The sequence below is a fragment of the Dama dama genome, chromosome 26 (genome assembly GCF_033118175.1).
Source record: "Dama dama isolate Ldn47 chromosome 26, ASM3311817v1, whole genome shotgun sequence".
NCBI classification, from domain to species: domain Eukaryota; kingdom Metazoa; phylum Chordata; class Mammalia; order Artiodactyla; family Cervidae; genus Dama; species Dama dama.
This window is the reverse complement of record NC_083706.1, coordinates 24,603,349-24,889,594: the sequence shown is the minus strand read 5'-3', so window position 1 is coordinate 24,889,594 and position 286,246 is coordinate 24,603,349. Positions and strand designations below refer to the sequence as shown.

At 40.0% G+C, this 286,246-nt stretch overlaps 1 protein-coding gene across 9 annotated transcripts; it reads right to left on the bottom strand.

Moving 5' to 3' along the window:
• Window positions 1-153,542: 153,542 nt before the first annotated feature.
• On the bottom strand, window positions 153,543-284,491 carry AKAP7 (A-kinase anchoring protein 7). 9 transcript variants are annotated; one of them, XM_061130609.1, is made up of 10 exons: window positions 284,361-284,491; window positions 278,858-278,986; window positions 271,928-272,067; window positions 264,105-264,241; window positions 258,321-258,481; window positions 242,191-242,303; window positions 217,522-217,669; window positions 182,789-182,843; window positions 172,931-173,050; window positions 155,446-155,570 (listed from the first exon to the last, which is right to left on the bottom strand). In XM_061130609.1, the coding sequence occupies exons 2-10, from the start codon at window positions 278,940-278,942 to the stop codon at window positions 155,567-155,569; spliced, it is 963 nt and encodes a 320-aa protein (XP_060986592.1). In that variant the 5' UTR covers window positions 278,943-278,986; window positions 284,361-284,491; the 3' UTR covers window positions 155,446-155,566. The 9 variants fall into 9 exon arrangements, with proteins under 9 accessions (XP_060986590.1, XP_060986588.1, XP_060986591.1 ...); XM_061130605.1 differs by lacking the exon at window positions 182,789-182,843 and having other exon boundaries at window positions 154,560-155,570; XM_061130611.1 differs by lacking the exon at window positions 172,931-173,050 and having other exon boundaries at window positions 155,461-155,570.
• Window positions 284,492-286,246: the final 1,755 nt, after the last annotated feature.

Genomic DNA, 286,246 nt, shown 5'->3' with positions numbered 1-286,246 from the left:
TTTCAGGATGGTGTTTGCAGGAAGTGATTTGAGGAATGAGGCACATCTCTCCAAGACTAAGAATACAGTCACTCTAAAAGTGGGAGATTCCCCAAGATCCGTGTTCTCCTGTAATGCAACTCAATGTGTCTACAGGCATCCATCAAGGGCTCTTTGCATAGCCCCCAGACTTGAAGGTTATGGGAAACTGATACAAATGAACCTGGACATCTATCTCCTGCTTTTGTTGTAATTTCTCTCACCCCAGAGTCTCATGTCTTCTGTCATCATCCATGATAACTTCTTAGCTTGTTATAAGGATTAAAGTCTCAGACCCTTCATGGTTCTTGTTATGAATCCTAAATATAAATTTAAAAAACAACAAAAACCTACTGTATAGCACAGGGAACTATACTCAATATCTTGTGATAATCTGCAACAGAAAATATCTGAAAAAATATATGTACATATGTGCGTGTATATATATATGTGTGACTGAATCACTTTGTTGTACACCAGAAACACTGTAAATTGACTATACTTCAATTTTTTTTTAAAAGAGCTAAGGTTTTTAAGAGACAATCAGTTCCACACTGGCTGAAGTAAGAAAGCAGAGAGGAGGCTTACCAAAGGGCTTTATGCCATATCAGGGTCATAATGGAGAGCTGTGGAGGTGGTATTTGGTGGAGCAGAAGGCTGCAGTGAAGATGGCCAAGGTGTCTACATCACACACCCTCTGCCTCCCATCCCTAAGCGCAGCTTCCCCAGGCAGTGGTTACAGGTCCTCGTCTCCAGCTTCTGCTCAGCCCCATTCACCCGTCCCCCTGCCTCACTTATACACTCTCCCTTGACCCACATCCTGGTCAGCTAACACCAGCTTCAGACCCTTTCCCTTGACATCTGCCAGCCACAATCTAGTCCTGACCAACAAGTGGAGGTGTGTAGAGTGGGTCATCTAGAAAAGTTTGCTAGCATAATAAAAAAAGCTCAGACTCATCTGACACAACCCATTTACCCCTTCCTGCAGTTTTCATGTCGATTTTGTGGAGCAGTTGGCAAACTTAGCATTCAGTTCAGTCGCTCAGCCGTGTCCGACTCTTTGCGACCCCATGAACTGCAGCACGCCAGGCCTCCCTGTCCATCAGCAACTCCTCACCCAAACACATGTCCATCGATTCAGTGATGCCATCCAACCATCTCATCCTCTGTCGTCCCCTTCTCCTCCTGCCCCCAATCCCTCCCACCATCAGGGTCTTTTCAAAGGAGTCAGCTCTTCGCATCAGATGGCCAAAGTACTGGAGTTTCAGCTTCAGCATCAGTCCTCCCGGTGAACATTCAGGACTGATCTCCTTTAGGATGGACTGGTTGGATCTCCTTGCAGTCCAAGGGACTCTCAAGAGTCTTCTCCAACACCACAGTTCAAAAGCATCAATTCTTCCACACTCAGCTTGCTTTATAGTCCAACTCTCACATCCACACATGACTACTGGAAAAACCATAGCCTTGACTAGACGGACATTTGTTGACAAAGTAATATCTCTGCTTTTTAATATGCTGTCTAGGTTGGTCATAACTTTCCTTCCAAACACTTAGTATAAAGAGTATCTATTCTTCAGATAGTACACTGTTAATCCTAGTACACTGTTGGTGAGAATGCAAATTGGTATGGTTACTATGGAAAACAGTGTGAAGTTTCCTTGGTAGGTTGGAGATAATGAACATAAAGTGCCTGCCGTAGTCCTTAGCACCGTAGTGTTTGCTGAGTAGATTAGTTACTGTAGGCATTATTTTTTTTCACCTTGCAAGTTGGTGATGGACAGGAAAGCCTGGCGTGCTGCAGTCCATGGGGTCGCAAAGAGTCGGATACAACTGAGTGAACTGAACTGACAGCATGTGGGATCTTAGTTCCCTGACTAGAGATCAAACCCATGCCCCTTGCAGTGGAAGCACAGAGCCTCAACCACTGGACCACCAAGGAAGGCCCTGTAGGCATATTTTAAAATCATTTATTGTTTCATTATATAAGTTGGATACTCCAGAAATTTTAAATCTATTGATCCTGAAGAACTGGCACAACACAGGGAAAAGACAATGTTTCTCTTTGTGTGTAACAAAATGTATCTATGTTTTGGATTTTTGGTATGTGCACACCTATGATTGGCACTGGAGATTTCTTACTTCTTCCCATGTTGTAATTATAAGTTGGGTGTTGCTGGGTTAAGAGGTCATGTAACAGTACAGTGTAGGAGCGTCTGTGCTGGCAGCTTCTCAAGACTTGAAGAGGAACTTCAGGAAAATTAATCAGTGTCAACCGCAGGGTGGAGAGGAGAAATAACAGTTCTCCAGGAAAGTAATATAAATGTCAGGCCAAACTATCCCACCTACATTAGTAAGGTAAGGCTGGTCATGTTCAGCCTGTAAACCCTATCTGATAAGAGTCTAAAAATCTTGGTGAAACTGTGCCTTTCTTTTACAGGTTTCTTGTGTGTTAATCTTTTTTTTTTTTTTTTTGTGCAAGGGAAGACAATATTGTATCCAGGAAAGCAGTGGCAGGAAAACATGTGGGACTGTGACACCTGGAAATAGCTGGAACCTTAGAAAAATGCTGCTCTTAATGGGCTGGTATGCTATTAAGGAAGGGAACTAGCATTTTTTATTTTAAAATGCAGTGTTTTTATTCTCATTTCAAGTGGACAGTTTAGAAAAATACTAAACTTAATGCTATTATTCACTATTTCATGAATTTTTCCAACTCATGAATATTTTGTATTCTTTTACATTAACTTTATTCTTTGGGAGGAAACAGATACATATTCATTGTGTGTAGTAAATTCAACCATAACAAAGTACAGATGTTACTCTCTGTCGTGTCCAACTCTTTGTGACCCCATGAACTGTAGCTCTTCAGCCTCCTCTTTCCATGAAATTCTCTGGGCAAGAATACTGGAGTGGGGTGCCATTTCCTTCTCCAGGAGAGTTTCCTGACCCAGCCTGAGCTGGCAGGCGGATTCCTTAACACGGAGCCACTGGAGCTTCCTTATTACATTTTAAAGTACACCCTAATTTGTTTAGCTTTCTGTACCTAATATATAGGTTGTTCCCAATTTTTTGCTATGGCAAACAAAACTGAAAGTAATCAGTTCGGTTCGGTTCAGTTGCTCAGTTGCGTCTGACTCTTTGAGGCCCTGTGGACTATATAGCACACCAGGCCTCCCTGTCCATCCCCAACTCCTAGAGCTTGCTCAAACTCATGTCCGTCAAGTCTGTGATGCTATCCAACCATCTCATCCTCTGTCATCCCCTTAATAAACTTGTGAAAATACACTTTCACATGTGCTGTGATTGTGCTTAGTCGCTAAGTTTTGTCCTACTCTTTTGTGACTCCATAGACTGTAGCCTGCCAGGCTCCTCTGTCCCTGGGATTTCCCACGCAAGAATATCAGAGTGGGTTGCCATGCCCTCCTCCAAGGGATCTTCCCAACCCAGGGCTCGAACCCAGGTCTCCAGCCTTGCAGGTGGATTCTTGATCATTGTATCCACCAAGGAAGCCCAAGAATACTGGAGTTGGTAGCCTGCTCCTTCTCTCAGGGGTCTTCCCTGACACAGGAATTGAACCAGCGTCTCCTGCATTGCAGGCAGATTCTTTACCAGCTGAGCTACCAGAGAGGTCCTAGAGAAGCCCTAATTTCACAAAAGTATAAATGTACTTCTAAGTTCAATTCCCATAAGTAAAATTGTTTGATCAAAAAAGATGCCAAATGATCTTTCATACAAGTTGTACCAATTAGATAACCATTAATAAGCATTGGAGAGGTAAACTATCTACTGCTATCATGTATTGGAATGATAACACCATTTCTCCACACTTGCCAGCATAGCGTGTTATCAAATATTTTTGTCTTTGCCATCTGATGGAAGAAAAATAGTATAAAATAGTATAATTTTCACTTTCATTTATCTTAATATGAGTGAAGCTAAGCCTCTTTTATATTTAAGATCTATTTTTATTTCCTTTTCTGTGAATTGTCTGTTTGTGGAATTTGTTTGTGGAGTTTCTACCTGCTTGCTATCTTCTTATCGATTTGAAGACCTTCTTACTTATGAGGAAAGTAGCCCTTTGTGATATGAATGATAAACAATTGTTTTTTAAACAATCAAAGAAAAATTATAAAAAATGTTCAATCAAATAAGGTATGCAAAGATCCATGTGGGTTTATCTTGTTGTGACTCAACAGTGCAGATGAAATATTTATTGGAATGTAAGGATTCAAGCTGACTGGGTGTGACTCTAGGCTTGCTCTACTCATATGCAAATTAGTTTAAGCAAAAAAAAGAAAATGCTATATTATTTAAGAAGAATCCCAGAGATGGGCAGTTTCAGAAGTAACTCATCCTCATCAGGACCCAGGTTCCTTCTGTCCGTCTAATATTCTTTTCCATACATCATAATAAAGCTGGTTCCTTTTGCAGTTGTGAGGTGGCCACCAGTAGTGACCATACCTATGTGCCTCCCAGTTCAAGCCCACTGGAAGAGTGAGACTGGCTTTTAAAACAATTAAGATCTTTCTCTAAAGATTCCATTAAGCATCTCCTCATTTCTCAATGGCCAGAACTGGGTCATTAACCCATTTTAAATCAAACACTGGTAAGAGGGATTGAATTGCCTTTGATTCAAATAGATTTACCACTTTGTCCAAAGCCAGTTCCCCAAGAATCATTACCCTACCCTTTGGGGAGATAAAGCAGATATTAGATAGATGTTCTTTGCATTGGTCAAGTCACATAACTTCTCTGTGCCTTGTTCTCCTCCTTTATTCAATGAGAATAGTAATAGAACTTAATTCAGAAAGATTTAGTGCAGTTCCTTGTACTCAATAAACACCCAAGTAAACACCCAATAAATGTTTGCCCTTTTCTCTCTGGCTTCCTCTCCTGCCTAGCATTACTATTGTTTTTGTCATTATTATGACTTACTGAATAGCTGTCGAAAGAGCACAGTTTTGGAGAAAAGTAGTTAGAAACTTCTTTTAGAAGATATATTCATATTATTGTTGTTACCAGAACATACTCATTCTGCTTCTGACTGACCAGTTCTGTCTGTACCGATTGTCTACCGTGTTAGTACCTGAATGGCATCAATAAAAAACCCTGTCATTCACATCAGTGCTTACAGATTTACTAGTGAACTTTTTTAATCCAAAACTTACCACAGGGAATATTCAACCTTGACAATTAAAAAGTATTTTTCCATCCCAATATCCTTGTCCTTAAGGTTAGATTTAGGTCATGCATTTTTGGGGAAATAAAAGATATTATGATCTTCCCAAAGTATCATAATAAAAGATAAATAAAAGATATTATTACAAGATAATAAGAGATATTATGATCTTCCCAAAGTATCATATCTAGAGGCATATGATGTTTATTTCCCCTTAGTGGTAATGTTGAGAACTTGGACAATGTGTTGCCTTTCGCTACTTCCAAAGTTACTATTTTTCCTTATATGGTTAATAAACAATTTCTGGTGAATTTTTTTAGATAATGTAAATATTTTTTTTCATCAAATTGTCTCTCTGCTATACTAAATACTACCATAGACAATTTGAATTACTTTTATTTATGTTTCTTACCTGAATCCAGTTTTAATATGATGTTCTAAAGGATTATATATATATATATATTTTTTTTTTTTTGGCTGCATCAGTTAGCTGCAGCACACAGCCTCTCTGGTTGAGGTGCGTGGGCTCAGTAGTTGCAGCACGTGGACTTATTTGCCCCATGGCATGTGGGATCTTAGTTCCCTGACCAAGGATTGAACCTGCGTCCCCTGCATTACAAGGCAGTTTCTTAACCGTGGGACCACCAGGGAAGTCCCTAAAGGATGATTTTTACTATTATTTACTCTTATTCTACTATAAGAGCCACCCCCCACACACACACCTTCCTTCTCTCCTTCCTGCTTTCCTTCCTTCCTTCTTAGAATCTTTGTACATGAAAACTTATTTTACTGATTTTTTAAAAAAAAATAATTTAGGCACACTAGATCAGCAATCCACATTTCTCAAACTTGGTTTTTCAGGGGGAAAAAACCCTTTTCCCCCGACAAAGATTATTAACTAAAATCTCAGATTCTAGGGATCAAATGGCCACACCTAGTTTGCCTTAATGTTGAAATGCTATTTATTCAATTTATGAATGAATTATCATTGTAGAGCTTCTGCTATTCTCTGCCCATTTTCATTTCTTGTTGTTGTTCATTTCTAGCCTCCTAAAATTAGTCAATAAATCAAAAATAGCTAGAAGCCTTCCTACCAGGAACCCTTTTTGTTTTTAAATGGTAGCAAAACACTGACACGGCAGTCACTTAGCTGCAACAGCATAAGGAGAAAACATATCCACTGGCCCATGTCACACTCCTCCTGAATGGTTCCCTACTGTGACACAGCTTGAGTTTAGGCCTATGAAACTCATTCCACATTTCCTTCCAATCCTCTCTGTTCAGCACTCCCTTCAGATTCTTGAAACCAAGAAGCCTGCCACAACTGATCCCATTCTAAGCACATTTTTTCCAAGCAAGTAGACTGTATGTAGAGGGCGTTTGAAAATTGAAATTAGCACCCTAAGTCACAGGGATCGCTTTTCCTCTTGGGCCCCCTTAACTGTGGTAGGTTATTTTCAAGAGCTGCACAAAGCACCTGAGACAAAGCGATGAGAACGCGGTATTTGGAGTGGAAAGAGGGGATTAACACGGAGGTCGTATGAACTGATAAAAGGGAGGGCCACCCTGCAACTACATCAGAGGCAGAGCAAGCAAATCTCTCTCCAGGCCCATATTATAAGGACACAACTAAATGAGATCAAAACCGGCTGAATGTAGGGGATGGCGACTTTGCAATATTAACACACATCAAACATTGTGCATTCTTCGGAGAATTTCACTGGAACCAAACAAGATTCTATTCCTGAGGGTATTTTACAGCGGCCACTGAAAAATGCTGGTGATAATTTGTATGTCAGTGAGATCGCTTTGAATTCTTAGAGTCCTAATTCTCTATTATCTTATTTACATAGAAAAACCAGTTGGAAAGCAATACAGTATATGCCTCTTTATCTGGAATCAAAATACCCAGAAAAGCAAATTGAGTTGAGTGGCAAAAACAAAGATAACTGATTACTTACAATGATGACCAAAGGCATTAGTGAGAATGTAAAATGCTTTCTGATCCTTGAAAAATTATGAGCAGTATAATTTTAGTGTGAAGAGCTAACTTCTTATAATTCAAATTCTTTGAAATTAGACATTCTTTTGTTCAGGCAACAAATATTTATTCAAAATCTACCAATTCTTGTTTCAACGAGGAGCAATGGACAGAATCACCCAAAAAGTAGGATCAAGATTAAGATCCCTGTAGGATAACCAGACAGAGGAGTGCTTCTGCTGCTGTTGTTTCAATCGTGTCTGACTCTGCGGGACCCTGTGGACCATAACCCACCAGGCTCCTCTGTCCGTGGGATTCTCCCGGCAAGCATACTGGAGTGGGTTGCCATGCCCTCCTCTAGGGGATCTTCCCCACCCAGGGATCGAACCTGCATCTCCCTCATTGCAGGTGAATTCTTCACAGCTGAGCCACTGGGGAAGCCTAACCAGACAGAGTAAGATAAGACAAGCAAAAAGAACTTGGTCCCCAAACCTGACTGAACAAAGAAGGTTGCAGACCTGCTTGCATTTTTTCTTAACAAACTACTCTAAAAAGTGTTTTCTCTCTATTGCTCATCTTGTCCCATTCATTTTGAATGACTTCCACACCATCTACACCAGATAAAATCCAAACCTTTGTTAAAATGCACTTCACTTAAAGAATGTACTCATTCTGTATTTGTTGAATTGAGTATAGAAGAACATAAAATATTCTTCATAGCACACTTATCTGTTAGAAAAATTCAAAAAAATCATTAATGTAAGACCAGAACATTTCACCTTTGAGTTCAAGAGATGGCATCTGTGGCTCACTAGCAAATAAAATACAGAAATATTCTTATGCATAATTTCATCAAGTAGAATAATCTTCCAAGGTCATTTTACCAAATAATATGATCTTTCAAAGTCATGAACAGATTGTGAGACAATGCCATGCAATATACCTAGAATTTAATCAGATGTTGTTTTAATACCACATGTTTATAGCATACAGGAAGTACTTGAAAATAAGGCACATCAAGTCAAAGACCTTTGGAGTTAAAAGGAAAAGAACTTTAATTATGCTAATAGCTTTGTGGCAGGTTTAACATGTGGTCACATATTTGCTGACATTTCTGCCATAGAAAGGGGGGGGGGTGTCTATGTGCTTTTTTCTTGAATGTGGATGGGGTTTGTGACTCTTCAACCAGTCAAGTCCAGTGACAAGTACAGCCCTTGGGACTTCTGAGGTTAATTCACAAAAGCTCATGCAGCTTCCACCTTGCTCACAGGAGCACCTGCTTTTAGTGCCCTTAGGGTCCATGTAAAAAGTCTGACTACCCTGAGGTCACATTGCTAGAGACCCCACATGGATACACTCCAACTGACAGACCCAGCTAAGTCCAGCCTTCTAGCCATTGTCCCAAAGTTTGAGACATGGGCAATGAAACCACTTTGGACTTTTCAGACCATTTTATTAGATTCAGTCTTGTGCATCAGGAATTCTGTAGGGTTCAGCTGGATAATCCTTCTCTTCCATGTGATGTTAATGGAGGTCACCTGATAGAAGAATGAACCAGTTGATTCCTGCCCAAACTTCTGACCCATAAAAATTGCAAGATATAATAAAATAGAGTTTTTCTTAGTGCCACTAAGTTTTGAAGTAGTTTATCATGTAGAAATAGGTAGCCGGAATAAGATTCCTTAGCCAGAATGCCTTGGAAGAAAAAAAAAGGATTTAAAAGAATAATTTATGTACTGCTGAATGGGAGATTCATACTACATGAATAGATAAAAGAATTGGGTAATATACAACCTGATCATAGGATTAGGGCCCACAAGTACCATCAGATCACCCTATTTAGAGGGTCTTGATAAAAAAAAATGTCCCATCAATGTCATCCACAACAATCCAATCAGTGTCACTGCCAAAATCTTCCATTCTTACAGAGTTTCAACAAGCAGAGAAGAGATCCTTCAAAGCTGCTTGCAAAGTCATAATTTTTTCATTGACAGTTAAGCATTCTTTCAATTCTGTAAAGATTTAGAATTAAATATAGACATGTACAAGTAAACAAAACCATAGTATTAATATTTGTGTTAATGAACCTGTGTATTTTTATTATTTTGTACTTGTTAGGCTTATAAGACTTTAGACAATTAAAGTAACAGATCAACCTTGCAATTTCAATTTAAAATGTAATTGGATAATTAATTCACACTTGTGATTTCAAGATGAAATCTTAATAAATTTACATACAGTTTGTGGACATTTAAGAAAATTCGAGTTTCTCTAATATTGTAGCTTTAATTTTTAAAATACTTTTAGAGTACTCAGGAAGGTTTCTTTTAGTTGTTACATAGTTTATGTAGCAAATGAACTTAAGCGAGCCCAAAATACTTGAAGACATTTCATTAAGTTTCCAAAATGGGACAAACACTATTTAACGGCAATGTATTTCCTAATTTAAACTCCTTTATAAAAGAATTTCCTCTTGTGGTGAATTTGCTGAGAGCTAGTCTTATCCTTTTCTCCTGGGAATTTCACTGAGCTGTCAAAGAAGTAGACTGGTCACTGCCAAGGACAAGAAAAAAAAGGTAGTTCTCCCCGAACAAGGGTGAAGAAGAGCCTGTTAATTACCAAGAACAGAGGCAAGCTCAGCAATTTCTGAACAAAGAAAGCTCTGCCTTGAGAACACCCACCCCCATGAGTGCTCTGAGCTCTAGGCTCAGGGTGCTTTCCCTGTCTCTCTGCTGCATCCAGATAAGGAGATGAGCACCTTTAAACGAGAAACACCACAAACAGCACTCTTGGAGACTACCTGAAGTGGGAAAGGGACCTGTTATCGGGTCTCTACCCTGTTAAGTGACAATAGCAATGTAAATCTTTGTTTCTAGAAGGCTTCTTTTCATTCCACCTCCAGAAACAAAGAACAAAAGAAGTGAAATATATATGAAAGATTTAGAGTAAAGAAACAAACGTATTCTTAAAATCAAGTCTCACTAGTAGACTTAGCCTAAAAGGAAACAGCAGCCCACTCCAGGATTCTTGCCTAGAGAATGTCATGGACAGAGGAGCCTGGTGGGCTACAGTCAATGGGATCGCAAGAGTCAGACATGCTTTAGCGACCAAACCACCACCACCCCCACCCTTCCTGTATGAGGGCTTCCCAGGTGGTTCAGTGGGTAAAGAATCCGCTTGCAGTTCAGGAGACTGGGGTTCGATCCTCAGGTCGGGAAGATCCCCTGGAGAAGGACATGGCAACCCACTCCAGTATTCTTGGCTGGGAAATCCCATGGACAGAGGGGCCGTGTGGGCTACAGTCCATGGGGTTACAAAGAGTCAGACATGGCTGAGCGGCCAAGCGCAGCACACTCTCATATGTTTCTAGAAACCTGAACGTATACTTCTGTGGGCCGCGGCCTGGTCTCTGGCGTGTGTCTAAGATGTGCGTCTCTCCTTGTATCTGTCCTAGGTTATTCAACACACTTTCCTCTGTGCTTCAGCTCTCAGAGTTTAGCTCAGGAAACATTGTTCTAATGACACATTTGGATCTGCTCTATTTTCTTTGGCATAGAAAACCAGAGATACCCACTCTCAGGTTTGCTGGCCATTGCTGCTTCCAGATGCAGAGATTCACGTTGCCTGGGCAACAGAGGTAAAAACATTTTCCTCACCCATCGCAGCAATAGATGACCCTTATCTTATCAGCCTACTCTCTCCGTGTGTATCTTAAATATTAATTTCCTTATAACTCTTTTGACTTTATAAAGACCACTCTCAGTGTGGTGGGTCCCCTTCCTGTTCCTGGGAAATCACCCAAATCCCACTGAGTACATAGGAGGATTAGCCTCTTCTTAACCCAGTCACCTTGGCCCTAACTGACTGGCTGAGGGAGAGTGACCAATGTCCAGCTGGGCCGTTAGAGTCATTTTCTAGTTTTCTAACTGCACTTGAGGAAAAGAAACCAATAATCCTTGTTACAGGTTGACTTATACTCTGAGTATATTCTTTAATTTCCTCAAATTTGTGAATTTTCATTTCCCTTCTTTTACTGACTTCTAGTTTTATTCCATTGTGATCAGAGAAGATACTTTGGATGATTTAAAACTTCAAAAATTCACTGAGACTTGTATTCTAACATATGGTCTATCCTGGAAACTGTTCCAAATGTACTTGAGAAAAACATGTATTCTGCTTTTGGGGGATGCTTTATAAATGTCTCTCAGGTCTAGTTTGTCTATGCTGTTGTTGTTGTTTAGTCCCCGAGTCACATTCAACTCCTTTGTGACCCCATGGACTGTAGCCCTCCAGGCTCCTCTGTCCCTGGGGTTTCCCAGACAAGAATATGGAAGTGGGTTGCCATTTCCTTCTGCAGGGGATCTTTCCAATGCAGGGATCAAACCCAGGTCTCCTGCTCTGGCAGGTGGATTCTTTACCACCGAGCTGCCAGGGAAGCCTCCTAGCTTATTTACAGTGCTGTCCAAATCCTCAATTTCTTTATTGTCTTCTGTTTAGTTGTTCAGTCCATTATAGAAAGCAGGGCATGGAAAACACTCAACTATTACTGTATAACTATTTCTCCCTTTAATTCTGTCAATTTTTGTTTCATACACTTTGGGTCTCTGTTGTCAGATGTGTATATGTTTATAATGGTTATGTCTTCTTCGTCATGAACACTATCGATACTCATTCAGAAACTTAAAGAAAAATGATAACTTTTTCTTCAAGATGCCCAGGAAATTTAATAATAGATTGGGTGGCTCTATTTTTGCAGTTTAACATTTAACATAATATTTGAGATACATATATATTAGTTGTCATAATTCAAGGTCTAGAAGCTTTTGTATAGATAATTAATTCACATAAAGGAGTTTTTTAAACAGTAAAAGAGGAAGATTAAGACAATGAAATGGATTTCTAATCAAATTTAAAATGGAAAGTAATTATAGAAATGCCTGCAGAATTTCTTCCTTTGTGAAAATGCTATCTTATGCAATTTATACATATGCAAAAGCTTTTAGATATATACAAAAGATTCTTTGTAAGGCACCACTCTCAATAGATGAAATTTACAACACCTGTCATGATGTTCTTAGTAATTTTGTAATCCAAAAAGTGAATCTTCTATAAAGTATTTTTAAATGCATCTTCTAGCTCTTCATCATGAAAAAGTAATTTGCTCTAGTTCTAGGCAATGAAAAAAGAAAGACTGTTCTGCTCTGTTCCTTTGCTGCTTTTTTATAGTGTCCTCCGGTGTAATTGATCCCAGAGCCTGGACATGAGGGCTGCTGTTTCTTCAAAACTTTAAAGAATTGGAAAATTAGTTCCCTATGCTTTTTATCCCTATCAAAAAATTTCAACAGATGAGTTAAGAAGCCTGAATGAATCAGAGAATTTTAAATAAGAAGACAACTAAAGTTAGAAAGTATAGTTTTTAAAAAAAAAAAAAAGGCAAAAATAAGTCCTGTTTGATGTTAACTTATGGACTGTATTCTGGTGCTCCAAATAGGTGGAATAATCCCGAATCACAAAGGTCGTTGATGATCCCTAAAGATATACTGGTATGAGCTACTTTTCCTTACAATCTGCTCAGTCCATAATTCTTCCATTTAGAAATGCACTGTCCTCTCCCTGGAACAAGGGGAAAAGAGAGTGCCAGACATAGTAGCCTAACTCTTACTTTGTCGGTCATCGCTTCTCTCAACACACACACACACACACACACACACACAATCATACACATCATTTTTAGTTAGCCCTTTTGGGAGACACAAATTGCTCCAGAAATGAGCTGAGGCAGGGCCAAGGCTTCCATCACCAGATCTGAGGCTGAGCAGGGACTAAGAGTGGGCTTCTCTGCAAAGGAGCAAATGAGTCGATCTGAAGAGGGGAGAGGTGGCCTGAATCTTCCAGGGCACTCCTGAGCTGCAGCTGACCCATGCTGCCAAAAAGTAGGTGGACAAAGAGATCAAGACCAGAGAGAGCACCGGCTGAGATGGTCTGATGGAGAAAAAAGAGGCAGGGACTAGCCAAGCCTATGTGGGCAACATGGACATTTACGTAACACTTTATGGTTGGTGAGTGTTTTTCATCTTCACTATGCCTTTTTTTTGAAGCCACTGAATTACATAAGAGGCAGATAATATTATTATTCCCAGATAGCAGAAGTATCCCCATTTACTTTCATGAATGCAGAAATTGAGGCTTGCCCAAGATCACAATTTTAATATGGGCAGATCTATAACTCAATCCTATATCAGTTCATGACTCTTAAACTTGTGTTGTCTGGACCTACCCCCAGGAGACCTGCTAGGTCAGCTGTGGATCAAACACAATGCAGTGATTCAAGTCTTCCAATATGGAAGTTTGCGATGGAGGTGGATGGTAAGTGGCCAGGTTGGGCTCATAGGCTGTTTTCAAGAACTTGTAATTTAGTCTAAAGGCAATGGGAAGAACATTTTAAGACATATGAAAAAGAACATATTAATTCAGGTGAGTCTGAGGATGTCTGAGACTCTAGCCTGATGGGGGAGACTCTAGGAGCATCTCCATATGAGAGTGATGGGAGCAGGATGGGAAATACATCTTAAGGGACAAGAGAATCACTGTATTGACATCTTCATTATTGATAAAGTTCATCAATTAGTATTTCACCAAACTCACTGTGAGGCAATGAATACAAGGTATCAGCATCTTTGGCACTAAGAGTTACCATCTTATTTAGACGCAAGCATTGTTCCATATCCTTGTCCTACATTTAATGCAGCAAACTTCAAAAGGCATTTGTTCCTGTTTCACAGTTGAAGAAACAGGCTTGAGAAACTGACTTTCCTAAGATCACACAGCACCAAGTTCCACATTGGTAAAGCCAAAACTAGCCTAGATAGCTCTCTAATGATAGAAGTATTACCAGTCTACAAATTCAGGTGTACAAGAAATTCTTGAAGATTTCTTTAACTCAGTTCAGTTTCTATTTTAAGCCTCATCTTGAAACCTCTACAACTATTAACCTGGGCCATTCAAGATTTCATTCCTCTCATTGTACCCTGAGTTAATGACAATGTTTAGGGGCTGATGTGGCATCAAAACATTGGGTGTGCCCTGAACCTTAGCAATCTGCCCACAGTAAATAATATCAATACAGTCATTATTCCATTCAATGTGGCCCCTGGACTGTGGGCCACAACTTGTCGAGTACAACAGATTGGGTTTTTTTGTGTGTGTGCTCATAGAGAAGGGGACAACAGAGGATGAGATGGTTGTATGGCATCCCCGACTCAGTGGACATGAGTTTGAGTAAGCTCTGGGAGTTGGTGATGGACAAGGAAGCCTGGCTTGCTGCAGTCCATGGGGTCACAAAGAGTCAGACAAGACAGAGCATTTGAACTGAGCTGAACTGAGAATTAGATTGCCTTTAAGCAGAGGCAATTCTAGAGTACAAGCCTCACTAGTCTCCCACTCAGCTTCCCAGGTGGAGCTGGTGGTAAAGAAACTACCTGCCAATGCAAGAGACGCAGGAGACACAGGTTCTATCCCTGGGTCAGTAAGATCCCCTGGAGGAGGGCACGGCAACCCACTCCAGTATTCTTCCCTGGAGAATCCCATGGACAGAGGAGCCTGGTGGGCTACAGACCACAGGTCACAAAGAGTTGGACACTCTGAAGTGACTTAGCATGCACACACAGTCTCCCACTCACATCACTTCCAATCCTCACATATATGTTACCCACAAGGAATCTGAACACATTGAGTTTATGAGCCTGGTTAGAGAACCCGCAACACCTTGGTCTCCATGGTCTTGCTTGCCTTAGTCCCTTCTGCTTGCGAGACCCAAGACCTTCTCTGCTAGTAAAACCAGGCAGTAGGACATGAACTCGCCCATCTCTTTCTTCACAGCCCTGGGCTCTGGGGGAATGCATCTCATCTGGTGGAACATTTACTCACCATGCTTATTAAGGTCACTTTCTCTGGGCCCACAAATCTTCTCCTCCCTCGAGGGCTTAGGATTTGGAAAATCAAAGCCAGGATTTCCAAGTCTATCCAGCCCCTTCCTCTCTGGAGGTGGCCGGGGCACTGGATTGGAGTGGGTGGGGTGGGTGGTGGGGTAGGCTGGTGTGGAGACTTGTAAGCTGTTTCAACAAAGAAAATACAGGGAAGGAAAAATACAATAATCCAGGGTAAAATAATACCAAAATAGTATGTTGCCACTTGGGCTTCTTTAGAAGAGAAATGCCACTTAACTGTAAGGAACAAAGTATAGAATAAAGGTCTTAGGATGATTTGGATGAGGGTTCCGTTAACTTTTCTTCTGGCACCAACCCAGTAACCACACAGAGGGCAAAATTTGCAAAATACAGCACAGTGCCTTTAGGATTCAAGGTTAGACGCTGAAGAAGCTGGGCTCTCACAGAAGAGCAGCTTTGCAAACCTCTTCCCGGCACCAACTCGGGAGCATTGTCGGAGCATGGCAAAGTGCTCTTGGACGGCGTGAGTTCACAGGGCACTGACACCATTTCATTCATTGTCCCATTTCTAATATGTGCTGCGTAAACACCATCAGGGCTCTGCTAAGTGGAGTCAGCTTCCTTTTAAATTACAGGTCAATTTTCTGCATCCTCTTTGCTTTTCTATTTCTCCCAAGGTGGCAGCTAGAAAAAAAGAATATTAAAAAAATGATGAAGGACCAAATACAGGAGTAATGTAGTCTGGCATTTGTAGGTTTTTGTCCACTTTTACCTAAGTATAGCTCTTCAAGGAGTCTCATGTGTCTATTATCAAGTCCCTTATATGAGATAATTTCTCCTAAAAAAACAAAAGAGTGATAATTTTTATTTCTTCTGCAATCTGGCACTCTAAAAGCCCAGATCAGCTTTCAGCTCAAGACATTGCTATCTGTACCAAGTCATGTATGAAAATATATCCCAGGCCTATAGCCTAGGTTCAGAAGTATGGAATGTGGAGATTTAAAAAAACTCTTTGAGTAGCTGATGTGGAGGTTGGGGCAGATAGGGGTACGGCAGGTAAGAGATGAGAGAGAGAGACAGTGAGGGCCTGGGTGGACATGTTGAGTTTAGCATCCTGGAAGTGCAGACTGAGGCACCCAAGAGGATATGGAAGCATTGAACGTTGAGAACTTCCTTAGGCAATAAATGGCAGTGATGCAGGAGGCAGAAACCACCCTGGCAGTGGAAAACCTAGACGTTAGTCATGGGGTTGAGTCTTCTGAGCGATGGAGAAAGAATAATGGGCAACCAGACCTCACAGTGTGGTTGATTTAACCTTGCACAACCATTCTGAGTAAGCATTTTCCCTGAGTGCTGAAATGAGGGAAGTAAATGTCAAAAGGGAGTTAAATGGATTGCCTGGTCATAGATTTAATGAGGTGATTCAGACTAGAGTGCACCCCAAGTCCTTTCAAATCCACTCAAAAGCCTGAACGTTTTTCAACTTTACCAAGACTGACAGGGTACAGACCTGAGGACCTCGCAAGCAGGATTTTGTCCTGGCGGTTCTGGAGCTTGTAGAATTTCACAAAACATGATCTGCGGACTCTGCCCCCAGTAAGAGTCCTGATTCAGTAAGAGTAAGACATTCTGATTCAGAAGGTCTGGAGTGAATTTCAAGAATTTTAACTTCCTTGGAGATCCAGATATAGGATATCCAATGCTCCACCATCCTGATCACTAAAACAAACTATGGTTTGGGCATAAGGCCTAAGCAGAGCCAACTGGTGTCTTCTCTTGGACTAGAGCCCATGGGCTTGCAAAGAGTCAGACATGACTGAGCACGCACGCACACACACACTAAGGTTTATATATATGATGTATATGTATATATACACACAATTTGAGAGTAATATTCTTTCCACTGACACTGCTAAGTTTGAGGTTGTAAGCTGGGTTGACTGGGGTTCCTCCTGTCTACCATGTAGAAGCAGAGTCTCTATAGATATTCACAAATCAGAAATAAGCTTTTGAGTCCCGTGGATGTCATGGTATCTAAAGTCTACCTTGGATCTCCTACTTTTTGAGCCCATGTTCCTTTTTTGTCCTCTTCTTAAACTAGTTTGAGTTGGGTCTCTGCCACTTATAACCAGGTGGCCTCGCTAGAGTGTGTGTGAAAGAGACCAAAAGATTTACATGAGCGCAGTATGAGTCAGCAGTGTAATGGGACTTCTAAATTCACCAAGGTTATCCTTGGGCTTAAAAGCAAATGGCCTAAGTCACATGTTTTTCTTGTACTTCTTGATCCTCACACTGTCCTTGACTGATACTGTCCACTTCAGTGCCTTCAATTATAATGATTTAGAAACCAGTATCTCCATCTACATCATTGATCTTTGGTTGTGATTCAAAGTCTGCTGAACACTTCCACTTGGGTGTCCCCAGACACCACAAATTCAACAGGTACAAACACGCATTAATGATATTTCCCCCCCTCAAGATATGATTCATCTCTAGCTCTTGGCTTTGTGAAAAGCACAATCATCCTCTCAGGTCGAAAGCCAGAAGCCTGGGCACTCTACTTACACCTCCCTTCTCATCACCATCCCGACACTTCTACTATTGTGTCCAGTTTGTTCCGCCATCTAAACTCTAAATACACATCTAAATACCCAAATACAGCTTACAAAGCTGTTCATAATTTGACTGTTGCTTACCTGGATTGTTCCATTTTTGTCTTCCTTTCCTTTTGAATTTTTTGTGCTAGCCATTTTAAACCTTGAAAGACCATCCCATACTCTTGTCTCTGGGTCTTCATATAAATTCACCAAGTTGCCTGCAAGTCTCTTCCCTCATCTTTCTGCCCAGTGAACTCCTATTCATTCTGTAAGGACCAACTGAGATGTCATGTTTGGAAAGACTTGCCTCTAGTCCTGAGTATGCCTTAAGTTCCACTATTGTAATTTCGCACAGTGCCCCAATAATTCCTCATTGCAGCAATACTCTGTATGTTTACCTCACTATTCAAATTTCTAAGAGATAGAAAATTTACATAAGTGGAGAGAAGCATATGTCAAGGATGGAAAACTAAATCATTTCTTCTCAAATTAATTTTTAAGCTTAACCCAATATGATCATCCACAGTTGGATTTCTTAATTGATAAAATTATCCTAAATTTCATCTAGTTGTGTAACTGGGCAAAAAGAGCTTAAAAATTTCAAAAAATAAAAAAAAGGAAAAATAAATAACAGAAGATAAGCCTTATCAGGTATCTGAAACTGTTAAAGACATAAATGTTAGAACACTGCTTAAATTTACTCAATGACTTTTTATTTCATTAATAAAACTCCTAGCAAGGGCCTGAGTTGCATTTATTTGGTGGGGCCTAATTTCTGTCCAAGCTCCTATCTACGAGACTGTCTGGGAAGTATAGTGTTAGCTTTCCAGGCTGTGCAGAAAAGGGAGACAAGCTAGAAGGAGGGGAGGATTGGAGGCTGAGTTCTAATCAGCTGTATCCACCCCAAGAATTCTGCTCCTGGTTCTGAGTTTGTTCCTGGTCCCAGTTTCAAGTCTATTGTTGTAAACTATCTTCTTGGGAGGGGGCTCTTCTCCATGTACTTCTTTCACTTCCAAGCATAAACTTTTAGGCCAAAAATTATGTCTATGTTGTTCATTATTATATCCAAAGTGATAATCAATAAATTTGATTTTGATTAAAATGTAAATAAAAGAGGCCTGATTGAACCTTGAACTGTTAGACCCACTGCTTCAGGTAGTGATCCTTTTTGAAGACATCTTAAGGGAAAGAAAAACAAGCTGGGCTGAATTACAAGAAGATGGCACGGATAATGAGAAGCTACCAGTACCTGGCCATATAAGGAATGGAGAAGGAAATATTTTACCTGGAGACAGACATGCAAGAAAAATGGGAGTCCTGACTTCAATAATTTGAAAGTCTGTTACATGCAATAAGAAATAGACAGGGTTTTGCTGTTTCAAACAGTAGGACTAGAACCAACGGATGGATGTTACAGGGAATCAGAATTCAACTCAGTATCAGAAAGAATTGCTGCCTATTATATTCACCCAGGAGATGGTGACTGTCTTCCCACAGGAAATGGCCCTATTCAGGGATGTGGTTGCTAAGGATGTGGGCTGAATGATTTCTGAGGCCTCTAGGATGTTTGAATAAACTAAAAGTGCACATGTGGGTGTGTGCATGCTAAAGCTCTTCAGTCGTATTGGACTCTTTGCGACCTTGTGGACTGTAGCCTTTCAAGCTACTCTGTCCATGGGATTCTCCAGGCATGAATACCGGAATCGGTTGCCATGCCCTCCTCCAGGGGATCTTCCCACATCTCTTATATCCCTTGCATTAGCAGGCGGGTTCTTTACCGCTAGCACCACCTGGGAAGCCCAAAATGAAAGTAGATACATCTTTTCCAAATTCTTATCGAAACACCTGATTATGCAAGTTGCTAATGTTCTGTTTCTTTGGGACTAAAACGAGTTCTTCATGCCCTTAGACCATGACAAAGCGTTCAAAGGATTCCAAGCTAAGCAGAGCTGAACTGTAGGTCTGGATATACACCAGGCGACTTGTCATCCCTCCACCATCTTACATCCAGTCGGTTTATCATTCCACACAGCTCTTCACACAGAATCAGCAAGGCCATATCAATTATACGCATTTGCTATTCACCCCCATACTCCTTTGGTGGGAGGCCGATATTATTCTCCTCACTTTAAAAGCTAGCAAAGGTACAGACATGCGGAGTAATTTTCACAAGGTCACTGAAAATTAGATGAAGGCCCCAGGAGCTGATCCTGGTGCTTAATTTCCCGAATCACTCAGCCCCCACTGCCCCTCTGCAGGAGGCCTGGGCTGAGAGCTCAGGAAAACATGGTAATGCATTTATTTATGCTTTTTCTCTCATGCTTTTTAATAGTAGTGCAATCATTGTGTTTTTCCAAAACAAATTCATTTTTTTCAGAAATAAAGAAACTCAGAACCAGGGGTAGAATTCTTTGACAGGATGCTTCTTTTGCAGTACAATGCCTGAATTCTGATTACTCTGTCCTTGTTTTAGAGGATTCCCTTGGCAAGCAGGTGTTTTAATAAATACCTCATACACATAGTATTTTAGTGGAGAAGTGATCTTATTCTTCCTCCCGAGAACCGCATTAAGTGTGATGGAGCTGGCTAGGGAGTGTTTAACAAAACGGTGCTTATGTGAAGGGACACTCAGTTTGTAGCTATATGTGTCCTTCCATCTGCCCATTCGTGAATTATTCAACCAACATGAAACAGCACTGTTTGGGGGTGGGTTTTTTTTTCCCCAAATGGTGGAATTTAAATAAGCTCTATTCCCCAAAATAACTTAAGAAAAAACCCTACATCAGCTCCTCCAACACTCCAACACAGGCAAAGCAGGCCAAGGGCTGTGTTTATCATCACCAGCTCTGCAGGGTTTTTAATTTTTTTCCAAGAAAATTGAAGGAAGTTGGTTTTTCAAAGGAAAAAGGACATTAAAAAAAATTCCCATTCAATTCTTAAGTGTAATATCCAACATTCAAATCTTGACTTCAAGGTCATTCTTCTTGGAGGAAGAGAAATGATAGATTTGTTCCCTGTAGATGCTTCCCTTAGAAAGTTCCCACTTTTTGACTAAGTTAATGACTCTAGAGAGAGTCCCACATGGAGAGAGGATCAAGGAAAGGAAAAGTTAGTACCAGACCTCACCCTGCCTGTAGGAGGCATGACCTGAGAGAACCAGCAACCGTGCCAGGACGCTTGCGTCTCATCTCAAAGGTGAAAGTAAAACTGTTAGTCACTCAGTGGTGTCCAACTCTTTACAAGTCCATGCACTATGGCCCACCAGTCTCCTCTGTCCATGGAATTCTCCAGGCAGGAATACTGGAGTGGGTAGCTGTTCGCTTCTCCAAAGAATCTTCCCGACCCAGGGATCAAACTGGGTCTCCTGTGTTGCAGGCTGATTCTTTACCATCTGAGTCACCAGGGAAGCCCCAAATACATTTAAATGTTTTAGGGTCAAGTGTGTGTGTTACATAAAGGTGAAAACCTTTCTGGAATAACCCCAATTTGAAAAATCAGTATAGTATGTATTTAGAGCCACTCAAAATGCAATCCAGTTTCTGCTACTACTTTTTTCCAAGACTCAATGACAAAATTTCGTCATGTGCAATATTTAATTGCTCAGAGTGTTGAAAACACTTTGTAAGATTAAGAATGTCAGAATTCAATCACAAGTACCCAGATGTTGAAGGGTAATTTAATAAGATATTGTGGCATTTTTTGTTTTCTTTGCTACTCTTGCTTGCTTTCTGTTTTACTTGTTTGCCTGTGGAAGAATGAGAAAGAGTAAGGAGTATTTGTCCTTCCCCCACAATCCTGACCTTGATGACGACCTATCCTTTACTCCTGGAATATATTTGCCTTTTGTAAGTAGTAGATGAGGAAGGGTGGGTGTTTATGGGTTGGGAATGGGGGTGCAGGGTACTGCCTAAACTGAAAGAGCTTGCTCTGACCAGGAAAGCAGATGGGGGCTTATGGAAGGGACAAGGATCCTCCACACGTAGGCAGGTGGCATTGGGCAATGGGAGGACAGAGAAAGAAGAGCTACAGGGGAGATGGCAGTTCCCCATGGGGTGGGAACGCCTGTCTGGGGCACCGAGACAGCCCCTCCCTGGGAAGGGAAACTCAGTACTTGGCAAAGATCTCTCTGCCCCTCCCCTCCGTGGATAAACCAGTGGAAGCAACTCTTCTCTGTGTGTTGCCATCACAGTCAGCAGTGACCATGCGGACCGAAGACCAAAGGGCCCTTCACCAAGACCTGGCCTGCATAAGACACTTTGGACCTTTCAATAACCCTGGTGAAACTGGGGCAGGAGAATCTGATATCGAATGAGATGGAATTTCCCATCATTACTGCAGGATGGAGGTTTGGAAATATTACATTTTATTTAAATGATGACAGAAAATTATATATTTTGCATCCTGAAATTAAGGTATTTGGTGGTGTGTGTGTGTTTATGTTTTTGTCTTCCAAATTATCAGGAAATTGCAAACCAAAAGTCAATTCTAGTAATATTTCAATAGTTTGGAACTATGAAGATAGTTATCCATGAAACTATGTTTATACATAGCAAATAGATCACCAGACAGCCTTCAAAGATTTCATTTCATTTGAAATTAAAATCATTTCATTTAAAATGCTATGTATCTAAACTGGGAAATATTATTCCAATATGGTAATTAAATAAAAGAAGGAAAAGTTAGGCAAATTTTTGATTCTTCTTTTGTGAATGTTGGCACTTGAGGAAAAGTAGATTGTCGGGAGTTAGGTTTTGTTCTGTCTAATTTGCTTAAGAAAGTAGGAGCAACTTTCAGCTCAGATGGTTAGAGCACTAGTCGCCAGAAGGTGACTTGACCCATCACTGTTTGGGGGCCACTTCAGGAAGGTCACGGGAACATCATCTGAGGGGACTAAGGAGAGCCCCGGTGTCAGGGGCAAGAGGCAGCCATCACCAGGTGTCCTGCAGAAGCCATCTGACGCACGCTCCTCTCAGGAACCTCGTTCGACCCTTTTTGCTCCTTGAGCTGGGAGGCCACTTGCTGTTGGACCATCACAGTCTGCACACAGTACTGCGCTTCCACGGTGCTGAGCTTTCTGGACAGCTTTATACAAAGACAGTGTGGGCAGCCATTCTGCTTGTGATTTGAGACACATTAGGCCAGAACGTTGCCAAAAAAATAATCCACCCCCTCCAACCCTACAGCGTATAAGGTAGAGGTATCAATGTCTCTGGATCAGGGTCCCTGATAAAATGCACATATCTTCTGGGAAGGTGATCCCTTTTCTAAGAATTTGTATCAGTATCTTACTTTCACATAGAATGGAAATAGGAAAACATGCATTTGTTAGATGCTTAAATATTAACAATGGATATTTTATAGGGAAATTTTTCTTCTCAGTTAAAAATAGAATAAAAGATTACTAATTACACTTCATGCAGACATCTTTTTCCATCTAAACAATATCAAAATGGTGAGGACAACTCATAATAGTACCAGTCACTGAGAAGGACCTTCCTCAGCTAACAATATGGGCAGCCTTTGAATGTTCCAGCACAGGGGCCAGCCTGTTGTAGCATCCTAGGAATACCAGTGGTTCCTTCTGCTCTCTGCATGCTATACCTGCAGAAGCAAAGATGGAGCCCTGTTGGGAGTTTGGGGGTGTGCCAATAGATAAGGTGAAAAGTCATATTTTCATAAATCAAAAATTTGTGAGATAATTACTCCAGACTTAGCCCACGGTTCAATTATTCTCACAACAGGATTCCTGTCTTCTTAACTTATCTTATATCTTAAACCGTTTTAAATAATTATGCAAGTTTTATATGAATTAACATTCACTGGCCAATTTGAGATTATATAAATAAGCCCTTATCTTGAACTATTATTACACATGCATTCACTTGCCTCAAATTTTGAAATAATTCTCCTAAAGCCTTCTTTGGAGCTTCAAACAAATGATTAGCTTTTTCATTGTATTATTTTAAGTCTCACCAAAGAACTGACCCAGATGGAAACCCAGGTAGCAGCTAGGAGGGCAGTAGCAGGAGGACAGGGAATTCTGTGTGTTTAAGGAAGGGGGATGGTCTAGGTCAGGGCTTATATTAATTTTCTAGGGCAGCCATAACAATGTACCGGAAACTAGGTGGCTGAAAGCAATAGATATTTATTGTCTCACAGTTCTGGAAGTCTGAAATCAAGTTTTGGCAGGGCCATGAAACTGATAGGGAAGGGTCCTTCCTTGCCACTTCCTAGCTCACAGAAGTTGCCAGCAATCCTTGGTATTCCTCGGCTTATCCATGGATCACTCCAGTCCTCCATCTTCATGTGTCTGTCTTTCCTCTGTACCTGTTTGTGTCTAAATTTCCCCTTTTGATACAGACACTAGACAGACTGAATGAGGGTTCATCCTGATAATCTCATTTTAACTTGATTACCTCTGCAAAGATTCTATTTCCAAATATGATGACAGTCTGATACTGTGGGTTAGGGCTTTGATGTATCTCACGCGCGGGGTGAAGGAGTATAGCCCTGCTGACATCTTGATTTTGCACTTGCCTCCAAAACTGTGAGGAAATACATTTCTGTTGTTTTAAGCCACCAGCACTGTGCTTATTCACTCAGTCGTGTCTGACTCTTTGTGACCCCACGGACTGCAGCCTGCCAGGCTCCTCTGCCCATGGGGACTCTCCAGGCAAGAAAACTGGAGTGGGTTGCCAGGCCCTCCTCCAGGGGATCTTCCCGACCCAGGGATTGAAGCCAGGTCTCCCGCATTGCAGGCGGATTCTCTACCATGTGAACCACCAGGGAATCCCTTACGCCACCTGCTTTGTGGTAATTTACCGTGGCAGCCACAGGACACTAATATACAGTCGTTTCCTTGTGCAGTTTTGGAGAAAGCCAGGCGCTCCATTTCTGTAGTGTCAGTTCTAATGGTCCAAGTTTGAGTTATAAGGCTTTCCCACAATTTAGCTTGTAAGTCACACTCAGACTTCTGGGCACATATGAGATACTTAATGAAAACAAGTAGGATAATACTTATTAATTCAAGAAATATTTATGGAACACTTACTAAGTGTTTGAGGTACTGGAAACAGCCACAGATAAAGCCTCTGCCCTCATGAAGCTTACTCTCAAGGGAAGGATCCAGAAAATATGCAAATAGATAAAAATGAATGCAAAGAGACACAGATGTAAAGAACAGTCTTTTGGACTCTGTGGGAGAAGGCGAGGGTGGGATGATTTGAGAGAATAGCAATGAAACATGTATATTATCATGTGTGAAACAGATCGCCAGTCCAGGTTCGATGCATAGACAGGGTGCTCAGGGCTGGTGCACTGGGATGACCCAGAGGGATGGGATGGGGAGGGAGTTGGAGGGGGGATCAGGATGAGGAACACATGTGCACCCATGGCGGATTCATGTCAATGTATGGCAAAACTACTACAATATTGTAAAGTAATTAGCCTCCAACTAAAATAAATAAATTAAAAAAAGAATGCATCAGACAGGGACTGGTGCATTGCAGTACAACAGGATGAGGGAATACAGTGACTTGATTAGGGGGCTGGGAGCTTTTTAAATTAAGATGGTTAACAAAGTCTCCTTTGAAGAAGAAATGGTGTTAGAGCAGAGATCTGGAAGAAGTAAGAGTGAGCCATGCACAGGTCTGTAGAAAGTCATTCCTAGATAGAGAGAAAAGCAATGCACGTTGGAGTACATGTATCTTTTTAAGTTATGGTTTTCTTAAGATACATGCGCAGAAGTCAGATTGCTAAGTCAAATGGTTATTTTTAGATATTTTAGCTTTTTAAGGAACCTCGCAACCTAAATGCCTATCAACAGAGGAATGGATAAAGAAGATTTGTGGTATACACACACACACACACACACACACACACACACGCATGCACTGGAATATTACTCAGCCATAAAAAGCAATGAAAATGTGCCATTTGCAGAGATATGAATGGACCTAGAGACTGTCATACAGACTGAGACAAGTCAGAAAGAGAAAAACTAACAACATATAGTGATGCACATACGTGGCATCTCGAAAAGCGATATAGATGGTTTTATCTACAAAGCAGAAAGAGAAACAAACATAAGGAGCAAACATGTGGATACCAAGGGGAAGGGGGGTGAACTGGGAGACTGGGTCTGACATGTACACTACGTGTGGAACAGGTGACTAACGAGGACCTACTGTTCGGCACAGATAACTCTGCCTGGGGCTCTGTGGGGCCCTAAATGGGAAGGAGCTACAGAAAAGAGGGGAGACACGTAAACACTCACTTCGCTGTGAAGCAGAAATGAACACAACATTGTAAAGCAACGGTGCTCACTAAAAATGCTAAAAAAAAAAAAAAAGAGAGATGAAGAAAAAGGAAAGCAGGTGATGAGGCTGAGCTGCTTTGTTTGAGTAATGCCGAGAAGGCCAGCGTGGCTGCAGTGGCCCCAGCCAGGGACGGGATGGAGGTGACGATGATATGAACCCTTAGACAAAGTAAGGACTTCGGCTCTGTCCCCGCGTGCTGGCTAAGGAGTCAGCTCTGCCCCTCCTGCAGGAGAGTCGTTTGTGGGTAACCACCACTCCTCGTTGCCCAGCAGTCCACCTCCTCCCTGCTGCGGAGCCAGCAGTTAGTCACCACGCCCCCCCAGACTGTGCGTCTCTGCTTCACCCAGCCCAGATGTGGTGTCCCCGGATCCCATGCCTTGGAATCCTTCCAAGGCCTGATTTCTTTACAGCAGGGGTCTGAAGCAGCCTGATTGTTAAGTGAAACTTCCCTTTTACCTAAATGATTGGAGGGTTATTTAGCAGCTGGGAGCCAGAACAAAAATGTTGAGTCAGGCTTTGAATCCATTTTCTCAGAACCTAAAATGCCCCCAAAAGAATGGATTATGGAATTCAGGAGAGAGTAAGAGATGAAGCAAGTTCCTTCTGGGACAAGAAACTATGATGTTGTTCACAAGTGTGGCACTGTTGAGTTTAGAAACAGGGGCATGGAAAAGGCTACCACGGGCCGCAGTGGTAGTCTTGACTACCAGTCTCAAGACAGTTGGTTCAAACCCCTTCTGACAGGACAGCTTAACCTGATCTGAAAGAGCTCAAAGGAAATAATTTTCCATCATAAGTAATTAATCAAGTTATGTCTACAAATAGAAAACTTGTATTAGTACATTTATCCAGCATTCAACAAATATTCAGTAAGCACTTATACACTCAGACACAAATCAATGAATTAGATAAGTGTTTGTGGCCATTCCAGTTGCAGAAAAAATTACTGGAGAGAATCTATTTGTCTCATTTAGGTTGAAGATCCAAGACAACAGATGCCAGAGTACAAAGTAAGGTCTGAAGCTACTGCACAAGATTTGAGGAAGGAAATTTCAAAGATAGTGTTTTGAACACAAATTGAGGTTGGAGGCTGGAGAAGCCAGGAAGGTGGAGAGAATGTCTGGGGGTCTGGTGGTTAATGGACTCGATAGCCTATCCCTGAATAGGATGCTTGGTTCTCCCCGCCTCAAGTCTCTGGAACCTGGGGAGTTTGATGAGTATCCCCTGAACACCCAAGGACTGGTGTCCAATCTGTATCAGAAGAGTTTAAAAGGCAGAGGTGGGCTGGCCAGATGCTCTGGTTTTGGATCCAAATTTTGGATTTTCTGTATCAATGCCTAATAATAATGGCTACCATCTAGTCTAAGTCACTCAGATATATCAACTAATTTGGTCCTCAGGACAACCTCATGAAGTGGTAATTAGGTTACTTTATTACACAAGTATAGGTATGTTCACATGGGTTCACTAGTTCTTCTCAGTGGGAAAGGTGGCAATGGTATGTTGCAATTGTGTATCACAAAAAGATTATTCCTCGATGATTTTCCTTGCAGTCTGTTTATTTTTCTTTCCTACTGACTCACCTCTACTGAGGAAGCATTCAAATGTTCATAGAAACAACTCTCTTTTATTGAGCTCAACTGTCATTAGTTTATATAATATTTAACTAAATCTTATATTATTAAAAGGACAAGTACAATAGGCTTAGTTTCAGGTTAGTAGTAAATACATCTGAATCATAATCACACGGCCGGACAAACGGAAGATGTGTGATTTTACCAGCTGAGTGTTTCAATTCTGTGGGCGTCCATCAGAAGGCTGAAGACAGGGCATGTTTCATAAAGAGGGTTGCAGTTCATCCAGCAAATCAGGTTAGACGAAGTCATTGCAGTCTTTTTTTTTTTTTTTTAATGTTATTGCCCTTTTACCTATTTTCTCTCCACGTTTGGCCTGCCTACAGGAGGTCAGCTTCCTGAAACACTCCATCCCTCCAAGGATTTCACAGTTTATGTACTTTAAGAATGTCTCATCAGTTAACACACATATGTAACAGAACACAAATCATGTATGTACAGCTTAATGGGTTATTATAAAATGAACAATTTGTGTAACCATATAAAAGGAAAAGAATATCACCAGACACCCTGTACCCCACATCACTACCCCACCCGCCCCCCATCAGGTGGGCATTATCCTTGTCAGATTGTCTACTATAATAGTGAATCTATATAATGATCTCTTAATTAGTGTTTTAAAATTTTCAATTTCACAATTTCCTTTTGATTTTTTAAAATATAGTCTTCTGGTCTTCTACTGAAATTCTCCATCATATCATGTAATTTCTTGAACTTATTAATCACAGCTATTTTTCATCTGTGTCTGCAGACTCCAAAATCCAGACCTTCTATGGGTCATTTCAGGTTTTCTGTTTTTCCTCTTGGCATTTAGTCATTTCATCATATTTCCAATATGCCTGATAACTTTTAAAATTTAATGTCAAAAAAAATTAAAAATAAAATTTAATGTCAGATATTGGGTATGGGGAAAACCTGAGTAAAATGTAAGTTTCTCCATGGTGCTTTTCTTTCTGGCAAACAATTAGGGTAAAGATGGATCACCTTAATCTAATGATAAATTGAGTCATTGTTGGGGCTTCTCCATCTCCAGTTTCTCCTGCTCCCAGTGCACAGCATTTCTGAAATCCCATCTGAAATCTAGTCCTCCTCAGTAGATTCAGAATCTATTTTTTTAAACTCCCATCTCTTAAGACTGGTAGAAGTTCCCAGTTTCACAGCTTCACACTGCTGCTCTTGAATTGGAAAATGCTGTAAGTGGTAGAGCTGGGTGAATGTTGGACTCAGATTATTGTTCTTTTCTTCTCTCTGAGATATTGGACCCCCTAAGCCAGGGCCACCTTGGTAGGTCTCTGACACTTTCAAGGAGGTATCTTGTGATATTTCATCCAGTGTTTCTAGTTGTTCTTAGGAAAAAACAGACAGAACAATAAAAATAAGCCTCAGTGATCTCCAAAAACTTTCTCAAAATCCAAGTTTTCTAGTGTTTAAAAGTTTTGTGTAGTAAGTTATACTTACATTGAACCCTGACTCATCACATCATGGTTCTGTCTGGATTTTTTTTTTTTTTTAAATCAGCAAATACTCTATTATTATTGATAGCAGAAATCTTTATTTGGGAATTATTTGTTTATTTCTCACAGTGGAATTCCTTTCTAAATAGCTTGTTTCAGTGTAATGGCTGCCAAATGGTTAGATTTAAGTGTTAAAGGAATAGCAGGCTTTAGGATCTCCTCGGTCTCCCAGTAAGCATGTGGCATCCGGTCATTCCTTGTGCTTCTGCTGTTTTCCATTAGAAGCTTTACTAATATCTCTCTTGTGTGGGCCTTCAAGCGCTTTACTAGCTATGCCAGAACTTTAAACCAGGCGTTAGGAATGGCCTTGGATTGATCAAGTTCAAAGCCAAAAAAATACTACCTCATTCATAACTAACAAAGTGTCAGGAAAGTGCCTCACTGACCATATTTTTCCTGTGCTCTGCTTTTTCCTTTTTTTGTGCTTCTTATCTCTGTCAGCCAACTTTCTTTTAATTATTTGTTCCCACCAAAGTGACAGAACTGGGTTATTCCAAATTCTATGCGGCCGATAAAAAAAAAAAAAAAACTCTTGTGCAAGCCTGAGAAGGAAAAACCTTTGGATCCCAGGTGCTTTCAAGAGAACACAATTAACATTCAGGACTGTGCTGGGCAAGACACTGTGCCTCTTTCAGTGAGCAGAAAAATGAGGGCGTTTATTTATAGCTCTTTGAAAAGAGCAGTGTCCATTTTTGACAAAAAAGTTTCTCTTTCCAACTTGACGTATTTTTCTTTTAGACCAGCACTCTTCCCTAAATCACTACTGACTGCCATTTAAGGCACACGTGTAAACTCAAATGTCAAATGATATGACAAAATTATTTCACGTAGCAATGAAGCAGAAGAATGATCTGTTTTATTTTACTCAGCATACTTTTACTGAGTCCCTGTAATACTCAAGTCACTTTTCAGAAGGGTCTGAAGGTTGCAAACACACATAAAACAGTTCTTCATCTCAAAGAGCTTACAGTACAATAACAAGAGATATAATTGAAACAGCATGTAGAAGCAAAGGATTACTGTACACAGTGGACATAGATATTTTTGTTTGGCAACAGAAATCAAGGATAGGAAATAGAATTTGAGCTGGATTTAAACAGTCAGTAGGATTTGACCAACTACATCTTCAGAGTCACTTTTCTTTTTAAAATTTCTTTTTCTATTCTTTTTTGAATTTTTTCCCCATTTGGGTTATTCCAGAATATTGAGCAGAGTTCTCTATATAACAGGTCCTTGTTGATTAATTATTCAGAGTCACTTTACCATGAAGCAGTCTCTAATGCATCCCTGAGGTACAATAATTGACCTGTCTTCACACACACACACACACACACACACACACACACTTCCTTTATCTTCCTTTATGTCCTACTCTTCACTGAATGTATTGTCTACTCGTAGGACCTATAGTTTATATCATCTAACTACACTATAAGCTTCTTAAGAGATCTCCAGAGCCTGAGAAGGACGAGGACTATTCCAGCCCAGAATAAATATTTATAAACATCTGCTTAATTAATTAATTACTTGATTAGTTGGTTATTAGAGAGATTAAAAAGAGAGGGAAATACAGATTCTAGTTTCATAGTTTTATTACAGGTTGGGATCCCCAGAAAGCAGATTGTGATTGTACATGGAATTCACCCAGGAAGTTTTTGTAAAAACAAAACAAAACAAAAACATTTTATTAAGAAAAATTTCAAACATTTACAAAGCAGACCAAATGGTAAAATGGATGTCCTTGTACTCATCACCCAGTTTCAACTGCTGCAAAAATACTGCAAAAGGGCATTCCTCAAATGTAGTTTTGCATTTTTACAGTTTTCTTTTTAAAATATGAGTCAATAAGTATTTATTGAGCACATATTATGTGGAAATTTTAATTAAGTTTTCTGCTTCTCAATTTTTGAAAATTATTAAAATTTTTTATGAGTTTTGCATGACTGCTTAAGTGTTTCAGCAATATTATGGCTTTGGCATCTTATCAGATTCAAGGATAAAAGAACTCAGTTTTCATTTTGTTATTTCATTCATGCTCTCAAGCAACAAGAAGATAAAAAACAGAGCCACATGATGAACAAAACAAAAAGATAGATGATTTACACTCTACAACTGTATCATAGACTAGCATAAAGCTTTGAATGTAAGGTTCTCAGACATTTAAAATATTCTTTAAAGTAGCATATTTTTTCAACCCAAACGTCATTGCATAATCCATGATCCAGGTGTTTTGAAACCTTTAGGTGAAAGTAGTTTGATGACAGATATTCCATTAGGGTGTGAAGCATTTTTTTGGTGCAAATGCTTCCATTTTGAAATGCTGCCAATAATACTATTATCTGCTTCACGTGAAGGTGGTTTTAGATCTAAGAAAACAATTAAGGTCGGGGAGGTGGAGGGTACAGAGAGGCAGATGTACTGCTTTTATCTCCCTTTTCAAAGCAGAAAGCAGATGAAAATATCAGTTTAAAGGTGACTTCTTTAGAATCTACAGTTAATTGGGGAAAATAATGGCTTAAAATAAGAACTGGTTATCCTCAAGACACCATCAACTGTAGAATAGACGATAAAGTAGCATAAAGACTAGAGTACAAAGTAAAAAAGAAAGGAATCTCTCTTGAACCACATCGTATAAGCTTAGTCAGTGAACTTCTTCAAATTAGAAGAAAAGAGATTACACAGGTGCAGGGGTGGCTTCACTGGGAGGCTAATGAAACTTAAACTACAGCATCCCTCACTTGGTGAGTTCTTTCCAGCATCCCGGGGAAAACCTTAGGAAAGTATTAATTAGTCATGTGCTTTGCAACATTAAGCTACTTTATTGTAGTTGCTTCAGATTAAATTCTCTCTTTCCATTCTGACATCCCCTTTGTTTTTAAATTCACCAATAGTACTTACTATTAAGATGTCATTTACAAGCTCAAGGATCAGAACTCGATATCTTTTGCTGGGCATTATTCAACCTACTAACATCATCCATGATGGTTTGATAATCAAGTGCTTTGATAATCAACATTCACTAGTTAAGATGTCAAAAAGGCTTGAAGTGGGAAATGAATGTAGGATATGTGAGGCATGGACATGTCATCGCTGTTGAGGGACCCTGTGTACCTGTGAGGTGGAGGTACATCCTGTGTGTACCAGCTGACTGACTCCTTCAGGGGCTTGGACTTGTCTCTGTCCTCTGTCCTTCATTTAGTGGCCCTAGAAATACTTTGCCGGAAATGAAGCTTCAAGGTCTTCCCAAGAAGTTGCTATCTCTAATTCCTACGACATACATTCTTATGTGTGCATGCTAGGTTGCTTCAGTCCTGTCCGACTCTTTGTGACCCCATGGACTGCAGCCCTTCAGACTCCTCTCCATGGGCTTCTCCAGGCAAGAATACTGGAGTGGGTTGCCATTTCCTTCTCCAAGGAACATTCTTATAACACCTGCTAAAAGAATAAGATCATGCACTGTTATTTTTAGTTATAATTGTAGGATTTCATTATCAGCATTTAATATGAAACAGTGTATATATATATGTTTTTTGTTTGTATGTTTGTGACAGAGTATTTGTTTCTTACATTCATGTTCAGTGTTCTTTGAATGAAGTTCACTTTACAAAACTTTTCAGCAGCCTAAAGGTATATTGTGTGTTTATAATTGGTTTAGAAATCATATTGACAGATGGCTAATATAATATTGCAGTTATGTTTGTCTAGCCTAGAAAAATATTAGGAATCATCTGTGTTTATACAAAGCTATTACAGTTTAAAGTCATATAAGCGCCTCACAAGTGCCCTGTAAGTGTCTGTGTACAGTCATTATTGATTATTTACTTTGTGTGGGTCATGGAGAAAATGTTAAAACTCAACCAATTTCCTTTGGCACAGGATTTTTATTAAATCACCCTCCATGAAAAGATAAGGATGCTAAGGACAATTTTGATATTAGCCTAAGAGAGCATAATTCAGATATAAATAGTTTAGATGCAAATAAAATATGAAACAGTCTTTCAGAGCTTTACAATTCAACATAACTTATTTGAAAGCAATAAATAATACTTTGAAACATTTCTTAAAGTGTTTCTTGAAAGAATAATTTTATGGTTGGTAGTAAGTAGAATGTGGAAACAGAGTTCTGTGACCAAGTACACTAAATTAGACAACCTTCTTGGTAAGGGTTTCATCTCAGACTTGAGTATAAAAATATACATTGTGAGTCTCCAAGAAGGTAATGGCAGAGCATTGAGTATTTCCCCCAAATTAAATAAAAGTGAACCCCTCAGTGAACTAGTGTGCCAGAGAATACACTGGGAAATGCTGGCATTTTTATCAGTCAGCTAATCAAGATTCCCCCATTGAAGCTGGAGATGGTTCATTTCCTGAACTTGCTGTCCTCCAGTGCTTTGCTAGGGAGGAGGCAGGGAGGAACAGCCTCTGAGAACATCCTCTAAGATGCAGCCTACAACTCCCATCTCACAGACGATGAACTGGGGCTTTTATCCAAGTGTGTTCAGCTCGTAAATGGAGGGTCCATTCCACCCACGTCAGTCTGCTTTGAAACTCTTAATTATCCTACCTTCTACTGCTTTTTGAAATGGTAAAAATAGTACCATTATTATTTACTGTCCTAAAAATTTTCTGGTAGGTTTCAGGGAGAGTTTAAAGTGAATTCTTCAAACTGGAGACTAAAGAATAGAGCTTTTGCCATTTTAATAGCATTGGATTGCTTTACAGAAAACAGTTTTTCCTCTGATATTTAAAGAAGCTTTTCTCCCTTTTATTAACAATTAGATATCGATTTTTTTAGATATAGATTTTTTAAATCGGTCTCATTTTCTTTCCTTTCCTTTCTCTAAGTTATGTTAGTGTTGGCCCTTAATCTCAATCACTCAAAGTGACCAAACCAAATGTTACTGACAAAATGTCAGAGGGTGGGGGAAAGAGGATATCTGAATGAAGAAAATCTGTTTATAGCAAGAACAGTAAGGAAAAATTAAGCTAGTGTTATACCCATAATCATAACTTTTAAGGAACTGAGAAGATCCAAATGTAATAATTAATATTAATAGTGTGGGTATCACTTTCATAGGCTATAAACTGAAGTGCTTAGGAAATGTAACTCTAATTCTTTGTGATTGAACATAACTCTCTTCTTGGCCTCCATCACTGCTGGATGGTGGAAGACTTAACCTGGCCATTTCTGCATCAGTCAGCTTCAGTAACTTCATAGCCCCATGGCAGTTTCCCATCCCTTCATTTACAATGAATGGACAGAACCTTGTCAAAATCAACTTTTAAAAACGCTCCATGCTGGCCAAAATCTGATACATCTCAGTTTGTGTTCAGCCTCCCAGGGAGCAGTTTGCCACCCTGGTCATCATTTTTGAGGGTTTGAAGCTGAGTCTCCCAGCTCCCCCCACCCCCAGTCACACACAGAGACACACAGAAACCACAAATCCAACAGAGAGTGTCTGACTTCAGATGACAAGCCCTTTTCTGCTACATTTTGCAGCTCTCATCAACTAGCTCTCTCCTATCTCTCCACCTCCCATTAAAATGAACCTGTCTATGTCTCTTTCTTTCCCTAGATTCCAGTGTGTTGCCATAGTCATAACTAATGGTGTTCTTTGTTTCAAATGAAATATTTCAGTCCACAGGAAACAAGCTTATTTTGAGCCCCTTCATGTACCGAGTTCTAATGTGATATGGTTCTTGACTTTAAATAAAACAGTACATGTAAAACAGTTTTGGCAAATTGTAAAGGAGCTAAAATTACTTGTCTTCACTGAGTCGTAGCCATATTTTTCAAGGAATAAATAGTCTATTACAGTATGTGTCAGGATTAAATTCTGTGCAGCAGTTTCTTCCAGCCCTGCCTCTCACTCCACAGTCAAGGAAAGACAATCTCACCCAGTATCACCACTCTAATCTTTACTCTCTGCTCACTACTCTTTGGGTTTCTTCCATTCCCTTGCACGAATCTTGCTAGAGTCTCTGATCTGATGAGCACCCTCTCATCCCTTTTTTGAAGTGGGGGTGGGGTGGAAAGAAAGGTAATATTTTCATTCAGACCACTTCCCTGCTGTAAGTGAACTCTCATCACTACCAACCATCAATATTTTTACTCATCCTTGGTCATTTATCTTGTCCATCTCCTCTAGAAACTTTTTAGAGCTTTGCCACTTTCTTTAAGTCCTTTGTTCAGGGCTCCCCCAACTTACTGTCAGGCTAAGTCACTTCAGTAATGTCCAACTCTTTGCGACTCTATGGACTGTAACCCACCAGGCTCCTCTGTCCGTGGGGTTCTCCAGGCAAGAGTACTGAAGTGGGTTGCCGTGCCCTTCTCCAGGCGATCTTCCCAAGCCAAGGAATGAACCCAAGTCTCTTAAGTCTCCTGCATTGGCAGGTGGGTTCTTTACCACTAGCTCCACCGCAGATGATAACTGAGGCCACTAGGCATGGTCTGTTTCAACATCCTGACCTTTTTACCTACAAGTGTGTCTACATCTTTAGTTCTTCCATCATCTTTACATCTACTCACTCCCAAATCCTGCCAATTTTACAAATCCCCCCTTCTCTTCCTCCCCACTGCTATCCCCTTAGTTCAGACTCTCATCACCTCTCCTAAATGACCATTCTGACTTCCCTGTTTTCTTTTTCAAGTACATCCTTGGTACAGCAGCCCAATTAATGCATCCAAAAGAGATATAACATCATCACTCTTAAAATAAAAGTTCCTTTCTCACCCACCTCTCCAGACACATTTTTCATTTTTACTTTGGAACATGGAAATGATCCTAGTTATACACCCTGAGGTACACAAGGCAAATCCTATGACTTTTTCATGTGGTTCCATCTCCTCAAGACATTGTCGCCTGACTTGTAACCTGATTAACGTTTAATCCTCCTCTACGTTTAAGCACAGAATCATTTCTGGGAAGAGTTTCTTGAATCTTCAAACTGTCTTGGGTACTCCCTGCTATTTCTACATTTCCCTATACAGACCCAGACCTCTATTACTGCTTCACAATGTTGTATTATAATCACCAGTTTGCCTACCTGATTCCCTCACTTAGACTGAGAGCTCCAAAGGATAGCAACTGCATCTGTTTTGTCTTTTCTATTACCTGGCACATTGCTGGAAGATAAATAGATAAGGAGCTGGAAGTTGGGAATCTCACATTCTATTGCAGGCTGATGAGGAAACTCTCCTGGGGGGTGCGGGGAGGTTTCTTAATCCTTCAAATAACACTACACAACCTAATTTTTGATCCTTCCTACTAAGAACAGATAGTGAACAATTCAATTATATTTTAAGTTATCTCAAAGGCGCAGTGTGGAAATGAACACACACTGATAAACTTCTATTTGGTGATGAACATCTTTTTCTTCAGTGAGCATCAAAAACAAAACACCTCTCCCCCTTCTGTATAGCAATATTCTGCTCCTTTTAGAAATGCCCTTCTCTTTTAGTAGGACAGCTTCATTACTAGAACCATCAGTTTCACAAGGTCATCCACAACCCAAGGACAGATTCAAAGCATAATTCACAGGAGGGCAGCACAATTCATGCCCATGGGTTGCAGGGAGATGAGATTATACAGAACCAGAGTTTGTTAAAATACTCACACACAGTTTTAATATTCAGAAGATGTAAAATACAATCAGGTAAAATATCCATGTATTGTGTATTCCGAATAAGCCTCCTGAAGTATTCTGTACTATATAAACATTCTTGAGGAAGAAAAATAGACCTATGAAGATGAATTGCCTTATCCTAGTACATACCTTATTTTTTATGATCATAGAAATGGATGTCAGTGGCCTGCACAAAATAGTCTGAAAGGGTGGTCCAGAACTGTTCTTTTGGCCAGTATGTTATACTCACGTAATTTTTAACAGTTGTGAAATATAACATAAGCATCGTAAAAATGCATAATACATGGAAACATAGTTCAATGAATAATCATAAACTATAGACCTCTGCAACCATCTCCCAGGTCAAGAAACAGAACATCAGCATCTCTGTGTCTATTACAAGAGGAATTATACCCTCCCCAAATTCTTATGTTGAAGCCCTAAGCCCTAGTACTTGATAATGTGAGTGTATTTGGAGATCGGGACTTTAAAGAGATAATTAGGGTTAAAGGAGGTTATTAGGGTGATGCCCTAACCCGGTATAACTGATGTCCTTATAAGAAGAGAGATTCTGTAGGAACAGAGAGAGCATACACGCGCAGGCAGAGAGGAAAGACCATGTGAGGACACGGGGGAAAGACAGCCATCTGCAGCCAAGCAGAGATGCCTCAGAAGAAATCAAACTTGCCAACAACCTCAATCTTGGACTTCCAGCCTCCAGAACTGTGTGAAAATTAATTTCTGCTTTTTAAGCCGCCCAATCTGTGGTATTTCTTTATGGCAGTCCAAGCAGGCTAACACAGCACCACCAGGAGGACCCTTGTGTCCCTTTCAAACAACAACAGCCTCCCTCTCCTGCTTCAGACGTGGTCACTGGTTTTTTAAGTTTTTTTTTTTTTTTAATATTGGGGTATTTGTATTGGAGTATATAGAATGAGCCATACATATACATGTGATACAGTCACTAATTTGATTTATCATCATTAGTAAACATGTCATCAATTTTTATTGCAGTTATGCTTGCATCCAAAAAATCACACCTGAGCTTGTATCCAAAAATTATATATATAGCTTGGCTTTGCTAGTATTTCCATATTTTTTATTCATTTGAATTTGAATGCCCTTAGGCAAAGCATCCACCCACTAACTCACAGTGTCCGGAACTTCCTCTTTATCTTCCCCTGAGTTGTTCTTGGGCATGTGTGTCTCCCACTCCTTGGCCTCATGCCCAGCCACCTGGAATGTACCTCTTTTAATAGCCAATTATCAACTCAAGAATGACAGAGCCAGTGATTCTAACAATCACACTCCTTCATTCCCACCTGTTACAAATGCTAAATGTCGAGTTTGGGGGTTTGCATTACAGTGGGAATCATTTTGAGAATTTCATGACATCTATTGAAATAAGCAGTGTCACATCCTGAGACAGAAAATCCCCAGTTTAGCCAGGGCGATCTTTACTTAAAGACACAGCAACACCCAAACCCTTTCTTTGCCCATAACACTCAAGGTTCCAAAGGGGAAAAGATGAACAGTCAAGTGAAACTACATCAGCAAGACTTTATTTACAAAGAAACTCATTACGAAAGTAGGAGATCCATGAGGAATAGTGCAGGAACCTAGCAACAGAGGGAGAGTGATGACGGAAGCCAAAAAGGGAGAGATTGTCGGGGAGAGAAGTCCTTGAGAGTGACCTTTTGTTAAGCGTCTCAGCCAGCCTGAGGCGCCTGCTCAGGAAGGGAGCCAGAGAAGTAACGACCTGTGGTCTTTTCTCCCTCTGACCACCTTCCTGGCTCCCACTGACTTCACCAACCCAGAAAAAGTGTCGGACACGACTGACCGACTAACACTTTCACTTTTTCTGGAAGTTCACAAAGCTGGGATGACCAGATAATAATAACCATGGGGGAGAAAAACAGATCTCTTCAGTATTTAGATACAGTGTACTTTTTAGATATCTAGCTACTGATTAGATTGTAGGACATTTGAGTTTACTAATTTTAACACTCCAGACACTCCACTGTCAAATGCCAAAAGTGATTGGGAGTAGGATAGACCACAACCATCTGGAAGGGCTTATATGCTTTTTAGGAAAGTGAGGGTGACGAGTACTCCCATTTGGAATCAAAATTAGCTAATCGTAAAGCATATGTCTCTTCTTAAAAAACATACACACACGTATCAAATGCCTTTCCTAAGAGAACGGCATAACAGTATTTCATTACATTTAATACAAAGGTCACCTTTATTTCTAGGTGATTTTTATTACAATGAAATATACATTAAATATGTAATTTAATTAAACATGAAAGAATATAATTTATAATATATTATACAGTACTGTAATCCTATTTGTAAATGTGGAATTGGATATGAAGAAGGTCCATCTTGAAATCCAGCCAAAAGATTTTAGCTATTGAAATACCAATCACCCAATAATCTAGAGGCATAAAATACCAAAGCAACTGATGAATTAATCTCCTATCTGTCCTCAGAGAGAGTTGACATTTGTAATCCAACAGAAGAAAAAGGAAAAAATGGTGCGACAAAGAATAAGGTATGCTACACAGAGTTCAGTTTGTTAAACAATAAACCAAACTGTTGGAAGAGTTGGGGCTGGGTCCCAAATTTACCTTCTTCCTTAAGTTAGACTACTTGTAAACAGCTAATGGGATATAAAATGGTTCAGCCACTGTGGAAACAGTATGGCTATTACTAAATGTTAAACATGAAATTATTACATGACCCTGCAATTCCATTCCTAGAAATATAATCAGAAGAATTGAAAACAGGGATTCCAAAAGATACTTGTAAACCAGTGCTCACAGCAGAATTCTTCACAGTAGCCAACAGGTGGAAACAATCTAAGAGTCTGTCAACGGACAGATGGATTAAAAAAAAGTTAAGTGTATACCCACAAGGAAATATTTTTCAGCAATAAAAGGAGTGAAGCCATGATATGTGCTACAACAAGGATAAACTTTGAAAACATAATGTTAAGTGAATTAATCCAAATATAAAAGGACAAACATTGTCCTTATATGAAATATCTAGTATAAACAAAGTCATGGAGACAGCAAGTAAATTAGAGGTTACCAAGGGTTATAGGGAAACAGATGGGGAGTTATTAACTAATGGATACAGAGTTTCTGTGTGAGATACCTAAAGGGTTTTAGAAACACATAGTTGTGATGGTCATACAACATTATAAATGCACTAAAATAGCACTAAATTGTACATGGTAAGTGACTAAAATGAAAAATTTTATGTTATATATATCTTAGCAAATTAAAAAAAAAATGTTCTCTATTTGCTTCCTCCCTGTATCATTGCGTTTTAACTGAGGACATCAAATAAGCCTCAGAGATATTGTTATTATTCAGTCATTCAGTAGTGTCCTACTCTTTGCAACCCCATGAATCGCAGCACGCCAGGCCTCCCTGTCCATCACCAACTCCCGGAGTCCACCCAAACTCATGTCCATCGAGTCGGTGATGCCAGCCAACCATCTCATCCTCTGTCGTCCCCTTCTCCTCCTGCCCCCAATCCCTCCCAGCATCAGGGTCTTTTCCAATGAGTCAACATTTTGGATGAGGTGGCCAAAGTATTGGAGTTTCAGCTTCAGCATCAGTCCTTCCAATGAACACCCAGGACTGATCTCCTTCAGGATGGACTGGTTGGATCTTCTTGCCGTCCAAGGGACTCTCAAGAGTCTTCTCCAACACCACAGATCAAAAGCATCAATTCTTCGGCGCTCAGCTTTCTTCACAGTCCAACTCTCACATCCATACATGACCACTGGAAAAACCATAGCCTTGACTAGACGGGCCTTTGTTGGCAAAGTAATGTCTCTGCTTTTTAACATGCTGTCTAGGTTGGTCATAACTTTCCTTCCAAGGAGTAAGCGTCTTTTAATTTCATGGCTGCAATCACCATCTGCAGTCATTTTGGAGCCCAAAAATATAAAGTCTGACACTGCTTCCACTGTTTCCCCATCTATTTCCCATGAAGTGATAGGACCAGATGCCATGATCTTAGTTTTCTGAATCTTGAGCTTTAAGCCAACTTTTTCACTCTCCTCTTTCACTTTCATCAAGAGGCTCTTTAGTTCTTCACTTTCTGCCATAAGGGTGGTGTCATCTGCATATCTTAAGTTATTGATATTTCCCCTAGCAATCTTGATCCCAGCTTGTGCTTCCTCCAGCCCAGCGTTTCTCATGATGTACTCTGCAAAAGTTAAATAAGCAGGGTGACAATATACAGCCTTGACGTGCTCCTTTTCCTATATGGAACCAGTCTGTTGTTCCATGTCCAGTTCTAACTGTTGCTTCCTGACCTGCATACAGGTTTCTCAAGAGGCAGGTCAGGTGGTCTGGTATTCCCATCTCTTTCAGAATTTTCCACAGTTTATTGTGATCCACACAGTTAAAGGCTTTGGCATAGTCAATAAAGCAGAAATAGATGTTTTTCTGCAACTCTCTTGCTTTCTCGATGATCCAGCAGATGTTGGCAATTTGATCTCTGGTTCCTCTGCCTTTTCTAAAACCAGCTTGAACATCTGGAAGTTCACGGTTCACATATTGTTGAAGCCTGGCTTGGAGAATTTTGAGCATTACTTTACTAGCATGTGAGATGAGTGCAACTGTGCAGTAGTTTGAGCATTCTTTGGGATTGAAATGAAAACTGACCTTTTCCAGTTCTGTGGTCACTGCTGAGTTTTCCAAATTTGCTGACATATTGAATGCAGCACTTTCACAGCATCATCTTTCAGGATTTGAAATAGCTCAACTGGAATTCCATCACCTCCACTAGCTTTGTTCATAGTGATACTTCCTAAGGCTCACTTGACTTCATTTTTCAGGATGTCTGGCTCTAGGTGAGTGATCACACCATCATGATTATTTGGGTCGTGAAGATCTTTTTTGTACAGTTCTTCTGTGTATTCTTGCCACCTCTTCTTAATATCTTCTGCTTCTGTTAGGTCCATACCATTTCTGTCCTTTATCGACCCCATCTTTGCATGAAATGTTCCCTTGGTATCTCTAGTTTTCTTGACGAGATCTCTAGTCTTTGCCATTCTATTGTTTTCCTCTATTTCTTTGCATTGATCACTGAGGAAGGCTTTCTTATCTCTTCTTGCTATTCTTTGGAACTCTGCTTTCAAATGGGTATATCTTTCCTTTTCTCCTCTGCTTTTCGCTTCTCTTCTTTTCACAGCTATTTGTAAGGCCTCCTCAGACAGCCATTTTGCCTTTTTGCATTTCTTTTTCTTGGGGATGTTCTTGATCCCTGTCTCCTGTACAATGTCATGAAAGTCCGTCATCATTCATCAGGCACTCTGTCTATCAGATCTAGTCCCTTAAATCTATTTCTCACTTCCACTGTATAATCATAAGGAATTTTATTCAAGTCATACCTGAATGGTCTAGTGGTTTTCTCCACTTTCTTCAATTTCAGTCTGAATTTGGCAATAAGGCGTTCATGATCTGAGCCACAGTCAGCTCCCGGTCTTGTTTTTGCTGACTGTATAGAGCTTCTCCATCTTTGGCTGCAAAGAATATAATCAGTCTGATTTCGGTGTTGACCATCTGGTGAGGTCCATGTGTGGAGTCTTCTCTTGTGTTGTTGGAAGAGGGTGTTTGCTATGACCAGTGTGATCTCTTGGCAAAACTCTGTTAGGCTTTGACATGTTTTATTCCGTACTCCAAGAGCTTCCCTTATGTCTTAGTTAACAATCAGGGGATGTTAATATATCATTAGAACATTAAAAAGAATTGAAAAATAGATTATTCTTTAGTATTACTAAATTAAATTCTTCCAGCCTTTTCTTGCTAACACCCTAAAATAAGGGTGTTTCTTAAAGGGCTAAACAGCATAATAATTTCTGGATCACTGGTACCCAAGTGGGAAATGAGGACAGAGGCCAAGTTGCCTTGTCAGAGGTGATGAAGATTTCCACCACCATCTGATTGGAGGAAGCATCACATCCTTCTTCCTCTGGTTGAGACCTAAATTGGTTTCCCTCTCCCACTCTGCAGTATAATTATCAAGAATCATAGTTTTCATTTTGTTAATAAGCAGACTTTTGTCAAAGGTTTTAAAATAGTAACCACTGATGTTTCTAATTTAAAAAGTAACGCTTTTTATTATAATGATTTTAGAAAAAAATACAGGCAAGTTCAAGGAAGGAAAAATAAATCACCCATAATTTTACCATCCAGATATAATTATGGTTAGTAGTGTGATGTGTTGGCTTAATGTGAGACTTACTTGATTAATTTTAGTCAAAAATCATAGTGCCCAACTTTTCTACATTATGAAGCAAACAGTTTTGCATTGGAAAAGTACAATATACATACAGCAATCTTCTCACATGAAAATGGTCCCCATTACCATTTTTATGTGTTTTAACCGAATCAGCCAAAGGCTGATAATAGAGAAAGCTGTAGTTTGAAAAGTCACATTTATTGACTTTTTTTTTTTAACAACAATGGAGACCACAAACCACAGGAACCATGGGGGTGTCTCACCGAGGAAAGAAAGAAATGGGGTTATTACAGGATTTAAGAGAAGCAATGCTTTGATAGGCTCAGAGAAAAGCAGAGCTGTAGATGAAAGAGTCAACATGAAGTCTGGTCTGCAAAGTAGACCCAGAGTCCTTTTTCCTTGAAAACCACAAAGTGAAGATAGATGTGAAATGATGCGTCCAAAAATCCCTTATCTGAAACTGCACATGGGTTGGACGTCAAGGCTGCTTCTCTGGGTCAAAGGACTGAAATCTTTCCAGCTAGAAGAATGGGCACTTTATTGTCATTCTTAAGATTTCAAAAAGCAAATTTTCTGACCGTCTAGACATTAGAAAGCAAGATTTTTCAGTTAGACAGTAAGTGTCCCTTGAAGAAGGAGCTATTACGACATTTATAGCTGCAACACAGCCCTTGGGAGAAACGTTTTCTGTTAACTTAGCTGCTGTTTGATCTTGATCTGTACCTCTCTTTCCATTCCACCTGGATGAGTAGCAGTACCTTCTCAGCGAGAGCTCATTTTTATTTTTTCAGGAGTTTTTCTCTGTTTTTGTTTTTTTTTTTTAATTCCTGAGTTTTTGTTTCTTTTGGTCTAAATTATGGCAATTTTGTGTATCCACTTATGGATCAATTATTTTATATTTAGTACTATTTTATTAGACTTTTTATTTAATTACCTAGTCTTTAATACACATGATTTTAATAGCTGAATAGCAGGCCCTCTTATAAGTGGACCAAAGATCACTTACCAAATCCAAAGTGGTTATTGCCAATTTTTAATTATCATCAATTCCTAATTTTATTTCAAGTTATATTGTGACAGACATCTGCATGAATATAACTTGATGTAAGCAACTACTGGGTCTGTTTTTCTAGTATTTATTATTTATTTTTTATTGGCTGCACCAGATCTTCATTGCAGTATGCAGGATATCCAGTTGCAGCATGCAAACTCTTAGTTGCCTCATGTGGGATCTAGTTCCCTGACCAGAGATAGAACCCCGGGCCCTTTCACTGGGACTGTGGAGTCTTAGTCCCTAGATCACCAGGAAAGTGTCTACTGGGCCTAAGTTTAATTTTCATTTTTTGTATTATTAGTTTAGATTAAAGTTTTCCTATGTTGATTACTAATTCCAGTTGACACTTCTGTTTTTTCAGAAACTTGTCCTCAATGAAATATTAAGGAGCTTAGAGTGTTTCTCATCAAACCATATTAACTCTTTACATTGTGAAAATACTACGTATTCAAATACTGATTTACTCTGTGGTAATAGGTGTTAACTAGACTTACTGTGGTGATCATTCCTAATCTATACAAACACTGAATCCCTATGCTGTGCTAACATGTCTGTATCTCAGCTTCTTAAAAGTTAAAATATTGATTCTTTATCACGTTAGCGGAAATTATTTTGTTTCTTGTATATAGTTTACAACAAGTCTTTGTGGGGCTGTTCTTTCACTCTTCTGAAATTCTTAACTACCCCAGAACCTAAAGCTGGCAACCAGAAATCTAGGTCATCAGGTTTCAGTGATCATCTACTGATGACATCAGTAATCTGTTACAAATTAGAAGTGCAGCTTTGGATCATCGTTTCTTTAAAAAACAAATTCTAACAAATTCAAAGTTCTTCTATAATGTTGTTCCTCATCTTCCAGTGTTCTTTCTTAAGAGCAATGAACAGACTTACAATTATGTCACATCGTAACAGGATATAGCCAGTAAAACCAAAGCCGCCAAAACCCACGGACATGGTGACTGTGAAATACTATAGTGTTTTTCCAAGTGCGATTCATGTTTTGTATGTATCTCAGACAAGGAAGGTAAAAAAGACTGAGTTAAATCATAATATATCCTAAGGCTGGATCAATGAGCAACTCAAGAAAAGAAGGCTTAACACAGAAACACTTGCTACAATTTAAAATATTCATTCTGATCCCTTTTTCTCTCCTATGTGCTTTATTTTGTGTGTGTGTATTAAGTTGCTTCAGTGGTGTCTGAGTCTTTGTGACCCTATGGACTGTAGCCCACCAGGCTCCTCTGTCCATGGTATTCTCCAGGCAAGAATATTGGAGTGGGTTGCCATTTCCTCCTCCAGGGGATCTTCCCGACTCAGGGATTGAACCCACATCTCTTGTCTCCAGCCTGGCACACGGATTCTTTACCACTGCGCCGCATGGGAAGCCCTGCTTTATTTTAGGTGTGGGATAACATCATTCCCACATTGCTCTTGGGGCCATAGTTAATTTGAATAGTTACCTCACTGATTTCTTTAAAGCCTCTGTCATTGCAGCTGTCACAGTGATTTTAATTTGTCCTTTCCCCAAATTTCTCTGTTCCCTCCATTCTTATCACTGTTAACTGAATATACAAAGTTCAAGAACTTGAAATCTCAAACATCTTATCTTCATTTTTTAATGCCCTTGATTCATTTAATCGTTTAATAATTGATGGGGTAAAAACGGCCTTGGTTGAAAATTCACTTTGGAAAACCACATGAACTAATAAAGGTGAGGGCTGACTTGTGGAAAGGGCTAAACTTTTGTGCTAAACTTCAATATTTCTCTTATTTCATGCCAAACTTGAGAGCTACACTGTTCAAACAGTGCAGATAAACTATGTTTGCAGAACGGATGATAACCTTGCAAATCAGGGGTCACCGAAAGCATGATAAACAAACATGACGAATGTTTGGTTGGGGTGGGCAGGGTGGACAGTGAGCCTTCTCAGTCTATATCCAGGGATGTATGGCATGTCAAAGCCATTCTTAAGCCCTTCCTCCCAACTTCAACCTTTTTACACAGATGGAAGAAGCTTAATGCGACCATCTGGAGTGGTCTTGAAAAAGGAGGGAGAAAAGACATCCCGAAGAAACAAAATAAGTAGTTTAAGTCTGTAAAAAATGCATGAGAAAGTTTGTCCTAATAGCCTCCTTTGTTGACATCGTGGGATACCACTTGGCCCACCACCTCTGCCTAAGTCTTTCTTCTTGTAACTTCTTCCTGATGATCTGACAGTAAGAAGCCCTAGAAATTACATTTAAATTGCTTTTACAGATTAATTATGTAAGTGGTGGGTTCACTTGCACTGTTTTTCTTTAATTTCACAGATCTATTTGAAGTCATGGTAATAATGACTACTAGGTATTAGTCAAGAATAATGATAATCTTCTATTTTAAGAAAATTAAAAAGACAGTCACGTACAGAATTAAGAACTGTTAGCATTTGTTCATATTTGCTTTTCTTTCTCATCAGAGGAAGAAAATATCACAATGCAGTTGAAATTTCCTTTACACCAACTTCCAGTCTCATTTCCTTTCTCTTCCCCAGAGGCAACAATTACATTTTCATTTCATCTCTATGTATATTAGCATCTCCCTATTTTGGAGAGATATTTATATACCTTTGTGTGACAGAGTATCTCTAATTTACATAAATAATAATAGATGGATATACCTGGACAAAAATATTAGGTTTTAAAAAATTTATCCAAGACAAAATGAGCTATTTTATAGATATTATGTACAAAATCTCATCTCTTTTAACTGCTATGTGGTATTCAGTTGTACAAATATATAATTTATGTATTTCTCTTTGACATATTTTGAGTGTCAAATTCTTGTTATTATGAGAAATCCTCAAATAAATATGCTTGTATATGCTTCCTTTGCTTGCATGCAAAAGATAATTCACAGAGTACACAGGAAGTGAGTTATTAGGTTGTAGGTGAATACATTTTCAAATTTACTCAATACAAACAAATTTAGCTTCATAGGAATTATATCAATTAAGCTCTATTAGTGATAGTAAATTCCTGTTTCTCCTCATTTTGACCAATATTCAATATTGGCATATTTCACAATCTTTGTCAATCTGAGGCAAACTGTATTATTTGAATGTTCCCTTCCCTACTTGGGCTTCCCGGGGAGCTCAGCTGGTAAAGAATCTCCCTGCAATGCAGGAGACCCCAGTTTGATTCCTAGGTCAGGAAGATCCGCTGGAGAAGGGATAGGCTACCCACTCCAGTATTCTTGGGCTTCCCCAGTGACTCAGCTGGTAAAGAATCTGCCTGCAATGCGGGAGACCTGGGTTTGATCCCTGGGTTGGGACGATCCCCTGGAGAAGGGAAAGATTGCGCACTCCTGTATTCTGGCCTGGAGATTTCCATGGACAACAGTCCATGGGGTCACAATGGGTCAAACATGACTGAGCGACTTTCACTTTGCTTCCCTACTTATCAGCGTAGTAGGTTATCATCTCATGTTTATTCACCATTCAGGTTTGTTTTTGCTTTCCTTTCTGAAAACTGTCTATTCGCTTCCAAATTTGCTTGGAAGGTTTACTGTTTGCACTTAGGAAACAGAGGCTCAGAGAAGCCAAGCGATTTGATCAAACTCATAGAACAAAAGGAAACCTTGAGCAGGATTTAACCTCAGCTTCCCCCTTCAAACCATTTCTCTTTTCCCAACACTTTTCCAGACCTTGATCAATCCATTTTAATCCTTTTTGTCTCACTGTCCTCAACCTCCTCATCTGGGATGATTATCTAAGACACTCATGAAGAAAGTGACTTGTCTGTTTTGAGGTTCTGGCAAATCCTGTCCAGAACAGTGACCCGGCGGTGCCTGGAATCCCTCCAGGATCTAAAAGCTTTTCTATTTCCAGTCAAGCTTTCACAACAATCCTTTAAGTTATGCACTATTATCACCATCCTTTTATGCACGAGCAGTTACACACTTGTTTATTGTGACCAGACCAGGAAAGGAAACCAAGAAAAGCATTTAAAGATCTTCTAAGTTAGAGGAAGATTGATCAGATTTGTTTAGGAAAAGCTTTCTGGAGAAGATGAAAATAAGTGTCAATGACAGTTTCTTTCTTCATTCAACATTCCCCCAGATTCAGCCTTTGTAGAGTCGCAGGGCAATGTAACTGGAAAGATCTTTCATAGCATATTTTAAAATGTTTTGTCTCTCTTCTGTAAAGAAGCTGAGGTCATTATCTAACCTACAGGAGTTAAGTAATTAATTACAAGAAAGCACTGGCAGTCACCCTAGCCAGGACTAGGAGGCTAGGATGTATGCGGGTTGCAGAAGAGTATGAACACATTTCAAAGCATGATGAAACTTCATCTTGTGAGCCTTTCAATTGAAATTTTTTTTAACAAAGACTCTCAGTTAATAAGGAACATAGCCCCACTCCAAATCTAGATAAAGCAGAGATAATGGTTTAAACTCTCTTTGAGTGAGTGAGTGTGTGTGTGTGTGCACGTGTGTTTGCAGATCTAATCTTCTGCATGCAGTTGTACATCTTTTGATTTCCCAGCAGTAAGAATCCACTTTCCCATTCTGATATATATCATCCAACCCTGATACCTTTTTGAAATTGGAGACTGATCCTCATCCTCACCTTCCCCTCAACCTTATAGCTCCAGAGAAAGGAACAGGTTAAGTATGACCAGTGGAAAGTGGAGATTATGATGTAGGAGGGTGTTAAGAAGGACAGAGAGAGGAAAGACCATCCCTTCTGATTCTGATGGCTTGTGAAAAGTAGAAATGGAAAAAAGCAAGTCCCTGGTAAGACACAATGCTGCAGCTCCTCTCTGGCAGAAGTCCTGGAAAGAGGGGCAAGAGAGTGGACTTGAAGAGCAGGGCCCTTGCCCCTTTCCATTTGGAAGTGTAGGAGAGGCCATCCTACAGGTGGTCCCCGCTTCCTGCTGAGACAGGCAGACAGAAGACCTGGGTTTGACTCTCCCAAGCCATCCTCAGTGTCTACATGGCATGGATGGGATCCCAGAATCTCCTGAATGTCCCAAAGGGTGTTCTGCAATGAGTCAGCCTTTATCTAGATACTTGATGGAAGAGATCACCATCTTTAGCATAAAGAGACCCTGGACATAGAATGGGAAACACAACAAAAATTTCAAGGGCTGACCACAAGAACGAGAGCTGAAGAAGAAATGAGTCAATAGGCAGGGTTTACCACACTAGCAAGGGCTTCCCAGGTGGTACTAGTGGTAAAGAATGGTAAAGAAACTGCCTGCCAATGTAGGAGACATTAAGAGACTCAGATTCATCTCCAGGTTGGGAAGATCCCTTGGAGGAGGGCATGGCAACCCACTCCAGTATTCTTGCCTGGAGGATTCCATAGACAGAGGACCCTGGCAGGCTACAGTCCATAAGGTCACAAAGAGTCAGACACAGCTGAAGTAACTTAATACACACACACCAGGCTAGCTAAACAACGCAAAAACAGGCCTTGAGCTATGCTGATTGCACATTTCAGCAATGGACGCCAGAAGGATCCTGAGTTGAGTAAGCCCTCTAAATTCTCAGACACTGTTTAAAAAAGAGGAGTGAGGGAGAAGCAAATCTAAAATATAAAACACAAAGACATTTGTGGAGTATGATAACTGTAGTCTCTTCAATAAAGTCATCAGATTACACTGCATTTACTGAATATGTCTAAAACAGTTTTCTCACTAACCAGGGACACTCTTAAAGAAGATTAGACCTATTTTCAAAATGAAAAGTATCTATATTTTCTCTGCTTATCTAATTGTAACATGAGCAATTTTCAATGCAATGACTTCAGCTTACATGGAAAGGGAAAGAATTGACCCATAAGGGCCTGGAAATAGATAGCACTTGAAGCCATCAGGTAATCCAGGCACCTGTGTGTTTCTCTCCCATCCTCTGTCCCCTCCCAGCTTCATGTTCACATAGCTCCTTGTTTGGCCAATCAAGAAAACCATCCTTCAATCTCAATCCTAATCACAAACCCCATAGGTCGTGAGTCAGAGTCACAGAAACTAAATATGGCTGCTGAAGGGCATCCCTGGGCAGCTGAGAGCATGGTTATTACAGAACTGAGCTCATCATCATGGTTGTCTACTAGTCCTTACCTTTTCTTTCTAACTTAACATTAAAATTGGCTCATATAATAAACTATTTCATGAAAATATTTTATGCATATGTCTGCATAATTGTCCATTCCCCTCTTGTTGGTTATTTCATTTTTAACCCCAAGTATATTTAGTATTATATAAATACTACTATGTTGAAATGCTAACACAAATTTTTGTCCTCATTTTTGATTATTTCCTTAGGACTGTTTCATACAAATGAAAATGCTGATTCCTAAGAATCTGGAATTTTTAACTATGTCTAATAGTGAAAATTCTTAAACTCTTATTGTTTATAAAATATCATTTATAAATAATGGTAGTAATTATCAAATATCCAAAATATTCACTCTTATATATATGGCAAAATTATTATATTAATTAGAATTTGTAAAAGTATAAATTGACATAGTTTTTCATTTCAAAATGTAATATTTTAGGGTTTGTGATTGTGATTGTCTTTTGGTCACATAGAATTTATTTTAGAATTGCAAGTATCAAAAGCTGACACTTTTTTAAAACTCAGTAAGTTCTTTTCAATTCAAGACTTTGCTATAAATATCTGCAAGTACCACACCTCGTTAGTCAAGGCCGTGAAGATGCTTAGCTTTGGAGAAAGCATCTCACAGAGTAAAGCATCACCTGTGCAAACATGAAGGAGTCTGCAGCATCTAAGAGAATAAAAGATACACACAGTTGAAAAAGTAAACACTTCAGGATCTGTCATAGGCAGATATAAGCCCCAAAAGGAGCATGAAGCATGTTCAGGAGGGAGAGAACACTGGGCCACTAATAGAATACATGTTAATGCATCTCTCGTCTAACATCTTCCCTCCCAATTAGACAGGCATCCTGCCTTGTTTATCTACTTATCCTTCATCTAGAATGAGAATTCAATATGTGTTTGTTTTTTAAAGATTTTTTTGATGTGGACCATTTTTAAAGTCTTTACTGAATTTGTTACAACATTGCTTCTGTTTTATGCTTTAGGTTTTTTGTGATTTTTTGGTCATGGGGCATGTGGGACCTTAACTCTCTGACTAGGAATTGAACCCCTACCTCCTGCATTGGAAGGCAAAGTCCCTCAATATGTGTTTGTTGACTTGCTCAGTAGACCAATGACCAGTTGGACAAAGGGATGGTAGTGGACAAAGGAGCACCTGAGTCGTGCTCCTTAAGGAGCTGGGTGACAACTGTACTTCTCATGGTCAGACATAGAAAGGAAACCTGCAAGAGAAAGGAGGGGTGTCTGGTCTTCTGAACCACTCCTTTGACCTTTATTATCCTTGGAAGGACTCAACCATGGATAGGATGGATAGAACCTGGATTTTTCCACACCTGTACATCCATTGTCTTGCATTTTGTATCATTTATACCATGGTGAAGAGGCCAGGCTCTGGATCCAGCGAGGTCATTATTAACCTCTAAGGCTCTAGACTTCATCTACAAAACAGGGATAATAATAGGACTGACCTCATAGTGAGGCTTTAAAGAGAGAAGGAAGAATGGTGCTCAGCCTAGAGCCAGGCCCACAGAAAGCATCAGTCAGCACCAGCCGTCATGACATCCAGAATCAATATGATTCTTGCTCTGTCGCTTTTCACATTTTCAAATTTGTATTTTCAGCTTTTTTTTTTTTTTTTTCAGGTCAAAACCCCATGCTGACTCAACTGAAGGAGGTTGATTTAAAATGGAAATGACATTTGATGAATATGTTTATTATCTAAGATTCACGAATGCTGAAAAACATTTTTAAAAACATAAGATTTCTTTCCAGCTAGATTCAAAAATTCTCCCGAGGTTGCATGAAAACCTCTAGAAAAATAAAGTCCTCTGGAAGCATTTTCAGCCTCCAGACCTTTATAAAGAACATGCATCTACTCTCTAAAATTGTCGTTTGCTTGGACATAAAATATAACCTGTGTGCATGTGCTAAGTTGCTCAATTGTGTCTGAGTCTTTGCAACGCAATGGACTCTAGGCTGCCAGACTCCTCTGTTCATGGAATTCTCCAGGCACAAATACTGAAGTGGGTTGCCATTTCCTCCTCTGCGGATCTTCCCGATCTGGGAATTGAACCCATATCTCTTATGTGTCCTATATTGCCAGGTGGGTTCTTTACCACTAGCACCACTCAGGAATATAATCTAACCTTTGTTCTTTTTAAAAGATAAAAAGGAAACCTCTATCACCCTTATATTTTAACCAATAACCCACTGAACATTCCAGGTAATGTATGTCTACATAAATTACCTTCTGAATAAGTTGTAAATCTGGGCTTCTTAAGATAATAGCTGTGGCCATTCTCTTGTTAGTAGCACCTCACCAGAAAATCTTGCCAGAGAAGTAAAGGTGGTCAAGTTTTGTTGATCTTTCCTCAGCTTTGATGCCGTGGGCTGCTATCAAGTACAAACTCAGTTCAGTTCAGTCGCTCAGTTGTGTCCGACTCTTTGCAACCCCATGAATTGCAGCACGCCAGGCCTCCGTGTCCATCACCAACTCTCGGAGTTTACTCAAACTCGTGTCCATCGAGTCCGTGATGCCATCCAGCCATCTCATCCTCTGTCGTCCCCTTCTCCTCCTGCCCCCAATCCCTCCCAGCATCAGGGTCTTTTCCAATGAGTCAACTCTTCCCAAGAGGTGGCCAAAGTACTGGAGTTTCACCTTCAGCATCAGTCCTTCCAATGAACACCCAGGACTGATTTTCTTTAGGATGGACTGGTTGGGTCTCCTTGCAGTCCAAGGGACTCTCAAGAGTCTTCTCCAACACCACAATTCAAAAGCATCAATTCTTCGGCATTCAGCTTTCTTCACAGTCCAACTCTCACATCCATACATGACCACTGGAAAAACCATAGCCTTGACTAGATGGACCTTTGTTGGCAAAGTAATGTCTCTGCTTTTTTAATATGCTGTCTAAGTTGGTCATAGCTTTGCTTCCAAGGAGCAAGTGTCTTTTAATTTCAGGGCTGCAATCACCATTTGCAGTGATTTTGGAGCCCAAAAAAATAAAGTCAGCTACCGTTTCCACTGTTTCTCCATCTATTTCCCATGAAGTGATGGGATCAGATGCCATGATCTTATTTTTCTCAATGTTGAGCTTTAAGCTAACTTTTTCACTCTCCTCTTTCACTTTCATTAAGAGGCTTTTGAGTTCCTCTTCACCTTCTGCGATAAGGGTGGTGTCATCTGCATATCTGAGGTTACTGATATTTCTCCCAGCAAACTTGATTCCAGCTTATGCTTCTTCCAGCCCAGTGTTTCTCATGATGTACTCTGCATATAAGTTAAATAAGCAGGGTGACAATATACAGCCTTGACATACACCCTTTTCCTATTTGGAGCCAGTCTGTTGTCCAGTTTGAACTGTTGCTTCCTGACCTGCATAAAGATTTCTCAGGATGCAGGTTAGGCATTCTTTGGGATTGCCTTTCTTTGGGATTGGAATGAAAACTGACCTTTCCCAGTCCTGTGGCCACTGCTGAATTTTCCAAATTTGCTGGCACATTGAGTGCAGCACTTGCACAGCATCATCTTTCAGGATTTGAAATAGCTCAACTGGAATTCTATCACCTCCACTAGCTTTGTTCATAGTGATGCTTTCTAAGGCCCACTTGACTTCACATTCCAGGATGTCTGGCTCTAGGTAAGTGATCACACCATTGTGATTATCTGGCTTGTGAAGGTCTTTTTGTACAGTTCTTCTGTGTATTCTTGCCACCTCTTCTTAATATCTTCTGCTTCTCTTAGATCCATACCATTTCTGTCCTTTATTGAGCCCATCTTTGCATGAAATGTTCCTTTGGTATCTCTAATTTTCTTGAAGAGATCTCTAGTCTTTCCCATTCTGTTGTTTTCCTCTATTCTTTGCATTGATCGCTGAGGAAGACTTTCTTATCTCTCCTTGCTATTCTTTGGAACTCTGCATTCAAATGGGAATATCTTTCCTTTTCTCCTTTGCTTTTCGCTTCTCTTCTTTTCACAGCTATTTGTAAGGCCTCCTAAGACAACCATTTTGCTTTTTTCCATTTCTTTTCCATGGGGATGGTCTTGATCCCTGTCTCCTGTGCAATGTAATGAACCTCCGTCCATAGTTCATCAGGCACTCTCTATCAAATCTAGTCCCTTAAATCTATTTCTCACTTCCACTGTATAGTCATAAAGGATTTGATTTAGGTCATACCTGAATGGTGTAGTGGTTTTCTTCACTTTCTTCAATTTAAGTCTGAATTTTGCAATAAGGAGTACTTCAGTATTCTTGCCTTGAGAACCCCATGAACAGTATGAAAAGGCAAAATGACAGGACACTGAAAGATGAACTCACCAGGTTGGTAGGTGCCCAATATGCTACTGGAGATCAGTGGAGAAATAACTCCAGAAAGAATGAAGGGATGGAGCCAAAGCAAAAACAATACCCAGTTGTGGATGTGACTGGTGATAGAAGCAAGATCCGATGCTGTAAAGAGCAATATTGCATAGGCACCTGGAATGTTAGGTCCATGAATCAAGGCAAATTGGAAGTGGTCAAACAGGAGATGGCAAGAGTGAATGTCAACATTCTAGGAATCAGGGAACTAAAATGGACTGGAATGGGTGAATTTAACTCAGATGACCATTGTATCTACTACTGTGGGCAGGAATCCCTTAGAAGAAGTGGAATCGCCATCATGGTCAACAAAAGAGTCCGAAATGCAGTACTTGGATGCAATCTCAAAAACGACAAAATGATCTCTGTTCATTTCCAAGGCAAACCATTCAGTATCACGGTAATCGAAGCCTTTGCCCCAACCAGTAATGCTGAAGAAGCTGAATGGTTATATGAAGACTTACAAGACCTTTTAGAACTAACACCCAAAAAATATGTCCTTTGCATTATAGGGGACAGAATGCAAAAGTAGGAAGTCAAGAAACACCTGGAGTAACAGACAAATTTGGTCTTGGAGTACAGAATGAAGCAGGGCAAAGGCTCATAGAGTTTTGCCAAGAGAACACACTGGTCCTAGCACACACTGTCTTCCAACAACACAAGAGAAGACTCTACACATGGACATCACCAGATGGCCAGCACCAAAATCAGATTGACTATATTCTTTGCAGCCAAAGATGGAGAAGCTCTATACAGTCAGCAAAAACAAGACCGGGAGCTGACTGTGGCTCAGATCATGAACTCCTTATTGCCAAATTCAGAGTTAAACTGAAGTACAAACTACACTCTTTGAATTCAAACTATAACTTCAACTATTGATTTTAATAGAGAACTAGCTCCTTATGAACACAAGTGTCGGGGCCTCTGGGAACATTCTAATGTGGGTCTGATGACAATGTTTACAGAGAACATAAGGTTGCCCCTAGGGCCCAAATCACTTGAGATCACTTTTGATGTGCTGGATGCATACAGAACAAAACAATAAGCATTCTTCCATGTGCAGGCAAAGTGATTCACTGTCACAAAACAGGAATTCTCTTAACAGAGCCTGGCCCTGCTATTTATAGCCTAATTAGAAATAAGAGCTAAAGCCCCAAATTTCCAAAGCACAAGCTGTAATTTTTGGAAATTAACTTTTAACGTTTTGATCTATAACTCATTCAGTTAACTAAGAGTACATTTTACAAGTACAGAAATTATCTAATCAGAAGTTGTATTAATTGAAAGTTAATCTCTGAGAATACTTGGTTGGAGGTTTTTTAATGGCATGAAACAGTCTTGTTTACACTGATTTTGAATTTTTTTTAAGATAAAAATCATAGTCATTCTCTGGGACAGTGTTTCTCTATCTTGGGTTGAATGTAGATCCCTTGTAAATGATTAAATTATGCTGTACTTGGTACATACAAAATGATATATGAAACAAAAGATGCAAAAGGAAAAGGAGAAAAGGAAAGATATACCCATTTGAATGCAAGGTACCAAAGAATAGCAAGGAGAGATAAGAAAGCCTTTCTCAGTAATCAATGCAAAGAAATAGAGGAAAACAACAGAATGGGAAAGACTAGAGATCTCTTTAAGAAAATCAGAGATACCAAGGGAACATTCCATGCAAAGATGGGCACAATAAAGGACAGAAATGATATGGACCTAACAGAAGCAGAAGATATTAAGAAGAGGTGGCAAGAATACACAGAAGAACTGTACAAGAAAGATTTTCATGACCCAGATAATCACGATGGTGTGATCACTCACCTAGAGCCAGACATCTTGGAATGTGAAGTCAAGTGGGTCTTAGGAAGCATCACTGCAGACAATGCTAGTGGAGGTGATGGAATTCCCATTGAGCTATTTGAAATCCTGAAAGATGGTGCCCTGAAAGTGCTTCACTCAATATGCCAGCAAATCAAATCCCTTATGACTTAAATCAAATCCCTTATGACTCTACAGTGGAAGTGAGAAATAGATTTAAGGGGCTAGATCTGATAGACAGAGTGCCTGATGAATTATGGACAGAGGTTCATTACATTGCATAGGAGACAGGGATCAAGACCTTCCCCATGGAAAAGAAATGGAAAAAAGCAAAATGGTTGTCTTAGGAGGCCTTACAAATAGCTGTGAAAAGAAAAGAAGTGAAAAGCAAAGGAGAAAAGGAAAGATATTCCCATTTGAATGCAGAGTTCCAAAGAATAGCAAGGAGAGATAAGAAAGTCTTCCTCAGCGATCAATGCAAAGAATAGAGGAAAACAACAGAATGAGAAAGACTAGAGATCTCTTCAAGAAAATTAGAGATACCAAAGGAACATTTCATGCAAAGATGGGCTCAATAAAGGACAGAAATGGTATGGATCTAAGAGAAGCAGAAGATATTAAGAAGAGGTGGCAAGAATACACAGAAGAACTGTACAAAAAGACCTTCACAAGCCAGATAATCACAATGGTGTGATCACTTACCTAGAGCCAGACATCCTGGAATGTGAAGTCAAGTGGGCCTTAGAAAGCATCACTATGAACAAAGCTAGTGGAGGTGATGGAATTCCAGTTGAGCTATTTCAAATCCTGAAAGATGATGCTGTGCAAGTGCTGCACTCAATGTGCCAGCAAATTTGGAAAATTCAGCAGTGGCCACAGGACTGGAAAAGGTCAGTTTTTATTCCAATCCCAAAGAAAGGCAATGCCAAAGAATGTTCAAACTACCACACAATTACACATGTCTCACATGCTAGGAATTAATGCTGACAATTCTCCAAAGCAGGCTTCAACAGTACGTAAACCATGAACTTCCAGAGGTTCAAGCTGGTTTTAGAAAAGGCAGAGGAACCGGAGATCAAATTGCCAACATCCGCTGGATCATCAAGAAAGCAAGAGAGTTCCAGAAAACATCTATTTCTGCTTTATTGACTATGCCAAAGCCTTTGACTGTGTGGATCACAATAAACTGTGGAAAATTCTGAAAGAGATGGGAATACCATATCACCTGACCTGCCTCCTGAGAAATCTGTATGCGGTTCAGGAAGCAACATTTAGAACTGGACATGAAACAACATACTGGTTCCAAATTGGGAAAAGAGTACATCAAGGCTGTATATTGTCACCCTGCTTATTTAACTTATATGCAGAGTACATCATGAGAAATGCTGGGCTGGAAGAAGTACAGGCTGGAATCAAGATTGCTGGGAGAAATATCAATAACCTCAGATATGCAGATGACACCACCCTTATGGCAGAAAGTGAAGAAGAACTAAAGAGCCTTTTGATGAAAGTGAAAGAGGAGAGTGAAAAAGTTGGCTTAAACCTCAATTTTCAGAAAACTAAGATCATGGCATCTGGTTTCATCACTTCATGGGAAATAGATGGGGAAACAGTGGAAACAGTGTCAGACTTTATTTTTGGGGGCTCCAAAATCATTGCAGATGGTGAATGTAGCCCTGAAATTAAAAGACGCTTGTTCCTTGGAAGAAAATCTATGACCAACCTAGACAGCATATTAAAAAAGCAGAGACACTACTTTGCCAACAAAGGTCTGTCTACCCAAAGCTATGGTTTTTCCAGTAGTCATGTATGGATGTGAAAGTTAGACTATAAAGAAAACTGAGAATCGAAGAACGGATGTTTTTGAGCTGTGGTGTTGGAGAAGACTCTTGAGAGTCCCTTGGACTTCAGGGAGATCCAACCAGCCCATCCTAACGGAAATCAGTCCTGAATATTCATTGGAAAGACTGATGCTGAAGCTGAAACTTCAGTACTTTGGCCACCTGATGTGAAGAACTGACTCATTGCAAAAGACCCTGAAGCTGGGAAAGATTGAAGGTGGGAGGAAGAGGGAACGACAGAGGATGAGATGGTTGGACGGCATCACTGACTCTCCAGACATGAGTTTGAGTAGGCTGTGGGAGTTGGTGATGGACAGGGAAGCCTCGTGTGCTGCAGTCCATGGGGTCGCAAAGAGTTGTTTGTACACGATTGAGTAACTGAACTAACTAATGAAGTAAGTTGCAAACTATTTTTTTTTTAATGAAACCATTACCTAACTTAAGAACTCAAACATGGCTCCACTATGATGAAGTCCATCTGCAGGCTCCTCATCTTCTACCCCAGGCCCCTGGAAAATCCGCTATCCTGATCCTCCGCCAGAACTCTCCCTCCAGGTAATGACAGCTTCATTCACTTCTATCCTAAAGCCAGAAATTCTGGAACATCTTTAACTCTCCCCTTTCCCTCAGCCCCTGTGTCCCTCACCTGCAACTCCAGAATTCTTGACTGTGTGTCCCACAGCACAGTGGAATTCAGCTTCATCTTCCTACTGCCAAAGCCCCTGCCTGAGGCTGACTATCAACTTTCATTGGATCCTATGAAAGCTGTCTGATTGCCCTTCAGTTCATCCTCCTTCCTGCAACCAGAAGAATATTCTTAAATGCAAAGTTGATGGTGTTACTTCCCCACGTAAAACTCTTTAGTGTCTTTCCATCACATTTAAGTGAATCTTGGAAGGCCTGTCTTGATCTCAGCCCCACTTAGCTCTGGTGCCTCTTGAGCCACTCTCCACCCTCCAGCCACAGCTATGCGACACTTACTCCAGTCTTTTAAGCATGTCACGTGCCCTCTGACTTGTGTGTTGTGCTCAATCACTCAGGGTGTGCAACTCTTTGCGACCCCATGGACTTCAGCCCACCAGGCTCCTCTGTCCATGGAATTCGGCAGGCAAGAATACTGGAGTGGGTGGCCATTGCTTTCTCCAGGGGATCATTCTGACCCAGAGACGAACCCACATCTCCTGCATTGGCAGGCAGATTCTTTCCCCATGTGCCACATAGGCAGACACTCTAAATTGTCCCCAGCATCCATTGTCTTCTTTTTAGTAAGAGAACCAGCCCCACTCAGCCCTAGATTTAATAGGACACATGACACCCAGCTAGTGACCACTTTTGTCAGTCTCCCATGCCATTAGATGTGATGCTGTGGCCAGATTTTTTGACTGGATTGTGAGAAAGAGCAATATGTGCAACTTTAACTTAGTGGCTCAGATAGTAAAGAGTCTGCCTACAAAGTGGGAGACCCAGTCCATGGGTCAGGAAGATCCCCTGGAGAAGGAAATAGCAACCCACTCCAGTATTCTTGCCTGCAGAATTCCATGGACAGAGGAGCCTGGTGGGCTACAGTCCATGGAATCATAAAGAGTCAGACACAACAGAGCGACTAACTATAACTTTACTTCCCCAGAAGTAAACTGATTGCCCTTTGCTTCTTCCTTAGGGCTGGAATGCAGAAGTGGAGCTAGAGAATAATCTTTAACTGTGTGGATGAGGACATGGGAAGGCTATAAAATGGAAGGAACCTGTGACTATGACTGTCCAGGTGCATATGGATATTTGAACAGGTTAAGCTGTGTATTAGTCAGGATAGTTTGGGTGATGTTGTAACAAACAACTCTCAAAGCATGGTGGGTTAACACAACAGAGGTTTATTTTTCACTTATGCTCCATGTCCAACCCAGATCAGTAGAGTGGCTCTGCTCAGGGACCCAGCCTAATGGAGGGCTTCATCTGAATATGCTCTTTAACGAACACACAAGAAGCCAACCTCACTCTGTTGCGTCACATTTCCAGCTGGGAGTCAACCACATCACTCCACTCAACAATACAAGTCACACAGTCTCACCTCATTCAAAGAGGACTGAGGATGGGTAATTGTGTTCACAGAAGGAAGAGAAACCCAGAATATCCATGACTAGTCCTAAAGACTCTTTGCTTCTGGCTTAGTATATCTTAGCTTGTGCTCCCCCAAAAAAGGTAAACTCTCTTTCTCTTGCTCAAATGTTTACATGATATTTTTTGTTTCAAAATGTATATTTTAAAAATTTCACAGTGTCAACATACAGGCTGCCCAAAGTCACACCTAACACATAGACCCATCTCAAAACTCATTACTGGGCACTCCATTGCACTCCAGAGAGAAGAAATCCAGTTCCACACACCAGAACACTGACTCAAGCTAACCTAACCAGGAAACCTTGACAAACCAATCGTCCAACCCCACCCACTGGGTGAAACCTCCACAATAAAAAGGAACCACAGGCCTCCAGAATACAGAAAACCCACTCCAGACACAACAATCTAAACAAGATGAAAAGGCAGAGAAATACCCAACAGGTAAAGGAACATGAAAAATGCCCACCAAGTCAAACAAAAGAAGAGGAGATAGGGAATCTACCTGAAAAAGAATTTAGAATAATGATAATAAAAATGATCCAAAATCTTGAAAGCAAAATGGAGTTACAGATAAATAGCCTGGAGACAAAGATTGAGAAGATGCAAGAAGTGTTTAATAAAGACCTAGAAGAAATTAAAAAAGAGTCAATTAAAAATGAATAATGCAATAAATGAGATCAAAAACACTCTGGAGGGAACCAAGAGTAGAATAACAGAGACAGAAGATAGGATAAGTGAGGTAGAAGATAAAATGGTGGAAATAAATGAAGCAGAGAAGAAAAAAGAAAAAAGAATCAAAAGAAATGAGGACAACCTCAGGGACCTCTGGGACAATGTGAAACGCCCCAACATTCGAATCATAGGAGTCCCAGAAGAAGAAGACAAAAAGAAAGGCCATGAGAAGATACTCGAGGAGATAATAGCTGAAAACTTCCCTAAAATGGGGAAGGAAATAGCCACCCTAGTCCAAGAAACCCAGAGAGTCCCAAACAGGATAAACCCAAGGCAAAACACCCCAAGACACATATTAATCAAATTAACAAAGATCAAACACAAAGAACAAATATTCAAAGCAGCAAGGGAGAAACAACAAATAACACACAAAGGGATTCCCATAAGGATAACAGCTGGTCTATCAATAGAAACCCTCCAGGCCAGAAGGGAATGGCAGGACATACTTAAAGTAATGAAAGAGAATAACCTACAACCTAGATTACTGTACCCAGCAAGGATCTCATTCAGATATGAAGGAGAATTCAAAAGCTTTACAGACAAGCAAAAGCTGAGAGAATTCAGCACCACCAAACCAGCTCTTCAAGAAATGCTAAAGGATCTTCTCTAGACAGGAAACACAGAAACGTTGTATAAACGTGAACCCAAAACAAAGTAAATGGCAATGGGACCACACCTATCAATAATTACCTTAAATGTAAATGGGTTGAATGCCCCAACCAAAGACAAAGACTGGCTGAATGGATACAAAAACAAGACCCCTATATATGCTGTCTACAAGAGACCCACCTCAAAACAAGGGACACAAACAGACTAAAAGTGAAGGGCTGGAAAAAAATATTTCATTCAAATGGAGACCAAAAGAAAGCAGGAGTCACAATACTCATATCAGATAAAATAGACTTTCAAATAAAGGATGTGAAAAGAGACAAAGAAGGACACTACATAATGATCAAAGGATCAATCCAAGAAGAAGATATAACAATTATAAATATATATGCACCTAACATAGGAGCACCGCAATATGTAAGGCAAATGCTAACGAGTATGAAAGAGGAAATTAACAGTAACACAATAATAGTGGGAGACTTTAATACCCCACTCACAACTATGGATAGATCAACTAAACAGAAAATCAACAAGGAAACACAAACTTTAAATGACACAATGGACCAGCTAGACCTAATTGATATCTATAGGACATTTCACCCCAAAACAATCAACTTCACCTTTTTCTCAAGGGCACACGGAACCTTCTCCAGAATAGATCACATCTGGGCCATAAATCTAGTCTTGGTAAATTCAAAAAAATTGAAATCATTCCAGTCATCTTTTCTGACCACAGTGCAGTAAGATTAGATCTCAATTACAGGGAAAAAATTGTTAAAAATTCAAACATATGGAGGCTAAATAACATGCTTCTGAATAACCAACAAATATAGAAGAAATCAAAAAAAAAATCAAAATATGCATAGAAATGAATGAAAATGAAAACACAACAACCCAAAACCTATGGGACACTGTAAAAGCAGTACTAAGGGGAAGGTTCATAGCATTACAGGCTTACCTCAAGAAACAAGAAAAAAGTCAAATAAATAACCTAACTCTACACCTAAAGCAACTATAGAAGGAAGAAATGAAGAAGCCCAGGGTTAGCAGAAGGAAAGAAATCTTAAAAATTAGGGCAGAAATAAATGCAAAAGAAACTAAAGAGACCATAGCAAAAATCAACAAAGCTAAAAGCTGGTTTTTTGAAAAAATAAACAAAACTGACAAACCATTAGCAAGACTCATTAAGAAACAAAGGGAGAAGAACCAAATTAGCAAAATTAAAAACAAAAATGGAAAGATCACAACAGACAACACTTAAATACAAAGGATCATAAGAGACTACTACCAGCAGCTCTATGCCAATAAAATGGACAACTTGGAAGAAATGGACAAATTCTTAGAAAAGTATAACTTTCCAAAACTGAACCAGGAAGAAATAGAAGATCTTGACAGACCCATCACAAGCAAGGAAATCGAAACTGTAATCAGAAATCTTCCAGCAAACAAAAGCCCAGGACCAGATGGCTTCACAGCTGAATTCTACCAAAAATTTAGAGAAGAGCTAACACCTATCTTACTCAAACTCTTCCAGAAAATTGCAGAAGAAGGTAAACTTCCAAACTCATTCTATGAGGCCACCATCACCCTAATTCCAAAACCAGACAAAGATGCCACAAAAATAGAAAACTACAGGCCAATATCACTAATGAACATAGATGCAAAAATCCTTAACAAAATTCTAGCAAACAGAATCCAACAACATATTAAAAAGATCATACACCATGACCAAGTGGGCTTTATCCCAGGAATGCGAGGATTCTTTAAAATCCTCAAATCAATTAATGTAATACACTACATTAACAAATTGAAAGATAAAAACCATATGATTATCTCAATAGATGCAGAAAACGCCTTTGACAAAATTCAACATCCATTTATGATTAAAACTCTTCAGAAAGCAGGAATAGAAGGAACATACCTCAACATAATAAAAGCTTTATATGACAAACCCACAGCAAGCATTACCCTCAATGGTGAAAAATTGAAAGCATTTCCCCTGAAATCAGGAACAAGACAAGGGTGCCCACTCTCACCACTACTATTCAACATAGTTTTGGAAGTGTTGGCTACAGCAATCAGAGCAGAAAAAGAAGTAAAAGGAATCCAGATAGGAAAAGAAGAAGTGAAACTCTCGCTGTTTGCAGATGACATGATCCTCTACATAGAAAACCCTAAAGACTCTTCCAGAAAATTACTAGAGCTAATCAATGAATATAGTAAAGTTGCAGGATATAAAATTAACACACGGAAATCCCTTGCATTCCTATACACTAACAATGAGAAAACAGAAAGAGAAATTAAGGAAACAATACCATTCACCATTGCAACAAAAAGAATAAAATACTTAGGAGTATATCTTCCTAAAGAAACAAAAGACCTATACATAGAAAACTATAAAACACTGATGAAAGAAATCAAAGAGGACACAAACAGATGGAGAAATATACCGTGTTCATGGATTGGAAGAATCAATATTGTCAAAATGGCTATACTACCCAAAGCAATCTATAGATTCAATGAAATCCCTATCAAGCTACCAAAGGTATTTTTCACAGAACTAGACCAAAGAATTTCACAATTTGTATGGAAATACAAAAAACCTCGAATAGCCAAAGTAATCTTGAGAAAGAGAATGGAACTGGAGGAATCAACCTGCCTGACTTCAGACTCTACTACAAAGCCACAGTCATCAAGACAGTATGGTACTGGCACAAAGACAGAAATATAGATCAATGGAACAGAATAGAAAGCCCAGAGATAAATCCACGAACCTATGGACACCTTATCTTCGACAAAGGAGGCAAAGATATACAATGGAAAAAAGACAACCTCTTTAACAAGTGGTGCTGAGAAAACTGGTCAAGCACTTGTAAAAGAATGAAACTAGAACACTTTCTAACACCGCACACAAAAATAAACTCAAAATGGATTAAAGATCTAAATGTAAGACCAGATACTATAAAACTCCTAGAGGAGAACATAGGCAAAACACTCTCCGACATATATCACAGCAGGATCCTCTATGACCCACCTCCCAGAATATTGGAAACAAAAGCAAAACTAAACAAATGGGACCTAATGAAACTTAAAAGCATTTGCACAACAAAGGAAACTATAAGTAAGGTGAAAAGACAGCCCTCAGATTGGCAGAAAATAATAGCAAACGAAGCAACAGACAAAGGATTAATCTCAAAAATATACAAGCAACTCCTGAAGCTCAACTCCAGAAAAATAAATGACCCAATCAAAAAACGGGGCAAAGAACTAAACAGACATTTCTCCAAAGAAGACATACAGATGGCTAACAAACACATGAAAAGATGCTTAACATCATTCATTATCAGAGAAATGCAAATCAAAACCACAATGAGGTACCATTACACACCAGTCAGTATGGCTGCTATCCAAAAGTCTACAAGCAATAAATGCTGGAGAGGGTGTGGAGAAAAGGGAACCCTCTTACACTGTTGGTGGGAATGCAAACTAGTACAGCCGCTATGGAGAACAGTGTGGAGATTCCTTAAAAAACTGGAAATGGAACTGCCATATGACCCAGCAATCCCACTTCTGGGCATACACACTGAGGAAACCAGATCTGAAAGAGACACGTGCACCCCAATGTTCATCACAGCACTGTTTATAACAGCCAGGACATGGAAGCAACCTAGATGCCCATCAGCAGACGAATGGATAAGGAAGCTGTGGTACATATACACCATGGAATATTACTCAGCCATTAAAATGAATTCATTTGAATCAGTTCTAATGAGATGGATGAAACTGGAGCCCATTATACAGAGTGAAGTAAGCCAGAAAGATAAAGAACATTACAGTATACTAACACATAGATATGGAATTTAGAAAGATGGTAACGATAACCCTATATGCAAAACAGAAAAAGAGACACAGATGTATAGAACAGACTTTTGGACTCTGTGGGAGAAGGCGAGGGTGGGATGTTTCGAGAGAACAGCATAGAAACATGTATATTATCTAGGGTGAAACAGATCACCAGCCCAGGTTGGATGCATGAGACATGTGTTCGGGCCTGGTGCACTGGGAACACCCAGAGGGAGCGGGTAGAGAGGAAGGTGGGAGGGGGGATCGGGATGGGGAATACATGTAAATCCATGGCTAATTCAAGTCAATGTATGACAAAAACCACTACAATATTGTAAAGTAATTAGCCTCCAACTAATAAAAATAAATGGAAAAAATAAATAAATAAAAATTTCACAAGACGATGTTATCCCATTAATTCTTTCCTCAATCTTAACCCTTGAGAATCCTAAAGTAACTATTTCGTGTAAAGACTCCCAAATATTTATCTAAGTATCTGATCTCTTTCCAAATCTCCAGGACTAGGTTTCCAACTGCCTCCTATCTGTCAAATTTGACAAGCTAAAAACAATGGACTATATTAATTTTATTCTCCTCTTAAATTTGATTCTTCTAACAGTGTTTATAGTCTTTTTACTTTTAGTTTTATTTCTTTTATCTTTGCATCCCCAGTCCCTAGAATAGTGCCTGGCTTGAAAAGGGGCATTGTATACTTGGTGAATCAATGAATAAATGTATATTGTCATGATGTGTCAGTGGCTCCCCAAACCTGCAATCACCCCTGACTCCAATCCCCTCCTTACATGTCTACAGTATGGCCCTACCACCTGTCACGTCTGTGTATTTAAATGCCCATCACCTATCAACTAGATTATTACAATAGTTATCATCATCACCAATTTTTCCATTCTCCCATCCATTTTATGCAGCATTCTCATATTAATTTCCTTGAAGGATGTGTCTATTCTATCACTTATTCTATAATCCTATAAGGAGCATGTATCTCATGCAAGTATCTAAAGACAAAAACGAGTGAAGCAGTGTCCACGCTTGAGTAGCTCATGTTCCAGAGGGAGAGAGAGATGTGTCTAGAGACACAGAGCAGGGAGAGCAGGGCCAAGACAGGAGCACAGAAGCAAATGACGGATGTGACAGACGCTGAACCAGTCAAGAAGTCACAGGAGAGAGGACGTTTACGTCACGTCCTAACAGGCAATTAGACATTTTCAAGCTTGCCATTAGACAGAAATAGGAACTATTCGTCATTTGAGGCAGAAGAGAAAAAGGAAAGAATGCATGCTAACCGAGGTTAGTTTGGAAGTGGAGATTAGGGAAGAAAATTGACAGCGATTATATCTGTGGACGTCTGTTTATTCTCTGACACATATGGGGGATGAAGAACGAGTCACTGGGCTGTGTCATCTTCCAGTGAGATGTGCTGCAAGCTGGTGAGGATGACTTCCGGTTCCCCACACCTGATGGAACTCTCTAGCTATTCCCTGACATTCGATTTCTGCTGACAGGTATTGAATTGGGCCACATTAGGAAGCTGCAGTCTCCTGCTCTTCCTTGCACATTCTCACCATTCAGGCTGCAGTCTGACTTTCCCCGGAATGCTTAGATAGACATTGCTTTCCAGGGGAGGGAGCCTTTAGTCAAGTAAATTGCTGCATGGGTTTCGTAAATTCACAGCAGACCAAATTGCTTGGAAGCCATAGCACTCTTTTTATTTACATAAGCCAGGCTTTTTTGAGAGAGAAAATAGGAGAGTTTTCTTCTGGCAGGGTGGGAGTATGTGGGGAATCTTATTTTTGGAATTCCAAGGGCTGATCTTTGAAAATAGTGCCAAAGCCTGGAAAATCAAAAGCATAGATTTTATAAATAAGTCACAAAGAACAGAAAGATCACAAAATAAGTTTTTGCCACATGACATCATTTCTGCAATATACACACACACCATCAAAAAGAATACCGTCTGACCAGCAGGCAGAAAGAAGTGGAGTTTTATAATTTACTTAAGTGCCTCTTGTATGCAAGGCTCTTGGGGGATAACAGAAAATTAGGAACAGGGGGAGTTCAAGAGGGAGGAGACATATGTACGCTTATGGCTGATTCACATTGTATGGCAGAAACCAACACAATATTGTAAAGCAACTATGCTCCAATTAAAAATAATTTTAAAAAAAAGGATCGTATAATCCAATGAGAGTGATGGAGAAACCCTCTTCACAGAAATATGTAAGGAGTGTACTTTCTCTTCATATTGACCTAGACTTTGCTGTGATTCCTGGCTCTGTGCTTAGGCTTCCAGAGAGCATACAGTTTTTGATCAAATCTTCCAGAAATGTTCACAGACCTTGCCCTGATGAATTTCCAGGAGAACTAGAAGTGTAACCAAATTACACAGATCATCCAGATAAACTATCAAACACCAGCAGAAACAGGGGGATGGACTGATCTAACGTCCCCCATCATTTGATAAATACTTAGAAACAGCTAACTGGAGGCTTTTAAACGAGAAAACCTAAGCCCTAACAGTTCTCCAAGGCATATGCTTGAAGAGCCTTTGTAGCTACGCAATAATTATTAGGCAAATTAATTAAATTACCTTTACAATCAGAAGTACACTACTCTTTGCTTACTCTAAGAATTATACAGGATTACCTTGAAATCTCCTTGAAAATGGTCTAGAATCGCTTTCTGGTAAAGAAATCCTGAAAGACAGAGGTTTTCCTTTTTTTGTGTGTTTTTTGGTTTGGTTGGTTGGTTGGTTGGTTTCTTATTTTGTGGGCAGATGAGTGAGAAAAAAATGAATGCCATGAAATTTGCTTCTCTTTTGAAAGGATTAATACCTCCCCTCCCCCTTTTTGCTATATAAATTTTACTATTGCTCAAGAAAATATAGACCTGCCAAGGGACCTTTTTAAAAAAATCCTTTCGATTGAAAGAAAGAAAAATAACCTAGACAGATGGGAAAATACCACAAAGCCTTTCACCTTAATTAACAATTACTGGAACTGAGAGAAAAACTTAAGAGTGCTGTTCAAGTTCCCTCAAGGAAACATCAAACTCTCATCACCAGAGAAGACTCAACAGCCAGGACTCCACGAGAAGGAGGGACATGAGGCATTTCACAAGCTATTTCAGTTACTTGGAATTTTCTTAGGCAAACCCCGTCAATTCTGAGCATGCGTGTTGTGGGTGCAGCCGGGGTCCCGCCCAGATCCGCATCAGCTGACCGCAGCCCCCACGTGCCAGCTGCTGGGCGCGTTGGCCTCGGACGGAGTGATGGTCGCCCGCTTCCCAAGCACAGCTGTCTCAAGTGAGTGGCAGTGTCCTGTAGGAAGGTTGTGTCCCACCCCGGGAGGGAGGACGCAATGACTGTCTGGCTCGGAGACACAGAGGCTGGGCTCCGCCTCACTGGGAGCAGAACTCCATGGGACAGTCGTGGCCCAGAGCACCCCGGGCGCCCGGCGGAGACCAGTCTGCAGGAGAACTTCTCCTCAAGTAGCCTTCCTCTCCGGTCAGTTCTTGCTCTCGCAATTTTTCTTTCTCCTGAGAGCATTCCCTCAACAAATCTCTTCCACAAGAATCCTTGTTTCAGGCACTGCTTCTGAGGAAGTCAACCCGAGACAGTGCAACGAAATAAAATCGGAAGCACTCTTACACCATTCCTGCAATCCCCTTTCTGCTTCCTTTTCTCTATGCTAACCAATATTCCAGTTTTTTTATACTTTCTATATTTTTAATCAAGCTCTTCCCTCAGACGGAGAAGGCAATGGCACCCCACTCCAGTATTCTTGCCTGGAAAATCCCATGGATGGAGGAGCCTGGTAGGCTGCAGTCCATGGGGTCGTGAAGGGTCGGACATGACTGAGTGACTTCACTTTCCCTTTTCACTTTCATGCATTGGAGAAGGAAATGGCAACCCACTCCAGTGTTCTTGTCTGGAGAATCCCAAGGACAGGGGAGCCTGGTGGGCTGCCGTCTATGGGGTCGCACAGAGTCGGACACGACAGAAGCGACTTAGCAGCAGCAGCAGCTTCCCTCAGAAAAGGATCTGACAGAGTCAGCTTCTTACACTTTTTAAAAAATCTATTTATTTGACTGCACCATATGGGATCTACTTCCTTGACTAGGGATCGAACCCACGTCCGCTGCACTGGAAATGTGGAGTCTTTGCCTCTGGACCACCAGGGAAGTCCCAGCTTCAAACACTTTTATGATAGCCGGTCTCAGGGTTTCTCTGTCTCTCCTGAGGTATTGCATTATATTGCATTTTAACAAGATGCAAAGAACATGACTGGATTAAGGGATTCATTGTTAGTAGCTAAAGACTTTTGAGGGAGTGGAGTGAACTTTTCAGCCCCTAAAGCAATACATCACAGGTCTGTACACACTCTACCTAAACACAAGTTTCACCTTAATTAGAAAGGTTTGGTGTCATTTGTTTTTATAAACTGATAACCCCTGACATCACTGCAAATACACCGAAGAACCCTTCCACTTCCCCCATCCTTAGGAAGGCATGGAGGGCGTTCTGAAAGCAGGAGCCAAGGATCTCTCTCTTTTCTCCACTCCCGTGTTTCCTGGACTCATCCTCTCCCAGGAATCACGAACAATGAGCTAATCAGTTCAGCATTGTTCCTTGGAGTCTTATCTGCACTGAGGGAGGGGGGAAGGGGGCCACAATATCATTGATATACTAAATCCAAAAACTACAAAGTAAAAAGTCCTATTTAACTTGCTAAATCCAGACTTCTTAAACTTACCTCTGGAATCAGATTTTTATGACTCATAGATTAGGAAACACCAATATGATCCAATGTCCTCATTTTACACACAAGAACTTGAGCCTCCTCCCTCCCTCTACCCCGAACTTCCCTTGTTTTGCCAGCTCCCTGGGTGTGGACCAGCCCCACCTCTGCAGGGATGTGTGGCCTCCTGGAGCCCGTGCTCTGTGCCTGCTGACCACGTGCGCCATGCCCTCACCAGCTGCTGCGCTGCTCTCGCTGGCCGACGAGGCCGACTGCGGGTCCCACCTTCGACGAGGACTTCCCCGGGTTCCCAAGTCAGTGTTTGCACCGTGAGAATCGGGCCTCCTGCTGCGTGTGTATGAACAGACAACATTGTCCCAGACCCAAGTTGACTAAACAAGTGACCTGTTTGCTTTGATTGGAGGTGTTGCTGCGGAGCTGAAATGCACCCGCACAGATCTTTTTTGTGGGATTACACCTGTGTGAATTCACAACAATTCTCTGTTCCAGTGACTTTGAGGATTCAAGGTATCTGTTTCTGTCAACATGTTTTTTTAATGATTCATATTTTTTAAACATGTAGTGATGCTAGATACTTCGCCCTCCTTGTTCAATCACTGCTTAATAACAGCTTGACTTTTTGATCAATGAAGTCAAACTGAAAGCTGGTTATTCCATGAAAAAGCAAAGAATTTACAGTCAAAATCCTTTGGTTTGTCTTTCAGCTCTAATCATGAGAAAAGGACACAGGGTTCTTCAGAGACATGTCATACTGTCTGCATATTTATAAATAAATGAGAGCCACTGGGGTGGGAGGGACGTCTTTAGAAATAAACTCTCAGACTTCAATTTCAGCTAAGGAGACTGTAGCAAAATGCGCCTATGGCTGAAAAGAAAATCAGTCATTGTATACCCTGTTTAGTATTCAACCTTTTATCTGAAAGAGATGGGAATACCAGACCATCTGACCTGCCTCCTGAGAAACCTGTATGCAGGTCAGGAAGCAACAGTTAGAACTGGACATGGAACAACACACTGGTTCCATATAGGAAAAGGAGTAGGTCAAGGCTGTATATTGTCACCCTGCTTATTTAACTTATATGCAGAGTACATCATGAGAAACGCTGGGCTGGAGGAAGCACAAGCTGGAATCAAGATTGCCGGGAGAAATATCAATAACCTCAGATATGCGGATGACACCACCCTTATGGCAGAAAGTGAAGAGGAACTAAAAATCCTGTTGATGAAAGAGGAGAGTGAAAAAGTTGGCTTAAAGCTCAACATTCAGAAAACCAAGATCATGGCATCTGGTTTCATCACTTCATGGCAAATCAATGGGGTAAGAGTGGACACAGTGTCAGACTTTATTTTTTGGGCTCCAAAATCACTGCAGATGGTGATTGCAGCCATGAAATTAAAAGACGCTTACTCCTTGGAAGGAAAGTTATGACCAACCTAGACAGCATGTTAAAAAGCAGAGACATTACTTTGCCAACACAGGTCCATCTGGTCAAGGCTATGGTTTTTCCAGTGTTCATGTATGGATGTGAGAGTTGGACTGTGAGGAAAGCTGAATGCTGAAAAATTGATGCTTTTGAACTATGGTGTTGGAGAAGACTCTTGAGCGTCCCTTGGACTGCAAGGAGATCCAACCAGTCCATCCTAAAGGAGATCAGTCCTGGGTGTTCATTGGGAGGACTTATGCTGAAACTGAAACTCCAATACTTTGGCCACCTCATGCAAAGTGTTGACTCATTGGAAAAGACCCTGATGCTGGGAGGATTTGGGGGCATGAGGAGAAGGGGACAACAGGATGAGATGGCTGGATGGCATCACTGACTTGATGGGTTTGAGTAAACTCTGGGAGTTGGTGATGGACAGGGAGGCCTGGCGTGCTGCGGTTCATGGGGTTGCAAGAGTCAGACATGACTGAGTGACTGAACTGAACTGAACTGAAGCAGTATTCTTTTTTTTTTTTCATTTATTTTTATTAATTGGAGGTAACTACTTCACAACACTGTAGTGGTTTTTGCCATACATTGACATGAATCAGCCATGGAGTTACATATATTCCCCATCTCGATCCCCCCTCCCACCTCCCTCTCCACCCGATTCCTCTGGGTCTTCCCAGTGCACTAGGCCCGAGCACTTGTCTCATGCATCCCACCTGGGCTGGTGATCTGTTTCACTATAGATAATATATATGCTGTTGTCTCGAAACATCCCATCCTCGCCTTCTCCCACAGAGTCCCAAAGTCTGTTCTATACATCTGTGTCTCTTTTTCTGTTTTGCATATAGGGTTATCGTTACCATCTTTCTAAATTCCATATATATGTGTTAATATACTGTAATGGTCTTTATCTTTCTGGCTTACTTCACTCTGTATAATGGGCTCCAGTTTCATCCATCTCATTAGAACTGATTCAAATGAATTCTTTTTAACGGCTGAGTAATATTCCATGGTGTATATGTACCACAGCTTCCTTATCCATTCATCTGCTGATAGGCATCTAGGTTGTTGAAGCAGTATTCTTGCCTGGAGAATCCCATGGACAGAGGATCCTGGTTGGCTACAGTCCATGGTGTTGCACAGAGTCGGACATGACGAAGCAACTTAGCACACACACTTGCATGTTTATAAAGAAACTATTAGGACAACTTGCTTTTTCTCCACTCAAGTTGTCCCACGGGCAGACAGCAGTGAGGCCTCCTAAGGCCAATCTGTTGCAGCCCACTGCCACCTTCACTAAACACAGCCTCCCTCAAAATTTCACGGAGGGCAGCCGTGTGTGCAGGGGCACAAGCCTCAAGGCCGATCACTACTAGGGCCTGCTAATCTGTTTGGGGCTTCACACCCCTCTTCCCTTCCAACAACATGAACAAGAATGATTTCCTAACCAGCCGTGCTCCTGATTCATTCTCTCGGCATATAGGGTGAGGAGAGGAGCAAAGTGAAAGGCATTTCCCCACAGTTACATGCAGAGATATAATATTTGAAAGTTAAAGCAGACCTTAAACATGGTCTTAAGAAGTACTTTGCTTTTCACCCAGGAAAATTCTGCTGTTTCAGGAAGGCTTGTCATCATTGTTTGTCTCCATGCACTCCTGGAGCAGGTGTGTTTTGCAGTCAGTAGCAATATAGCCAGCCTCTCCCTTTGTACAACTTCAGTAAGGATTTGAGCCTACACACACACACACACACACATTGATCTAGGGAGTGGGAATGAAAGGCAATATGAAATAAAAGGGAAAATAAAGGATGTTGATGAATGGAGTTCAGAGTCAGCTGAGCAACTCTTTGGGTTCCGTGGAAGCACCATGTTTAGAGGTTTGATAGGCCACTGGCTAAGGCTGAGGCTCAACAGGCTTCAGCTGGCGCACATCGTCTCCCCAGTGTGTTTCAAGTTCCCTTCCTGTTCCAACACACACCTCACTCCTTTTATTTACAAATTAAAGTAGTGCACGTGGGTCTTCAAGAAAATTGTTAAACTGCTGGAAGAACAGATGTTGTAAACTGAAAAGAAAGTGTTCATTTTGCTGAAGTGTATTTGTGTGTGTGTGTGTGTGTGTGTGTGTGTGTGTGTGTGTGTGTGTGTGTGCCCAGAGCCAATTCTGAGCAGATTTTGCTTTCGACTTCTCCAGGAAAATATTTATTTTCTTTGGAGTGTGGAATTACTGTTCATTCCTGGCGAGAGCTGATTGTTTGCTTGTATTAGTTTGCCAGGGCTACCATAACCTAGTACTCTGAACTGGGTGGTTTAAACAACAAAAATTTATTTTCTCCCAGCCTGGAGGCTAGAAAGCCAAGATCAAGGTATCCACAGGATTGGTTTCTTCTGAGAAAGAAAATGAACTGTTGTTGACAGTTACCAAATCTGAATTCTTGTGCCGTTAGCTTTCAGGTTAAGCTCAATGGAAAAGTTCAACTTAGGATTCTCCAAGAAGAGAGGAAATCTAAACTATATGATAATCCATAGGGTCTTCTTTTTAAGTGCTTTTTCACATTGCAAATGTGTCTTTTCAGGAACAGTTTCCTTATGTCTATAAAAGGCATTAATCAGTAATGCATCTCACACTTTATGATTGGTTTTCTCTTGGCCTCACCTTCAGTCTGCAACTTAGCAGAGTGTATCTACAGTTTCCAGTGGAAGATGTTAGGGGCATAGTTCTACTGTGGTTGGCCATGAAGTTAATAAGCTTTTCCTCACTACCCAACACACCAAAGCTTTGTGGCAGAGAACACCATTTGCGACCTGACTCTTAAGCTCAATTAAGCTATATTTTGTTTTCTTCCTCAGGACAAGATCCTTTAAAGAAAACTACAGCTGGGTTTGATGCAAGTTGAGAAACCTATAATGTGTATTATTGATTCTTTTCTCATCTCTGCAAAGGCAAAGATACTAAAAATAGTGAAGCCACTTATCACAGCCTCGTCCAAGGCCCTGTGCTGAATTTCACATTTGTACTTTCCTATTCTCAAAGAGGACTTCCCCACTGCATAATATGCAGGCATTCTAAAACCTGGATTCATTCTTGAACCTGTGAAAATCAGGCCACACCAGCCTGGGAATAAAGTCAGGAACAAAAGAATATTTTTCTAATTCTATAGCATCATGTCATGTTTAAAATAAAATAACAGAATTTGGTTTGCTTTGGTTCCTTTCTTTTTTTTTTTTTTTTAGTATATTACAAATGTGTAAAAATCTTCCTTCAAATGCTGCTAAAATGGGCAGCAAGAACCATGAGACATTTATCTTTGTTTTTCTTTCTAAAAATGAGTGAAGAAAAACTGTTGCAAAAATTTGTGCAACAAAGCTGAATCGTAATGATTCAGCTGCAGCTTAAAAACTTTCGATAATTACAGTGTAATCGTGGGCGTGGGAAGCCTGTTTGCACCCTTGTATTACTGTCATACGGCTGTCAGAACAAATCACCACTAACTTGGTGGCTTAAGGCAACAGAAATTTATGCTGTCACAGTTCTGGAGACCAGAAGTCCAGAACTGAGGCATCGGCAAGACTCCCTACAAAGGCTCTCGGGGAGAATCTTCCCTTGTCTCCTATAGCTTCTGGTACTTTTGGCCTTCCTTGGCTTGTGGCGGCATAACTCTGCTCTGTCTTCACGTGGCCTTCTTCTGTGTCTCTCCATGTCCAAATCTCTTTCACCTTTCTCTTAAAAGACACAGGTCTTTGGATTTAGGCTCACTCTTAATCCAGTCTGATTTCATCTGGAGACCATAATGAATTCTATCTGCAAAGATATCATTTCCAATAAGGTCACATTCTGAGACTCTGGGTGGACATGGGTTTCAGGGGACAATATTCAACTCTTGACAGTCTGTGGGATAATATTATTAGCTATCTGTATTTAATTGACTGTGGTTAAAACCTTTAACTGTATGGATCACAACAAACTGTGGAAAGTTCTTAAAGAGAAAGGAATACCAGACCACATTACCTGCCTCCTGAGAAACCCATATGTAAGTCTAGAAACAACAGTTAGAGCCAGATAGGGAACAACAGATTGGTTCAAAATTGGGAAAGGAGTATGCCAAGACTGTATATTGTCACCCTGCTTATTAAACTTATATGCTGAGTACATGATGCAAAATGTCAGACTGGATGAAGCACAAGCTGGAATCAAGATTGCCAAGAGAAATATCAATAACCTCAGATATACAGATCAGTTCAGATCAGTTGCACAGTCATATCTGACTCTTTGCGATCCCATGGACTGCAGCATGCCATCACCTATCCCATCACCAGTGCCCAGAGTTTACCCAAACCCATGTCCATCGAGTCAGTGATGCCATCCAGCCATCTCATTCTCTGTCGTCCTCTTCTCCTCCTACCTTCAATCTTACCCAGCATCAGGGTCTTTTCAAATGAATCAGCTCTTCACATCAGGTGGCCAAAGTACTGGAGTTTCAGCTTCAGCATCAGTCCTTCCAGTGAATATTCAGGACTGATTTCCTTTAGGATGGACTGGTTGGATCTCCTTGCAGTCCAAGGGACTCTCAAGAGTCTTCTCTAACACCACAGTTCAAAAGCATCAATTCTTCTGTGCTCAGCTTTCTTTAGAGTCCAACTTTCACATCCATACATGACCACTGGAAAAACCATAGCCTTGACCAGACAGACCTTTTCTGGCAAAGTAATGTCTCTGCTTTTTAATATGCTGTCTAGTTTGGTCATAACTTTCCTTCCAAGGAGTAAGCGTCTTTTAATTTCATGGCTGTAATCACCATCTGCAGTGATTTTGGAGCCCCCCAAAATAAAGTCTGACACTGTTTCCACTGTTTCCCCATCTATTTCCCATGAAGTGATGAAACCAGATGCCATGATCTTAGTTTTCTGAATGTTGAGTTTTAAGCCAACTTTTTCACTCTCCTCTTTCACTATCATCAAGAGGCTCTTTAGTTCTTCTTCACTTTCTGCCATAAGGGTGGTGTCATCTGCATATCTGAAGTTATTGATATTTCCCCTAGCAATCTTGATCCCAGCTTGTGCTTCATCCAGTCCAGCATTTCACATGATGTACTCTGCATATAAGTTAAATAAACAGGGTGACAAGATATAGCCTTAATGTACTCCTTTTCCAATTTGGAACTAGTGTGTTGTTCCATGTCCAGTTCTAACTGTTGCTTCCTGACCTGCATACAGGTTTCTCAAGAGGCAGGTCAGGTGGTCTATTATTCCCATCTCTTGAAGAATTTTCCACAGTTTGTTGTAATCCATACAGTTAAAGGCTTTGGCATAGTCAATAAAGCAAAAGTAGATGTTTTTCTGGAAGTGTCTTGCTTTTTCAATGATCCAGTGGATGTTGGCAATTTGATCTCTGGTTCTTCTGCCTTTTCTAAAACCAGCTTGAACATCTGGAAGTTCATGGTTCACATATTGTTGAAGCCTGGCTTGGAGACTTTTGAGCATTACTTTACTACCGTGTGAGATGAGTGCAATTGTGCGGTAGTTTGAGCACTCTTTGGGATTGCCTTTCTTTGGGATTGGAATGAAAACTGACCTTTTCCAGTCCTGTGGCCACTGCTGAGTTTTCCACATTTGCTGGCATACTGGATGCAACACTTTCACAGCATCATCTTTTAGCATTTGAAATAGCTCAACTGTAATTCCATCACCTCCACTAGCTTTGTTCATAGTGATGCTTCTTAAGGCCCACTTGATTTCCCATTCCACGATGTCTGGCTCTAGGGGAGTGATCACACCATCATGATTATTTGGGTCATGAAGATCTTTTTTGTACAGTTCTTATGAGTATTCTTGCCACCTCTTCTTAATATCTTCTGCCTCTGTTAGGTCCATACCATTTCTGTCCTTTGTTGAGCCCATCTTTGCATGAAATGTTCCCTTGGTATCTCTAATTTTCTTGAAGAGATCTCTAGTCTTTGCCATTCTGTTGTTTTCCTCTATTTCTTTGCACTGATCACTAAGGAAGGCTTTCGTATCTCTCCTTGCTAGCCTTTGTAACCCTGCATTCAAATGGGAATATCTTTCCTTTTCTCCTTTGCTTTTCACTTCTCTTCTTTTCCTTGGGGATAGTCTTGATCCCTGTCTCCTGTACAATGTCACGAACCTCCATCCATAGTTCTTCAGACACTCTATCAGATCTAGTCCCTTAAATCTTTTTCTCACTTCCACTGTATAATTGTAAGGGATTTGATTTAGGTCTTACCTGAATGGTCTAGTGATTTTCCCTACTTTCTTCGATTTAAGTCTGAATTTGGCAATAAGGAGTTCATGATCTGAGCCACAATCAGCTCCCAGTCTTGTTTTTGCTGATTGTATAGAGCTTCTCCATCTTTGGCTGCAAAGAATATAATCAATCTGATTTCAGTGTTGGCCATCTGGTGATGTCCATGTGTAGAGTCTTCTCTTGTGTTGTTGGAAGAGGGTGTTTGCTATGACCAGTGCGTTCTCTTGGCAGAACTCTATTAGCCTTTGCCCTGCTTCATTCCAAGGCCAAATTTGCCTGTTACTCCAGGTGTTTCTTGACTTCCTACTTTTGCATTCCAGTCCCCTATAATGAAAAGGACATCTTTTTTGGGTTAGTTCTAAAAAGTCCTGTAGGTCTCCATAGAACCATTCAACTTCAGCTTCTTCAGTGTTACTGTTTGGAGCATAGACTTGGATTACCATGATATTGAATGGTTTGCCTTGGAAACAAACAGAGATCATTCTGTCATTTTTGAGATTGCATCCAAGTACTGCATTTCAGACTCTCTTGTTGATTATGACGGCTGCTCCATTTTTTCTAAGGGATTCTTGCCCACAATAGTAGATATAATGCTCATCTGAGTTAAATTCACCCATTCCAGTCTGTTTTAGTTCGCTTATTCCTAAAATGTTGATGTTCACTCTTACCATCTCCTGTTTGACCACTTCCAATTTGCCTTGATTCATGGACCTAACATTCCAGGGTCCTATGCAATATTGCTCTTTACAGCATCAGACCTTGCTTCTATCACCAGTCACATCCACAACTGGGTGTTGTTTTGCTTTGGCTCTATCTCTTCATTCTTTCTGGAGCTTTTTCTCCACTGATCTCCAGTAGCATATTGGGCACCTACTGACCTGGGGAGTTCATCTTTCAGTGTCCTCTCTTTTTGCCTTTTCATACTGTTCATGAGGTTCTCAAGGCAAGAATACTGAAGTGGTTTGCCATTCCCTTCTCTGGTGGACCACATTTTTTCAGAACTCTCCACTATGACCCATCCATCTTGGATGGCCCTACACAGCATGGCTTAGTCTCATTGAGTTAGACAAGGCTGTGGTCCACTAAGATATGCAGATGACACCACCCTAATGGCAGAAAGCAAAGGGAAACCAAAGAGTCTCTTGATGAAGGTGAAAGAGGAGAGTGAGAAAAGTGACTTAAAACTCAACATTCAATAAAACTAAGACTGTGGCATCTGGTTCCATCACTTCATAGCAAATAGAGAGGGAAAAAATGGAAACAGTGACAGACTTTATTTTCTTGGTCTCCAAAATCACTGTGGACAGTGACTGAATCTGTGAAATTAAAAGACACATGCTCCTTGGAAGAAAAGCTATGCTGAACCTAGGCAGCATATTAATAGCAGAGACTTCACTTTGCTGACAATGGTCCATCTAATCAAAGCTATTGTTTTTCTGGTAGTCATGTATGGATATGACTCGTATATGGAACTGACTCATTTGAAAAGACCCTGATGCTGGGAAAGATTGAAGACAAGAGGAGATGGGGATGACAGAAGATGAGATGGTTGGATGGCATCATCAACTCAATGCACATGAGTTTCAGTAAACCCGGGAGTTGGTGATGGACAGGGAGGCCTGGTGTGCTGCAGTCCATGAGGTTGCAAAGAGTCGGACACGACTGAGCAACTGAACTGAACTGAAGTGACCTGACGTATGGATATGAGAGTTGGACCATAAAGAAGGCTGAGTGCTGAAGAATTGATGCTTTTGAACTATGGTGTTGGAGAAGACTCTGGAGAGACCCTTGAACAGCAAGGAGATCAAACCAGTCAGTCTTAAAGGAAATCAACCCTGAATATTCATTTGAAGGACTGATGCTGAAGCTGAAACTCTAATACTTTGGCCACTTGATGTGAATAGCTGACTCATTGGAAAAGATCCTGATATTGGGAAAGATTGAAGGCAGAAAGAGAAGGGGGCAACAGAGGATGAGATAGTTGGATGGCATCACTGACTCAATGGACATGAGTTTGAGGAAATTCTGGCAGATAATGAAGCCCAGAGAAGCCTGGTGTGCTGCAGTCCATGGGGTCGAAAAGAGTCAGACACTATTGAGCCACTGAACGGCAACAACATCTGTATTTAATAAGTGCTGCATGTAGATTATGAAAGTGAAAATGAAAGACACTCAGTCGTGTCCGACTCTATAGTCCATGGGATTCTCGAGGCCAGAATACTGGAGAGGGTAGCTGTTCCCTTCTCCAAGGAATCTTCCCAACCCAGGTCTCCTACACTGCAGGCAGATTCTTTACCAACTGAACCACCAGGGAAGCCCACATAAACCAAGATAAAAGTAGTTTCTATATCTGAATTCATACCTTTAGCTCATTTCATCTGCTGAAGGTGACAAGATGATTTAACACATTGAATGTCAGTATTTTCTATTTTTTAAAGGACATCATTATCCTAATTTCTCCAAGTCAGACAGGTAAAGAATTGTAGCACTAACAATTATAACTTCTGCATCAAACGTAAGTGAAACAGCAAGTCCTAAAGTGTACCTGGGTTTCTGTTCATGAGCACAGAGTGAACTAAAACAAATATGACTGTCTCACATTCCCATAAGCTCTTTGCTTGTAGCAAAAGACCTAAAACTAAATGTGAACTTGTGCAGTCTGGCCCCCTGGGTCTGGCCAATTCCCTGAAGAGGTCTCCCACATTTCCATGCACACCTGTGCTGATACACCTATTTGGATGATTAAATAATATCAGTGAGCACAATGAAGGCAGAAACCCAGTCTGGTTTCTGTTGTGTCTCCAGCATTCAGCACAGAGTATGTCACATAATCACTATTCAAGCTACAGATTCATTGAATGAACTAACAAATGACAAGATCACTATGTCCATTCAAACTTTCTCATCTTGTTGGCTGGTGTCCCTAGATAGAATCCCAAGTATACCTGCATTGGATTCAGGACAAAAATCCTTTGGTAATCTAAGCAGCCTTGTCCCCACTGAGAAAATGATAAACCTGAACAAAAGCTGAGGCTTGAGGAATCAAACATGGCTTTTGAACAGTCAACAGAGATTTTCACAGTGTGCTATTACTTTTTTTTCCTTTTGGAAAATTAGCAATCTGCTATTGCCCAAGTAGGAGGTCTGCAATGGAGAGAAATGGCCAGGGACTGGGCAGGGGGCCAAGGTGAATAGCAGGGCATAGGATCAATTGACATCTTATGAGCCCATCCTCAGAGTGCCCCCACCAGGCTGGATTTGAATTGGTCAAATCTTCCCCAACAGCAGGCTTCCCCCTTCTGTGCGGGAAACTGATGGAGTCCCGTGCTTGCAGCTGCCTGCCAACTCACACCCAGGCTTTGTTGGCCCGGGTACCAGGAAGTCTTAGTTTCTTAAAGGCAAGCAACCTGCTGTTTAAACTTACCTTGGCCTTCAACTGCCACAAAGGCGATCTGCCGAAAGGTTTTTTTCAAATAGAAATGAAAAGGAAACGTCTTAAATGAACCCAGCTGTTTGTTTCAGTTCTCATTTTTTAACTAGTTGAGTCAAGCACATTAATTTTCAAGGGGAAATAAAGGTTACAAATGTGTACAGCCCAGGGTTCTGATTTGGGGAGGGAAATTGAATCAAATAACCAACAAGTCATTTCTGGGTGAGAGTCCCCATCTCTTCAGATTTTTATTGGGAAGTGATGAAGCCCTCCTTCCAGTGGACTGATGAATGAAGAGGAAGTGATTTTCCCTCCTCTCTGGAGCAAGTGCTCCCTTAGAAACTAGAGGTCGAGAAAACCCTGGGGGGACCTCTCTTTGTTCATTACTCTCCCATGTTTTTTGTTTTGGTCACTGGACTGTGAAGGAAAGTAGAAATGTCTTTTTCATACTGTAGAAAATTCTAGATCAACAATATTTTTTAAAATGCAGATTCCCAGGTTTCCTAATAGGAGATCTTACTGTAGTAGGTTTAGGATGAGAGCCAGGAACCTGCATTTTCAGCACACTTGGCATCGAGCTCTGGGTGTGAAAGACATCCCTCTAAACAGCTGTCAGAGCATTTCCCTGTCTTGCTGATGTCATGGCACATGTTAGAAATGAATCTTTGCACTGCACACTGGAATGAGGAAATGTAGTTTTATTTTTTAAGGTTAACTGAGGTAACAAGGGGAGGAAAATTCCTGGATTACCATGGTAATTCTACCATAATCAACTGAATTTTGCAGAGAAGAAGCAAATATGGACTTTGCTAGAAGCTGGGACTCTACCCTCTTCCCCACACTGCACCCCCATCACAGGCGTCTACACCCACAACCACCTCCTAGCGAAGCTCTCTCGAATTACTGGCTGAAGCGCTACTAAGGCTGAGGCTGGGTCACGGATGGGTGGGGGCCCCCCGCAAGGATGATGGTCAGTGAGCTATATGTGACCAAGAATACCCAGGTGTCACTGTGCTTCAGTGATCCTCAATCCAACGGCTTTGTATCCTCCTCCAAGTACCTCCTCTCTTCTATGCCATGGGACATTTAGCAATGTCTGGAGAGATTTTGATTGTTGCTACTGGCATCTATGAGTAAAGGATATGCATGTGTGCTAAGTCGCTTCAGTTGCATCTGACTCTGTGTGACCCTATGGACCATGGCCTGCCAGGCTTCTCTGACCATGAGATCCTCCAGGCAAGAATACTGGAGTGGGTTGCCATGCTCTCCTCCAGGGGATCTTCCCAACCCAGGAATTGAATCCACATCTCTCGTGTCTCCTGCATTGGCAGGCAGGTTCTTTACTAGTGCCACCTGGGAAGCCTGAGTAGAGGCCAGAGATGCTAGTCACACATTCTACCATGTACACACTAGCTCTCCACAGGAAGAATTATTCAGCCTCAAATGGCCACCTTGATGGGGTTAAGAAACTCTGCCCTCCATGAACACTCACTGAGAGAAGAGATCATGTTCAAAAGAAGAACATTTTTGTCTGTGAATGACAGGGTCTGGCCAAAGGAACCAGACTTCATTAAGGTGAAGTCTGGAAAGACACACATATTTAAAATATTCTTTACTGGTAATTGTTTGGCCTTTTGACTTGGTGACTCTGACAATCTAACTACGTACAAAGCATTCCCACTAGAACCTGGACACATCAGCCGTCAGAGCAAAATGCAGAGCCATCACAGTGGAGGTAGAAGTGTAATGACTTTTTTCTTTTTTGGAAACAGCATCACCTTGTCTTCCACACAAAGGCACGGAAGTACTAAACTGATTGTAAAGAACGTCACTGTTGTGCTGTGTGCTCAGTTGTGTCTGACTCTGCAATCCCACAGACAGTCTACTCCACCAGGCTCCTCTGCCCATGGAATTTTCCAGGCAAGGATACTGGAGTGGGTTGCCATTTCCTACTCCAGGGGATCTTCCAGACCCAGGAATTGAACCCACGTCTCTTGCGTCTTCTGCATTGGCAGGTGGATTCTTTTCCACTGCATCACCTGGGAAGCCTCATATATTCTTTTCCCCCTGTTTTCCTGAGATATAGTTGACACATAACATTGTATTCATTTACAGAATAGAACATAATGATTATATATATATATATATATATATATATACATACACACACACACATATACATTGCAAATGATCACCAGAGTAGGTCTTGATTAACATCGTCCCTTTGTTAACATCAGAAAAACATGTTGTTTTTCCTTGTGATGAGTTAAGATCTACTCTCTTAGCCATTTCCAAATATATGACGTGTGTGCTTACTCATCCAGCTGTGTCCTACTCTCCACAACCCCATGGACTGCAGCCAGCCAGGCTCCTCTGCTCATGGGATTCTCCAGGCAATAATACTGGAGTGAGTTGCCATTTCCTTCCCCAGGGGATCTTCCTGACCCAGAGATTGAACCCAGGTCTCCAGTGCAGGCAGATTCTTTACCATCTAAGTCACCAGGGAAGCCCCCCCAAATTTACCATACAGTTTTATTAACCATGGTCTCCACACTGTATGTAACGTTCTCAGAACTTATTTACTTTGTAACTGGAAGTTTGTACCTTAAGATACCGTCACCTTTCTCCCCTACCTTCCTTTCTTCCCTCTGGCAACCACCAGCCCTCTGTTTCTAGGAGTTTGGTTTTTTTTAGATTCCACATATAAATGAAATCATACAGTACTAGTCTTAAAAGCGTGTATCCTTTGTCCTGCCTTATAACCTACTATTTATTCCATGCTAGTCAATCCTTCTGAAGGACATCATGGAATTTCTTGTTTTCAGAGTGAAGAAATAATGGCCGCCAAAAGATTTTCTAAAAGAGGAAATTCACTAATAAAAACAGAAACCTATTTTCACAAGGAAAAGCAAACATATTCAATTAGATGTAGGATTTCCAAATCTAAGTCTCCACCTCTGACCCCTATGCATCTTTTGGGTACCTCTGTCTGCCTGAGTCCTCAGGTTTGGAGAGACTAGTAAAATTCCCAGCCACACATCTTCCCACCATGGGCAGCCTAGGGCCTCTGCCAGACTACATTGCATACAAGCTTCTTTGATAGGACCACCCAAGACAGGGCTAGACCAGCTTGCAGGGGGATTTCCTTCCAGCGTGAAAGTAAATGGAGGCAGACAGAAGACCTTCAGTCCCTGGGCTCACCCACATCCCTTCCACCCTAAGAAGATGGAAGAAGAAAAGGCAAACTTTGCTTCTGACCTTTTCCTCCATGTCCATTTCCCTTTTTAACCCCTCAAGCCAGAAGATGCAGGATAAATTTTTACTTCCCTTTCCCACGAGTGGTTCTTCCTCTGCTACACCCACAGCAGGACAGCCTGTATTCCTTCTTCTTCCCCACTTCCATCTCAAGGCTAAACTTAAGGACATGGAGTTGGGGAAAGAAAACCCACAGAGTACCTCAGATGAGAGATGATTTTTAATATCACACCTATTATGTTAGATAGGATTATCACTTTTTTACTTCTGAGAAAAGGAGGGTCAAAAGGACATAGTTACCTAGTTAGTTGGTAGTGAAGGCAGGATTCAAACTCAGTTCTTTTTCATCAGACCTGTTTTCTTCCTGTTACATCTATGGAAAAACACCATTGGGAGAATTGAGGTCCACCTCTCACTAGCTGTGTGACCTCTCTATCCCTCAGTTTTCTTATCTATAAAGTGTAAACAATTATAATAATGCCTGCTTCCTGGGAATGTTATAAAAATCAACCGAGTTAATATATGACAAGTGGAAAGCATAATGCAAATATCAGAAGGAGTTATTATTGTGATAAATTCTGCAACTATCACATTGGTGATAAGAGAATTTGCTTTCACTTATAGGTAATGCTGGAGGCTTTTTTTCTACTGCTTTTAGAAATTACGCTGCCTAATTAAAACCTCCATTAACTGTATTAGTCTGTGGAATCACTATCCAAAGAGATTTGCTGTCACAACTCTGCCTTATAGACTCAAATCTAAGTGTTTGTTAAAAAAAAAAAAAGTATGTTGTTCCTAATAGCTTCAGGTGAACTGGGTTAGTCGCTATATGCTGCATACATGCTCAGTCATGTCCTACTCTTTTCAGCCCCATGGACTGTAGCCCTTCAGGCTCCTCTGTCTATGGGATAATCCAGGCAAGAAAACTGGTGCAGGTTGCCATTTCCTACTCCAGGGGATCTTCTTGACTCAGAGGTTGAACCCAGGTCTCCTGAATTGGCAGTAGAGTCTTTACCAGTCAGCCACCAGGTTCCTCTATCCACAGAATTTTACAGGCAAGAATAACTGGAGTGGGTGGCCATTCCCTTCTCCAGGGAATCTTCCCAACTGAGAGATCAAACCCATTGCAGTCTCTTCATTGCAGGCAGATTCTTTACCCTCTGAGAGACGAGGGAAGCCCTTAGTCACTACAACTACCCCTAGAAACATATGTCATAAAATATTGTCTCTGTGAATATAGTGTGAGTTTTCTTAAAAGGAGATTTCCTTTTCCATTAGACTTTATTAAGTCTATTATTAGGGCTTCCCAGGTGGTGCTAATGGTAAAGAACCCGCCTGCCAAGGCAGGAGATCCAACAGACATGGGTTCAATCCCTGGGTTGGGAAAAACCCCTGGAGGAGGGCATGGCAACCCACCCCAGTATTCTTGCCTGCAGAATCCCCATGGACAGAGGAGCCTGGCAGGCCACAGTCAGGAGCGTCTCAAAGAGTCAGACATGACTGAATCGACTTAGCACAGTACAGTCTATTATTAACAGAATCTTGTATTACCCTAGGATGGGCTTCCCTGGGTAAAGAATCTTCCTGCAATATAAGAGACCTGGGTTCGATCTCTTGGGTGGGGAAGATCTCCTGGAGAAGAGAATGGCAACCCACTCCAGTATTCTTGCCTGGAGAATTCTGTGGACAGAGGAGCCTGGTGACGACAGTCCATGGGGTCACAAAGAGTCTGACACGACTGAGCAACAAACTCTCACACTTTCAGGGTGTGCCATCACCTAAATTCTCTGGGAAAACTGAGCTAGCTGCCTTATTTTTATACTTCTCTCTCCTTTTGTATTTATCGTCTATATTACATGGTCAGTACTTGGGTCATCGGCACTACATCCCACAGTGCATACCTGATGAGCACCCTCTCCCCTTTTCCCAGCCATTCTATAAATAGGACACCTCTTTACCAAGGAAAACCCTTTTCAGGTGGTTAGGAATCCCTGAAGAACCAGATTCTCTTCCAAAAGAGCCTGACTTGGGGACAAGCATATGCAGAGCCTGGAGAATAAGCATCTTTCTTTCCAGGGACTTTTCTGCTAGAGCTTTCCAAGGAGACATCTCCAAGGAGTTCTTAAAGAGTCAGGTATGAGTCTTGATATCTGGAAGCTACCTTATCAAGTACCTGGGGAACACCTGCCCAAGGAATGAAGTCAAGCAGAGACAAGGTGAGACAGAAAGATGAAACCAGAGCCCTGACAACAGCATCTAGGTTTATAGAATCTGCCAGTCTTAAAGCCCGTGACTTCCCAATTATGTGTCAACAAATTCCTTCCCTCTTTGTTTTGTTATGATTTGAGTTGAGTTTCTGTTGCTTACACCTGAAAGCATGCTAATTCACAGTCCAATTGAACGTCTGATTTTTATTTTTACAAAAGTGATATACATGGATGACATCATGTAGTGTCTGACATCACAGATATAACTACCATATGTGCATACTAAGTTGCTTCAGTCATGTCCAACTCTTTGCAACCCCATGGACTACAGCCAGCCAGGATCCTCTGTCCATGGGATTCTCCAAGCCATAACACTGGAGTGGGTTGCCAGTGCCCTCCTCCAGGGGACCTTCCCAACCCAGGGATCGAACCTGTGTCTCCTGCATCTCCTGAGTTGCAGGAAGCTAACTACTATAGTCAGTGGGACACAACCAACGATGGTGGTCTCAATGGTCGAAGGACTCCACAGCTCGTCTCCTACTGAAGAAGAGTCACAGCCCAGAGGATTGTTATTGACGAGCCTCCTCTTCCCTCCTCCCTTTAACTCTCACAGAGGCTGACACGGGTTTCCTCTTAGATTTTCTGTAATACATGGCATTTTAACAGTTCAGTGGAACTGGGGGACCTGGGTCCTTGTTCCTATATCCTTGCGTGATATTGGAAAATCACTTATTCTCTCAGCTTCATTTTCACCACCTACCAAATTAGAGTGGTGGACTAATCTTAAAAAAATCACTATTAATCTTGTGAAATTATGATGATTCTTTCATCCTAGTTATCCCTTGAATTTGCTTCATCTTCCCACACAAATTACAAACTCTTTATATGCAGAAATAACATATTAAACTTCTTTTGTGTCTTCAGCATGTTTGGTTTTATATCACTCAAAATATTTTGGCAGGCCAGATTAAATGTTTATGAAATAAAATCACTGTTTTATTAATAAAACAATTGACAGTAAAGTGGTGAGAAATTACAGGAATCCTTCATTTCTTTCAGAGAAAATGGAGTTGAGGAACCCAGAAACTTCTAGTTATTAATACTAGAGTAAAATCTCCCAGACTGGCAGTAATAGTTGAAGCAGAAACCCCATCAAAAATATGAAAATGTAATAGGGAATACGTGTAACTCTATGGCTGATTCATATCAATGTATGACAAAACCCACTGAAATGTTGTGAAGTAGTTAGCCTCCAACTAATAAAAAAAATAAAAATAAAAAAATTAAAAAAATATGAAAATGTAAACTACAGAAGAATAATCAAGGCTAATACTTTCTTAGCACAAGTTACTTAAACATTTTTTTAACTGTACTTATTTTTCTTCATTATAGAGTTAGGAACACTTTTTTAAGTTTGAAATAAATTTTTTAAGAAAAATCTTTTATAATAGTTTTATGCAGAAAAAATTAAACATTATAATTTGGTCTATTTTTTTCAATCTTTAGGTAAAAATTGACTATTTTTTTAGTCCTCAACTAGGTAGCAAATGGTATGCCCTACCATTTCTTTTTCACTTAAATTTAGGAACAATTTTTCATATCATTGGCCTTTGAAGTCATGATTTTCAATAATTAAAAACATCTCACCATGTAAACAAACCATAACTGAATTTCAACTCCTATAACTCCTACAAAGAAGCATTAAAGTCATTTCTAATTTTACCTTTGGAGTGTTATAAATAACACTCCAATGAGCATTCTAATATACAAATCTTTGTGTGTTATCAACTACATATGATTATACTAATGATTATGATCATGATGTATGATGATTAGTTTATTAAATGCATTTACTCAAATTAAAAAAAACCTGAGATATTTAATGGCCAAAGTTCGAAACAGGTTTCACAGCCAGTGCAGATACAGTTTCTATGCTGTTTTTTGTAAAGAACCTAATTTAAAGCCAAGTGTAGAACATTAGGGTTCTATTTAGTCAAGGTGATTTTGAGAAAGACATCAGTGCTACATTCTTTGTCATGTCCTGCAGAATCCGGTAGAAATATCCTCAGGACTTAATGCTTCAGAGGTTCAAAAGTGGGCTGTCTGCCCAATATTCATTCTCACAGAAGTTTCGCCATTTGATTTTACTATTATGTGACATGAATAAATATTTCACATGATAACTTGAGGTATAACTTACTAGGCACTTTCACATACACTATTTGATTCCTACTTCAACTGTCATAGCAGGAATATTTTATCTCATTTCTAGCTGAAGTAGCTGAGGATCAGCATTATCTTTCAGAAAAGTAAACCTAACTGTGTCAAGCCCTGTCCCCTCAGTTTGAAAGTCTCTAAGATGGGACATTGTATTAGATATATTCTTACCTTCAAATAAAGCCCTCCATAGTAAAAGCACTCTTCAGCAAGCAATCTAAGACCTTCCCCCACTGACTCCAAGCTCTCCCTCTCCACCCTCTTCTCCCACCTTATCAACTTCTCATCTCTCAATCCAGCTCTATGCATCTATGCATCGATGCTCTATGCATCTCCCTGCGGGCCCTTCCTCATACCCTGAAGGCCTCTCCCTCCCCCACCTGGTAAACTACACTCATCCTCTTAGACTGTTTCAAATGGTACTTTGCAAGAAGGCATTTGCAAGAAATGCTCTTGAAGGCATTTATTTTTAATTCAGAATCAAGGTCCTCTATTCATATTGGGCCCCTTTTACCAAGCTTACTGCATCATCTGTATAGTATATTTGATTTTATGTGCTTTTCTCCAACTCAACAAAGCCCCATTTGCAGCAAAAATCACTTCTTATTTATCTCTATAATCCCAGTAGCTAGGACACTGCTTGGTGCTTTGTTGAATGAATGAGTTCAGCGGAAGAGCTCAGATCCTTCTCGCCTATTGATGCAGTCTAAGTATTCAGTGGAATCACTCAAATCATGAGAATGAAAACATTTGGAGAAAAGCAGTGATGGAAAAATATAAACATCTTGAGTATTTTGATTGCATGCTCCTGCCCTTCATCTAAAGTTTTATAATTTGAAGCAAAGCTGCATTTTATAATTAATTCTTAAAGAAATTTTAAGAAAGAAAAGGCTAAATATACCGAAGAATAATCTCACTTGGCACGTGGTAGAAAAGTCTTTGTCTGGAAACCATGATGCTTGGTTTTTGTCTTGCTTTGGCCACTGTCTAGCAATGAATGAGTGAATTGACAAACACAGCACCTTTCTAAGCTTGACTTCATCATCTAAGAACAAGGGATCAGGATTAGGTGACTCTAACCCTATTTCACCTCTCTTAATTAACTATGGAAACACTCTGATGTGTCCACATAAAACTGATAAGTATATTATTTTATAATTTTGTTTTCTCATAATTCTTGGTCACTAAATTTTCACTAAAATTACCTAATTCAAGTCTGTTAAAGGCTTTTCTGTATCAGAGGGGGAAAAATAAAGACTTCACAGGGTCTCACTCTGAATTCTCTAAAGTAGTTCCCTCTGTCCAGAACAGGAACCTAAGGCTTTCAGCTTAGATGTGTGTGAAATAGATCAGGTATGGCTCAAATTCAGAGGTGCTTCTCCTATGAGAAAGGACTAATAATCCTTGTGTTTTAGTCAGACTTGCTAAGTGAGTCTATTACAACAGAGCCAATTATAGTCTAAATTAGCTTAGGAGCTGCCCAGAACTCTGATCTATTAGTAACATCAAATCATCAGAGAATAAAATTAAATATGCAACATAACTGAAGAAATGAAAATTGTCTCCACCGGAATTGAAGTAGACAGTGCATTTATGGGAGGAAAGAGAAAATCACCCGTCAAGTATTTTTGCTGAAAACCCAAGAGGCACACCAACTGTTGGCCTCATCATTGCACTAAGTCAGCAGTAGGCAGTTACCTGAGATCAGCAGAGTCAGACAGCTGACATTCTGAAAGATAACAGTACCATCAGCCCTCCATAGTCTTGGGTTCCACATCCCAGGTTCAACAAACTGTGAATCAAAAATATTCCCCCTAAAATTTCACTGCAAGGAGATCCAACCAGTCCATCCTAAAGGAGATCAGTCCTGGGTGTTCATTGGAAGGACTGATGCTGAAGCTGAAACTCCAGTACTTTGCCCACCTCATGCGAAGAGCTGACTCATTGGAAAAGACCCTGATGCTGGGGGGGATTGGGGGCAGGAGGAGAAGGGGACGACAGAGGATGAGATGGCTGGATGGCATCACCGACTCTATGGGCATGAGTTTGAGTAAACTCCGGGAGCTGGTGATGGACAGGGAGGCCTGGAGTACTGCGATTCATGGGGTCACAAAGAGTCGGAGACGACTGAGCAACTGAACTGAACTGAACTGAAAATTTCAGAAAGTTCCAGAAAGCAAAACTTGATTTTGCTATGTTCAGCAACTATTGGTATAGCACTTACAATGTATTAGGTATCATAATAATCTAGAGATGATTTAAGCTATATGGGAGGATTGCATAGATTTTAACCAAATCCCACACCATTTTATAAAAGGGAATCTAGAATCTACAGATTTTGGTATCCTCAAAGGTCATAGAACAATTCCCTGTGGATCCCAAGGAGCAACTGTACATGATGTTGCACTCTTTACAGAAATGACTCGTTCATTCTAATATTGCCCTTTTGGACAATTTACTATGCCCTCAAGTAGTCACCTGGTTGAAAGAATAGCATGTAATTTGTCACAAACATTAAATAAGACATATAGCTTTCATAAATGTCAGATTAGTTCCTCCATATGTGACAGTTACTTTTATGTGTTGGTTGATTATGCTATGGTGTCCAGTTGTTTGGTCAAGCACCAGTCTAGATGTTGCTGTGAGGGTATCGTTTAGATGTGATTAACATTTATGACCAACCTAGACAGCATATTAAAAAACAGACATTACTTTGCCAACAAAGGTCCGTCTAGTCAAAGCTGTGGCTTTTCCAGTGGTCATGTATGGATATTAGAGTTGAACTATCAAGAAAGCTGAGTGCCGAAGAATTGATGGTTTTGAACTGTGGTGTTGGAGAAGACTCTTGAGAGTCCCTTGGACTGCAAGGAGATCCAACCAGTCCATCCTAAAGGAAATCAGTCCTGAATATTCATTGGAAGGACTGATATTGGAGCTAAAACTCCAATACTTTGGCCACCTGATGTGAAGAACTGACTCATTTGAAAAGATTGAAGGCAGGAGGAGAAGGGGATAACAGAGGATGAGATGGCTGGATGGCATCACTGACTCGATGGACATGAGTTTGAGCAAGCTTTGGGAGTTGGTGATGGACAGGGAAGCCTGGTGTGCTGCAGTCCATGGGGTCACAAAGAGTCATACACAACTGAGTGGCTGAACTGAATTGAATGTTTTAAAGGGTAGACTTTGAGTGAAGTTGGCTCAGACAGTAAAGAATCTGCCTGCAATACAGGAAACCCGGATTCAGTCCCTGGGTTGGGAAGATCTCGTAGAGAAGGGAATGGCAACCCACTTCAGTATTCTTGCCTGCAGAATTCCATAGACCGAGGGGCCTGGTGGGCTACCATCCATGGTGTCACAAAGAGTCAGACATGACTGAGCAGCTAACACTTCCTTCCTTTGAGTGAAGCAGGTTACTCTCCATGATAGGAGTGGGCCTCATCCAATCAAAGGCCTTAAGAGCAAAGACTGAGGTTTCCCAAAGAAGGGAGGAAGAAATTTAACCTTAAGACTACAACATAGAAACCCTACCTAAGTTTCCAGACTGCAGATTTTAGACTCGAAACTTCAATGCCAACTCTCTGAATTCCCTACCTACCAACTTGCCCTATAGATTTCACACTTGCCAGCCTTCACATTTGTTGTGATTGTTTAGTCAGTCAGTCATGGCCAACTCTTTGCAACCCTGTGGACTGCAGCACGCCAGGCTTCCCTGTCCTTCACCATCCCCTGGAGTTTCCTCAAACTCATGTCCATTGAATTGGTGATTCGTAAACCAATTCTTTAGAATAAATCTCTCTTTCTCTCTACTTCTCCATATGTGGGTGTGTGTATGTATATATCCTATTGATTATGTTTCTCTGGAGAACCCTAGTACACTATATCTCTAACCAAATTCAGTTGGAACTTAAATTCAAAGTGTGCCCACTTGCTGAGACATTAAACTCTCCACCAGTGAAGGAGTATGGGGTGAAGGGTGGAAAGGCAAGATCAGGGGCAGCAACTCTGCTTGAGGATCGGGCTTTAAGGCTAATTCTGTGCAGAAGAAGTAGCTCCTAGGTATGGTCCCTAAGTGTTAGGATAATCCATGCATCTCTGTCCAGTAGATAATTACCGTACCGATGAGCACTTTCCCTAGGTCAGGCACAATTCCAAGCTCTTTATGAATGCTAACTCGTTAATCAGGACAGCAGCCCAAGGGCAGTAGGAATATTTGTATTCTGTAACACATTTGAGGAAAGTGAGTCTTAAGGACCCTGACCTAATTGTGGACCCAGAGCCTAGCCCTAGATCGTCAGACTCCAGAAATTAGCCTCTTAACCAGGATGCTAAACTGTTTCCACAAAAAAGAAACAAGGTATGCTGAAAGATCAACTGAAGAAAAAAATAACCATTTTAATGGCAAAGAAATTAGGATGTGCAATGAATCTTCTCATAATTGGAATCAGAGCTTAGCTAGTTTGGTCTGAAGGCTTTAACATTCCAACTTTAGTGCTCTTGGCCTTCTCATTGATTAAGAGCGGCCAGGAGTAATGAAGGGGAAAGAAAATGACACTTATTGAGTGTCTGCTGTGTGACAATTATTTTACATAAATTTTCTCATTTAATTCTGACAACACTTCTATGGGAGTGGCGGGGGGGACATACTATTACTCCATTTTTCAGATGAGAAATCTGAAACACAAAGAGATGCAGTAATTTGCTCCAAGATGAACCTGTTTATATAGCATATCTGAAGTTCAAAAGCAGGTCCCCTGATCTTAGTTTATACATTTTTCAATCACTGCACTGCCAACCTCCTATAAACAAAATGTGCAGAAGAGCACAGTTAGTCATTTACTAGTTGTAGTTAGCAGTCAGAAGTCTAAATGTGGTATGTTTTGGTATAAATGTCTTTGTGCTTATCCTTTTTGGAATTTACTCAGCTTCTGAAATCTGTAGATTTATGGGTTTTGCCAAATCTGGGGGCTTTTCGACTATTATTTCTTTGAGTACTTTTTCAGTCTCACTCTTTCTCTCTTCTTCTCCCAAACCTCCAAAATAACAAATGTTAAATCTTTTGCTGTAGCCCCATAGATCCCTGAGAATTAGAGCTTTTTCCCAGTCTATTTTCTCTCTTGCTCACATTGGGAGATTTTTACTGTTCTTTCTTCCAGTTCTTTGATTCTTCCCTCTAACTCTTCCATTTTCTGTTGAACCCATACACTGAGTTTTTTATTTATTTTATATAAATATTATATTTTATATTTTTATTATATTTTTTGCTTACAAAATTTCCACTTGGTTCTTATTTACAACTTCTCTTGCATTGTTGAGGCTTTTATTTCTTTTCTGAGGTTTCATTTTTTTATTTGTTTCAAGTGTGTTCATAACTGCTTACTGAAGTATTTTTTGATGACTGCATTTTTCGTCATTAATTCTAAAATTTCTGACATCTTTATGTTGGCATCTATTATGTGATGATAGCACCTTCCTAAATTTATTTGTTGAAGTCTCAACCTCCAGCACCTCAGAATGTAACTGTATTTGGAAATAGGACTTTAAGGAAGTAATTAATGCTAAATGAGGTTTTATAGGTGGCCCTAATCCATGTGACTGTATTTAGAAATAGGGTCTTCAAAGAGGTGATTGTCCTGCTCTTTGCAACTCCATGGACTGTAGCCCCCCAGGCTCCTCTGTCCATGGAATTTTCTGAGCAAGAAGAATTTTGGAGTGGGTTGCCATTTCCTTCTCCAGGGGATCTTCTCAACCCAGGGATGGAACCCAGGTCTCCTGCATCTCCTGCATTGGCAGGCAATTCTTTACCACTGTTCCACCTGGGAAAGGCTAATAGAGTGGAGCCTTAATCTAATATGATGGCATCCTTACATGATGAGGACACAAGAAGTATATGTGCATAAAGTAAAGGCCATGTGAGGATACAACCAGAAGATGGCCATGTGCAAACCAAAGAGAGAACTGTCAGGAGAAACCAAACCTGCCAACACTTTGATCTTGGACTTCTAGCCTCCAGAATTCTGAGAAATATCTGTTGTTTAAGCCATCCAGTCTCTGAGATTTTGTTATGGCAGCCCTAGAAAAATACCGTATCTATTTATTGTCTTTTTTCATTGTTTGAGATCGTCCTAGTTCTTGATATAATGAGTGATTATGGATTGAAACCCATTCATCTTGGGTATTATATTATGAGACTCCAGCCCTTACTTAAGCTTTCTGTTTTAGCTGGCTTTCATTGACACCATTCCAGCATAGGAAGGTAGGCACCACCTCCAGGTGGGGGAATAAGTTCAAGTTCCCCACTTGGTCTGCGTTAAAGGTGAGGAGCCTCTTCATCACTGCTGGCCACAGCCAGGAGATCCAGGTACCCACCCAGCCTCCAGGGATACTTCCCTGGCTGGCAGGGTTGGACTGCTTCAATTCTGCTCCCCTTGTGGCTTCCACTAACACCACAGGGAAGGGAGTGGCCCTGCTACTGCTGGACATTGAAGAAAGGCCTGCCTCTCCAGTAAACATTCTCTTCCCTATGGGGCTGGGTAGAGGTCTAGGCCCTCCACTGGCCATTACTGACACTGCGAAGAAGGGGTCTTGTACTAAAGTGGATGAAAGCCCTTTTTCTTTCATCAGCATTCTCTGACACCATCCTAGCAGGGGAGCTGACACCTTATAGCCTAACAGAGGTAGAGTCTAGACTCCCCACTCAACCTGATGGATGATGGGTGGGTAGGGGTGAGGCTGAAGTAGAATAATTATTGTCTAAAAGTTTTTGTTTTGCTAGGCTGCTCCTCTCCTTATTCTTTGGCTAGAAAGAGCAGACTTTTGTCAGGGCTTTTTTTTTTTTTTTTTTGGTGGGTTAATCTACACTCACGGGCTTTTCTGGGTGATGGATCTTTCTGCTCCTGGTCTGAGATACATGAAACTAAAAGAAAATCCAAAGAACTCAGCATGTATCTTTCTTTCCTGTGTCCCGAGGTCCCTAGGCAGTATGCCTTCTTTCCACATTTCAGAGTCTGCTTCTGTTTCCTATAAATACCATGTCCAGGACTTTTAGTTGTACTTTCAAGAGAAATAGGGAGAAATGTGCCTCTTCCATCTTTCTGAAAGCAAAAATTTTGACACATTTTTGAGCACCCAAAAAGCCAATTTGTCTAAACATTTCACAAATAACTTTAAGTGAAAGAGTTGTCAGTTCAATTCAGTCGCTCAGTCACATCCAACTCTTTACGACCCCATGGACTACAGCACGCCAGGCCTCCCTGTCCATCACCAACTCCTGGAGTTTACTCAAACTCATGTCCATTCAGTGATGCCATCCAACCATCTCATCCTCTGTCATCCCCTTCTCCTCCTGCCCCCAATCCCTCCCAGCATCAGGGTCTTTTCCAGTGAGTCAGTTCTTCGCATCAGGTGGCCAAAGTATTGGAGTTTCAGCTTCAACATCAGTTCTTCCAATGAATATTTAAGACTGATTTCCTTTAGGATAGACTGCCTGGATCTCCTTGCAGTCCAAGGGACTCTCAAGAGTTGTCTCCAGCACCACAGTTCAAAAGCAATTATTTGGTATTCAGCTTTCTTTATAGTCCAACTCTCACATCCATACATGACCACTGGAAAAACCATAGCCTTGACTAGACGGACCTTTGTTGACAAAGTAATGTCTATGTCTAGGTTGTCATAATCTTCCTTTCAAGGAGTAAGCGTCTTTTAATTTCATGGCTGCAAGCACCATATGCAGTGATTTTGGAGCCCAGAAAAATAAAGTCAGCCACTGTTTCCCCATCTATTTCCCATGAAGGGATGAAACCAGATGCCATGATCTTAGTTTTCTGAATGTTAAGCTTTAAGCCAACTTTTTCACTCTCCTCTTTCACTTTCATCAAGAGGCTCTTTAGTTCTTCACTTTCTGCCATAAGGGTGGTGTCATCTGCATATCTGAGGTTATTGATATTTCTCCTGGCAATCTTGATTCCAGCATTTCTCATGATGTACTCTGCATATAAGTTAAATAAGCAGGGTGACAATATACAGCCTTGATGTACTCCTTTTCCTATTTGGAACCAGTCTGTTGTCCTATGTCCAGTTCTTTTTTTTTTTTTTTTTTTTTTCCATTTATTTTTATCAGCTGTTGCTTCCTCATCTGCATACAGATTTCTCAAGAGGCAGGTCAGGAGGTCTGGTATTCTCATGCCTTGAAGACTTTTCCACAGTTTGTGGTGATCCACACAATCAAAGGCTTTGGCATAGTCAATAAAGCAGAAATAGATATTTTCCTGGAACTCTCTTGCTTTTTTGATAATCCAACAGATGTTGGCAATTTGATCTCTGGTTCCTCTGCCTTTTCTAAAACCATCTTGAACATCTGGAAGTTCAAGGTTCACATACTGTTGAAGCCTGCTTTGGAGAATTTTGAGCATTACTAGCATGTGAAATGAGTGCAATTGTGCAATAGAGTTGTCACCATAATCTTAAAAACATTTCTCTATCAACTAGTGAGTATTTTCACCTAATTTAGAACCAGCTTACTATGATCTTTCTGGATCTCTCTTTCTCTCCCTTCTCCTTTTCTGTTCACTAATCTTCCCCCTTTCCATTTACAGCAAAACAACAAATCATCTTGCCCACCTTTCCCCAAAATTGCAGTGACATTTATTGAGCCTTGTGGCTCAGCTGGTAAAGAATCTGCCTGCAATGCGGGAGACCTGGGTTTGATCCCTGGGTTGTGAAGAGTCCCCTGGAGAAGGGAAAGGCTACCCATTCCAGTATTAATCTGGCCTGGAGTCTGGCCTGGAGAATTCCATGGACTGTATAGTCCATGGCGTCACAAAGAGTCGGACAGAGTTGAGCAACATTCACTTTCTTTGAGAGCCTGCCATGTCCCCACCAATGCAGAATGTGCTTGGCTAAAATCTTCCTTCAGTCCTGAGCAAAGGGAAAGCTGCTCAGGCATTTCTATCTTACTGTTTATTAAGTGATACTGACTAGTTCCTAAATTAAGTCACTGATAATGATTCTTTTCAGATTCATTTCATATTATCTTCTAAAATATTTCCATCTTAGAAGAGACTGCTGTGTGCTCTAAAAGATCAGTCATTCAAAGTCATCTTTAGAAAACTAGCAACAAAATGAGATTTGTGCTCTCTGCTTTCTCTGCTTAAGTGATATGACTGAAGTGATGGATTAAGCCAGTCGTGCTCCAAAACATCCTTCTCCTTTATTCCCTTCATAGTACTCAGCACCCCCTGAAAGATTTTACCTATTTGTTTACATATCCACAGTCTTGCCACCACACAAAGCAGCAGCTCGACAGCTCTCTCATCAGCAATCACTTCCCAGGGGTAAGACTGCGCTGCACTGAGATTTACATGCCAAATTCAGTATGCTGACCCAGCAAATCTGTCCACTATGGCACTCCACCCTCTTCCACCACAGACATGGGCTAGCTCATCAGAAACCTCCCCAGAAAGGTGTATTTCAGAGTTTGGGGAAAATACTCTTTATACTTTTGTCATTAAACTGTCTGGGGCTATAGACAGTTCAACAGTTACACAGTCTATAGACAGTTTTACAGTTTAACAGGCTATAGACAGTTTTGTCATTAAACGGTCTGGGGCTATAGACACGACTGAGCATCTAAGTACAGGCAGATAACCATCTTGCTTGACAAGTAGAGAGACCCATTAAGGGAGGAAATGACAGAAAAAAGAAGAAAAAAAAAATTGTTCCGTTGTGTCCGACTCTCTGCAACACCATGGGCTATAGCCGGCCAGGCTCCTCTGCCCATGGAATTCTCCTGATCAAGAAAACTAGAGTGGGTTGCCATTCCCTTCTCCAGGCACTCTTCCCAACCCAGAGATCAAACCCAGGTCTCTTCCATTGCAGGCAGACTCTTTACTGTCTGAGCCACCATGGAAGCCCAAGCCCTGGTTACACCGTTGAAGCACCTGGATTTAGCCATGCCTGAAGCCATATTCAGTGGAAGCACGCGGGCTGCGACGGACCGCGCAGAAGCGCGACCAAGAGGAGCTACCCCACATCCAAGGAGCAGCGGCTGCGTGGGCACAGGAGGGCCGAGAGGAGCTACTCCACGTTCAATCAAGAGGGGCGGCTGTGTGGAGATACCCCTCCTCCATGGTAAGGAGCAGTGGCTGCGCTTTGCTGGAGCAGCCATGAAGAGATACCCACCTCCAAGCCAAGAGAAACCCAAGTAAGACGGTAGGTGTTGCGAGAGGGCATCAGAGGGCAGACACACTAAAACCATAATCACAGAAAACTAGCCAATCTGATCATAGGACCACAGTCTTGTCTAACTCAGTGAAACTAAGCCATGGTGTGTGGGGCCATCCAAGATGGCCGGGTCATGATGGAGAGGTCTGACAGAATGTGGTCCACTGGAGAAGGGAATGGCAAACCACTTCAGTCTTCTTGCCTTGAGAACCCCATGAACAGTATGAAAAGGCAAAATGATAGGATACTGAAAGAGAAACTCCCTAGGTCGGTAGGTGCCCAATATGCTACTGGAGATCAGTGGAGAAATAACTTCAGAAAGAATGAAGGGATGGAGACAAAACAAAAACAATACCCAGTTGTGGATGGGACTGGTGATAGAAGCAAGGTCCGATGCTGTAAAGAGCAATATTGCTTAGGAACCTGGAATGTTAGGTCCATGAATCAAGGCAAATTGGAAATGGACAAACAGGAGATGGAAAGAGTGAACATCAACATTCTAGGAATCAGTGAACTAAATGGACTGGAATGGGTGAATTTAACTCAGATGACCATTATATCTACTACTGTGGGCAAAAATCCCTTAGAAGAAATGGAGTAGCCATCATGGTCAACAAAAGAGTCTGAAATGCAGTACTTGGATGCAATCTCAAAAATGACAGAATGATCTCTGTTTCCAAGGCAAACCATTCAATATCACAGTAATCCAAGCCTATGCCCCAGCGAGTAACGCTGAAGAAGCTGAAGTTGAACGGTTCTATGAAGACCTACAAGACCTTTTAGAACTAACACCCAAAAAAGATGTCCTTTCCATTATAGGGGACTGGAATGCAAAAGTAGAAAGTCAAGAAACACCTGGAGTTACAGGCAAATTTGGCCTTGGAGTACAGAATGAAGCAGGGCAAAGGCTAATATAGTTTTGCCAAGAGAACGCACTGGTCATAGCAAACACCCTCTGCCAACAACACAAGAGAAGACTCTACACATGGACATCACTAGATGGCCAACACCGAAATCAGATTGATTATATTCTTTGCAGCCAAAGATGGAGAAGCTCTATACAGTCAGCAAAAACAAGACCGGGAGCTGACTGTGGCTCAGATCATGAACCCCTTATTGCCAAATTCAGACTGAAATTGAAGAAAGTGGAGAAAACCACTACACCATTCAGGTATGACCTAAATCAAATCCCTTATGACTATACAGTAGAAGTGAGAAATAGATTTAAGGGACTAGATCTGATAGACAGAGTGCCTGATGAACTATGGACGGAGGTTCATGACATTGTACAGGAGACAGGGATCAAGACCATTCCCATGGATAAGAAATGCAAAAAGGCAAAATGATTGTCTGAGGAGGCCTTACAAATAGCTGTGAAAAGAAGAGAAGCAAAAAGCAAAGGAGAAAAGGAAAGATATTCCCATTTGAATGTAGAGTACCAAAGAATAGCAAGGAGTGATAAGAAAGCCTTCCTCAGTGATCAGTGCAAAGAAATAGAGGAAAACAATAGAATGGGGGAAGACTAGAGATCTCTTCAAGAAAATTAGGGATACCAAGGGGACATTTCATGCAAAGAGGAGCTCAATAAAGGACAGAAATGGTATGGACCTAACAGAAGCAGAAGATATTAAGAAGAGGTGGCAAGAATATACAGAAGAACTGTACAGAAAAGATCTTCATGACCCAGATAATCACGATGGTGTAATCACTCACCTAGAGCCAGACATCCTGGAATGTGAAGTCAAGTGGGCCTTAGGAAGCATCACTACGAATAAATAGTGGAGGTGATGGAATTCCAGTTGAGCTACTTCAAATCCTGAAAGATGATGCCATGAAAGTGCTGCACTCAATATGCCAGCAAATTTGGAAAACTCAGCAGTGGCCACAGGACTGGGAAAGGCCAGTTTTCATTCCAATCCCAAAGAATGCTCAAACCACTGCACAATTCCACTCATCTCACACACTAGTAAAGTAATGCTCAAAATTCTCCAAACTAGGCTTCAGCAATACATGAACCATGAACTTCCAGATGTTCAAGCTGGTTTTAGAAAAGGCAGAGGAACCAGAGATCAAATTGCCAACATCCGCTGGATCATCGAAAAAGCAAGAAAGTTCCAGAAAAACACCTATGTCTGCTTTATTGACTATGCCAAAGCCTTTGACTGTGTGGATCACAATAAACTGGAAAATTCTGAAAGAGATGGGAATACCAGATCACCTGACCTGCCTCTTGAGAAACCTATATGCAGGTCAGGAAGCAACAGTTTGAACTGGACATGGAACAACACAATGGTTCCAAATAGGAAAAGGAGTACGTCAAGGCTGTATATTTTCACCCTGCTTATTTAATTTATATGCAGAGTACATCACGTGAAATGCCAGACTGGATGAAGCACAAGCTGTAATCAAGATTGCCTCAAGAAATATCAATAACCTCATATATGCAGATGACACCATCCTTATGGCAGAAAGTGAAGAGGAAATAAAAATCCTGTTGATGAAAGTGAAAGAGGAGAGTGAAAAAGTTGGCTTAAAACTCAACATTGAGAAAACTAAGATTATGGCATCTGGACCCATCACTTCATGGGAAATAGATTGAGAAATGGTGGAAACAGTGTCAGACTTTATTTTGGGGGGGCTCCAAAATCACTGTAGATGGTGATTGCAGCCATGAAATTAAAAGACGCTTATTCCTTGGAAGGAAAGTTATGACCAACCTAGACAGCATTTTAAAAAGCAGAAACATTACTTTGCCAACAAAGATCCATCTAGTCAAGGCTATGGTTTTTCCAGTGGTCATGTATGGATGTGAGAGTTGGACTGTGAAGAAAGCTGAGTGCTGAAAAATTGATGCTTTTGAACTGTGGTGTTGGAGAAGATTCTCAAGAGTCCCTTGGACTGCAAGGAGACCCAACCAGTCCATCCTAAAGAAAATCAGTCCTGTATATTCATTGGAAGGACTGATGCTGAAGCTGAAACTCCAATACTTTGGCCACCTCTTGGGAAGAGTTGACTCATTGGAAAAGACCCTGATGCTGGGAGGGATTGAGGGCAGGAGGACAAGGGGATGACAGAGGATGAGATGGCTGGATGGCATCACTTACTCGATGGACATGAGCTTGAGTAAACTCCAGGAGTTGGTGATGGACAGGGAGGCCTGGTGTGCTGCGATTCATGGGGTCACAAAGAGTCGGACACGACTAAGCGACTGAACTGAACTGAACTGAACTGAAGCCATATTCATCCTCAAGAGTCACAGAATTCTTAACTTGGCATGAGCCAGATTTCAGTCACTGTCAGCCAAAAGCATCTTGACTCACTCATAAATATTTTCACCGTGATTGTAATATAAAAAACATCAAGTGAGATTTATGGTTTGGCACATTCAAAATCTACGAAAATTGGAAAGGAGGCAGCAGCGGAAGGGGATGCTATAGAGTTCAGTCAGTCATGTGTCTCACTGACAGGACCACGCTCTCTCTTCCTGACAGTGTGCTCTGGGTTTCTGTATCTATACAGTCATATCTGCAGGAGGCACTTGATGCGTGGGACTGAGGACCAGGTGATGTCGGGAAAGCAGTGACTTAGTTGGTCTAGTAGCAAATGTCAAGCCAGGCTCAGTCACATGGTGAAACCTTACAGACATAATTTTAGTTCCCGGGAACAAGTGTGAGAGAGAAGTTCTTTGGAAGATAAGGAAAGGAATGTTCTTGGAAGAATTGAAGATTAATGTAGCTTGATGGAAACAAACAAAAAAGCTCAGTTGGCACTCAAATCAGTTTGAGTGCATCTTTACAAGCAATAGAAACTGTATCTAGCTAAATTAGGCAGAAAGAGGATTCATTACAATGGTGTTGAATGACTCATAGAATCTCTGGTTAAGCCAGAGAAGCAGGCTTGGGGGCATTCAGACAAGGCCACCTGCCAAATTACAAGGTAAACCTGCTCCAGAGAAGATGCCAAGCACTGCTTGTGTCTCAGATGCTACCAGCTGCAGATAGTATATGGAGCCACCACTGTCCCAGAGTGTGTTATATATGGCTTCTGCTTCTTTATGTCACTAGCTTCCAAAGCAACATCTGTGTGACTTTCGGGGCATCGATGGGGTTGGAAGTACGGGGCAGGAGGTGGAATAGGACTGGCAGAGCCAAGCTCATCCCTAGCTGAAAGGGACGCTGCAAAAGTGGACATAGGCACTGTCACCTTCTATCACAGCACATGAACTCAGCAAAATAATGTGGAGTATTCTCAGATACAAGGACATTCAAATGATGGGTGGCCAAGAATAATGGCAAACATACCAGCTGCATTAAAGTTCCATGTGGGCAGTGATGAAGGGTGTAGGCTTTGGAATAAGACGGCCTACATTCAAGTTCAGAGTCTGATACTTTCTTGCTCTTTAATTTCTCTAAGCCTCATTTTACATATCTGAAAACGGAGATAAGAATAGAACCTAGCCCAGAGCTGGTGTCTGGATTGAGACAGGCAATGCTCACATGAGGAGCAATTTATCATCCTGAGAATGCCCGGCCAGTCCCCTTCTTCATCTGCTAAAGGAGATTCTGCTGTTGGCCTCTCAGTTTATTTTGCTCCCATATTCTCCAAGGAATGCTTGTTATTGTCCAAGCTGTTCCTTTTGTGATACAGAATTGGGACAGAAGGTCAGGAGGAATATAACTAAGATGTGCCTATGCTAGGACAAAGGCAAAAGAAGAAATTTTCAAGAATTTTGGAGAAGAGAGAGACTAGAGATATGGTGATACTAGAAAAGTGGATAGGAGGGAAAGAGCATTTTAATAATATTGCCTTTAAAAAGATAGACAGGGAACTTCCCAGGTGGTCCAGTGGTTAAGACGCCATGCTTCCAATGCAGGGAGCACGGAGTGTCATTCCTGGTTGGAGAACTAAGATCCCACATGCTATGTAGTGTGGCCAAAAAAATAAAATAAAAATAAAAACATAAATAGATGGAAAATCTTATACACATAATCTTATACACATATTATATATAATCTCTTATGGTATTGAGGAAATTCTAGTCGTGAGTATAGTAATTTTACAATTATATTGTGATGGCTGACCACGTTTCTTTTAGGTAACACTGCCTTAAGAGTGAATTAAGTGGACCCTAGAGTCATCAAGAAGGAAACTGAAATACAAATAAAACACTTGGCATAGTGCTTGGCATGTAGTAAGTTGCTGTATATAAGATAGATGATGTTATTGTCAGAACTGTATCAAACAGTCAAAGAAAGAGTGACATAATGCAAGCAGTCACTTGAGCTATTGAACCAGAACTTCATAAAATCCTCTGAGGGAGAACAGGATTGATGCCAAACCTCGAGGCAGTACTGAGCTGAATCTGCTGACAGCTGACTGCCATGCCTTCATCCTTGTCTTCCATCTTCCACCTAGAAAACAAAACCCTTTGTTATGAGCTGAACTGTGCCCCCTGCCCTCTCCCATTCCCACGCTGAAGTCCCAACCCTCAGAAGCTCAGAATGTGACTTAGTCAAAGCTAGAGCCTTCAATGCAGTAATTAAGGTAGAATGAGAAGGGATGTGTATGTCCTAGTCCAGTAGGTTTGAAGGAAGAGAGATGTCACAGACAGACCCAGGGAGAGGGTAAGTCGTGTGAAGCCATCAGAAGAATCTACCCGCAAGCCAAAGAAAAAGGTCCTCAGAAGAAACTGACCCTGTGGACACTGCGACCTTGAACTTCTACCCTCTAGGACTGTGAGGAAATACATTTATGTTTTTCAAACCATCCATCTGTGGTCCTTGCTATGGCAGCCCTGCCAAACAATTACACCTGTAAATCAGTATCATCCAAGTTCAGAGCATCCTCGGTGAGCCCCATTGTACCAGCCAATGTGCTTAGGAGGCAGGCGGCAGATGCCCAGTAAGTACTGGAGGTGTTACCCAGGTTGGTAAATGTCAATCTGGAGAAATAATCCAGAAGCTGTTAAATGGTAGAAATGAATTTGGTAGTATTCACTAATCATCATCATCATCAAGTAATACTAAAAACTTTTGGTCTTTTTTTTAAGTCACTAAGTAAAAACTATTAACAGCCAATAGCTATTGAAGGTTTTAGCATACTAGATGCTGTTAATTTGCTATATTAACTGATTTAATGTTCCCAACCACCCAATTTATATTCAAATGTCAAAATATTCAGTTTTTGTGAGTATGATCAGCACTAGGACTATATTCTGATGTTAAACCCCATGTACAGATGAATAGAGGAGACACAGAGAACTGAAATAATTTCCCCAAGTTCCCACAGCAGTAATTGGCAGAGTCTAGCTATGACTCTAGCACCAGTGTCTGCACTTACTTATCCTGCCTCACATTACAATGTGCTTCTTATAAGATATCTAGAAAATATTAAAAGAAACATAAAGAAAATAAAAAGCACCAAGAGGGTTTCCAAGTTTGTGCATGTACTTGTCTGACCTTGATAACCTAGAAAGTGATCCTTTTGCTTTCTGCCACTTGAATCCTTGACCTATCAGAGGTAAATATTGTGAATGATCTTTTGCCCTAATAAATATCAATGTGACACATTTTTAAAATTTTTAACCAAAACGACATTAATGTGACTATTCCTTCAATAATGGTCAATGTTAGAGAAAAAAAATATTATTTGCTGAGCTTTAATATCCTCCCATGTAAACCAACTCCTTTGTCATCTTTTCCTTGATATGAACATCCTCATTATTAGTGTGAATAAGATTAGCATTCTAATTATACATTTGCACAAAGACCTCTTTTTCACTTTTTTCCCACCCACAGTTTTCAGTATTTGGCAATCGTGGTGCTGACAGTCAGAGTCTGAAAGCCATTCTGGACCCCCACCTCCTTTATTCACAACTTCCCACCGTTTCCAGTAGCCATAGATAGGTCCTTAGGCCTTGTCTATCATAGATTTCTTTCTGGACTGCGTGAGGAGTGACCCAGATTTTTTAAATGCCTACAGTCTCCTCTGAAATAGCAGTTACTTCAAAGGAAGGATTTGTTATGGAGAATACAAACACACTATTTCAACTGGGAGCTACTCAGAGATTTTATAATTTGCCATTAAATAGGATTCTTAGCACTGGCAACAGAAGGCATTCTGCCATAGTGAACTGTTTCAAATGATCAGAGTTCGTCATCATGTGGACTAAGAAAGTAGAAATAATCTTACCCTCCATCTAACAAGTAAATCAGACAGAATGTGTTATAACACAACTCAAGCATGCTAAAGCAGGTTATGATAGAAGATAAGACCTTTTTGATGTACTGAAATCACTGCTAATTTTTCCAAGTCATTAGTCAAATGATTGTTCTAGGTACTATGTGAAAGCAAAAAAAAAAAAAAAAAACCTATTCCTAAATTCCTTTTGGAAGTGGGATATTAAAAAAAATTACCCATCTTATTGGAAATTTTGTTAGTCTCTTTCTGGTGCTCTCTTTGACTTAAAACAGCATAATATACCCTGCAGACAGATCAAATTTATAGAGTGGGACTTTTTAATCTTCATCTACCCAACTGTGTTGGGAATAGTACCTTGAAGTCATTGCGTTTTCAATTAAATTTAAATCCATAAATTTCTTATGCATGCGGTGTGAAACAATCCACGCCATGATATATATTTGTTAGATATTTCTGCTGTGCTTGCTGGAAAACACAAAGGCAAGGTTATTGTTCTTGACTCGTACAAAGAGATTTGTTAAGTGAAAAATTAGGGTTTAAAAAGACCAAACAGGGAAAAAATAATTATACCCCATTTGGAACTCAAGCATGTTGTTTGTACACAGACTGCATTAAAATAAAAATCTGAGTCATTGCTAGCTAGTATACACATGTTCAAATTATATTTAGTGTTTTACATTAACTTTAATACTCCTAACAGCTGCACTGGGGCTTCCTGGGTGGCTCGGGACTAAGAATCTACCTGCAATGCAAGAGACATGGATTTGATCCTTGAGTTGGAAAGATCCCCTGGAAAAGGAAATGGAAACCCACTCCAGTATTCTTGCCTGGAGAATCCCACGGACAGAGGAGCCTGGAGGGCTACAGTCTATAGGATGACACAGAGTCAGACACAATTGAAGTGACTTAGCACACAAGCACCCATTATTTAGGATATTCTGGTTATTTGAAGGTTGCTGAAGAAGGTAAAAATGTGAATATGGTTGCTCACATAACTAATTTCTTCTAAGGCCCAGTTAGTCAACAAACCTCTGCTCTGGCATGGCCTTGGCAGTGGATAATCTCCTGTGTTGCATCACACAGTGTGATGTTGTTACAGAGCCCCTACACCCTTGCCTTCGTATCCCCAGAAACACAGCATGTTTCCTGGCAAGAGACCATCATCCTAAAAGTTGAGAGGCAAATACAGACTTTTCCCTGCACATGACGGCACCTCTTAATCTCCATACCCCCACTACTCTCTATAATTCATTTTGCTGTAGCCAGGAGAGGAGTCAGTCACAGAGAGAACTTTTGTGATAATAGAACACTTGAGTACTCTCCAATTTCAAAATACTTCCAATAAACTAAAGAAGCAGCATGGTATAGTGGATTTGAATCTTGACTATGCTATTTACTAACTTGTATATTTTGGAAAACTTCCACATCCTGTATGCAAAATGGGGTTAGTAATAACCGCTTTCAGCCATTTTTGGAATGATGGCCAATGTAATTGAAGTACCTAGTGGTCTCTGGCACATGAAAAGTACTCAACAAATGGCCACATATTATTTCTAGGGGTATCAGAAAAAGTAAAGGACACAGACACAAGGCAAATTTTAATTTCAGATAAATAACCAATAATTTTAAAGGATTTTTAGTATATTGCATGTTCAGTTCAGTTCAGTTCAGTTGCTCAGTCGTGTCTGACTCTTTGCAACCCCATGGACTACAGCACGCCAGACTTCCCTGTCCATCACCAACTCCCGAAGTTTAGTCAAACTCATGTCCATCGAGTCTGTGATGCCATCCAACCATCTCATTCTCTATTGCCCCCTTCTCCTCCTGCCTTCAGTCTTTCCCAGCACCAGGGTCTTTTCTAATGAATCAGTTCTTCGCATCAGGTGGCCAAAATATTGGAGCTCCAGCTTTAGCATCAGTCTTTCCAGTGAATATTCAGGACTGATTTCCTTTAGGATAGGCTGGTTGGATCTCCTTTCAGTCCAAGGGACTCTCAAAAGTCTTTTCCAACATCACAGTTCGAAAGCATCAATTGATTCTCAATTTTCTTTATAATCCAACTGTCACATCCATACATGACTACTGGAAAAACCACAGCTTTGACTAGATGGACTTTTGTTGGCAAAATAATGTCTCTGCTTTTTAATATGCTGTCTAGGTTGTTCATAACTTTTCTTCCAAGGAGCAAGTGTCTTTTAATTTCATGGTTGCAGTCATTTTGGAGCCCCCAAAATAAAGTCTGTCACTGTTTCCATTGTTTCCCATCTATTTGCCATGAAGTGATGGGACCAGATGCCATGATCTTCGTTTTCTGAATGTTGGGTTTTAAGTCAACTTTTTCACTCTCCTCTTTCACTTTCATTAAGAGGCTTTTTAGTTCTTCTTTGCCTTCTGCCATAAGAGTGGTGTCATCTGCACATCTGAGGTTATTGATATTTCTCCTGGCAATCTTGATTCCAGCTTGTGCTTCATCCAGCCAGGCATTTCACATGATGTGCTCTGCATATAAGTTAAATAAGCAGGGTGACAATATACAGCCTTGACGTACTCCTTTTCCTATTTGGAACCAGTCTGTTAGTAACTTTCAGGGGCTTCCCTGCTGGCTCAGACAGTAAAGAATCTGCCTGCAATGCAGGAGACCTGGGTTTGATCCTTGGATCAAGAAGATCCTGTGGAGAAAGGAATGGCTACTCACTCCTGTATTCTTGCCTGGAGAATTCCATGGACAGAGGAGCATGGGGTTGGCTACTGTCAATGGGATTGCAAAGAGTCAGACACAACTGAGTGACTAACACCAACAAAACATAGTAACTTTCCGGCAATATCTAGTAAGGCTCTACTTACTAGAAGGGGCATGTGAAGTAGTAAGCTCCCTCAATGTAGATGTGAAGTTGGGAGTCAGTGAGATACCGAAGATACCCCATTAAGATCCACAAAGTCAGGAATCAGGATTTGTTGTATCTTATCAACATATTTCCCACTTGTCTCACTTTTTCTGTGTCTTGTGCCTCATGGTTTATCAGCAGCTTCATCAGACGTGACTGAAGAAGGTAAAGCTCAGACTAAGCAATGTCAGCTCACACATCATTACAGCTGAGGTTTAGGTTGTGGGAGAGGTTTCGCTAGGCCAGGTCAGAGTTACAATAACCATCAAGAGCTGGCCTTCTCAAGAATGATATTAGAGAAGGTAGGAGAAGAACGTCAAAATAAGCTTTGAATTGCCGTCTTTCAGGGATGCACCAATTTAAAAACATCCACCATAAATGTAGAGGTCAAGAGGGCTAAATCTTCTGATCCCCAAGGTAGGGAAGCTCCACATAGTGTCATCTCCATAAAGTATTCTGCCCTCCATTTTTTAAGGTCTCTTGAGAAGAACTTTGATTTATTTCAGCCAGCACACCAAAGGCTTTTTTCTACTGCAAATATATACTCAGAAAAAATGTAACACCGTAAGCATTTATATATGGTGTTAATTTGAATGCCTGAAACAGGTACTTACTCATAGAGAGAACTGAGTCCTGTGTGTCTTCAAATTACCATTGCACCCAGGAGGCCCACACTGCTTTTTCCGGAGTGCATTTTGCTGACATTTTCATAACTATTCCCACTGCCTCTTTTACTGTACAGTGGTATCTTTTTCTGTATATTTTAGTTTTTCTTTTTATTGATTTACTTGGAGTGCTATAGAGGCTGAACTTGGGGTATGATTTTTAATCTGCATGAAAATATTTCCCTTTCCATATTTATGAGACACTTACTTGGCATCTGAGAAGGAAATCACTATACAATGTGGAAAATGCTTTCAGCAACCCGAAGAGTGACAGGCCAATTGGGCCCCAAAACTCTGCTTATTGACAACACCTGCTATCTCAGCTCATGTCTACACACCTGGACTGGAAATAGCCACCGTGAAATTTCAATTGTTTATTCTGCAATAAATCTGCAAACTGCTTAGCTCAAGATCTAGAGTTTTCTCAAAGCAGCATTTCTCAAACTGTGGACCATGGACCCCCTGCATTACCCTCATCTGAGATGCTTAGAGAGAAGGCAATTTCTGGGCCTTGCTGCAGACCTCTTACTGAAACAGAATCTGTAGTTGACAACAATGAGTCTTTAAACTGTCATCTTAGGGGACTTCCCTGGCAGTCCAGTAGGTAAGTCTCCACATTCGCAAAGCAGGGAGTCCAAGTTCTAGCCCTAGTCAGAGAACTAAGACCCCGTAAGTGGTAACTAAGCCCTTGCACCATAATGAAAACTGTGCAGGCCTGGGTGCTAAGAGTGTGTCTAACTCTGTGTGACCCCCGTGGACTGCAGCCTGCCAGGCCCCTCTGTCCATGGGATTGTCCAGGTAAGGGTACTAGAATGGGTTGCCATGCCTTCCTCCAGATCTTCCCAGCTCAGGGATCAAACCCGCATCTCAACGTCTCTTGCACTGGCAGGCAGGCTCTTTACCACTAGCGCCACCTGGGAAGCCCACAATGAAGACTATGCAGCCAAAAGAAAGCTTGCCTTAGGAAATGTACAAATGTGACCTGAGCTGGACTTTATGACTTTTCCTCAGTCGATCAGCTCAGACGGTGTAGCTAATTTCTGCCTGTGATTTCATCGTTTCCCTGCCTCCTCTGGCCCACGCCCCTGAGTGGAAGGAGCTATATAGTGATCATGTCTGAGAGGAACACTCAGCAGCTCCGAGGACCCAGGCTGGGTGAGGCCAGCAGTCTGTCAGCTTCATCGAGGCCAGTACCGATGAGTGTGATTCTACTGCGTCTCTGTACTGGGTTCAGTACCTGCAGGACCATCTGACTCAGATGCCTCCACTTACCTTACACGTGTGTGTGCTCTGTGATCAGTCATGCAGACTCTGCGACCCCGTGAACTGTAACCTACCAAGCTCCTCGGTCCATGTGATTCTCCAGACAAGAATACTGGAGTGGGTTGCTATGCCCTCCTTCAGGGGATCTTCCTGACCCAGGGATCAAACCTGCATCTCTTGCGTCTGCTGCATTGGCAGGTGGTTTCTTTACCACTGCACCGCCTGGGAAGCCCATGGAAGGAGACACACATACATTAATTCTCACAAACAACAGGAATTACAGAAAACTTATTTTAAAAGTAACTTAATCATGAATATGTATGCTAATTCATTGAAACTACAAATCGAATATCCTGTGGTTTTTCTATTAACTTTCAATTCCTCCTCATTGGGAATCAGTAAAATCATTAGTCAGAGATGGTTAAAGGAAATATCTTTTTCCTGGTCTGGTCTAAGTCTTTTTTCCCCCATTTGTCTGGCACCTGCACATTGCCCTGATCCTCTTCTATTTTAGGCTAGTCCTGCTGGAATGGTCATTTCCTCATTAGATGACATTTAATGCCAGCATCCCAACATTTCCAGGCTCCCTATAATAGCTCAAAGCCTGGCTCTTAGACACGGCAACTGTTCAATTGAATTTCTGTGGTCCATCTCACTCCCTAATTACACAGAATTAAAGTGGTTCCCTTGGGGTCCCGATCTCTCTGAAAAATGTCTCTCCCCAGAGGAAAATGAGCAGTTCACCGTCTACTCCTCAGCTCTGAGCCTCCTGTGCATAGCCTGTCACTGCTTCAGGGAGGCTGTGTGTTCCCTCAGTCTGGCAGGTAAGAAGACCTTCTAAGTTGAGCTTCCCTCCCGTGACCTGGAAAAATTCTCTATCTGCACAAAAACGCTCGCATTGTACCATTTCCTGTGACCGAACACTCTCGAAGGCACCTGAGGTGATCCTGCCTCTATCGTGTGAAGCGCCCTACCAACGTCTGCATGAGCCTCCCAGCCTGTTTGCAGTGGGAGATAAAGTGACTGCTCCCTTCTCAGAGGGCACAGCCATCCTGCCGTGCTCCCAGACTGGACAGGAACATGGGAATGGGGAGAAGCCGGAGTTCTTGGATACTTCTTGGTCTAATAACTGTTCCACCTTCATGGAGCAGCCAGGAGGTAAGGCTCAGGGCCTCACATTATCTCCAGAGAAGATCCTGCTCCTGTTTGCTATGTGAGTGATGAAGAACTCACCATCCAGTGAATAAGTAATAGGAGCTTTGGATGTTAAGGAAGAGACCATCGTTGAGGAGAAGGAGCCTCTCCCCTTCTCTCTCGACAATGAGGACTGTAAATGACCACCTAACTTCAAACAGTGACAATCGTGGGTGAGAAGAACTAGAATTTTCATCAAAATTAAAGCCGTGGTTGTCTTCAGGTGATAAAAATAACCTAATGAATAGAAACATGGACTCTTACTGGGTACATTGTTAGTATTTGATGGGTTTTATAATGAAGTCCACCAAAGCAAGAAGTTGAATTTTAAACTGTCCTTGGATTTTGTTCAAATTCCGTTTTCAAAAGGATGCAGTGCTAACTACAAGATTTTAATCACTCCAGAAAACTTGCTCTCAAAAATGGTCTATTCCTAAAGGAAAACATTTTATAGTGGAAGGTGATAAAGTGCTGTAATTGCATGAAATGAGAATTTTCTAGTCAATTTGGGCAGAAAAATTGAATCGAGCTGGAAAATCTGTGCTGCAAATCTTCAATCCTCCAACTAAATAAAACAGCAGTAGAGATGTTTACATTTTACTGTTTCTTGTTTTTTACTAGAATTATTTTGATGATACTAAATAGGCCTGAATTATCCAAATAGAAACCTGATTTACTGAAATGACCTTTCTCAGGGAAAGAATAAAAGTATTATCCCTAGATTTTTTAAAAATGGACTTAACTGAAGAAATCTCAGGCTGCTTTGATCCAATATATTCATTTGTTCATTAAATAGATAATTACTTGATCAGCACATATAATGGACATCCCTTTTCCTTAGTCTTTGATCGAACACCCATACACGCTTACAGAAACATTTCCAAAGATGAAGATTCTTGTCAAGTAAAATTAAGTTTCTCTCCCATCTCACCTCAAATGGGTATTAATAACACTTTGTTAATCCCACTGAAAATTGCAAATGATTCCTTCTGTACTTCATTTAAATAATCATATGCACATATATTTATCATTTTCTTTATACTATTCATAAGACAAATAACAATATGCATATGCATATTATTCTGTGACTTTTCCACGTTTATCATACACTGAATGTCATCCCAGACCAGGTACAGAGGATATACCTTCTTATTTTCCTTTATTATGTGGGATTCGATAGACCAAAATTTCATCATTTAAAAATTCAATCATTGCCTTGTTGACAGGTCTTGAGATTTTTTTCTAGCTTTTGTAAATAAGAAAATTGCCACAATAAATGCTCTTTAATGTATACATTCTTTGACATTGCCTTTCTTTGGGATTAGAATGAAAACTGACCTTTTCCAGTCCTGTGGCCACTGCTGAGCTTTCCAAATTTGCTGGCATATTGAGTGCAGCACTTTCACGGCATCATCTTTCAGGATTTGAAACAGCTCAACTGGAATTCCATCACCTCCACTAGCTTTATTCGTAGTGATGCTTCCTAAGGCCCACTTGACTTCACATTCCAGGAAATCTGGCTCTAGGTGAGTGATCACACCATCGTGACTATCTGGGTCATGAAGATCTTTTCTGTACAGTTCTTCTGTGTATTCTTGCCACCTCTTCTTAATATCTTCTGCTTCTGTTAGTCCATACCATTTCTGTCCTTTATTGAGCTCATCTTTGCATGAAATGTTCCCTTGGTATCTCTAATTTTCTTGAAGAGATCTCTAGTTTTCCCCATTCTATTGTATTCCTCTATTTCTTTGCATTGACCATTGAGGAAGGCTTTCTTTTCTCTCCTTGCTGTTCTTTGGAACTGTGTATTCAAATGGGTATATCTTTCCTTTTCACTTCCCTTCTTTTCACAACTATTTGTAAGGCCTCCTCAGACAGCCATTTTGCCTTTTTGCATTTCTTTTTTTTGGGGATGGTCTTGATCCTTGTCTCCTGTACAAGGTCACAAACCTCCATCCATAGTTCATCAGGCACTCTATCAGATCTAGTCCCTTAAATCTATTTCTCACTTCCACTGTATAGTCATAAGGGATTTGATTTAGGTCATACCTGAATGGTCGTGGTTTTCTCCACTTTCTTCAATTTCAATCTGAATTTGGCAATAAGGAGTTCATGATCTGAGCCACAGTCTGCTCCCGGTCTTGTTTTTGCTGACTGTATAGAGCTTCTTCATCTTTGGCTGCAAAGAATAAAATCAATCTGATTTCAGTGTTGGCCATCTGGTGATGTCCATATGTAGAGTCTTCTCTTGTGTTGTTAGAAGAGGGTGTTTGTTATGAAAGTGAATTCTCTTGGCAGAACTCTATTACCCTTTGCCCTGCCTCATTACGTACTCCAAGGCTAAATTTGCCTGTTACTCCAGGTGTTTCTTGACTTCCTACTTTTGCATTCCAGTCCCCTATAATGAAAAGGACGTCTTTTTTGTGCTCAAAATTCTCCAAGCCAGGTTTCAGCAATACATGAACCATGAACTTCCAGATGTTCAAGCTGGTTTTAGAAAAGGCAGAGGAACAAGAGATCAAATTGCCAACATCTGCTGGATCATCAGAAAAGCAAGGGAGTTCCAGAAAAACATCTATTTCTGCTTTATTGACTATACCAAAGCCTTTGACTGTGTGGATCACAATAAACTGTGGAAAATTCTGAAAGAGATGGGAATACCAGATCACCTGACCTGCCTCTTGAGAAACCTGTATGCAGGTCAGGAAGCAACAGTTAGAACTGGACATGGAACAACAGACATTCTAAATAGGAAAAGGAGTACATCAAGGCTGTATACTGTCACCCTGCTTATTTAACTTATATGGAGAGTACACCATGAGAAACGCTGGACTGGATGAAACCCAAGCTGGAATCAAGATTGCTGGGAGAAATATCAATAACCTCAGATATGCAGATGATACCACCCTTATGGCAGAAAGTGACGAAGCACTAAAGAGCCTCTTGATGAAAGTGAAAGAGGAGAGTGAAAAAGTTGGCTTTAAAGCTCAACATTCAGAAAACTAAGATCATGGCATCTGGTCCCATCACTTCATGACAGATTGATGGGGAAACAGTGGAAACAGTGGCTGACTTTATTTTTCTGGGCTCCAAAATCACTGCAGATGGGATTGCAGCCATGAAAATTGAAAGATGTTTACTCCTTGGAAGGAAAGTTATGACCAACCTAGCCAGCATATTAAAAAGCAGAAACATTACTTTGCCAACAAAGGTCCGTCTGGTCAAGGCTATGGTTTTTCCAGTGGTCATGTATGGATGTAAGAGTTGGACTGTGAAGAAAGCTGAGCACCAAAGAATTGATGCTTTTTAACTGTGGTGTTGGAGAAGACTCTTGAGAGTCCCTTGGACTGCAAGGAGATCCAACCAGTCCATCCTAAAGGAGATCAGTCCTGGGTGTTCATTGGTAGAACTGATCTTGAAGCTGAAACTCCAATACTTTGGCCACCTGATGGGACAAACTGACTCATTTGAAAAGACCCTAATGTTGGGAAAAATTGAGGGCAGGAGGAGAAGGGGACGACAGAGGATGAGATGGTTGGATGACATCACCAACTGATTGGACATGTGTTTGGGTGGACTCCAGGAGTTGGTGATGGACAGGGAGGCCTGGCGTGCTGTGGTTCATGGGGTTGCAAACAGTCAGACCCAACTAGCAACTGAACTGAACTGAACTGAATGTATACATTTATATGCAATTTTTTTCTACTTTATATATTGTCAGAAGTATACATAGCTATGTTAAAGATATATACATTTTCAACTTTAATAAAAATGCCAGATAACTTTTGTACAAATTATGGCAATTTACAGTCATACCAACAATGTATCTGAGTTCCTCATCCCCTAGCTAAGTTTTGATATTATCATTTTTAATTTTGGTATCTAATGGTTAAGCTTGATAGCTTGCTTTTGTGTCAGTTTTTATTTCCCAGATGACAAAGGTCCATATATTTATTGGACACTTTCCCTTTCTTTTCTGTGGACTGGCTGTGGATATCCTTAGGCCATTTTTCTATTGGATTGTTTATAAGTTGCTTGCACATTTGCTAGAAGCTCTTTGAAATACAACCCTTTGCTGTGTTTATTGCAAGCATCTTTCCCAGACTGACTTTTGACTTCTTTGGTGTTTTCTTTTGCCATACTGAAGCTTTTAATTTCTATGTAGGAAAAACTCTGTCAAATTTTATTATTCTGCTTTCTCGGAAATTTACCCCCCAAACAATCTCCACCCCAATAGTTCGCAGACCGCGTCTGCATTATGTAGCCTTTACAGCTGCAGGTTCCTAGGACGTCTTTTGGAACCAGCCTCCGGTTTTGGGTTTCTTCCCACAGCCTTCTCTGTGTGGTCTCTTGCTCCGCTCTGTTCCCTAAATCACTCTGGGTTTTATGTGGAGGAGGCGTTGTTTCTTTTCCCTGTGTTTTTGTTTTGTTTTTTATTTACAGACAATATGTTCTGGTCAAAGAAGAAAACAATATGGAAATATTACTGTTAGGATACTTTCAATTTATTAAAGGGCTAGAGAAAGAAAGTGCATAGTGCTAGGAGGCCAAATACAAGTGAATCAGGGTTCCATCACTTGTCACCTTCTGCCACACACATCTACTCCTACACGTCAAAGCTTTACAGCACGGGACTCCCCGGCAGTCCGGAGGTTAGAACTCTGTGATTCCACTGCTGGGTTGCGGGTTCGATCCTTGACTAGGGAAATAATATCACACAAACCGAGCAGCTCAGTATCCAAACAAACAAAACAGAAAAAAAAAAAACAGAAACAAACAAAAAACCACTTTATAGCATTCCTATACACCCTGGGCCCTAAAATCCTTACAATAAAGCACAGGCAGCAGATGGCATTTCTCAAAGAGGACTACCACCATTTCTCTCATCTCGTGTGTTTCCTCGAACCTTGTTGCTCCCCCACCAAGAAGTGGGGTTTAATTCCCCTCCTCTTGCATCTAGGCAGATTTGTGCCTCACTTGTAACCAACACCACGTAGCAGATGCAACTCTTCTAGCCTTCCAAGGTTGAGTCCTAAAACATGACACAGAATCTGCCTTCTTGGCTGAAACCCTCACTCTTGAAGGTGGGATGCACATCCTCGAGGTCTTCAGTCATTCAGTTGCCCTGAGGCCGCCGTGCAGTGAGGAAGGCTTGCAGAAGACCGCGTACATATAAAAAGAGAGAGAGATGCTCTGTCAGCCCCCAGTTGCGCCAGACCTACATTGCCCCAGCTGCTGTCTGACTGAGCCACATGAGAGACGCCGAGCCAGCCTCACCCAGCTAAGCCCTTCCTGAATGCCTGTTCTACAGACGCGAAGAGTCATAAGGAAATGTTCATTGTTGTCTTAAGCCTCTAGGTGTTGGGATGGTTTGATACACAGCCATAAATAATTAGCATAGCACACTAGATAGTGGCGAGTCTTGGAATGGGGGTGTCCATGAACTGAAATCTATTAACTATCCCTTGCCTAATTACAGGTGAAATTTTAGGCATCTGTAAGTAAGATTTTTTTAAAGAGAACTTTTTATAGTTTCCTTAAGTCACTCAGTGAGTTTTTTTTTTAATTCTTGGATATAATGCTGGGTCTGCTGCCTTTCCAGAAAAGTATTCCCTACATTATCACCATGTCTCCTCCTCCATTAAAAAAAGAAGCATAAGAAATCTGTGGGTTAAAGATCTAGAACTGAGTGCTGGGGCTGCAAGGAACAGTCTACATATTTTCTTCTGGTTCCTATTAGCCCTTCACTCCAAGTGCCCAGGCGAAAACCCTTTCAGCAAGAGCCTAGGGGCTGTCTGTACTACGTAAACCCCCTCAAAGGTATGAAGGAGAGTTAACATCTGTACACATCTTTCCATAATCTTACAGACATTCAGAACGGTGATGGCATCCGTGCCTATTTTTTATTTTTTGGCTCTCAACTGCCTTTCTTCCCGCCTTCCCCTACATAACCCCATCTCCAAGGTAACCCATGTTAGCCACTTTACAGGTATCCATGTGTCCTACCATTTTTTGTTGTTGTTTCATTTTTGATCACTTGGCTTGCCAGATCTTAGTTCCCTGACCAGGGATCAATCTCAGGGCTCCAGCAGTGGAAGCACTAAGTCCTAACCACTTGACTGCCAGGGAATTCCCTCCTGCCATATTTTAATCTGAGCTTAATTAGTGTTGCACAGCTAGAGGGGCATCACAAGCATTACCATATGGAAAGCTAGTGCGTGTAGTGTGTTAACCACGTAGACTGTGTCAGCTGCCACACCGCTCAGAACCAGCTACAGTACCTCCACGCCTTACACCTGGATCCCATTCCCGCTGCTTTTCTCTCCCCCGCCCCGCCCCCCTCCGCAGAGCTTGCTTCACTTCACATCATTTGAAGCCAAGACATTGCTACTTATGTCTTCATCTCTCCAACCCTCTTTCTTTCCTTCCTCCATCTTCTCCCTAGCAATGTTTACTGATGTTCTTTATATTTCTTCTCAAGGAATTTTGGCAGTCACACAGGTAAAGGTTGGACACATGTGGGAACTTGAGACTAACTGTTGGCAAAAGCCCTTATCCTTCTTATTTGAAACGGAGACTGTGCCTGGCTGGGTGGGTTCACTGACCTCTGCCTTCAGTAAATGCTTTGCTGCTGCTTCCGTGTCCGATACACATTCCAGAAGGCAAGTTGGAAAAACGCTATTAGTTCTCAGGCTATCATTGTTCCACTGTCACCATAGCGACAGATGTTATGTGAAATCAGCTGCTTTATTGTGAAAACAGTGTAGGTTGAAAGCTGGCCTTGGGGAAGTTGCAAAGAACATGAGATTCAATTCTGACATATTATCTTGTGGATTTTCTTTTCTATATTAGTTTTTCTTTGAAATATACTTTATTGCAAGGCAATAATATAAAAAGTCAGAGGGTCATTTTCTGAATTTCTTCAGTGGTTACTCAATTCCAATAGTATAAGAACAGGTCTTGGTGGACGCCTTGAGAACAAAATCAAATATGTGCAAATCCACAGAACTTCAGAGCAGCCAAAGAAACCATAATGGTTATTGTGTTGTGTACTGAAAGCTGAGGTGATTTCACTCTTCTGAACATTAAAATCTATTCCTGGACCAAAATTAGAAGTCAAAACACATATTTTTGAAATCTGGCGCCTTTTGGGTTAACTATTGATGATTAGAATCCTGAGTCAGTGCAAATGAGATAGTCAGAATCCAAATGGCTGCTGATAAATCAAACTAAATAATGGCACTATCAACCTTTGAATTCACCCAAATTTACGTACATATCCAGGAGACAATAGTACAATGGGGTCAAAAGAGAGGAGTAAGAAACTCACGTTACCATCGCCAGTTTGTGCCAACAGGGAATTCTGGACGCATGTTACCTACAAAGCATGTTCCTGCAAGTGACTAGAGCGTATCATTTGCTGAGTAAGCAAACAAGGTCAGAGGGACTTGAAAGCAGATTTGATTTCTAAGACATGAAAAATTTGTGGTCTTTTGCATGAAACTCCCTAGGAAGGAATCAGGCATAAAACACAGAAGTTTATGCCTTCTGGAAACCTTAGGAATTAGAGTCAAATGATTCAATAGTTAGACACAAAGTGTAGTTTCCATGTCCAGTCATGTTATTTCAACCACAAATTAGAATTTAAGTATATTGCCAAGACAAATTCATGAATTCTCAAATAATTATGGATAGCAAGTAGAGTACTCATACTATCAGTCTGTTTCCTTGATGCTAAATATCATCATGCATGGCCATTCATAAAGACAACATTTTAAATTAGGAAATTAGAAAATTGTGAAAATCAAAGAATGAGATCTAATGAATCTTGAGGAAAGGCAAGAATACATTTATGTATTTATGAGTCTGAATGTGACTAAGGAGACTTTCTGGGAAGATAAGGCATTAGTACGAAAAACCTGAGTTCAAATCTTGAATCTACTTCCTACTAGCTATCAGTTCAGTTCAGTTCAGTTCAGTCACTCAGTAGTGTCTGACTCTTTGGGACCCCATGAATCGCAGCACACCAGGTCTCCCTGTCCATCACCAACACCCAGAGTTTACTCAAACTCATATCCATTGAGTCGGTGATGCCGTCCAGCCATCTCATCCTCTGTCGTCCCCTTCTCCTCCTGCCGCCAATCCTTCCCAGCATCAGGATCTTTTCCAATGAGTTAACTCTTCGCATGAGGTAGCCAAAGTATTGGAGTTTCAGCTTCAACATCAGTCCTTCCAATGAACACCCAGAACTGATCTCCTTTAGAATGGACTGGTTGGATCTCCTCACAGTCCAAGGGACTCTCAAGAGTTTTCTCCAACACCACAGTTCAAAAGCATCAATTTTTCAATGCTCAGCCTTCTTCACAGTCCAACTCTCACATCCATATATGACCCCTGGAAAAACCATAACCTTGACTAGATGGACCTTTGTTGGCAAAGTAATGTCTCTGCTTTTTAATATGCTGTCTAGGTTGGTCATAACTTTCCTTCCAAGGAGTAAGTATCTTTTAATTTCATGGCTGCTCTCCTCATTCACTTTCATCAAGAGGCTTTTTAGTTCCTCTTCACTTTCTGCTATAAGGGTGGTGTCGTGTGCATATCTGAGGTTATTGATATTTCTCCCGGCAATCTTGATTCCAGCTTGTGCTTCTTCCAGCCCAGCATTTCTCATGATGTCCATATAAGTTAAATAAGTAGGGCGACAATATATAACCTTGACGTACTCCTTTCCCTATTTGGAACCAGTCTGTTGTCTAACTGTTGCTTCCTGACCTGCATACAGGTTTCTCAAAAGGCAGGTCAGGTGGTCTGGTATTCCCATCTCTTTCAGAATTTTCCACAGTTTATTGTGATCCACACACTCAAAGGCTTTGGCATAGTCAATAAAGCAAAAATAGATGTTTTTCAGGAACTCTCTTGCTTTTTCAATGATCTAGTGGATGTTGGCAATTAGATCTCTGGTTCCTCTGCCTTTTCTAAAACCAGCTTGAACATCTGGAAGTTCACGGTTCACGTATTGCTGAAACCTGGCTTGGAGAATTTTGAGCATTACTTTACTAGCGTGTGAGATGAGTGCAATTGTATGGTAGTTTGAACATTCTTTGGCATTGCCTTTCTTTGGGATTAGTATGAAAACTGACCTTTTCCAGTCCTGTGGCCACCGCTGAGTTTTCCAAATTTGCTGGCATATTGAGTGCAGCACTTTCACAGCATCATCTTTCAGGATTTGAAACAGCTCAACTGGAATTCCATCACCTCCTTTAGCTTTATTCATAGTGATGCTTCCTAAGGCCCACTTGACTTCACATTCCAGGATGTCTGGCTCTAGGTGAGTGATCACACCATCGTGATTATCTGGGTTGTGAAGATCTTTTCTGTACAGTTCTTCTGTGTATTCTTGCCACCTCTTCTTAATATCTTTTGCTTCTGTTGGGTCCATACCATTTCTGTCCTTTATTGAGCCCATCTTTGCATGAAATGTTCCCTTGGTATCTCTGATTTTCTTGAAGAGATATCTAGTCTTTCCCATTCTGTTGTTTTCCTCTATTTCTTTGCATTAATCACCAAGGAAGACTTTCTTATCTCTCCTTGCTATTCTTTGGTGCTCTGCATTCAAATGGATATATCTTTCCTTTTCTCCTTTGCTTTTTTTTTTTTCTTTTTTTAATTTATTTATTTTTTCAGTGGGTTTTGTCATACATTGACATGAATCAGCAATAGATTTACATTTCACAGCTATTTGTGAAAGACAGCCATTTTGCTTTTTTGCATTTCTTATCCATGGGGATGGTCTTGATCCCTGTCTCGTGTACAATGTCATGAACCTCCATCCATAGTTCATCAGGCACTCTATCTATCAGGTCTAGTCCCTTAAATCTATTTCTCACTTCCACTGTATAGTCATAAGGGATTTGATTTAGGTCATACCTGAATGGTCTGGTGGTTTTCCCTACTTTCTTCATTTTAAGTCTGAATTTGGCAATAAGGAGTTCATGATCTGAGCCACAGTCAGTTCCCGGTCTTGTTTTTGGTGACTGTATAGAGCTTCTCCATCATTGGCCGCAAAGAATAAAATCAATCTGATTTTGGTGTTGGCCATCTGGTGATGTCCATTTGTGGAGTCTTCTCTTGTGTTGTTGGAAGAGGGTGTTTGCTATGACCAGTGAGTTCTCTTGGCAGAACTCTATTCACCTTTGCCCTGCTTCATTCCGTACTCCAAAGTCAAATTTGTCTGTTACTCCAGGTGTTTCTTGACTTCCTACTTTTGCATTCCAGTCCCCTATAATGGAAAGGACATCTATTTGGGTGTTAGTTCTAAAAGGTCTTGCAGATTTTCATAGAACCATTCAACTTCAGCTTCTTCAGTGTTACTGGTTGGGGCATAGGCTTGGGTTACCATGATATTGGATGTTTTGCCTTGGAAAAGAACAGAGATCATTCTGTCATTTTTGAGACTGCATCCAAGTACTGCATTTCAGACTCTTTTGTTGACCATGATGGCTACTCCATTTCTTCTAAGGGATTCCTGCCCACAGTAGTAGATATAATGGTCATCTGAGTTAAATTCACCCATTCCAGTCCATTTTAGTTCGCTGATTCCTCGGATGTCAACGTTCACTCTTGCCATCTCCTGTTTGCCCATTTCCAATTTGCCTTGATTCATGGGCCTAACCTTCCAGGTTCCTATGTAATATTGCTCTTTACAGCATCAGAGCTTGCTTCTATCACCAGTCACATCCACAACTGGGTATTGCTTTTGCTTTGGCTCTATCCCTTCATTCTTTCTGGAGTTATTTCTCCACTGATCTCCAGTAGCATACTGGACACCTACCAACCTGGGGAGTTTCTCTTTCAGTATCCTATCATTTTGCCTTTTCATACTGTTCATGGGGTTCTCAAGGCAAGAAGACTGAAGTGGTTTGCCATTCCTTTCTCCAGTGGACCACATTCTGTCAGACCTCTCCACCATGACCCGACCGTCTTGGGCGGCCCCCCACAGCATGGCTTAGTTTCACTGAGTTAGACAAGACTGTGGTCCTGTGATCAGATTGGCTAGTTTTCTGTGATTGTGGTCTTAGTGTGTCTGCCCTCTGATGCCCTCTCGCAACACCTACCGTCTTACTTGGGTTTCTCTTAGCTTGGATGTGAGTTATCTCTTCATGGCTGCTCCAGGAAAGCGCAGCCGCTGCTCCTTACCTTAGACGAGGGGTATCTCCTCACAGCCGCCCCTCCTGACCTTGAACGTGGAGTAGCTCCTCTCGACCCTCCTGCGCCCCCTCTACTAGCTATGGGATTGTTTTTATCTATAACATCCACCTCTCAATGCATTGTGAGGATTAAATGGGAGAAGGGATGAAAAGAGCTTAGCTCAACTCCTGGGACACAAAATTGTTATTATTGCTATTGTTGGCAACAAGCTGTACTGCTACTGCTAAGTCACTTCAGTCGTGTCCAACTCTGTGCGACCCCATAGACGGCAGCCCACCAGGCTCCCCCATCCCTGGGATTCTCCAGGCAAGAACACTGGAGTGGGTTGCCATTTCCCCCTCCAATGCATGAAAGTGAAACGTGAAAGTGAAGTTGTTCAGTCGTGTCTGACTCTTCAAGACCCCATGGACTGCAGCCCACCAGGCTCCTCCGTCCATGGGATTTTCCAGGCAAGAGTACTGGAGTGGGGTGCCATTGCCTTCTCCAAGCTGTACAGTCCACCCCAAAGTTTTTACAGCTTTTTTCAAACCTTAGGAGTTTATAGATAATAATCAATATAGATTTTAAAGTTCACTTTATTAGTGTTTGTTTTGAATTAGTACGAAAGATACATTTATTGTGCTTCACACTGATGCCAAATAAGGCCTGAAATCTATATATTTCATCATCTGGTATTTCTGGATTAGAAATTGTTGTAGAAAATATTTGAGTTCAATCTGAAAAGAGTTTCCCTAGAGAGGCTGCAGTAATCTGAGAGATACCAGAATAAAATAGACATTGAAGTACTGAGAGGAAAAGAAATTGGAAATAAACCCATGTGCATAAAATACTATTTGCATGATAAATATTAACCCTACATTTGCAGGATCATGTTAAAAGAAGATAAATGTCAATTTATTTGGAGTCGAAGTTGCCTAGGACTTAAATCAACAAATTAATATCATTGGTAAATGCTCCTTCAGCAATCTGAGGCATAAGAAGAGTAATTGGGAAATAGTGAAGAATTATACAATTGTACTACATTTGTCTAATCTAATGAAATTGACAGATAACTATTTACCTCTGAAATTGGTTTCTGAGAAATGAAAAGAACACAAGGAACATGTATAAAATTAAATTAGCTTTGGTTAAGAGCTTTCCAAAAGGTACTTTTATTCAGAAAGCTCAGGTACTTCTATCCTGAGCCTTGTTATTTCAGAACCACGATTTGTATCTGAAGTAACAGGGAAACCAAGCCAGATCCTGTGGGGTCCTCTGGGTAACGAAGCCCCTCTGTGTCTTCCATTTCATGTTTGTAGAAACAGCTTTAGTCTCCTAGGTATTCCCTGAGTTCCAAAGAGCAAATTCAAGGAGTTACTAATTAGGGAAGTGAGGGAAGACGACAAAAGTACATCTAGTAAAGGTTATGGTTTTCCCAGTAGTCATGTATGGATGTGAGAATTGGACTATAAAGAAAGATGAGCATCGAAGAATTGATCCTTTTGAACTGCAGTGTTGGAGAAGACTCTTGAGAGTCCGTTGAACTGTAGGGAGATCGAACCAGTCAATCCTAAAGGAAATCAGTCCTGAATTGATTGGAAGGACTGATGCTGAAGCTGAAACTCTAATACTTGGGCCACCTGATGCGAAGAACTGACTGATTGGAAAAGACCCTGATGCTGGGAAAAACTGAGGAGAAAGTAGGAGGAGAAGGGGGTGACAGAGGATGAAAGGATTGTCCATCACTGACTCGATGAACATGGGTTTGAGCAAGCTCCGGGAATTGGTGATGGACAGGGAAGCCTGGTGTGCTGCAGTCCACGGGGTCGCAAAGAGTCAGACACGAGTGAGCAACTGAACTGAACTGAAGTGAGGGAAGGCAGAAACAAAGGAAAAGCAAACAGGCAAGAAAAGTAATAACAGTTCAGCAATAAAACAGAATCCTTGTTCCTTCCCAAGAGATCTGGCATTTGTCTTTGAGTGGTTCTGAAGGAACTAAGACCTCTACCCAGGTGGAGGTTAGTGACTAGTGACCCCCAGATTGACTGGAACCAGAAGGTTGATGATTGAGTTTCCTGAAACACCACCTTTCTCTCACCACCAGCTAACCACAAGAGAGCTATGCATGCCGCAGCCTTCATCCTAGATGTTGCTTTAAAAAACCCTTCCCTGGGACTCCCCTAGTGGTCCAGTGATTGAGAATCCACCTTCCAATGTAGGGACACAGGTTCGATTCCTGGTCTGGGAAGACTCTACATGCCGCGGGGCAACTAAGCCCATGACCCCAACCACTGAGCCCTAGAGTCCGTGCTCTGCAACAAGAGAAGCCACGGCAATGAGAAGCCCAAGCACCACAACTAGAGAGTGGCCCCAGCTTGCTGCAACTAGAGAAAGCCCATGCACAGCAACAAAGACCCAGCACAGACGATAAATAAGTAAATACATTAAAAAAAAAAAAAAAAAAAAACAAAAACCTTCTCTGAAAGCTATTGGAGAGTCTGGATCTTTTGCCCAGGAGCTGTCTGTTCTCTTTGCTGAGCCATGCAGTGAACATGGTACTTTCCTTCACCACAACCCAGTGTCAATAAGTTGGCTTTGCTGCTCAGCAAGTGGGCAGACCCAAGTTCAGTTGGTAACAACATGATTTGGAAAAAATAGAACTCAGACCTTTCAAACATTACTGTTTTTCTAAAGACTTCCCTGAATGTCCTCTGGATTGTACCCTCCACTCACAAGAGAACATCTTTGGCATTTTGTCCTGACTGTCACATCAGATCTGGAAAGAACAAAGGGGAAATATTCAGGGAAGAGCCTGGAGGTGCAGGTCTATCTCCAGTTCTTGTTACCCAAGATGCTTCATTGTCTCCATGGGGTCACTGGGCAAGGACACTCCCTCCCCCGCCAGTACTGATCTAGAGTGCTCTCTGTGACTCCCAAGGACTCCTGACCACACCCTGTGAGCCACAGTTCTCTTCTCTATCACCCCAACCTAAAAAGGACTGCTTAGTTTCCATTTTCCATCCTTCACATGTGTTTCCTCTCTGATAGAAAGGCAATAGAGTATAAGGCAACCCTTAAATTATGTGATTGTCCAGCTGTCTAGGGTTAGGTTAAATCTGATGTGGAGAAAACATAGTCACTTGTTTGGAGAAACAGGCCATCTCAACTTTTATCACCTCTTTCACAGGCACAAAGCCTGCTCTTACCTAATCCTAGACAAATAATTATATTTCTAATATCCCAGGGTACAAACTCATTATATAAGATCCCATTCAAAAAAAGCCTTGAGGAGTCTGGGTTGGCCAAGCATCTCCTCTAAAGTATCTCTTCATGGGGCTCTCCTAGGCTTCTGTCCTTGGCTGGTACTACAATAGCAATACCCCAGGGGACCCCAGACTGTGGGAGCTCCAGGGTTTCTCTGGGTCCCCAGGGCCTGCCATGCCTGTGATGTTATCCCTACCCAAGTGCTGGGTTGGAACACGGGGCTGGTCTTAGTGAGTGTAAAGGCAAGGGGTGACACATTAGGCAGATTCCTATGAATGGTGAACTTCAAGGAAAATGGATTTCCTCAAGGAAATCAGATAGAGAAGCTTAGAGAAAATCATTGTTCATGGATTCCCCTGGTGGTCCAGTGGTTAAAACTCTGCATCTGCACTTCCACTGAAGGGATGCAGAGGGTGTGGATTTGTTCCCTGAATGGGGAACTAAGATCTCACATGCTGTGTGGCATGGCCAAAAAAAAAAAAAAAAAAAAAACCACCTTATTATTCTGTGTTTCCTTTTCTTCAGTTGAAACGTTTTTCATGGGAATTTAGATATGCAGAGTACTTAGAGTTGGGGAGAGTAAGAATTCTACAGCTCACTGCATGTTTACACACAGACCCCATCTGTTCATTGCATTAAAGCCACACCCAGGTGTCCTAAAACTATATTCTAGAGTAGGCAGAAATCTCAACCTACTCAAAGAGAGTTTGAAGAAACTCTCTTTGTTATTTGAGATTTACTCTGGATTCAATTTTAATTTCTGACCAGACCTGTCTTTTTGTCTTGCAAATGTCTCAGTTTGGAAATAAATCTTTAGTATCCCAGACATGAGATCTGTCCCTTTGAACAAAGAGGATATTCTTGAACAAATTTGCAAGAAAGCCTTTCTTACAACACCCAAACCCCCCCGTGCCAAAGTGGCTTGGCTCATTAGGGAAATTTTCTGGTAAACATCCCCCAACATCTGGATATTCAAGCACTGAGGTTAATGATTTCGGTGACCCTTTGGTTGTTGTTCACCTTAATGGTTATGAAAGCCTGGAACATGTTTAAGAATCAGAAGGAGCTAAGTGCTTTTAGCGGAAATTCAGAAAACATTCAAAAGAAGAATAACACGCAGTTCCTAGAACAGCATAAGAGGGGCATGTTTTTTCAAACACAGGTCTGATATCAGGTTAGGCATTTGGTGAGATGGGAGCACAGCCCCCTGGATTCACTGACTTTTCAGCCATCCCCTGCTTACCTCCTCCTCTTGTCTCTGCCTGGTTCCCACCTCCCTGGGGCAAAGGCTGCCTGGCCTACCATCAGACTCTTAGGTTTGTTCAAGTTTGAGCATTATCAATGAGTTTACACTAATTAATATATATACATTTTCATCCCAACTTGAGATCACTCTGGGCCTAAATGGAAATGGAAAGCTATGAGGTGTTCAAGACAGTGTCAATGCTTTCACTCTGTTAGATAGTCTTTTTCAACAAAAAGGAAATGCATTTAACTTCTTTCCGAAAGCACTGTATTCTCCTCCCTGCTCTATCTCTCCCTCTCCTCTTAGTTCTTGGAGCCCTAAACAGACTTCCAGTAGCCCATTCTCTGTCTGGATTTTGTGACATCTCTCACTGACTATTAAAATAAATATTCATAAAGCACTGAAAGATTGTAAAACTGGGAGTAATAACAGCGGTGTTACAGGTCTTTTCCTCATAGTGAACTTTAGGAAATCACAAATCTAGAGAATTTACATTTTTCATGCCTTGAAAATAGAAGTAAGTTTTTGATGGATAAGATAAAGGAAACTGCCATATTATACATACTTCAAAACATGTACTGCCTAAAAATATATTTTAAGTTCACCTAGTTTTTTCTTTATTATTTAACTCAGGAAATGTTTTAACTTTCATTATAAAAATAGATTATGGTTTTATTGCTGAAATTTAGGTGTTCTCTGGGTTATTTATTTGCACCAGGCCATAATTAAGTATGAAAGTGTTAGTTGCTCAGACACGTCCAACTCTTTGGGACCCCATTGATTGTAGAACACCAGGCTCCTCTGTCCATGGGATTCTGTAGGCAAGACTATTGGAGTGGGTGGCCATTTCCTTCTTCAGGGAATCATCCTGACCCAGGGATCAAATCAGGGTCTTCTGCATTGCAGGCAAATTCTTTACCATCTGAGCCACCAGGGAAGCCAGGCCATAATTAGGTGTTCCAGAACTGGAGAGTCATCCCAGCATATTAATTAGATCAGTTAGAAAGTAAATAGTGCCAACCCTACTCAGGTTGAGTCTCAAATAATACAATCTGCCTTTAATATGTAATACACGGGAGTGGGAGAGGGATGGATTAGGAGTTTGGGATTAGCAGATGCAAACTTTTATTCATAGAATGGATAAACAACAAGGTCATACTATATAGCACAGAGAACTATATTCAATATCCTGTGATAAATCATAATAGAAAAGAATATGAAAGATATATATATACATATATATATATTTGTATAACTACATTATAAATCAACTATAGGGCTCCCAGGTGGTTCAATGGTAAAGAATTCACCTGTCAATGCAGAAGATGCAGGAAGCACAAGTTAGATCCCTGGGTTGGGAAGGAAAATCGCAACCCACTCCAGTGCCCTTGCCTGGAAAATCCCATGGACAGAGGAGCCTGGCAGGCTACAGTCCATAGGATCACAAAGACTAAGATACAACTGAACAACTGAGCACACATGCACACAAATCAACGACACTACAATAAAACAAATTTCTTAAACAATACATAATGCAGCAAATTATCTATCCCCAGCTCTAAGTTCTTTCCTTCTCAAAATTTTTGTTATACATTTTCATCAATTTCTCCTTTTTTATTACATGTATGAGTCACCCCTATTGGGAATCATTAGGGGGGAAAGGGGTCTGAAGAACGAAAATGGGTATTCTCATGTTCTGTGGAGGTATAAACTGGTACAAAATTTCTGGAGAGCAACTGAGCAGTGTCCAACAAATGTCTTTAAAATGATCATTTTGACAGAGAAATTTCATTTGTACAGTTATAATTCAACAAAATGCAAAGGCTTAGCCACAGAATATTTAATACATTTAATACAGCATTTTTTTCTTAAAAGGAAACATATTAGTGTCAACATCAGCATCCTACAGCAGGAGAATATATTGAGTAAACTAGCTGTAGTCCACACAACAGGATAATATGCAATCACTAGAAAATTACAGTGTAAATGGTTAGTGTTAGAGTATGATTTTCAAAAGGTTTTTAAAAAATGAACGTGTCAAAAGTTTTAGTTAACTCATTACTTAACAAGGGAAAAGTAAGATATTAAAACTGGACCAAAGGGCATTTAAGAAGATAGACATTCATGGGCAATTTAACAAAGATTTGGGTAAGAGGCAGATTAGAAACAAAATTAGTTAATATTTATCGACTCCGCCAAAACCTTTGACTGTGTGGATCACAATAAACTGTGGGAAATTCTTAAAGAGATGGGAATACCAGACCACCTGACCTGCCTTTTGAGAAACCTGTATGCAGGTCAGGAAGCAACATTTAGAACTGGACATGGAACAACAGACTGGTTCCAAATAGGAAAACGTGTACGTCAAGGCTGTATATTGTCACCCTGCTTATTTAACTTATATGCAGAGTACATCATGAGAAATGCTGGGCTAGAGGAAGCACAAGCTGGAATCAAGATTTCCAGGAGAAATATCAATAACCTCAGATATGCAGATGACACCACCCTCATGGCAGAAAGTGAAGAAGAACTAAAGAGCCTCTTGATGAAAGTGAAAGAGGAGAGTGAAAAAGTTAGCTTAAAGCTCAACATTCAGAAAACTAAGATCATGGCATCCGGTCCCATCACTTCATGGCAAATAGATGGGGAAACAGTGGAAACAGTGGCTGACTTTATTTTTCTGGGTTCCAAAATCACCACAGATGGTGATTGCAGCCATGAAATTAAAAGATGCTTACTCCTTGGAAGAAAAGTTATGACCAACCTAGACAGCATATTAGAAAGCAGAGACACTACTTTGCCAACAAAGGTCTGTCTAGTCAAGGCTATGGTTTTTCCAGTGGTCATGTATGGATGTGAGACTATGGATGTGAGTGCTGGACTGTGAAGAAAGCTGAGTGCTGAAGAATTGATGTTTTTGAACTGTGGTGTTGGAGAACACTCTTGAGAGTCCCTTGGACTGCAAGGAGATCCAACCAGTCCATCCTAAAGGAGATCAGTCCTGGGTGTTCACTGGAAGGATTGATGTTGAAGCTGAAACTCTAATACTTTGGCCACCTCATGCGAAGAGCTGACTCATTGGAAAAGACCCTGATGCTGGGAAAGACTGAGGGCAGGAGGAGAAGGGGACGACAGAGGATGAAATGGTTGGATGGCATCACCGACTTGATGGACATGAGTTCGAGTAAACTCTGGGAATTGGTGATGGACAGGGAAGCCTGGCGTGCTTCGGATCATGGGGTCGCAAAGAGGACACGGGGACATGAATGAGCGACTGAACTGAACTGAAGAGGACAATAAACCATAACCTTTGGGATCATCACTATCCCCACACCCACTAGACCACCAATCCAATAGAAATCTCAAGTTACATCTCAACACAAATCTACAAGTTAACCTCTGCTGGTACAAAGTGTAAAATAGTCTACTCAGGCAATAGGAAATCAAATGCGCAATCCCAGCAATATCTTGGAAAGACACCACTGATCTCTTTTATGTATTTCTAAGTTTTAGATAATTTTTCTGATACTACCTCTAGGGCTGACATGAGAATCGCACATGTTAATACACACCAAGGACACTCTGGCACAGAGTGATCATTACCAATCATTATCGTCATCACAGCTGGACTTTTGGACTTTTGTTTATTTTTTTTAAATAGTAGTAGCAGTATAGTTGCTCAGCCGTGTCCAACTCTTTGCGACCCTGTGGACTGTAGCCCGCCAGGCTCCTCGTCCATGGGATTCTCCAGGCAAGAATGCTATAGTGGGTTTACTTATAAAAACAACAGAGACAAAGTAAACGACAGAATAGAAGTTTTCTAACGAAATCATATCCTGCATTGCAGGCAGATTCTTTACCGTCTGAGCCACCAGGGAAGCCCTGTGATTTATTGGAAGCTGAGAAAAAAAGTAATCACAGACCCAAGTCTTAGAAATAAGAGAGGGTATTAAAGCATTCTTATGTGCTATTTCACTCTATTTGTATTTAGAACACTGTTGGCTTGGGGGTGGGGATCAACAAATTCAAGTGACAAAATTTAAAAGGTCTTGATTTGAACATTTGGACCAAGACTGAGGCAAACCAGGCAGTGGAAGGCAGGATTCTAAGAGCTTTTTAGAATGCATATTATCAGCAGCAAAGCCAATGAATTTAAAAGCAGCTCAATGGGGGATAATGAATAAGTTTCTGCTATTAGAAAGGGCAAATGGAAATTAATTTTACAATGCCCATAATTACACTTTTAAGACATAAAATGTTACTTTCACTTGCTGTATTTAACATGTCACCACTGTTATGTTGCTTTAATAACGTTACAGCATATTGTAACAGCTTTCATGGTTTCACTTGCCACCTCAATTTTCCCAACTCTGTTTTCCTATAAAGGCTTATGTTCTTTAGAGTCACAAATTCTTACATCACAATGATTTCAAGAATCATCATGGTTTGGCAAATCTCATTTGTACTTCAGGGTCTGTGCAACAGATCATAGCCTCAAGAACTCTATTTTTCAATTTCAATTATAAACGTTAATTGCAAAAAATAATCTTCACAGAGGGTTGGCTAAAGGTTGTGCTGTGTGGTGCTCAGTTGTGTCCGACTGCGACCCCATGGACTGCAGCCCGCCAGGCTCCTCTCTCCATGGGGATTCTCCAGGCAAGAATACTGGAGTGGGTTGCCAAGCCCTCCTCCATGGGATCTTCCCAAACTAGGGATCAGACGCAGGTCTCCTGCATTGCAGGCAGATTCTTTATGTCTGAGCCACCAGGGAAGCCCAAGAATACTGGGGTGGGTAACCTATCCCTTCTCCAGGGGATCTTTCCGACCCAGGAATTGAACTGGGGTCTCCTGCCTGGTAGGTGGAGTCTTTACCAGATGAGATACCAGGGAAGATCAGCTAAAGGTTAGGAAAGCTATTTACTCCAATTGCTCTGATGTTAGCAAAACAGACTCCCAAGAATCTGATCAGAGTTTGCGAACTTCTCCCTAGGAAAAGTCCACGTTAAGTCCATCCACACAACATTTTGTATATGATTCCAGGAGGGTTACTGAGTCACTGAAATCCCTCAGTGGGTTAGTTGAGCTTATGTTAAGAACTATTCTTTCAGTTTTGTTTGCTTAATCTTTTATTACAGAAAATTTCAAACACTCACAAGAGTAGAAAAGAATAGACAGAAGAGTTTAATTAACCTCTTTGTACACTTCACTCAACACCAATAGCTATTCCTCCCGGGCCAGTTCTGTGTCCCTTGTCTCTTAATCTGTCTGTAAATCAAGCTGGACCATCAGAGAACCACATATTTGAGATATATTACTGGCCTTTTCACTGCTTTCACCATGCAGCCACTAGGCATGATTATAACTTAGGAAAACCTCGATGAATACTTAAAATGACCCCTGGAAAAAATTTGCTTTTGTACTTCTTATAAATTCTTATTGAGGAAGTTACCCACACCTTGCCACTCCAACCCTCCCCAGAGCTCAATACTAGGACAATCTGCATTTTTCTTAAACTACGTCTTTGGGATTATTTTATCAATACTATAAAATACAGTTATTTTATTAATACTAAAAAAATACAATTATTTTATCAATACTATGAACAATACTAAGTTCACTGGTGGATATTTTAAATATTGGTTGCAATTGTAAGTGACATTTCCTTTTTATTATATTAAAATTCATTTCTGACATAAAGGTTGATTTTTGGTGTGATTATCATGCATTCTGCCATTTCCCTGAACTTTAAAATTAATTCCTGAAATTTTTATGTCAAGTCTTTTGGGTTGTCTATGTATAAAAATGGACAATAAGTGTGTGATAATGTCATCCAAAAATAATAATGTTGAGACTTCCTTTCTAATTATTAGTCCAGTTTCATATCTTATAACATTGACCTGAAATTCTAGAATATTATTAAATAATAATTTTGATAAAGGATCATCTATTTTTTTATTTTAAAGGGAATGTTTTTGAGTTTCACTTAAATAGGCTTTAGTTCGTTGATTTCACATTGATATGCTTTGTCACATTTAAAAAATGTGCCTTTCATTTTCACTTTACAAAGATTTTGCTTTATTTTATTTAAATGATAAAAATGAGGGGGTTCTCTCAAGTACTTATTTGACCTACTTTGAGATAAACATATTTCATTCTTAATTATTCATATTAGGTTATTTCAGAAACCTTCCTCATATTAAATTTAACTCTCAATGTATTCCTAGAATAAATCCCATTGTATATGGTAGATTATTACTGTACAAGCTATTAAATTCTATTTGATCTTTTGTTTGTAATTTTTTGTATATATGTGTTTGTATATGAGATTCATCTATAGAATCTTATCTGTATCTATTTGATATTGGGGTTGTACTTATCTTATAAAAATAAAGTAATATTTAATCTTTTTCTCTATTCCAAATTCCTTTTTATAGTATAGGAATTAACTGATCCTTAAAAGTAGTAAATAGTACAATAATAAATCAATTCAAGTTTAAAGTCTTTAGAAGAATATGATAGCTTTCCCAATTTATTCCATATTCATGTTTTGTGAAATTTTTTAAAAATCTTAATAAGTGGTTTTACTTTCTAACTTATTTTGGTTTTTGTTAAAATGTAAAGACATAAACTACGCCCTTAAAATGTGTGAATTTTATAGTATATAAATTATACCCCAGTTTAAAAAGTGAATTGGGATGGGGGAGGAGGAGCATAGAAAGAGAAATCAGAACTCTTTTGGATTTCCTAATACTTAAAAAATATTTAAGCCTTTACACTGAAATGCAGCTTGTTGGTGTTCAGTGATATTTTTTTTTTCTTCTGGGGTTGTAAGAAGAGACAACTTGGAAGGTTGTTGTTTAAAATAGTTATAATAAATGTTTTCATAAGAATCCAATGCTATCTTGTGCTATGATAATGAAAGCAACATAGAGACTGGGATATATGGGTGGCCAAACTTCCACAGTCACTTGTTAATTATTGTAGCATGGAAAAAAATCCTAAATTAGGTGCCAATTCCTGAAGCTAATCCTTTTGAGTCTTTGCTATGGTGTATTATTTTAAAATCTATGGTACATGGTAAGTATTCAGTGATTGTAGATTCTATTCATTTATTCACCTAATTCTGGTATTATATTGAGGAAGGTATTTTCAAAATATTCAGAAGGCTATCAATGGAAATGGAAAAACCAATTGATCTCTTTCGTAAAGGCAGTGTGAATTACTCAGAAAAGAGTACCATCCTAACTTATTCTTTCCACTGCTGATGCCAAATCTGGAAAAAGAGAGTTGATGACCAGCTTGGACAGATAGCAGAATTCTGAGTAAATGTAATTACATTAGCTACGTGCCTGGTGCGGGATTTCTTATCCAGTCCCTGCTTAATCTAATGGATTCCAGGCCTCAGCCATGACTTAAAAGTGTCACTGGACAGAGTTAGCAGAACATGTGGGAGACCTTTGAAGCCTTCTGAGGACCAGTCGGAAATGACCTTTAGCATCACCCAGTCACTGAGGAACTCCTGCTGCCAATTAAGTCTGGTACCTGAATCATTATAGAAAGCATATACTTAGAGTTATATTTTATAACTTACAGTTATCATCAAACAAGATTACTTAGTTCACTGAAGAGTCCTTTTATAACTTAGTACAAATTTGGCTTGTTGCTGTTATTCAGTCACCTAGTCATGTCCAATTCTTTGCAACCCCATGGCCTGCAGCACACCAGGCTTCCCTGTCCTTCACCATCTCGTGGAGCTTGCCCAAGCTCGTATCCATTGCATCGGTGATGCCATCCAACCATCTCATCCTCTGTCACCCTCTTCTCCTTCTGCCTTCAATCTTTCCCAGCATCAGGGGCTTTTCCAACAGATTCAGCTAGATTTGAGAATAAAATGAATTGAGATCAAAATTATTGGCCCAAGGCTACGGGCAAGCAGGGCCCAGCAGATATCTGTCTCCAAAGGTAGCAGGAACGAGAATCTCTGGGAAAAGGAAAATAAGAGAAGGTGAGTAGAAAAGGAGCATCTGGCAGAAATGGGAAAAACTGTAGAACAACGATCTTTACAGCTCAGTACACCTTCAACTCATCACAGGACACAGTCCCTGGGTTTGAGACTGGATAATCAATATCCATATTTTACGAAAAAGCCTACTGCCAACTTTCTGTTTATAGAGTTTTGGTCTCCAAATTAGTGGAGACTAGTACCTAACAAAGCATTATATGTTCTCAGAAGGCAAGCTACGTTAGCAAGGATTCCAACTTCTCGGAGGATCACATGGATATTTCCCAACACTCCTTTCAGTGGGGCTCTGGCACAATCTCAGAGCTCTCCATTGGTTTGGTGAGTCATGTAGACTGTGCATGCAAGTTGATCACTCTGGCATCTAGGGAACATATTTCTTCAGGAATCCACTAAGAAAACCTCAGAATTCCACCTCTCCCCATGATCTGTCCAGAGTTTAAAATACAAGAGTGTGCCCCTCTACCTAAGGCCAAATCTACATGTGCTCCACATCTCGTACCTCAACTGGACCTCAACTAGCATTTCTCAGCTGGGCCTCAACTAGTATCTCAACTGGTGAGAATCCCCTTCCTTCTCTCTCTTATGTCTTCAACCTCTGCCTCTTCACTCTGTCTTTTCTCATTTAAAAACAAAAAAAGAACGTCAACCAGTTTCCTCCCCATCTAGTTCCCTCTTTCATAACCGAACTTTCCAAAACGGTACCCATTCTCATCACACCCAGGGCTTCCTCTCCTGTACGACCCTCCATCTGCTCTGCTGTGGCTGCGGTCTCACTGCTCCTCCAAAGAGAGAAGCTCCCTGGAGCTCAGCAACGTTGCTAAACCCCAATGCCAGTTTTAGATTGCATTTTACAAGTCCTGTCAGCTGTGGTCAGTCTCTCAGCCACATCCTCCATGACCCTGCCCTCACTCTCCACATCCTAATCACAGAGGCTGCCTTCAGTTTCTCCAAATCTAAATTTCATACTTGCTGTTCTCCCTTGTGGCTCAGCTGGTAAAGAATCCACCTGCAAAGCCGGAGACCTAGGTTTGATCCCTAGGTTGGGAAGCTCCCCTGGAGAAGGGATAGGCTACTCATGCCAGTGTTCTGGCCTGGAGAATTCCATGGAACATATAGTCCATGGGGTTGCAAAGAGTCAGACATGACTGAGTGAGATTCACTTTCACGTCCTTCCTTGAACTAAGCCCCCTAATAAAGGGGCTTCTCATTAACTTACTGTAAGTTTCTTGTGTAACTGTTTTATTCATCCCATAACCCAGAGACCTAGCACATTAGATGTGTTCAATATATATTTGCTGAACAAATATTTTAAATTACAGCACTTTTAGCAGGAGCCTTTGGGGCTTTCCTGGCGGCTCAGTGATGAAGAACCCATCCCCCACAGCAGGGGATATGGGGCCCATCCCTGGGTCAGGAAGATCCCCTGGAGAAGGAAATGGCCACCTACTTCAGTATTCTTGCCTGGAAAATTCCAAGGAGAGAGAAGCCTAGTGGTCTATAGTACGTGGGGTTGCAAAAGTCAGATATGACTTACAGAGACTAAAGAAGAGCAGCGGCAGACGCTGTTATTCTAGCGGTCTTTCTTTGAGCAACTTCATTGTTCACAACTCTCCAATTTCTGCAAACCTACCACTGTAATCACTCATGAAGTCTGAGAAAAGCTCGTCTTTGAGAATCAAAAAGAGAATAGTGGTTATACATGGAAGCATAAAGTCAAAATCCCTAGAGACTATCTAGAAATACAACCCTCACCCCACACAAACGTGACTGGTCAGCTGTGGGGAATACTAAAATCTGGAAAGGTTAACTGGATTCTATGTCAAGTGGATACCGGGTGGCAGAGTTCAAGACAGAAGGTCCACCGGGGCTGAATACCAGCACAGACGTTGCTTATGCAGTTGCTTTATGTTCCCTTTGACTACTTTGATTAAAAATTTGATTAAACTTCAATTCTGTATGGAAATGGAATTCCAAATATGGAATCTGCCAGGTGTCATTCATGAAACAAGATCCAGACAAGATCCAAACAAAAGCTGGACAAGATCTGGCTTTTTGGCATCATTTGTTGTAACTTTTTCATCTCAAGGTTTTGCTACTAAGCTGAGCATTATCAATTTATCTCCAGGTTTGCAGCCCTGAGCTTTCATTCTGCTTTTGTTTCCCATTGCTCTCTGTGTGACCTCAGGCATGTCACCACAGTGTTCCTCCACCCATTCATTCTTTCACTCATTTGATCACGTAACAGCCCTCTTTTGAGCACTTTGCATTTGCAGGACACTGTGTTGAGTGCTGTGGATGAAGTAATGATGCATGAAATGTTGTCTAGTCCTCAACAAACTTGGAAAACAAATGAGAGAAGAAAAAGCAATTTGCATATGTGTGTGTGCTATCACTCAGTCATATCTGTCTCTTTGTGACCCCACGGACTGTAGCCCTTCAGGCTCCCCTGTGCATGGAATTTTCCAGACAAGAATACTGGAGTGGGTTGCCATTTCCTACTCCGGGGGATCTTCCTGCTCTAGGGATTGAACCCATGTGTCTTGCATATCCTGCATTGCAGGTGGATTCTTTACCACTGCACCACCTGAGAAGCCGTTTGCATATGCGTGGTCTCTCAGTCATGGCCAATTCCTCTGTTCAAGGGATTCTCCAGGCAAGAGTACTGCAGTGGGATGCCATGTCCTTCTCCAGGGGATCTTCCTGACCCAGGGATCGAAACTGAATTTGCTGTATCTCCTGCATTCCAGGCAGATTCTTTACCCACTGTGCCATCAGGGATGGTGTATAATCCAAAGATTTGCCAGAAAAGAGTGAGACAGAAGAGAAAGAAATCCTAAGAAAGAAAGGAAAGCTACTCTGAAATTTCTTCGTCCTGGACGAGTGGTTATTCTCAAAGACTAGTTCATGCTGGCACTGAGACGGAAGAGTGATTAGCGAGGTTCTTGATTGTGATGCAACAGAAAGAGCAGGAGACAAAGACGGACTTTCAGGGCTGCTGCACACTTATTTTGCATCCTTTAGGCCAGTCAGCCTCATACAGCTTCAGTTTCTTCTTCCATCAAACATGGTTCACAGTACTGTAACCTATTTTACAAGCATGCTGCAATATATGCAAAGTGGTCTTTAAATTTTAATGACCACATAGATATATTATTTCACAGCACACCCTGCTTTCTCATAGGATATTGTTAGAACCAGATTCCAGATAGTCTGCTAACTACAAGTCAGGGGCCATTCCTACAAGATTCTTTAGGCTAATTCAGGAGAGTATAATTAGTTTTTTACTTACTATCTAAGAGGCCCTATATAAGGCACTAGAGTCTATGAGCTTCTATCTTCATGTCTATAAAATAAATGTAATGATACTTATGTTACTAGATTCATAGGGTTGACATGAGAATCAAGAAAAGTACTATGTTTTGGATGCCTTAAAATGGTAGATAAGTTAAATATTAAGGAACAGAAAGAAACTTGTCTGCTCTTCAAATGAGAAATATTTTAATTCTAGATCTACCCGTTTTCCCTACAGTGCCAATACCCTGAGATAGCACTATTCACATTTTGATGGCCATCCTTTCACGACTCTCTTTATGTCTATGAAGCCCCTATACATTCACACAGCCGTATACACACACACACACACACAATATATCACATGAATGGACTTTAACAATATATGGCTTTTAAAAAACATGGCCACCTTCTCTACAAATTGACCCCTTCCCCACAGGTTGACCCCCTCCCCAATGTACTTTCGACAGTCAACTCAAGTTGTGTCTCCTCTCTTGAGCTCCTCCTAAACACTGCCTCCACAAGGCAAAATTTCTCCTTAGCCAGAGACTATGTTGATGCCACATCATGGTACCCAATGCTTTATGGTACTTCCTTCCTTTCAAGCTGTTTTATCCCTACTTCATATCCCTGGCACTTAATATAGCACCTGATACACTGTAGGTAATAAATAATCAAGGAATGAATGAGGGGATAAATAGATGAATGAACAAATGAGTGAACTGTTACCCAGGATGTACAGGACTTTTTAATTATTCCTTTATAAATTAGAAAGCAAGTCATAAAATTATTTTTATTATCTATGTCCCAATTATATAGAGAGATTTCACTAAGCATATGTAATTTTAAATTATCTATATTGTCAAATATATATAAACCCAGTAATATATTTTGCTGTTGTTTAGTCACTACGCTGTGTCTAACTCTTTTGCGACCCCATGGACTATAGCCCGCCAGGCATCTCCATCCATGGAATTTCCCAGAAAGAATACTGGAGTGGGTTTCCATTTCCTTCTCCAGGAGATCTTCCCAACCCTGAGATCGAACCCGCGTCTCCTGCATTGGCAGGCGGATTCTTTACCACCGAGCCACCAAAGACGTCCTCAATAATATATTAACTGAGAATAATTCCTTATGATTCTAAATCTTGTCAAGGAAAACAGTGAATCAAAGTCATTGGAGATCACCGTAACAACCTCGAGGGGTGTGATGGGGAGGGAGATAGGAGGAAGTTTAAAGAGGGAAGGGACATAGGTATACCTATGTCTGATTCATACTGATGTTTGGCAGAAATCAACACAACACTGTAAAGCAATTATCCTTCAATTAAAAATTTAAAAAAAAATTTTTTTTTAGTCATTGGAGATTTCATGTGTTAAGTCTGAACAGAGGTTGTCCTAGTGATATTATAACACTTATTGATGATACTCTCACTATTCATTCCTCTCCAGGACAAAATGTGCCAGCCCAGATTGGCAGGAGGCTTTGTAATAGAAAATAGATGTACAACACTTCTAAAATTTTAACATACATGGAATCACCTATGAATCATTTGAAAATGCAGATTTTAATTGAATCAATCTGGGATAGGGTCTGAGGTTCTGCATTTCTAACATGCACCCTAGCGTTATCCATTTTTCCGGTTTATGAACTACCCTTTGAGAAGCAAGGCAATAAAAAATAAGACAACAACATTACTGTCAACTTCATTTCCAAAGACAATATCCTGAATCTTAAATCACTATGAATTTAACCACTGCCAATTGAGACCATAGTTACTGGACTTGTTTAATAAAAAGGAGGAATAAAGTATGTTTTGGCAATTAGTATAACAAATGACCTTGAAATAACTGAACTCAAATACTTATTACTAGCTCACTCACCTATTTTATTTCTTGAATGGTTTCTATGGAAGCCTAATTTAAAACCAGAAAATCCTCATAATTTAATTTTAAACTATCATCTTTGCTACCAAACAAAACATTCTACCCAGACAAGTATATTTTCAAGATATCAAATTTAATAAAAGGTAAATAAAAGAAAATTATGTTCTATCTACATGCAGCACAAATTCCAGAGACAATGAACTCAACATTGGCATTCCAGCTCAGCAGAACATACAGATGAACCATCTCAAAGGAAAAATCTTGCCCACCTAAAGTGAAAGCAAACATTACCTAAAAAGATTACATTGAATCCATAAATCAACATGGGGAGAACAAACTTCTGAATAGTACTGAGTCTTCTAATTGATAAACATGATATATCTCTGTTTATTTGAGTCTTCTTTAATTTCTTTAATGTCAATGTTTTACAGTTTTCACTGTATCAGTCTTATACATATTTTATAAAACTTATTCCTAAGCATTTTGTGTTTTTGAATGCTATTATAAATGACTTTTTAAATTTTAGTATCTAATTGTTATTGCTAATACATTAAAGATACAATTCAATTTTATATATTGACCTTGTATCCTAGGACCTTGCCAAACGTTTTAATTCTTCTAGTTTCTTAATAGATTCTAATTGAATTTCTCTCTATATAAACATGCCATCTGTGAATTAAAACCATTTTAATTATTCCTTTCCCATCTGTATTACTTTTATTTTTTCCTCACCTACTATATAGGCTAGAACCCCCAGTACAAAGATGAGCAGATGTCATCTTGAGTGTGGGCATGCTTATTTCTGGTCCTATGGGGAAAGCATTCAGTCTTTTCACCATTAAAGATGATGTTAGTGACGTCTTTTTTAGTAACTGCCCTTTATAAGAAAGTTCCTGTTTTTCCTAGCTTACTGAGAAATTTTTTAATAATGCAAGTGTTGAATTTTGTCAAGTGCTTTTTCTGCATCTCTTGAAATGATCATACAGTTTCTCCCTTATTTTAACATGGTAAATTACATTGATTTCCAAATATTAAATCAACCTTTCAATTTTAATGTAAACTACACTTGGTTATACTTAATACACAAACAAACACACACAGAGCTAGTTTTTATTTGCTAAGTTTTTGTTATTCTTGTGTCTGTTCATGAAGCATATTCATCTGTAGTGGTTTTTTTTTTCTCTTTGCATTTTCTTTTGTTTGGTGTCATAGTTATGCTGGCTTCATAAAATGAACTGAAAACTATTTTTATAGCAGACTAGATCCACAAACTTTCATTTTCAAAGCCATCGTATATTGCCTTTTAAGTTTAGAAACAATGGAAAGAAACTATAATTCTCAATATGTAAATATTTATTCAAAAATATTTACTGAACTTCTGTGTTTACAAAGAAAAGTCCCTGTCATTGAAGGCCTCCAAGACACCCGAGGGAGAAACAGGTGTGTTAAGCCAATGCTTGTAAGGATATGTTCAAGGTGTAATGAGAGCACAAAGAAGCAATTTTTGCTATTTGGATAGTAGCCAAACCTATACAACTCAAAACAGATCTTTCATCACAACCTTTTTGATTTCAAAACAGGGTAGCCCAGCCACAAGAAATGTAGTCAATCTGATTTTCCAATGAGATACAGACAATGATCTACTTATGTTTTAGTCTTTGATGCAGTATTTTATCTTTCTGCTATATGAAAAGCAAACCAGGGAAGGGTTTCCCAGTCTACTTGGCACAACACTGGGATAAAAATGGAAATCATATTTCAATGTTCTGTTTGGTTATTGAACCACTCTGCTTCTTGATCACAAACGTTTCATAATTTCAAACTGAAGCATTTAATACACAAGTAGAGAATACAGTCAACCTCAAAGGAAATGCAATCGAAAATTAAAACTGAGAACAAATTCATGTGTAGTTATAATACATTTTAAAGAAAATCCTAGCAAGTACAGAACTGAGCTCACTGGAAAACATGAGCAATTCAAATGGCCTGACATTAACCATCTGAAGAAAGCCAGATTTCTTCATTTCTTCATTCAAGGCTACATTTTCACATAGGCATTCTCTAGGCTCTAGTCCATCACGTGTGCTAAGTCACTTCAGTCATGTCTGACTCTGTGTGAACCTGTGGACGGTAGCCCCCCAGGCTCCTCTGTCCATGGAGATTCGAATCAGGCAAGAATACTGGAGTGGGTTGCCATGCCCTCTTCCAGGGGATCTTCCCAACCCAGGGATCAAACCCACATCTCTTATGTCTCCTGCATTGGCAGGCAGGTTCTTTACCGCTAGCGCCACCTGGGAAGCCCAGTCTTACACATCTCACAATACGTCTGCTTCTTTATGGGAGCATACCACTAGAAACACAATAGCGAACCCTTTTGCAATGTACATTGTTTCCTGAAAGTCACCTCTCCCCAACTCCCACAGCACATATGAATGTGTGTGTGTGCATGTGTGTGTGTGTGTGTGTGTGTGTGTGTGTTTAGAGCTGGAAATGGACGTTGCTGCTTTTATTTACTCAGCATGTATGAACTCGATCTGCTAAATATGTTCATTTCTATGGGAATTCCAAAGCACGGTATTACTTTCCTCTGTAAATAATGGTTTCCATTATATGAAAGGGCAGAGCTCAGCAGCAGAGAAAATGCGTTGCTTATAATGGCAGTAGAAGCACGCTGATGGAAGCAGGCGATGCCCCACAGGCAGTAAAATACAAGCCATGGCTCCTCTCACCTCTCAGAGATCCAACTCGATTATGTGTTGCACATAAATGTGCTACGCCACACAGCCTGGGCTGAATAAATTTCTGACAGTTTAGAAGGTCAGTGTTTTTCCAGGGAACAAGGAAATACACTGCTAAAGATTTATCTCATTAGCCATAGAATAAGTTCAAGTGCCCAGCCAAAAAATTTAGTTAAGCACTGAATAATTATGTTTCCATATGCAGAGACTAAGGCTGCAGGGAGGTGAATTTTCTTTCATCGTGCATCTAGAGGACACATATTTGAACACAGCCCAAAATAGAAAAGGCAAACCCAAATCCATCTGCTTTAAACAGAAGAAGCTCTCCTTATATATGAAGGAAAACAGTGTTTCTGCAGTGTCTTAATTACTTCTCCATTTCTTTAAGAATGTCAAGATGCTACCCATTTAAGTCCTGCAGTAACTGAGTCTTTTTTGTCTTCTTCCTTTATCTAGTATTTAGTAAAAATAAGCATTCTTTTAAAAATAAAAAAACATTTCTGTATTTGGTAAGTGAAAAAACTCAGTCTCCAATGGGTAGGAATCTCAAACTCATACTGTATGATTTCACTTCTGTGGCATTTTGAAAAGGCAGAAATATAATAACAGAGAACAGACACGTGATTGCCAGGGGTTTGGAGTGAAGGGAGGGTCTAAGAAGAAAGGGGTAGCTGGAAGGTATTCTTTGGGATATTAAAATCATTCAGTATCTTGGCTATGGTGGTCATTACAAGCATCTGTATGGGTAAAAACTTATAAAGTTGCATATAAAAAATGAATTTTGTGAAATTTTTAGTTGGTTTAGAAGTAATTTGAGTCCCTATTTTGTAGCAATACGAGATTCTCCTTGCTATAATGATGCTGAGTTTTAATCAGCATCATTATAGCGTTATTGTTTCACATCATTAGAGTGTCATTACAGCAGTATTTTCAGTATCACTACACCATTGTTAATTCAGCAACACTCGAGCTTCTTAAGCCTCTTACCTAAAGAATTTAATCAAACTAATGGTTGTGTGAAGCATCCAATTTTCCCATTTTCCTGGGTTTCACTTGTCTCTCTCACTTCGCGGCCACCATTCTAAAATACACAACTAGCAAGATACAGACATAACAGGATATTTTTGTTATCTTACACCAAAATGGCATGCCTCACCACAATTTGTCTTAATTTTTCTTTCATTCTTCCTTCTTTAAAAGAAACACTAGAAATTGTAATAAAATAATTGCTGGGTTTTTTTTTTTTTTTTAGAAGCAGTTTGTCCTGTAACTGGTTATCAATGATGCCAGGATGTGCGAACCTGGACCAAATTCTGCTGAGTGAAATGAGCCAAATGCCTGTGTGCATGTATGCTAAGTCGCTTCAGTCATGTCTGACTCTTTGCGACCCCATGGACCCTCAGGCTCCTCTGTCCATGAGATTCTCAGGCAAGAATGCTGGAGTGGGCTGCTATGCCCTCCTCCAGGGGATCTTCCAGACCCAGGGAATTGAACCTGAGTCTCTTACAACTCCTGCCCTGGCAGGCGGGTCCTTACCACTAGCATCCCTGGGAAGCCCGAAATGAGCCAATGGAGAAAGACAAATACTGGATGGTGTCACTTCTGTGTGGAGTCTGTTTTTTAAGCTGATTTTATGGAAATGAAGAGTAGAATGGTAGTAGCCAGGGGCTGAGGAAGAAGGAAGCATGGAGATGTAAATCAAAGGATACAAACTTGCAGTTACAAGATGAATAAATCCTGAGGATCAAATGTACAGGATGGTGATTACAGTTAATAATACTGTATTGTATACTTGACATTTGATCAGACTAGATCTTAAGCATTCTCACACAAAAAAGCTAAACATGTGAACTGAGGGATACGCTCATTTTCTTGATCTTGATCATCATTCCACAATGTATGTGTATTCAAATCACCACATTATACACTTTAATTATAGTCATCAATTATTTCTCAATAAAGTTGGAAAAAATAAAATAAAACCAACATTTTGGCAACCTTGCTCTTTTCCAGACAGGAACTGCCAGGGGGATATGTGGGGACATAACTTTAGACTACTAGAAGCCACAGCAGAGTTTGGTCACATCTCTTAGCGCAGGTGTTCGGAAGAAGCTGTTTGTACTAAAAGTTTCTGCAGGACTCAGCAGGCCCTCCTCACCGGGAGGAGCATAAGGTTTAAAGCACAGCTTGCTCCAAACACTTCCTCCTCACAAAACCCTTTTTACCCCTTTCTTGAGTTCTTGACCTCGCTGAAGGGTCTGGGTGTTTCTCCCTTTGTGCATACATCCTTCTTCTGTATCTAGCTTCCCAGTGCCTCAGTGGAAATGAGCGCAGACAGAGAAAAACTCCAACATCCTGTTATGTGGCCAAACCTATGGCTTATCTCAAGAACGGGGCCATTGGGAGCAGAAAAACCAGAACTGTGAAACCGGCCCTTTGCTTCTCTTTCTCTTTTGGTTGTAGCCTCCCACTAATGACAAGGTCTCACTGAAAACGAGGGCAACAGATTCTAGAGAGAGGAATAAATACACCTATATCAATACGCTGTGTATCATTCCAACATAGACATTTTTGCATACCGAGCACCCAGCTCAATATTTGGCCCAGAGAAAACCTTCAGAAAGTGAGTGAATGCATGAGTGAATGGGGTGAGTTTTGTGAGTAAGGTGATCTTTAGGCAGTAATTTCTTACAGCTGCAATGCAATGAATTGTGTGATATCTGAATAGGTTCGTTTTATTTTAAAATAGCATTTAAGATTTTATTTATAAGAATAATGTGGGAGGGGGGTTCAGGATGGGGAACACATGTAAATCCATGGCTGATTCATGTCAATGTATGGCAAAAACCACTACAATATTGTAAAGTAATTAGCCTCCAACTAATAAAAAAAATTTTTTTTAAATGCTTAATATAGATTGTAAAATTACTAAAATCTCTATTATTCTTGCCTGGAGAATGTCATGGACAGAGGAGTCTGGCAGGCTACAGTCCAAGGAGTCACAAAGAGTTGAATACAACTTAGCAACTTAACAAGAATAGATGGCAAAATTACTAAAATGCACAAATTAGGAAGTAATTTCACTTGCAATCCCACTTAGAACTTATCACTGTTAATATTTTAAAGCATTTATTTTATTATTTTTTATTTTATTTTAAAGCATTTATAAACATACTATGTATATTTTTAAAAACAAAAATACCATAAATTATATAATACTGAACAAAATTATATAATATGAAATCCATACAGCCCCAAAAGGTACATGTCTCTGGATGCTACTGCCTTTTTTAAAAGCACAACTTAGCTCAAGTTTGCTGTTGTGTTTCAGTTTGACTTGTAGGTCCTACACTAGTGAGCTTTTGCTATAATTCTGCTGCGTAACAAAAAAAGCAGGTGGCATAGAGCAACAGGCATCTGGTTCTCACCTGTCTGCAGGGGCGGGTCTGGTACTCACGATTGCACTTGGCAGGGCCTGGCTCCAGGCTGCAGGTCTGGTTCAGGTTTGCTCCACAAGTCTCCACATTTCAAGCCTTTGCCTGCTTCATATTCACATACATCCCATTAGTCAAAGCAAGTCACATGGCCAAGTAAGGTATCATCAGTAGAGCAGAGAAATACACTCTGCCTTTGGTGAGACTCACTGTCAAGTCATATGAAACAGGCAGTCACATGGGAAGGATACAGGGAAGGAGAAGAACTGGAAGCAATAATCTACCCCAGGCCTAGCCATTCTTGTTTATATCACTCCCTCCTAATTAGGTCTAGGATATTCACTGATTTTGGGGGGATAATACTTCTCTATGGTAAACAACAACAGCTATTTAGCATAAACATTAAAGACACATTCTGAATGCACTCAAGACTAGTAATTTCTCTTAAAACATAAAGTTTGAATTCTCCACAATTTATCGCTAATGTATTCATTCTCTTGTGTCTATTTATTATATTCCTTTGATTTGAATGCTCCACTGAACTTTTCTCTGTGTTTCCATGTGTGACACTTAACTCAGGAAGCCACTCTTCTCCAGGTTTCAGTAGAGCCCTACAGGAACAATGCTTTCCCATTCTATTAGCTGAAATCTATCTACCATATCTGCTCGGGGAAAATTAATATTTTTGGTATATTAAAACATTTGCATATTTCAAACATATCTCTGAGATACGTTAGATTAAAATATCTTTACATCTGCTTAGTATAAACTTTTGCTCTTCAGCATACTATGTAAAATGTTTATTTTTGAATAAAATAAATGAGAAATAGCCTTTTTATTGTAACAATATGTTAATCAGGCCACATAGCTTTCAGTTTGGAGGTCATCTTTTTTCATTCTCTAAGTGAGCCGAAGAATCACAATGGTGATTCAACGATGGTGTCCTTATCATCACAGTTGACGCTCTCACCATTTTCCTCATGCAGCAACTAGGTGTTCGATCCAGGTCACTTAAAACATGCAGGTGGCTTCACTGTCCTGCCTCTACCCAGGAATGTAATAGTGTACACAGCCCCAGTGAGCACATCCTTCTTAAGACCTAAATGACCTCTGATAGCATGGGCATGAGAGGAAGCATGTGACCTCTTTATGCTGCTAGGAGAGCACAGCGTGTTCTCCAAGTGGGGGTCATCGCCCTCATCTGGAGTGGACTGGAGACCTGTGCGGGGATGTTTAGTTGTCACAGTAACTGGAGTCTGCCATGGACATTCAGCCCCTGGGGGTCAGGAACGGCAACTTCTTACATCACAAACAGCCATCTCACGCTAGCAGAGATGTCCAATTCAAAATGCCAAGTCGTGCCCTGTGTTGAAATGCTGACTTAGTGGAGTGTGGCCTGCATCAGTCAGGACTTTTAGTTGCAAACAGCGGAATCAGTTTAGCTAGTTTAAGCGGAAAGGGAACTTTATAGCAAAGGATATTCAGTAACTCACAGAATCCCCAGAATGTCCAGAGAATCAGGCTGGGTGGCCACGTAGCAGGAAAGATGCCTCATTCCACTGTCGGATGCTCCAGGGGAACACTCCTGCCTCTCCCCTCTGCCAGCATGTGACACCTACGCAGGGCGCAGGATCCCCAAAAAGCGACTCTGCCCCTGCACCGTGCAGGGTCTCTCTCGCGTGGTGGAGCCCAAGGCTCATGGCTGAACCCCAGTGATAAAGGAGACTGAGGAGAGTTCCTGGCCTCTACTGCAGACCTCTCCCGGGAGCAGTGGGGGCCTCAAGGAACGGGGGTCCTCAAACAAGGAAGGGTGTTCAGAAGATGCCGTGCAGTCACAAGCTGCGAGAAATGCCCACAAATCCATCAAAAGCCCTCATCACATCCTCTTCTAGGAAGACATTTCCCAAGCTCGGACCTGATAAAAGTAATCTGCAAAACTGTCTTCCAGAATCTTAAAAAGATATACTTAGTCTCTCCCACTGCTGCATGTGCATTCTGCTTTCCCTACCTCAATCAGCATATCAGATAATTCTTGGATTGGTGTGTACATATCCCTTCTGTTTCTTTCCTCAGCACTGTAATTCCTATCCAACTGTAAGTCTCTTTGTTTTTTTGTCCTCTCACCTTCATCCTTAGATATATTATGTGAGCATTTACCAAAAAACTTAAATATGGGCCAAGATAATATATTTGTGGTTAAAAAAGGCAAAAAAAAAAAAAAAAAAAGAAGTAAGTGTTCTTTGATTCAAAGACATAACCATGGTGATTTTGTGCTCATGTGGTTTTTGGCAGGAAGCATGGGGAGTAATTGGAAATGTCGCACCCATTTACTATATAGTTACCTAAGAACAAGCATGCTGTACAGTGAAGCAGCTTAAATGGACGAGACTGCAAACAAAGATGGGTCAAAGAATTTTACATATAGATATACAGGGCAGTGTCTTAGAAGAGTGGGCTTTCAGAAATCATTTGAACCACTAAAGCGGAAGCAACGTATGTTTCCCAAAAACAATGAATCAATTTCTCAGTTTTAGTGTATCTATCTTTGATGCTTTAATAGAACTTCATAACCTTTCAATGTGTATTGCAGTTTACATTTTAAAATCATTCCAAATTGCCTGAATTTATCAGTTACATTTAATGACTGCAAATAAGTAGTTTTGAGGACATTACACAAGAGATGATAATAGCACTACCTTCCTTCGGCTCTCAAATTACCTTATAAACAAGCTTTCTTATCCCCAAAATAGTGTTCCAGGAAAGAACTGTTGTGAATTTTAAATTCACTGACTGAAGAGTGAGTTGCTCTAATATTCATTTTTACTGTGAATGAATAATCTAGGGGTCTGTCTTATTAAGAATGTGTACTGCCATCAAATTCATGTAAGGATTTATAAACTATTTTTTAAAGTACACTGGGTTTATTTCTTTTTTATATGAATACCTGGAAAAGTTGGAATTCAGGAATGCATCCACAATTTGTTTAAAAATAAAACTGATACTAGGTTTGGAAATATTATAAGTTTGTTTTGAGCATATAATGAAATAAATTTTTAATTTGTTGTATAACATGGTAACTGGTTTATGAATTGGTGATCAACTATAGAGGTGCAAACATATTGTATTAGTCTTATGTCTGAAGGGACATCTAGAATATGAAATCGAAACTGTTTTAATTATCTCCTTATGGGAACATCTGGCTGCTGAGATGACACGCAGAAGCACATTGGGGTTTTAGAGGGAATAGTTTGAATCTTAAGTATGCGCTAGCTATAACTAGTATATTTCAAAGGCCTGAAGTTTAGAATGAAAAGTAGAGTAATACAACAATCATCTAAGATGCTACTCTTGCTATTGTTCAGTCGCCCAGTTGCGTCTGACTCTGTGACCTCATGGACTGCAACACCCCAGTTCTCCCTGCCCCTCACCATCTCCCAGAGTTTGCCCAAGTTCATGTCCATTGCATCGGTGATGCCATCCAGCCATCTCATCCTCTGATGCCCTCTTCTCCTTCTGCCCTCAATCATTCCCAGCATCAGGGACTTCCAACGAGTCAGCTGTTCTCATCAGGTGACCAAAATACTGAAGCTTCAGCTTCAGCATCAGTCTTTCCAATGAGTGTTCAGTGGTTTCCTTTAAGATTGACTGGTTCGATCTCCCTGCTGTCCAAGGGACTCTCAGGAGTCCAGCACCACAGTTCAAAAGCATCAATTCCTTGGCACTCTGTCTTTTTTACCATCCAGCTCTCAAAACCACATGTGACCACTGGAAAGACCATAGCCTTGACTATACAGACCTTTGTTGGCAGAGTAATGTCTCTGCTTTTCAACACACAGTCTATGTTTGTCACGGCTATCTATGCTATAAATGAGACCAAGTTCAAAGCTAGCAGAATCTTCTCCTGCTGTTGAAAATATTATTTTTTTGACATTTTTAAAAGTATTCATATAGGGTCTACTATTTTACCAGTGACAGAAAATGTTGGAATCTGGTCATAAAAGTAAATTTGTGCCTACATGATGCTGACAAAGCCTTCTAGAAACTAGTCTCTTGTTGACAACAGATGTACTAGAATGGTCTAAGCAAGAAGGTCTCACATGTGGGTAGCTGGTTGAGACATGGCATCAGCATGAATACCATCAAAATAAAGTCACAAAGAGATGGGATCCCTGGAAATCACCTAGTACCAAACTGTTTCAATTCAGAAAAGGGAACTGGTTTGTTTAGAATCACCTTTGGTAAGATTCAGGTCTAGAGACCACAGTCTGCCTCCTGGACAAACTGACACGCTTTCACCAACCACGAAGCCCCCTTATCAGAAGACAAGGCTATGTAACATACTACACCAGTTGAGGACAACACAGTCTGTCTTGGTGACCCAACAGACGATTTTCTCCAGTTCTGACTAAATGGGGAAAAAGTCATTTTGAATATTTCCCATCACAAACTTTAATTTTTGCAAATTAATGTCATACTTAGATATTTTTTAATGGAAACAAGAAGATTTATTTTATTGTACACTTTTCATTGTCTTTGTAAACCTGATTAAATGAAAAATTCACTAGTAATATTATATTATTATAATCTTTAATCCCTAAACTAAATACCTGGGTTTTTTCCCTCCAGTTCCATCACATCAGCTGACCACTCTCCTATGTTCACAGAACTTCACGGCTGCAAGGGAGATGATTTAGTCAAAAGAAAATGACTTCCCTCTGTTCCACATTCTTAACTTATGAAATTACTTGTACTCAGTGGAGAGAGGAACTGCTGCGTTGCGGAAACAGCGTGGCTTTGAAGTAGAATAGACCCAAGTCTAAATTGAGCCCTACCTTTTATTAGCTTTATAAATAGCCATTTAACCATTTAGAGCCCCACTTTCCTAACTTCCTAATCTGTAAAACAGTACTAGTAACTTCCTAACAGGGTCACTGAAGGGAAGAATGTAATAATGTGCCTAAATCACTTGGCTTGCGGCCAGGTATGTAACACCTGGGAGGTATGATGCTTAATTTAAAAAACAGTAAGTTGTGTAGTAAGTCATGTAACTCCAGATTGCAAAAAGGATACTTTTTTAGCTTTTCAAATTGTTGGGAAGTGTTGAAGTAGCTCCTTGAGGATAAAGAGATCTATAGATATGCTATAAGACGTGCTGTTTCTCTTAAAATACTAATAACTTAGCAAGCTGTTTCTCCTAAAATACTATTAACAGGTTATTGAACAGTGGATGTTGAGATGGGGCCCCAGGTCCGAGCACAGGTCCAACTGCCTAGCAACAGTGTGGCCTTGGATAAAGCACTTTATCTCATGACTGTTTCCTCTCTTAAAGAACAAGGCAAGCTCCCAAATATCTTTGCTTCCCACCTCTAGGGTTGACTTAAGGAAGTCGTTTACATACAATAAAACCTCCACCCTCAGAGAGGCTCACGGTAAGCAGCACCCAGGTCTCTACATCTGGAAGCACATGCTCTCTTCATTACCCACTGTGCGCAGTTTATGAGATGCTACTGAGATTTTCTTTGCCTTTAACGTTCTGTTGATATTCTCTGTGAAGCTGACGGATCTGAAGTGATTTAAAAGTCTAAGGTTAAAGGTGCTCTGACAACTGTGCTCTCTTGGCAAGTAGGATAAGAACACAAAAGTTAAGAGACACTGAACAAGGACCTACTGTATTGCACAGGGAACTCTGCTCAATGTTACATAACAACCTAAGTGAGAAAAGAATTTGAAAAAGAATAGGCACATGGATACGTACAACTGAATTTCTTTACAGTACACCCGAAACTATCACAACATTGTTATTCAACTATATCTAATACAAAATAGTTTTAAAAAACACTGAAACCATCAGAGTCCCTATTTCTGACTTCACTATATTCAGATTCTAAGAAGAAAAAAATAAATGAAGAAAGACAACAAGGGAAAACAATACATTTATTAAGAGGCATGAAAATGCATAAACTCACTTATAAATAAATGTAATATAATTTACCCAGTGAAAAAATAGCAAAAATCCATGAGTAAACTGGATTTTATCTTTGAAATGATTACATATTTGATCTCTAATAATTTCCCCCTCCATCATGATCTGTTAGTAGCAGCAATTTTACAATGATTATAGAAAAAGCTGTTACCAGTGATTATCATATAGGAAGGAAAATTTTAAAGAATATTCTTTAAAAATGAACCAGTGCAAGCAAATTCAGATTATACGGGATACAATAAGACATGGGCTAGCTTATCTTCAGAAAAGTAGAAAATAAAAACCCCAAACATTCAGTAAGAAATGAAAAAGCAAACTATATTTCAATCATTGAAAAATAATACATATGAAATTATAAAACATTCTTAACCAGTGACTGCAATAATTACATTTATAAATGTTCATTCAAGTACTAGTGATCAACAAACATTCAAAGTCTCATTAAAAGTAACACTAGATATAGATACATGTGAACAATGCTTCTTTTGACTGAACAACAACCCAAGTCATATCAACAGGAAACAAATGACCCTTAAAATAATGGGTTTTATTTTGTTTTTTTTAGTAAATGATTTTTCACAGTCTGTATATTTTATCTGTGAGGACTCAAGGAACATCTCACAACAGCTAAATTAAGAAGTCTCTTCTATAAAACGAATCTTGATATTACAGAGATAAACATTCTAAAACACAAGTTTAGCTTAAAAATAACAGTGCAGAATTCAGTTTTCTTTGGAAAGAAATTTTCTTTCCAAAGCAACCTTACCAAATGTTGGTCTGCTGTTGTGCAAACTATCAGAATACTTCTTTGGTATTCACCAAAGAGTTACTTAATGAGCTGAAAAGATTTCATAAACTCTAGTACTATGGCAGCAATGTAGAGTTTATGTTAAAGTTGTGCTGAAATCCACATCGTTTCCTTGATTACTGTTGTTAATGAATCTTCCTTCAAAGAGCTCCCTCCTGATTTTGGCCTGAATCTCAGGCTTTAATAAAAGTGCTTTTATCTCTTTCACTTTGGACTGCAGACCCATCCTCTCTCGACGCAAAGCTTCATTAATTAAGTCCTGGATTCCAATAGGTTTTGGGCCTATGGGAAAAAAATTATATGATACATTTCACGTACAAATGCCAATGAAAAAACATTAAATATGGCATACTGACTTATCAAAAGAAGGTTAAAAAGAAACCTCTAAAATGCTGCCCACATTTTATAGAAAAGGTTGCATTTCACCAAAATATATCATTTACAAGAATCAAATTTACTGTAAGTAATGCATAGGAACAACACACATAGGACAAATGTGAAACACTGTGGACCAACTTATAGATAATAATTTCAACAGTGATCATTTTAATCGTAGCACTTGTTAGCTCTGTGTGTGTTCTGGCCTCAGATAAGGTAGTGAAATGCCCTGCTAAGCAACTGAAGTGGCAGTACTCCATCTCCGTCAAGGCCTCTTCTGTGGTCTTTCAGTTGAGTCCACCCGGCATAACCCACAGCCACTGCCCCCCAGCCACGGCTGGGGCAAGTGAAACCCGGGCCACGCTTCCTTCGTAAACTGATTTCCTCTGAGAGTCCCAGTTCTCCATTTCTCTTCTGTTGTGCTTCAGAAATGCAAACACATCAATCAGGAAAAGTATTAGGCAATCTTCACAGACTGGACAAGACACTTAGACAGCACAATGGAATGAGCCCCTTGACTCGGCAGAGGCGGGCAGGGGTGCTTCTCCCGGGGCAGCGGGGTCCTGCCTGCATGTGGGTCTCACTTCCTGTCGTCACTGTCGGTGCCATTCCTATCAGCCTCTTCAGCTTTCACAGAGCTCCCATCCCCTGGCTTGTTTTTGTTCTGTGTTTCTTCCAGATACTGCTGGACAGCCTTCAGCACTGCGTTCTCCACCAGCCTCTTACTGAGCCTTACCAGCTCAGCATCATCGGGCTCACCTCCATTCTTATCACCTACATTCCACAACAGAGAAGAGAGGTCACTGAGATCGTATTGCCATAGAAACCCGGCATGCAGGGGCCAGCTAGTTCAGTGAGTTACAAAGAGCAAGTGTCCTTCAATCTGGTAAATTGGATCTATAAATTCAAGAATACTGACTTGGCTTTTCATCTGGTACTTGCAGACTGCCTGTCCCTGAAGACTTCAGGTTGAAAAGCCATTCATTAGCCCCAATCTAAAAATACTCTACCTAGCAATGCTGGAAGTTCCCCAGTTCTACATGGGATTTTTGTTTTCCTTTCATCCAAGGCTGATCATTACTACAAAGTCCATGTACCCACCACCGGGAGACTCAGACATGTGAAATCACCAGCAAGATGTATCTGTTCATACTTCACCACTATCAAATGTTAGGTAACCGAGATTTCCCAGCACACAGGATCAGTGATTTTATAATACTTGGCCTGGAAAGTTGTTAACAAAGTCTCAGCACTCCCGTGAAGACACAGGTGGTTACTACTGCTAGGAACTAGTTTAAAATAAGCATGTTAAACTAGTATTTTTTTTAAATTTCAGAATTATCGCTGCAACTTAAAAATAGGAAACTCTTATAGAATAATTAGGATTATGACAGTAAATTACTAGATGTTAGTATTTTATGGCCATTTTGCTTCCCTGCTAGTGATGATCAAGGTTTAATTATCTTCTCATATTTCTGTAAAAGAGCTGGTTCTCATCTGCTCGAATGCTGCATATTTTGCACTCACTCTCCTTCCCGTCTCCCTTAACTGAGTAAAAGAAAAAAACTAGCGGCTCACCTCTCAGGCCCATATAGTCCTTCATTTCCTTCCACTGAACCGTGGACCCAGAAAGGCAGATGAGTGACAGCAGCAAAGACATCTAAGCACCTGAGTACATTAAGTAAATGCTAACAGATCTCAAGGGAGTGATAGACGTCAATGCAATAAGAGTAGGGGATTTTAGCACTCTACTTTCAACAATGGATAGATCATTCAGACAGAACATCAATAAGAAAACATTGGACTTGAACTACACTTGAGGCCAAATGGACCCAAGAGACATATAAAGAACATTCCATCCAACAGCACCAGAATATACATTCTTCTCAAGCACACATGAAACATTCTCCAGGATAGACTGTTAGGTCACAAAACGAGTCTCAGCAAATTTTTAAAAACTGAAATCAAACCAAGTACCTTTTCTGACTACAGTGGTATAAAACTAGACATCAATAGCAAGAGGAAAACTGGAAAGTTCACAAATATGTAGAAATTAAACAAACACTCATGAACAACCAACGAATCAAAGATGAAATCAAAAGAGAAATTAAAAACATATATTTTGAAACAAACAAAAATGGAAACACAACATACCAAACCTTATGATCCAGCAAAAGCAGAGCTAGAAGGGAAGTTTATGGTAATAAAAGCCTGCATTAAGAAAAAAGAATAATCTCAAGTAAACAACCTAACTTGATATCTCAAGGAGCCAGAAAAATAAGAACAAACTAAGCCCAAAGTTAGCAGAAAGAACATTAAAATCAGAGCAGAAATAAATGAAATAGCGAATAGAAAAACAGTAGAAAAGATCAATGGAAGAGAGGGCTGTCTTTTTGAAAAGATAAAACAAAAAAGAACAGATCTTTAAATAGACTTATGAAGATAAAGAGAATTCAAAACTATAAATGAAAGCAGAAACATTGTAACTGATACCACAGAAATAAAAAAAAATATGTCATAAGAGACTACTATGAACAATTATAGGCCACAAATCAGACAACCTAGAAACATACAACCTTCCACAGACCAATAACAAATTTAAGATTACATCAGTAATCAAAAACCTCCAACAAACAAAAGCCCAGGACTGTCTGGGTTTATGGCTAAATTTTACCAAACATTTAAAGAAGAAGTATTAATAACACTTCTCAAACCCTGCCAGAAAGAAAAAAATAAACTAAAGAGGATATAACACTCCCAAACTCTTTTATGAGATCAACATTACTCTGATACCAAAGTCACATAAGGATGCTATAAGGGGAAAAAAAAGGGCAGGCAAATATCTTCATCAATTTGGATGCAAAAAACTCAACAAAATACTAGCAAACCAAATTCAACAGTATGTTAAAAGGATCATACACCACAATCAAAGGATATTTATCCCTGAGATATAAAAGTGGCTGAACATATGCAAATAAATCAATGTGATATACCACATTAACAACACGAAGGTTAAAAATCACATAATCATTTCAATACATGGTAAAAAAAAAAAAAAAAAACCCACATGACAAAATTCAACATCCCTTTGTGACAAAAACTCTCAACAAACTCGATATGGAGGAACATGTATGTGCATGCCAAGTTGCTTCAGCCGTGCCCGACTCTTTGTGATCCAATGGACTATAGCCTGCCAGGCTCCTCTGTCCATGGAATTCTCTAGGCAGGAATACTGGAGTGGGTTGCCTTGCCCTCCCCCAGGGGAATCTTCCTGACCCAGGGATTGAACCCAGGGTTTTTTTAACGGCTCCTGCACTGGCAGGCGGGGCTCTTTACCACTAGGGCCACCTGGGAAGCCCATGGAGGAACATATCTCAACATAATAAAGGCCATATATGACAAACCCACCACATTCAATGGTGAAAGTTTGAAAGCCTTCCTTCCAAAATCAGAAACAAGGGCAAGAGTGCCTACCCTCACCACTCTTATTCCACATAGTAATGGAAGAACAAGGAAGAGCAATCAGGCAAGAAAAAGAAAAAGAAAAAAAAAAAAAAAAGACATCCACATCAGAAAGAAAAACACCTCTGTTTGCTGACAGTATAATCTTGTGTACAGAAAATACTAAAAATTACTAAACCTAATAAGTGAATTCAGTAAAGTTTACAGATACAAAATCAAGATACAAAAATCAGCTGCATTTCTATACAGGAAAACAAACTATCTGAAAAAGAAATTTTAAAAATAATACCATTTAAAATAGCATCAGAAACAATGAAATATTAAGGAATAAATTTAACCAAGGAAGTGAAATATCTATGTACTAAAAAACTATAAGACTGATCAAAGAAAATGAAGACACAAATAAATGAAAAAAAAAATCCCATATATATGGATTGGAAGAGTGAATATCGTTAATATGTCCATACTACCAAAAGCCATCTATAGATTCAATGCAATCTTTATCAAAATTACAATGGCATTTATTTACAGAAATTTTAAAAAATTCTAAAATTCATATGAAAACGCAGAAGATCCCAGATGGCCAAAGCCATCATGAGAAAGAACAAAGCTGGAAACATCACTCTCTGATTTCAAAACAGTATGGCAGCAGCAAAAAAACAGACAGGCCAATGGGACGGAGTTAAGAGCCCAGAAATAAACTCACACATATACGGTCAACTAGTATTTGACAATGGCAATGATACAAGAATACATAATGGGGAAAGGACAGTCTCTTTAATAAGTAGTGTTGGAAAACCTGGATATCCACATGCCAAAAAAAAAAAAAAAATGAAATTTGACCCCTATCTTACATCATTCACAAACATTAACTCAAAATGAATTTAGGACTGAAGTGTAAGACCTGAAACCATTAACACTCCCAGAAGAAAACACAGGAGAAAAGCTCCTTGACATTGGTTTTAGCAATGATTGTTTTTGAATATGACATCAGAAGAACAAGTGACAAAAGCAGAAATCAACGAGTGGGACTAAATCAAACTAAAAAGCTTGTGCACAACAAAGGAAGCAATCAACAAAATGAAGAGCCAGCACAGAACAGGAGAAAATATTTGCAAATCACCTGTCTGATTTCACGCTCAAAACATCATGACAAAAATGCAAACAATCCTATTAAAAAGTGGGCAGAGAATCTGAATATTTTTCCAACGAAGACATGCAAGTGGCCAACAAGTACAGGAAAAGATGTTCTAATCATCGGGAAAGGCAAATCAAAACCACAGGGAGGCATCACTTCACGCCAGAATGGTTATTATGAAAAAATAGAAAATAACAAATGCTGGTGAGGATGCAGAGAAAAGGGAACCCTTGCGCACTACTGGTAGAAACATGAATTGATGCAGCTATTATGGAAAACAGTATGACGTTTCCTAAAAAAATTAAAAATATAATTATCATATGATCCAGCAGTCCCACTTCTGGGTATATATCTGAAGAAAATGAAATCACTATCTCGAAGAGGTATCTGTGCTCCAATGTTCACTGTAATATATTTCACAATAGCGAGAAATGGGAACAACCCAAGAGTCCATCAACAGGTGAACAGATAAAGAAAATGTGGTGTGTATCCTTTAAAAAGAAAGAAACCCTGCCATTCGTGACATGGATAAACCTTGAGGCCTTATGTTAAGTGAAATAAGTCAGAGAAAGACAAATGTTGCATGACCTCACTTACCTATGGAATAAAAACACTGAACTTACAGAAACAGAGAGTAGAATGGGGGTTGCCCCTCACTCCAGGAGGGAGTGAGGCAGGGAAATACGTTGGTCAAAGGGAACAAACTTTCAAATATAAGATGAATAAGTTCTGACGATCTAATGTACAGCATTGTGACTGCAGGTAACAATACTGTATGCTAAACTTTAAACGTGCTACGAGAATAGAGTTTTAACATTCTCAACATAAAAACAAAACTATAATTATGTGAAGCGAAAGATGTGTTAACTAATCTTGTTGTCGAAAACATTTCACTCTATTTATAGATATAGATAAGTATCAAATCATCACCAGGGAACACCTTAAATTTTCATAATGTTATATGTCAATTATATCTCAATAAAGCCAGGAAAAAAAAGAAAGTAATTAGAATCCTCACACAGTAAATGTCAGCTCAGTTTTTGGAATAACACCCATGACCTCCAGAAGCCAAAAGCCCAATGTTACACTTACAACCTTGGGTCTGGGCCAGGCAGACACAAAGGGTGTGAGCAGGAAGATGGACATTATTTTCTATCCTCACATGTAATAGGGATTGGAATACAAAAGCATATATGCCAAGAGTAAGAACTGGCTCCTAAACCCTCCTTCTGAGCCCCACCACTTCTATTTAACACATGTCCAATTGGCCTTCTATTTAACAAGGCCAATTACGCTGATACCATCATTCCCAGCAACATCCAAGCAGAAGAGAGATGGGTTACAGGCCCATCTGGACATGCTACCAGTAAGGGCCTTAGCAACTGCTGCCTCCTCAAAAGTGACAATATGGCACCCCAGAGCTAGGCTAAAAAATTCCTAGATAGAATATTTGTAGGAATTGAGTGAGCTTCAACTCAGTGACATCTACACAGAACTTACTAAACATAAATATGTCAAGATATTAAAAGAAAGATAAAGAAATTATTATTAATGCAGCATTATTAATACAACATTTGGGAGTAAGAACTGTGGGGCTGGAGAAGACTCTTAAGAGTTCCTTGGACTGCAAGGAGATCAAATCAGTCCATCCTAAAGGAAATCAATTCTGAACATTCATTGGAAGGATTGATACTGAAGCTGAAACTCCAATACTTTGGCCACCTGATACAAACAGCTGACTCATGAGAAAAGACCCTGATGCTGGGAAAGACTGAAGGCAGGAGAAGAAGGGGACGACAGAGGATGAGATGGTTGGATGGCATCACCGACTCAACAGACATGAGTTTGAGCAAGCTCTGGGAGATGGTGAAGGACAGGGAGGCCTGGCGTGCTGCAGTCTATGAGGTCGCAAAGAGTCGGACACGGTTAAGCGACTGACCAACAACAACAGTAAGACTGTTTTTATTAGTAAGAATGAATGAGTACATCGCCTAATATTTAAAGGATTCTGCCAATCTTATAACACAGTGTTAATACTGTGTAGATACCTCCAGGTGTGTTACCTGGAACTATTTTATAGTGGCTCTTCAAATTTGAGAGGAAACCAAACTTTAAGTGAAGGAGTACTCCTTAAGTACCCTTCAACACACTGTAAATGACTCTCCACATCTGCCACCCTGTTTGTGCTCCGCATCTAGGCCAGAGAATGCATTCCTGGGGCTCTTTCTGATCCCAGGCAGCTCTAAGATAACATCACTCATCACAACTGATACATGATCAATAAGATAACAGCACTGGACTGGAATCTAATCATAACTCAGTCTCCAAGATGCCTCTCAGGTCAAAAAGATCTGTGATTTCTCTCAGCCCACAATGAAGTGTCCCTGTTATTTTAAACATTAAGAAATTTAAAACAGAAAAATCTTCCCATAAAACATTAATTTTCCCTTCTGATTTTCCTTTTTTCATTTATGCTTTTACTATTACACTATCCAATTCAACCAAGCTCAAAACAAGAATGTCAGCATCTTTAACTCCTTCCTCTTCCTCATCAATCCACTTCATCACCAAGCCTTATCCATGGGCTTTTTACAACTTCTCCCCTCTTCAATGTATCTAGTATAACACCTCTAGATTCCTATTTCTAAAACATCCCTTTTTAAACTCCATTGTCTCTACAGGAAAATTTAAACTTGCCATCCAAAGCTTTTCAAAATCTACCTTTGGTGACCACCCACCCCCGCCACACTTCCACTGATAGCTTGCAGCATCTCCTCAGGAACGTCTTCACAATCCCTCTTCTCTCGGCAGTCCTTCCTGTCTCAATAACTAAATCCCCTACTTTACAAAGCCTTCCTTGACTAACCCAGCCAAAAGGGATGAACTTCCACTGGATTACAAAAACCTCTGACTGCGTGTATAATACATGGTTGCTTGGTCATTCATTCAACAAGGGTGCATAGAGGACTTACTATATACCTAGCTATTTTAGCCTATGGTGATACGGGAGAGAGACAAAACTAAGTCCCACTGATTTTCCTTTTTAAATTTCATTACAAATTATGAGCATTACTTATCAATGTATTTACTCCCCAACTACTGATTCAGCTATCTGCTCTGCTAAAGACACATCTTGAGCGCAGAGAGCATGTCCTACTTTTCTGTTATCTCTTGCTCTGCTACTCCACGGCACCGTTTATTGAATGCAATAAAAGTTCAATAAATATCTGTCAGTCAAGAGAATAGTTGATTAAAGTCCTCACAGGCAGTAGCAAAACTTTTTAAATGTTCCTATTTTCCAGTAAGGATAGCACACAGTGGCCAGGAATTTAAACTTAATATTAAATTTAAATTGAGTGCAGAGAACTTCATGAATCCAAATATCCATGTGAAAAATCGCTACCCTCTCCACTTGATGAACCTGGTCAGTCTGCCAAAATATCCAGTCAATGGGTCAAATATTAACAATCTACAATAACAAACTAATTAACCAATTGACAAAAAATACATTTATAAATGAATCTTCCAGATCTATCCTGGATCCCTGGCTCACCTAGGATTTCCACAAAGCATCCTCAGACTATCAATATTAGCCCAGGGAAGAGGCTATCAGAAGGCTCATCACAAGAGGGTAAGAATACAGTGATTCAAGAAGTGTGTATCTTCATTCCCGTGAGACCTTATTTTTGTTTCCACTTTTAGGTTCTTAATTCAGATTAATCAGAAGAGGCATTTTAGGAATAAAGTTATGCTATGTTCTTTTTCTGCCTACTACTTGAGTAAAGGTATCTGTCTCCCACAGAGCCCTCTAGGATAAATGACTGCATTCATTTCCCCTGAAGCCTAGTTAACAACGGAGGTTCAATGTGTCACTGCAAGGTATACGATCTATCATTTGATATTCCAGCACAGGGGTTTCCCTGGTGGCTCAGCAGTAAAGAACCCACCTTCATTGTGGGAGACGAGGGTTTGATCTCTTAGCTGGTAAGATCTCCTGGAGAAGGAAATGGCAACCCACTCCAGTATTCTTGCCTGGGCGATCCCCTCGACAGAGGAGCCTGGTGGGCTACAGTCCATGGGGTTGCCAATGAGTCTAAACACCACCACCAACATTTTCCAACAGAAGTACACACAAAATATATTACCAATGTATGCAGCAACCTTTCAACAAAAATATTCTTTCTAGTTCTACCTAGGTTATTTACTACCATACCTATTTAAAATGACAGATTAATCTTTGTCTTTGACACTGTTTTTTTTTTTCTTTTCTCTTTTTTAGAAATCCTCCCCCTGAATATCTTTAATTGACTTCTTAGGAGAATTCTAAAAATATAATGGAAAGGTAATGAGAAATGCTATCAAGTCCACCAAACACAATACTTTCCCTAAAAGAACAGACTTAAGAAACTTTTCAATAAACTTGAAGTAAGCAATTCCACTCTCCATAAGAGTTGCAACACCATTAGTCCATAGTATACACCCAAGATTTAGTTTTTGAAATTCTGGTAACAAGTCAGCACTTAAATAAAATTTATTTTTGTGATTACAAAAAAGAAAATAAGTGACCTCCTTTGTGGCAGCAAGGAGAGTAGCAATTATACCTATTGGGATAATTTAAGGTCAGTATTAATATAGGTCAACTGTTTTTATGTGTGAGTTGACCCAATAATTCCTTAATTGATATCACATGAAGGGCTCCAGAAATGATCACTACCCTCCACCCACTGCCAAAATCTAGGTACCTGTTTGTTATGATAAGAATAAGTCATGCTAATAGATTGTTTTTTTAAAGAACCAAAAAAATCTTCATTACAACATCATGTAAGACCTAAGGGAGAGAATGCAACTACATTAAAAGTTCTAATTTGTTTCAATTTGCAGCATAATGTATCCTCCTTAGAAGCAAATTTCTTTTTATTAGCTGAGCTTACCTTTTCTTTCACCTACCTAGACTAAAAGAAACACTAAATATAGGTCCACAGGCTATTCAAAAAGTTGAGGTGGAGATCTGAAAGAGACACGTGCACCCCAATGTTCATCGCAGCACTGTTTATAATAGCCAGGACATGGAAGCAACCTAGATGCCCATCAGCAGACGAATGGATAAGGAAGCTGTGGTACATATACACCATGGAATATTACTCAGCTATTAAAAATAATTCATTTGAATCAGTTCTAATGAGATGGATGAAACTGGAGCCCATTATACAGAGTGAAGTAAGCCAGAAAGATAAAGATCAATACAGCATACTAACACATATATATGGAATTTAGAAAGATGGTAACGATAACCCTATATGCAAAACAGAAAAAGAGACACAGAAATACAGAACAGACTTTTGGACTCTGTGGGAGAAGGCGAGGGTGGGATGTTTTGAGAGAATAGCATCGAAACATGTATATTATCTAGGGTGAAACAGATCACCAGCCCAGGCTGGATGACTGAGACAAGTGCTCGGGCCTGGTGCACTGGGAAGACCCAGAGGAATCGGGTGGAGAGGGAGGTGGGAGAGAGGATCGGGATGGGGAATACATGTAAATCCATGGCTGATTCATGTCAATGTATGACAAAAACCACTACAATATTGTAAAGTAATTAGCCTCCAACTAATAAAAATAAATGAAAAAAAAAAAGTTGAGGTGGCATACTTAGCTTCCTCGTACACCACTTGCAACTCTTCTGAGATGATGAGGGACAGGTCAAGAATTGTCCCCAAGTGCACATTTAAACTGACACTGTCCTCAGATCCCTCTGTGCCAACACTGTGGAAAACAGAGTTGCTGCAATGAAAGTTCCCCTTCTTTTGTCAAATACCAAAGCTCTCCACCCCCAGCACACACAGCAGAAAATTTTAGAATTAAAACACCAAAACCAGAGTTTAACTATTTTCTAGAATATTAAGTCCAAAGAGGAAAGAACCATGCCTTTGTAAATTTTATTCTGAAATCAGTAGTACAGAATAAATTTTAAAATCATGATATTTATGTACAAAAGGACAACCCCTGCAGCTTCTGGAGACCACTACACTCCATTTTTACACTCAACCACTACACTGAGACCAGTACACTCAACATTTTTAAGCTGGAGGGGTGGGGGTGGATTGCAATTAGGCTAAAAAAATCAATGGTCGCCTTGAGGGGAACCTAAGAAGAGATAAGGTCCAACAGGCAGCTGACTGGGTGGAGGCAAGTGGCCCCAGCCAAAGCTGTCATGATGACTAAGGGTTCTGAGCCCCTTGAATCTTTGGTTAGCATAGCTGGCACCTCCAGAGTCTTTCCTTCCCTCCACTATTCCCCAAGTCACCGCCTAAAGCCTCTTCACCCCTCCCTGTAGGAAACTCCACATCCCATGGCTTGGGAAGACTTCTGTGACTTGCATCTCAAGACTGCCCGTCACACGGCCGTATGACAGATGAGACAAGACAGAAGCACTGGATGTTTGTAGGCCAAACAGTCTACCAAAGAATGCTTTCCAGCCATACACAATAGCCTTTTAGATAGACTTCTTTTTCGTCTGTTAACATCGGTTTTCTGAGTCCATACTATGATCCACACTGTTCTCTACACAATTCCTGCTGTAACTCTCTTACTGGAAACCTAGATAATAGGATAGAACTATCATTAGTGATGTGGCGGAACTCCTCATATGTGTGTAAGGAGGAAAAAACATGACATGTGAGTTTGAAATCCAATTCTGCCATTTTCTATCTGCACAGCCTTGCTCATAATCTCTCCAAACTTAAATTTCCCATGAGTGGGCCACGCCTTGTACTGCTGTTGTAAACACAAGAGGTAAGGTGTGGAACGTGCCTAACACTGTGTCTGTGCCAGAGCAGGCTCTCAAAATATAATTATTGTATTATACTTTTTATACATGTACTTATGTTTAAATTTGAGTTCAATTTATTTTAAGAAGAATGGTCTCAATACCTACTAAATACCAATCATCAGTCTACTCAAACACCTTACTAAGTGCTTGCTACATGCCATTACTAAGTATTTAACAAGAAATACAATATAGTCTCTACCCACACATAAGTTGGCCTGCTGCTGCTGCTAAGTCGCTTCGGTCGTGTCCGACTCTGTGCAACCCCATAGATGGGAGGCCACCAGGCTCCCCCATCCCTGGGATTCTCCAGGCAAGAACAATGAAGTGGGTTGCCATTTCCTTCTCCAATGCATGAAAGTGAAAAGTGAAAGTGAAGTCACTCAGTCATGTCCGACTCCTAGCGACCCCATGGACTGTAGCCCACCAGGCTCCTCCGTCCATGGGATTTTCCAGGCAAGAGGACTGGAGTGGGCTGCCGTTGCCTTCTCCTAAGTCAGCCTAGAGGATGGCTAATAAACAATGACTGCAAGACAACAGAGCATGTTCAAGGTCCAAAGGAGCTGGAGAGGGATGACAAGTTACTAGGCTTCACAGAGGAGGTATGTCAACTTGAGCAGGTGTTTATAGGCACAAGGTAAGGGAGGCAGGAAGGTCTCAGAACAAAGGCATGAATGTGGACACAGGTGGGAATGCACGATGCACTTGGGGACGGGAGTCACTTCAGAGAGCCATCAGTGGGGTGAGGGTGGCACAGGGGAAGGCCACAGAGCAGGGAGGGATGAGGGCTCTACCGACCACGCAGTGGAGTATAAGTGCGTTCTATAGGCAGTAGGCAACCCCTGAAGGGTGTTAAGCAGAGCACATTTCAGAAAACTCACTGTGATTCATTGTGTGGGATACAGAAGAAGGACTGGAGAGGGGCAAAATAAAGACAAGTTTTTGCAACAGACAAGAAGAGAAACAATGAGGACCTTAACTGTGGTAAATGCAACAGGAAACAAAGGGACACCCTAAAGAGAGAAAAGAAATAGGAATTAAACGCTGCTGTGGCCGATTTAATCAGCGGAGGGCGTTAAACAAAGAGAAAGGGGAGTGCAAAATACACATCTATATAAAGACATATAAGTAATATACAGAGAGAGAAATCATGGGCCAAATGTTGGAAATGCAATAAAAACCATAACCTTAAAACCAAGAAGCTCAGAAAATATCAAGTACAAGAAATGTGAAGAAAATCACACCAAGGAACATGATGATCAAACTGCTGAAAACCAATATTAAAAGAAAATCATAAAAGCAGCCAAAGGAAAAAGGATACATTTTACAGAGGAACAAAGACAAGAATGATAGCAGACCCACACATCAGAAACCATGCAAGCCAAAAGACGTTAGCACAACATCTTTACTGAAAGGAAAAGGAAACCCAGAATTCTTTATCTGGACACACTATCTCTTAAAAGTGAGGGTGAAAGACTTTTTCAGACATGTAAATGCTAAATTAATCCATCATCAGCCAACTAGCACTAGAAGAAGTGTTAAAGGAAAAACTTAAGGCAGGAGGGAAATGCGACCAGATGGAAATTTGGATCTATTCAAAAGATGAGAACTAAAACCTGTACATATACAGATAAAAATAAAAAGCTTTCTCTCATTCTTAATGTCCTTAAAAGACATAACTATTTTAAATGGAGTTTATAAAATACATAGAAATAAAGTAAATGGTAACAATAGCACAAAGACTAAGAGGGAATATGGAAATGATTGTCATAAGGTGCTTATGTCAAGTGTGATAAGAAGAAATAATATTATTTGAAGGCAAACCATCTTAAGGATATATGTTTTAAAACCCAAGAGCAACTACTAAAGTAAAAATAAAAAAGCATAACTAATAAACTAATAATAAACCTAAGATGAAATCCTAATACATTATAATATAAAATAACAGTAAAAGAGAAGAAAAAGGAACAAACAGCAGAGGAGACAAGTAGGAAACAACAAGCAAAGTGGATGATTCAAACTCACCCATGTTGATAATCATATAAAATAGAAGATGCACTAAATACACTAGTAAAAAGTCAGAGATTGTTCATTTGGATAAGAAAACATGAATCAACTATGATGTCAACAAAAAATTTACTTCAAATATACAGAAACAGAAAGGTTAAAGGTAAAAGGATGCAAAAGGATGTACCATGCTAATGCTCATCCAAAGAAAGCTAGAGAATCAATACCAGACAAGGTAGCTGTCAGAAAATTATCTGCCAGAAAGAGGGACATTTTTTAATTATAATGGAGTCAAGTTTATCAATAGGATATAAACATCATAAATGTGTATGTGCCTAATAACAAGAGCTTCAGAGTACCTGAAGCAAAAACCAACAGAACTAAAAGTGTAACAGATAATCCACAATTACAGTTTGAGATTTCAAGACCACTTCTATAGTTGATGGAACAAGGAGGGAAAAATTCACCAGAAACAGAGAAGACTTGAATGCTAGTAACCAAATCCACCTAACTATCCACAGATAATTATAGAACACTTCACCCAACAATAGCAACAAACACATTCTTCTCTGATGTACAGAAAACAGTTATAAAAGGATATCAAATTCTGAGTCATAGAACAAGTCTCAACAAATTTTAAATTACTGAATTCATCCAGTGCATGTAGTTAAAGTACAATGGTGTCAAATAAGAAATTAATAACAACAAGATACCTTTAAAAGATGTTTTAAAGTCAACTGTATTTCTATATATTAGTCATAACAACTAGAAACTGAAATTCAAAAATATCATTTTTAATAGCATAACATGAGAGACAGTTAGGGACAATTCAACAAAGTGTATGAAACACCTAAATGCTAATAACTGCAACATTTCCTGAAAGAAATGAAATAAGACCTAAATAGAGAGATAAACTACACTCATTTTTCAAAAGACTCAATATCTTTCGGAGGTCAATTCTCCATCAACTGCTCTGTAAATGCAAAAACTACAGAGTTCTGCAATCCAAACCCCAGCAGCCCTTTTCATAGAAATTGATGAGTTCTAAAATGTATATGAATATGAAATTAGGGCAGCTGAAACAATTTTGTAAAAAAGAACAAAGTTGGAAAACTTATACTACCTGATTTTAAGACTCATATAAAGCTACAGAAATAGAGACAATGTGGTATTGGCCTAAAGACAACCATATAGATTAATGAAACAAAACACAATCCAGAAACAGATCTACACACATGTGGCCAACTGATTTTCAACAAAGGCACCAAGACAGGTCAACACTGAGAGAATAATCTTTTTAAGAAATGGTGTTTAGAATGATGGTCTATATAAAAAAAGAACCTCAAACCTTATCTCATACTATATATAAAAATGAACTCAAAATGGATAGCAGACTTACTGTAAGAGCTAAAACTATAAAGTGTCTAGAAGAAAATATAGAACTTCTCAGTGACCTCGGATTAGGCAAAGATTTTTAACCAGGAGATGAAAACCACAATGTATTCCCTAAAAAGGATAAATTGGACATCATCAAAATATAAAACTTTTGCTTTTCTTAAGACACTGTTAAGGCAAAGCAAATCACAGCCTGGAAGAAAGTATTTACAATATATATATACAGAAAGTTCATTCAGAATACAAAAATAATTCCAACAACTTAGTAAGACAAAATAAAATAAAACACGACCCAAAAGAATTGAAATGTTACTTTCCAAGTAATATAGAGATGGCAAATAAACATATGAAAAGATACTCAACATTATTAGCCATTCAGTTCAGTTCAGTTCAGTCGCTCAGTCGTGTCCGACTCTTTGCGACGCCATGAGCCGCAGCACGCCAGGCCTCCCTGTCCATCACCAACTCCCGGAGTTTGCTCAAACCCATGTCCATCGAGTCGGTGATGGCATCCAGCCATCTCATCCTCTGTCGTCCCCTTCTCCTCCTGCCCCCAATCCCTCCCAGCATCAGGGTCTTTTCCAATGAGTCAACTCTTCCCATGAGGTGGCCAAAGTATTGGAGTTTCAGCTTCAGCATCAGTCCTTCCAATGAACACCCAGGACTGATCTCCTTTAGGATGGACTGGTTGGATCTCCTTGCAGTCCAAGGGACTCTCAAGAGTCTTCTCCAACACCACAATTCAAAAACATCAATTCTGCGGCGCTCAGCTTTCCTCACAGTCCAACTCTCACATCCATACATGACCACTGGAAAAACCAGAGCCTTGACCAGACGGACCTTTGTTGGCAAAGTAACGTCTCTGCTTTTTAATATGCTATCTAGGTTGGTTATAACTTTCTGGAAAATGCAAACTAAAGTCGCAATGAAATACTACTACTCATCCACTAAAATTAAAATTTAAAAGATAAACAGTATCAAGTGTTGGTGAGGATTTGAAGCAAGTGGAACTCCTGTTGCTAGTGGGAATGCAAAAATGGCATAGTCAGCTTGTAAAAAGTTTGGAAATTTCAAATAAACGTTTATCTTATGAAAGTTGGCCATACTCTTACCACGCAACCCTGCAAATTTATTCCTCGCTAGAAGTGAAAACGAGTGATATGAAAGCATATGCTCACATGAAAATCTGCACATGAATGTTTATAATAGCTTTATTCACAAATGCCCCAAACTAGAGACAATGGAAACACCTTCAACTGGTGAATGGATTAATAAGCTGTGGTATATCCACCCAGTGGACTAGTACTCAGCAACACAAAGGAATGAATACTGATGCATGCCGCAGCACAGATGAATCTAAGGTGCATTAATGCTAAGTCAAAGAGGCTAGGGTCAAAAGGCTGCATACTGCCTGATCTCATCTCTGTGACACTGTGAGAAAGGGAAAACCATCAGTACTGAAACAGACCAGTGGTTTCCAGGGGCTGGGGATGAGGACAGGAGTTACAGAGGGGCCCGAGAACATAGGAAGGGTAATGCAACTCTCCCCACTGTTGACTGTGGGGGTGGTTATATGACTCTATGTGTTGATGAAAACTCACAGAACTATACACACAAAAAAGTGAATTTTTCTGTATGCAAATTATACCTCAATTAATAAAATACGAATGAGAACAAGTTCCTCCCCACGATGAGGGGCTATTGAGGGGTTTACTCCACATGTGAACTCGCGGAATGGACTGGCGCCCCGTCACTCTTTGCAGTTAGCATGAAGTGAGTAATAAGGATGACTTCTCAGCTCTTCTAAGAGTCACATCTCAACTATGACACCTGTGCTCTCTCCCAGCTGCAGGCTTCAGAGTCTTAGGTGCTCTCTTTCTGAATCATGTTTTTTTTCCCTCCTGCTCAATATCAAAATTTGAAGATCATTTCCGGAGAAAGAAACTGGGGTAGTTTCTGAGCGTGAATAAACCCAAATCATTCTCACTCTCCTCTTCGGTGTATCAGACATGTATCATTTGCACCAATATGTTCAAAGACTGCAAACTAAATTGCTACCCAGTACTTGATTGACAAGTGATTATCATCACTGCTGTTGAAATCAATTTCCAAGGGGTACTCTGCTCTCAGAGGTTTGTTTTGCTCACTTGTCTTGCCTTGTGTTGTCTGTAGGTGTCTATCAGCTGTTCCGTATCATAAATTGCTCTCTATTAAATGGAAACTGTGGTTGTTTCCTCCTGAATTTTGATTCCTGTATTTGCTCAGGTGGAAATATAAGGAGTTCCCTATACCCCCTGATGGTCTGCTCAGGACCACTCTATGTCATTTTGTACAAAGCTGATTGAGGAGTGCAGTCTGAGCACTGATAAAGAAGCAGACCTTCCAAACCCAAGTCCTGGTGCAAAGAAGTCTCAACTTCTTTGGCTATCACTGGAAAGTGATTCTCATGCCAAAGAAGAAGTGAACATGTTTCAAACACATATGGAGCATAAATTTTCAAATAATCATGCTCTTATCTGGGAGAGAAACAAGAAGGCTAGAAAATGTGCACTGCTTTGAATCTTAAAATTATTATGTTTATGTTATTCATTATCTTTTATTTAGGGCTTTCCTGTAGGCTCAGAGGCTAAGGAATCTGCCTGCAATGCAGGAGATACAGGTTTGATCCCTGGGTTGGGCAGATCCCCTGGAGAAGGGAATGGCAACCCACTCCAGTATTCTTGCCTGGAGAATTCCATGTACAGAGGAGTCTGGTGGGCTACAGTCCCTGGGGTCGCAAAGGGTCGGACACGACTGAGCAAATAACACCACATAATATTTAAAGGTACGACTAACCAGAATTAATTTTCATGTGTTTGACCAACACATCTGCCCATGATAAACTAAACTTTTCTTTCCTAGGCTGATCTTCCAGGGTAGCAGCAGATTCAAGCAGAAATAAAGGTCACTTCCCTGTTTTGAAGGCAGTGTTCACCAATGTAATCAGCAGCATAAATGTTGCCATCAATCTAACTGGTGAAATAAATAATAATTGTAGATACCACCTCACCTCTTTTGTAAGCAGTAAGGACACACCCAGATCAAGAGCTTCCACGGGCTGAGAAAAACCCCCAGGTACCAGGTCACTAATAGCAACAGCAGGAATATATCCTTCCATCTGTCTAGGTAACACTTCGCCCTTTCCAAAGTGCTTTCACAAACATTCTTTTATTTGGTCCTCAAAGAAATCTCATGAGGTAAAACAAGTGTTTTTTCCATTATTACAAGCAAGAACATGGAGATCCAAGAGCTAGATAAAAGGCCTACCAATACCATGTAGAAGTGATGACAATCCACAGCTCCCACTTGAAATCAGAAAGATGAGTTGATACACGACACCCGCCCCCCAGCAGATTCTCCACAACACAACCAGGGTGCAGGCTCGTCCTGGAGAAATGAAGGTATACGTGTGAGAAATACTGTATCATATAACAACTGGTTGACTGGAAAACAAGAATTCAGAAGGTTTCGCTAGCAGATTGAAATTTTTAATTTTTTTTTTAACTTTTAGACTAAATAATGGATGTTGGGGCTTCACTGGTGGCTGAGCGGTAAAGAATCCACCTGCCAATTCCGAAGACATGGGTTCGATCCCTGGGTTGGGAAGATCCCCTGCAAAAAGAAATGGTAACCCACTCCAGTATTCTTGTCTGGAAAATTCCATTGACAGAGGAGCCTGATGGGCTATAGTCCATGGGATTACAAAGGAGTCGGACACAAGTTAGCAACTGAACAACAACAACAATGGATGTTGATGAGTGGAGTGCAATCCCTTCCTTGCACGTTCCTTCCTTCTTTCCCCCTCGCTCTCCTCTCCCCTTCCGTCCATCTTTCCAGCCACAGTCATTGAGCACCCTGTGTTTGTGATAAGCAATGTTGCGATGAACACAGAAATGAATCCAGCATGGACCCTGTCTTCAGGAAACCTGCAGCAGAGCAGAGGTAGAAGCTATGTGTTAATAAACACGGGGACTTCACAACACAGTCTCGTGGGTGGTGACGGAGGAAGAGACAGATGTGGGGAAGGATGAGGCTGAGAATGTGTGCGGGAGAGACCACGGAGGCTCCTGCAGGGCATGCTGTGGAATCTGCTCAGCTCTTGTTTCCAGAGCATCTACTCTGATCAAACTATACTTCTCAGTTCTGACATACACAGAAATTACTATGGCTGGTCTTCAAGGAATTGTTTATTTCCACCCATGAGGTATAATGGTAAAGAAAATCAGATTTTTACAACCCCACTAATGCTTCAAAATGCAAGCTTGGGTCTGAGAACATTTCTATTATTTTATAGGAAAACATCAGCTATGCCACTAACTAGTGATTTTGCTTCATTTTGTTTTAGGCTTGATGCAAATAACCAGTCATTAAGCTTAGTGAGAGGGACAAAACCTAGGCTTAACTACAATATGATCAAGAGCACCATGCGTGCTAAGTCACTTCAGTCGTGTCCGGCTCTTTATGACCCCATGGACTGTAGCCCGCCAGACTCCTCTGTCCATGGAATTCTCCAGGCAAGAATACTGGAATGGGTTACCATTTCCTCCTCCAAGGAATCGTCCCGACCCAGGGATCATCCTGACCCAGGGATCTAATGCACCCTGCACTGTCTCCTGCATTGGCAGGCTGGTTCTTCACCACTAACGCCACCTGGGAAGTCTTAATACCATAAATACTTGAAATATCACACACAGCTTGAAAGAAATCAGATTTTTTAAAAGGATTCAAAACCTAGCTCTGTTTAACTCAGCTAACTGCCCAATCTTAAAGCAAATGCTTTTGGTATGATCATGTAGAGTATGTTTCATGCTAAAAATTTTTCCATCTAATGATTCAACTAGCCAACACAGAAAGTGGAGTAAATTGCCTCTGTTGTCTTCCTTTCATGGCTCCCAGAACCTAATTTTCAAAGTCTGACCAAGGAAATCCAGATGCACAGGATGATGTATTTGGCTTATAAGCACTGGGAAAACTGTGGACTGAGTCTAATGGCTGTTATTCCAGCAATGCTGCTGGCTCAAACAGAGCATTTCCAGGCCAAAGAAAACGTGACGACGAGATGGTTAACCGTTAAAACAAAATCAAGAGAAAATTGACAATTCACAGTCATCCTTGGCCATCTTCTGGGTGCATGACTAAAACAAAGAAGCAGAACACAGATCCAAACACCGAGTTCTGAGCAAAAAGAACGATTCCCCCACTGTGAAATGGGGTAAGTCATTCTGCTCTGCTGTCCCCACAGAACTCCAGAGGGGCTCTGAGGGGGACGGAGTGAGCCTCCAGAGAGGTGTGGGGTGCCAAAGGCATTACCACTGCTCCCCCAGCCCCACCAGCACAGTTCTGACCACCCCCGCTCACCTGAGCCCCACAGCCCTCACCTGTGTTCATTACACATGGTCTTGTTATATTTTTTTAAAAAATGAAGCTTAGTGAACTCCTAAATTGATTGCTTCAACCTCAGAAATAATGGCTGAGAAAAGTAAATATAAAAGCATATCCTAAAGGTAACTGAGGATATACTTCTCTTTTCTCAGTGACCTAAGACTCTGAATTTACTAGAGGCTTCCAAAAAGACAAAAATCAAATGATTTAAGTACTCTTTGCTGATATCTACTACTCATCAAGTTCTCTGACTGTGTAAATTCATACTACAGGAAGTTAAACGAGCAGGTGAACTTGTTGAGTGATCGCTGGTGGTCTGTAAGGGAAAATTCATTTCTTCCAGCAGTGGAGGTCTGCTTCTCAAGCTCTTGATGTCTAGATGGGGAAGAACTGCTCCCAATCAAAGGAGTTTCAGGAATTGGGTAGAAAGATACACACGGTACAGAGGTGGACAAAAGGCAATCACTGGACTCCCTCTCCAGCTCCCACAAAGGCAAGCTTGATGCTCCTGGGGAAGCGAGGCACCGAAAAGGTGCTTGGAAGAAGGAGACCAGAGATGATCTCCACGACATCACCACTCCTCTCTGAGGATGAAAGCAGAGCTGCCCCCACCACCACTGCTTAGAGTCTCCTCCCAGGAGGTTAGAGGCTGAAGAGCCAAGTTCCTGCATCACCAGCTTCTTCTAAAACCTAGTAAAGTCCTATATAATGAGTCCCGAGACTCTGCATACTTAATGTTTCCATGACACACAGCATATAACTCTGGCTGCAATAACTGTAGTTACGAATCCTTTTAGTAATAATAATAATAACAAAAACCCTAACATTAATTGCCTATTATGTGCCTGGCTTTTTCCCTCACACATTTAAATCAAAAGCTTACTATTGTTACTGCTATTTTACCCCCACTCTGAACACAAAGGATCAGAAAAGCCATGAGACTTGACCAAGTCTACACAACTAAAGAATGACAAGTTTGTGACTCAAACCACACTTCTGCCATTACACCTCCAAGCTTCTTTATGTCTGAAAGTGAAAGTGTTAGTCACTCAGTCATGTCCTGCTCTTTGTGACCCCACGGACTATAGACCACCAGGCTCCACTGTCCATGGGATTCTCCAGGCAAGAATACTGGAGTGGGTAGCCATTCCCTTCTCCAGGGGATCTTCTCAACCCGGGGATCAAACCCAGGTCTCTCATGTTGCAGGCAAATTCTTTGCTGTCTAAGCCACCAGGAAAGTCCCCTATCTAGCAACTAGAAATGGTTCCTATGATATGTTCTATGATATTTTTAGCTCTAAAAATGAGCCTTCCAACCAGAAAATACTTAGAATGCTTCCCTTTTAGTTACAGGGTCAGAACACCTGGACTGGAATTCTCACTTCCCCATTCACTCGCTCTGTATGCCTGTGAAACTTGCTTAATCCCTCTAAGGGTCATTTTCTTTATTTATAAACCAGGAATAACAGTAGTGCTGTACCAGAATAAAGGGCTGTGAAAATTAAATGAGATAATAATACAAAACACTTAGCACCATGCTCCCTTTAGCACAGTGCTCCCCTTGCATTATTCAATAAAATTAGGTACAATTATAGTTTTGATTTAAATGAAATCAACACTACACCCCTCCTTCAATTTATCAGGCTGTAAGGCTATTTGTTTATGAGCTCCCTGCTGAGGGCTCTATAAGCATATATGATGTGAGCAACCTATTCACTTTATACAATTGGAATGACTGCAAATAAGAAAGGTATGCACCATTCTATATAGCTTACATTCATATTCTTTTGCAACTAAATAACATTCCTTCCTAAGAGAAGGGCTACTGCTCATGAATCTGATAAAAAGCCTTCAAGCAGACTATTATAAACAGACAGTAGTTGAAACAGAAGATACAGATGGTTTTAAGTTTCTATTAAGCTATTACGGCTTCCCTGACAGCTCAGTTTGGAAAAGAGTCAACCTGCAGAGCAGGAGACCCTGGTTCAATCCCAGGGTGGAGAAGACCGCTGGAGAAGGGATAGGCTGCCCACTCCAGTATTCTTGGGCTTCCCTTATGGCTCAGCTGGTAAAGAATCCGCCTGCAATGTGGGAGACCTGGGTTCAATCTCTGGATTGGGAAGATCCCCTGGAGAAGGGAAAGACTACCCTGTTTCCATTCTAAGAGTGGTGCTTTTGTATTTCCCGCAACTATTTACGTTTCTTCATGCACCACACTAAAAGGGAAGCACTGAAAGGAGTGATTTTTCTGTACTTGAAAATCACAATGGATAAAAATAATCACATCAAGTTTAGTGTATACAGACAACTTCCCAGGAACATATCAACATCAGAACACGTGTTATGCACGTGTGGTAGATGTCACAGTCCTTCACAGCCTCAGCTTCATTCTTATCTTCCTGGTGGAAACCATTAGGTACCTTCCATCACAGTGCTTCTTTCCATCCATTCATTGTCTAATACTCAAAGGACTTGAGATAATTAATGGCAAAAAAAAAAAATACAGTAAAAGGTCCACTACAAGTAAAAAAAATCAGGATGAAGAAAACACATAAATTACAGTAGCAAGTAAAGAACAGAAGGAAATAAAGATCACAGAAAGGCAGATCATGAGAGCCATGAAATGGATTTGAGCTTCCTGAGATTCAGTGAAATGGGAAGCATGGTAGTTCCTCCTGTCAAGAGAAGAAAGAGCAAATCTGGTTCCTTTAAGGATCGGAGTGACTGCTCCACTGCTGACCGCTCCCACAGGACTCAGGCCACATCCACTCCCCCTAACCTCGCCTATTCCTCCAGCCTTTCTGGGAAGAGCAGCCCCTTCACTTCTCCCCTTCAGCTAATTGCCCATCTCACATTCTAGATGGTTCCAGTGGGACTGCTGGTCTACCAGGGCTACCTCTGGATCACATGATACATGTATGCATTTTTTTCAAGTATCTTACTCAACATACTTCACTTCTAATGCTCAAAAATTTTTCTTAAGATACATTTTTTAGTATACAAAGGTACTTTATGCCGTAATACATAATACATAAACGTCTCTGATATGCTCAACACCCTCTAGGGTCATGTAGCTTACAACCTGTGTCTTCCCTTAGATTTTATATATGGGAATTAGAAGAGAAGAACTTATTCTACTGGAATGCTGAAAAATGCTCCCCAGAGCTGATACAAGTCCTGCCCCCACTGAGTAAAGCCTGAGAAGGTGAGGATGCAGAGGTTGCCTGAAGCCACAGCCCCCACCATGTATCCCATACTTGAAGGCAAATTTATTCTTTTTTATTAAAAGGGAAAATTAATTGGGTCACATATGCAAACAAGAAAGGCGGAGAGCTGACCTTGAGACTGACTTAGAGACACCGTCAGCCTTCTGTCTCTCCATCTCTTCTTTCAGCTTCTGCATGCTCATGCTCTCAGGCTTCGCTTGCTGGTGGGGGCTGTGGCTTCAGGCAACCTCTGCGTCCTCACCTTCTCAGGCTCTACTGAGTGGGGACAGGGCTTCCAGCAGCTCTGGGGAGCACTGTTCACCATTCCAGTAGAGTAAGTTCTTCTCGTCTAATTCCCATATATGAAATCTCAGGGAAGATACAGGTTGTAAGCTACATGAGCCTAGAGGGCACTGTATGTATCAGAGACGCTGCAATCTACGTATTATGACATAAAGTACCTTCAGGTATTTGACAGCCTGGGTAGTTCAGCTGGTAAAGAATCCACCTGGAATGCAGGAGACTCCGGTTCGATTCCTGGGTCAGGAAGATCCCCTGGAAAAGGGATAGGCTACCCACTCCAGTATTCTTGGGTTTCCCTGGTGGCTCAGCCAGTGAAAAATCCACCCACATGCGGGAGAACTAAGTTCAATCCCTGGGTTGAGAAGATCCCCTGGAGGAGGGCATGGCAACCCACTCCAGTATTCTTGCCTGGAGAATCCCCATGGACAGAGGAGCCTGGCGGGCCACAGTCTGTAGGGCAGCAAAGGGTCAGACGCGACCCAGCAACTCAGCGCAGCAGCCTGTGACTTCCCAGCCTCTAGCCTCTCACTCACTGCCTTGGCTTTCTTTGCTGCCCTTCTCTATCTCTGCTCTGACTGACTGCTCCCCAGATCCCTGAAAGAATTCCTCAGGTTTTCAGTTTACTGCCTGCCTTGTCTCCTGGCATCTGAGCCTTTGGTTCCCCTTAATCCCCAAAGTCATGGACACAGCTGATCACTCCTAAACACTCATCCCCACCTGCAAGCTCCCACCTAACTCACTAACCTGTCCCTATATCTGTACTGAATGTGAACACCATTCATTTCAAATGAGTCTATGTGAGAAAAGCCTTAAAAAAAACAAAAGTAAAAAAAAAAAAAAAAGAAACAAAAGTAGAATCACAGATATAGAAAACAAATGTATGGTTACCAGGGGCAGGAGGATAAATTAGGAGGTTGAGACTGACATGTTCATAACACTACATATAAAACAGATAACTAATAAGAATCTACTATACAGCACAGGGAACTCTACTCAATCTTCTGTATTCGCCTGTAAGGGAAAAGAATCTTAAAAATGAGTGGGTATATGTGTATGTATAACTGATATACTTTGCCGTACACCTGAAACTAACACAGCATCGTATATCAACCATGCTCCAATACATTTTTTTTTAAATTTCAAATAAGTGAACTGGTTAAAAGAAATATTTGCCAAAATTATGTCAATTTTATCTCAATAAAACTGCAGGGAAAAGAAATATTCACCAAAGAAATCACAGTAAAGACTGCAGAACACATACTTAACAAACTTCAACAGAACATATTATTTTTAAAACATTTCCATAAACTGTAAATTAGTCTAAAATAACTTGCTGTTTTAAAGTTAAATTGATCTGGGTGAGGATCTTCCTTAGAAACATCTTTAATAATTAGTCTGAATTACTGTAACAAATCTAATTTTTTTTTTAAAAAGTTCCTTCAAAACACGTTTAACTAATTCCCTGTGTAAAATACTCTGTTAAAATAACTGGTGTAATTCCTATTTTCTTGACTGGATCCTACCTGACACAAACTATTTCCCCCCACAATGTTGTATTTACAGAGGCCTAAGCCATGAATGACAAAGACAACAGATACAAAGTTAAAAGCAGCTAGAAGTCTGATTTTTAAAAAAAATTAAAACTGCATATTTCATGAACTTGTTTCCTCATAAAACAATTTGTTTAATATATTTTAAATTTAATATTCAAATTTCATATAGTTTTACATATCTTTTTAGGTTGTCTTTATAAAGCCTAAAAATCTGTGTATCTAATTTTATATTGAAGTATAGTGTATGTTACACAGTAGGGGGTATACAACAGCATCACAATGAATTTTTATCTTAAATTCACTATACCCATATTATAGAAAATTAATTTAAAATTGATGTAAATCTGGACAAAATGCTTTCATAAAAATTTCATTCATGAAGACAATCATACAACACACAGTATGCCTTGGCTTGTTACCTCTAGGACTTATTGATACCAAACACTCACTATTAATGGGCTTCCCTTGTAGCTCAGCTGGTAAAGAATCTGCCTGCAAAGCAGGAGACCTGGGTTCGATCCCTGGGTTGGGAATATTCCCTGGAGAAGGGAACAGCTACCCACTCCAGCATTCCGGCCTAGAGAATTCCATGGACTGTATAGTCCATGGGGTCGCAAAGAGTCCAACGTGACTGAGTGACTTTCACTTCACCTCACTTCTTCACTCACTATTACTATGGAGTTCAATATTCAGTATTTTATGTGGTGCTTAGGTAAGATAACAATGTATCTAGACAAGAACCCAAAGTTGTCTATTTCTATTTTAAAGCAAGTTTGTTGATCCTAAAGGTACTAATTTAAAATAGGCATTAACAGTCATTATAAAATATGAATTAATAAAGAGGCATTTTTTTTTTCATAAAAATTTTGGTCTTCCATTTAAAGAAAGACTTCCCTGGTGGCTCAGATGGTAAAGTGTCTGCCAACAATGCAGGAGACCTGAGTTTGATCCCTGGGTCGGGAAGATCCTCTGGAGAAGGAAATGGCAACCCACTCCAGTACTCTTGCCTGGAAAATACCATGGATGGAGGAGCCTGGTAAGCTACAGTCCATGGGGTCACAAAGAGTTGGACATGACTGAGCGACTTCACTTTACTTCACTTTAAAGAAAAAGTTTGATGGCTAAAAATAGTCTGAAAACTCTGCCTTAAACTATCTTCTTTTAGGGAACGTATTAAGAATTATTAAGGTAGAATCTGATTGTAACTTCTTTCTGCTTTAGGGCTTCACTCCAGTATTTTCATTATTTAAAACAAGAGCTGTGCAAATATAATTAGAATACTACTGGGTTTAATGTAGCTTCACCATTTGACTCCTAAAATCACCAAAAGAAAATGAGTTAAAATGAACACTCACCGTCTTAGTTCTACCACCCTGAAGCCATAGAGAATATCTTCTTTCCCTTCCACATTAAAGAATCCTCCAAATATTTTAAGACAATTAATTGACCATCCTAGCTAAGCAGCTGGAGTCTGTAAGCCTTCCTCTTATGATATGGTTTCCAGCCTCCTCACCATCCTGGCCTCCTCAGGACACAATCCTGATTGTCAGAATTCTAAATAAGGTCTGACTGCTACAGATCTAGATAGAAAGTTTTAGATTAACAGATCATCTGCTTGCCAGTTTATTAGTTATCATAAGCATCAATCAAAACTCTTCAAAAGCTAAGCTTCACAGCTAAATTTAGCTAAATATTTTAAATGCTTAGAAAGTGTGAATTTTATTTTTGCTCTAACAGTCAGATGTAAGATATCAAATTGAAACTTGGTATAATTCACATGGCAAATGCCAACACCAACTATCTAACCACAAAGTTCGGGTAGGGGGACACAGGCTGCTGAGATGCATTAAAAAAGTGAATCACCCTTTTCCATCGGATTCTTACCAACTGGGTGAGTTCTTTCTTGGGAATATGTACTCAAAGCATCCTGTGTTTACACCACTTTCTCCCAGCACTCTAATTTTTATGTATACATGTTTGAGGTTAACAAATGTCCTTGACTAAAGTCATAAGTTTCAGGGGACAGTGTGCAGAAACAGAAAATTGTAAGCCTCAAATATCTTTGACTCAGCCTTTAGTAAAATTAACATTATTTATATCCTAGTTGGCATAGACTATACTGATTCTTTATGGGTCATTATATAATTAAAACTACACTTACTCTTTATATTTTCATCATCTAGTTCAGTTTTTGCCTATGACTATTTGCTAAGGGCAAACAACAGTACTCTATGACAGAAAGGTTGGCTTTGTAGTTCCAAGGTCTGCTAACTTGTACCTTTGACATTATAAACGTTTGTTAAGGAAAACTACATTTGCTAAAGTGTCTGTTGTAGAAACTGTGATTGCCTCAGTCACGCTGTAACCACTGCCTGTGATAAGGGCTTGAGGTAACTTCTACTCTGGGTGGTAATTAACTCACTTTCACTGGACTTGGCTGATAACTTCCCTGAAATGAATGGGTGTGACTTTGCTTGTTAGACGGAGAGCATCATGATCTTTCATCCCCAACATTCTCCCTTCAGGGCATGATAAATACTGGAACCCAACACATCTCTTTTTAAAGAATCAAATGAATTTTAAGAAGGAATCCTCCAACAATAAGGACCATGCATCATCATTGTCTCTTCCTAACACTTGGCTCAAAGCATTCCAAATGGGATGTGCTCAACAGTACTTACCAGGTGAAGTGAGCTGAATTACTCCTCCTAACAGCTCCCATAAATTTCATTGCCACTAAAATGGAACATGAAAGTTCATAAGAAATCAAAGACTTCTGGCTTCTTCACCAGGTTTAGAAACATCTGTTCCAGAATGGATGTACTCTGAGACACACTCAGTATCTTCCAGAATATATCGGAAGCCTTTTGGTTGCAGGTGATAATTTAACCCAAGAAAGTTAAACAGAAAAACAGGGGAAGGATTTATTGCTTCACAAAATACAGGTCTTAGTCACAGCTGAGCTCAGAGACTCAAACAATACCATCAGGACTGTCTCTTTTTCTCTCTCCTTCTCTGGCCTCTTTCTTCCGTGCTTCACTCTCAGGAAGATTCCCCCTAACTCCCTATCAGCTAGCAATCTTGTGCTTACATCCCTTTCAGTCACAACCCAAAAGGAAGACAGATCCTTCATCAACTCTTAAGAAAGACTCTGGTCAACTCCGCGTGGACCACATGTCCCTCGAACATGTCCACATGTCCCAGGGCAAGGAAGCCTAATGTCATGATGGACAGACCCCCCCAGAGAAGGGGAGGGAGTCCCCCAAAGGAAGGGCAGCTACACAGATAAATGCCGTAAGGCTGCTCAACAACTAAAGGCCCGAAATCCTGAGTCCCTTTCTTCCCTTCCTGGCCATGATGGAAATAAAAACAGAGTCTCCAGGCCGACATCTAAGATGACTACAGTTGTATAGTACGGTCTCATTCATTGCAGAGATTTACTGGGTCTATAATGAGCTGATAATCAAATCCCAAATCATCAGAAACAAACTATCTTCAGATTTGACTCAAATTTATAAAATAGTACAAATGATATGTTTAACTCATCCCACACAGAAAGACTCAGTTATTTGTCAGCATTACTTTGCCAACAAAAGTCCATCTAGTCAAAGCTATGGTTTTTCCAGTAGTCATGTATGGATGTGCAAGTTGGACCATAAAGGAAGCTAAGCACCAAAGAATTCATGCTTTTGAACTGTGGTGTTAGAGAAGACTCTTGAGAGTCTCTTGGACGGCAAGGAGATCAAACCAGTCAATCCTAAAGGAAATCAACCCTCAATACTCACTGATATTGACCTGAAGCTCCAATATTTTGGTCACCTCTTTTGCAAAGAGTTGATTCATTGGAAAAGACCCTGATGCTGAGAAAGACTGAGGGCAGAAGGAGAAGGGGGAAACAGGATGAAATGAAAGGATGGCATCACTGACTCAATCAACATGAGTTTCAGCAAGCTCTGGGAGTTGGTGATGGACAGGGAAGCCTGGCGTGCTGCAGTCCATGGGGTTGCAAAGAGTCAGACATGACTGAGTGGCTGAACTGAACACAGAATGACTGTACTGAAACATATTTCATATATAAGTCTGGCTCTGGAATGAAGCCGCTGTTTGTTCCTGCAAAACCACTGGGCTTCAGTTTCCTCACCTTTGAGGGTTTTAAACTAGGCAATAATCCTGAAGGAAATCGGCCCTGAATATTCATTGGAAGGACTGGTACTTAAGCTGAAGCTCCAATACATTAGCCACCTGATGTGAAGAACTGACTCATTGGAAAAGACGCTGATGCTGGGAAAGATTGAAGGCAGGAGAAGGGGACGACAGAGGATGAGATGGTTGGATGGCATCACCAACTCAATGGACATGAGTTTGAGCAAGCTCTGGGAGATAGTGAAAGACAGGGAAGCCTGGCGTGCTGCAGTCCATGGGCTCGCAAAGAGTTGGACATAACTGAGAGACTGAACTGAACTGAATACTGGAGTGGGTTGCCATTTCTTCCTCCAGGGGATCTCCCCAGCCCAAGGATCGAACCTGAGTTTCCTGCGTCTCCTGTGTTGGCAGGTGGGTTCTTTACCACTGTGCCACCTGGGAAGCCCTGTAAGGTTTAGGGCTAAGCAAAACATTCTTGTTTGGACTTGACCCTGAAAGCACAACCCATGAAAGGAAAACCTGATACATTGGACTTCATCAGAATTGAAACTTTTGCTCTGCGGAAGATGTTGCCAGTGGGAAAGGGGAAGGAGAGAAAAGGTAAGAATGGGAACTAAGAGGTACAAATTACTCTTACATAAAAAAATTATAAAATAAGCTGCAAGGATATATTGTATAGCACAGAGAATATAGCCAGTATTTTGTGATAGCTTTAAATGGAGCATAATCTATAAAACATTGAATCACTGTTGTATATCTGAAAATGAATACTGTAAATCAACTATCCTTTAATAAAAATAAACCAGTTAATCAAAAAAAAAAAGTAAAATGTCTATGCACTATTTAAACACATACTTACAAAATTAAGATATGTTTCTTGTTAAAACACATACTGTGTGTGTCTGTGTGTGTGTGTCTGTGTGTGTATCTGTGTATCTTTTTGTGTCTGTGTGTATCTGTGTCTCTGTGTGTCTGTGTCTGTGTGTCTGTGTGTGTATCTGTGTGTGTCTGTGTGTCTCTGTCTGTGTGTGTGTCTGTGTGTCTGTGTCTCTGTGTGTGTCTGTATGTGTGTATCTGTGTCTCTGTGTGTATGTGTGTGTATGTGTGTCTGTGTGTGTGTGTCTGTGTGTGTGTGTCTGTGTGTGTATCTGTGTCTCTGTGTGTATGTGTGTCTGTGTGTGTGTCTGTGTATCTGTGTCTGTGTGTGTGTGTCTGTGTATCTGTGTCTGTGTGTGTGTATGTGTGTGTGTGTCTGTGTGTGTATCTGTGTCTGTGTGTGTATCTGTGTGTGTCTGTGTGTCTCTGTGTGTGTGTGTGTCTGTGTGTGTATCTGTGTGTGTCTGTGTGTCTCTGTGTGTGTGTGTGTCTGTGTGTCTGTGTTATCTGTGTATCTGTGTGTGTCTGTGTGTGTGTATCTGTGTCTCTGTGTGTATGTGTGTGTGTGTGTGTCTGTGTGTGTCTGTGTATCTGTGTCTCTGTGTATGTATATGTGTCTGTGTGTGTGTATCTGTGTCTCTGTGTGTCTGTGTGTGTATCTGTGTATCTGTGTCCCTGTGTGTCTGTGCGTCTGTGTGTCTGTGTGTGAGTCTCTGTGTATGTGTATCTGTGTCTCTGTGTGTCTGTGTGTGTGCACACATGTGCTTAGCTGCTCAATCGTGCCCAGCTCTAAGCAACCCCATGTACTGCAGCCCCCCAGGCTCCTCTGCCAGGCAAGAATCCTGGAGTGGGTTGCCATTTCCTACTCCGGCAGATTCTTTACCACTGCGCCACCTGGGAAGCCCGGAAACACATACGAACGCTCTTATTTTCAGCATCCTAGAGGGTCAGGGCTAGAAAGTAACTGAGCTGTCACTGCCCCCGACCATTAGCTGTTCTGTCCTTGCCTAACACATGTCACTTTGGCAAATCACCGCAGGATGGACATTCCCCTGTTTCATTCTACATAAAGCAAATGTACTTCAAAATGGGAAAATCTGCAACAGGAAAGGAACAAGTGAAACACCTTCTGAATTAGCTACAGGGGTAGCTCTTATAGTGATTAAAGCTTCCTTTTCAGGTTTTTTAGTGAGACTGACAAACGGCAGGGGCCAGTAAGCTTGTATTCCTGTTCAAGAACAGTCCCTTCAGGAAGCTCACTATGAGACAAGGAGGTAAAATTCAAAGAACACAAGTACTATAAAAGATTTCAGCAAAAACTTCATCAGAGACTATTTACAAGATTGATTAATCCTACAACATCTGCAGAAATGTTTCATGGTAAGTATGGCCCTGTGTAGCAAGAGAAAATGCTTAATCTTCCAAGAAACATGCATTTATTGTCAGTGTATTCTACCTACTGTGGCCAAAAAGTAAACAGTTTGAGAAAATGTTCCACTGCCGGGCTTTAAACAAAAACGGTCTAGCTGCTTTGTGCTGCATTTACTGAAAAAAAAAAAAACCATGATGAGTTCTACTATATTTGACTACTCACCCCATTATCAAGATTTCTGGCTGTGCATATAGTTAACTTTTCACACAAACATAGCCCTTGTACAAGTTTTTTTTTTTTAATCATTTTGCTTGATTAAAATAGTAGCACTAACAAATCAATGAGATGAGAATACTTTCTCTCTAGCACCAAGGACAAACAGCAGCAGGAGGGGAGAGGGACCGTTTGACTCTTACCACTTGGCCAGCTGGGTCCCTCCCTTCTGCATCTCTGCAGGGCTATAGAGGATGGGCTTTCCAACTCGCCTGTGTTTTGGGAACGACAACCACAAATGTAAACATTTACCAAAAACTCATTTAATTCTTCATTCAAGCTGCTCTCAGAAGGTACATTCTGGGGCCATCACCCTTTACAATGGAACCAGAAGGGTGTGGGCATAAGCACTCTGGTGCTCTGCTCCTTGGAGGGCCTCACTGAGCATACGGCTCAGAGCAGGCTAACAAGGCTACTAGGTGGGCTCATAAAAATGAGAAAGACCCAGAAGCTTACTGCACAATCCCGTAGCAAGATCGGGCCCTCCCAAACATCTAATATGGGTTCTTTTACATGCAATCAACACAACTTATGAACTGCATATTTATGCTAGTGCTAATTTACATGTTTCTTGAAGCATGCTGGCTAAGGATTTCTCTGCCTTTTTTTGCAAGTCCCCTTTTTAAGTACCGGTAGACCATCAGCATAGCAGTGCCTGGCAGAGAACCTTCTCTTTAGACCACCCTGTAGCAAAGAAATTAAACACACCAGGCAACAGCTGATGGGGTATGTGAATAGAGCATGAAGAAAACAGTGAAGCAATGACAAAATCAAAGACAGATGAAAGAAAAATGGGGAGAGAATGGGGACGATCCAGGGGCCGGCAGGCATGAATGAGAGGACAGGGGGCACAAATGCTTTGGCTCTAACCATAATCTGCACGTTGGGACTTGAACGTCAGGTCAGATACAGTGTCTGGTCTTCATTTCCTTTTTAAAATTTTGTAACTTGAGAAAGGAAGCCCCCCAAAGCACTTCCTGTTGATCAATATTGAGAGGTGCTGTATGTAAAACAAAAGACTTTGCATTCCCAGGGTGCCAGGTGAGAGCAAATTCCTCATCAAGGTAAAGCCTGGCTTCAGCATTAGAGAAGAGAAGGCTGCTCCCCGACAGGAAAAGAGAATACAAGGCAAGCAGGAACTCCAGGAAAACCTGGAACAGTGGACGAGGAAGTGGGGGAAGGAGAGAATTCCCTCTGCCTACATCTGTCCAGACCAAGGTTTTTCCTAGGCAGATCTACCTCGAGGAATCAATCAACCAACCAAAACCCTCAGGTATACAAATGGATCATTCCGACAAACATCTGAAAAGCTTCATGGTGCCGAATGAGTATCAGTGCCCATTGTCAGGAAATGAACAACTCTGTTGTAAAGTCAGGTCAGGTTTTCAGCCCAGGACCACTGTATACTACAGAGTATCATTTTCACCAGTAAAATTTAGAGCGCAGCTGTGGACTCTTGTTAATAAGCAAATACTCTGAAGTCTCCTAACATTTATTCCAAAGCATTCCCAGAAGATTTCTTGTCCAACCTGGCTTATTTTCCCAAGTGCATAGGTATAAGATATGTATTCATTACTTTTAAACCTGTCTCTGGCTAGTTTCCTGAGGAACAGGAAATAAAAGCCAGATGTGAATCTTTGAGTATTTGAATTTGATATTGAGAGATTCTGTTGACCTATTTAAATTTCAATAAAGCACTGATGTAAGAGAAATGTGGCTGCAAACTTTAATAAGCACGTCTGTGAACATTTTTACTGAAAAAGAAGTAAAAATTCAGTACTTGGGGGTAACTAGTGTAAGGCAAATCTATTCGGGATGTTAATTACAATGTGGGTACTGTTTTTAACAAAGTTGAAATGTAAGTGAATACACTTAAGTCAAGGAGGAAAACATTTCAGTGCAAATGTCATCACTTTAAGTTCTGTTTTCTGGGTCATAAGCAGAGGTGGAACCTGACCGACATCAGTTTAAGAATATTCAGTGAGGTTTTTGGCAGAAGTCAAAGTTACATCCCTCATCTGGAGGGATCTTACAGTTACACCCAAATTCCCTCCACAGAGAACAAAGCAGAGGACACACGAAAATATCTGCAAATGTATAACCCATGTCATTTTCGAGCCAGCTTTACTTTTCTATATGTTATTATTGAGCACTGCTCTGAAAATATCTCCATGTCAGAGAACACAAATGAAGTCTGGCCTGTATAATTTGTCAAATTGCAGGCAGTGACATGCAGACAAACTCAAAACTAAGACTCTAGCCAGTGTGATTAAAATAAGCTGTAAAATACCAACAGAAGGAAGATGAAATTCTAGATCTTTGACACAGCCCTATTCATTGAGTGACTGTACTCTGACAGTTAATTATTAACTATACACCTACCCACCTTTTTAAGAAATACACATGAAAAATCACAGCTCCTTATTCTCCTGTTTCCCATAAGGGGGAGAAAAAAAGCCCACTACCCAGAAGAAGACAGTCACTCTAAATAGCCAAGCACTCAGGATTCAGCACAGTGCAAACCCCACTTACTGATTTTCTCCTCGTCTCTTGAGAAAGGGAAGCAGCAGAGTTGGCCCATGGCACTGGCGCGCTCTCCCGCCTGCCGGTCTTCTCCCCGTGCTCCCCAAGGAGCAGCTGCGGTCTATCCCAGGGTCCGCGAGCACACCCTGCCTCCTCCACCCCTCGGAGCAGCACCAGAGCAGGCGGCGGGGATGCTCTCCGACGAGCGGGCACTCGCAGCCGCCGGGAGCGGACAGGCTCCACCTCCCCGGGCCCCGGCCCCACGCAGCTGATACGCGGCTGGCTTTCGGGGAAAGACGCGGCCCTACGATCGCCTAATTCTCCGAAAACTGGGAGCTCTCGCCCTGAGATGAGTGCCACGTGCGCTGCGCGGCTCTGCAGATACGTCTCTAAGGAAGATAGTGGAGAACAAACCACAAGGAGTCCTTTCTCCTGCAGACAGAGACAGTGATTACACGGGAAATTCAAAGGGGGAGGGGGGGACCGTATATTCTGTCTGCTACTTAAAGAGGAAGAGCTTTCTTTTATCCCCAGGAAATTTTTATTTCTTTGTTTCACAAACAGGGAACCTGACTTCGCAGAACGACAGAAAACACAAGTTGGAGTACCAGGAACTTCAAGCTGCAAGAAGGGTAGAAATGGCGAAGAGGAGGAGGGGTATAAAAGAGACCATCAATTGTCATCTGCACTTTACAGTTTATCGTTTAAATATCTGCTTTTTTAAACACTGCTGTGTTTCTCTACTAAAGCAGTAAATCAATACCATGAATTTTTAAATTAGAGCACCAATGTCAGTAGCCCAGAAAATGCCCCAAATCACGGAGAAAAAGATCAGCAATAATAGCATCTTTTCTGAATAAAAACACTACGTGGTTAAGGGGGTTAAGCAAATTCAGGGATGGCAAAACAGCTGATTTCCAGACACGATATATTTTGAACTTCATGTAATCGTTCCAAATCTGTTATCGTGTATAGGGAAGAGCTTTATCTTGCAACACCATGGGAAGGAAAGACTACTCATGGTGCCAGGAATACCACCCAAATTCTTAAACTCTATTCCTCGACTTTCCAGCTAGGCACTCACACGCGGTCACCGGGCACTGGAAGAAGGCAGTGGGTGATGATGAAAATTTCCCTGGTTTTGAATGCAGTGTGTCTGTTTTCCTACTCATCTGAAGAAAAAGAGTATACAGTCTGGAAGAGGAAAAAAAAAAACCTATTTTCTAAATCCTAAGCATTACTTTGTGTGTTAAAGAAACATCCGTAGAGAACGCACTTCACTGAGGAACATGAGTAACTCCTGGCATCCCCTAATCCTGGCACGGGTGTAGGGATAGAACCTTTACACATAAAAAGCCAGAGGTCTGAATCTCAGATCCGTCCGGTATTAACAGTTCTGAAACGCTGACCTCTCTGTCTGAGTTTTGATATCTTCATCTGTAAATGTGGTAAACTCACTATAAAATTTTAATTTGTTATTGCAGAGTAGGTGGTGTTCGGGAGGAGGGAGAAAAGAGAACAGACTGAACATCTCAGTCTTTCCAGCACCAGCTACAATCTCACCTCCGCCTCTCCCAATTCTCCAGCACCAGCGAGCAATCTCACCTCCGGCTCGCCCAATTCTGGCGCCCTCTAGCTGCCAGCTTGAGTTACTGCTTACACCTGTCACGTCCAAGAAAGGAGCCCCCTCACGCCAATGCAACCTCCAGGGGATAACGTCCTGTGATGAATTCTACCAACTCGACTTTATTAATTAGTCCCTGTTGGCACTACTACTGAAAACGTACAATTAAGAATGAAACCTATAAAATGTATTGTTAGCTAAGTAATAGTGTGTATCCCAGGATGTCCTGCAATCCAAAGAGGGGGGTGGGGGAGGAAGGGATGGAGTTATAAAATGTTAGAAGCTTTTTTTCCCCATAAGTATTAAAAGTGAATTAAGCATAATAAAAGATTAGAAAACTACTGAGAAACTCAAGAAAGAAATTTTAAAACTGGCTTATAATTGTGCAAATAATTAGCACATCGTTTAACCTCAAAGAGGGGATGGAGTCTGTGCTCAAGGTCACTAAGGTTTTTCTCAGTTCTAAAAGGTTGCAATTTCACACTGTAGGTTTATGGCTACTTGTAGCTCCAATCAGTCCATCCTAAAGGAAATCAGTCCTGAATATTCATTGGAAGGACTGATGCTGAAGCTGAAACTGCAATACTTTGGCCACCTGATGTGAAGAACTGACTCCCTGGAAAAGACCCTGATGCTGGGAAAGACTGAAGGTGGAAGGAGAAGGGGACGACAGAGGATGAGATGGTTGGATGGCATCACCAAATGACTGACATGAGTTCGAGTAGGCTCCGGGAGTTGGTGATGGACAGGGAAACCTGGCGTGTTGCAGTCCTTGGGGTCTCAAGAGTCGGACATGACTGAGCGACTGAATTGACTGAGCTTGGGATTTCTAAGAATGGTTTTCACACTGCATAGTTGTGAGTTTTTTCAATAAAGATGATTCCTTCAACATAAAATTAAATGTGATTTCACTCCTATAGATTTCATAAGAGCTTTCATATACATAAATTTTTAATTCAAAATAACTAATAACTTCATGTGTCTGGATTTTTTCATTTAAGAAACAAACTATTTCATATATATATGAAGTTCTGGTCAAAAAATAGAATTTTTCCCACTGCCATTCCATGCCCCCCTCCCAAATGTGAATAAGTATCATGCAGAAGGATCTTGAAAGTAGTCATATTTTACCCAATTATTTGGGAATACAACAGTATGTAATTAAGTTGAATAGTTTAAGGTGGAAGCCCCACCTCAGTTCAGTTCACTCACTCAGTCATGTCTTTGCGACCCCATGGACTGCAGCACACCAGGCCTCCCTGTCCATCACCAACTCCTGGAGTTTTACTCAAACTCATGTCCATTGAGTCAGTGATGTCATCTAATCATCTTATCCTCTGTTGTCCCCTTCTCCTCCCGCCTTCAATCTTTCCCAGCATCAGGGTCTTTTCCAGTGAGTCAGTTCTTCCCATCAGATGGCCAAAGTATTGGAGTTTCAGCTTCAACATCAGTCCTTCCAATGAATATTCAGGACTGATTTCCTTTACGATGGACTGGATCTCCTTGCTGTCCAAGGTACTCTCAAGAGTGTTCTCTAACACCACAGTTCAAAAGCATCAATTCTTTGGCACTCAGCTTTCTTTATAGTCCAAGTCTCATATCCATACATGACTGCTGGAAAAACCATAGCTTTGACTAGATGGAACTTTGTTGGCAAAATAATGTCTCTGCTTTTTAATATGCTGTCTAGGTTGGTCATAGCTTTTCTTTCAAGGAGCAAGCTTTTAATTTCATGGCTGCAGTCACCATTTGTGGTGATTTTCGAGCCCCCAAAATAAAGTCTGACACTGTTTCCACTGTTTCCCCATCTATCTGCCATGAAGGGATGGGAGCAGATGCCATGATCTTAGTTTTCTGAATGTTGAGTTTTAAGCCAACTTTTTCACTCTCCTCTTTAACTTTCATCAAGAGGCTCTCTAGTTCTTCTTCACTTTCTGCCATACCTCACTGTTCCCTAACTCACAAAAACAGTCAAGTGGTAATTTAAAATTTAAAATAATCACTAGCAGCAAAGGAAGCTATAAACAAGATGAAAAGACAACCTTCAAAATGGGAGAAAATAATGGCAAAAAGAGCAACTGACAGAGGGTCAATCTCCAAAATATACAAGCAGCTCATGCAGCTCGATATCAGAAGAAACAAACCCAATCAAAAAATGGGCAGAAGACCTAAACAGACATTTCTCCGAAGAAGACATACAGATGGCCAACAAACACATGAAAAGATGCTCCACACTGTTTATTATTTGAGAAATGCAAATCAAAACTACATGAGGTGTCATATCTGTCAGAATGGTCATTATCAAAAAATCTACAATAAATGCTGGAGAGGATGTGAAGAAAAGGGAACCCTCTTGCATTGTTGGTGGGAATGTAAATTGATACAACCACCATGGAAAACAGTATGGAGATTCCTTTAAAAAGCTAGGAATAAAACCACCATATGACCGAGCAATCCCACTACTGGGCTTACATCCTGAGAAAACCACTAACTGAAAAAGACACGTGTATCCCAATGTTCACTGCAGCACGATTTACAACAGCCAGAACACGGAAGCAACCTAGATGTCCATGGAGAGATGAATGGATAAAGAAGCTGTGGTACATATACACAATGGAATACTGCTCAGCCATAAAAAGGAACAAATCTGAGTCAGTTCTAGTGATGTGGACAAACCTAGAGCATGTCATATAGAGTAAGTCAGAGAGAGAAAAACAAATGTGTATATTAATGCATATATAGAGAATGCAGAAAAATGGTACTGATGAGCCTATTTGCAGGACAGGAACAGAGACGCAGATGTAGAGAAGAGACTGGTGGGCATAGTGGGGAAGGAGGGGGTGAGATGACCCGAGAGAGTGGCACTGAGATGCATACATTCCTGAGTCTAAGAGAGAGAGCTGTGGGAAGCGGCCGCACGGCTCGAGGAGCTCAGCCCAGCACCCTGTGATGGACCAGAGGCTGGGACGGGGGAGTCGGGGGAGGCTCAGGAAGGAGGGGATTTATGGACTTATGGACAGAGGGGTTTGGCGAGCTACAGTCCATGGGGTTGCAAAGAGTCAGATATGACTAAGCCACTAACACATGGCTGATTTGCACTGTTGTATGGCAGAAATCAACACGACAATGTAAGGCAATTATCCTCCAATTAAAAATAAATTTGAAAAAATAAAATAAATCATCACTAACACTTCCTGGACACCTGCCAGGCACATGTTAAGTGCTTTACATTTACTCACTCACTTAATCTTCACTGCAGCTCTGAGGTAGCTACTATTAATACTAACCCCATTGCACAGGTGAAAAAACTGCAGAAAAAAGTTCAGAAAAGTAACTTGGCCAAAATCTTCCCGAGAGCATCTGACAACAATGGGATCTGGACTCAATTTGTCTGGAGGCATAAGCCCTGAGCATCTCATTGCAGAGTACCATGTTACTTAATATAATTTGTGTGTAGTATCAGGTATATATTGGGTTGGCCAGAAAGCTCATTCAGGCTTTTACATAACATCTCATGGAAAAACTTTTTGGCCAGTGCAAATACTTTATGAAACCTCTTACAAATTCAGAATAATGTTCAGAAAAATAGTTATCTAACCAAGCTCTATGGCAGTATGTTTTAAATGCCTTGGTTTCTTATGTTTTGTCACCAAATCCTTTTATTAATGGTGCAAGAGTAATATAATCCTATTTTAAAACAAAGGACCTAAAGACAGATTCCTTATTGGAGCTGGAGCCTGGCCCTGCTGCCTGCCATGCCTTCGGAAAATGACTCAATGAAGAACACAGGCACCAGAATGACCCCAGGAAGCATTCATCTTCCAGGAAAAGAGAGAAACTCAGACCATTCACAAGGGATCCCCAAAAATATTAGTGGGGTTTTATTAAAGGGTTAAACAGACTCCTTTCAATAATATATAGAGATCTACCATAACTAGATTAAAAAAAGAAGTTTAACGTCAATGATAAAAAGTATCTGCTATGATTTCATGTTCATACATTTAAAAACATAACCTTTTCAAGTTATTTTTTCTCACAGGCCTGGCTACAAACCAACCATGGTGAAGACAGTCGCCCATATCAGCTACAGCTGTTTGAATTTTTATTATAATGGTGACAATGGCAGGAATTCAACTAAAAGTATGAGGGGGTGGCAGCTGTCTCTTCTTCATGTGCTTTGAAATATCAGCTCTGATTACTGTCTCCAATGAAAAACATAATTCTTAACTATGACCAAAGACTATTCTCTGTGTCATTGTTTGGCTTTATGTTCTATCTATAACTGAAAACATGTATATGTGGATTTCTGAGCAACCTTGCTACAGAAGTCTGACTCAAGATAAAGAAAAAAACCTCACTGTAATATTTTGACTCTATAAAACTGTAGAAATGACCAATTCTTCTGAGACTCCCAGTTCATTAAGAAAGGAAATCTGAGTTTAACAACTTATAGAAACAAATGAGAAAGAAAATAAAAGGTAAATGTTCCTTTATTCAGAAGAATGGAGACAAAGAGAACATAAAATCATGAAGTGTAAACAAGGGGGGGAAATGCTTTAGCCCTCCAAATTCTGGAACCAAGCCTTAGGAGATGTGCCTTTAAGCATAGAAGACACACTTCCGGAAGACTTCCTTATAAAAGAGGTAGCACGCTTATGGAAACTGTTATGCCAAGAAATGTCACCATTTCAGTGAAAAGGTACATAAGTTCAAGAAGTGCTTGACAATTGATGGAAATACAATTCACGAAAATTGGGATGTTTTGGAATATATCACAATCTTTTATGTTGACATCAGGGTACCAAAAAAAAAACCAGCTAATCTGGGCTTGAAAAAGCTGGATGGACTTACTCAATACTGTTTTGTTTCTCTATGTTCCCGTAAAACCCAAGTTCAGTTTTCAATAATCAATCCACAGTAAGCATATATCTATCACACAGATGTGCTTCCATTTTTCAATCATGCTGCATCTGTGTCGTCATTCTGTACCCAAAGGGCAAGATTCCAAAACTACATTATATATCGATGTTTGAAACCTGTTCTCATGAGTATCTGTCTGCAAGGGAAAAAGACTGAAAAATTATAACTGAAAAGCCTTACGGATGATCTGTAAACCTCACTGGTGAAGTCCTTTTAAATTACCTTTAAATTAGGTCAAGGTAAAAAGAACCTTAACCTAACTGAAACTTGGGAGCCAAGGATTCTTTTTCACCATTATTCCTGCTTAGTCATATTTTCAACAAAGACCTTTTAACTTCTCTCTACAGCACTTTAGCTGTTTTTCTAAAAAACTGCAAGTTATAGGTATTTCAAACTGCCACAGGCTCTACAATTTCAGTATGTAATTGGAAAGAGAAAGTGTTTTTTCATATGTGTGGAAAACATACCATATGCAGCATATGTGCATTTGGGAAAGGAGAGGAAACAATCGGCGCTGCACAAAAGCCCTTCCTTGTCAATCCCAGTGTCCTTCCCCACCTCTGTGGACGCATGCCTGCCAAGCGCCAACTTTCAAATGCCTCCTCCATGCTTATCATCCAGTCAGTTCTTCTCTACGTATGTGGCCCAACCTTAAACAGTGGATGTAGCTGAAGCCTTTTCCTTAGTAGTGAGAATAAATGAGGACGGATGATCTATTTCCCTGCTCAGAGAACAGACAGCAGCAGGGCTGGGAGAAGGCTGAGAAGTTAGCATGTATTTATACACAGACATCTTGAATTTATATGACACCGTTTTATCAAATCTACCTGATTCCAGGCACTATTCATGAAGCACTGAGCATGTGCCGACATGGTAATCACATCAGCTCTTGGGGTGAGGGTCACTCTTGAGTCGAGGGGAGCAGCCAGAGTAGGTGAGAGAGAAAGCCTGGATCAGAGGAGGGCAGGAGGCCCACATCTGTAAGCACAATGAAGGGAGCAGGAGAAAGCCCCGAATTCACATTGTGGTAAATCCTACTCGGCAGTTTTCTGAAGGCAAAGCAGCATCACGGGGACAGAGGCCTGTAACAGTCATCTACTCTAGACAGATACTCTTCAGGCCTACGTTTTACAGTCTGTCCTTCTTTGCAGGCATTAACAATGAATTCACAAAAGCTGACATGAGTTACTTACTCACAGGCAAGTTCAATGTTTGCATGTTAAAACCTATTTTAAAAAAAGAAAGAAGAGCAGAGAATACACTTAATCTGCTGGCCAGTATTTGTATTATCCGACATGGCCACTTTCTCATTCAAGTGCCTTTAATCCTCTAATGCCATGCACCTTTCAGAGAGAAAGAAACATCCTTCATGGGAAGAAAAAAAAATTTCAAAAAGCTAACCAATAAGTAATGAGTTTATTTGTAGTTTAATAGTGTAAACAACACAAAATTTGGTTTTATAGTTCTCAACTTACTGGGGTTTTTTCCCACAGGTCCTAATTCTTTACGTAGAATATCCTCAAATCTATATTTAGTTCTGAAAGTGGTTCACTGTTTGTCTTGATTCACTGATAGCACAACAGTCAGTCACATTTCCTGTGATGTAAAGCATCTGAAGCCTTCAAATAAAGAGTGCTTGAATGACTCAGGATATAATTATTCATTCTTTTTTCCTCTAATAACACAAAGTAATACAGAAGAATGAAAGGGAATCCCCAAGATAATGAAAAGAAAATTTTCTTATACCTGATGAAATGCAGTTAAATCAAGATTGGTTTTGGCAGGTCTCAGGACCTGTCATGATCCACCAGGGCCTAGGCTGACATTCATCTGCTACACTATGTCAATATTCTATCTGTTTATAGATTCAACCATAAAGTTTTAGTAGCTATCAGAACTGTGTTTAAATATACATAAAACACCCAGTCTTTTCTGCTAATACATTCTGTAATTCACATCCAAAATGTGTTATATCTGATAGGATGCATTCAGCTGCAAGTAACAAGAAACTCTTGATTCAGATGGTTAAGAATTTTTTTAAATGTCACTATCCCCTATAATCTAAGGTAGATTAGATTGCTCTAGGTTGGTTAATTTTGTGGCTTAAGAAGATCCTCAAGGGAGATTGGGAAGCAGGTTCAAGAGGGAGGAGATATATGTATACTTATGGCTGACTCACGCTGTTATATGGCGGAAACCAAACAACATTGTGAAGCAATTATCCTCAAATTAAAAATAAATTAAAAAAAGAAGATCAAGAGTCATGTTCTAGTCTCCCATACTCAGCACATCAGGCTTGAAGTCCCCTACTTGTCCCTGTGGTTAAGATGCTAAGTCTGGGGTCATATGCATATTCAACAAATTCCAGCTAAAAATAATGATGTCCTCTTCCCAACAAATTATGCATCATCAAAAAACACTTTCCTCTGGGATCCCAAGCAGACTTGCTCTCACTATCAGAACTGGGTCACATGCCACTTCTTAAACTAAGCACTGGCGAGAAGAATGGGACCAATCACCTGAAGGGCTAACGTGGAGCCCACGAGCTCTGAAGTTCACTGTCTCACAGGGAATGAAAGGCTCTGCCAACCAGGGATCAGGGTGGGAGGAAAATGGACTCGGAAGAGGCAAGCCCCTGTGGCCTCTAGAGCTTTACATTTAACTTTCAATAGAAATGTGGCGTCTACTGTTTGGTCTGTTTAAAATTAGAAAAGTGGGACTTCCCTGGTGGTCCAGTGGCTAAGAATCCACCTGCCAATACAGGGGACATGGGTTCGATCCCTGGTCCAGGAAGGTTTCCCGTGCTGCGGGGCAACTAGGCCCATGCACCACAACGGAGCTCCTGCACCCTGGAGCTCAGGGTCTGCAACAGGAGAAGCTGCCACGACAAGAAGCCCTCGCACAGCCCTGGACAGTAGCCCTGGCTTACCGCAACTAGAGAAAGCCCGCTCACAGCAATGAAGACCCGGTGCAGCCAAAAATAAAACAATAAAAAAATGTTTTTAATTAGAAAAATGACTGAAAAGGTCTAAATAATTCTGAGCAAAGAAAAAGTCCTGAAAAGTAAATCATTGATAAAGGGTGGCATGCTCATTTTTTTAAACAACCATCCTATATAGATAAATGTATGCCATACTTAGGGCTTCCCTGGTGGCTCAAAGAATATGCCTGCAATGTGGGAGACCTGGGTTCGATTCCTGGGGTGGGAAGATCCCCTGGAGAAGGGAACAGTGATCCACTCCAGTATTCTGGCCTAGAGAATTCCATGGACTGTACAGTGGACATGACTGAGTGACTTTCACTCACTCATGCCATACTTATAAACTAAACTGTTGCTAAAAATGCATAGTTGGAGCACAACTGTGAACTCTCTTCCTCTAAAGTGTATTAAGTTAAGACTGACTTAAGTAAAAGCATTGGCTTTTATGGGAGCTGTTAGCAATGAAAATATATTTGGCAGCTATGGTTCCCTGGTATGAACCATGTGATAAATAAATGTAGTTTCCTTTACTCATAGCCAGAACCAAAACAAAATATTTCCCTGAATACCTTAGTCAATATAAGATCAAATAGAGCCACAGTTGATGAACTGACAAAATGCTGTTCTTTCTGTTAGCAACAGTTATTGCTTTAGGTATTTTATACAAAACATAAATAACACTATTCTGTGTTTTTCCCATAGCCCCCAAAATAATAAAGCCCATTTTCTATCTTTACCATCGTATTTATATACATAAATTTCACATAAATATGTATATGCGATATAAAATATTGCAGCTCAGTGGTAAAGAATCTGCCTACCAATGAGGGAGACACAGGAGATGCAGGTTCGATTCCTGGGTCAGGAAGATCCCCTAGAGTAGGAAATGGCAACCCACTCCAGTATTCTCGCCTGGGAAATTCCATGGACAGAGGAGCCTGGCAGGCTGCAGTCCCTGGGGTCGCAAAGAGCTGGACATGACAGAGTGACTGAGCAGGCACACAAAGGTATCTGATGGATAAACACACGTTATGTGTGTGCATGTGTGTATATATATGCATTTTATTTATATATAGTATTTTTATTTTTGAAATATATCAGTGTTAATACCATGCCAATTTAAGGAAAGCATTAGGAATAAAGCAAATTTATAATAATCTGAGTGGGCGTGCTGATGTCAAGAATAAGTACGGTTACCATAAGTATTCTAATATAACTATTACTGATGTTAATCTTAATAACTAACATTTTTATAACTTTATGTCAGGCACTGTGCTAAGTACTTTTAAAAACACTAATATACTAGCTTAGTAAAAAAAAAAAAAATGTGTTCAGAGGCAATTAGGTGATGTGATGGGCCAGTTACCCATAATGTTTGGCAATCAGAAGGCTTTCCTAACATTAATTTCCTATACCTTAAAGGTTCCCTTTGACTGCAGACTCTGCCCTCTAATCATTTCATTCATTTATTTTTCTTTTTATTTGGAACTCAATATTTACTTTCATGTTTCCTAAAATACACTTAAAATCAAAGGCTGTACACATATATCATAAAATATCATAAATTATCACTATATCATTCAAGCAGTGGTGTTTAACTTGTCAGTTAAATCTACCACATAGCACGGCCCCTTTCATATGTAAGATTCCCAGCGCGTCTAATATAAGTCATAAGGTCTGAAACCAGGCCAACAGATGGATTTTCAAAACACCCTGAGCCATAGCTGCCAGTTTGTGTTAGCATCAGATTAATAACTGATACCCCGTTAATACAGTGAGCCATCACTAAGGTTCATTTGCTCAATTACTTATCTTGCAACATCCCCTAATTCAAGCAGATGTAAAAAAATAAGCTGGAAGTTCCAACTATTAGTTCTCTTTCATTTTTATTTGGGCATAACAATGAAATTTCAAATACTTTCTTTTTAGTAGACAGGTTTCATCAGGGAAACTTTCTTACAGGTTTCATCAAGAAAACCTGTAAGAAGAGAACTATTAGATCACAAAAAGGAACAAGACTGGCAGTTGAAATACAATATTCTACCATGTCAAAGGTTCTGCTTTTCAAGAACATTATGATTTCTAGGTAGGATGACGTAAGTCTCAGTTAAACCAGGATACTCTTGCTTTTCTTCTAACTCAGCAAAGTACACTTCCAAGGGTACCATTTGGATGACAAATTACATTGTCACACAATTTATATGCCATAGAGTAAATAATTAAATATCTTGCACTCAGCTCTTCTTAAATTACATGATAATTTTGAACAGGGAAAATTTCTAGCCGCTAAAGTTTTCAAGTGAAAAAACAATGTACAGTTCCCCTAGGTGATAAACTTTTTACTTTTTCTTCTTATAACATGCTTGAAACAGATTCACCTTAACCAATCTAAGTAGAGATGAAATTTTCTTAATCATTTCCCTGTCAGCCTGTGCAAAAGAATACAAGACAAAAATTTTTGGCCCTGCCCACCACAAAAGAGGCATTCCTATATTCCTATAGAATATAAATTTCACATAATATGATTTTAACATATCATTTCACATAGATATGCTATTGTCAGTCTTGGGTATTTTTCTACTTGTCACATTTTTAACCACAGGATGCTAAAATGGAAATTTAAAAGGGATGAACAAAAAAATTAAGGAGAGAGGAATCAAACAGGTTTATATTTTATAGAGAGGTAACTGAGTAGACATCAAAATTAAATCTGTTCAAAGAAATGGTTGGAAATATTGATCAAAATTAAGCTTGGAGAGTTGTCTGAGGAATAAGTGTTTTCATAGTTTTCTTGGATACATGAACTGAAGCAGAAGATCCTAAATGTTTTGGCCTCAAGACTCTGTTACACTGTTAATGCTTATCTATAGTCTCTCTCTACCAAGAGCTTTTGTTTATTTGGTATATTTACTACATTAGAAATTAAAAGATTTTTAAGTGTATTTCATTCTTTTCAAAATAGCAATGATAGGGGGAGGAGCCAAGATGGCGGAGGAATAGGCCTGGGAGACCACTTTCTTCCCCACAAATTCATCGAAAGAACAATTGAATGCAGAGCAAACTTCACAAAACAACTTCTGATCGCTAGCTGAGGACATGAGGCGCCCAGAAAAGCAGCCCACTGTCTTCGAAAGGAGGAAAAAAATTTTTTTCTTTTCTTTTTTCTTGTTTTTTTTTTTTATTTTTCTCTTATTTTCTTTTAAATTCCTCTATTACTCCTCTACTACTCCTTAATTTTCATTTTCATTTCACTATAACCTTGCAAAAAAAAAAAAAGAGAAGCCCTATTTTTAAACCAAACTTCATATATATTCCTAAAATTTTTTGTGTTTTTGTTTTTGTTTTTAATATTGTATTTTTAAGAGTCTAACCTCTACTCTAGACTTTTAATCTTTGTTTTTCAGTATGTGATATAAACTTTGGACATTTAAGAATCCAATATTCAGTTCCCATTTTTATTCAGGAGTGTGTTGATTACTCTCTCCCACTTTGACTCTCCGTTTTCTCCCCCAGATCACCTCTATTTCCTCCCTTCCCCTACTCTTCCCAATCCAATTCTATAAATCTCTGTGGGTGTCTGGGCTACGGAGACCACTTTGGGAACAGACAACTGCATAGATCTGTCTCTCTCCTCTTGAGTCCCCCTTTTTCTCCTCCTGTTCATCTCTATCTCCCTCCTCCCTCTCCCCTTCTTCATGTAACTCTGTGAACCTCTCCGGGTGTCCCTCACGGCGGACAATCTTTTCACCATTAACCTACAAGTTTTATTATCAGTGCTGTATAGTTGGAGAAGTCCTGAGACTACTGGAAGAATAAAACTGAAATCCAGAGGCAGGAGACTTAAACTCAAAACCTGAGAACACCAGAAAACTCCTGACTACAAGGAACATTAAGTAATAGGAGACCATTCAAAAGCCTCCATACCTACACTGAAACCAACCACCACCCAAGAGCCAGTAAGTTTCAGAGTAAGATATACCACACAAATTCTCCAGCAACGCAGGAATATAGCCCTGAGCGTCAACTTACAGGCTGCCCAAAGTCACACCTGACACATAGACCCATCTCAAAACTCATTACTGGGCAATCCATTGCACTCCAGAGAGAAGAAATTCAGTTCCACGCACCAGAACACCGGCGCAAGCTTCCCTAACCAGGAAACCTTGACAAGCCAATCGTCCAACCCCACCCACTGCGTGAAACCTCCACAATAAAAAGGAACCACAGGCCTCCAGAATACAGAAAGCCCACTCCAGATACACCAATCTAAACAAGATGAAAAGGCAGAGAAATACCCAACAGGTAAAGGAACATGAAAAATGCCCACCAAGTCAAACAAAAGAAGAGGAGATAGGGAATCTACCTGAAAAAGAATTTAGAATAATGATAATAAAAATGATCCAAAATCTTGAAAACAAAATGGAGTTACAGATAAACAGCCTGGAGACAAAGATTGAGCAGATGCAAGAAATGTTTAATAAAGACCTAGAAGAAATAAAAAAGAGTCAATTAAAAATGAATAATGCAATAAATGAGATCAAAAACACTCTGGAGGGAACCAAGAGTAGAATAACAGAGACAGAAGATAAGATAAGTGAGGGAGAAGATAAAATGGTGGAAATAAATGAAGCAGAGAAGAAAAAAGAAAAAAAGAATCAAAAGAAATGAGGACAACCTCAGGGATCTCTGGGACAATGTGAAACGCCCCAACATTCGAATCATAGGAGTCCCAGAAGAAGAAGACAAAAAGAAAGGCCATGAGAAAATACTCGAGGAGATAATAGCTGAAAACTTCCCTAAAATGGGGAAGGAAATAGCCACCCAAGTCCAAGAAACCCAGAGAGTCCCAAACAGGATAAACCCAAGGCAAAACACCCCAAGACACATATTAATCAAATTAACAAAGATCAAACACAAAGAACAAATATTCAAAGCAGCAAGGGAGAAACAACAAATAACACACAAAGGGATTCCCATAAGGATAACAGCTGATCTATCAATAGAAACCCTCCAGGCCAGAAGGGAATGGCAGGACATACTGAAAGTAATGAAAGAGAATAACCTACAACTTAGATTACTGTGCCCAGCAAGGATCGCATTCAGATATGAAGGAGAATTCAAAAGCTTTACAGATAAGCAAAAGCTGAGAGAATTCAGCACCACCAAACCAGCTCTTCAACAAATGCTAAAGGATCTTCTCTAGACAGGAAACACAGAAACGTTGTATAAACATGAACCCAAAACAACAAAGTAAATGGCAACGGGACCATACCTATCAATAATTACCTTAAATGTAAATGGGTTGAATGCCCCAACCAAAAGACAAAGACTGGCTGAATGGATGCAAAAACGAGACCCCTATATATGTTGTCTACAAGAGACCCACCTCAAAACAAGAGACACATACAGACTAAAAGTGAAGGGCTGGAAAAAATATTTCATGCAAATGGAGAACAAAAGTAAGCAGGAGTCGCAATACTCATATCAGATGAAATAGACTTTCAAATAAAGGATGTGAAAAGAGACAAAGAAGGACACTACATAATGATCAAAGGATCAATCCAAGAAGAAGATATAACAATTATAAATATATATGCACCTAACATAGGAGCACCGCAATATGTAAGGCAAACGCTAACAAGTATGAAAGAGGAAATTAATAGTAACACAATAATAGTGGGAGACTTTAATACCCCACTCACAACTATGGATAGATCAACTAAACAGAAAATCAACAAGGAAACACAAACTTTAAATGACACAATGGACCAGCTAGACCTAATTGATATCTATAGGACATTTCACCCCAAAACAATCAACTTCACCTTTTTCTCAAGTGCACACGGAACCTTCTCCAGAATAGATCACATCCTGGGCCATAAATCTAGTCTTGGTAAATCAAAAAAACTGAAATCATTCCAGTCATCTTTTCTGACCACAATGCAATAAGATTAGATCTCAATTACAGGGAAAAAATTGTTAAAAATTCAAACATACGGAGGCTGAATAACACGCTTCTGAACAACCAACAAATCATAGAAGAAATCAAAAAAGAAATCAAAATATGCATAGAAATGAATGAAAATGAAAACACAACAACCCAAAACCTATGGGACACTGTAAAAGCAGTGCTAAGGGGAAGGTTCATAGCATTACAGGCTTACCTCAAGAAACAAGAAAAAAGTCAAATAAATAACCTAACTCTACACCTAAAGCAACTAGAGAAGGAAGAAATGAAGAACCCCAGGGTTAGTAGAAGGAAAGAAATCTTAAAAATTAGGGCAGAAATAAATGCAAAAGAAACTAAAGAGACCACAGCAAAAATCAACAAAGCTAAAGGCTGGTTTTTTGAAAAAATAAACAAAATTGACAGACCATTAGCAAGACTCATTAAGAAACAAAGAGAGGAGAACCAAATTAACAAAATTAGAAATGAAAATGGAGAGATCACAACAGACAACACTGAAATACAAAGGATCATAAGAGACTACTACCAGCAGCTCTATGCCAATAAAATGGACAACTTGGAAGAAATGGACATATTCTTAGAAAAGTATAACTTTCCAAAACTGAACCAGGAAGAAATAGAAGATCTTAACAGACCCACCACAAGCAAGGAAATCGAAACTGTAATCAGAAATCTTCCAGCAAACAAAAGCCCAGGACCAGATGGCTTCACAGCTGAATTCTACCAAAAATTTAGAGAAGAGCTAACACCTATCTTACTCAAACTCCTCTGGAAAATTGCAGAAGAAGGTAAACTCATTCTATGAGGCCACCATCACCCTAATTCCAAAATCAGACAAAGATGCCACAAGAAAAGAAAACTACAGGCCAATATCACTGATGAACATAGATGCAAAAATCCTTAACAAAATTCTAGCAAACAGAATCCAACAACATATTAAAAAAATCATACACCATGACCAAGTGGGCTTTATCCCAGGAATGCAAGGATTCTTTAATATCTGCAAGTCAATCAATGTAATACACCACATTAACAAATTGAAAGATAAAAACCATATGATTATCTCAATAGATGCAGAGAAAGCCTTTGACAAAATCAACACCCATTTATGATTAAAACTCTCCAAAAAGCAGGAATAGAAGAAACATACCTCAACATAATAAAATCTATATATGACAAACCCACAGCAAGCATTATCCTCAATGGTGAAAAATTGAAAGCATTTCCCCTGAAATCAGGAACAAGACAAGGGTGCCCATTCTCACCACTACTATTCAACATAGTTTTGGAAGTTTTGGCTACAGCAATCAGAGCAGAAAAAGAAGTAAAAGGAATCCAGATACGAAAAGAAGAAGTGAAACTCTTGCTGTTTGCAGATGACATGATCCTCTACATAGAAAACCCTAAAGACTCTACCAGAAAATTACTAGAGCTAATCAACGAATATAGTAAAGTTGCAGGATATAAAATTAACACACAGAAATCCCTTGCATTCCTATATACTAACAATGAGAAAACAGAAAGAGAAATTAAGGAAACAATACCATTCACCATTGCAACAAAAAGAATAAATACTTAGGAGTATATCTACCTAAAGAAACAAAAGACCTATACATAGAAAACTATAAAACACTGATGAAAGAAATCAAAGAGGACACCAACAGATGGAAAAACACCATGTTCATGGATTGGAAGAATCAATATTGTCAAAATGGCTATACTACCCAAAGCAATCTATATTCAATGCAATCCCTATTAAGTTACCAACGGTATTTTTCACAGAACTAGAACAAATAATTTCACAATTTGTATGGAAATACAAAAAAGCTCGAATAGCCAAAGTAATCTTAAGAAAGAAGAATGGAACTGGAGGAATCAATCTGCCTGACTTCAGACTCTACTACAAAGCCACAGTCATCAAGACAGTATGGTACTGGCACAGACAGAAATACAGACCAATGGAACAAAATAGAAAGCCCAGAGATAAATCCACGAACCTATGGACACCTTATCTTCGACAAAGTAGGCAAGGATATACAATGGAAAAAAGACAATCTCTTTAACAAGTGGTGCTGGGAAAACTGGTCAACCACTTGTAAAAGAATGAAACTAGAACACTTTCTGACACCATACACAAAAATAAACTCAAAGTGGATTAAAGATCTAAATGTAAGACCAGAAACTATAAAACTCCTAGAGGAGAACATAGGCAAAACACTCTCCGACATAAATCACAGCAGGATCCTCTATGACCCACCTCCCAGAATATTGGAAATAAAAGCAAAAATAAACAAATGGGACCTAATTAAACTTAAAAGTTTTTGCACAACAAAGAAAACTATAAGGAAGGTGAAAAGACAGCCCTCAGATTGGGAGAAAATAATAGCAAATGAAGCAACTGACAAAGGATTGATCTCAAAAATATACATGCAACTCCTGCAGCTCAATTCCAGAAAAATAAATGACCCAATCAAAAAGTGGGCCAAAGAACTAAACAGACATTTTTCCAAAGAAGACATACAGATGGCTAACAAACACATGAAAAGATGCTCAACATCACTCATTATCAGAGAAATGCAAATCAAAACCACAGTGAGGTACCATTACACGCCAGTCAGGATGGCTGCTATCCAAAAGTCTACAAGCAACAAATGCTGGAGAGGGTGTGGAGAAAAGGGAACTCTCTTACACTGTTGGTGGGAATGCAAACTAGTACAGCCACTATGGAAAACAGTGTAGAGATTCCTTAAAAAACTGGAAATAGAACTGCCATATGACCCAGCAATCCCACTTCTGGGCATACACAGAGGAAACCAGATCTGAAAGAGACACGTGCACCCCAATGTTCATCGCAGCACTGTTTATAATAGCCAGGACATGGAAGCAACCTAGATGCCCATCAGCAGATGAATGGATAAGGAAGCTGTGGTACATATACACCATGGAATATTACTCAGCCGTTAAAAAGAATTCATTTGAATCAGTTCTAATGAGATGGATGAAACTGGAGCCCATTATACAGAGTGAAGTAAGCCAGAAAGATAAAGAACATTACAGCATACTAACACATATATATGGAATTTAGAAAGATGGTAACGATAACCCTATATGCAAAACAGAAAAAGAGACACAGATGTACAGAACAGACTCTTGGACTCTGTGGGAGAAGGCGAGGGTGGGATGTTTCAAGAGAACAGCATCGAAACATGTATATTATCTAGGGTGAAACAGATCACCAGCCCAGGTTGGATGCATGAGACAAGTGCTCGGGCCTGGTGCACTGGGAAGACCCAGAGAGATCGGGTAGAGAAGGAGGTGGGGGGGGGGGGGGTGGTTGGGATGGGGAACACATGTAAATCCATGGCTGATTCATTTCAATGTATGACAAAACCCACTATAATACTGTAAAGTAATTAGCCTCCAACTAATAAAAATAAATGAAAAAAAATATATATATATCAATGATAAATTCACTATATATATATAATATCATCACAAATGTTTTGTGAAAATAACTATATTTTTAATTAAAAATTTTATAGTGAGATGAATGGCATTATTTTACATTCTTGTGACTTTCTTTAATGTGTGGCTTAATCAAAGACAGATTTATCCTCATATCTGTTTCTGCATTCAGTCTGTTGCAATATGTTGTTTCATTTGAAGTATAAGAAAAATCCAACCTCACAGAGAAGTATATTTGGAAAAGGGAGGAGAGAGCCTTTTCAGATAACTGTGAACATTCTTCTTTGATATTACACTGCAACTCGACAAGTTGCAACATTGACTCTTAAAAGGGATCAATAAATTTATATATATTCTTTACAGTCAAATCTTTTGGTCTATCTTGAATATTAATGGGTCTTTTATCCACACAAGTCTTTGTAACAACACGCATCAGTCATTTTAAAAATACAAATTCACTGAGTTACAAAGATTCTCCATATTTTGACATATTTCATCATATACCATCAAAAAATTCATTAATATCACATCTTCTTACTAGGAAAGTCTTCATGGGTTACAAAGAGGAGTAAGTAAACATCTGAGGGAAAGGAAATTTTCAGTATCTTGATGATGATAATGGTTTTACAGGTGCATACATATGTTAAAAACTGATCAACTTATACACCTTCAGTTCAGTTCAGTTCAGTCGCTCAGTCGTGTCCACTCTTTGCAACCCCATGAATCACAGCACACCAGGCCTCCCTGTCCATCACCAACTCCCGGAGTTTACTCAAACTCATGCCCATCTAATCAGGTACAAATTTTGAGTGTAAGTTATACCTCAAATCTGCCTGCAGTGCAGGAGACCTGGGTTCAATCCCTGGGTTGGGAAGATCCCCTGGAGAAGGAAAAGGCAACCCACTCCAGTATCCTTGCCTGGAAAATTTCATGGACAGAGGAGCCTGGTGGGCTGCAGTCCATGGGGTCACAAAGAGTCGGGCATGGCTGAGTGACTAACACTTAACACTGACACTTATACCTCAAAAGAGTAAAAACAAAGTTTGATAGATAAAAACAACCTGGAAAATCAAGTTCCTTACTCTACTCTGTCCTTTACTCTTCCATAGAAAATTTTCCATTAAAAACAGTGGGGAAGTCTTTAAGTTTAGGAATCTGTCTACTCACAGTAATAGATTAGTTTTCTTAAATTCTTATTATTGTCTGAAAGCTTGAATTTTATTTATTAGCAGTAAACCATGCCAGTTTTCCTTGATGTGACAGGTTTATTTCTTTTCAAGACAATGTCTGCCAAATACCCAAATGTGAAAACAAAAAATGTGTAAGGGTCCTTTTTCAAGAAAAAATGGTGTTCCATGAAGGGAAGTGGCTACTTTAGCTCAACACTTAAACAACCAAACTGTGCTTTTCCTTGAGTCAACCTCCCACTTCAATATACGGAGGTGCTTTATGAGCGCCTCTCATTTTTGTTACATAAATATTAAAGAGATACATTCTCAAAGGTTGAGATTAAATACAATTAATAATTATTACTACTCAGCAAGAACATTCTTAGGTTAAATTGGCTTTTTTTTTTTTTTTGCAACTGCTTTGATTCACACTGGTCACCCACAGTTTTACCCACCAATGCTATTGCATCATCAGTGTAAATCTTAATCCCAAAAGAAAAGGCAAATAATATCTTAGTATTATTATAAAAATAGTTTTGGCCTCACACAGACTCTAAAAGTATCTCAGGGTCTGCCAGGGATCCATGGATCAATCTTTGAGAACTAGGGGACTAAAGTCATTTTAAGGAAGCTGTGGTACATATACACCATGGAATATTACTCAGCCATTAAAAAGGATTCATTTGAATCAGTTCTAATGAGAGGGATGAAACTGGAGCCCATTATACAGAGTGAAGTAAGCCAGAAAGATAAAGAACATTACAGTATACTAACACATAGATATGGAATTTAGAAAGATGGTAATGATAACCCTATATGCAAAACAGAAAAGAGACACACATGTACAGAACAGACTTTTGAACTCTGTGGGAGAAGGCGAGGGTGGGATGTTTCGAGAGAACAGCATCAAAACATGTATATTATCTAGGGTGAAACAGATCACCAGCCCAGGTTGGATGCATGAGACAAGTGCTTGGGCCTGGTGCACTGGGAATACCCAGAGGGAGCGGGTAGAGAGGGAGGTGGGAGCGGGGATTGGGATGGGGAATACATGTAAATCCATGGCTGATTCATGTCAATGTATGACAAAAACCACTACAATATTGTAAAGTAATTAGCCTCCAACTAATAAAAATAAATGGAAAAAAAAAGGCATTTTAAAAGAGTTTAAAGCTCAACAAAAGTATAACCTTACAAATTATTAGACTATTAAATCACTCAGAAGATAAGCACAATGAAACACATTTTTACTAATAAAAATAAATGATTTGATGAGAAAAAAGCAGATATTTACACAAATATATTTTGCCAATACTCCTACCTACTAAGTAGACCTTTAAGTGGGTGTATGACATTTTAGCAATATAAACACTTTCAAATTAAACATTTTAGAAATTTATTACTTATCATTTAAATGACAAAGGCTCAGATTTAAGGATTCTAGAAAGCTCAAAGACTGGTGTCCTAGCTATGCTTCTCACCCAAGGAAGAAAAACTGCTGACTTCCCTTTCCCTCCCACTCCTGACTCATCAATCAATGGGTCAATCACAGTGACAACATTACCTTCCATAGAGAAGATCCCCATGCTTCCATACCAAACTGGGCAAGATCCAGAGCTTTTGGAGCTCTGCCTTGGCTGCAAATGGTAAACGAGCACTTAAGATTAGGACACCAAAGTCAAATCTGAGGGTCTCCTTGGACATAACCCCCAAAAGTCCTTTTCTTTTGGCTGAACCACCACCTACATAGGACCAATGGGAATCACTGGACGGACCATGACAAGCCTTTTAAGACTGACAAGACTGGCCTGAGCTGTCTAGGTCTTTTAACAGTGATTCTCAAAAAGCAGGGACATCTGGATAGAATAAATTCATTGACTCAACTCACCCAGAATTCTCCCTAGTGTTTCAGCCCATAAAATCTGAGTCTGGGGTCTTGTTAGTCTGACCGGTTTGATAATGGATACATACTGCTGACTACAGCTGTGATGACTAAGCTACTGACCATGACGCTTCTCGTCTGTCACATCTGCATAGGCCTGTTTGCTTCTACTCCAGCCAGCCCCCTCACTGCCTCTTCTACAGTCTGGAGCTATTTGAAGGTCTTATCTTTAAGATCCAGTTCTTGTGTCCTCCTGTTGAGTATTAAACTCCACCCTGTTTTTATCCCACATCTATCTACTCAATCTCCTTTATCACATATTCACTGACTTAGTATATTCGACTGTGCCCATCTCCTTTCCTACCTCCCTCACCTACTCCTCAAACACATAAACCTTCCCCATACAGCTTCATCAGCTAACTAGACTATAAACTCAAAGTTCCTCCTATCACTAAAATGACTATTATTCCTATCACTTAATATTATCACTAATATTACCTCTGCTCTGCCCTGCCTCCTAACGTACCGCTTCTCTCCACTATAAACCGTACCTATTGTTCCTGGACAGTGTCCTCTCTCTACCATCCATCTCAGCCTATTTATCCAAGCCCTGAACTCCCCATCCCCAGCTCTCCTGTAAGCTAAAGTTATACGCTTCTTCCACTGTGTCCTATCAAAGCTCATCATTGTTATGGACAAAGCGCTATTCATCTACTCCTCCTCACTCTCCATTTTTAAGATGTAGTCTCAGCTCCCCAGTGACACTGTATACGCTTAAAGACTATCTCTCACACTTCTCTGTATCTCGTGATATCCAAGAGGAGTACACACATCATACACACTCAATAACATTCATTAAATTAATGATGAGTAATTATTACTAAACTGCTGGGGTTCCCAGAAAATCATATTTGTACCTCTGCTTGCCAAAGTTATAAAGAAGTACACGGGCCTGGGGGAAAAAAAAGACCTTCTGGACCTTTCCAAATTCTCCACTGCCTCCTATGAGAAATATCTGACAGCTGAAAGCAAACTAGTCTTTGCAAGCACTAAATTGCTCATCAATCTTCCAAAGGGTGTCATTTAGTCAATTACTTTCCCAAAGGAAATATAAATGGAACAGAGCTGCCAGGGGAAAATTAATACACCCAACTCCAGTAAGTAGCTCACAGAGAAGAGCTTTCACCACCCTAGGACATCTGAGCTATATTTTATCCCTGGATTCACCAGGAAGGACTGGTTTTACACTTTAAAAAAAAAATTGTATTTTAAATGATTAATGAATGCAGTTAGGTTTGCAAGAAGTTACAGCCCAATATGAAGTAAGCATATTATCAACCAAATTTTTGATGAGAATTAAAAAGTAGTACTTTTTTCTTGCATCTGAATGTATGACTATTGCCTCCATAACCTACCAAACTTCCCCCTAACACTCCACATAAAGATACACAATGAGGGAAGTTGGAGAAGAAAATGCTCAGCATGGAAACGTAAGCAGGCCCAGGGAACAGCAACAGGTTCCAAGAGATCCAAATGCAGATGGTGTCAAGAAATACAGGGGGAGTGCGACTGAGTTAAGTAGACTGTAAAAAAAAGAACAAGAGTGAGGGGGTGATGAAAGGCAGCTGCTTTCAAGGTGTACCTACTACCCACCCAGGAAATCACGGCATTCAAGATCGTGAAACAGGTGTGGCCATATTTTTTGATTGTTCAAAGGCACCAGAAACCCAGATTTTTTTAAGTAAAATTACCCCTAAATTGGCAACAATTATAAAAACAAACAAAAACCCAGTGTTAGTCCGGTATTAATACAACATGTGGTAGTTGTTTAGCCACTAAGTCGTGTCTGACTCTTTTGCAACCCCATGGACTGTAGCCCACCAGGCTCATCTACCCATGGCATTTCCCAGGCAAGAATACTGGAGTGGGATGCAATTTCCTTCTCCAGGGGATCTTCCCCACCCAGAGGTCAAACCTGCATCTCCTGCGTTAGCAGGCAGATTCTTTACAACTGAGCCACCAGGGAACCCCAAGACAATGTGAAGGGTTGCTAAGTAGTGATCTTCGGAACACACAGAAAGGTTGGCGGGGTGCAAAAAAATTCTAAAAAAAACTTCCTCAAACTGAATCTCCATTTCACACCCACTTTTAGTAACTGAATTTCTTTCTTAATCTGAGTGTCTGAGTACTTAATTAATGATCACACCAGATAGATGAAAAGCTCAAACGTAAAAATAACCAAAAAAGTAGAGGAAAATATAAATGAAAATGTATCCAATTTTTAGTTTGGAGATGACTCTAGTCACAATAATTAAAGAAATCACAGAATTTTTGTATCTATAATTTTACAAAACTAAAAACGTCTAATATGAAAAATTTCTCGTGACCAAAACTGAATGCAAAATAAAACCTGGAAAATACCTGAAGCCAACATAGCAAAGGCTAATAATATTTATTCTTAAAAAAAAAAAAAAACATTCTCACAAACTATTAAGAGTTACAAGAAGAATGAAATCCAACTCCTTATGGACAAAAATAGCTTGCTGCTGCCAGTTCCTAATACAAAGCAATTACCCTGTGGGACCAGGGCTGAGACATCTGCAAAACCACAAATGAGTTCTCAAAAAAACTTTAAAAGCACCAGAGGAAATCAAGTGCCACAAAAGACCCAACAAATAGAAGAATTCATACCCAAGGAACCAGATCGTCAAATATGATAAGAATTTTCAAAATTAATTATATTGAAATCATGAAAGAGATAAATGAAGGAATACATCCATAATCAAAGAGCCAAGCAGGAAAATATGATAAAAATCAACTGCAAATCTTGGAAATGAAGCATATAGTCACTGGTATTTTTTAAATGCCCTAAACAGTATAAATGAGACAGCTGAAAATAAAATCAGTGATTTGAAATCCAGTATTATCCAAAAATGCACCACTAACAAATTAAGATAGGAAATTTGCAAATCTAAAAATTCTCTCCCCACAAAAATTCACATATGTATCTATATATACAGTTTTATGAATAATTTCAGGAGGTTCCCAGAGTTCCTGAAGCCCAAATTCTACTCTAGAATTGTGAACACAAAGTATCTCATGATCATCTGAAATCTGTCCCATTCTTTGTATACAACACAATACTGGTTTCAAGGTTCAGGAAACAGACATTATATTTGAATTAATATCAAATTAAAGAGCAACCATACCAAATGTAAGCCAATTAAATTTGAACAAAAGAGTGAAGATCTAAAAGACACCATTCTCCAAAGAAAGCACCCATATGGCTAAAAAGCACATGAAAAGATGCTCAACCACTCATTATTTGACCAAAACTACAAATAAGATATCACCTCACACTGGTCAGGGGGGCTTTCCTAATGGCTCAGACAGTAAAGAATCCACCTGTGATGAGGGAGACCTGGGTTCAATCCCTGGGTTGGGACGATCCCCTGGAGAAGGGCATGGCAACCCACTCCAGTATTCTTGCCTGAAGAATTCCATGGACAGTCTAGTGGGTTACAGTCCATGGGGTTGCAAAGAGTCGGACACAACTGAGAGACTCACTTTCACACTGGTCATAATGGCCATCATCAAAAATCTGTTACGCAAACAATAAAAGCTGGAGAGGCTGTGGAAAAAAGAGAACCCTCCTACACTGATGGTGGGAATGTAAACTGGTATACCCACTATGAAGAACAGTATGGAGACTCATTAAAAAACTGAAAATCCATACCATAAGATCCTGCAATCCCATTCCTGGACATATATCAGTAGAAAACCATAATTTGAAAAGATACATGTTCTCCAGGGTTCACGACAGCACTATTTACAACAGCCAGGACACGGAAGCAACCCAAATGTCCATCAACAGAGGAATAGATGAAGAAGATGTGGAACACAGACACAATGGATGATCACAAAGCCACAAAAAAGAGAAGGAAATAATGCCACTTGCAGGAACATGGGTGGACCCAGAAATTGTCGAACTGAGTGAAGCAAGTCAGACAGAGAAAGACAAATAATCATATGACAGATATTATTTATATGTGGAATCTAAAAAAAAAGGGTACAGTTGTACAAATGAACTTATCTACAAAACAGAAATAGAGTTACAAATGTAGAAAACAAAGTTACGGTTATCAGAGGGTAAGGGCAAGGGATACATTGGGAGGTTGGGATTGACATACACACATTACTATATATAAAATATGTAACTAATAAGGAGCCATTGTACAGCACAGAGAACTCTCCTCAATGCTCCACAACAGCTTAAATGGGCAAAGAATCTCAAAGAGTGGAGATATATCTATATATATATAACCGATTCACTTCACTGTACAGCTGAAACTAACACAACACTGTAAATCAACCATACTCCAATAAAAAAAATCTTTTTAAGATAATACAAAAAAAAAACCTGAACAAGAAATGAAACCCACAAAAAAAGAGTCCTGAATCCTGCCCAATATTTTCTGCTGTAAAACTTGGGTAAGATCAAGAAAATCAATAATTATCCACAGCAAATATAAGACTCTAGTGTGTATTAAAATTGGTCAATGATTATAAAATAATTATCATTTTCAATGTTGACATTAATGTTCAGAATGGTAGGAGAATACAGATTATGTGTAATAGGCAAAAACCATTTTTTAAATAATGTTAATAATCCATATGGGGGAAATTTGAAAGAAGCTGAATTGCTGTGAATTAGAAAAGGATGAGAGATAAAGAGCCTGAGAGAAAAAGTCGAGAGAAATTGCCTAGGATAAGGGGAGTTTTCGAAACCAAGCTGGAAAAGAGCAGTAAAAGAAAACCCAGTGAGTGGAGCAGAGTAATTCGGGGTGAGCTGAACAGAGCTGTATAATGGCAATATTGGAGATCCATGCTGTGAGCTGCATAATGCAGGCCCACAATACCTTCAGTAAAATCTACATAATGCTCTTTTATTAAAAAAATAGGAGTGGGAGAGGCAATGAAGCACCGAGTTCTCCTTCAAGGTTGGTCTAAAGTAATTACAGAGAAGATATGGAAAGCTAGCCAAAATCTGGATTATGCAAGAAGGATTTAAATTTGCTTTTTACAGTGAACCTAAAAAATGTTTGGTCCGCATCAAAACTTTGATGGAAGCCAGCTCTCTTACAGAGGTTCTGAAAACAAAAAAGTCTTCCTTAAAACACACTTGACATGTTTCAGAACACAGAATTCAAAGGACATACTGAATATCTTCCGTCTAAGAGGGCCATTTTACTTTTGGAAAGTAAAATGGCTTCTCTGATGAAAATTTAGAAATAAAACTGTCTTCCTGAACATTTTAAAAATACTTTCTGTATAAAGATTCTTTCAGGATGTATGTTTCCATAGGTTTTCTTCAAGCTGACCTTGATGGTGGAGAGAAAGTACCTTGGTTGAAGATTTTTCAGATATTTAGATACATATTTTTATCTTCTCTATTTTCACGTCACTTAAAAAGTATACAAATGATGTCGTCTTGAAGTTCACAATTTTATAAGAAGATTGCCCAGCTTGAAATAGTCAATTTCAGTCACAACAGATCAGGTTCCTTTGAAAGGCAGTCACACTGCAAACGAGAAATACCCCTGTTCCAGTTTTTCACATTCTTCTTTTGGTGTACATGCTCTGTACTTGAAAACATAACTGTGTATGAATCTGTCTCATCACAAGCCATCTCCCTCATAAGATGACAGAGCATTTATGCATGAATCTTGGTCTCCCCTCAAAACATGTTTCTCTTAAGGAAGACATTGAAAGACAAGTTTTCGATCTCTGCAGGCCACCTATGCTTTTTCTTCTCAGAGTGAAACTTTCTGGCCTGGCACATTCTATTCCTAATTAAAAGCAGCAAAGATGAAAATATCTGGCATAGAAGACTGTGATCATATAGCCCTTCGCTGATGAAAACGTTTTCTTCATACTCACAAAATAAAATTACACCGAAATGAATTTTGAATCAACATTTCAAGACTTCATGATGATTATATTTTAAAGCACAGAAGTATAAAAACTATGGGTACTAAAATCTTGACTGATAAATATAAATACTGAATATGTTCCACAAAATTTTTAATGTATTATTGTCAAAACACAATGTTTAGGAAAATATGTCACTGAGAAAAACATACAACATTAACATTTGCCAAAACAAAATGACACTGAAGAAATCAAAACCAAAGATAATAATTTTTAAATGCCACTCACCAATGACAATTGAAGACTCACAGTGATAATAGCCATTACTTTGCTTTTTCTTCAGCATGGAGCAAAGATCTATACAATGTGCCACTTCTTCTCCAAATCTATGGCTGATAAATTTTTCATACAGTTTGGGGTCTATTTTTTTCACTCCCTTGAAATGACAAGACAAAATCACATCAATCAATCATTTCACTTAGGCAACCAATTCATATTTTTATCACTTTCTTAGAACCTGATAGTACATTTTGATATGAAGTGCTGCCTACTGGCATCTGAAAATGGATACTACAAAATTGCTGTAAAGTTGTTTTTAAAGTCTCTCTGCCTGGAATGAGTTGTATTTCTTTTTTTTAATTGAAGAGTGTTGAGCAAAAATAATAAGGTATATCAAGTTGAAATCTGAGGTATCAAGGAAAGAGTAATCATCTCCAACGACAGTGGAGAAATGGGAGAATTTTTCAGTGACATGGAATGTAACATTTTATAGTGTGTAGAATGTAACGTTTCCATCCATTTTAATAAATGAATGTAATTTTTAAACTCCTTATGGAAGAATCATCTGAAAGGCAATTAAAGGCCATTCCAAACTGGAGTCAATAGGTCTTTCAGGTTTTTCTCTACCTGCCCCTCCTGATTCTGTGTGCTTCCATAGCAGAAACAGGGCCTGTTGTTGAAAAATTAGTAACTTGCTAGTTCCCCCAAACACGGGAAAGAATGTCTCCCTCTCCCCTCACTATACATGGTCCTATACCTGCCTCACAGTCCCAAAACACAGTCATCGAGATGAAGATATAGTCCTTTACAGGGCAAGTTTACTAGCTGGCCATGTCCAAACTTTTCCTTTAAATGTATATATATATATTTACATTGCCCTGGAAATACCTGTCATTTCTAAAACTCAGAAAATATAAAGAATATAGGGAAAAAAAGAAAATGAAAACTCATTCATGACCCTGTTATTTATATATTAATAAAATACATTAACCCTGTGGTATATATATCCTTCAAGTCTTTCTCTATGTGTGTATGTTATTTTCAAATTATACTTATATAAATCCTACTAAAGTATAATTAGAATATGTACTTTCCCTTTTTACTCACAAAAATCACACAAAAAATTTAAATGCAGATATAAAAAAATAAAATCACTCCTACTAAAATTTTATGTATTTTATTTTTCCTATGCATGAGTTGTACCATGAATACTATTTGATAATCAGCTTTTTTCAGTTAATATGTCATATTGATAAGTAATAAATAAATGTGAAAGTATTTTTATATTTTCATAGTATTCCACTGTATGGAGATATAATTTATTCACTCAATTCTTTATTGTTGAACATGTCGGGGAGTTAAGATCCCACATGCCTCAGCCAAAAAAAAAAAAAGATAGGTAGATTCTCCTCTTTCCCTTAGCCCTACATCCAATCCTATCATGTTGGCTCTGCCTTCAAAACACACCCAGTTCTCCCCACTCCCCTGCCACCTCTGGCCAAGCACTTCCATTTCTTTCACCTGGGTTATCCCCAAAAGCTTCCTGTTTTCCCACTGTTTTCTCTTTGGAAGTCAAAGTGATCCTATGAAAACATACACCCAGATCAAGTCATCCCCTGCTCAAAATTCTCCAAAGGGTCTCCCTTTCTCTCATAGGAGCCAACCTGCCCCAGGCAGCCTGCAGGGCCCTGATCTGCCATCCCTGGGCCTCGGGGTCTCATGCCCACCACTCTCAGCAGCCTCCCCAACCTCCTCGCGCGCCCGTGAACAAGCCCGGCAGAGCCTGGCTCACAGCCCCTGTGCTGCTGTCCCCGCTTCCTGAGATGCTCCTCCCCCAGACACCTTCATCGTCCATCCCCATCCATTAACTCTCTGCTCAAATATTACTTTCTTAATAGGCCTTCACTTTTTATATAAAAAGGTGCCTAAGAATTGATGTTTTTGAACTGAGATGCAAGAGAAGATTCTTCAGAGCCCCTTGGACAGCAAGGAGATCAAACCAGTCAATCCTAAGAGAAATCAACCCTGAATGCTCAATGGAAGGACTGATGCTGAAGCTGAAGCTCCAATACTCTGGCCACCCGATGCAAAGAGCTGACTCACTAGAAAAGACCCTGATGCTGGGAGGGATTGAAGGCAGAGGAGAAGAGGGCGGCAGATGATGAGATGGTTGGATAGCATCACCAACTCAACGGACACGAACTTGGGCAAACTCCAGGAGACAGTGAGGGGCAGCGAGGCCTGGTGGGCTGCAGTCCATAGGGTTGTAAAGAGCCAGATACGACTTAGCAACTGAACAACAACAGGGCTTCGCTTAACCACGTCATCCCTCCTCCCCCAGCAGTCCTTCCAAATCCTATCTTTCTCCCCCATACACACTTATGTTTCTCCATAGCACTTACCATCTTCTAACGTACTATGCAGTTCATGTTTATGTTCAGTCTGTCTTTAGCTGTCTCTCTCCATTAGAACTGGAGAAGGAAATGGCAACCCACGCCAGTATTCTTGCCTGGAGAATCCCATGGATGGAGGAGCCTGGTGGGCTATAGTCCACGGGGTCACAAAGAGTCGGATACGACTGAGCGACTTCACTTTCTTTTCTTTTTCTCCATTAGAATAAGGAGCTCCACACACGGATTTCTGTCTGATTTTTATTCTCTGAAATATCCTCAGTCCCTTATAGCTTATGGGCTTCCCTTATAGCTTAGTCAGTAAAAAAATCTGCCTGCAATGCAGACCCGGGTTCAATTCCTGGGTTGGGAAGATCCCCTGGAGAAGGAAATAGCAACCTACTCCGGTATACTTGCCTGGAGAATCCCATGAATAGAGGAGCCTGGCAGGCTAGAGTCCACGGGGTCGCAAGAGTCGGACATGACTTAGTGACTAAACCAGCACCACCATCCTCAGTCCCTATAACAGCGCTTGACATGAAGCAGGGCTCGATAAATAACTGTTACAAATGCAAAGGAGGATAAAGTTTCAAGAAGAGGATAGTTGACAACATCAAACGCTATTCATTCAGAGTTCAGCAAGAAAGAAAATGAATGGATTTCTTTTGATCTGGTGAGCAGATTTGATTCTGGTGAGCAGAAGTCCATGAGGGAGAGCAGAGCCTAATGCTGAGGGTCAGCCAGTGCATGAGAGCATGCATTCACGTGCAAGTCCCTGCCTGGCCACTCCTCAGCCACGTGGCTTCATTTCAGGTTCCTCATCTGTAAACTGAGGCTAACAATCATACCTACCTCTAAGTGCTATATGCACTAAATGAGTCGATTTATAAAAGTGCTTAAAACCGTGAAATATGGTAAATGCTGTAATATGTTATAGACAATTATTAGTAGTAAAGACTAGTGAAAATCATAGGTAAGATCTTGGGGGGGGGGGAAGTTCTGAGTAAATGGAAACTGACCATCTTATTTCTCTTTCAAATGCTTTTTCATTTGTGTGTGTTTGTGTGGGGATGGGATGGCGAAAGGGTGTCATTCATTCCCTTTGAACAGACAAAAGATTAGTGATAAGTTAGCAGAAAAATCAAGACCTTCAGTTTTCAAGATACCATTGCCAGCATTGTATGGCCACTATAATCTCCATTTCAGTTTTGTAAGATGTCATTTTTTTTTTAAATAAGGAATAAAGGAAACATAAAAGTTACTCTAATCTGTTAGGCTAATTAATTTAATTTTAGCAAAAAGTAAGTACCAACTGTTTTGCAAGAATTCTCCACAGATGACTTCCAACATGAATCTAAGGAGCTATTTTTCACTGGAGAGTGAAATGAACTTAGTTCTTTTAACCCGTAACTTACAGAGAGAGCTGTGGTTCAAAGAGGCAGGAGAACTTAGGATGCACTAAAGTTATATGCTCTGATCAGAAAATATCTTCAATAATAAAAGTATCCAGAACAGATGCTGTGTCTGGTATAGAATATTAGCATGGTCCTTGTTCTCCAGGGAATTTTTTGTTTGACAATATATTTTGCAGGACCTTTTTTTAGGCTCTTTTGTCCCTTGGAAATATATATCTTTTCTAGTAAAATCTATGTGAATTAGTTTCACTATCCAGCTGGTATTTCTCCTTCATAATAAGGAAAGGACTTTCATTCAAAGAAAATAAACAAGTACATCAAAATTGGGTATCTACAGAGTAAGACTAAGCAGCCTCTAATTTTCCAAAAGGATACACTGGGTTGCCAAACTAGTACCAGAGACATCAGACTGGAAAGCTATATTTTAAAGCTAAACAGGATGGTTTTCAGGTTTTGGACCACAAATTAGTCTTTGCTTCCCTTCTTCATAGGCCAGACCCTTTCCAAGGTACCTCATCATTTAAAGAAAAGATGGAAGTTTAACATGCTGTTGTTGAGTCTTTAAGTCACGTCAGACTCTTTGTGACCCCACGGACTGTAGCCCACCAGGCTCCTCTGTCCATGGGTCTTCCCAGGCAAGAACACTGGAGTGGGTTGCCATTTCCTTCTCCAGCAGATCTTCCCCACCCAGGGATCGAACCCAGGTCTCCTGCACTACAGGCAGATTCTTTACCATCTGAGCCACCAGGGAAGCCCATAACATATTAGGAGAGTGCAAAGAAAAGCCTCAAAAATGGTTAGAGGCAGGAAAATCTGACCTGTAAAGGCTGAGAGAGTTGGGATTCTTTCAAACAACCTGTAGGGTATCTTCAACAAAACCATGCTAAGGGTGCTACGTCCCGAATGCTGAATATGCCTGGTGACTGTCTAGTACGATGCTTGAAAATTCTTTTTGCCTTGGACCTAACAGGAACAGGGTGTATTTTTAAGGCTTTGTATTGATAACTGTAACCAATATAACTGACTTATCAATTATACATCATAACACTGAAGGAGAAAATAGGAATTTAAAGACAGAATGTCACACTTTGAAACAATAAATTAGTGGCAAGAACATCAAACAAAATTTTTTCAAGACTATCTCAATCAATCATCAGAAATGACTGAAGTTTTACTTCCCTTTGGCCTAGTTTCGGGTATAGTTTAGGGAGAATCATCAGTGCTGTTCACAGTCACATGATAATTTCTGATACAATGGACCATGAAACCCTGAGGAACTTCATTCTTGATTGTTACTTGGCACCCAAACAGTCAACAGGAAAAATGCCATTGAGAGTGTAAGTATTTTTAGAATCGTCTGACAGCTGCTTCTGATAAGTTATGGAAATTATTTACTCGGGAAGCAGTCATCAATATCATTTAAATTTAGTTAAATGATGTGCAAAATTTAATATGTACCAAAGAGAGCTCAGTCTTATACTCCTATGCATCCATCTCTATTTTCAATATAGGAAGTAAACAGCCACAAAATAAGGAAATTCATATTAGTTAACAATCTGAATGCGAAAATCATTCAGCTAAGGTTCTGAAAGATAAAATACTTATTATTCAAGTTTAGTTTCTACAGCAAAGTTATTGTGATCAGAAAAACAATGGGATGCCAGTTTTGTTAAGAAGGTTAATTTTTTTGTAATAAAAGATAATTTCATATTGTTACTTGTTATCTTATTATAATAATTACAACTCCCATGATGCAAAATGAACAGGCTATGTATCAGACAAAAAAAAAAATGTGTCCTTATGAGGTTAAGTTTGATATTCCTGGAGCCCTGTTATTTTTCAATAGTTTATTTCTGTCACCTAGCAGCTATGAAAGAAATGCATGTTTTCTGTGATAATGGCATGAAATCAAAATTCAAGATGCAAATTAAGACCCAATCCAAACCGGCCTGTCATTTTAGGCATCAGCTGATAAAAGAGTGGTAATCTTTTATGTTCGTTTTCATAAGTGATAAAAAATTACATATTTTTAGTGATATGATACCAGTTAGAAGACTAAACTTATTTTTTTAAAGTGGTTTTTCAGTGACTTTCTATTTCCCAGAGAGCCTACACATTTTCTTTTTATTTAATATTTATTCATTTCTCTGTTTATTTATTTTGTGCCAAATTTTAGTTGCAGCATGCACAATCTAGTTCCCTGGCCAGGAACTGAACCTGTGCCCCCTGCATCGGAAACATGGAGTCTTAGACACTGGACCATCAGCAAAAGTCTCTAAAATTATTCTTAATGATCACTATTCCCAGTGCAAAGTTACATATTGGTGATTCAAAGTTATAAAAAGATTTTCTATCCACAAGGGGCTTCCCTGAAGCAAATCTTACTTTACAATTCTTAATGACTCCGTCTCTTGGCAAAACTACATTTTTCACTTATCTGTACTGTTTTACTTCCATCTTTCCCCGGATGCAGACACTTGATGACCTCCTCGTTGGCTACAGTCTTCCCCTCAGCCCCTCTCACGGGGGATAACGGAGACCCCGCCCACTCAGGCTCAGTCCATCCCAGCCTGTTCATGCCAGGGACAGAAAGACATGAGGAGTCTCTACCGCACGGCCAGTGGGCTCTCAAATAGCATGGTGGTTTCAGATCCAGCTTAGCATCCCTGGCTGAGAACTGCCTTGCAGCTTTCCCATCTCCTCCTCCTGCTGCTCTCAGCCAACTTGTCAGCCTAGGCTGTGCCTGGCCCCTCTGTCTAGCATTGCCTATTTCCTACCTGGCTGGGGCCCTAACACCCTGCCTCAGGCCTGTCAGTAACTTCAGAGATGAAAAAGTTAACGAGTGATGGGAAATAGAAAAAACAGTTCTACTTTGCTCATTGTTCTGTACCAATCTGAAAAAAAAAAATGATGCTCTCTACCATCAGTTTAACAATACTAGAAAATACTTACATAGTATTTACTATGTACAGGCACTACTCCAAGAACTTATTAGCTTATTTAATAATTGCAATTTAATGGCAATTAAATTAAATTTAATAAATTTGAGACTAGTATCATTAGTATCCTCCAATAAGGAAATTCATTCACAGAGAAATCAGGTCACTTACTGAAGAACACACAGCTAGTAAGAGGGAGAGCTTGGATTCAGATTCAGGGTAAGTGGAGAACACAAATAAATTGAAAAAGAACAGAATGATAATATTCAAGCTCTTTCACTATTTAAAAGATTAAAATTCTAAGAATACTAATCATTCTTAAGATATAATCATATATACTATCATATTGATAAAACCAATGTGAAAATTGCTTTGAGAATTTCTAGCATCTAAAACACCTACATTTAATATGCTGCATTAGTATTAATAAATAAAGTGATAACTATACATCCACAGTAAATGAATTTCATAAAGGCAGATGGCAAACAGTCCGTAATGTTACTTACACAGAGTAAAAATTATCCAAAGTATCCAAACTGTAAGAAGAATTCTTCTACTGCTAACATGCAAATAATCAACTAAAACACTGGCAGATTATCTGCATTTTTTAAACCAGCTGTTTATTTGAGCATCCAGTATTTCTCAGTTCTTCTTTTTAAGTCACTTAATGCTGGAGCATCTATGCATCTCACCATGAGGCTTTTCAGAGAGGTCATCCCCTTAATCCCTCTATTTATATACTTGCGTTTAGCACTACCGCTTTGCTTAATCTTGAGGCTTTAGAGAAAGAAAAAGTAGGAACTCTTTACCCCAGCATTATATCTAACATTTACAATATTGCACCTTTCAGCAAGTAATAAGTGGAAACAAAGCCGCTAGAGCTATGTTTTGAATCTATTGTTGACACCTCCTTCTCGCGGTCCTAACACTGAGAAGAGATGGATGTTCCTTGGGGGTATCAAGTGGCAAGGAAAGCTGTCACGGAGAAGAAGTGATAGACAACTCCCAGTAAAACAAGCCACTTCACAAAAAGCACCAAGAGAATATGCTGCATTGCTTCGTGGTATTGTTTTTATGAGTTGCTGGAATCAAAAAGATCAGAGGCAGAAATACGAATTTGGTTGCAAACAGTTAGCCCATTTATACTGACTATGAATGACATGTTAACCAGAAGAGAACGTGTTGAGGGCACTCAGGGAAGTTCTCAAAGTCACAGACTCAATGCAAAAGCACAGGGACGTTACAACACCTTTATTTACAACACAGACTGCTCCCATCTAGGCTCATTCTTTGTCTGCTTAGCAAACCTCAATTCCTCCTCAAGCTTTCCCAAGTAGAGCATAAGAAATCATATGCTGTTTGGCCATATAACTGTTTCTGATATTTGCAGGTGGCTTTTCTCATTTCTCATATGGAAAACTCAGCAGTGGCCACAGGACTGAAAAGGTCAGTTTTCATTCCAATGCCAAAGAATGTTCAAACTACCACACAACTGCACTCACCTCACACACTAGCAAAGTAATGTTCAAAATTCTGCAAGCCAGGCTTCAACACTACATGAATTGTGAACTTCCAGATGTTTAAGCTGGATTTAGAAAAGGCGGAGGAACCAGAGATGAAATTGCCAACATCCGTTGGATCATCAAAAAAACATGGGAGTTCCAGAAAAACATTTACTTTTGCTTTAATGACTACGTCAAAGTCTTTGACTGTGTGGATCACAACAAACTGGAAAATTCTTCAAGAGATGGGAATACGAGACTACCTTACCTGCCTCCTGAGAAATATGTATGCAGGTCAAGAAGCAACAGTTAGAACTGGACATGTACAACAGACTGGTTCCAAACAGGGAAAGGAGTACATCAAGACTGTATATTGTCACCCTGCTCATTTAACTTATCTGCAGAGTACATCATGCGAAACGCTGGGCTGGATGAAGCACAAGCTGGAATCAAGATTGCCAGGAGAAATATCAATAACCTCAGATATGCAGATAACACCACCCTTATGGCAGAAAGCAAAGAACTAAAGAGCCTCTTGATGAAAGTGAAAGAGGAGAGTGAAAAAGTTGGCTTAAACCTCAACATTCATAAACCTAAGATCATGGCATCCAGTCCCATCACTACATGGGAAATAGATGGGAAACGATGAAAACAGTTACAGGCTTTATTTTGGGGGGCTCCAAAATCAATGCAGATAGTGATTGTAGCCATGAAATTAAAAGATGCTTGCTCCTTGGAAGAAAAGCTATGACCAACCTAGACAGCATATTAAAAAGCAGAGACATTACTTTGCTAACAAAGGTCCACCTAGTCAAAGCTATGGTTTTTCCAGTAGTCATGTATAGATGTGAGAGTTGGACTATAAAGAAAGCTGAGTGCTGAAGAATTGAAGCTTTTGAACTGTGTTGTTGGAGAAGACTCTTGAGAGTCCCTTGGACTGCAAGGAGATCCAACCAGTCCATCCTAAAGGCGATCAGTCCTGAATGTTCATAGGAAGGACTGATGCTGAAACTGAAATTCCAATACTTTGGCTATCTGATGGGAAGAACTGACTCGTTGGAAAAGACTCTGATGCTGAGAAAGATTGAAAGCAGGAGGAGAGAAGGGGACGACAGAGGATGAAATGGTTGGATGGCATCACTGACTCGATGGACATGAGTTTGAGTAAGCTCCGGGAGTTGGTGATGGACAGGGAAGCCTGGTGTGCTGCAGTCCATGGGGCTGCAGAGAGTCAGACACGACTGAGTGACTGAACTGAACTTTTTCATTTCAGTGAAGCAGACACCCATAACTAAGGCATCTAGGAACGCTCCCCAGACAGCCCTATCTCAGCTGGAACCTCAACTCCCCTTGATCAAAGTCCAGCTGTGTGTTCTTGGCTCAGTGCGGCCTGAGGTTACTCAAGTGTAAACAAGTTACGTCCTACTCCTCCTAATCACATCTGTTTTCCTAACATTTTGCTCTCTGGAGCAAATAACATGTTCTCCTGAATCCACCAATGTAACCATTTATTTCTATAAACTAAAGATAAAACATAAAATATCCCGTCACCAAATTTCTCCCCAAATACGAACTATAAACTTTTAACTCAATTTAAGATGTTTTCATCCTTCATTGCAATAGCTTTCCATTTAATCAACAATTCTCTCAACATTAAGTAAGTAAATATCAGCAAGTCACTGGTGCAAGAAATTCTTAGGATCCCAACAATGAAACATGACAGTGAAGCTGTTCTGCAAAAGCTCATTCAGAAGTAAGTTCATGAAAAATCCTAATGAATAATTTTAACTTGTCCTGTAACACTGGCCTATATACTGCAACACAGTTATATTGTGGTTGAATGTGTTCTGCTTTTATAGCCTAGAGATCAGAAGTATGGAATCATTCATATAAATTGATTGAATTATCCACAGATAGAATTTTAGACCAAACGAGAGCCTCAGATCCAACCTAATGAGAACTGAAAACCTGGACAATGTAGCAGGGGTCCTATACTGGGAAAATCTTTTACATGCATCCATAGACGTCACTGATGCTGGGTAAGAGTGAAGGCGGGAGGAGAAGGGGACAGCAGAGGATGAGATATCTGGATGGCAACACAGACTCAATGGACATGAGTTTTGGTAAACTCCGGTAATTGGCAATGGACAGGCAGGCCTGGCGTGCTGCAGTCCGTGGGGTCACAAAGAGTCAGACACGACTGAGTGATTGAACTGAAATGAACTGAACTGACAGACATCATTTGGCTTAAAGCTCAACATTCAGAAAACTAAGATCATGGCATCTGGTCCCATCACTTCATGGCAAACAGATGGGGAAACATGGAAACAGCGACAGACTTTATTTTGGGGGGCTCCAAAATCATTGCAGATGGTGACTGCAGCCATGAAATTAAAAATGCTTGCTCCTTGGAAGAAAAGCTATGGCAAATCTAGACAGCATATTCAAAAGCAGAGACATTACTTTGCCAACAAAGGTCCATCTAGTCAAAGCTATGGTTTTTCCAGTAGTCATGTATGGATGTAAGAGTTGGACTATAAAGAAAACTGAGCATCGAAGAATTGATGCTTTTGAACTGTGGTGTTGGAGAAGACTCTTGAGAGTCCCTTGGACTGCAAGGAGATCCAACCAGTCCATCCTAAAGGAGATCAGTCCTGAATATTCACTGGAAGGACTGACGCTGAAGCTGAAACTCCAATACTTCGGCCACCTGATGGGAAGAACTGACTCATAGGAAAAGACCCTGATGCTGGGAAAGAGTGAAGGCAGGAGGTGAAGGTGATGACAGAGGGTGAGATGGCTGGATGGCATCACCGACTCGATGGACATGGGTTTGGGTGGATTCCGGGAGTTGGTGATGGACAGGGAGGCCTGGCATGCCGCAGTTCATGGGGCTGCAAAGAGTCGGACACGACTGAGCGACTGAGCTGACAGACATCACCAACTGCAGCAAGAAAGACCTAGAGTGTTTTGTAGCTCATCCTGCTCCTAGGCATCAAGTACTTTCTTCATTTCCCACTTTCTTATTAATTAGTATTCATCAATTTCCTTTACTCCCTTCCCATCAACATCATTCCTCCCTCCCTCCCTTCATTCTCAGAGAACACCTCACTTCCCCTAACTCTTCCTCTTTCAACTCTCCAGGCATATTCCCTGCACACCAATTGCAACAAAGCCCCTTCCTCACAGGAAAGTATCCCAACAAGCGAATATGACAAGAACTAAGCTAAGGAATGAGAAAGAAATAATGACACCAAGATTCACACTAAGTGGGTTACACGGTAGGAAATGGGACAAGGGAGATAGGTGTTCACTGATTTGCCTTTTCACTTAATTTGGCTGGAAACATTCCCTGGATATCAAATTAGATAAAAGGAGATAGAAAAAAAAAAAACAATAATTGGATATTGAACCATCATTAAATATATGTCCTGGGAATCATGTGTAACCCTTACACCAATTTCAAAATGAATATTTCTCCCCAGGTAGAGCAAGAAATATATTCATAGATTTTCATTTTTAATGTTACACATATTACTGTATAAAATAATTTTATATAGCAAAATTATTGGATTAAATAAACTCCAATAAAATAATTGGAGTCTTTCTTTTGACATTTAAAACAATCTATATTTTAATTGAGAAAAATGCCCTAGATAAACTCTTGAAATACAAATTAAAAGGAGTACAGGAATTCTCTGGTAGTCCAGTGGCCAGAGTTCAGTTCCTGGTTGGGAAACTAAGATCCCTCAAGACACAAGGCAGAGCCAATAAATAAATAAAAGTATCACATACTTTTTCTAATGGACTCACAGTCAGCATAATATACAAATACTCTATTATATTTTGCTCTCCAAAAAAGTACAGTTACAAAAAAGGTGTCAGGCCAGCCAGTAATTTTCACATGATTTTCCCTGTTAGAGATTTTAAAAATAAAAAATCTTTTGAAAATTTCAGAAACACTTCCAGACTATTAAAATAAACACAGGGTTTAGTGGACAAAATAAAAATAAAAAATACAAACGCTAATAAGAAACAGGGAACCTTGGGTTGATAGTTTGCCAAAATGATCAACACTGGCATGGTCCACTGGCTTTTCTGCTCTACCCAGTACGCTCCTCACCCAGGGGACCTGGACAAGCCCAACCTGACACCATGCCCTGGCATGCAGACCTCGTCCCGCTCCCCTGGCATGCAGACCTCGTCCCGCTCCCCTGGCATGCAGACCTCGTCCCGCTCCCCTGGCATGCAGACCTCGTCCCGCTCCCCTGGCATGCAGACCTCGTCCCGCTCCCCTGGCATGCAGACCTCGTCCCGCTCCCCTGGCATGCAGACCTCGTCCCGCTCCCCTGGCATGCAGACCTCCTCCCGCTGCATACAATGTAAGCACACGCCTGTAGGGATACACCTGGTACAAAGTTACCATCTGTTGGGAAGTATGTTTCACCTGATTTCCATAGCCACTCAGCTAATTCCCAGGAGACTACTGCCCCCATCTGGTTCCTCTGAATTAAGTTCTAGAAATATCCGCACTGGAAATTCAAGAGCACAAGGTCCTGTTTACCATTCTCTGATTATCAGGATGGGTCAGGGAGGATGAGGAGCAAGATGGAATCCAAAGGGGCCAAGTCATGAAAACCAGATGGAGTATGAAGGTGGGGGAGGGAGGATGCTGCTAAAGGTCCAGGACCACTAGAGGATGTCACAGAACATTCTCCCAGGTAATGACTGATTTAGATCCCACAGCTGCGCTGGAGACAAGTAAAACCACTCTGAATGAAATGTTCTGCTCTAAATAAAGATATGTAACAAATCAGAATCAAATTCCTCTGTAGAGAAGGCTGTAGCCAAGGCAGGAAACAAAGTACCTTCACATACTGGCCATCGGCTTGAGCTCTGTAAAGACACAGCTGTACTTAGAAGGCCTTAAAGATGGGTCTCCAAAACGGTGTCAGAGTTCACTAACAATTAAAACCGCTGGACTTCCCTGCTGGTACAGTGGATGGGGATCTGCCTGCCAATACGGGGGACATGGGTTCGATCCTTGGTGCAGGAAGATTCCACAGGCCACAGAGCAGCTAAGCCTGTGCACGAAAACTGCTGAGGCCATGTGCTGCAACTACCGAAACCCACGCACAAGAGCCCACGTTCTGCAACAAGAGAAGCCACCGCAATCAGATGCCTGCATGCTCCAACTGAACAGGAGCCCTGCTTTCCACACCTAGAGAAAGCCCATGAAAGGACGGCCCAGCGCAACCAAAAATAAAATAAACTATACATATATGACGTGTTGCTATCAGGTAGGTTACAGAGAAAGAACCCTAACTGCCCTTAGGTGATACGAGCTACATTTGTTAAGTCTTTAACTACAGATAATGTGAAGTTTTGCCCTTTTAAGAGAAAACAACATTATTCACCTTTAATTTATAGGGCTAATCAGTTGGAAGAATTGAGCATTTAGTATTATTCTATTTTTGAGGTACCTTTCCTTGGGAGAATATGGTTCCAATGAATGGTCAAAGTAAATCCTTTCATATTTAGGACTGGAAATAAAATTCCAGTGTAAACTAGTTTCAGGTCAGTTCAGTTCAGTCGCTCAGTCATGTCCGACTCTTTGCGACCCCATGAATCGCAGCACGCCAGGCCTCCCTGTCCATCACCAACTCCCGGAGTTTACTCAAACCCATGTCCATCGAGTCAGTGATGCCATCCAGCCATCTCATCCTCTGTCGTCCCCTTCTCCTCCTGCCCCCAATCCCTCCCAGCATCAGAGTGTTTTCCAATGAGTCAACTCTTCCCATGAGGTGGCCAAAGTATTGGAGTTTCAGCTTCAGCAGCAGTCCTTCCAATGAACACCCAAGACTGATCTCCTTTAGGATGGACTGGTTGGATCTCCTTGCAGTCCAAGGGACTCTCAAGAGTCTTCTCCAACACCACAGTTCAAAAGCATCAATTTTTCGGCACTCAGCTTTCTTCACAGTCCAACTCTCACATCTATACATGACCACTGGAAAAACCATACCTTGACTAAACAGACCTTTGTTGGCAAAGTAATGTCTCTGCTTTTTAATATGCTCTCTAGGTTGGTCATAACTTTCCTTCCAAGGAGTAAGCATCTTTTAATTTCATGGCTGCAATCACCATCTGCAGTAATTTTGGAGCCCAAAAAAATAAAGTCAGCCACTGTTTCCACTGTTTCCCCATCTATTTCCCATGAAGTAATGGGACCAGATGCCATGATCTTAGTTTTCTGAATGTTGAGCTTTAAGCCAACTTTTTCAATCTCCTCTTTCACTTTCATCAGGAGGCTTTTTAGTTCCTCTTCACTTTCTGCCATAAGGGTGGTGTCATCTGCATATCTGAGGTTATTGATATTTCTCCTGGCAATCTTGATTCCAGCTTGTGCTTCCTCCAGCCCAGCGTTTCTCATGATGTACTCTGCACATAAGTTAAATAAGCAGGGTGACAATATACAGCCTTGACGTGCTCCTTTTCCTATTTGGAACCAGTCCGTTGTTCCATGTCCAGTTCTAACTGTTGCTTCCTGACCTGCATACAGGTTATCAAGAGGCAGGTCAGGTGGTCTGGTATTCCCATCTCTTTCAGAATTTTCCACAGTTTATTGTGATCCACACAGTCAAAGGCTTTGGCATAGTCAATAAAGCAGAAATAGATGTTTTTCTGGAACTCTCTTGCTTTTTCGATGATCCAGCAGATGTTGGCAATTTGATCTAAACTAGTTTAGGCATCATCTAAAACTAGTTACACTTCTGGCTAAATGGGGCTCTCAAGAAAAATACAGCTTTACCTTCTTTTATTATGCAATTAATTATACTTAACAAGAGGTGAGTGGCCAGTGGAGTTTGACCACTCTGTAGCGGTAGAGAAAAATCTTATTATCATTCAAATAATCTTAACTTGATTTGCTTTTATGTTACTATTCAGGTGGGTTGGCAATTAGCTGTTACCTATTATATAAGCTAATTTTACATCAACTCCATTTTGGAATAAACTTTACACTTTCTTGATCATATGTTCTATTTTGCCTTTAACCATAATCAACCCTCTGTGGAGCCTGCCAGTTTCACTTAAGATCATCATGCTCCATCCTGTCCTCGACTAGAAAAATGAAATCAACAGAGGTCTCAAACGTCTAAAAGTGACTTGAGAAAAATGTTCCCCATTACTAACAGTAATAGTTGAGATATAGGGAACATTCATATTTATTATAGTTATAATATAGTTAAAAGAGTTCCAGAAAAACTGCGTGGATCACCACAAACTGTGGAAAATTCTGAAAGAGATGGGAATACCAGACCACCTGACCTGCCTCTTGAGAACCTGTATGCAGGTCAGGAAGCAACAGTTAGAACGGGACATGGAACAACGGACTGGTTCCAAATAGGAAAAGGAGCACGTCAAGGCTGTATATTGTCACCCTGCTTATTTAACTTATGTGCAGAGTACATCATGAGAAACGCTGGGCTGGAGGAAGCACAAGCTGGAATCAAGATTGCCAGGAGAAATATCAATAACCTCAGATATGCAGATGACATCACCCTTATGGCAGAAAGTGAAGGAGAACTAAAGTCATCTTGATGAAAGTGAAAGAGGAGAGTGAAAAAGTTGGCTTAAAGCTCAACATTCAGAAAACTAAGATCATGGCATCTGGTCCCATCCCTTCATGGCAAATAGATGGGGAAACAGTAGAAACAGTGTCTGACTATTTTTTGGGCTCCAAAATGACTGCAGATGGTGACTGCAGCCATGAAATTAAAAGACGCTTACTCCTTGGAAGGAAAGTTATGACCAACCTAGACAGAGACATTACTTTGTCAACAAAGGTCGTCTAGTCATGGCTGTCTTTTTCCAGTAGTCATGTATGGATGTGAGAGTTGGACTATAAAGAAAGCTGAGTACAGGAGAATTGATGCCTTTGAACTGTGGTGTTGGAGAAGACTCTTGAGAGTCCCTTGCACTGCAAGGAGATCCAACCAGTCCATCCTAAAGGAGATCAGTCTTGGGTGTTCATTGGAAGGACTGCTGCTGAAGCTGCAACTCCAATACTTTGGCCACCTGATGCAAACAGCTGACTCACTGGAAAGATCCTGATGCTGGGAAAGACTGAGGGCAGGAGGAGAAGGGGACGACAGAGGATGAGATGGCTGGATGGCATCATCAACTTGATGGACATGAGTTTGAGTAAACTCCGGGAGTTGGTGATTGACAGGGAGGCCTGGCGTGCTGTGGTTCATGGGGTCACAAAGAGAACACGGGGACACGACTGAGCGACTGAACTGAACTGAAGGCAAACCTATGCAACTCTAATTACCTCAATTACTTCCTTATTGCATCTTTTAATCCTAGCTCTAAAACTCTGTTTTTTAAATGGCATTTAAATCAGAATTTTGCCTTGGGATACAAATGCTAGACAGTAAGTAAACTGTCCACTGAGCCTGTATGATGGAAGAAAGGGTATCATTTAAGCCTGAATGATAAAGACCAGCATTGCCTAAACAATGCACTACAATAGGAGATGAAGAAAAGGCCACGCTTATCAAGTACATTTAGCAAACGATGCTCAGGTAGGATGTATAACATTCAAAATATTCACTGCCCTTTCTTGTGGTGTCCTTTGCTGCTAGTGGGTTATATATCCTGCTCCGTTGAACCGGAAAGGACCATCTGACCTTCTTTGGCCAATAAGACGTGAACAGGAATGACGTGCGTCACTTCTTAGCAGAAACTTTCAGCTGTCTATCAACATCTCTCTCTTCCTTCAGTCAAAGGCCACTGAAGTCCTAGATGTAAGCTGCTAAACCAAGGTCTTGAATAAAGACAATGTGGAACAGAGCCACAGATGATCCAGTAGCAAAAAATTAAATTTTTGTTGTTGGAAGCTCTTAAGATTCACAGTAAACATTCACGTTTCAGAGATCCTAAGAAACCCGGAAATAAAGACTCAGACTAACTTTAACCCATCACTGCTAACATGCACTTGATCACAGAATCCTTACCTCACATAAAATCCCGAGAGATATCCTGAGAAAAAACTTTCAGGAAATGTCAATGAAAACACTTACTTCAAATCTCCATTCCACTCTGTATGGACTTAATAACATTAGGTTGACTGGGGTCATTTCTTCTAGAGTTTTCAAATTTTTCAAAATCTCTTAAGAGAATAAAGGTCAACCAGGAGCCATTTTGGTATTCTGACATGAATCAAATCACAGAATGCTTCCTTAAAAATAATTTTGCTTTCTGCTTATTATTTCCTATATGTTTCAATGTTCAAAGATGTATAAATTACTGAAAGGTTACAAATGAACATTTAGTGAGTCTACCTCTGAAGACAGCATTTCCAGTTTTTAAACAATTAAAAGGCATACTTAGGTTTATCTCAAAACACAGAAGCAGACAACAGAACAGCAGGAAGCTGAAAAACGCCTCAGAAACAAAACCGAAGTCAGTTGCTATATATAGTGTGCTGACACATAAGAGATGACACAGTGGGCTAATGGCACCGAGATGCTCAAAGAGGTCACAATTCCATCTCACAGTGGGTTTCACCGCATCTTAAGCTTTTAAAAAATTAAAGCAAAAAGAGATACTGTGTTGGGTTTTCATTTATTGATTTTTAACTAAGAAAAATCCAAAGAGAATTCCATATTATAGCCTCAGAACTAACTGCACTTGATAATATGAAAAGAGACTCCCAAACAATTAAAATTTGTAAGTTATTAGGCATTGGGAGATTCAGGAATAGGTTACTGAAACAATCTGCTTTAACATCAGTTCAGTTCAGTTCAGTTGCTCAGTCATGTCCAACTCTGCAACCCCAAGGACTGCAGCAAGCCAGGCCTTCCTGTCCATAACCCACTCCCAGAGCTTACTCAAACTCAGGTCCATCAAGTCAGTGATGCCATCCAACCATCTCATACTCTGTCGTCCCTTTCTCCTCCTGCCTTCAATCTTTCTCACATCAGGCTCTTTTTCCAATGAGTCACTACTTTCCATCAGGTGACTAAAGTATCAGAGCTTCAGCTTCAGTATCTTCTAATGAATACTCAGGACTGATTTCCTTTAGGATGGACTGGTTGGATCTCCTTGCAGTCCAAGGGACTCTCAAGAGTCTTCTCCAACACCACAGCTCAAAAGCATCATTTATTCAGCGCTCAGCTTTAGGATCCAACTCTCACATCCATACAGGACTACTGGAAAAACTATAGCTTAGAGTAGACAGACCTTTGTTGGCAAAGAAATATCTCTGCTTTTTAATATGCTAAGTTGGTCACAGCTTTTCTTCCAAGGAACAACGGTCTTTTAATTTCATAGTTGCAGTCACCATCTGCAGTGATTCTGGAGCCCAAGAAAATAAAGTCTCTCACTGTTTCCATTGTTTCCCCATCAATCTGCCATAAAGGAATGGGACCAGATGCTATGATCTTCCTTTTATGAATGTTGAGTCTTAAGTCAGCTTTTTCACTCTCCTTCTTCACTTTCATCAAGAGGCTCTTCAGTTCCTCTTCAGTTTCTGCCATAAGGGTGGTGTCATCTGCATATCTGAATTATTGATATTTCTCCTGGAAACCTTAATTTCAGTTTGTACTTCATCCAGTCCAGCATTTCACATCATGTACTCTGCATATGTTAAATAAGCGAGGTGACAATATACAGCCTTGGCGTGCTCCCTTCCTAATTTGGAACCAGTCTGTTGTCCCATGTCCAGTTCTAACTGTTGCTTCTTGACCTGCATACAGATTACTCAGAAGGCAGGTAAGGTAGTCTGGTATTCCCATCTCTTTAAGAATTTCCACAGTTTGCTGTGATCCACAGAGTCAAAGGTTTTAAGGTAGTCAATAAAGCAGAAGTAGATGTTTTCTGGAACTCTCTTGCTTTTTCTATGATCCAACAGATATTGTCAAAATTTGATCTCTAGTTCCTCTGCCTTTTCTAAATCTACCTTGAACTGCTGAAAGTTCACGGTTCACATACTGTTGAAGCCTGGCTTGGAGAATTTTGAGCATTACTTTGCTAGCTTGTGAAACACGTGCAATTATGTGGTAGTTTGAAAGTTTTTGACACTGCCTCTCTTTGGGATTGAAATGAAAACTGACCTTTTCCAGTCCTGTGGCCACTGCTGAGTTTTCCAAATTTGCTGACATATTGAGTGCAGCATTTTCACAGCATCATCTTTTAGGACTTGAAACAGCTCAGCTGGAATTCCGTCATCTCCAATAGCTTTGTTCGTAGTGATGCTTCCTAAGGCCCACTTAACTTTGCATTCCAGGATGTCTGGCTCTAGGTGAGTGATCAAACCATCGTGGTTATCTGAGTCATGAAGATCTCTTTTGTTCAGTTCTTCTGTGTATTCTTGCCACCTCTTCTTAATATCTTCTGTTTCTGTTAGGTCCATACCATTTCTGCCCTTTATTGTGCTCATCTTTGCAAGAAATAATGCCTTGGTATCTCTTATTTTCTTGAAGAGATCTCTAGTCTTTCCCATTTTATTCTTTTCCTCTATTTCCTTGCATTGATCACTGAGGAAGGCTTTCTTATCTCTCCTTGCTATTCTTTGGAACTCTGTGTTCAAATGGATATATCTTTCCTTTTCTCCTTTGCTTTTCACTTCTCTTCTTTTTTCAGCTATTTGTAAGGCCTCCTCAGACAGCCATTCTGCCTTTTTGCGTTTCTTCTTTTGGGGGATGGTTTTGATCACCACCTCCTGCACAGTGTTACGAACTTCTGTCCATAGTTCTTCAGGCAATCTATGTATCAGATCTAATCCCTTCAATCTATTTCTCACTTCCACTGTATAATCGTAAGGGTTTGATTTAGGTCATACCTGAATGGTCCAGTGGTTTTCCCCACTTTCTTCAACTTAAGTCTGAAATTGGCAATAAGGAGTTCATGGTCTGAGCCACAGTCAGCTCCCGGTCTTGTTTTTGCTGACTGTATAGAGCTTCTCCATCTTTGGCTTCAAAGGATATAATCAATCTGATTTCGATGTTGACCATTTGGTGATGTCCACGTGTAGAGTTACCTCTTGTGTTTTTGGAAGAGGGTGTTTACTATGACCAGTGCATTCTCTTGGCAAAACTCTGTTAGCTTTTGCCCTGCTTCATTTTGTACTCCAAGGCCAAACTTGGCTGTTACTCCAGGTATCATCTCTTGACTTCCTACTTTTGCATTTCAGTCCTCTATGATGAAAAGGACATCTTTTTTTGGTGCTAGTTCTAGAAGGTCTTGTAGGTCATCATAGAACCATTCAACTTCAGCTTCTTCAACATTAGTGGTTGGGGCATAGCCTTGGATTACTGTGATATTGAATGGTTTGTCTTGGAAACAAACAAAGATCATTCTGTCATTTTTGAGATGGCACCAAGTACTGCATTTTGGACTCTTCTGTTGACTATGAGGGCTATTCCATTTCTTTGAAGAGATTCTTGCCCACAGTAGTAGATATAATGGTCATCTGAATTAAATTCACCCATTCCAGTCCATTTTAGCTCACTGACTCCTAAAATGTTGATGTTCACTCTTGCCATCTCCTGTTTGACCACTAATGATTTACCTTTATTCAGGGACCTAACATTCCAGGTTCCTATGTGATATTGTTCTTTACAGCATCGGACTTTACTTCCATCACCTGTCACATCCACAACAGAGTGCTATTTTCGCTTTGCCTCAGCCTCTTCATTCTTTCTGGAACTATTTCTCCACTCTTCTCCAGTAGCATATTGGCCATACTGACCTGGGGAGTTCATCTTTCAATGTCCTATCTTTTCTGCCTTTTCATACCGTTCACGGGGTTCTCAAGGCAAGAATACTGAAGTGGTTTGCCATTCCCTTCTCCAGTGGCCCACGTTTTGTCAGTACCTTCCACCATGACCGGTCCATCTTGGGTGGCCCTACATGGCATGGCTCATAGTTTTATTGAGTTAGACAAGGCTGTGGTCCAAGTGGTCAATCATTCTCCTGTCGATGGATGTTCAACAGTTAGTTGCAATTTTGGAGTTCTCACAGGAGAAGATGAGCTCACGTCCTTCTACTCTGCCATCTTGTGAATCAGGCTTGCTTTAACTTACACCAAGGATATTTCTAAGACCAGATTTTGTCTGGAATAATAAAACCCTGCTCTTACCAAGGCACCTAAAGTGCCTTCTTCAGGAGAGGCAGCGCAGAGCAGCCTGGCAGGCCCTCTTTGCTGCGTGCATTCAGTCACGTGCAGCTCTGCGACCTGATGGCCTACAGCCCCCCAGGCTCCTCTGCCCATGGGGTTTCCCAGGCAAGAAAACTGGAGTGGGTTGCCATGCCCTTCTCCAGGGGACCTTCCCTGCTTTTCCCAACCTCATCATCATAGGGCCCAATAACTACCTCTCTGCCCTTAGCTATGCGCATATCAAACTCTGCACTCAAACCAGTCCAAGTGAAAAAGGGAGCAATTTCAAAGATCATTTCTTTCATTCTAAAGTTCTCTCATTGTCTGACTTTGTGAAAAAGAGGGTTAGGGTTAGGGTTACAAAAGGGCCAATTAATAACCTATAGCTTGGATAGTTTAAGTGCTATATTAGTCATTTGAAAGAGTTATAACTCAGGAAAAATATCTAAGAAGTCCAAAAAATAATCCATGACTAAAAACAACTGTTCTATTCATGAAAAGATTGCATTTATTTCTTGAAGAATCTGGATCTGCCTAAGATGCATATTTCATTTGAAACTGGTCTTCTTCTGCCACCAAGTGTTAGCATACACTTCTAATAAACCAGTTTCTGCAATGTCAAATCACAGAAATACCAATACAAGGTCACTCAGTGTGAAAAATAAAGCACCATAAAAAGCATTGACCTAAACAAATAAAGAGTCTAACCACGTGAAACAAATATACTCTGAAGAAATGATACAAACAATTTGAATTTTAAATATTTCAGAGACAAAGTAATTTAAAGAAGCTTTTCTGAGGCTTCATTCATTTGATTTTAAAAACTACCATTTCGAAAACATAGTGATAATCAAAATAGCTTAAAGATATACAAAACTACTTTCAAGGGAATTCCCTGGCAGTCCAGTGCATAAGTCTCCATTCTTTCACTGCTGAGGGTATGGGTTCAATCCCTGGTCAGGGAACTAAGATCCCGCAAACTGTACAACCCAGTCAAAAAAAAAAAAAAATACTACTTTTACTACTCTTTTATGAGATATATTCCACTGGAATTTCATGAAACTAAGAATATGGAAAACTAACATATATATGTAAATACCTTCTGGTATTAGAAAAATATATAATTGTCAAAAAAAAGAAGTCTTATGTTTACCAGAATCTCAGTTAGAAAACTTATTTCTCTAGTCTGGGAACCAGAATATCATATTGTAGCAGAGGAAGTTCCATATCAGGAAATTTGAAGAAGAGTTTCTTTATATGTTTGCAGGGAATAAGAAAAGGCCAGAAGGATATACTAGTAGTGGTACCTAAAAGAGAGAAATGATATTGGGAGGATGGGAGTGAGAGATTGGTGATGAGGGGAAAAAATTTATCTTTCACTCTGTAGGTCTGTATGTAGTCAGATTTTTTTTCAGTGAGCATATATTCATCTAACATTTTTATAATTAAAATAACTTTTAAAATACAAGTACTTGAAATGACACAAACTTCTTAATTTGAGTAAAAAAATATTATTCAACATCCCTCTACCCTGCCCCTTTTTATTTCATTATCAACCTTAAGTAAACTGAATGTTGGTAATACATTCCATTATTGACTTTATCAATGGTCTCACCCATGTAAATGAGTGGACCCAGAATGAAAACCCAGAAGAGAATTAGTGCTGAGAGAGGAAAATAGATTCTGGTTGGGGCTCTGCAACTGAGAACAGTGTGATCTCATTTCAGCTACTTAACTCCTGAGTCTCAGATCCCCTTTCTATAAAGTAAAAGGAGCACATTCTGTGAAATCATCTGTCAAGAAATCACTTAAAATGCATGCAGTCTGAAATGTCGAAATACAAACTCTAATTTAAGCATCCCTTTGACAAACATACTTGGATGCTCTCATTTCAAAGTTAACAAAGACAGAAACATTTTGAAATGTGGGTATTACCTTCACCACTGATTTGTCATTCTGGGATTAAGTTTGAAACCACTGGGAAGAGGACAATCCATGTGAAAGCAAGATAAGAAAGATAATGAGTAAAAGAATAAACTGTCAGTCTACAAGTTTTGTCAGTTTTGATCATTCCAAATTCCAAAATCTATGATTTACACCAATTATTTCTACCTAAATATTCTGGAATGGTATCTAATACAGTTATTATTTAATTTGAGCAGAGGAAAAAAAAAAACATGCAAGATACTGGGGGATAGGGTGATTTTTACAAAAGTTTGTAGCAAACTCGTAACCACAGGATGGCCAACCACCCAAACACATGTTTTACAGGACCAAAAAGACTTTCTGAGCATAGACATTAAACACAAACTGTGTCGAATTTAGAAAAAAGATCTACTTACTAATAACCATGACCTTCATTTATAGAGCTGCAAATCAGTCTGAACTGCAGCAAAGGGTTATGGAGAGCAGGAGCGAATACTAATCTGCATGCCCATCTCCAAAACTCTGGTACCTCAGAGCAGCTCAGAAGATGCCTTAATTCGCATGACAACCTCCCTAGGCTGAAATGGGAGAAACAAGGAAGGGAGCCCTTAGGATTCCAGGAGAACTGCTTGGGACTCCAGATAAAAGTTCAAAGTGCCTCCAGTCTCCAAGGGAGGAGGCAGCAACGGTTTAGGAAGGCAGCAAGTCGCCCTGAGATAGGGGAAGTCAAAAGACATGTCCCCTGGCTGTGTCACTGCTGACCATTCCCAGGGAGAAGTACTTTCAAGTAGAGAGCTAGGGAGGGCGGCCCTCCTGTTATCCCTCGCTCAGTCCCTGCGATACCTGCTCCACACCCTCAGCGGAGACAACTGCTTAATGAGCAGAGGCTTTGTAGAAACTTCCAAAGAGCAACATAAAAGAGGGGAGGGGGCAGAGCATGTCCCACCTTGAAGAACCCAGCTATAGGCAGCAGCACCGGTGTACGCAGGCCAGTGGAGGAAGCTTTGAAGCCAGCAGGCTGCAAACAATCAGAAGAAAGGAACGCAGCAAAACCCAACTCTGGCTCTGCCCCCCAAGGCTTTTCAAGGGATGAAGCAAGATGTGGCAACAGACAAAGCAGCAGTAGGTGATGGTCAGAGTGTGCAGCTAATAGCCACGGAGGCAAAGGAGGAGACAGCAGCAATGGCCTCCAGGGGCCCCGTGAGCCAACTCAGCATCCTTGGGAGTCGGAACCAAATCCGACTGGAATCCCAGGGGCAACAGTGGCAGGGGTGTCGAAAACCACTACGGTGTCACTCATGCTGCGGGTGGTAAAACAAGGCTGATAATAAAATGTCCACTCACCTTCTTCCAGAGCCACGGTGACTTGGACAATTTCATGAAGGTCAAATGAGGCTTAAAAGTTCTGCTTTCTCCTGCCAAGATACCTTTTTCTTGAAATGTCCTTTTTGCCACATCTGAAGAAAATAAAAAGAAGCATAAAAATGCTACTATATGATATCCTATATGAGGAAAGAATCTAAAAAGGAATAAATATATCTATAATTGAATCCTGCTGCTGAAACTAATTGATTTACAACAATGTAAATCAACTATACTCCAATAAAATTAAAATGTAAACAAAAAATGCTACCGTGGCTGTCTTAATTCATAAAAATGGCAACTCAAAAAATAAATTATTCTACAACGAAGGTAATAAACTGGCTTAGGAAATTATTTTTAAGAGAGGAAAAACTACAACGTGTGTGATGCCAAATACATTATGACGGTTAAATCTGCAATAATGTCAAAGTCTGGCATACAGCAGAAATCAACACAACTTTGTAAAGCAATTACCCTCCAACTAAAGATTTAAAAACATAAATTGAAAAAAAAAAAAAAAAAACTTTGGGCAAAGCACACAAAAGCAACAAGTGGAAAAGGAAATATTTAATAAATAAAATAACTGATGATATGATGCTGATTTCATGCAATATCCCAGTGGCGCCTATATATATATATAAAGGACTAGTTTATCTGTAACTCCTCATATCCAAAACTTCTGCTTCTAACCAAGATAGAATAACAGGAATCTGATTTACCCTCCCATCTGAAACGACTGGAAAAAAAAGGACAAAATCTATGAAACAATGGTTTGTAAGACACTGTACATCTGGCAATGAAGGTGAGTGACCCTTAGAGGTGAGAAAAAAACAAGGTGAGCCCTTTGACCAGCTTACATCTCTGGGTGTCTAAGCCCCTGTTCAAGGAAGATAAACCCAGATGGAGCCCAGTCATCACACTAGGTTCAGGAAAAAAACCCAAGAGTAGAAAGACCAAGGCATCTGGAGCTCACGGGACAGAGCACCAGAGAAGTGAGGGCCGCACAGAGAGAAAACGCCAGAGATCTGCAAGGGCTCCCCCTAGCGGAGTCAGCCGAGAAGTGACCAGCAGGGGTAGGAGAGCGAAGGACCTGAAGCTGAAAACCACATTCCAAAGGGTTAGAGGGAACACTGCCAGCACTCACCCAGGACCAGGAATTGTATCTGTTCCCATCAGCCAGACTGGAAAGCCTCAAGATGCATGGGACAATGGGAAGAATAATTTCCACTGATTTTGCCTCGAAAGGAAAAATAAGCTCTGGCCTAGTACTGCTCTAATCTCTCCTAACAAATATTAGAAGCAAAACTCAAGAGGAAAAACCTGTTTCACAGTAATTTAGTTGTGTCCCAGCACAAGACCAAGTATAATTATAGAAAGACAAAACCATCCAGCACCCCACAAGTGCCTGGTATCGGACAAAGAGGCACGTAACAAACAGGCAAATATGACCCACGAAGAAGAAATAAATCGATTAATCAAAAGCCACTCAGAACTAACATAGATGTTAGAATGAGCAGGTGAGGGCTTCCAAGCAGTTATTCTAATTGTATTCTTTATGTTTAAAAAGTTGAGACATGCTAGTGATCAAAAAGACCCACATGAAACTTTTAGAGATTAAAAACTGCAAGGTCTGGGAAAAATAGATGAGACGCTACAGAACGCCAACACCAAAATAGTGAGCTTGGGAGACATGACAATAAAAACCACCCGAAATAAAACAGAGGAAAAAAGGAAAACAACAACAAAAAGAATAGCTCATCAGTGAGACGTGAGGCAACTTAGGTTGCCTAATACGTGTGCAAGCGGAGTTCCCTGAAAAAGAGGGAAGAGAAGTAGAGAAGATACTGGAAGAACTAATGTCTGCTGGACAGCGAGAGCTGCCAGAGCCACACAGGGAGGTAATCTGGGCAGCAACTACTAAAATTTAAGCTGCACAAGCATTTTGACAGCAATTCCAGTATTAGCAAAACACAAAATAAACAAAAGTACCAATACGTAAGATTCTATAAAAAAGATATTTAACATTGCTTGAGTTAGCACATGCTGAAAACAACCTTCAACAATAAAGAAATGGGTGCTATTGGGTTTTCCAGGTGGTACAGTGGTAAAGACTTCCCTGCCAATGCAGGAGACGCAGGAGATGCCAGTTTGATCCCTGGGTCAGGGAGATCCCCTGGAGGAGAACATGACAACCCACACTCCAGTATTCTTGCCTGGAGAATCCCATGAACAGAGGAGCCTGGTGGGCTACAGTCCCATGGGTCACAAAAAGTCAGACACAACTGAGTGACTAAGCATGCCCGCATGCATACTAAAAACTGCCATAATCAAAAGAATGCATTCAAGTTACATATATTAACCTGAAAAGACATCTGTGGCAACTATTAAGCAAAAAAAAGGGAAAAAAAGGCAAACTGCATGGTTACTATATCTGAAACATGATCCCATGATTTAAAAGATAGATGAAGAAACAACAAGCATCTACTGTATAGCACAGGGAACTATATTCAACATCCTGTGATAAACCATAATGGAAAAGAATACATGTGCATAACTGAATCACTTTGCTATATAGTAGAAATTAATACAACACTTTAAATCAACTATACCTCAATAAAACAATTTTTAAATAAAATATTTAAAAAGACAAAGAAAATAAATTCTATATATTTTTATTTTTATTAGCACAGAATAGTATAGAATACTTTAGGATAGAAGTTGAGATTGAATAGAGGTAGGAGAGAATAGTAATGCTTTCTTTATACCCCTTTAATTGTATGAATGATTATAATGAACATGCATTGCTTTTGAATAAAAAGTTTAAAAATAATCATGGTAACAAACTGACAATACATGAGCAATATACGATTGCTACATGTGCACAAGCATCATTGTAGACTGCACAGGTAAGAGGGGAGATCACTTTGCCAGACACGTGAAAAATCCATCCCTTTCACAGACCTTCAGTAAACAACTTAGCATTTGGTCTCTTTATCTTAAAATCAGGGCTAATGCATAAGTCAATTTTAAAGGCATGAAAACTGAAACGTAAGAAACTGATGCTCAAGGTCCCACTCCTTGTGAGCAGGAAAGAAGGAAGTGAAATCCAGGTGCCCTAATTTCTACCCTGGTCATGCCTCAAGCTGGTTGAAACCTCAGCTTGAACGCAGGGGGCAGAGAAGGGCACAGAAGCTGCCTCTACAGCTTCAAGGGGAAGAGGAAGGCGGGGGATTCTGCCATCTCCCACCACGCCTACACACACTGGTTTCAATCAGAGACATTCCCTCGTTCTACACGTTGAGTACCATTTCATGTTTTTTTTTAAAAGAACTCCAACATATACCAAAAAAAAAAAAAAAAAGTCTGAAAATCAATGATCAAAAAACTTGCATAGGGTCCCTTCAGTAGAAATAATCCCACCAATAATGTCCATTTTTAAAAAATGGAAACTATAGGACTTCCCTGCTGGCCCAGTGGTTAAGAATCTGCCTGCCAATGCAGGAGATGTGGGTTCGATCTCTGGTCTGGGAAAATCCCACACACCAAGGAGCAACTAAGCCTGTGCGCCACAACTTCTGAGCTTGCGTGCCTAGAGTCTGGGCTTCGCAACAAGAAGCCATCACAACGAGAAGCCTGCCCACTGCAACTAGAGGAGCTCCCACCCACCACGACTAGAGAAAGCCCGCACACAGCAATGAAGACCCAGAAAAGCCAAAAGTAATTTTTTTTTTCAAATGGAAACTGGTAAAACATAGGACACAGAATAAACCTTTGAATATCAAAGAAGACCACATTCAATCTAAATAGTCAGTGAGAAACAGTCCTTTTTAAGTTCAGCTAAATCTTATCAATGTTAAATATGTCCTAATTTTTCTAACAGTTAAAATCATGAACTTAATGAAAGATGATCTAATGATTCAAGGAAATATATCCTTAAAAATAAAAGACACACCAGATACTGTTCTGGGTGCTGGGGATACAATGGACAAAATAAACCCTCTGTCGTCATGGAGCATCCATATCTATATATATAGATAGAGAGAAAGAGAGCCACAAACAAATAAACACACAGCATAAGGAATCAATAAGTGATACAAAGAAAAGTAAAGTGATAGGGGTATGCAAAGTGCTGTGGAAGAAAAGGGGTGTGCTATTTTAGAGAAGGTGGTCTGGAAATCCTGTTCTGAAGGTGAGACATTCAAGAAGCCACCTGGAGAAGAGAATCGTGTATGCTTCTAGGGCGAAGGAGCTCACAGCAGAAGGAACAGCTTTCAGAGTGAAGAGTGGTGAGCAGCCGAAGAGCAGTAAAAAAGGGTCCGTAACTGGAGCAGAGTGGGAGGCATGGGGAAGAGCTAAGAAATAGGTTTAGAGAAGCGGTCAGGGGCCTTACGAAGCATGGTAAATAAGACCTTCAGATTGTATTCTCAGTATGGTAGAAAATTTTGAGTGTTTTAAGCAAGGGAAATTTATGTATGACAGTGACTTTCTATAGTCAGCTATATTTCAGCTGGAAAATACATGACTTCCTGATGGAAGAAATTGAGGTTTCGGAGACTCAAAGGGCTCCTCTCTTTCCCTGGGGCTGTATTAGTTGAAGGGAAGACAGCCAAACGGGGTGTCAGAGTGTTTAGAGCAGGGAGGCATATAGCAGGCTTGGGGTTTTTTTTTAGTATTTTATTTCTTTATTAGCTGTGCCAGGTCTTAGCTGCCGCATGCAGGATAGTCAGTCTTTGTTGCAGCACATGGAATCTTTGGTTACAGCATGCAAATTCTTGCCTGTGGCACGCGAGATCTAGTTCCGACCAGGGATGGAAGCCAGGCCTTCTGCATTGAGAGCACAGCGTCTTAGCCACTGGACAACCAGGGAAGTCCCCAGGCTTGGTTTTGGAAGCTGGAGGCTTCCTTGTTCCCATATATAGTTATTTTCTGTAACTATTCTTGGGTACACGAGATTTCACTCTATTGCTCAGGAACTCATAAACTCAATGGAGCTGAGGATCCTTTCCACGCTTCCGCTACTCTTGAACACAAAGAGAAAGAATTCCCCAAGGCCAAGGCGGAATGGATAAGAATACACCGCCATCCATCGCACAGGTCATCCTAGCTTCAGCGCCACTCTGAGGGCACGGGGAATTCTGGCTTTGCTGCCTCTGCGGACATGTCTCAGAATCAAAGCACAGGTCCCTCCTACTCTCAGCCTTGTGTGACTCTGTTGCTTCATTCACAGGATGATGGACGGACAAGAATTCACACTCTAGTTTGGCCTCTAACTCTCTTCTTCATCCAAAAAAAGGGAATCTTTCCTAGCACTGGGGCAGGAAAAAACACCGTTATGCTTAGTTGCTGAAACCTCACAGTCCTTTCTCTATTTTTTCTGCTGTAGTCTCTCTTCTGAACACGTTAAGTGCCACTGCTTAGAGGGAGGCGAGGCATAAAAGCTACGGAAGAAGAAACACACAGATAAAAATTCAATAGTTCTAAATACTATTTCACTGCATTTTCAGAATCTTATTTTGTTATTTTGTCTAATATCTACCAAATGCTCCTATGTGCTACCTATGATGTTTTGATCACACTTTGTAAGTTTAGGGCATGTCCTAAAAACCCTTCACTGCGACTCACTGCCACCACATGATTTTTCCCATCTCCTCTATGGTAATAAAAAAAGGTTAAGCAATAGACCATTAAAAGACCAAGAAAACATTAATTCTTAACTGAAACCAACAGATAACAGTTTTGGCTGAGGTAAGCAGGAAAGGAATTTATATAATAACACTGGAAGGACTAACGTCCCAGGCTGGAAGGCCAGGAAGCCAAGATGTCCCCCGTTATAGTCCAGAGACACCACAACCTCTCCCAGTTGGTATTACTGAAGCCACGCGTGCGTGCGCATGCACACATACACACGCACACACACACACACACACACACACACACACACACACACATGAAGGGCGAGAACCCTGCCACCTGTTTTCGACAGTGACCACACCACCTATCCCCAGAATGGATTCTGCACAGTCCTTTTTTTGCTCAAGTTGCTAGCTTCTGACTCAAAGTCTGGGCCAAAGCAAGATGATGTAGAACTGAGAAAGCAAAACCTGTGAAAGAAGGTATGTGACATGACCGATGCAGGAAGAGTCTAGATGCTGGACAGCCTAAACAAAGATAGCGGTCCCCCCAGCAAACACACGCGTTAAAGACTGTATTTATAACAATCACGGGTGTGCCCTGGAGATTCTGACAGCTCAGTTCCAAACCACCACAATAAAGCAAGTATCACAACAGAGTCACACAAATTTGAGGGGACATATAAAAGTTATATTTACCCTACTTTATTGTTAAAAACAGCTAACCACCATCTGAGCCTTCAGGGAGTAGTCATTTCTTTGCTAGTGAAGGGTCTTGCTATGAAGCTGATGGCTGCTGACTGATCAGGGTGGTGGCTGCCGAAGGTTGGGGCAGCTGTGACAATTACTTCAAATAAGAGTGAAATCTTTGTAAAGTAATTAGCCTCCAACTAATAAAAATAAATAAATGAGAAAAAAAAAGAATAAAATCTGCCATATTGATTAACTCTTCCTTTCACTTGAACACTCAGAGGCCACTGTAGGATTATTAACTGGCTTAATTTCAACATTATTCTGTTCAAGGACCAGGGAGGCCCGCAGAGTGAGGGAGAGATGGGGAAACGGCAGGTCAGCGGGGCAGTCAGAACACATATTTATTCACTTGGCTGCCTTATGTGGGCGTGGCTCACCGCACCCCGAAGGTCACTGACCACAGGTTACTGTAACAAACATAATCATGAAAAGTTTGAAATATTGAGAGAATTATCAAAATGTGACATACAGACACTAAGTGAGCAAACGTCAGAAAAGTGTTCCTGATAGACGTGATCACACAAGGTCACCACCGACCCTTAATTTGTAAAGCAAAGAGAAACAAGGCCAGACCATGTGAAGCACAATAAAATGAAGAGCAATAAGACAAAGTTTGCCGGGACTGTTATAATTAACTTACCATCTTTTAGTTCCTATAAATTGCTTTTGTTGTTTAGTCACTAACTTATGTCTGACAGTTTTGCGACTGCGTAGATTGTAGCCCGCCAGGCTCCTCTGTCCATGGGATTCTCCACACAAAAATACTGGAGTGGGTTGCCATTTCCCCCTCCAGGGGAGCTTCTCAACACAGGGATCGAACTCAGTTCTCCTGCACTGCAGGTGGATTCTTTACTACTGAGCCACCAGGGAAGCCATCATATAAATCACAAACAGGTATATCCTTTCTCAACTACCCCATCACATCACAGCTTTGATCCTCTCTCTTCCGACATATTCTCAACTGTTTTAAACAGAACTAAAAAAATTTTTAAATACTTAAAATTAAAACATTAAACTGAATATTATAAAAGTCATTTTTATTGCTCAAAAATAGTCAAACATTGGCCATGTCTTAGGGTTTAATATAGTCCATGATGGACAAGCTTACTAAACTCCCCAAATTTGACTAAAGAGACTAAACAGATGAGGGCATATTTTCTAACTCTTCAAGTATTTGAAGAATTACCACATAGAAGAACTTCAGATGGCAGATTAGCAACATGTTCAAACCAGCCTTCAAAACAGAAATGGCATGAAGGTGTAAAAGGTAAAATTTATTTGTTCAGTTAGTTACTAAGCAGCTCCCACATTTGTCAGATGCATAATGTCCTGAAGACAGCAAGCATGTCCCTGCTTTCATGGAACTTATAGTCTCAGGGGACAGATTTTAGCCCAATAAGGAGAAAGACTTAATGCTAAGAATTATCAAAAAATACAAGAGCTAAAAGGAAAAAATACAAGAAATACAGGGATTTGTTAACAGAAATCAAAACAGTAGGCATTTGTATGGTTCATTAACTCTCTATATTCATTGTTACATATTATTTTATTCATATACCATTATGTTCAATTGATTCTAAAGAAATGAAATTTTCTAAATTATTGGCTTCAGTAACATCAAATTTTGACTCAACAGCTCTCATTATTCACTGGACCTTGATGGGTATCTATTCACAATACTGGCTTAAATAATACTTGTCACAAAGCACATTTCATTTCTACTAATGTGTTTTTTTCAACACAGTATATTCTCTAAGAGGATAGAAATAAGAGGGAAAAAGGCCACCTTCATTTGGCATTTTTGACACTTCTTAGTATTGATTTCATATTCCTAATAGCATAATCTATTGCTTAGCCAGAGTACTGGGTAATAGTTTCAGAAATATTATTCTTGAGATCAGAAAAGCTTTTGCTAATGTTGAAAACCACGTCATTTTTCATTTACGTTAACTCATGTTCCAGAAGAGAAGTTTATGAATATTTTAAGAAACTGTTCGATTCCTCCTAGTACCACAGGAGGAATCAATCCTATAATCACTGAAAAGAAAAGCACTATTTAGTGATTTCAATCACTGAATAGAAAAGCACATAGCAAATACATCAGAAATCCTTCAAAAGTCAGCTAAAAATGCTCCCTGAATAATATAATTCACCTCACCTAAAGAAGCAGACTGTCAGAGGAATAAGTTTTTAGCATGTATTTTAAACACAAGGAGACTATGCTATATAAAGAACAGCAAAATTAATAATAAAGATACATAATCCTAAGTAATACAATTTCATCTGTTTTTTTTTTTTATTTTTTGCATTTATTCAATTCCTTTCCCACTGACATGAAGCAGTGTAACTGAAGCACAGTGAGAAAAAAAGAGAGAACCAGAGTTAAGACAGGAGACTTCAGCCGGAGACCAGAACACCAGGATACCGTGGGCTGAAGCAAGGAGTCTGGGAAGCTGTAATCAACAGCCCTACCTGATTTAAGGTCTCAGAGTAGTTCTGGCAGATGAAGAGCCCAAGATTTCACTATGCTTATGAACTGCGGGACTGGAATATTAGAGGCCACTGTCAAAGAAGGCAAGGGATCTCAAGAAAAGTAGCAGTTGTGATGGTAGTAGTGGGGATAATTATTATTATTATGTTTTACTAATGATAATAGCTACCATCTTATTTAACATCGTACATGTGCCAAACACTATACCAAAGCACTTCACATATGTTACATATTTTGAGAATAGTTACAATTATGTTCATTCTACAGATAAGGTAATTAAGTAAGGAATTAGATATATTGCTTAAAGTCACTCAGCTGATCATGGCTGAGGCTGCGTTGGGGAAAAGTTTGGGGGCAGAGGGGAGGACAGTTCACTTTGAGCCAGGACGGCTGGATGGCTGTGCTCACGGAGTGGCAGCAGGAGAGGGAACGAGGCCCTCGATGCACAAGAGGAATATTCAGACAACTGCAAAAAGGAGAGGGAGAGGGTAACAAAACCTCGACACCATGCAACACCAGTAAGATAAGGCCTCTGTGTCAGGGCAAAACAGAAAAAGCAAAAGAGAACTAAGAGAAAGTGGGTGACATCTCTGGGTTCCATGTTGCAAGGCATTTGGTGAAATGAGGAAGCTATGATCTCAGACCGGAGCTGGGCTTCAGCCTAGGCAGGAAGGTGCTCCCACAAGCTCCTTAGGAGTTCTGTTGTTAATTTACAGTGTAACAGATGAGCAAAGTGATTAAGAACAGAGGATCTGGTGAGAGTGGCAAGACGGCTGAAGGAGGTCAAAAGATGCAAATTTTCACTTCTTAAAAAAATAAGTGCTGGAGATGTAATATACAGCATAGTGCCTAAGTTAAACAATAGTGTCTTACATATCTGAAGGCTGCTAAAACAGTATATCTTACACATTCTCATCACAAGAAAAAAAAATTTGTAACTTTGTGTGATGATGGATGTTAACTACGCTTATTACGGTGATCGTTTTGCAATATATACAAAACCCAAATCACTACACTGAACACCAGAAAAAAATATAATGTTATATATCAATTGTACCTCAATTTTTTTAAAAAGCGCAACAACAAGCTAAAAAAAAGCCTAACAAGCAAACAAAGCAACAGACAAAGGATTAATCTCAAAAATATACAAGCAACTCCTGCAGCTCAACTCCAGAAAAATAAATGACCCAATCAAAAAATGGGCCAAAGATCTAAACAGACATTTCACCAAAGAAGACATACAGATGGCTAACAAACACATGAAAAGATGCTCAACATCACTCATTATCAGAGAAATGCAAATCAAAACCACAATGAGGTACCATTACACGCCAGTCAGAATGGCTGCTATCTAAAAGTCTACAAGCAATAAATGCTGGAGAGGGTGTGGAGAAAAGGGAACCCTCCTACACTGTTAGTGGGAATGCAAACTAGTACAGCCACTATGGAGAACAGTGTGGAGATTCCTTCAAAAACTGGAAATAGAACTGCCATATGACCCAGCAATCCCACTCCTGGGCTTATACACCGAGGAAACCAGATCTGAAAGAGACTCGTGCACCCCAATGTTCATCGCAGCACTGTTTATAATAGCCAGGACATGGAAGCAACCTAGATGCCCATCAGCAGATGAATAGATAAGGAAGCTATGGTACATATACACTATGGAATATTACTCAGCTATTAAAAAGAATTCATTTGAATCAGTTCTAATGAGATGGATGAAACTGGAGCCCATCATACAGGGTGAAGTAAGCCAGAAAGATAAAGAACATTACAGCATACTAACACATATATATGGAATTTAGAAAGATGGTAACGATAACCCTATATGCAAGACAGAAAAAGAGACACAGATGTACAGAACAGACTTTTGGACTCTATGGGAGAAGGCGAGGGTGGGATGATCTGAGAGAATAGCATTGAAATATGTATATTATCAAGTGTGAAACAGATCGCCAGTCCAGGTTGGATGCATGAGACAAGTGCTCAGGGCTGGTGCACTGGGATGACCCAGAGGGATGGGATGGGGAGGGAGGTGGGAGGGGGGATCAGGATGGGGAACACATGTAAATCCATGGCTGATTCATGTCAAGGTATGGCAAAAACCACTACAATACTGTAAAGTAACTAGCCTCCAACTAATAAAAATAAATGAAAAAAAAATTTTTTTTAAAAAGCCTAACAACATGGGAAAAATAAAATAAATTATGATGCAACAGAATATTATACAACCAGTAAAAGGAATACTTTTGGAGACTATTTCATAACAATGATAATGACAGTGAACATTTCTTAATTGAGCATTTATTCTGTACCAAATATTGTTCCTTATGTGTACTGTATATCACACATACACTATAATAAATAATAATAACAATTTAAAAACAGAACATGGAATCTGGAGCTAGACTGCTTGGATTTGAGTCCTGGCTTCATCTTTTAGCTTCTCTGTGTCTCAGTTTCCCACTGAAAAATGGGGGTAATGACAATCATCCCTGTCTCATAGAGTTAAGATTAAAAGAATTAACATTTGTAAGATGATTAGAATAAAGCCCCACACAAGGTAAATCCATTTAAGTATCTGATTGAAAATCAAGTAAAATAAAAGATATAGGGGATCAGAATATGCCCCCTGGAAATACGCCACTTGGGCATAAGGCATACTTTGAGTAGAGACAAAGAGAATCAATAGCTGTGGAAAGAAACTTTCCCCAAGCTTCCCTTGTCTGAACAAAAGCAGACACTTGTGAAAAATGAGGACTGCCAAAAATCCCCTCTCGTGGGGAATTCCTATGGCCAAAGTGGACCTGTGCAAACAAACCTTAGTCCACTGGATGTTCCCGCTCCACACATTTACATCCCCACAGTCTGCCACCCGTGAGAGCCTAGAACCCTTAGACAAGACAGAGGAGGTCTTGTCGCTTCTCTACAGATTTACTGTTCTTCTGCTAAGATGCCAGTTAAGCCCACATTCTCGCCGCCCCACTGAGTTCCTCTTCATTGTGGTCTCCCCCACAGGATGTGTACTGGACACATTAATAAACTTGCTGCTTTTCCCTTGCTAATCTGTTGTCAGTCTAAGTCGACAGGGTCCCTTGGGGAGAAGCTAGGAGGGCAGAAAGAAAAACAATTCCCCCCTCTATGGGACAATAGAAACGGTAAAAAGAGAGATGAAAGGGGAGAATAGGTGGATGTGTGCCTGGGGGCCTGCACAGAGGCTGGGCGTGTGACAGAGGCTCTGATGGTCCTCTAGGAAGCGTGTCTGTGATTCGGACATTCTGGCTGGGGAGAAGAGCTCGTCTTTGCTTAGTTCTAAATGATGGGCAGCTAGGGTGTTCTGATGTGTCTGAAGACAGCTTAGCCCTGGCCATTACACAGCACGGTCAGCAGGGCCACTGGGATGTCCAACTGCCTGTAGTGGTCAGAAGTCCAAGAGCCCGGCACCTGGACAGACGCTCCACAAGAAGCACAGGGCGTATACTCTCCATCTTTGGGGGATGTGATAGTCATAGTAAGAGAAAGAGTAATGTTCAAATGAACATTTTAAAAAACTTTCATCTCTCCTTTTATGAGATAAGTGCACACGGAATTTTTCATCATGCTAACCAAGCACTCTTTTCCCATTTAAAAAAAAGATTTGCAAGAACTACTATAATCCGGGCAGGCTAAACTTTTAGCAATCTCTCAATCTAACATACTTTTTAACAAAATTACATCTCATGAAAAAAAAAGTGAATGAAATCATCACATATTCATTTCTATGCAAAAAGCTTTCAGTGCAATTTCATCACTGTAAAATGTGCAGAAATGACATATAAACGCATAATTTTCAATACCTTCTTAGCGGTATGAGCTATTGTACACTGCTAGGAGAAGAAAAGGTACTGTTTTATTCTGGAAAAACAGGATCATTCAAGGTCAAGGTAGGAAACTTAGACACACAGCCTTGGATGCCTAAATCTTACCAGCTCCCTCAAGCGGCTAATACCATAAGGCCACTTACCCACGATGTGCAAAGATGGTCGTGGTCTCTTCAGCGCATTCAGCATCTACCAAAAACATCTAGTGGTACTAGTAGCTCATCGAATCAGACTTTACTAGTTCAAAATGCATAATAACTTTCTTTAATTCTATATACTAATTCTAAATTACTCTTTATCTTATAATTTTTCAATAATGAGTTCAAATATTAGTATCTAAAATTCAGTCTTTTTTTCATACCAACTGTGTAGTTTGAATTTTAAGAATTTGTTTCCTTTAACTTAAAAACTGAAAAACTCCATGAAAATTACACAAATCAGACTATTCATGAACTATAATTTTCACTATTTTTCAAGTTAATTTCACTTCATAATATGGACTTCTTTATCAACACTTTAATAATTAAATATATGTTCTTTAAAAATTTTCCTACTTTATATTAAGTCAAACTAGGTCTGCCTCCATTATGCTGAACAAGTAATATTTTAATATATCGGTATAAGCATGTATTAATATATATACATAGTTTATATCAATTTCTAAGAAATGTATTACCCTGGTCAATAGAATATTTTCTTCTGAAAGTTGTAATATATTTGAATAAATAGTTTATAAAACATGACACAAAATAAGTAAGACATTATTTTACTGATCCTATTGGACTAAAACAATACTAATACTGAGGCTCTCTTTAAAAAATAAATTTAATGAAGTAAAATACTGACCAAAATTCCACATACTGAACATCTGGACATTATACAAATTAAGGCTGCAACTAAACTGCAGTGAAATTTTCTATATACATATTCAAATATTTAGATTCCTTAAACTGCATAAAAGGGGGGGCTTCCCTGATAGCTCAGTTGGTAAAGAATCCGCCTGCAATGCAGGAGACCCCAGTATGATTTCTGGGTCCGGAAGATCCACTGGAGAAGGGAAAGGCTACCCACTCCAGTATTCTGGCCTGGAGAACCCCATGGACTATGCTATACAGTCTATGGGGTCACAAACAGTCAGACACGACTGAGCAACTTTCACTTTCAAACTGTATAAAAAGTATATAATCCAAAGCAACAGAACAGTTTACACAAAAAAAAAAACTAAAAGCAATTGATTATATGAGGGAGACAGAGTGCTATTCTCCCTCCATTTTCCATTTCTTGTAATGTTTTGTTTAAACATTTAGAAAAGTATACATATTTTTAAGAAACAGTCTCTGGCATCTAGAAGGGAATTACAGGGGCAGTGGCCTTTTCTAAAATGACAAGCCAACAGTCTTGGGCTCATAGTCACAACTAAAGTTGGCGAGATTTCACATTCCTCTGCACACAATGGATCTTTCATCAATACTGGAAACTGCTTTTATGAGACTATGTGCTAAGAATGGATGGAATTCTCAGTGTTGCAAGCAACCATTGAATTATTTAAAAGAACAATGAATGAATGACTAATTAGAAATGTTTCTTGAGCTCAGAGATATTTATATTACAAAAAGAAAGACCTGAATCTAGCATTCTCTCCAGAGCAGTTCAGGAGGAATAGCTAAGTCTGTTCAATGGAAGGCATGGGTTCCCAAATGCTTTGCCATCAAAACTGTTGGAGTTGCCTTCTCCTTGGCCAACTGATGATTTTAAGTCCTCCTTGACTCATAAATATTGTTTAACTGCTTGCTTGTTTGTTATTTATATATACTTTGCTCCACAAAAGAAAAACTTCACAATGAAATGAAATCTGACCCTCATGCCTCTCTCCTCCCCAAAATAGGTGCAATTTTGAATGGGCAACTATAAAACTACATAAAAACAGTATGATATTGAGTTTTTCTAAAAAGTATGTCTCAAAAGATCACATACAATATGATAACCTTTTTATTGAATATAAGGTTAAAGCTGATTAAAAATACACATATAATTTGGGAGAATACAAAGAAATAATAAACTCTGACTTCAGGGTGATGGTTAGCTTAAATGAAGGAAGGCCAAAGGACAGATGGATGAAAAGCACAATGTGGTGAGATTACTACCAAGGTTCTCGCTTGTGTTTTAGGTGGTGGATTCCCAGATGATGTTATTTTAAGACAGATAGATAAATAAAAATAAGCCCAGCATGGAGCAATGATGAGAGAGTGTTATGAATTAAGGATTATAGAACCTGAAATGGGATGACATGAAACGATCTGACACAAGAGAAAAAAATAAAAATTGTTCACAGTACATACACGAACACCCAAACTATGATCTCTGGATTATCTCAAAAAAGCACTCTTCCAGGTTTTATTATTTTCTGCTTCTATTTCCCTAGAAGGCTGACTGCCAAAGAATTGATGCTTTCAAACTATGATGTTGGAGAAGACTCTTGAGAATTCCTTGGACAGAAAGGAAATCAAACCAGTCAATCCTAAAGGAAATCAGTCCTGAATATTCATTGGAAGGACTGATGCTGAAGCTGAAGCTCCAATACTTTGGCCACCTGATGAGAAGAGCCCACTCACTGGAAAAGACCCTGATGCTGGGAAAGACAGAAGGCAGGAGGAGAAGGGGATGACAAGAGGACAAGATGGTTAGATGGCATCACCAACTCGATGGACATGAGTTTAAGCAAGCTCTGGGAGATGGTGAAGGACAGGGAAGACTGATGTGCTGCAGCCCATGGGGCTGCAGATTAGGACATGACTGAGCGACTGAACAACAAGTTTCCCTAACATTCACGACCGTGCTGCGCAAAGCAACGTGCTCTCCAGGGCTGTCAGACCTTCCACCACCACCAACGGGCCTTCTGTTTAGACACTGGTACCTAAACAGGAAGGAACACGGGGCACAGAGGGAAATGCCACTGACCCATCTCCCGACTCTCCCAACGGGGTGACAATCCCCACAAGCTTCTGGACAGGCAACTGGTGTTTCTAATTAACTCATTCAATATTTACTTAATGCCAGCTATATGTCACGATAAGCACTGGATCCTTCACATTTATGATGAGGATAGTCCTAACAAATACTTGAGTCCAGTCCATCATCTTCCAGAATCAACATATTCCCCCAAGTCAAAGGATCAAGACACAGTAACTGTTCTGGCCTTTTATTTGGCTACTTAGCTACACAAGCAACTGCTGAAGTAGGTCACTTATAAAATGAAGCTACACTGCCCCCACCCCCAAATTTGAAAGATGTCAAATCTCTACTGTAAGAATTGGGAGAAAAAAATTTCTTCTTCAACAATGAGATTTCATGTAAGTATATCGCTGTTTGTTTTACCTGCTATCTCCAAAAGTGAGTTTATGTGATCTCCTTCTGCCAGTTTCACAAATCCAACCTGATTTCCGAAAGTGTCAACCCCTTCAAAGGGCAAAGTCAAAGGTTTTCCTTGGAGGATTTCTTCTACAAATGGCTTTAATTCCAAAAGAGCATCAATACCACTGGCAAGAGACAATATATTTTTTAGTAATATAATAAGTAGTAAAATATACAAAACCAAATGAGAAAGAGTTTTAGAAAGATAAATTAATTTATGTATTTGTACTAATTATTTTAATGCTCAGAATACCTTCAAAATCAAATCCATAGGATCAAAATAAAACTAATATTAATTTTAAACAAAATCTATATAAGTGAATTAATCTTTACCTAATTACAATTTATTTTATATTAAAGATACAAAAGAAGATATTATGTTATAGTTTACCAAAAGGTTTTAAACCAAGGAAATACTGCATGCACAACTAAAGAAAAAAAATATTGACAATATATTGCAGAAAAACCTAATACTTACAAAAGTTTATATCAGATTATGTGAAAGTTCAAGGTTCTTGTTAAAAGTACTAATACGTACATAGTATTAACTATTTGTGAAGCACTTTACTAAAAATTAAAATATATTATCTCTTTAAAATATAGCAGTCTCCATAATAAGATAATTTATTATACTTAGACTTGACCAAAGTACAAGTTTACAAACTACAGTGACATAAATTTGCTGTATATGTTTAGTCTATCTGATTAAAGGGTTATTCTGTGTTTCAAATGCACTATTTTTTCTTAATAAAAATAAAAGTTTACTATATTACTGAATTAGACATTATCAGGTTTGGAATAGTTTGAAAATTAAGATCAATTATTTCCATACTAAGAGGATTTTAGTACAGGGAGTTTATAATGAGAAAAAAACTAAAATCTCACTAGAGGGCAGCAATCACTCAAGAAAGAAAGAAAGACATTTTACATTATGGAGAGGTGTCTAAAATACCCTTCTGGTGAACCAACTTAAAATACCCTTCTGGTGAACCACCTTAATTTAGATTATCTTGATCAGCAATTTGTTCATTAATAGTAATAAGATGTCAAATGTGTGAAAAGAAACTTAGACATTTTTCTAGATGTTTCATATTTCTCCATTAGCTTTAAGTTTTTAACTGATTTTCATCCACAGTTTCCATACTGGGTCTTACTTCTCTGTCAAACAATATATAATACTTCAAAACAGCTTTAGAAATGTCAACATTTCTCACTGGACCTTCAAGTTCACATCTGAAATCCAATCTTCCCTGGCTGTATTTATGTTCATCCCAAAAGACACGTTGCTACTGCAGTACTATCTTCACCATGGGCTGAATTCAAGCATGTGAAACAGAACACCTACTCTGGCTCATCTTCCATAAATCAGGGGATGAATACCAAGATACTCACTTTAAATATAACTCTATAGCAAAGCAGGCCATCCTAAAGGTCAGGAGTTTTCAGAACCAGTGAATTGTACATTCCATTTTTCTTTAAAGAAATATAAATGATCCAAATTCAGTCCAGTTTTTCCACTATGTAGTAATATAAACCAATACATTTATCCTAATGAGATGTCACTGGTCACAGAGTGAAAATGAGTCACAGTGCCTCTTGGTAAATATCACTGACTTTAAAATTCTTTTAAATAGAATATCTTTTCAAGAACTGTTTATGGAAAGATTTCTTTATAGTAAACTGAACAGGGTATAGGTATGTAGGAAACAGAATTCTGAAACTAGAATTCAGACCCAAAGGTTATACTCAAAACAAAGACAGGACATCCATCTTTTCAAATCAGTATTTGGACTAACACATTTCTATTTCATTTTTCTGCACTGTGAAGACACAAAGCATGCCATCTACCTGAAGAAATTCTTTACATTTAAAAAAGAAAGTTTCTGCACACTCCTTATCTGACCCATTGATCAGTACTTTATATTCAATACCTAAAATGATACTAGACTTTGAAAAGTAAGGACATAGAACAAACCTGACAATACAGATGTCTAGCATATTATACTGTATGGGATGGAAGATAAAATTAAAAGATGAGGGACTCAGAAAACCCTTCACATGATCAATGTCTTCCAGAAAACCCAATCAGTTTCACTCACTATACAGCTTCCCAAAATGAAGCCACACCTTGAATCTCATCATCACTTAAAAGTTGACACTTCAGTCACAAACACTTACTTCCCTGGTTCCCCAAATTAGAAGCAAATCTTCTCACCTTGGAAATTCCATGAATATTTTATACTTAATGAAACAGACCACTTTTTTTACATTTTTCTGTTACGGTTATTTGGATCCATATGACCCAGTCAACTGTAATGTATAATACATGAGCACAAGATCCATTCATGATTCATCTTTATTTCCTCCGAAACACTTAGGTCAGTATCTTATATGTGGTTGATAAATACTGTTGGTTGAACTGCAAAAATACTATCTTGTCTGTATAGCAAACTTCAAATATTTCTTAATTTTTCATTGCAACTTAGTCAAAAATAATTGCTACGTTGCAAGTATCTGGTCATCATCTTCTAGCAGAGCTACAACTCCCAGTACTATAAAATAACACAAGGATGTGACTTTAATTCCTCACACACCCAGCAGACTTGCTAACCATTTAATTTTTTATACAAAATTGAAATTTGCAAACACACATTGTAAAAGACAGGGCTCAATGACTCAGAGTGTCACTATGCTCTGGACAGTAACTCTTCAACAAATGATACCACAATTTAGGGCAAGACAATGCTTCCTAGTTCAGGACCGTTCCATGTACTTACTGCAGGTGGTTTAGTAACACTGACCCTGCACATAAAATGCCCATGGCATTCCTTAGTGACAACCAAAATCAACCATCCTCCCAAATAATTCTAAAAGTCTCCTAGGGAAGGCAGTCCTACCTCCAATGAGAGATGTAGACATTATAATACATTGAGAACATACACCCTCACCCCAACCCAACTGCACAGTACTCAACAGTATTTCCAGCCAGTTAGGTGTTCATCAGTAGAGGCCACTGAGTTACACGCGGCTGCTGCTGCTAAGTCACTTCAGTCACGTCCGACTCTGTGTGACCCCATAGACGGCAGCCCACCAGGCTCCTCTGTCCCTGGGATTCTCCAGGCAAGAACACTGGAGTGGGTTGCCATTTCCTTCTCCAATGCATGCATGCATGCTAAGTCACTTCAGTCGTGTCCAACTCTGTGCGACCCCATAGACAGCAGCCCACCAGGCTCCGCTGTCCACAGGATTCTCTAGGCAAGAGTACTGGAGTGGGTTGCCATTTCCTTCTCCAACTGAATTACACAGAGGAGACCACTCATACTTGCAGCAGACTCATCTGTTCCACCTCTTTCATGAACTTGTGCCCATCTTCTCCCTCCTGTCTCCATCCCACCCCCTCCCTCAATCACACTCCATGGAACAGTAATAAAGAAAACCAACTAGTTCTGGTTTCTCCACTGACCAGCATGCGCTTAATTCCCAGAACTCTCAGCTTCTTCATATGTACAAGAAAGATGACCTTTCTGTGTGGCCAGACTCACAACACTTGTTAAGGAAATAAAATAATACTTGTTTGGGAAATAGAGACTGAGGAGCAGAGACTGAAATATATATACATGCCATGGCCAAGACCCATTTTCGATGATAGAGCTAAAACTTAAACTTAGCAATCAATGGTAACTCAGTCTTCTTTGGTTTAAAAAGGCCTCTTTGGGGTACAATTATTCTTTAACTCAAACTTCCTTTCAGGATTGCTTTTCCCTTCCCTCTCCCCTCCTCCTTCCCAGGGAACCCAGCATACTTTTGTATAAAGATTGAAGAAGGTCTTTGGTTTGCTTGCTGTTTGGGTTCTCAGAGATGCCCGATTCAGCGGCCTGGTCTGGTCATATTCCCAGGGACCCTTCGCTGGTGTCCACGAAAGGTCACGCATCCCTTCCAGGCACCGCACTGGCAGAGTCTGCTGAGGTACAAGAGCTCTGCAGGGGCCTCTGATCAGGAAACGTGGACGCCTGGCATTGCCGCTGTCCCTCATCCCGCCCCGACTGACCCACCGAATCTCCGTGAACTTCCAGGTCTACCTACCAGGGAGCAAGGAAACTTCTGGGTTCATCTATTAATATATACCCTGATAGGCAAAGGGGAATTGAAGGAACAACCTGAGGTCCCTGTGGCAGAAATCTCCCTTGATGCTAACCTCCTGTCAGTGTGCAAGCACATTCTTCTTTGAGGTCCCCCAGGGAAGAAGGAATTCTTCCTCCAGACTGCCTTCGGACTTGAGGCTATACTAAATCAACTCTCACCTGGGTCTCCAGTCTGGCAGACCGCCTTCTAGGTTTGAAATTTGCCAGCCCCCAGAATCACCTGAGCTAATTCCTACAAATAAAGCTCCACACACAGCTATGGTGCACATACAGATATATCAGTATATCTAGATAAAGAAATGAAGATCCATCCTATTGGTTCTGCTTCCCTGGGGAACCCTGACTCATCCTCCACTCTAACATACAGCGTGCCACCCACTTCCTCTTGGGCTTGCATCTTCTTGTGTCACATTTTCTCTGACTTCTTTTCCTTTAAGAGCATCAGAGTATTTCCTTTTTTTCTTCTGACTGGCAAAGCGAACAGTGAACGTGAGTTAAGTAAAACCTTCCGGCCCTCTCTGGCATTGTATCTGCTCTTGGGTGGACCACATTGGAACAGATGAGAAGACTGATCCCTAAAAATATGCAGTCCTACTATTTAAAAGATATCACCACCAGAATCATAATCTGACTATTGACATAAATTGACTATTTTTTGAGTTACTACTTTATTCTTTTCTCCCTTATATTGCCCTTTCCCCATCCAAGTCTTATTCTTCATTCCCTCAGGAGACTATATGTCAGGGTAGAAAACAGAAGTAAGCTGTAACCTGTAATTCTGGCTTTGGCTCTCCAAAGAGCTTAAGCTTGAGTTTAATCTAGAGATCTACACAGTGGGTAACAGAACAAGGGACGCTCATTCCAACAGTGTCCCAGAGAAGTGGAGGATGAGCAAGGTTTCTCCACTGTGGGCTGGAAAACAGCAATCAAAGACTCACACTCAACTTCTGTGGCACAATTCTGGGTTTGGGGGTGCAGGGTATACAGTATTGTAGTAGTGGGGGGAGGTGAGGCTGAAATTGTCCACTGATCTAATAAACTACAGCTCTAATAGCTAATATTATTAAGTGCCTACTATGCACCAGGCCCTATACTAAGAGCGTTTACATGTGTCAGTGCTATGATTTTCTCCATTTACTTAAAGAGTGATTTGCCCAAATGAGCAGCTATTAAGACATGATTCCAGAATCTTTACCTGGAATCCTAACCTAAATGGACAGACTCCATAGCGCTTACATAATTAACATGGACAAAATAACTGCATAACCAATGCATCTGATAACAATAACACAGTTCAAAAGTATAAATTAGGGGCAGTTCCCTGGTGGTCCAGTGGTTAAGCTCTGCACTTCCGCTCCAGGGTACAAAGGTTCAGTCCCTGGTTGGGGAACTAGGATCCCGCAAACCATGTGTCACAGCGGGAAAAAAAAAATACAGATTAGGAAGAATATTGTACAGCTGATTCTGTACATTGGCTTGTTGACTGCAACAAATTATAACAAAGAATGCTTCTTTAGAATTTCAATGCCTCTTTGGGTTCTGTTATGTCTACTCATATTAAAGTAATAACTTGGAAAACAATATTCCAGAAAGATGTAGTACTCACATGTTGACTTCATCTTCATTCAGTAACTGCATCACTAGTAGGGTAATATGAAAGGAACCATCACTGCTCATTGCTCTGGCCAGTCGCTCATCTTGTTGTATTATTGCATTTTGCAGGATCTTAATTCCTTTTGTAATCTAATCACACACAGACAAAACAGACATTAGGTAAGCAACATTTCCTTACAGGGACATTTAAATTGAGAACAAAAGAAGTAACGACTAAAATGAGAACACGGTCAAGATTTTCAATCAAATCATGCTTGTCTACCTATTCTTAAATATCCTGGAGGGACAACTCAGAAAGTTTAATGGGATGTATAAATGTTTTAAAAATTACATAATGCTTGTCCATCTTAAGAGCATCAAGTCCAACATCCTTCTTTTACAGACTGGGTCCCTGATTGAGTGGAAAAATTCAATGGCTATGCATCTTTTCAGAAATTTATCCTTGGAATATACTGTATGACTCACTATCATTATGATCTTTCCTAAAAATAAAAGTTTTATTCTTGCCACAGAAAGGTCAAATCAGCAGACAACATTCCATTTCTGCTGGCAATAATATTTACTTGTCTCCAAATGAATGTGTCTGAGAATCCATTCTTCATGGCCTTTAAGATTTCTCAGGACAGCAATAATTCAACAGGAATGACCGCTGTCATTTCCCCAGACACTGTGAGGCGGGGCATAACCATGGTGAGAGAGCTGCGCAGAAGGCTAAACGCGTGTGTTTAAAAAACTGTAGTCTTTATCCAACAAAAATCCTTGGTCCCTCATCAGCTCACCCCTCTCAACCTACTAAGAACAAAGAGGAATGATGGCTTTTCCCTCCTCTATTTCCAGCTAGAGACAATATTGTGCATGCTAAGTCACTTCAGTCACGTCCGATTCTTTGCAGCACTATAGACTACAGCCCGCCAGGCTCCTCTGTCCACGGGATTCTCCAAGTAGGAATATTGGAGAGGGCTGCCATTCCTTTCTCCAGGGGATCTTCCGGCCCGAGGGATCAAACTTGTGTCTCTTACATCTCCTGCACTGGCAGGCGGGTTCTTTACCACTAGCACCACCTGGGAAGCCCAGAGACAGTATTAGCCAACTTCTAAATGGAAAATAACTAGAATATAAACTAGCAAACCAAGCGATCCCCAGAGAAAAGAGTGCACGTAGAAGCCTGGAGGCAGCAGCATTAGAGAGAAAAAGACAAGAGAGGAGACTGGCAATAGCAGCAGAACCCCAAAAAGACAGCAGAGATAAGAAAGAGCTGAATCACAGACACAGCAGGCTGTTCCCATACAGACAAGCTGTTTCATCCTGAACAATCTTCCCATTATCTGCGGACTGTGACTGGGCAAATCATGAGGTGCTGGCCTGGGATCTGACTTCCCACAGATCTTTACAATAAATCCTCTTCACCCAAATAACCTCAGCACTTCTCTATTCCTTGCAACCTGGAGAACAGTATCATGGGAAACAGTGTTTTCCTGGTAGGACGATACGCAATAACACCTAAGATTTCCCAAGGTAAGATGTCACTTCCGAGACACCCAACAAAAGAATCCTGATAGCCTGGTAGTTAAAATGCTCCTAACATCATAATACACAAAGGTCTTACAGTCAGTGTTTCCTCTACCTCTACACTGAGCAAATTAATGGTGTCCCCGAGGGCGTATTTCTTCCTCTCTGTGCCTCACCACAGTTCTTGGTAATACAAATAAACAACGTTGAAACAACAACAGTCCCCTTCTTGTGTGGTCACTAGCTTTCAGGCACTAGAGTAAGCATTTTACATCTATCAGTTCACTAAGCCTCCCACCAATCCTGTGAAGTAGGTATTGGTACTGTCTCCACTAAAATAAATTGAAACACAGAAGATTTTAAAAAAATTTTTCAAGATCTTATACCACCCACTGCAGTATTCTTGGGCTTTGCTGGTGGCTCAGCTGGTAAAGAATATGCCTGCAATGCGGGAGATCTGGGTTTGATCCCTGCATTGGGAAGATCCCCTGCAGAAGGGAGCGGTTACCCACTCCAATATTCTGGCCTGGAGAATTCTATGGACTGTGTAGTCCATGGGATCGCAAAGAGTTGGACACGACTGAGTGACTTTCACTTTCAACAGCCACTTTCAATACCCAAAATAGCAAAGGAACTTGAGAAAAAGATAAATTACAATAGATGAGAAAAGATGAGGGAAATATCTGGAGGAAAAGATCCAGGAGTGAGGAGGAGGGAAATTGGCCAGAGAACTGTGGAAGAAAAGGTACGAGGAATGCGTTTTTGAGAGGAGACAGGAGAGTGATGACATGAGGGTATTGACTCAAGTCATGAAACACCAAGGGCAAAAAGACACTTAAAGGAGGTTCTGGGGAAGTCTTACTGAACCCTGTGTGACAGAACACATGTGGGTGTGTTAGTCAGTCAGTCATGTCTGACTCTACAACCCCATGGACTGGAGCCCACGAAGCTCCTCTGTCCACGGGATTCTCCAGGCAAGAATACTGGAGTCAGTTGCCATTTCCTTCTCCAAGGGATCTTCCTGACCCAAGGATCGAACCTGGGTCTCCTGCACTGAAGGCAGATTCTTTACCATCTGAGCCATAGGGAAATCCCAATAGAACACATGGGCTCAAAAATGCCTTTGGTGTAAGCCCACACTACTCTTCGAGGATTTTACAGGTGAACTTTTGAGAGATTTTTCCGGGTGCAGTGAAGTCCTGGACTGGTTTCCAGGAATACTGAAGCAGCTGAAGAAGGTCCACGTTCATGCGGGAAGAATCTAGCCCAGTGCTGAGTAAATCGTGCATGCTCTAGAATATCAGACCTCAGAACGGTATAACTGCAAGTTCAAATATTAGCTGGCACAAATGTTAATTCTGGCTTAAATAATCGTGAAAAAGTGGTTTAGGATGAGAACTTTTTAATGAAAAGTGAAGCAAATTAGGGGTGCGGACTTGTATCAGAAGTCCTGGATTTTAATCGCAGGTCAGCCACAGGTGTAACCCCACAGACATCACCTAGTCTCACTGGGTCTTGGTTTCTTTTCGATTGTAAAGCACTGCAAAAGTTACAGGGATGTGTTAAAGGTCAACACACAAGCTAAAGGATGGCAGACAAGCTAAAGGAAAGCACTTCACATTTGCCTAATATAAGGTCTGCAAAACTGCCAATATTATCAAAATCAGGGGTTCTCTACCCCAGGGGACATCTGTCAATGCCTAGAGACATTTTCACGGTCACACCTGGGGTTTGCCATTGCACTTAGCGGATAGAGTATCTGCATTTCCATAAAAATGTAGTCTTTATTCTAAGCTCAAATACTAATTATATATAAATTCAGGACAGTGCTCAAAAATTTCCATCCATTTGTATATTCAGCATTTTAGTGCAATGTCCTATTATTTAGTGCAAAAGAGTTATAGACCATTCATATCTTTGAATTATCCAGTAGCTTATAAAATTGCAAATTAAAATCCGTAAAACTTTTGAAGACTATTTCTCTGAAGCCACACAGTACTTAAAATGCAAAATTAACCTCAACCTATGAAAATTCTAAAAGATAACCTAATCAAGTAATGTATATCTAACTATGCTTTGATGCCTCAGATTAATTTATATATTCCTTGATATCATCTTTTAAAAAATTTAATGCTTTTTATTCCTAATTACATTCTTAAAAGATAAAAAGAAAAAAGGAAACTACTTCAGAGTCTTCTCCGTATGCCATTTTCAAAAGTACCAATGTCATTAAAGGCCAAAGGAAACTAATTTTTATAGCCACTGTTTAAATTTCTACAAAGCCATTGAAGCTTATCTGTTATCATAATCCCCAGCCACTGGCACTATTGAACAATGCACATTTTTTAAGCCTAACATTACAGAGCCATATTTAAATAGGATATTGAAAGAAACTTTAAAAAATAAAAGCTTATTAAAATCTTAAATATTTCATTCACTGAGTAATTTCTTTGTATTTAGAGAATAAAAACAGACATGCAACTGCTAACCCTCACCATGAAGCCATATTCCACGTGTCTAAAAATAAAAGCAATAAGAAATTTCATTTTTTTTAAGCTTTCTAGTTAATTCAAAGCATAAACGAGCTCAAAGAAAATGCCTTCAACTCAGTATGTGAGGAAGAGTGGTTATAGTGTAGCACACAGAAAGACAGTATCTTTTACCTCATCTTTTGACATTATTTTTGGATTTTTTCCTAAGCTGTTAACATACATCATTCCTAAATTTGCTGCCTCATTAAGGTTTAACAGAATTATCACATCAATTTGCTACCTAACATCTCTTCAAAGATGAATATAGTCATTTTTCTTGCTTGTTTACAGGATGAAAAAAAACTTGAAAATCTGATGATAAAACGGTAAGTAGAGTAAAAGTAAAAAATCACCTGAAGATAGGAGAATTTTCTGTATCTACCGAAGTGTTTAACATGCATGATGACAACATGTACTTTCACAATTACATTTCCCAGAAAGGAACAGAACGTATAAATCATATTTCATCTTTTCATAAGACCAGTAATTTTCACATTAGAAAATGAAATACAGAATTAAATAGAACAAATGCCTTTTAAAACTCCTAAAGAGTATCATATTTTTCCATTGGTATAGAACAGTCATCTTACCAAAAATTTAATGCATTCTTAATTTCAATTAGCTTCCCTTGCATTTTTCAATGCTGACTTGTATTATTACCTCTTATAAGAAAGTATATAAAACCAATATATGGGCAAATCCACCTAGAACTAATAATTAAGCAATTCTAGCCAGTTAAGAAATATTTAGGATTCACTTAAAATACCATTCAATTTCTCTTTATTTTTAATTTTAAATTAATGTGTAATTGTGGGTAATGGAGAAACACATTCTCATATACATGCAATTAGGATATTTTCATGCAGTCATTCCAATTCATTTTCCAAATCTATCTCTTAAAAATATGAAAATCATGACCTTCCAAAACTAAAGCATTCCAAATGTCTACTAATGTGTTTAAAAATCAAAGACCCATGTAAGTCTGAATCCTTTTTCCTTTAAAACTAGATGCCAGCAAGTAGAAGCCAAAAGTAGAGCAGCTCATTGTCAATGTGCTAGCTTCCAAAAGCTTGTTTGCAGGTCACTTAATTGGAACTTGGAATACAGTCTCCCATTGAAACAATGTTATAAATGCTGCTCCTTTTCCCAGGACTCCCCACAAAAGCCCATAAGCAGTTTCAAAAGAAATTAACATTAGATACTTTCAAAGAAACAAACAAAAAAGGTACTCATACAGAAGATATAAAAAAGATCTTCCTCATCTTGTCCTAGTCCCTAATCCTCCTCCCCATATAGGCTTTAAGCTTTGTTACCCACAAATCAGTCACTTGAGAGAGAAACATGAAATTCTCTGGTTTCCAGGTTACTTGAAACTTGTGTGCCCCACTATTACAAGTCATGGACCTCCTGGAAAACAAACTATCACTGAACCTATATTACAGAAAACAAGCATGTGTAACACTGTATCTATTATTTGTAAATTTGTTCTGGTTGGAATTTGGCATTCTGGAAACATCTTCTGCCCTGAAATGACAGTATTTTGTGTGTGCACGACTCTATTCCTGCCAAACTCTGTTCTAGGTACTGGGGAGGGGCTGTAAAACTGAGGAGGACCAACAAGTGTCAGATTTCAAGGATGACAACGGTGGGGGGAGCGGGCGACCTAGTCAGGGTGCTCACGGGTGGGAGAAGTTTAAGCTGAGATTTTTGGCATTAACAAAACCAAAAGGAGAGAAAAGAAAACTTCTAGCCAGAGAAAGCTTTCCTGCAGGCAGGGGGGGATTGGCAAGTTCAAACAAGGTCAGAGGGGCTGAGGTGGAGAAGATCAAACCATATAGAACCTTCTAGAATATGGTAAAGCCTTTGTCTTTATCCAAGTATCAATGGGAAGATACTGAAGTGCATAAGGATGAAGGTGATGTGTCCCAATTTGGGTTTAGAAAATAATCATTATCACCTTCACTTTACACCTCAAGACGCTGAAACTACAAAAATTATGTAATGTGACCAACATCCACAGTGGCATTTGTGATCCAGCTGCTATCTGAGCAAGGCTGGTCAGGTTCCAAAGCCTGTACTATACCCACTTTCTACAGAACCTGCCAGCAGCAAAGAGGCAGAAACAAAGGCTACAGTGGCTTACAGGATAAAAACTAAGGGTTGCAGATGGCCCTCTTTCATCTCCTCCTCCCATCTTTGTGACCTTGAGTCCCAATCTGAGTGTCAGAAGAAAGGAATCTCTCCACCCTCTCTCCCCTCAATACCCTTCCCCACCGGCCTTATCCTAGCACATCCCCCCACCAATCTTTACTGGACGAGGTGGGAAGCCGGCCCAGCGCTGGCAGGGGCTGGGGCAGGCTGGAGGGAATGCAGAGCTGCTGCTTGGACCAGGGGAACCAAGAACAGCTACTTAGAGAAGAGCTCGCCCAACTTCTACACACACAGACTCTGGAGTGGAGCAATTTCTAAGCAAGAAACCAAAATAAGGAAACTGGCATCACTTCCAATCACAAAAAATATGGGGATGTCACTTGGCCTGTTTCACATGCAGCTTCCTCAGGACCTAACCTGCTCTCCTACAATGCCCGTAGGTACACAAGATCCTAAATCTTATGGAAAACCTGTCTGAATAAGTTACAAGTATTTTAATGTAATCTATAGTTGTCAAAAACATTCAACTTGCCATCGGCTAAACATTTAAGGGCTATTTTACAGTTAACCTACCACTACATACCAGTAAAGTCAAACTTTGATTCTTTACTCTATCAAATTCTAAAATTCCATATGGCTAGGTAATTCCACTTATCTTTCTCAGTATCTTTTCTTCCCAAGTGAACTGTACCTCACAGACTAGAAGTTTCCTAGAATGCCCCAACAGAATTTGTTCTCTTTTATATTTATTTCTTTGATTTCAATTTTGTTTGCTTTGATATTTAAAAACTCATTAGCATTCTGTAGAAACATTCTAGTTAAATAAAGGGAGGAACAGCCTGAAAATACGCCCAGTTAAGAGATCAGAGTCCATGGTCAAACAGGAATTCAGATTTAGCTCTGAAGACATTAAACTGGGCCAAGTACAGAAGCAGTCAGTCTTCCAAATGAGGCGTTCTCTCCTAAGGTGTTATAATTCCTATCTCACTGCTCTAAAAGGCTTACCTGCTACAGTTTTCTCTCTCAGTCATATGTTAGGGTATCTTACTGTGGGCCAATGGGCTGGTTTCATTTCCTATTATTGATGCCACATTAAATTTTCAGATTTTTAATAGATTTCTACCAAGTTTATTGTACACCATTAAGTTGGTACAACAATGAGTAATTTTTGAAGAAACTATATTGCAATAGTCATTACCATAAACTGGACTAAGCAGCAACAAATCCCAGTTTACTTTCCCCACAGAGATTTCAGAATCTTTTTTTTTTTTTTTTTTACCAGCTCTGTGTTTCTGAAAGATTCTTCCATTATGATGAACAAAACTTTAGAAAGAACCTTGACATGCTATCTGGCAACATTTTTTTAAAGTAGCTTTTGTAAAACTGTCATTTAAATATGATTGTTTAAATAATATTTTTCAAAATTATTGTTGAAATATATTCTATAGTCTCTGTATTTTATATTCCGTATGTGTGTGTGTATACTCCATATTTCCTGCCCAGCTAAAATGCCACTGAAGACTCTTAAAAGCTGAAAGCAAAAGGGCTTACGAGAGCATTTAGTGCACCTTAAATATAATTTAGAATAAAATCTAGTAAAAATACTTCTTAAAAAAAACAGCACCTCTTTGTTGGTGATTGGAATGGATAGGAAATAGTTGGGTTGATAATCTTTTCGCTTTTTTTTCCTCTTCTTTATTTGATCTTTATTGTTGCATCCATTTTCTTTACTTCTCTCCAAATTTACTTTAGGAACATCAGTGACTAGAGAAAAAAAGTCAAACAATAATATGTCTAATGCATTTAAACAAAGATGATATAATCAGTAAAAAGAAAAAAAAAAGCACTATACAACTAGCAGTCATTCATAATTGTCATTTTCAAATCTAAAATAGGAATTGGCAAATTCTTCTGTAAAAGACCTCATAATAAATATTTCAGGCCTCGCGGATCATACAGTCTTAACGACCTAAGTCAGCTGTAGACAAAACACAGCTGAATGGATACAAATGTTTTCCAATAAAACTTTCATTTACAAAGCAGATAGTCAGATCTGGCCCATGGGCCATGGTGCACTTACCTCTGATCTGAAGCATAACTAACAACCGTTCTCTTCTCCTTGCCACAATTTTCATGATGCTAGGAAAAATCATTTTTTCTCCATCCTGTAATATGTATATTCCTAACTTTTACAAAAAAATCACTTGCGGCAGTGCCACTCAAAGTTCAATTTCTGGCTAATGTCACACTACAAACAATTAGCAAAAACTGAGAGGATGCTTTATAAACTTTCAGGGCAAGTAGGCAAAGTAATTCTGTCTATTAAATTCTGGCTTCTGTTTTGCAGATCTTTTTCTTTAATTTTTTTTCTAATATTTAATGTTTCATTATGTATTTTACAAAAGTATCAGCCAGCAACAAATAAGAAACTAAAGAAAAAAAAATAGTCCTTGACCATAGCTAACTTGAGAAACACTTAGCATGCTTTTTAAAGTCATCTTCAAAAGACATTTCTAACAACCAACGATTTTTATTGTGAAACTATACTCCTAGAAGTAATTTCCAAATCAGTGCGAAATTCTTTTATTTTAAAAAACAGATTCTATCAGGGGCTTCCACAGGCATGGAAAACTACCATTAATTTATATTTCAGGTTGTGTCTTCTTGAATAGCAGAGTACCTCATAGCGACTTTGTAAACTGCAAATATAACTATATCTTCCAAGGTATGGTTTTGTAAAGGAGGAGGAAGTACCTTGCCTTAGATTCAATCTTATGAAGTTGGTCTCATCTTTGAGATCAGCTCTAACAAACCATAGTGACCAAGAGGACAAGATCTGTGCATATCTAACTAAACTCCTTATTTTACATACAATGAACAGAAGAAAAAAAAAAAAGTTTTAAAAACAGTTCAGTGTCACAGAGTCAAACCTGGTATCCGGACCTTTCAAAGCTCTCCTTCTAGTGTAATTTCCACTGGAACAAATTGCTTCCCTCTTATCGTTCTAGATAAGTAGCTACTACTATGAACAAAATCAAAGAGCAGAAGAAACTGTCCTTATTCTGTTTTTCTTTGAAATATTAACAGTAAATAATTTTAAATGAGTGTTGCAAATAATATTTTAATGCGAACTTCTAAGAAAAATAGTAGAAAATGTTTAAAATTTAAAAATTAAGCATTTGTGGGAACAGACATGCTTTCTTTCTAAGATCAACATATCTGGGAACCCTAGAAGGAGACGTAGAAGACGGGTCAATTAAGAACAAGGTGATCTGGGTAATGAGTCTGACTGTATTGTTACAGGTTAAGACAGAATTAACTGGTCTGTTTGTGCAACCATTTCTCTATTACACTTCTCAACAATATGCATAATGATTAATATGGTTAAAATGACATACCTTCACAGAGAATACAAATTTGAAATATAAATTAGCTTCTTCTATACATGTGAGCTTGTCAGGACTTTTATAAAAAGTTCACAGCACTCTTATCCGCATTGTCTTGTGTGTGTATGCTCAGTCGTGTCCAATTCTTTGCGGCCTCATGGACTGAAGCCTTCCAGGCTCCTCTGTCCATGAGATTTCCCAAGCAAGAATACTGGAGTGGGTTGCCATTTCCTCCTCTAGGGGATCTTCCCAACCCAGGAATCAAACCTGTCTGCTGCACTGGCAGGCAGGTACTAGCACCACCTGTCAAGAATGAGCTGAATTGCCTCATGTGATGCCCCTGGGTTTTATTTCCATGCAGCTTTTTTCATTTGGAAAATCAAATATGTTGAGCTGCTTGTAATTTCAGATACATATAAGAAACAGTCCTTACTTTGTAGTAACATGAACTAAACTAACTTTAAACAGAAGCCACAATATAATATGCTAATGAAGTACACATATTTTAAATCCACTTCTAAATACATTCCAAGCCCACCTCCATCTGCTGTTAGTAAACTGGCACTCATGAACAGGAAACCAATTTTAATATAATCTGTGACCTGGAATAACAGAGCCAACAGCTATTACATCTGTACTAATTAAGATATTTTATGTTGAAACTGGGCTTCCAAGGTGACGCAACTGGTAAAGAATCTGCCTGCCAAAGCAGGAGACACAAGAGATGCAGAAATTAAATAAAGAACGGTGGCCAAACTAATAATCCAGTTGATTTTATAACCTTTAGTTCATCTCAAAATTAACATAGAAGAGAGAGAATCCAGAACCTATAGTCTACCTTTTCATTTTTCAAACTGCAAGTATCAACCCATTAGTAGGTTATGAAATCACCACAGAAGATAATTTTTAAAAGAACTTTTTAATAACCAGAATGGACAGCTTGGAATGGAAAGGAAAGCAAAACAAAATAACAGAATGGTAAACAGTATACTGCTGCTGGTATATGTAAGTATTACTTCATGAAATTTCAGTTTTTTACGTGTATGTGTATATTGGGTGGCACTGCAAAATCTATGTCTTACTTTGAACATAAGACACAGTTTTGCTGTGTTTGACTCAACATAAACAGTACTAAGCCAGAGGAACAGACCACTGAAGTCTTCAGTATTTTAGTTGTTTTATAGCTTACCTGTTTAAAACTAAAGAGCCTCCTGTCTGTAACTATTTATTTTTGCCATTTCAAATGCTCCTTAAGTCCATTTTGCAGATATTCAAAGAAGGAAAATCATAATCTCTGAAGGTAACAGTTATAATTTATAATAGCTCTAACAATTCCAGTATCATGAGAATGATACAGCATAAAGCCGGCAGTTCAGAATACAACCTCTTAATAAAAATAAAGAAGTAGAGCATTTTTCTAAATTCCCTTAGCTTCCTTTTATCAATAACTATTAAGCTTTCCTTTGAACTGGATTATCTAAATTTTTTCCTTTGTTGGACATCACAGATAGGGTAAAGTTTAAAATAATCTGAAGTGAGCTGGACAAATAAAGGGGGGAAATAACCCTGTATTTACTGTGACAGCACAGTTTAATCTACACTTGTAAGTAGTATGCTTGTGTTTTTCTATTTCAGTGAGTCCTGCTGATTTATGATCAACTTGCTAGACACTTGTTTGCATATCTTCTATGCCTTTCATTAGCAGGTTTATTTGTATGACCAGAGTATAAAATCCCCTTTTTCCTCACTGAACTTCATTTTATTTAAACTTTTAAATCATAATCTAAGTTCTAAAATACAATTTACTATTATCTTTTTATTTTCCTTAGGTCGGGAAGATCCCCTGGAGAAGGGAATGACCACTCCAGTGTTCCTGATTGGAGAATTCCATGACAGAGAAACCTGGTGGGCTACAGTCCCTGGGGTCACAAAGAGTTGGACATGACTGAGTGACTAATACTTTTATTTAATGCATATAAAAATACAATGAGCAAAGTATTCAAGTAACATCAAGTTTACAATAAAAACATTAAAGATCAATGACAATAGAAGCAAAATGTAGAAAGCTTTGGCCATGTGCCCTGGATCCTTCTCTGGATTATTTAGAGTAACTTCTACTGTTCAGCAGAAAAAAAGTATTAGTTGTAGTAAAGCTTGTAAACCCATTCCATAAATTTAATTTATTATACTTGTTAATTTTCATAATGATTTCAGTAGCCATTTTAATGTGCTCTAATGAATCTGGTCTTGTTGACAAAGGCTATAACTCATCCATGCATTGACTTTTTTTTAACCTAAAGCACCACATGTGTCATTTTAATGTAAATTATCTAATTTTCTTAAAGGCGTTTTAATTCTCTCAAAAAACTACAAGGAAATGAATTATGAGAGAAATTAATGTAATGTAGTCCATCTGTTATTGTTGGTTGACTGTTTTTACACTTGCTGTTAGCCAAAAGACTGAGTGAATTCAATTTTGCTTTTATATCCTTTTTTTGTTTTCTTGCTACTTATGCCATCAAATCTCTGAAGCAACCATTCTTAAAATTTAAGTATACAGCATAGACTATTACCTTCTATATTTCACAGAATTACTCTGAATAAGGAGAAGGAAATGGCAACCCTCTCCAGTATTCTTGCCTGGACAACCCCAGGGACAGAGGAGCCTGGCGGGCCATGGTCCATGGGGTGGCAGAGAGTCAGACACGACTGGAGTGACTAAGCACCCTGAATAATCTTCAGCAAATTACTAAAGCTTTCTAAAAAAATAATTTACCCCTCTAATTTTCTGTGAGAATTAAGCAAAGAAATGGAAAGCATTTAGTGATGGGCTAGAAGCACCTGATGATATTATTATAAAATACTGCTTTCAAGGGACACATTTTTAAATACTTATTTTGACAAACTTATTAAGGCAGAAAATCTTGGTAAGATTAAATTAATAAAGATTTGTGGAGGCAAGTTCTTTGCCACACACAATTGGAAGGACTTTACATTATTAATAAGTTAGTTGAATCCTGTCAACAATCTTATGAGACAGCTACCATTTTATACCAATTTTTGAGACAGTGAAAGCAAGTCCAGACACTTGCTCAAAGCACAGAACAGGAAAACGTAGGAGCAAATTCTGTCCCTTGACAGTCTGACTCCACAGACCTCACCTGTAACCGTCTCAGTTGAACACTATTAGTAAAATCTTGGTGGATAACATCAAGGAAAAATGAGTTTCTCTAGCTCCCTGTTTACTGAATCAATGAAGCATACATCTTTAAAAGCAAGTTTCTAACCACAATTCAAAATCTTAATAGTATTTTTTCACAAAAAGAATCAAGAGCTCACAAAATTTGAAGATTAGAAAAAGGAATAAAGAAAAAAAAATTGTTCAGAAACCTACTATCTTAACACAATCACTATGAATTTTGGTGACAGATCACCTAAAGCACTTACACAATTGTAAACTAACATTACATATATTTCCCCCCTAATTTTTAACTTTGCATTTTACATAGGAAAGATTCTCTATTATAGAGGTTTCAGAAATATTTTCATAATATGCAATTCGATACTATGTGGGCTTGCCTGGTGGCCCTAGTGATAAAGAGCCCTCCTGCCAATGCAGCAGGCCGTGGGTAAGAACCACGGGTTCCATTCCTGGGTGGGGAAGATCCCTTGAAGAAGGGCATGGGAATCCATTCCAGTATTCTTGCCTGGAGAATCCCATGGACAGAGCAGCCTGGAGGGCTACAGTCCACACGGTTGCAGAGTTGCACACAACTGAAGTGACTTAGAAATGTTCCCCATTACATAGTTTCCAGAAATATTTTCATAATATGTAATTCAATACCATGTAGCCTAAAGGCACCGGTATAGCTTTTTCAGCCACAGTCTAACGGACATTTGGGCTTTCTGGCAATATTTTTACTACTTAAAAACACTGTGACACACGTTTATAAATAAAACCTCTTCCCACAAGTAAGACTATGTCCTTACGTTAGGAATTCCATGAGTGACTCCACCCCATGTATGAACATTGCTTAAGATTCCAATAAATCCCATTCTAAAAGGATTACTACAACAATACACTGTCAGAAGCCACAAAGATATAACCTTAAAATCACAGAGTATTATTTTTGAGTGATATTCCCAATCTGATAAGTTACAATCATATTTTAATGTGCATCCTTTGATACTTATGAAGTTGAATAATTTTCCATATATTTATTTACTAACTGGGCTTTATTTTTACATCCTTTGCCAGGCACCAATCATTTTTTTTTATTTGGGACAAATATTTGCCTTAAGTCCTTTAATAATAAAATTTGGAATAAACATTACAGACTTCTCCAATAAATTACAGAGAAATACAGGACACAATTTACACTTTTTAAAAAACTGACTCAAGACAATCACTTACTATACCAAGTACTAAGACTCAATCTTTATTTGATATACATTTTTCTATTAAAATTTTTTTTCAAGTAAATAAGGTTTTAATCAATACTTTAAAATATTTAAGATCTGAAGTATTTTTAATATGCAACTTAATAGTATTAGCTAATGAGTAAATAATAACATGGTGATTTCCAGTATCTCTAAAATCTCCAATAATTACAAAGCCAGACTTAGAATTCGGTGAGGTAAAATAAGGATTATGATCATTTCAATGAGGAGAACTGAATGCCCCATTTAGGGAAGGCATATGACTGAAAGAAGGAAAACTCACTGAACTACTGTTTTGAACCTTGATTTAAGTTAAGGTTAACTTAACCTTATCATTTAACTTAACCTTAGGGTCATAGTTAAGGATTACAATCATCTTGAGAGTTGTTACTGTTGTTGTTTAGTCACTCAGTTGAGTCCATCTCTTTTGCAAACCCACAGACTGTAGCCCACCAGGTTCCTTTGTCCATGGGATTTCCCAGGCAAGAATCCTGAAGTGGGTTGCCATTTACTTCTCCAAGGGATCTTCCTGACCCAGGGATCGAATTCACATCTCCTGCATTGGCAGGTGGATCCTTTACTATGGAGCCAAACAATTATTAATTAACTGCCCAAACTCAAAAACACAGCAATACTTAAGGTAAAATAATTTATTAAGAAAAAAATATGTATCACTAAATTTACTGTTCATTGCTTCTAAACACATATTTATTTAACAAAGTACTTACTTTCACTGTCATCTTTAATATCTATGGTAGCAAATGGCAAATCTACCAGAGAATCCATGGTGTTGGCTTCAAATTCTTCTGACATTTCTTGTTTGCTTGATACACTTTCACACTCATTGGAATTCACCCCTATAACATCACAAAAAGAAAACTGTATTATTTTATTTATTTTTTAATTCATATCCTACGCTAAAGCAACTCAACTAACTGAACTCAATATAAATTAACATCTGTTAAGAAATGGTAAAACTGGCATTCAAATATACTGTAAGCTACTTATATAGTTATACCATAGTCTACATTTCTATAAATCCATCTTTATGTTAAACAGCTTTAATAATTTCCTGAAGCACAGTACTCAACTCAGGGTTAAAGTTGAGTTAATCAACAAACCTCAAGATCCTTTATAAGACACATTTTCTTAATTCCAAAACTATGTTTTTCACATAACTTTTGAACACAAGCCAACAAGATTTTGGCAATCTCTTCTATGTTTATTTGCTAACAACATCAATTATGTGTTCTCACCTGTATAAACTCTGACTTTTATTTTTCCTTCAGAAAAGATTTAAAATTTTTTTTCATTCCATTATTATATTAACATGGGAAATTCAAACATTAAAATTCACACATTAAAATTACATAGCTCTAAATATGCTTTTCTAGAAATTCAATGGTTAAAAGCAAAAAGATCCTATAGTTTCGCTGACAGCCCTTCCAAGGACAGGTACTAATATTAGAGCGACATTTCACACTTGGTCCTTGTTTTTTTGTTTTCTTATTATGGGTAGAACAATTATATGCCTCAGGAGGAGGTTAAGGGAAAAGAGTGTCTGTTTAAACTGATAAAGTCAATTGCTAAATTTATCAGCTGGTAGTCTCTCCACACCATTATCCTCCATGCTTTTAGACACAAACGTTGTTTGGACCAGAGCTGAACAAAATCCTAGGATACTTACATAATTTTTATTCTATATATTGACTAATGATTAATTTACCATTGAAGATATTAAAGAAGTCATTTATTTTATTCTGTTATAATCCTCTATTTTCATATATCAGACCTTTAAAAACACACTCCATTAAGAATATGGCTTACAATATGAAAGATAATAAATATTCATGATAAGTTATAGTTAACAAAACCAAAAAAACTAAATTTTTATTGTAATTTCAGTAATCTTTAATATTATTTACAGACACACACCTGTTTTGTAGATAAAGCAAAAAATGACAGCTAAAACCTTTTTATTGCTGATTTTTTTTGTATCAACTAGTCATGTTCAACACCAAAACCAAAAAAATAGTACACTCTTAATAATGCTATTTATTTACATTACAGTTCAAACCTTATTAAGCTTGAGTGCCTGGCATGCAGGTGTTCAGCAAGTGTTATTTACCATGAATCTATTCACAGCTATTGAAATATGTGAGAACAAGTAAATGTTTCCTTTCTATTTTTTACACTTGTGTTGAAAAATACACAGCTATATTTAAACAAAAGTTTTAATAAATCAATACATATCTTATATTTGGGGCAAATGCACCTACATAGAAAAGATCATCACTGATCACTTAGCTTACACAACACTATAAATAAAATGTTTAAAAGATCTTTAAATTTTTTAAAAAATAAATAAAATTCTTGAATGCAACGGTATGTCAAAATCAACAAGAGTCTAGAACTTGATACACAAAATTTTTTCTATTAAATTACCAAAGAGCTGAAAACCCTTCTGTAGATATGAATTATTAACAGGCTTTCCTGGTGACTCAGACTTGGTAAAGAATCTGCCCACAATGTGGGAGACCTGGGTTCAATCCCTAGGTGGGGAAGATCCCCTCAAGAAGGAAATGGCAACCCACTCCAGTATTCTTGCTTGCGAAATCCCATACACAGAAGGGCCTGGTGGCCTATAGTCCATGGTGTCACATCAATTATTAACTCAGAGATAAGATAATACCATTTCCAAGTAACTCTTGGAACTCCATGTTCTATGGTCATCCTATAGAACAATGTTTCTCAACAGGGCTCAAATCTGAAAGACTTCCTCCAGTTCTCTAAGCTCCAGTGTTTCGGCAAAGGCTGGCAGACATGAGTTAAACACATTCACATCCAGCCCCATCACTTCATGGCAAATAGAAGGGGAAAAATGGAAACAGTGACAGACTTTATTTTCTTGGGCTCCAAAATCCCTGCCGAAGGTGACTGCAGCCATGAAATTAGAAGACGATTGCTCCTTGGAAGGAAAGCTATGACAAACCTAGAGAGACAACACTTTGTCAACAAAAGTCCCCATAGTCAAAGCTATGATTTTCCCAGTAATCACGAACGGATGTGAGAGTTGGACTACAAAGAAGGCTGAGTGCCAAAGAATTGATGCTTTTGAACTGTGGTGTTGGAGAAGACTCTTGAGAGTCCCTTGGACTGCAAGGAGATCCAACCAGTCCATCCTAAAGAAAATCAGTCCTGAATATTCATTGGAAGGACTGATGCTGAAGCTGAAGCTCCAATACTTTGACCACCTGATGCGAAGAGCCAATTCACTGGAAAAGACCCTGATGCTGAGAAAGATTGAGGGCAGGAAGAGAAGGGGGCGACAGAGGATGAGATGTTTGGGTGGCATCACTGACTCAATGGACATGAGTTTGAGCAAACACCAGGAGATAGCTGAAAGACAGGGAGGGAAGCCTGGCATGCTGCAGTCCATGGGGTCGCAAAGAGTCATACACACCCGAGCGAGCCACTGAACAACAATCATAACTACAGTTTCTTTTACAGAAGTACAAATTTTTTGTTTTGGGAAAATTGCCTTAATAAATAACCAACCTTTGGACTTGCCTGGTGGTACAGTTTTAGGTAAGAATCTGCCTGCTAATGAAGGGGGCATGGGTTCGATCCCTGGTTCAGGAAGATTCCACACGCCTCGGGGCAACTAAACTCAACTCATGTGCCACAAGCAATGATGCCCGTGCGCCAGGACCACTGAGCTGGAGCTCTAGAACCTGCTAGCAACAACTACCAAGCCTGTGCGCTCTAGGACCTGTGAGCCGCAACTACTGAGGCCCAGGTGCCTACAGACTGTGCTAAACAAAAAGAGAAGTGACCGCAATGAGAAGCCTGTGCACCACAACCAAGAGTTGCCTCGGCTCTCTGCAACTAGAGAAAGCCTGCGTGCAACAACAGAGACCCAGCATAGCCAGAAATAAAGAAATAAAATAATAACCAACCTTGAAATAAAGGACTTTATCAGGGTAAAGGGTATTGGCTATCACAGACTAGCCAATTAAGCAACTTGCCTCAGGTTACAGGTCTTGGGGCTAGACTTTGAATCCAGTTACTCAACCACCAAAACCTGCCAGCAACAGCACTTCTGGAAAGTTCACATACACAGTTTATATTATAAGATACACAGTTTATATAATATAATACGCCCAGATATCTGTCTGGTATCTGTTCTGGTTAAGAAGAGCATTTTCATTTTAAAGAGCAGATATAAGAATGCATATGCACTTGTACTATGTGTACAATTATATACGAAAAGGCTGACATAGTTGTTGTACTCAATACATTTCTGTTATTCCAATGTTTCAAACAGAATCATTACTTTTATAAGAAAACAATTAACGCATATGTTTAAAATACATTATAAAATTGTACATGAAGTATACACTAATATTCAAATATATGTGTACTTCCACAAATGACTTCATCAAAGACAGACCAATAGAAGAAGAAAAGAATAGTCTGCCCTTCCTCACACAAACTTCAAGTTTCCTTTCTGGATAACAAAGCACAACTTTATTAAGCAAAATTCTCTTCTACTCACTCTACTAGGTAGGTATATTCCCCAAGAAGGTATATCCAATATTCCTGCCTGGGAAATCCCATGGACAGAGGAGCCTATTGGGCTACAGTCCATGGGGTCACAAACAGTCGACAGGATTTAGCAACTAAACAATAAATATATAGTAGGTACAGTCCCCAAGAATCAGTAGAGTCAGTTCATCCTAGCCAGTTCTGGCCTAGCTACTAAAAACAGAAACATCTTACAGCTGGAGAAATGTTGACAGCTGTCAGCAAGTCACCTGACCTCCATGCTTTGGTTTCCACATGATGAAAAAAGGAACAAAAGTACAACCCAAATTACTAGCCAGAAATGGACAAAGTAAGCTAATAATATCTGAAACACAATGTAAAAAGGCATTAAACTCCACAAACATCTTAAAAGTATGCTATCAGCAGCCCCAATTGCAAGGCCACACACTGAAGGAACTGGGGTGGGAAACCTTTCTCTTTGACACTAACAATCCCCTACACGTTTCCCTTTCTAAGTGTATCTCAAAAATTCCCGCCCTCGGCACTGACCTTCCAAGGTCTTCATCATTTCATTCCCTCAACAACTGTAAACGTATTTACACTAGTTAACGGTTATTACATAACATTTTAAGATTTTCATGCTTTGTATATCTTTCTATGCAGTGGCTCAGACGGTAAAGCGTCTACCTACAATGCGGAAGGCCCGGGTTCAAACCCTGGGTCGGGAAGATCTCCCAGAAAAGGAAATGGCAGCCCACTCCAGTATTCTTGCCTGGAGAATCCCATGGACAGAGGAGCCTGGCGGGCTACAGTCCATGGGGTCACAAAGAGTCGGACACGACTGAGCGACTTCACTTTCACTGTCATGCGTTTATACTTCAAAAATCTCACATGAACAAAACCTGAAAGTCTCTCAGCTGTGTCCCACTCTTTGTGACCCCGTGGACTGTAGCCCGCCAGGCTCCTCCGTCCATGGGATTCTCCAAGCAAGAGTACTGGAGTGGGTTGACATTTCCTTCACATAAGACCACCTTTTCTTTAATTGGCTTGTTGGTGCCTTTCATCAAAAGTCCAACCCCTAACTCGCTCTGCCCACCAACTTCAGTTCGCAGTAAATGCTGACATAAACTGGAAACTCATTCTCAGCCCTACTGCAGATCTGGCGCCAGTTTAGAGAGGTCACTTCCACACCGAGAATAAAATCCTACGAGGAAAGCCTAACTGCGGTGGTTCAAAGCCTTTGTTTGTGATAAAATATAAACACGGAGCTTTTTCTAGATTTTGCTGATCACACCAACACCAAAGGAGGGTATGTGTCGGTGTCGGAGGGTCTGTGTCGGCATGAAGTTTCTAAAAGGTTAGAAGATCATCGGGAAAGAAAAGTGAAATGTAAAATGGGTTCACACTTCCGGCCTCCCGTCGCAACAACAGTGCGTGCAGTAACGAAAACACTCGCTGACAAGCAGCGCTGATCATACCCGGTCGTACCGGGTTCCTTGCGGCTACACCGAATTCCGCGCCGAGCGGGGAGAGGAGCCCCAGGGCAGAGCGGGCGTGCGATCGCGCTCCACGCGCCGGGGGCGCAGGCGGGGCGGCGGGGCCGGGCCCTCCCCGCGGCCGCGCCGAGCCCACGCCCCCAGACTCCAGTCGCCCCACACCGCCCGCTCGGCCGCCCGAGCTCACCGGCTCCGGGGAGCTCCACGCAGGCGGCGGTGGCCAGGGACCGGTCTCTGCAGGCGACGACGGCCGGGCGCTGCGACCCCGGGCGAAGCGCAAGGAGGGGGCGGAGGCGGGGCCGAGGACTGGCGGGCGGCGCGCGGGGGCGGGGCGGGGGGCGGAGGCGGCGGCTGGCGCCCGGGGCTCGGGCCGCGGCGCCGGGGCCTGCGGAGGCGCGGAGCCCCGAGAGCCGCCGTCCTCGAAGCAGCTGCATGCCCAGGCCGGGCGCCCAGAACGAGCGGAAAGGGCCGAGCAGATGCGCCCGCAGTGCCCGGATTCCGGCGAGCGACGCAGGCCAATTGCGGGGAGGGCGGGGGGCTCCTCTCTGCGCGGCGACGCTCCGCCCCCGACCCCGCCTCCGCTCCCGGGAGGGGCCCTCTGCGGTCTTCGGCCGGGCTAGTTCATCCCCAGCGGTGCTGCCTTTCCCAGCCCAGGCGTCGAGGGGTGAGATTGGTTGCTGGCTGATTGGAGTCTCCTGAGGATCTATGTTTTTAGTTTTGCAAAGAGCTTTCAAAACATAGAATTCTGATTACAGAATATTTGAGAAGAGCGAGATAACGTACAGTAACGAGACCTTGTCTGTTATAATTAAATAATTTGCTTAACAGGAAAAAAAAAAAAAAAAGCCAAATTGTGGCAGTCTATAGTTTTAACAGTGGTTTCATGCCTGGAAATTAAATGGGAAGCAGCTACTTGTGTTTGCAGATTGAAGCAATGAGTAAAATGGAAGGAAAAGTACTTGTTAGTTTTTTTTTTTTTTAAGACTTTTAGCTTTAGATCAGAATTTTACTGGCGTTTTCTTTTAAGTGCAAAGAAACCTTGCAGTAAGAAAATTAGGCGTGTCTCTCAACAAATTAATGTAGCCTATTTTACGAGAGACAACGCTTATCTTGAAGGCACGCTAAAATGGAGATGAAGCAAGGACCTCAGTCAAAATAGTTGACATTAAAACCGTACACAAAAAGTCATAAACCTCATTATCCTGGTTGCAAAATAATTCTAGCAAATTGGATATTTGGTTTGCATGCCCATAGTAACTATGAACTGATTCCACTAAAGTCTGCTCTGTTCTGATTGTGTGCAGGTGAATAAGATAAGTCTTCTTCTCAAGGAGTTGGTCATTTAATAGCAGAGAATTAAACATGCTGCTGCTAAGTCGCTTCAGTCGTGTCCGACTCTGTGCGACCCCATAGACGGCAGCCCACCAGGCTCCCCCGTCCTTGGGATTCTCCAGGCAAGAACACTGGAGTGGGTTGCCATTGCCTTTTTCAGAATTAAACATGAGTAATTGCAATAAGCAACAAACTAAAAGCTGGAAAAAAAAAGAAATCCATAGTCAACAGTTGAAGGGGCTTAAAATATACCACTTTAGCATTAAGATTATTTTTGGAGGCAACCAAGAAACATATTGAAGAACTGTCTGCCCTTCCCTTTCTGCTTAACACCAGAGCATCAATTTTACTTTGTGAAACTGACATAAATTTCCACTTGTAGAGGCAGTCCTAAGCACTAGATCTCTAGGCAATTCCCCTTGAAGGCACAGACTTGTTTTAGTGTTTGATTTCCCAAGGGTATAGAGTTTATTCAATGAATAGTTGTTAAATGAATGAATAAAAGTTTTATAACTATCAGACCTGTGCTCCTATTTGTTTAAAAAAAACAACCACCCAAATGAATTTCAAGAAAAAAAACAGTATCATGGGAATCTTAATGTCATAAACCTTCACCAGCCTGAGGCTAAAAATCAGTTGCTATTAACATTTAACATTCATATCTAAATCTGGGTAGTTGAATTAACATATTTGCTTAAGCCAGAACTCCAGCCCTTAGTGAAATCCCTCCAGAATACATCT

Bases quoted from the DNA above. Each gene is read 5' to 3' on its own strand.
- AKAP7 (XM_061130605.1), bottom strand. From the start codon at position 278,942: ATGTCAGAAGAATTTGAAGCCAACACCATGGATTCTCTGGTAGATTTG. The intron at 272,068-278,857 runs GTAAGTACTTTG...TTTTTTCTCTAG, and splicing joins TATTAAAGATGACAGTGAAA to TCACTGATGTTCCTAAAGTA. The intron at 217,670-242,190 runs GTGAGTGGACAT...TGTCATTTCAAG, and splicing joins CACCGTGGCTCTGGAAGAAG to GGAGTGAAAAAAATAGACCC.